This window comes from Papio anubis, chromosome 2 (assembly GCF_008728515.1).
Source record: "Papio anubis isolate 15944 chromosome 2, Panubis1.0, whole genome shotgun sequence".
NCBI classification, from domain to species: domain Eukaryota; kingdom Metazoa; phylum Chordata; class Mammalia; order Primates; family Cercopithecidae; genus Papio; species Papio anubis.
In genome coordinates, this window is record NC_044977.1 from 49954665 (window position 1) to 50229006 (window position 274342).

Genomic DNA, 274342 nt, shown 5'->3' on the forward strand with positions numbered 1-274342 from the left:
AAAACTGCTGACTTCAGAATTGGCCTCTTTGCCTAGTTTACTCTTACTTGTCCTTCAGCACTCAGCATGAATGTCACTTCTCGGGGAAGCTTTCCAAAACTCTTTAGCCCTGTATCAGGCAGAGCTCTCATTTGCAAGTGGTGAAAAAACAAATTTAAAGTCACTTAAGTCAAAAAGGGTGACTGTTAGTTCAGGTAATGTAAAAGCCCAGCTAGTATCTGGCTTCAGGTATAGCTAGATCTAGGGTCTCAAATGACATTGCCAGAAGCTGCCTAATGACAAGTCTCTCACCTTTCTTCTGTGAGGTTCCAGGCTTAAGCAAGCTCTCCCCTGGGTCTCCTATGTAAACTCCAGATATTTGAGCTTCCAGCTTAGAAATCCCAGCTGAGAGAGAACAACCCTCTTCCAGCTGTCCCTACAAAAGTCCCAGAGTTGAATCTCATTGGACCAACTTAGGTCACATGCATATCTTTGACCAATCATTGGAGTGGTTAGGGAATGGCGTGTTCCCATCAGGCAGGGTCATGTGCCCACCCTAAACTCCTCCCCACCTGAGTTACATGGGCTAATGGAAGGAAAAAGTATGTCCCTGAAGGGAAATTAAGAAGATGAGGTCATGAGGCTGAGTGGGCAATACAACAGCAGTTTACAACAGACCTCCTATTACAGGGTTTCATAGCACCCTGTAATTTGCATGCGTAATATTTACTGGCTTTTAAAAACTATATAGTAATTTGAGTGGTTCCTTGATTAGTGTCTGTCTCCATTGAGATTGAAACCCTAAGAGCAGAGATTATGTGTGCTCACGGATAACAGTATCTACGATGCCTGACACAAAGTAGGTGTTCATGAAATATTTATTGAATGAGTGGACTCACTCCAACTGCTTTAACAACAGCTCTGTTTACTCACATTTACTAGGGACGATCTGGAATGCTGGCAATCGGCCTCCCCATTTTAAATCAGATTTGGACACTGACATAGCCAGAACCTCTGTCCCAGCTGTGCCCTGGGACAGTCTGTGCCAAGGAAATGCTGTTCTGCCAAACTGGGGACATCTGCCACATAGCTGATGGCAACTAGAAACTTGTCAGCTAGTACAGCCCCTGGGGTGGGTTGGCAGTAGACAGGGTTGGGGAGAGGGGGAGATTTTGGATTCTGCTGCACTGTAGTGCCTGGCTTCTGAAAGCAGACTATCTCGAGCCTTACAGCCTCCCTGTATGGTAGTGTAATTTCTTTCGTTTATTTTAGGGAAGGAAGTGAGGTTTGGAGCAGCACACGGGTCTCCAAGCTCATAGCTGGCAGAGCCATTACTTGAATATAAGTCTTCCAGACCAACTCAGGTTCAAATCCAGGCTCTGCCACCAGCCTGCTGTGTGACCTTCAGCAAGTGTCTACCTCTGGGAGCCTCAGTCTCTTCATCTGTTAAATGGGCCTGGTTATTCTACCTGAAGAGAGTGCTTGGGATGGTGTGGGCTCTGTGCAGCATGCAGAAGCCCTGATCATGCAGTAGGCACTTGCCTTCCTCCCTTTTGTAAAGGTTGCTCCAGCTAAAGCCTCCCTGGCAGTAATTGAAACAAAGAAGTAAGCTAATGGGGAATGCCGCCAGGGGGTTTCTTTGCATTCAACTAGAAAATGAATGATCACACCTGACCATAGGACACAGTTGTCACTCAGGACACAGTCCAGAAAGCAGCCTCCCTGAGGGTGGCACCAGGCCCTTCCCATCCCACAGTCTTCAAAGTAGTCAGGGAGCTGATGGTGTTTGGTCACCAGATGACCACTGAAGTCCAGGAGATGAGAGCCACACTGTCACTGCAATGTGGGGCTAAAGACTCATGCCCATAGGAGCTAATGCTCCTTACAACAACAGCTCCATGTGCAAGGCCCCCAGGTGCCTGCAAGGGACATAACCATTTACAAGAGTCACTGCACATGGGAAAGCCAAGCATTATGACGTCTCCATCAGACACTTGTCATTCTTTCGTGGTCCTCCCAGTCCAGGTCTAATTCACCAATCAAGGGTCATTTTAATATAATCAGTGTTGCCTGGCAACGCAGCTGACATTCAACCTTTATACGGTTTCTAGGATTGACAGAGCTGGTAAGTTAATCCAAGGTCAAATTTGTTCTTAAGAGGAGAAAGGATTTCTTAACCCTTTATCTACAAATATTTGCTGACGGCCTCCCTCCCCCACATGTGTGAGTGCACGTGCATGTGCGTGCATGTACACACACACACACGGACACACATATACACCTGCCCTTTCCTTGAATCCTTTGCTTTCTCCCCCATCTCGTAGTGGCATTCATTGTTTCAGGGAAAGAATGAAAGGCAGAAACATTGGGGGAAGGGGGGCAGAAATCTTCGATTTTCAAAAGCCAAGATGTTTTAGTTTCAAATGCCAGAACTTTGGATTCCAAGACCAAGATTTTCCTGCGCCTGGTCTTTTGGTTTTTGGACTCCAATCCCTGAGCCAGAGCATAGGTTGACGTTCTAATTAATAGATTTAGAAAGAACAGATGAAGAACTAGGTGACCTGAACCTCAGAATATTGAACAGTTTCCCACCTGAGGAAGGGAGGAGGAGGGGCCATAATGAGCAATGTCGGTGGGGTCCCGGCAAGGGACCTGGGTCTACGGCGCCCTGGCTGTCCTTGTCAGCCCCCAGTGAGGACCATTGCTCAGGGGCAGCAGGAGGATGCCAGCTGTGCCCTGGGTTGTTCTCAGCTGCATTGGACTCCCCTTGTGTGTTCACTCCTATTCGTCTACTCCAGCTGAGCCTGGAGCCTGGCAAGGTGCTGAGGGAAGCACGGGATCCCACACTTGGGTGCTTCTGAGCACAGCCCACCTGAGGTCCTCCCTTCTCAGTGGGGAACCCTATCCCCCCCACTTCTGGGCCCCTACACTTCAAGAAGATGCAGGCAGATGAGGCTTGGTGGTGGTATGTGTGAGGGAGGGAGACAGGAGGTCCCTGAGGGAGAACTGCTGATTTTATTTTTATTTATTTATTTATTTGAGATGGAGTTTCACTCTTGTTGCCCAGGCTGGAGTGCAATGGCACAGTCTTGGCTTACTGCAACCTCTGCCTCCTGGGTTCAACCGATTCTCCTGCCTCAGCCTCTCAAGTAACTGGGATTACAGGTGTGCACCACCACGCCCAGCTAATTTTTGTATTTTTAGTAGAGATGGGATTTCACCATATTGACCAGGCTGGTCTCAAATTCCTGATCTCAGTGATCCACCCGCCTCTGCCTTCCAAAGTGCTGGGATTTTAGGTGTGAGCCACCACACCAGATCTACTGATTTGATTTCAAATTGGAATTCAAAGAACATCAGCTTTGGAGTCAGCACTGTCAGGGTCTGAAACCCCATTTCCCTGTGGGATCCAGGGCAAGGTCTTTAGTTCATTCAACACATGATCTTTGAGTGGTTATCTCTCTGAGTATAGGTTCTGGGGTCAAACTGCCTGGGATTCCCAGTTCTGTTTCTTCCTGGGGTAAGTTATTTCATCCCCTTGTGCCTCAGTTTCCTCATCTATAAAATGGGAACAAAATCAATACCCACTTCTTAGGGTCATTCTGAAGTTTAAAGGCATTAGTAGTATCTAAAGAACTCACAAAGTGCCATGCACCTAGCAAATACTCCATAAATGTTATGTACTACTTCTACGTGTCAGACTTTTTTCTATGCAACAGAGGTACAAGAGTGAACCAAACAAAATAATCAGTGGCATGGAGCTTGTGTTCAAAGGAGGAGGGCAGATAATATCTGACCAAATCTAGTATCTTTATTTGGAAGAAAGAAACAGGATAAGGCTCAGGCAGTTCCTTTACTCTCTGAGCACTGGCCCCTCTGGGGTTGATGAGGGAGCCCATGCATCTGTGTTGAGCACAGGCCTGGCATTTAGTTGGTGCTCACTAACGGTGTGTCCTTCTCCTCCCTGCCTACTCTCCTGCACAGCTGCCCACGTGACCAGCCAGGATCTACCTCCTCCCCGGCTGGAGAGCCTTGGCCATCAGGAGTGACAGGAGAATCAATAGAATCACAGATACACAAGAAATTCCCAGAAGCAGGTTCCCGCCAACCAGATGTTCCCACGCCTTTCTCAGGCAGATTAGTGTCCTAGCAACTGGAAAAGGGGAAAACGAAGTCTGTTTTTCTCTGGGAATAGAATGGACAAAAGACATTTGTGTAAGTTCAACCTTCTGGTAAAGCCCCAGGCAGGAAACACATTTGGTGATGAGAGCATTCAGTTCAAGACCCCCTTTCATCACTGTGATGTTGACCAGGTCAATTTCCTGCTTCAAGAGCCCTCAATGGCTCCCTGCTATCCTTCAGATAAAAGAGGACTCTTGATTTTCTCCACCAAACCTGTTCCCTTGCTATCCTCCTGACCCTTCATCATCTGATGTAGGGTGCCCCGATCACTCAGAAACCTGGGAGTTCTCCTTGACTCCTCCTGTGCTCTTGCTGCTCTCACGTGCAGACCATCCATGTGTGTCTGTTTCCTTCTGCATCAGTTATCTGGCATGACAAGGCTGCTGTGTAACAAGCAACTAAAACCCTTAGTGTATGCAACAATATGCATGTGTTCATGTGTCTGGGGTCAGCTAGGCAGCTCTGCTCATCTCTGTGGGGCTCACACATGTGTCTTCGGTTTGTATGGCTGTGGGCTGATCTAGGTTGGCCTTGGCCTGGGGCAACTCTACATGTCTCTTCTTCTTCACCACACTAGGCCCATGGCCAGGAGGCACAAGAGCCAGGCTGCCCCCAAGAGCACAGGCCCATCTCAGTCTCTGCTGATGTCACACCTGCTGGCATTTTATGGATCAAGCAAATCATGAGGCCAAGCCCGGCATGGAGTGGGGATGCTGCAGAGTTAAATGGCAAGGAGGAGGCTGCAGGGGGTAGAGAATGAGGATCATTGGGTGTAATCTCCCCCACCTGCTCTGCATTCCGAAGCTACTGCCTCACTCCATGCCACCCCCAGCTCAACTCTAGGTCTCACCCAACCTCTGACTTCCACCCCACTTTCATCCCCTGCTTACAGGCCATTCCCCACCCAGAATCCAAGGCAACTTCTAGAAATGTAAATCTGACTATGGCAGATTAAAATCCTGCTTAAAATCCTTCCATGGCTTTCTGTTGCCCTTGGAATGAAATTCCAACTTCTAACTGGAACCTAGAAGGCCCTTGGGATCAGGCCCTGCCATTTTTCCCAACTTCACTTCTCACCACTGTCTAATTCCTGCTCAATCTTCCAGTCACAGGGTCCTCACTTAGTAATGAGCTAAGATGACTTCTCTCTTAGGGCCCCTGTCCTTGAACATTCACTGGGACTAGACACTCTCTTCTTATCTCTCTCATGATCACCTCTCCACTCCACTTAAATCTGCTGAAATGCCACCTCCTCAGTGAAGCCTTCCTGAAGTCAATTCTACTTTGTCTCTGCCACATCCCCTTTTTGTTTTCTCCTCACCACCTGTTTGTTCATGTGGTCTGGGATCAGCTATCCCAGATAGTTTTAAGCTTTTCCCCCATTTTCTTCCCTGCTTCCCACTAGAATGTAAGCCCCGTGGGGGTAAGACTTTGTACATCTAGTTCACCCTTTTGCCCTGTCCTGTCACATAGAAGCTGGTCATTGTGGAAGAAGAACTAAAGTACATGTTTCTCATTCCAGCACTCAAGGTGCTTAATATCTTGTTTCTGCAAAGACACCAGGAGGAGTAGGGGAGAGTGGAAAAAACAACGTGGGTCTGGCCTGTCCAGGGAGATGGGGACCCACATACGGGATGGCAGCTCGGGAGTCCCTAGAGACACAGTCCCCAGCTCCACCTTCTAGAGTGACTAGGAAGCACAGTCATTTCTGAGCCCCAGTCAAGCCCTAGGGACATCCATTCCACACATTTTTTCATGAGCGCCTTACTGTATGCTGGGAACCAGGCTAGGCCTTTGGGGACCTGAGGAGCTTTAGGGAGGACATTCTTCTTCATCCAGCAAACATTTAGCAACTCTTCTGCACCAGCCCAGTGACAGGTGTTGGGAACATCGTGGGAGCATTTTCCTGCCAGTCCTGTCTCAAGTTGGCCCACCTACCTGCCTCTTCCTGCCCGTTGCTGGCCCCCCACACCTTGGAAGCAGGGACTTCATCTAAGACATCCTGGCACCTGCAGCCTGGCACACAGCATGGAGCTAGATAATAGGGCACTGTTAAAGACTGAAGTGGACTCAGGATCGTTTGTTAATGATCAGATGACTGACAGTCTGCTCATTAGCATACAGTGTGACCAGGCTGCCCCGGGGAGAAAAGCATCTCACGTGTGAGGAAAGTGCTTGGCACATAGTAGGTGCCAAATCAATTTTTAATGTCCCCATCTTGGAAGCCCCTCCCCCTACCTTTCACAACCCTGGTCATGCCCTCTCCTCTATAGAACCTGCCGTTTCTGTCTGTTGTAATTAGTGAATACCGTTGGTGCCCCACCCAGATCCCCATGCCAGATCCTGCACCCATCTCCCCACTGCTGGGAGTGTTGGCTGTGAACATCTCACAGCAGCACCTTTCTCCTGCAAGTGGCCCTTGGCTGACAGGAGCCTCCCAGGAGGATGTCTGGGAAGTTGTGCTTTTCCCGTGGGACGGTGGAAAACCTCTTGTTCCAGAGCTCCTATGGGGTCTGGCGAGGCTGGACTTTTCCTGAAACTGCGTCCATGCTTCGTTTCTCCTCCTTTACCGGTTTCTCCCAAGAGCTCTCCCTCAATAAACACTTGAGTACGAGTCTGTCTAAGGCTTTGCCTCCAGGGAACCTAATCTAAGACATGCATTTTAAATATATGTCTTTTATGTGATGTAAGGCACTTCCAGGCTTTGACCCTGAAACCCTCCCAAACCCCATCCTGTCTCCTGTTTCCCCTTCCATGAGCTTCTTGTGTGTGATCATGTTGAAACAGTGGGTCACAAGACTAGGGGCGCTGGAGACCTGAATCCCTGCATGGGGAGGGGGTGACTTTGGACTTTATATGAGTGAGAAATAAACATCTATTGTATTTGAGTTATTATACATGTGGGAATCTGTTTGACCCAGTGGCTAACATTACTATGACTCATACACTTGGGGTTAAGTCATTTGTGACCCTCAAGTCCTGACTGATGATGTGGAAAGGATGCAAACTTTGTACTTAAAGTTTGGGTTCCACCTCTGCCATACACACTATGTGACCTTGTGAAAGTCATCCCACCTGAGACTCAATTTCCCCACCTCTAAAGCAAAAAAGTGTAAGTCCTTCCTCTGAGGGTCATTGAAAGCATTAAATGAGGTAATACTTAACCATGGTGCTGAGCCTGGCAAAAAACAGGGGTTTGATAAATGCTAGTTCCTTTTCCCTAAAGGTTTGTGATGCTGCTGTCTCCTGAGTTTTGAGTCACACTTCCACATGGTGTGGTTTAGGCCTGGGCCTCAGCCTCTTCTTGACCATGCTGGGTGGAAGGGTCTATGGCTGTGGGAAGTGAAAATAAAATCCTAAACTCCCAACCAACTGAATGGGCCCCCTCTTGGTTAAGGGGACTCCAAAAAAATTGAGTTCCTGACTGCAATGTGATGGGAGGTCAGACCCACCTCATTCTACTCCCTCCCTTGCTAACTGCTGTGAGGCTTTCTTCCCTAAGGGCTGTACAGAAACTAGCCCTTTCAAAAGACTTGTCACACCACTGATTGCAGCCAGTTGCCTAAAGCTGCCCTTCACTTTTGCAGTTTCGACACATAATTGGCCAGCATCCTTTCCTGATAAGAGACCACCGACCACACAGTGGTTCTGGCCAGAATATGGAAGCTGGTCAGGGAGGGTTTTTGTGTCCTCTTCTTCACCTTTTGACATCAGAAGGCTGAAAACCCCACCCTGGGATCGTGCTAATACCACCCTTTTTTGTACCTACAACCCATGAAGGGTCTCTACTGTGCATGTGTGTGTTTCTTCTTTGTAACTATTCATGGCTCCTCCTATGGCTTATTGAGTATGCATATTCAGCCACCCTATTCAGCATAAATTCCTGTCTTATTCTTCCGATCTCAAAGTGTCTGTTTCCGGCTTCTGGCCAGAAGCTATGCTTCCCAGCCTGTCAGAATGGCCACCTGCAGGCTGCAACCCTTTATGAGAAATAATGCTCTCCTTTCCAAATTTTTGAAGCTTTTCATTCTTCAGTTGATAGCTGCCACAGGTTTTCAGCCAGTTTTTTCACTTGAACATGGTCACATCACACAATGTCACCCACATGTGCCTCCTCTTCAGCTGTCTCCATGGTCACTGCTCCAGTACAGGCCTCCTTGTCATCACGGGGATCATCACACTACCCCCTGCACTGATCTTCCTGCCACTAGCCTTGCTCCCTCCCATCCATCTTCCCAAAGGCCACAGGGTGAGGTCTCTGAAGCCCAGATCAGTCTATATTATGCTAATATTAAACAATTTTCTTTTTGCTTACAAATTCCAGTTTACTCATCTGTAAAATGGGAGGGTTGAATAGATGAACTCCACTGCTCCTATTTTCATGATTTAGAGACGTGGTCCCTACTCCTTTGGCTGGCAGATAAGGTATACTCCTTATCAGGCTCACTAGGTCTTCATTACTCTATCTCCCGTGATCTGTGTGTGCAAATATCCTGCTCTTTCCAAACTGTTCTCCCTCTGGTTCCCCAGAGACCCTTCCTGCCCCTGCCCTCTGGCCCGTGTTTCATATGTCCTCCTACCAGGCCAACTCTACCTCCTGTGAAAATCTTGCCCATCCCTAAAGCCTCAGCTTAAATACCACCTTCAACATGAAACCTTACTTGAATTTCAACAGGATGCTACCAGATTTTTCTCTCTCCTTTAAGTCTTTACTAAATCGTGCAGTGGAAGGGGCTGTGCCTTAATTATTGGTGTATCTCTCATGGAACACAGTCCCTTGCGCTTAATAAGTGCTCTAAAAAATGTTTATCTAATTGATTCTATTGTATATTCACCATCTTACTGTTTGTTTTGTATCTGCCCTACCTGTTTTGTTTCCTCTTTTTTCGTTCCTTATCTTGGATTAATCAAGAAGTACTTTTTATTAGAGCTGGCTTTTCATATCCGTGGGTTCTGCATTGTGGATTCAACCAACTGTGGATCAAAAGTATTTTTAAAAATTGCCTCTATACCAAACATGTACAGACTTTTTTCTTGTCATTATTCCCTAAACAATACAGTACTATAACTATTTGCATAGCAGTCACATTCTGTTAGGTATCATATGTAATCTGAAAGTGATTTATCATATACGGGAGGATGCACAGAGGTTATATGCAGATGCTATGGCTATTTCATATCAGGGACTTGAACATCTGCAGATTTTGGTTATCTTTGGGGAGATATTGGCACTAATTCCACTGCCCCCCACCAGATTCCTGGGTGGCTGTATTTCATTTCCCCACATGTTTGTTAGTTATACATTATTTGACAATTTACTTAGTGGTTAACCCTCAATATTATAACATGCATCTTTGACTCGTTAAAGTCCAATGCAAATTTGTACTTTTGTCACATTAGAGACAATGCTGAGATCTCAGACTATTTTAACTCCATTTACACTTCTCCCATTGTTCTCATGCATTTTAATTCTACATGTATTTTAAACCACAGAATACATTATTATAGCTGTTTTTTTACAGTCAAGTTTATTTCAGTTTAATCCAAATTTACCCTTCATTCCTTTCTGCATGTTCATATTTCCATCTGGGACTATTTTACCTTCCACTTGGAGAACTCCCTATAGTATTTCTTTCAGTGTGAGTCAGTTGGTAAAAATTCTCTTAGTTGTCTGTGTCTTTATTTTGTCTTCATTTATACAGAATATTTTCTCTGAGTACAGAATTTGAGACTGGTAGTTGTTTCCTTTCCGTATTTGAGGCTGTTCTACTGTCTTTTACTTCTAGCATTCCTATTAAGAAGTTAGCTGTCAGTGTTATTATTGACCCTTCAAAGATGATGTGTTATTTTTCCTCTGATTGCTCTACTTTTTTGCCTTTGAATTTTAGCACCTTTACTTGTATATGCTTAGGTGTGGTTTGTCATGTATTTATCCTGCTTAGGGCTTGTAGTGCTCATTGGAACTGTGATTTGATGTCTTTTTTATCAATTTTGGAAAATTATTGATTATTATCAGAAATATTGATTGTGCATTTTATTTGTTCTCCCCATTGGGCCTCCAGTTATGTGTACGTTAGACCTTTTCACTATGTACCATATATCTCTTTCCTTTATTTTCCATTACTTTTGCCTTTTTTTTTTTTGAGACAGGATCTTGCTCTGTTACCCAGGATGGAGTACAGTAGCATGATCATAGCTCACTGCAGCCTTGAATTCCTGGGCTCAAGCCATCCTCTTGCCTCAGGCTCCCAAAGTGGTAAGATTACCAGGTGTGAGCCACTGAGCCCAGCTTTCTTTTTGCTCTTCATTCTGGAGATATTTTTCTGCATACTGACCCATCTTTCAATCCACTAATCGTCTTTAGGTGTGTCCAGTTGTCTGTAAACCCATCTAGTGAGTTATTGGTTTCAATTATTGTATCTTTCAGTTCTTTAACATCCAACTGATTATTTCTTAAAGATCCTAGCTCTCTGAAGAAATCCTCTATTTTGTCTCATTTTCTTGAACATACCATTCACAGTTATTTAAAGTCCATGCCTGATCATACTAATATCTGGGTCACCTTTGAGCCTATTTCTACTGGCTATTTTTTTCTCATTTTGTTTCGTTTGTTGGTGTGTCTGGATAAAAAGGTTTTTTAAAAATTTAATGCCAGATATTGTGCATGAAAAATTGAAGAGGATCTTCATGATGTGACCTTCCCCCAGAGAAGGTTGCTCTTTCCTGTGACAGTAGATAAAGTAAGAACATATCACCTAAATCTATCACGGACTGAGCTGATTCAAGTCTGGGTTGCAACTTTTGTAAGTCTTGTTCTACCTCTGGTTCACCCATCCAGTTATAACCATCCAGTGGTCTCAACTGAAAGCCTGGGCTATTTACTAGGGCCTCTCCTTCCTGCTGGGCTCTGAACTCCAATTTTTTCTTGTAAGTGCTGTGAGACTGAAGAATACCCCACTCTGCTTTTCCATTACTTTCTCCTTAACTTCCCAGTCTCCTCTTCTACAAAGCTTAAGAAATGGCAAATGCCTAGAAGGAAAAACTGGTACTGAGGGTCGGGCTTACTTCTGTGTCTCCCTTCTCTCCAGGATCCTTGTCCTGATGGCTTGGTGATCCCAAACTTCAAATTTGATCTCTTCAGCCCCATGAAACTACCTACAGCTTGTTTGGCTTCTCAATCTTTCACCCTGTGCCAAGAATTGGTAAATGCCCCAAGAGAAATTCATCTCAATGAACTTCTCTCTATCTGGGATCTTGATCCCTCAAGTCCTGAATGCCTTTGCAGGCCCCTGATACACACACACACACACACACACACACACACACACACACAATGGTGTGTATATATGTACACTACATCTGGCTATGATAAAGTAGTTGGTAGCAGGCTAGTGGGTACCAACTACTTTATCACAGCCAGGAGCACATCCCTTTGGCTGTATCTAAAATGAGGAGCTCTCAAAGCTGATATGAACCACAAATCCTAAAACTACACTATGGACTGATGGGGATATTACCAAAGTTGAATAAATAATACTGTATTTTATTTTATTTATGTATTTATTATTACGAGACAGAGTCTCGCTCTGTCACCCAGGCTGGAGTGCAATGGCACGATCTCAGCTCACTGCAACCTGTGTCTCCCAGATTCAAGTGATTCTTCTGCCTCAGCCTCCTGAGTAGCTGAGATTACAGGTGTGTGCCACCACTCCCAGCTAATTTTTGTATTTTAATAGAGATGGGGTTTCACCATGTTGGCCAGGGTGGTCTCGAACTCCTGACCTCAAGTGATCCAGCCACCTTGGCCTCCAAATAATACTTTATAATAATGATTATAGATACCATTTTAAGAACTTATGAAGTGCCAGCCAACCTGTGTAGAGTCTCGAATCCTCCCAACAGTCATCTAAGGTAGGTATTATTATTTTACCCACTTTACAGATAAGCCAGTTGAGACTTTGAGAGGTAAGGTCAGTTGTACAAGGAACTGAATATTTGTGCTCTTAATCACAATATACTCCCACCATTGTGGGTTCTAATTTTGTCTTCTTGGGCTCCATAGAACAAGTATGCCACTTTTCCTCCTGGGTTACACGGTCAAGATGTTTTAGACAACAATTAACAAAAAAAACTGTCTGAAACTGGTTTAAACAATAATGTTAAACAGTAAAGGAAGTCTGAGATGGGTAGTTTTGATTCAGTTGTTCTGTGATACCCTTGAGAACCCAATTCTTTCCTTTTCTCTACCTTGCAGTCTCCAGAAATGTCTACTTTACTCTCACAGTCTCTTACTCACTTTGACAAAGTGAATGCCACAGTTCCAGGCATAACATGTCAACTCATGGTCAGGCAGGATAAGGACACCTTTCCCTGAAGTCCCCAAATTGACGTCCCCTCAAGTTTTGTTGGACAAACTTGAGCCATAAGCCCACTCTAACCAATCATGAACATTATGGGGTTCCCATAACTGATATGGATCAATCTAATTTGATCCTTGGAGACTCAGAAAAGATCACCTATTCCTGCATCACTCAGATATGGGGTAAGCACCTGAATAAGCCACACCCTGCCAGTAAGGAAAAAGGAGGAATAGAGAAAGCACTACTGAGATGTGAAGGAAATAAACAAAAAACAAGCTTGGAGAAATGCAAATTTAAACTACAATGAGATACTACTACACACATATTCAAGTAGCTTTTTTTTTCTTCTTCTTCTTCTTTTTGAGATAGAGTCTCACTCTGTCACCAGGCTGGAATGCAGTGGCACAATCTCAGCTCACTGCAACCTCCGCCTTTCGAGTTCAAGCAATTCTACTGCCTCAGCCTCCCGAGTAGCTGGGACTGCAGGTACCCGCCACCATGCCCAGATAATTTTTGTATTTTTAGTAGAGACGGGGTTTCACCATGTTGGCCAGGATGGTCTCGATCTCCTGACCTCAGGTAATCCACCCACCTCGGTCTCCCAAAGTGTTGGGATTACAGGCATGAGCCACCGCACCTGGCCTCAAGTAGCTTTTTCAAAAAAGAAAAAACCCTAAAAATACCAAGTATTGATGAGGATGTGGAACAACTAGAACTCTAGTACAGTTTTTTTGTTTGTTTGTTTGTCATAGAGATGGGGTCTCGCTATGTTGCCCAGGCTGGTCTCAAACTCCTGGGCTCAAGTGATCCTCCTGCCTCAGCCTCCCAAAGTGCTGAGATTCCAGGTGCCAACCACTGGAACTTTCATACATTGCTCCTGGGAATGCAAAGTGGTACAGCTACTTTGGAAGATAGTTTGGCAGTTTCTTATAAAGCTAAACTTCATCTATCATATGATCTATCAATTCCACTCTGAGTTATCTCTACAAGAGAAATGAAATCTTATGGTCATGAGGCAGGAGGCAGGACTTTACTCCAGACCAGACTGAAGATTGGCTAAAACAGGGAAAAGGTGAAAAAGCACCTCTCCATGAGACATACCCAGTGCCATGTCAGTTTACCATTAACATGGCTATACCCAGAAGTTACTGCCCCTTTCTGTGACAGCAACCCAGAAGTTACCGCCCCTTTTCTAGAAAATTCTGAATAATCTGCTTATTAATTTGCATGTAATTAAAAGTGGGTAGAATTGCCCCTGAGCTGCTACTCTCATGGAGCTGTAAAAATGCTGCCTCAATAAAGCTGTTTTCTTCTACCACCAGCTTGCTCTTGAATTATTTCCTGAATGAAGCCAAGAAGTTTCCCAGACTAAGCCCCAATATGAGGCTCATCTGCCCTGCCACAGCCACACAAAAAAACTGTACATAAATGTTTATAGTAGCTGAGATGGAGAGTTTTCTGGGTTTTAATTCAATTGTTCAGTAATATCTTTGGGGATGCAGTTCTTTCTTTCTCTCTGCTTCCTAATCACTAAAAACTGGAAACAACCAAAACTGTCATTCAGTTGGTGAATGGACAAACAAACTGTGGTACATCCATATAATGGAATACAACTTAGCAATTAGAAGGTATATTAGTCTGCTTTCTGTTGCTTATAACCAAATACCTGAAACTAGGTAATGTATAAAGAAAAGAAATTTATTTCTTCCAGTTCTGGAGGCTGTGAAGTCCAAGGTTGAGCGTCTGCATGTGGTGAGGGCCTTCTTGCTGGTAAGGACTCTTTGCAGAGTCCCAAGGTGGTGCAGGGCATCACATGGGAAGGGGGCCGAGCATGCTGGCTCAGGTCTGTCTTCCTCTTCCTGTAAAGCTCCCAGTCACAACCCTATGATAACCCACTAAGCCATTAACTCATTAATCCATGGATGGATTAATCTACTCATGAGGACAGAGCCCTTATGACCCAATCACCTCTTAAGGACCCCATCTCTCAACACTCTCACATTGGGGATTAATTTCAGCATGAGTTTTGGAAGGGACAAATATTCAAACCATAGCAGAAGGAATAAACTACTTTCATCTATAATAACGTGGATGAATTACAAATGCATTATGCTAAGTAAAATAAGCCCCACTCAAAAGGCTCCATACTGTATGATTCCATTCTGGGAAAGACATGACTATGGAACCAGTAAACAGATTAGTAGTTGCCAGGAGCTGGGGGTGAGAGGAGACGTTGACTACAAAGGGGCTTGGGGAAATTTTAGGAGCAGTCAAACAGTTCTATATCTAGATGGTGTGGTGACTACACCAATGTATACATTTGTCAGAACTCACAGAACTGTGCACTAAAGAGGGTAAATTTTACTTTATGTAAATCATACTTTAATTAAAAAAATTACTAAGCTGAAAACTTAGATTTTAAAACACCAAACTCTTTCTAGATAAAGTCTATAAAAATCCATGTGAGACAATAGAGGTAAAACAAAGGAAGAAACAAAACAAGCTTTGTTATGTGATGTAAGTCATAAAAATAATTTTTAAAAGTGGACATTTAGGCAACACTTACTGTGTGTCAGGCTTTGTGCCAAGCAGTTTGCTCACATTGGCTCATTTCATCTTCATGGCAGCCCCAGAGCTAGGGAGGTAGGTTCCCATCTTACACATGAGACCACCAAGGCATAAGGAAGTCAGGAAACTCGCTCAAAGCCAGACAACTAGGAAGTATCAGAGTCAAGCCTGGCAGCCACTCTCTCTGGTTCCTGCAGACGGATCACCTGAGGTCAGGAGTTCGAGACCAGTCTGGCCAATACAGTGAAACCCCGTCTCTACTAAAACTACAAAAAATTAGCCAGGCGTGGTGTTGCATGCCTGTAATCCCAGCTACTTGGGAGGCTGAGGCAGGCGAATCACTTGAACCCAGGAGGTGGAGGTTGCAGTAAGCTGAGATCACACCACTGCACTACAGCCTGGGCGACAAGAGTGAAACTGTCTAAGAAAAAAAAAAAAAAGAGAGAGAGAGATACACATCTTCTTTCTTAACCACAGAGCCTCCAACAAGTCACTTCCCATGTTCAGCCTCAGTTTTGCCATCTGTGAGATGGAGCTATTAACATTATTTCTTCTTTTATGGTTTTCGAAGAAAAGACCATGATTGCCTTTAAAAGAAACAAACGAACCTCACAAATGTGAGAGAGTAAACAGAGATGGTTTTAGGCATTTCTGGTCTCCTCTCAAGTATGAAATCTGTTTATTTAAACACATTTCTCTGGAGATGTTTAGCCCACCCCCATGGGCACTGAGATGGATTAAGGTCAGGAAAGCAAGGCAGTTTTCTGATGCCCCATCTAGAGGGGCAAAAAACAGCTCTACAACTGTCCCAAGATAGAGAAAAGGAGATACGCCAGGACTCCTCGGCGTAAAGTATTCTGTGGGTTAAAGGAAATCGTGGCTGGGTGAGGCCCTGCAGCCTGAGGAGGGGTGAGATCTCTGAGAGCAGGTCCACTGCATGGACTTCCAACAAGAGGGCCAGGCAGGGATCAGGCTTTTGTTTTGCTGAGTAAAATGTGCAGGTTTGCTGTCAGAGCTAAACTGCAGAGGCTGACAACAGAGAAGCTAATTCTGGCCCCCGCATCCTCCTCCTCACCCTCCCCAATCTGTGCTGAGCCTCTTCCCTGAATAACTGTGGCTGAACTGGTATTTAGAGAATAGTAATTTCCATCCGACTCAAAAGCTGGGCTGCATGGGGCTCCTCCTGAGCCCTTGTTCTGGCCCAGACACTAGAGGCTGCTGTTTCCAAAAGGGAGTCAGGCTATGCTTTCCCCATGATTGCCTGGTAGTGATGTGAGAGAAGAGGCAGCTTCCAGCTTCAGGAGCTGGAGGGGAGGTGAAGGGCAGCCTCTATTTCCTTTCACTTCTCAGCCCTGACTGGACCACACAGCATCAGACTCGAGGGAAGCAGGACAGGAGAGGGCACCTGGGTCCCCTTTCTTTCTCTACCCCACCTCACTCAGTGGCCTTGGACGAACCATGTTGTAGCCCCTGTCTCGTCTGCATTTGGCAACAGCTGCAGAATAATCTTCCAGGTTCCTTCCAGCTCTAGGTGCCTGGGATGCCTTTCATTGAACATCCCAGACCCCTTACCTTCTTGTATCTTAGCCACACTGCAAGATTGGGGGTTACAAGCCCCACTTTAAAGATGGATAAACTGAGGCTTGGAGAGGTGCAATGACTTGCCTGAGGTCATATAGCAAATAAACTGTTCCCTTAGGATGTGAGCTCTGTGACAGCAAGGATTTTCATCCAAATCAATGATGTACTCAACACAAAGTACAGTGCCTCCCATGTAGCAGATGTTCAACAAATATCCAGCGAGTGAATGAATGGAACAGTGGAGCTGGGAGCTGGGATTTGGATCCACGACTGGGTGACTCTGAAGCTTTTGCTCTTTCTAATGCTTAGCATGGTCTCCAGGTAGACCAGCTGAAAATATGTGGATTATCTTTTTTGGAAGAGGAAGGACATATAAAAATATAGAATATGGGTTGCCTGATAGCAATCATCAGGGAAGGAGCAAAGTGAAAGCTCAGGGTAATGGGGAAGCCAGTCTTGGACTTACAGCTTGAATAGAGAAGTGAGGTGTGAGGCCTTGTACAGGAGCTTAAACCAGAACATGAAGGCTTTTCTGGAGCTTTGCTGGGTCCTGCAGTAATTGCAGAGTGATTGTCAGTGCATAATTGCATGCAAATATCCCCTGGAGAGCCCACTGGCACCGGGGCAATTACCCTTGCACAGGGACCTCAGAACTTTTGTGATCTCTCACTCCTATTGATAAAATTATTTGGGAACATATGCCCCCAAAATGTGTATGTACTTGTAAACTGAACATATGTACCATTGTCAATCCATATATTAAATACCAGTAAAGCTTCCTTTCTTTATAATTTTAGATAATAAAAAGAAAGATAACTAGTAATAGTTCCTTCCTGCACCCCAGTGGTTTGTCTCAGCTTTTCCTCACTCACCAGACCAAGTTGTGCCCGGACCCCTCCAAAGGCTGGCAAGTTCCTGGGAAGTGCACCAGCCCTGTCCCTCCACTCCCCAGGGAGCCTGGCTGGGGGGGGGGGCCAGGCTGGGGCTGAGCTCCTGCCACCTCTTGGTGAATAACCTTGGATGAGCTTGGTTCCTGCCTGTGACAGGTCTTATAGTCCTCACCCAGCCTCCTGCACAAGGTCATGCTGAGACTCATTCAGAGGCTGTGGGGTGCAGTAGGGAACATGCCCTGGGCACCACCAAGACAACAGCAGCCAAGGAGGCCTTCAGATCAGCTGGCACTGCTTCCCCTGCAGCTGTGGTTCCTCAGGTGCCTCTCCCATTTCCACGATATTAATACAACTAATAATAGTGGCAAACACTTACATAGCACTTCCCGTGAGTCAGGCACCAAGAGCTTTACATGTATTGACTCATTTAATCTGCACAATAACCTTATCAGGGAGGTATTTTTAGTATCACCATCCCCATTTCACAGATAAGAAAACTGAAGAATAGTTCAAGAACTCACCAGAGGCCACACAGTTTGGAGGAGATTTGAGATCAGATAGTCAGTTTCCTGTGATTTCTCCTCCTATTTCTTTCTTTCTTTTTTTTTTTTTCTTTTTTAAGTTCCAGGGTATATGTGCAGGATGTGCACGTTTGTTACATAGGTACATGTGTGCTATGGTGGTTTGCTGCACCTATTAACCCATCACCTAGGTGTTAAACCCAGCATGGATTAGCTCTTTTTCCTGATGCTCTCCCTCCAGCTTCTCCCCTATTTCTATTCTTCTGATTACATCTTCCTGTTATGGCTCTATCACCACTACCTTTTCCCTCTGTCCCCTGCTCTTGCTGCCATTCTAGTTACTCTTCTTATTATATGATTCCCTCAAACACTGGGCTTCTGTTTGCACCTTCTCCCTTTACTCTCCCTACCTGATGGCTTCGTCTCTTCCTTTATTCCTCCCCTTCCTACTGCAGGTCTTCCTATTCATGTCACCATTCTTTTTCTTATCACTATTCTGAACAGTACCTTTCCTAGGATCGCTCCTCTTCCTACTACTACTTCTTTTATCCCTCCTCCTGGTAACTAATTTCCTCTCTGACTCCTCCTCAGCCCTGTTGCATTTTCTGTTACTACTTCCTCTATTCATAGGACATCCTCTGTTACTCTTCCTCCTCTTCATTCCTCTAATGCTCTCTCCTTTCATGGGTTTCTAGAATAGCTGCAAATTCTTTGTCACTCCTCCCATGGGAGGTGGGGTCTGCACCCCCTCCCCTGGAATCTAGGCGGCTTATGACTGCTTTGATGGATACGGGATGGCGGGAAGCACTGGGACACGATTTCTGAGGCTAGGTCATCCAAGGGGAGGCAGCTTTCACCTTGTAGAGCTGGAACACTCGCCCTTAGAGCTCAACCCCATTTAAGAAGTTTAACTGCCCCAAGGCCACCATGCTATGAGAAAGCCCAGGCCACATGGAGACACTGCGGTAGGCACTGGGGCAACTGTTCCAGCTGAGTCCAGTCTTTGAGTCATTCCAGCTCAGATGCCAGGCACCAGTGAGTGAAGACCCTCCAGATGATTGCAGCCCCCAGCTACTGGGTCAGCCCCAACTCTACCCCACTCTACCCTTTGAGTCTTCCTAGCTGAGGCCCTAGACCATGTGGAGCTGAGACATATTCTTTCTGCCTTCTGTGCCCAAATTCTTACCCCTAGAACTCACGACCATAATAAAGTGATTGTTCTATGGCACTTATGTTTAGAGGGGCCTGTTATATAGCGTTAACAGGACCCCCTGCCTCTTCTCACGGGGAGTTCCTGGGCCAGCACCCTACCCTCCTAACTGGTCTACTTTGCTGGGGCCTCCTTTCCTGGCACTGGCATCTTCGCTTCTCCCATTAGCAGTTCCAACTCCGTCATCCTCAGAGCAGCGGGCATCCTCGCTGTGGAGGCCATCAATCTAAGTGCAGACAGGAGTGATTCACAATGCTGCTGCCTAGGGAGGCTCACTTCCTTGTCAGAGAGAGCTCACAGCCATTAAGACAAGCTCTGGAGTCAGCACTCCTCAGACTCAGGCCTGCCTGCTGATCTGCCCCTCCCTTACCCAACCTCTTGGCCTTGCACCCTATTTACTAAGGTGGTTAATAATTCAGGATGAATACAGGGCTGCAATGTGACCCACCGAGGGTCTTAGGAACATAAGTAAGAGACAAGCGTATCGATGGACTTTGTGAGTAGCGCTGTCTGGGGATGCTGTGGAGCTAGGCAGATCTGGGTTCAAATGCCCATTCTGCTACTCCTGGTGGTGTGACCTTGGGCAAGACATTTAAACTGTCTGAGGCCAAGTGTCTTCATTTGTGAAATGGGGATAATTATATCAACCTTGCAGGATTATTGGGGACCTAAGATCATTCCCTTCCTCACAAAAGTGGAACTTCTGCTACCCAAAGTTCGGATGGCTTCACTGATAGTATGAAGATGCCTGGGATTCCACCACTGAACTCTCTTTTGGAACAGAAGCAGCTGGGCCAGCTCTGCTCGGCCCTGTTAGAGCATTATGATGATCCCTAGTTTGCAGGTGGGGGTCTGAGGTTCAAAGAGACAAGGTGATTTGCCCAGAGACAGACAATTTAAACCTGGCAAACCCAGGGTTCAAGCAGAGGCTGCTTGCTTTCCTTCCAACTCTCACAGAGGTTACCATGGGCTCTGCACTGACCACCGGGGTCATATTTCACTGTGCTGTTGACCAGCAAGACCCTCTTCCTCTCTGAGCCAGAGCAGGGAGAGAGAGCATCCTGGCATATAGGCTGATTTGACTGGGTGGGAGGAGGCAGCCTTTACTAAGGTATAAACACTTTAAATATTGTAAGAATTTGTCTATTTTAAAATTTCAACTTTTTTTGTGTGTAGATGATACATTTCTAGGGTTCAAAATTTCAAGAGGCACAAAGGGGGATTCAATGAAAAGTGGGCCTCTCTTACCTGCCCCTGGCCTCGTGAGTCCTCTTTTAGAGGGGGCCAATGTTTCCATTAGAGATAGTTCCCCACAGATCTAAGCAAATATGAATGAAGCTTTCCCTCCTTTCTGCACCTTACAAATACTGTCCTTCACTTTGCCTTTCTCACTTAACAATGCACCTCAGAAATGGCTCCCCACAGGGACACAAAGAAGGCCCTCCTCCTTTTCAGGGCTGTGTAGTACTCCATTGGCTGGATTTGTGTGTGTGTGTGTGTGTGTGTGAGTGTGTGCGCACATACATCTTTTCTCTATTCATTCCCTTGGAGAAAGCAAATCTGACTTCTGAAGACAGGTGTTTCTGCTCCATCCCTAGGTGGTTCATCCCCAGATGCCTCTGAGATCAGATGAGCTCAGTTGCCTCAGCCTGGTGGAGGGAACCATTATTATCTCCACCACTTCAGCCTTTGCTGTGTGTCCAAACACAAGAGCTGTCCTCTCTGGGCCTCTTAGGCCTCATCAACAAGATGCAACCCTGAGGCCTCCTTCCCAGGACAGACCTGAGAGCTCCTCTGGAGGTCTTAGACCACTTTTGCCTTTTACAAGCCTGAGACCAAGGGGCACTTACTCAATTCATTCATTTTTTTCGGTAACTTATTTACATTTTCCTTCACCCATTTACTCACTTATTAATTTGCTCATTGATAAAGTCACTGACTCATTCATTCATTCACTCACCCATTCACTTATTGACACATTTATTCAGGCCTTGATCCACTCACTCGTACATTCCTTCCTTCATTCATTCGCTCATTCACTAACTTATGCACTCATCCATACACCTGTGTATTCACTCACTCATGCACTGATTCATTCATTCACTCACTTATTCACACATTCATTCATTCACTAATTCGTGGTGATTAGAGTCATTTGGGTGTGAGTTGGAGAGCCCTGGGGTGGGGGAGACTGAGGACGGTGTGTGAGGCGGCCCGCTGGATGTCAGCGAGGGTGCGAGACGGCTGGGGCGCCTTCGGGCTCCCCTCCAGCCATCCTCGCCGCGCCCGCCCCCGCCGCCACCCCGCCCCCAGCGCCCGGGAAAGCGCGCGCTCGAAGAGCGTCGCTGCTCAGCCGCGGGCTCGGGAGCCGGAGCAGAGCGCCTGGCGGCCGCCCTGGCACCCCCACCCTCGGCGGCCGCCCATGCCCGCGGCGCCCTGGGCCGGCGGCCCTCCCCAGCGCTGCGCTGCGCCGCCCTGCCCGGCGGGGGCGGGGCCGGGGCCGGGCTGGCGAGGCCGGGCCGGGCCGCAGGAGCGGCCACTGAGAGGATGAGACTGGCAGGAGGAACCTCGCGCTCTGCCTGCAGCGGCTGCCGGACGAAGGTAGGACGCGGCCGCTACCCAGCTGTGAGCCTGGGCGCAGCCTGGGAGTGCAGAGGAGCGGACTAGAGCAGGCTGGCCCAGGGCGTACGCGGAGGGCCTCGGGGAAGAGTCCCCGCAGTGAGGAGAAGACAGGCACCGGCACCCGAGGCAGGGAGCAGGGCGCCCAAAGCCGGGAGCCTGGAGGATCACCGCAGGACGTGCGCTGCGGAGCGGAGCTTGGTCCGGGAAAGCCAGCAGTGGGGCCCACGGGGCGCGCGAGTGTGGGACGCGGGGCAGGACGCCCACCGGGGGCTGGAGCGAAGGGTCTGAGCCCTCGAGGGGGCACCCACCGGCCCGGCCGGCGGGTCGGGTTCCTGGAGCGAGCCCTGGCTGGGGAAGGCGGCCACGTGCCTCACCTGCTCCCTTCAGCCAGCCCGCCGGGTGTCGGGATGTGCCCGCGCTCACGGTGGGGGTCCTTTGGCCCCCGAGGCTGCGGTCCCTCGCGCCCAACTTTCCTTCACACGCCCGGGGCCACCCCCAAGCCGACCCTGGAGTCCACAGTTACTCAAAGTTGCGAGGAGGCAGGGGAGGGGGCTGACTCGCCGCACTGTCCCCCTGCCCGGGCCTGCCCCTGCCGCAGCGCTGCGGCTCAACTGCTGCGCGGGGCCGCCCGGGCTGCTCCCCGCATACCTGTTGTCTGACCGCGAGGGGACGGGAGGAGGAAGGAGGACCCGCGCCCGGGTCCTGCCACTGCTGAGGAAAAGTTTGGATTTGGTGCTAATGAAGAATTCCCAGAACTGGGAGTCGGGGGCAGGGTGAGGTCACAGTGGTGGCTGCCCACTCCTTGCTCACTTTGGGGGGCATCATGGCTGACTTAGAGGCCCCTCAGACTGTATACATCGCCCTACCTTTGACCTTCACAATCACCCCCTTAGGAGGGCGCTATTTTTCTTTCACTTTACAGGTAAGGTCACTGAGCCTCAAAGAGGTAAAGCCCCTTGCCCAAGGTCACACAGCCAGCAGGTGGTAGAGCTGCCCGGAACCCAAATCTATGTGACCCGCAAGCTTTTGGTAGTTTCCAGCGTCCCCCTTCTTCCAGTCTGCCCCCCCGGTTGGGCCTCTCTCAGTCTAGTGGGAAAGTTCCCATTTCCAGCCCGGGCCTAGAGCTCCTGTGTGGGACTTGGGGGAGGGTGGAGGAAGACGGAGAGAGCTGGTGCCTGCCCCTCCTGTCCTGTCCCAGGGCCAAGTAGGATCTGTCATCTCGGTCCCACTGAGGTCCTGGGTTGTGAGGGGCTGCAGGCAGAGCCCGTGGAGGGTCTTGCTTAGACAGCCATTAAGCCTAAGCCAGTGCCTCAGGCCCTGGTGGGCCTATAGGTGTGCCCAGCGAGGGAACAGACCCTTCACTCCTCGTCTGACCTGAGTTGGTGCGGATGGAGCAGCAACTCAGGGTAGAGAGGGTGCCTAGGTTTCCTTCCCTGAGATTGAAGAAGGAGGCAGGGGAGAGGGGATGCCAATAAGGAGGGGGGCGGTGTCTTGGAGGGGGGTGGTGTCTTGGGGGAGTGCCCCTACTCAATGGAACCGCCCCCAAGGAGCAGAGCTAATTAAGAAAGAAATCTGGCAGAGCTAGGTGCCCACCACCAACTTCCGTCTGAGCATGCCCTGTGATCTTGGACAAGCCTCTCTCAGGCTCACTTTCTGCCTCTTTAAAGGGGTGAGGGGCAACCTGTCCTGTTGGGGACCTAGGAAGGATGAAATGAGGCGCCCTGGCAAAGCACGCAGTCCAGAACAGGCTTGGAAGTGGGGGCTGTAATGTCCTGAGAGGGAGGATGTAGCTCTCTTGCTCCTGACTCCCCTCACCTTGTGTGTGTGTGCGTGTGTGTGTGTGTGTGTGAGAGAGAGATAGGTGAGGCAGGTGGATGGTGTGTGCAGAGTACATAGAGACATGTGGGTGGCGTGTTTGAGACGCATGTGGGTGTGTACAGGGCACGTGTGTGACATGTATGAGGCATGAGAGTCTTGTGACACCAACAATGGCTTTGCCCAGCACTGAACACATCTCTTGAGAGAAGGCCAATGCCTTCCTCAATGCCAGGAGGTACCCCACATTTGAGTTTTCCTTGGAAAATCTGAGTTGGGATTGATCCTTGAGCTTCGCACTAAATCAGAGGGTGGCTGGTGTATCCTCCCGCGCCCACAGGAAATTACTATTTTAAAAAGGCAAAGTCTCTGGCTTTCCCTGGGTCACAAGAAAATTAGTCCCCGTGGGCTGGGTCTTAAATGAGAGGTTTGGAGATGTGAGTCCTGCTTGACAAGAGGTTGTGGGGAGAGGTCAGCCAGGCCCAGGAGTGACAGGGATAGATGCAGGGACAGAGATGCCATGCCCCTGGCATCTCTCAGAGAGGAGCCCCAGCCAGCGGGAGGGATGTTTTGAACAAGACCAGCTCATCTGCCTACCAGGTTGTATAATTTAAGGCCTCAACAAAGAGGAATGGGCTTGAAAACCAGACTCATGTCCTTCTTAAGTCCCTCTGATTACTATGTGACCTTGGGGAAACTATTTTATTTTTCTGAGCTTCAGTTCTTTCATCTGTGAAGTTGGAGGGGCAGACTTGCAGGGTGGTCAGAAAGAGTTAATGCTCATATCTCCTAGCACAGGACCCAACACAAAATAGGTGCTTAAGAAATGCCAATTCTCTTCTCCCTTTCTTGATTATTATATCTGATTTAACTTCAGATTTGGAGAAATGATCCGATGTATTGTTGGGCACATTAGTCAGAGGAGAACTCAGGGTCAGGGTGGATTTCTGGGTTACGAGTGGCCAGCTTGAGATGTTCCAGTGCTAGGGTTTGGGGGGATCCAGTAGGTTTGTGTCTACCACGTGGCTACTTGAATTCATGGCCTACTCTTGCCCAGTGAGATTGGACAAGAGTGTGGTTACACACACCACAGACTTACATAGCACACGTGTCAGAATCACTCACACAGGGTTTAGAATCTTAAACAGCAGTCATCTTCCTCGAAGAGAGACATATGTAGCTGCTGGGATTGGGATACTTTGTGATTCTTGCTTTACGACGTTTTTGAGTTGTGTGTGTATGTGTGTCTGTGTGTGTGTGACTGCGTGTGTGTGAGACTCCATACTTCCCAAGCACTGGGCACCTTGAACTTTTGTTATTTGAGGGATTGGGGGTAACTTGAGGCTAAGGACTGGCTTTTATTTTTCTGATTGTGCAGAGACCAGCTGGAGCTGACAGACACACACGCGTGCACACACACACACACACGAGAGAGAGAGAGAGAGAGAGAGAGAGAGAGAGAGAGAGACTTGTGCTTCAATGAACCTCCCCCTTGACATTTTCTTTCTTTTATTGCAGCAAATGCTTCCAGAGGACCCCTTTCCAACTTCCCCTCCCCAGGCTCTGGCTGGTCTCTGCACACAATCAGAAAAATAAAAGCCAGTCCTTAGCTTCAAGTTGCCCCCAATCCCTCAGATAACAAAAGTTCAAGGTGCTCAGTGCTTGGGGAGTGTGGAGTTGAGGGCGGCAGCAAATTCCTGTCGGGGAGACTGCTCAGAGGAGGAAGGCGCTGCGACCCAGTTGAGAAGGTCAGATTTCCACCGGCAGATTCTTCCTGTGGTGTGGCCTGATTAATTTCCCTCCTTATGCTGGTCCTTTCTGTCTCTAATAGACCCTTGAAATGTTAGCCAGAAGTGTTATAGAAGTCATCAGATCCAAGCCTCTTATTAGAGAGATGGGGGAAACATAGATGCAGCAAGAAGGAAACAACTTTTTATTCATGCAACAAATATTTACTGGGCCTTGTTCTGGGTATTGGGGGATAAAGCGGTGAACAAGACAAAGACCCTGTGGAACAGAGTAAACTAGAGTTTACATTCTAGAGGGGGAGACAAAGAACAAGTGAGCAAATAAATGTGAGTGGGAGAGTTTCAGAGAGTCATCAATGATATGAAGACAACACAGGAATACAGGGTGATGTAGAAGAGAGTCCTGGGGGAGGGGGCTTCTATAGACAGAATGGTCTAGGATGGTCAGGGAGGCATCCCTGGAAGGTGACTTTGAGCTGGCACTAAAGAGTGAGAAGGCTCAGCCACACAAAGAGCAGAAGGAAAAGCAATGCAGGCGGAGGGAACAGCAAATATAAAGAAAAGCCCTGGTTTTCAGGGGGTTGTGTGGGGAGGACAGTTTGACCTGTTGGAGGAATAGAAAAAAGAATTGAGGAAGGGAGAGAATGATAAGGTTGGAGGAACCAGATCATGAACAATCAGATCAGTGTAGGGCCTTGACTGCCATGTAAAGGAGTGTGGCTCTTATTGTGATGGGAGCCCTTGAAGGAGGGGCTCCAAGGGAGCTCTTGGGAGACCAAGAGCTTGGGCTAGCTCCGAAAACGACCAAGGTTTCGGGTGATAGAGATGGTAGTAGGCAGTGGCATCCCAGGCAGAGAAATGGCATGAGTAAGGAAGGGGGTGGAGGTGAGAAAGCTGTGGGAGATAAGGCTGTCAACGTTAACCAAAGGGTTTGAAGTCTTTGTCGGGGGAGGGGGGGTGATCTGTCCAGGGTGCTGATAGACACGTCCAGTGTTTCTGCTGTTATGGACTGCTAAGGGAGAATGGCTGTGTGTGTATGTGTGTCCCCCTGTGGTACCCAGCTAGCTGATGTGTCCCTATGCTGGTTACCTAGGAGACAACAGGAAGACGATAGGGCGGCTTTTGATTGGCTCCTCACTCCTGCTGCTCGTTTCCCTGTCATAACCGCAGGCAGAGGTTACAAATGGTCCATGCGGTCATGCCAAATGCTGGAAGAGGGGCCATGAATGTTCATTGCCCCAGGTCCTGTGTGTGTTTGTGTGTGCGTGTTTGTGTTTGTGTGTGGTTGCCAGTGCGTGGGTGCATGCACACTTCCTGAACAAAGCGGCATCTGGAGCTAATGAACTTCCTGCTGTGAAACATCTGCTCATTGCCTTAAATCAGGTAGTGGGGGCCCAGATAAATTTACAAAGAACTAGTTAGACTTTGGAAGGAATCTTTTGTTTGGGTTTAATAACTGCAGTGTCAACACCGGAGCTGATTTTAAATGTCTCCTTGTACCTCCAAAAAATGCAAATAAAGCTTTGAATGGCGGAAGTCATTTCTCATGCCATGGACCACGATGTCAGCATTGCCCCCCCAACCCCCACCCCAGCCGAGAACAGTGATATAGATTGTAGACTTGTTTTTCTTACCTTCTCCTTTAAAATCATCTGTTTGTTTTGCTTTGTGGGTAAAAGGACAAGGAATCTACACTGTAATTTGGCTTAGAAAGGTGGTGGGGAAACACAAAACCCATCAAAGTGATTTCTTTGCAGTTGGCTTTCGAAGGCAGCAGCCTGGGTAGACTTGGAAAATAATTAAAAAAAAAAAAAAAAAAAAAAAAACGAACACAAAAAAACAGCCTCAGGGTTGCAGAAGATTTAGCATTCTCGGTCTCTCCTCCCCCTGCCCTGCCTCCACTTTTCAGGGGTTGGCAGATGACACAGTTGGTGAGGAAGGAAACAAGGATTCCCCTTCGCATTCTTGGCTTCTCTGTCTTTGGCTCAGGTTTTAGCATGCCACGCATGAGCCTTCTCTGCCTCTCCCCTGCCATCCTAATGGGGATTTTTTTCCCCATTGGAAAAAATTATTGTATGTCTTCCACCCAGCTCCCTATTTCTCATGTCTCTTCTACCACTTATCAGAGATGTTTTATCTGAAACACATACTGGAAGGTGATTTTCACCTGCCTACACATTGCTTATTATGCTCCATTACTTACAGTAAGGTCTCACACTTAAATGCCTTCACCCAAAAGGTGAGTGAAGGGGACCCCAGTGCCTTTGCACTTGCTGTTCCTTTTGCTGGATTGATCTTCCACTGGTTCACTAACTCACTTCATTTAGATCTATGCAACTGGCTGGGCACAGTGGCTGCTCCTATAATCCTAGCACTTGGGAGGCCAAGGCAGGTAGAGTTGCTTGAGTTCAGGAGTTTGAGACCAGCCTGGGGAGCATGGCAAGACCTCATTTCTACAAAAAAAAATTTAAAACTCAGTTGAGTATGTTGTCATGTGCCTGTAGTCCCAGCTGCTCAGGAGGCTGAGGTAAGAGGATTCTTGGGCCTGGGAGGTTGAGGCTGCAGTGAGTCATGATTGTGTCACTGCACTCCAGCCTTGGGGACAGAGTGAGATCCTGTCTCAAAAAAAAAAAAAAAAAAAAAAAAAAATCTATACAACTGTCCCCTCCTCAGAGAAGCCTTCCCTAACCATCCCACATAATATAGCAGTCCTTTGGTCCTGTGAGTTTCCTATTCCTGCCAGCCCTTTGCACTGCTAGGTTTTATGTTAAGTGCTCATGTATCACCTTTCTCTCCCTCTAGTAAGTGCTGTGAGGACTGTGCTTGTGTCTATTTTGCTCTCCACTGTATTCCCAGTGATTAGTATATTGCATGGTGCACAGTAGCTGCTCAACAGGTCTTTGTGAAGTGAGGGAGTGAGATGGGCCTGGGGACAGTGTTGGACCAGAGAATGTGGGCCTTATGGGTTCTTGGTTCAATCACCAGAGTTTCTGATTTTTGTAGAGAAGCTAAAAATCTAGAGTTTAACATACTGTCTCTCCCAATTTTAAAATGTTAACTACCAATCCAAACAAAAAAACCCCAAGGGTCAAACGTACTCCCTTTTGAGCTGGATTTAGCCCAGGAGTCCCTACTTTGATGCCTCTGATACTCAAAGCCCTGTGATTGGCTGCAGTAACCTTTCTTCCCTTCTTACCCTGTCAGATGGCTTGCTCCTTCCTACTCAGAGCCTTTCTCAGGCAGCTGCCCCTGCCTGGAGTGCCTCTCCTATCCTCTTCTTCACCCTATAAGTGGTGCTTCCCTCCAGTTCTGACCCCAAAGCTAGGCCTGTGGGTGCAGCTTCCTGTTGTCCCCACCAACATGGGAGAATTAGCCCCTCTGACTTTGTTGGAACAAAAGCATGTGCTTGTATCTCCCTTACTGGATGTAGAGCCTCATGGGGGCAGGGACTCCGTGCCATTCCTCTGTGAGTCTGAAGTACCAGCTCAGAAGCCAGCATGCAGTAGGTGCTCACTAGGTGAGTGGTGAATGAAATAAAGAAGAGAAGGGGGAGGAAGCAAACTTTGAGAGCCAGGCCCTGGGCTGCCCCTGTTCACATCTGGCCCTCCCCATGGCCCCATGACAAGGATGCTGAGGCTCAGGGAAAATGGCTTGGCCGGAGCTGCTGGTCTGCAAGGGGCAACCTGCGGAGCCAGGCAGCCCCTCCCTGCTTGTGTGTGTCCCCACCCCGCTTGCTCTGTGGCTATAGCACACTTATGGCCACACCATGGCTGGGTGGGTGTCTCAGACAGTGCCTGAGCCGGGGGCAGTCTGTGGTCCTTCCCAACACTGTGAGTGATTCCCGTGGTGACTGCCTGACATTTCGGGGCCTCGGTAATTTTTTTTTTTTTTTTTTTTGAGACGGAGTCTTGCTCTGTCGCCCAGGCTGGAGTGCAGTGGCATGATCTGGGCTCACTGCAAGCTCCGCCTCCCAGGTTCACGCCATTCTCCTGCCTCAGTCTCGTGAGTAGCTGGGACTACAGGTGCCCGCCACCACGCCTGGCTAATTTTTTGTATTTTTAGTAGAGACAGGGTTTTACCGTGTTAGCCAGGATGGTCTCGATCTCCTGACCTCGTGATCTGCCCGCCTCGGCCTCCCAAAGTGCTGGGATTACAGGTGTGAGCCACTGCGCCTGGCCGCATCTAATTTTTAAAAGAGGAAGAGAAAGTGGTTTGAAAGTGCAGATGGCTCGTACCTGTGGAAGTCCCTGAAATGGGTGTGGGGGAGAGGCTGAAGAGTGTGCTGGAGCAGGGGCTGCACTGATGAGAGTGCCTGATATAAAAAATAATGACAATAATAACAGCCAGGCGCTGGGGCACACACCTGTAATCCCAGCGCTTTGGGAGGCTGAGGCAGTAGGACCACCTGAGGACAGGAGTTCTAGACCAGCCTGGGCAACATAAACATCATCTCTACAAAAAACACAAAAATTAGCTGGGTGTAGTGGCGCACACCTGTAGTCCCAGCTACTCAGGAGGCTGAGGTGGGAGGATCACTTGAGTCCAGGAGTTCTAGACCAGCCTGGGCAACATAGTGAGACACCATCTCTACAAAAAAATACAAAAATTAGTCGGGTGCAGTGGCGCACACCTGTAGTCCCAGCTACTGGGGAGGCTGAGGTGGGAACATTGCTTGAGCCCAGGAGTTCCAGGCTGCAGTGAACCATGATTCTGCCACTGTGCTTTGGCCTGGGTGACAGAGGGAGACTCTGTTTAATAATAATAGTAACAGCTAACCATTATTAATCGTTTACTCCATGCAGGCTAAGCGCTTTATATATTAACTATTTTAATTTTCGCAACAACCCTATGAGGTAGGTACTATACTTAATCTCACTTTTCAGATGGGGAAAATGAGGCAGAAAGGTTGAGTGACTTGCCTGAGGGCACACAGCAGCTAAGGGGCAGAGCTGGGATTTGAACCCAGGCTAGAGGCTGTGCTTTTAACCACTGGGAAGTGAATGAGGGCTAAGGTTTCCATGTGGCTCCTGCAGGGTCCTTTGGATGTGCTGGTCCTGGTCCTAGAGTGGCCCTGCCCTGGCCCCAAGTGGAACTCCTCTCCCTCCCCAGGATTCACCCACGTGTTGAGTGTTGATCCCAGGAGACTGAGTCTCAGTCTGGGACTCTCCAGACAAGCCTGCTCCCAGCCTTTGCCCTGGGTGTGGCAGCAGGTCACTGCTTCCCTACACACCTGACCCGAGTCTACTCTTCCCCCTGGGGCATCTGATCCACATCCCCAGAGCCCAGGGCAGGGCTGAAAGAGGGCCAGGGCTCCTTAACTCCCAGCACAGACTGGGTCCATGTTTAGCAAGACTGAAAGAGACACTTGTTTGCTGTACTTGCTACCCTGAGAGAGGGGTAGGGACATACCAGAGTCAGAGGCAGAGAGACAGAGCACCTGTCCTGGGAGGGCTCAGAGCAGTACTTGAGGGCTGGGGAGACCAGGTCTCTTCAGGGCCATTCCAGGCACAGAGATAGGCAGGTCTAGGCCCCCAAAAGGCAGGGCTGCGTCTCGCCAGCAGAGGAGTCACAGGGAGGCAGCAACTGCAGCAAAAGGCTTTCTGCTGGTCACAGGTGGCTATGGAGGGGCTGGGGTCTTTGAGAGGGGTGAGTCCCCCACCATCAGGGTCATGCAAATAGAGCCTGGATGAGCTTTCATTGGGGATGTGGTTTGAAAGGTTGGGCTAGCGCGTAGCTCTCAACTATGTGGGCCTGGATTGGGGTATCTTTGTGTTGTCACAATCACAGCAGGGCTGCTGGCCTTTAGTAGGAGGGTACCAGAGATGTTACGTCTCTGGCATATCCAGGACAGTCCTGCCCAAAGAACTCTCCACCCCAAATGCCGGCAGCATCCCTCTCGAGGAACCTCGATGCCTTTAGCCTCCAGAGCACGGGGGATGTTGCCAACCTGCAGCGCACCCAAGCTGTGAGAAGGGAGGCTGGCCTGCGCCTTGGGAACCATGGGGTGACATCATTGCTGGTTTCTCACACAAAACCCATGTTCAGGGTCATCTTGGGAGAACTGTAGGAGCCCTGGACCCACATGATGACTGTGTCATTGGTTTGTGTGATGCCTCCTGTCCACTGGCCAGGACTGAACGAGGCTTGGTGACGCACACAGCAAATGGTGGTAAGTTGTTCTCGTCTGATTCTTGAGTTGCCAGAAGTGGGAGCCATGAGGATCAGTCATGTTTGTGGCCCAGTGGGGAGGCCCCTAGGCCTGTGTCTGAGAAGCCAGACGAGACACTGAGTCAGAGGAAGGTCGGAGTGGCTTTTGGAGCAAGTATTTATCTCAGGAATTTTTTTTCTCCATAATATAAATAATATTCTCTCAAGATGTAAGCCAAAAGCAGAGACAAATACTGTGCTCCCCAGGTTGGACTGAGGGGCAGATGGGTGTCAGGAGCTTGGCACCCGAGCTGTGCTGGGCTGAGACCCCAGCAGCTGGGGAAATCCAGGGAGGCTGGGCTGGGTTGGGGATGACATTAGTCCCCAGCAGTGTCCACATGTATGTGGCGACACCAGGCTGGTCCTGGCCTATGGGTGTACCAGGCAGGGGTGCGACCAGTGGAGCAGGTAATACTCAAGTTAGATGGCGGCAGCATTGTGGCTCCATGTCCTTGTTCTGGGAGAAGGGCACGAGTCAGATGGTGGTAGCATTGTGGCTCCAAGTCCTCAGTCTGGGAAGAGGATGCTAGGCAGACAGCAGCAGCATTGTGGCTCCATGCTTTTGCTCTGGGAGGAGGATCCTGGCCAAGAACCAGGACCATGGGGTTTTGGGGCCAGAATTCCAAAGAACAGGGTCAAGCAAGACACTAGATGGCAGATGGGGAAATGGAGGCAGCAGCCTATTCTTGTGCTAGGCCACCACGAGGAGTCAGGGGAAGAGTGGCTTGTTGGGTGCCTGGAAACCCAGAGCTTCACGTCTGACGTCGAACATCCCCGCCGGTGCTGGGAATTGGGGCTCCGAATATCTGGCCAGCTGGATTTAGTGAAAAGAGCCCAAACCGTGAGGAGAGCTAAACATGGGTTCACATCCTGGTGGGCGACCTTGGGCAAGTTCTCGCCTCTCTGAGCCCAGTTTCTTCAGTGGAGTGTGTGGGGTCGATTGTTTGAAGGGGCTTCCCAGGGCCTGATGGCCTCCCACCCTCTCTCCTTCCCCCTCTCCTTTACCAGCTGGAGACCCAGAGCCTGTCCATGCAGGTCTGCTGGCAGGAGACTCAGCCTCGGGGCTCTTTAAACTTGGACGGCACCTTGTGGGGTGGGAGCTGTGGAGCCTGTGAGCCCTGGAAGGCCCCATGGATCATCAGCCTCTCAGGCACCTACTTCTGCATGGTCCTACCTGTCATCCTTCCTCTGAACCCTACCCCAACTCTGAGCTAAGCTCAGGGACCCAGCCTGGGAGCAGCTAGGACAGGCCTGAGTGTGGAGATGGCAGAGATGCCCCTCTCTGTGGAGCTGCTGGATGCATTCGCACGGCCATTTACATTTTACTGAGCAGCCTTATTCACATTATTTAAAGTCATCCATTCAATCAGCAGACTTCTTTTGGTATCTACTATGTGCCAGACATGAGAATACAGAGCTGAAGTAGAGAGACAAAGTCCCAGATCTCACAGAGCAGACAGATGTGGATACAGAGGCCCGAGGGGCTGCTGCTTCTTCCCTTCCTCTTGATGTGCCTCCTGGGCACCAGGTGCTCACATCTCCTCTCTCCTTTTCTTGACATCTGGTCTGCCTCAGTTTACCTACTGGGACTCATTCCTGTGTAGTCCTTGCCCTTGAATGGCTGTACCCCCAGAGGGTCCTCAGGGTGCATGGCACTGGGAGATAGAGGGCCCACAGCTTTCTCTGAAATCAAGAGGTTGGAAAAGAAGGCAAGAGGCACGGTTTGGCTAATACCCCAGGCTCCCTTCCAGAAAGTTAGCTAACTTTTCCATGTGCTGAGTCTATAGAACTCTGAGGAAATATTCATTCTTTATTGCATTTGTTCTTTCATTGCATAAACCATTATTAAGCCCCTATTGCATTCTAGATACTTCTTTTACATAATTTCATTTATCTTCCCAGAAACCTGACTTAGCATAGGTCTGATTATTTCCATCTCACAATTGAGAAACTGAAGCACAGAGAGGTTAAGTCACTTGCCCAAAGATGCGCTGCTGGGAAGTGGCAGAGCAGGAATTTCAGCCCAGGAATGTCTTTCTGCCAAGCCAAGGCTCTTTCTGTGTCCCCAGGCAGCTTCCTCCTGGAAGTATGATGCTCAAGATCATACAGGGAGTATTAGTACCACGGGAGTGATGGGGCACTCAGGGAAGGAGCGTGGAATTCTGTCTGGGGCTGGAGAATTGGAGTTGATATTTGACCTGGGTTTTCAAGAGCAAGTGAGAGTTGGCCAGAAGGAAAGCAGGGAAAGGCAGAGAGGTCAGCATGTGCAAAAGCACAGAGTGGAGAGAAGTGTACTGTGCCCACATCTGAGTGGTGTGACTGGCCTGTCAGCTGTGTGAGGTGCACATGTGGAGGGACAACTCTGCAGAGGTAGGTTGGAGCCAGATTGTTGAGGGCAGAAATAGCCACATCTGGCTCACAGGTGGGTCTTGTTTGACTCTAACAGTGGCTTAAAAAATAATCAGTTACCAGTAAGTTTTCAATGGGGGAGGATGTTCGCATGCAAAAATATAGATTTAGTGCTTTCTTTGGAAGATCAGGCAACCCTGGGTTTGCATTTTTGCTTCCCCGCCAGGGGCACATTGTCATACTCTCCACCCAGCCCCTTTATACACTTAATCACCTGCTCAGCTGGTAGAGGCCTTTGTGTTTGAGACTTTGAACTCACTCGCTAGATGAATTTGAGCTTCATCCTCATTAGGGAGTTGAAAGGTTTTCAAGCAAGAGTGACATCTTCAGAAAGCTCCTGCTGGCTATTAGAGGGAGAGAAGCAAGTGGAGGCCGGGTGACCCCTGAAATGACCATCCTTGCTATGTTAGGAACATTCGCTCAGCATTTCTGGGAGCCTTACTCATTCTCTCTCTACTCCTTGTAATAACCCCGCAAGGCCGGGCATCAGCCTTATCAGATGAGAGAAAAAGTCCAAATGCAGATATGATGAAGAAAAGGATTGAAACATTGGAAAATAAAAAGTAAAATGTTTTGTATAACAAAAGAAATCATTTAGAAGTTTTAAAGACAAGACACAGATGAGGAGGAGTGGTATTTACAACCTACATCCCAGATAAAGAATGATATTCTGAGTAAACAAAGATCTGCAAATCAGTAAGAAAAGTAAGCATCCAGGAGCCTGGGAACAGGCCTGAGCAGGCAGTGATTAGAAGAGGAAACACAGACGGCCAGAAAGGGCTGAAAGAAGGCCAGCCTCACCTTCTCGGGGATTATCCTGTTAGCATTAGGAAAACATTCATAAAAGCCACGTGCAATATCAATTTTAATGGGAAATTAAAAAATTCATGGTGTTTAGCTGGGTGTGGTGGCTCACCCCTGTAATCCCACCACTTTGGGAGGTGAGGCAGGAGGATCACATGAACCTAGGAGTTTGAGACCAGCCGGGGTAACACAGTGAGACCTCATCTCTACAAAAAATACAAAAAGTCGCCAGGTGTGGTGGTTCATGCCTGTAGTCCCAGCTACTCGGGAGGCTGAGGCAGGAGAATGGCGGAAACCCGGGAGGCGGAGCTTGCAGTGAGCCGAGATCCGGCCACTGCACGAAGAAAGAGAGACTCCGTCTCAAAAAAAAAAAACAAAAAAACCAAAAAAACAAAGTGTAGTCTGTAGTGTTGGTGGGATTGTGGGGGAAGTAGAGGCTGACATCTACAATAAGTGGGTAGAGCTATCATGGAGGGTAGTTTGACAGTTACCTGTCACTATGGCAAGTGCCGACACTCTTTGACCCAGCCATTCCTTCTCCAAGTATCTACTCTAGAGAAAAACCTATCACAGACACACTATATGAATAAGGACGTTTGTTGCAGTGTTAATAAAATTTTAAAAAGGAATAAACCGACTGTCTATAGGGGATTGGCCTGAGAACTCAGTCACATTGTGCAGGTAAAAAAACCTCAAAACACATCCATGAAGAACCTTTCTCCAACCCCTGTCTTCCACCTGCCTAGTCCCCCGGTCTCCCACGGTAGGCAACCACTGTCATCCATTTCTAGACTATCCTTCTAGAAATTTCTTCTATGCCTATAGAAGCAACTGTGAATACATTTCTTCCTTTTTACACAAAGAGTTGTGTACTATCATGCACTTCTACACTTTGCTGTTTTATCACAAGGTATATTGTACACAACGAAGAGTGATGGGTACATTCGTATTTTTTAAAGAGCAACATGAAGACATCCCCAGTGCATCCATCCTCCAGCTAAGGAAATAGGACGTGTCCCGCACCCAGTGCTGCGTGGCTGCCCAAGAAGGCTGTTCCAGTTTATGCTCCCACTTAGGATTTGTGTGAGTTTGCAAAAGGGATAAAGACTTGAGATGGCTTAGCTTGTTCAAGGAGCGGAGTGAGTAGGCGGCTTCTGTTTAGCCCCAGGCCTCTGCTCAGTGGGGTGGAGACCACAGCCTGGAGGAGAAGGATGGAGGCAGGTTTTGGGGGGCTGGGTGTGAGGGGCCCGTCATGAGGCCCCTGTCTTGGAGGTCCCTGGATGGATAGTCCTAGAAGCTGGGAGCTAACTAGAAGCTTGCTGGGGAATCTCCTGTGTGGGAGGTGGGGGGGGAGCCCTTCAAACAACCACTTTTCAACCAAATGAGCAAATGCTTCCCCTCTGTCATCCAGGGATGGTAATTTATTCTAGGGTGAAAAATGAATTCCCCCAGGAAGCTTTCCTGCTGGAGACCCTGGAGCCTTAAATTCACTGCTTGCCTTCTGTACTGACGGAACTGAGCCTCAAGATTTATATCCAGGGGTTTGTGGGCAGCTGGCTCTGGGCCGGTGGGAGTCCCGGAGGGCAGGCGGGTGGGTGCAGCTGTATTTTACAGTGAGGCTGGGCCCCAGGAGGGTGCACATCAGTGGTCTCCAGGGTCCCAGGAGAGGCCACCCAGGCTGAGCCACAGAGCTCACTAAACAACTCTTGACTGAGTGCCAACAGTTTTTTGGGAACAGAGCAGTGACTAAGACCTCGGTGAACTCTGCCCTCCAGGAACTCCCAGACACAGCTAGCGGTCTCCCAAGTGGGGTGCGTGAGCCATGCCCAGGAGAGTCTCCTGAGGAGGAGGTTGGGAACAAATATGGAGAACTTCCATTTACATTTATTTTCTCTCACAGTTTAATTTGTTTCTCTTTTTGCGTATGTTGTATAATGTGCATGATATACAAATATAGTAATATATGGATACTTTATGAGTCATATGGATATGTCACTGCAGAAGAATGCACATTTTTTACAGACGGAGTGCAAGACTGAAAAGGTTTGAGGAGGAGCCCTGCCTACCTGTTGGGAGTATAGTAGTTGGAAGGACCCTGAGCTGGGGTCTTGGAGGGCAAAGAGCACCTGGCATTTACTGAGCACCTACCATGTGCTGGGCACAGGCACAGCCCTTTCTGTAGAGGCCGCAATCCTACCAAACAATGGGAGGCAGGGATGGTTAGCCCCATTTTGCAGATGAAAAGATTGAGGCCCAGAAAAAAGAAGGTTTGTTTGTTTGTTTTGTTTTGGGTTTTTTTGGAGATGGCATCTCACTCTGTCACCCACGCTGGAATGCAGTGGCACAATCTCGGCTCACTGCAACCTCCGCCTCCCAGGTTCAAGCAATTCTCCTGCCTCAGCCTCCCTAGTAGCTGGGACTATAGGTGCCCGCCACCATGCCTGGCTAATTTTTGTATTTTTAGTAGAGACGGGGTTTCACTATGCCACTGTGTTGGCCAGGCTGGTCTCAAACTCCTGACCTCAGGTGATCCACCCACCTCAGCCTAAAAGAGAAGGGTTTTGCCTAACTTAGTGCCTGAGCTAGGATTGGACTCTCGACCTTCCTGTTGGCCAGTTTCATGGTTCCTCCTTTTTCTACATTTCTAATTTTATAAAACCACTAAGATGTTTGTTGGACATTTAAACTAGTTTTAGTAATTAAGCACAGCAACATCAATAAACAAAGACAATTGCCATGCAATGGACCCCCTTCTGCATACAGAACTGATATGGACACATTTCTCTGGCTTCTGGCAATCTTTAAGAAAATAAATCCTCTTAAATGAAATGACTTTTTCTCAGATTAAACATGTAATTGTTGTTAAATATAGACTATTTTGAAAATAAAGACCAAGAAGAAAATGAAAATCATCCTCCACCTGCCCCCTCCCCAGGGCCACTCTGGTATGTTTCCTTTCAGTCTTTTATCTATCATTTATTTTTTGTTGCTGTCATACCACACACATTATTTTATGTTTTCTTTTTTCTTCACCTGGCTTTACAGGATCAGTATTTCCCTGGATTATTAAAAGCCCTTGAGTTGCAGCATGTGTCATGGAGTGGTCATTCCAGGCATGGTTTATTTACTTGCTCCCCCATGGTTGGACATCAAGGTTGTCTCAGCACTGGGCTTTTTTTTTTTTTTTTTTTTTTTTTTTTTTGAGATGGAGTCTCCTCTGTCACCCAGGCTGGAGTGCAGTGGCACGATCTCGGCTCACTGCAAGCTCCGCCTCCAGGGTTCACGCCATTCTCCTGCCTCAGCCTCCCAAGTAGCTGGGACTACAGGCGCCTGCCACCTCGCCCGGCTAATTTTTTTGTATTTTTAGTAGAGACGGGGTTTCACCGTGTTAGCCAGGATGGTCTCGATCTCCTGAGTTTGTGATCTGCCCGCCTCGGCCTCCCAAAGTGCTGGGATTACAGGCGTGAGCCACCACGCCCAGCCAGCACTGGGCTTTTTAAATAAGGCTGCAGTAAGACTCACCTTTCCTGGGGCTGCCGTCAGCCTATCATGCAATTCATGTAGGCTTTCCCCCCGCAGATGTTATTTCTTACACTTGTCATTTTTAAGGGCCACATAATCTCCTGGAATATGGCTATCCCTCATGTTCTAGGCCATTTATCCCTCTCCACATTCCATGAGGCCTCCCGCTTCCTCTGGGAAGTGCCCCTAACCTCAGCACCTTTGATTCAGGGAACCAGTATTCACGGCGAGGGCAGGGCTGTTGTCACCATCCCCTGAATCCAGGCATTTGCTGCCTCTCCTGCCTGCCTCCTGGCCCTGGCACCCAACCCCACAGATAGAGTCCTTGTTTCTCCTTTCATTCATTCATTCTACAACTGTTTAACTCATACATGCCAGTCACTAAGTGCTGGGGTACAGTAGTAAATAAGACTGAGTCTTTGTTCTTGTGGAGCAGAGAAGATGGACCAGAAATGGGACAAATAAGAGTTCACTGGGGGAAGAAGTGCTGGTTGGAGGACAGGGCAAGGGGATGAATGATAGAAGTTGATGAATGATAGAAATTGATGGGGTAGTCAGGGAGGGCCTTCTAGAGGAGGTGACATTTGTGTGGGGCCCAGCCAAGGGAAGACCTGGAAGAAGAGTGGTTCAGGTGGAGGGGACCACAGGAGCAAAGGCCCTGGGGCAAGAGTGCGCCTGGTGTGTTTGAAGAACGGAGGCCAGTGTGGTTGCCATACCGTGAGAAAGCCGAAGAGTGAAATGGTGTAAGGGCAGAGGGCTCAGCAGGGGTGCCAGGCCAATGGAAGAAATATGGGTTTCTTCTGAGCATCATGGGAAACCTTTGTAGTGCTTTAAGCGAGGGGTGGGGGCGTATGGGGGTGGGGGGGTGGGGGGGCTTATGTGGGACCTGATTTCTCATTCCTGAGACCTTGCACCTGCTGTCCCCTCTGACTCTGTCGTCTTTAAGCTGAAGGGACCTCCATTTCCTCATCTGTAAAATGGAATAAAAATGGTACCTTTCTGCTGGAGAGGTGGTGAGAATTAAATGAGCCAGTGTGACGGTCAGTGCCTGGTATGCAGTGGGTGCTTGGTTGAGCTAGCTGTGTATATTCCTCCTGAAGGAAGCTGGGGGGCTGAGGTTTGCTCGCTGTGCAGAGTTCACTGGAGCTGCTCTCTGGTCTCCTTCAAGCCTAGCCTGCCTCCTCCTTGCAGCTCATGCCTGTTTCCTCTGACAGTCACCCTAGGACAAGGTGGCTCTGCACAGCTGCAGTCCCTTTCCCCTCCAGCTGCCTCGGTCCCAGAAGTGGGGGCCCAATTGGCCTGTGTCTGCTCTGAACTGTCCTTTATGTGTGAAATGGGCCAATTCTACCTCCCAGAGCTATGGGGAGGCTGTGTGGGCCCCATGGGGGCTCACTAACATCAGGTTCAAAGATATTAAATCAAACACCTTTAAAAATAATATTTTTTGTTGAAATCTCCATAATATGGCCGGGCGTGGTGGCTCATGCCTGTAATCCCAGCACTTTGGGAAGCCGAGGCAGGTGGATCACGAGGTCAGGAGTTTCAGACCAGCCTGGTCAGTATGGTGAAACCTGTCTCTACTAAAAATACAAAAATTAGCTGGGCATGGTGGCGGGCGCCTGTAGTCCCAGCTACTTGGGAGACAGGAGAATCGTTTGAACCTGGGAGGCGGAGGTTGCAATGAGCTGAGATCGTGCCACTGCACTCCAGCCTCGGCAACAGAGCGAGACTCTGTCTCAAACAACAACAACAACAACAACAACACAACTCCATAATATTTGTTTGGGGGTGTGTGAGTGCCTTGCCTCAGTCCTGGCCCCACAGGCATCCTGGAAAGAGGTGGCAGGTGGCCCCTTGGGGAAAATCGACAGCAATTGCATTTGATTCTGCACTTAATTTAATGAAAAGACCCTGTAGGGAGGCAGAGGCAGTGAGGCAGTGAGGCAGGAGTGGGCTGCCTCACTATGGGCTGCGGGCAGGAGTGATTCCAGAGGAGATGTATGGGTGCTTCATAAGAGATTCAGATCTAGGCTCAGTGCTCTGGGATCCTCCTCTGCAGTCTGAGAGGCAGGTGTTCTAGGGCTCCCAACAGTTCTAATTGCTGTGCGAGCCTGGGCAAGTCATGGCCCCTCTCTGGTCTCTGCAGCACCATTGGGCATTCTGGAGCCCCTCCTCTGCCCATAGTCCGTGGTCCCAGCCTGCTGCCCACCTCCCACTGGACACGTGTTTTACAAGGATTTCCACACAGCGAAATCCTCTTCCTCGTAGCCAGCACCTGTCCCCCGAAAGTTGTTTTTCCATGTTACAGAGGAGGAAACTGAGGCTCCAAGAGGTCCATTGATATGCACAGAGTCACGCAGCAAGCCTGGGGGCAGCAATGGGGTCATGTGGCCCCTTCGCAGAGTCAGGAGCCTCCACAGTGGGCTTGAAGGACACTCAGGATTTGGACGAATGGTGACTTGATTCTCCACACAGCCCCACGTGGATTCTGTTCTGTCGTGTTTTATTTTCCCTTTCAACACAGAAGGGCCAAGAGAGTTATGGGACCAGCCTGGACCCCACAGAAACTAGTGCCAGAGCAAGAATGCAGTCACCTCCTGGTCCAGCTTTTCTCTCTGGCTTGTCACAGAAGTCCCTGGGCCTCCATGACTTGAGCTGAGCTACTCCCCTCACCTGCTGTGTGACCCTGGGCAAGTGACCTGACCTCTCTGAACCAGAGTGTCTTTGTCTATAAAATGCGGATGGCAACCCACCTTTCAGGGTTGCTGGGAAGATGAGATATTGGCAAGTGGCCTAGGATAGCAACTGGCATCCATTTCCTCTTGGAAAAATTCTAATTCTAGGACTGCTGAAACTATGGAGGAAATCTGACTAGAAAGGAGACCCTCCTTTTCACAAGTTTTGGGCTTTGCTGGAGTGGCCCCTCCCAGGGTGGAGGAGGAGGGAAGGAACTTGGCGTACACTGGTGGTTGCAGATGGCAGGCAGCTAATTTATTTACCTCTTCCTAATAAATATGCATGACATATAAATAAAATATCTCACTTGTACCACTCCACCCAGATCCCGGCAGGCAGTGACAGTGAGCAGCGTAGCTTAGAAGCAGGTGTCTGTGAGCATGTGGAGTCTGGCAAGGGGGTTAATGAGCTGATTATTCTTCCTTTAACCTAATTTCTTGCCACACATCCAGCAGTGCTCAGAATTCCCAGTTAGGAGGCACTGGGCTTTCCCTCCTGGCCTCCCAGCCTCCCAGCCTCCCAGCCTCCCAGCCTCCTGGCCTCCCAGCTGAGCTCTGGTCAAGGAAGGCCCCAGTAACTTGTGCTCCGCTTGGACCTGGGCAAGACTGGACTGGACTGCCCTGGGAGGTGGTGGGCCCTGATCAAGGTTGCTGTCAAAAGTGTTCCTGTTCTGGCTGGGGGTTGGACTAGGAGGCTTTCAGGACACCTCTCGAGACATCTCTCATGATGGTTTCACCACTGAGGTGGGCCTAGGTTTGTAAACTTGCCCTGCATCTGGTTCATGCACTGGCCTCATCACAGGGCTCCCAGCCCCCCAAATCCCCCCCCGCCGCCCGCCACTGCAGTCAGTCTCTTCTGCTGCTCTTACCCAGCTCATCCACGAGCCAGGAAACCCAGTTATAAGACAGGGTAAGAATTCATGGAACTGCCACCCCCAGAGCCGAAAGAAAGCTGGAGAGGGGCAGGGGAGCAAGGGCAACCTATGGAGTCGGGAAGACCTGGGTTCCACTCCTGCTCAGTCACTTGCTCTGAGTCTCAGTGTCTTCCTCTGGGAAATGAATACATAGTCAGTGTCTATCTAACAGGGTTGTTGTTAAGACTTGTTCACTCATTCACTCAACAAATGTTTACTGTGCAGCTACTACGTGCCAGGCACTGCCTTAGGCCCTCAGGACACAGTGGTGAACACGACAGAGACTAGGACCTTGCCCTGATGGATCTTAAATTCTAATGGGCAAGTCAGCCAAGCACATGTCAACAAATAGATGTGCACGCTAATTAGGTCATGGAGTGAAAATAAATGAAACAGAATCAGGAGATAGAGAGGGAGGGAGACTCCTTCTCAGCTGAGATGCTTGGGGAAGACTTCCTGAATGATGAGAAGGAACCAGCCCTGCAAGGAACTGCATGCACAAATACAAAGGTCCTGAGGCGCAAACAAGCTTGGCATGTTCAGGGAAGACAAGGGTGGCTGCGGCACAGTGAGGTGAAGTGGCTCTAGACACGAAGCAGATATCTGTTGGCCCTCCCTTCCTTTCTTCTCCACACCTCTCTTGTCCCCTAGCCTGTCTCCCTGGCAGCTCTGCTGCTGGATTCCTTTTCCCATTACTTCTCCCCTCTCTCACAGTCTTTCCTCTGTTGCCCCACTCCTCCGCTTTGCTTCCAAGCTTGTAAACACCAGCATCCAAAACAGAGGCGAGGCCAAACTCTATCAGTTGAGCCACGACCACCTGTTCCTTGTCACGCCTTTCCAAGAAGGCAGTAGCAGGCAGGCAGTGTTAGGTTCTAAGTGGTAGAAACCCAACCCCAACTCGCCCAAGTGAGAAAGAGACCTTCAATGCTCATATCGGCTTCAGGAAGGGCTGTATCCAGGGGTTCAAGGGACAACATCAGAGCTTGGTCTTCCCATCCTTCACTTCTCTCTTTCTCTGGGCTGTTGGCTTTTCTACCTTCCAGTGGACAAAGAACATGCAGATGGCGCCAGCAAAAGTCCTGGGGCTGTCTCCCATTGGACAGTGTGAGGTCACATGCTTGCCTCTCAGCCAGTCACTGTGGCCTGGAGAAAGGACTGCTCCGATTGGATAAACCTGGCTTATGCCTATCTTGGAAGCAATGTCAGCCCTGTGAACCACATGGACGGGGGTGTGGGAGGGAGACCCCCCTCTACAGTCAGTCTTACCTGCTGCTCTTACCCAACTTATCCATAAGCCAGGAAATCACACGGACAAGGGATGGGGGAGGGGGTTTCCTCAGAGCAAAATCAGGGTGCTGTTACCAAAAGGAGGTCTGAATGCTGGATGGGCAGAAACAGCTGATGTCCACTGTGGGAGCCTCAGTTCGTTTGGATGAGGAGGGTGGGGCTCCAAGAGTGTATTAGTTAGAGTTCTCCAGAGAAAGGGAACCAATAGATCCATCCACTCATCTGAACATCTATCTATCCACCCATCCGCCCGTCCGTCCATCTATCATCTATCTATCCATCCATCTATCATGTCTCTCCAGAGAGAGAGGGGGGGAGAGAGAGAGAGAGAGAGAGAGGTTGATTTAAAGGAATTGGCTCATGCAGTTGTGGAGCTGGCAGTCAGTAATCTGCAGGGCAGCCCAGGCAGGCTCAGGCAGGGTCTCTATGTTGCAGCCTTGAAAACAATTCCTTCTTCTTTAGAGAATCTCAGTCTTTGCTCTTAATTTCACTACTGGTTGCATCAGGCCCACCCACATTGTGGAGGGTAAAATGCTTTACTCAAAAGTCTGTTGATTTAAATGTAATCACATCTAAAAAATACCTTCACAGCCACAACCAAACAACTGGGCACTAAAGCCTGGGCAAGTTGTGGGTTTTGGGGTTTCTTGTTTGTTTGTTTGTTTTTGAGAAAGGATCTCATTCTGTGGCCCAGGCTGGAGTACATGGAGTACAGCGGTGCAATCTCAGCTCACTGCAGCCTCAAACTCCCGGGCTCAAGTGATCCTCCTGCCTCAGTCTCTCGAGTTGGAATTACAGGCATAGGCCACCACACTCGGCTAATTTTTTTTTTAGTTTTTGTAGAGACAAGGTCTCACTATGTTACCCAGGACTGGTCTGGAACTCCTAAGTGATCCTCCCACCTCGGCTTCCTAAAGTGCTGGGATTACAGGTGTGCACCATCACGTCCAGCCCAGTCTGGCCAAGTTGACGCATAAATGAACCATTACGGGGAAGCAAAGGTGCTTATCCAACACCAGGAGGCAATTTAAAGATGTGTGGTCCCCTTCCCACCTGAGGCTGGGAGAAACCACTCAGGGAAGGCAGGAGAGGCCATGGGGTCTTAGCAGAGGGAGAGGGAGGAGAACCTTCTAGGGCCAACAGGACTTGGCACAATGTGGTCTCCATGGACCACTTGTAAATGAGTGTTGGCTTAACACCTGCTCTGGGTGCTGGGGTGTGGAGGTGACCAGACCCAGCCCCTGCCCCATAGGGACCAACATGAAGTCCTGTGTTGGACACAGTAGTTCTCTGAGTACCCTGGCATACGGTGACTTAGCCATCAGCCTCTATGCTGAAAGGAGAGGCTGCCAGACACTGTCACGAGAGCCACAGAGGGAACCTGTTACTGTGTGATGGACAGCCTCACCCCACCACCCCACCCCGTGTGGCACTGGGTACAGCCCAGAGACCAGTCCAGGAATGGCATGGAAGGATGTGGGGTTCTGTCTGCTTCTGCTGCTGCAGAGCTGTGAGCCCTGGGGAGGCTGCTCCTCTCTGCCCTGGTCTTACGGTCAATGCGATACTGGAGAAATCAACATTTGATAAGGGTTGATGGCACACCTTGTGTTCAGCCCAGAGCCAAGCTGAGGGGAATGCTTCAGAAACAGAGGCTGGGGGAGGAAGGCCACTTTGCCCCAGGCAGGTGGCAGAGCGGGTTGTGAAGGTGGGAGACTGAACGCCAGCCTGATTGGGCCTGACTCCAGGGCTGTGGCATTCTCACCTTGGTGGGAGACTGTCAGTAGAACCTGCGTTGTTGAGCTGTAGTTGTTGTTTTCAGTATCAACCATAGAAGTTACCACAATGCCTCCCACCTGTAAAGTGCTTTCCCGCCTGACAAAGTTCCTACATGCCCATCCTCCCATCCGATCACATACGAGCCCTGAAAAGTTTGCAAGAAGGTTGTCTCAGGGACATTTAAAAAAAATTAACTTTGTTGAAGTCTAATGTATATACAATAAAACACACTCATTTTTAGTGTACAGTTTAGTACGTTTTGGCAAATGTATACATTTGTGTAGCCACCAACCCAATCAAGGTACAATTAGAACATTCCCACCAGACCTAGGCCACCACTGATCTTGCTGTTGGTATGTATTTGATTTGTGTTTAAGAGTTTCATATAAACTGAATCACAGCGTGGATATCTTTTGTCTCCGGCCTCTTTGGCTCAGCCTGTTTTGAGACCCACCCATGTGGTTGCGCGTCAGTGCCTTGTTCTTCCAGGGAGCGGGTGTACCTCAGAGCGTTCATCTATCCACTTGTTCGTGGGCATTTGTGTGGGTTCTAGTTTGGGATGCTGTGGATACAGCTGCCCTAAACACGGATATGCAAGTGTCGTGTGAATATGTGTTTCCTTTCTCTTGGCTAAATACCTAGCAGTGGGATTGCTGGGTTGCATGCTAAGTGTGTATTTAGCTTTTTACAAGAAACTGTTAGGTTCACTTTATTGGAGAGGAAATCGAGGGCCAGAGAGAGAGAAAACAGCTGGCGTGGGTCACCACATGTGAAAATAATCCAGCTCAGACGACAGCTCTTCTACCTCGCTGTTGACTCACCTGACAAATAAGGGAGGAAAAACCCATTCCTTCATAAATTCTTTTTTTTTTTTCTTTTTTTTTTCCTGAGACGGAGTCTTGCTGTGTCGCCCAGGCTGGAATGCAGTGGCACGATCTCAGTTCACTGCAACCTCTGCCTCCCAGGCTCAAGTGATTCTCCTGTTTCAGCTTCCCGAGTAGCTGGAATTATAGGTGCCTGCCGCTACGCCTGGCTAATTTTTGTATTTTTAGTAGAGATGGTGTTTCACTATGTTAGCCAGGCTGGTCTCAAACTCCTGACCTCAAGCGATCCTCCTGCCTTGGCCTCCCAACATGCTAGGATTACAGGCGTGAGCCATGGTACCCAGCCCCTTCACAAATTCTTATTAGCACCCACGTATGCACCACTTCTCTTAGTCCTCATGACAACCCTATGAGATAAATCATGGTATTATCCCTATTTCCCAGATGAAGAACTGAGGCTCAGAGAGGTGACATGACTTGCCCACGGTCGCTAGCTGGAGGTGGTGTAGCTAAGGCTCAGACCCAGGTCTCTGTGCTCTTGGTCTTTGCAGTGCAGCAACTAAAGATGCAGGAAACACAAGACAAGCTCCCCTGGCCCTTGTCGATGACAGTGCTCATAGATCACCACAGTCCTTCCTGAAGGCTCAGCCTCAGAGGCTTTCTTAACGTGGAGCTCCACACCGTGGAGATGGCAGGAAGAGAAGGGCAATGAGAGTCTGCCTCTGCTCAATCTCAGAGTCTAGGTCTGTCCTGCAAAGGAGGACCCCTCACCAGCTTGAAGGCTGAACCAGGGAGACCTTAAGCTCACATCCTCTTCACCCCACAGGCCCTGGGCAAGGATGAGGCCACTGTTCTGTTGCAAGTGAAGCCAGAGCTGAGAGGGTTTGCATCATCCTTAGCCAGCCCATTGAGGTGGGGACCATGATGACATCAGGGCAGAGGGGCACTATTTAAGCATCCACTGTGTGCCAGTGCCCTGCTAGATACTTCACAAGTGGGACCCCCAGCCTCACATGGATCTAGGGTGCATGTGAGCCACTTGGCTTAGGCCAAGGGATGAGTTGGTTTTACCTGGGCCTGGGGTGTTGTCTGTTGGTCAGTATCTTCCCAGAGGTCATGTCTGCTGGGACACCATCTGGGTGACCTTTTATCTTATTTTGATAAAGCTGTCCTGAGCAATTGAATGAGCAACCTTGAGCTGAGTCCAGAAGGAAAGGACCTTCCAGGTTGAGGCAACTGCCTGGAGGTGGGAATGTCCAGCTTTTGATTGTAGAGGAAGCAGGGCAATGGGGCACACTAGGATGGACACTGTCATTTGACTCCACCGAGTGGCCAGGAGCCAAACCATCACTGCGTGTGCCTCTCTCTGCTTTATCTCTGTGTCTTCCTGTCTCTGCCTCTCTATCAGCCTCTGTCTTTTGCTGAATCTCTTTCTCTTGGTTGTCTGTCTTCTTTTCTTTTTCTGACTCACAAACATTTTTCGATTTCTCATCGGTTTCCTAAGAAAGAAACATGCACCATTTGTCTCTTATCCAATTCATCATGAACATCACTAGTAAAAATAATCAACACAAAATAAAACTGGCATCAACTAAAACTGTGCACAGTAAAAATAGTTATTGATCTAAAAATTGACAGACGAATCTAATCTCCATGCCAACATTAAATTCTGCCAAAATCTGACGGGAGAGAATTGGAGCCGAAGAAAATAATGGGCAAAAAAGGAACTCCACAGTGGTAGAAGTTGTCTACAACTGGTATAGGAGCTACGAGCAAAGAAATGGATTGGCGAATCAAATCCTCATTACAAACTTTAATTAGGAAAGACTTCATGAAACCTATCTCAACAAAGCAAGACTGAAAGTGGAAAAACTTGAAAGTGGCCTAACTGTGCTTTTTAGAGGATGAATCAATAGTTCAAGTGGTTGATGGGGTGCGTGCAGGACAGGGCTTCCTTACAGTCGTCAAAGTCGGTAAAATTCATACGTTGGTATTTGAGATGTCCTTGCTAACAGTGGGGTCAAAATGGAACCTACGGCCTGAAGAGAAGATGGTGCCCGCAAGATGCTTGGCAAATGTTGCACCAGTGAGGCCATGTTTGTTGACTGGCCGGTGTTGCCCGACGGTCAGGCTGTACATGGCAGGCGAGCACCTGTAAAATGCGTACCTGATATCCTTACTTCCTCTCTATGGTCGGTGGCTCCCCACTGCTGTAAGGATCAAGTTCAAAGTCTTCCCATGGCCCTCCGGCCCAGCGTGGCCCAGCACCAGGCCTCTCACCCTCGCCTCTCCCTGCCTTCCTTGCTCACTGGTCTTTCCATTCTTGGGGAAAAACAAGCCAAATGCGAGGCTGCGTAATGAAGTGGGTTCCAATCCAGCCTCAGTTGCTGATGAGCTGTGTAACCTTGTGCAGGTTACTTAACCTCTCTGCGGCCCAGTTCTCCAACTGTAGATGGGACTCACAGCACCCGCATCCCAGTGCCGTCCTGAGGATGGACGGAGTGAATGCAGGAAAGCTTTGAGAGCCACGCCTGCCCTGTGGAAGGCTCAGCCTGTGCTGTCAGCCCACCCCACACCCTGCCTAGTCTCTTCTATCTGCCTGGGGTCCCTGGTGTGGCCAGTTCCCACGGATCTCCAGACCTTGCCCCCAGCCTCCTGGAGCTGCTCCCTGCTACACGCTCTCACCACACCCCCGATCCACTCACTGCCTTTTATAACACAGCAGTCCTGAGCCCCACAGGGGTGGGTCCTCCCATTTCCAGCACTGGCCATGGCTGCCTGCACTTAGCAGGTGATTAACAAATCACCACCTTAGGTGGTGATGGGGTGGGGTCAAGACTCACCTGCCCAAGCCTGTCCTGGCTGATAAGGGGGCACAGCCTCCATGCAGCTGCCATCTTCTGTGACTTCTCACACAGAGCATGGGTCTGAAGCTCCCCTTTTCTCCTGCTCGCCTGCTGGCCTGCCCCTTAAGCTCTGGGGAGACAGGGCGGGCCTCAGCAGATGCCCCAGCAGATGCCAGCTGCCTCCCTGATGACGGCCCCTCAGTTGCTTCCTCCCCACCCTTTTGTTAAAGGGCCTGACCTTCAGGGTGGGTTCTCTAGGCTGCCAGCCTCAGCTGTGAGATTCCAGTGACTGGCGACGAACTCCCACCCTCGTGTCCGGAGTCCCTCTGTAAGCCCAGCATGCTCCTATTAAAACGAATATCCCACAGGACAATCCTTAGAGGACTGGCATCAACTGAGGGTGGCCTGTGGGCCAGCTGCTCTGCTGGGGGCGTGCTGGGTCCCCACCTCAGGTACCACACACCACTCAAAACCAGCAATGGGTAGAGAGGTGGGGCCCACCCATTTGAGGCTGGCTTCTAGATTCCTCACCCCACGTGTGCTCAGCAGACATCTTAGACCCCAGTGTGGCCCCAGAACCTTGTGAACTGGAATCACCTGGGGGTGGTGCAGGCATATTCAGAATGCTCATCCCAGGCCCCAGCCCAAACATAAGGAATCAGCATTGTAGGCAGTGGCACAGATGCATCTTTTTTCTCCTCTTTTACTTAAAATGATAAAATATACGTGTGAGTTTAACGTAGAGGTCAGCGTAGAGAGTAATGAAAAGTAAACACCCTCATAACCACTCTGGTTGAGAAACAGAACATTGCCATCCCCTTAGAAGATCCCCCTACCCTGCCACATGGGCTCATCTCAAATCGTATCCCCCTTCTGCTCCCCCAGAGGTACCCACCCCCCTGACCTTTTTTGAAATTACAGCGTATATTTTTCACTGTCCAGTCCTTTTCATTCAGCATGATGTTTTTGATATTTATCTGTTTTGTTGTATGTTGCACATTCTTTTTCATTGTTATGTAAACTTCTATTGTGGGAAGCGAGAGTCGGTGGCCAAGATGAGCTTCCGGGCAGCCGTAGCACTGATGAAAGGCTGCTCGATTAGGGACGGCACCTTGTGCCGGGCTCAGCATTGAAACTTCACTCCAACCAGCTTTCTGGCAGAGGACACGACTGATTTCCCTGATGAGCTGGACATATCCTTCTTTGCCCAGGAAGGTATCCTCCATGAAGAGCTGTCCACATACCTGGACGAAGTTTTCAAGTCCCCATCGGAGGCAGCACTCAAGGACTGGGAGAAGGCACCGGAGCAGGAGGACCTCACAAGCAGGGCCCTGGACTGCAGTGAGCTTGAGCACAGCCACCTGATGCTGCCTCTGGAGTGAGGCTAGCGGAAGCAGGAGGGTGCTACAGCCTCCCAGCCCAAGGTGTGGCTCCAACAGGAGGTGGTGAGCACCGCGGGGCCACGGCGGGGCCAGCGCATCGCTGTGCCAGTGTGCAAGTTCTTCGCCCGGGAGAAGCAGCTGTATGGGCTGAGCTCACCAACCACACCTACCACAAGCACATCGACAGTTTCATCAAGCGACAGATTGAGGACATGGACAACCACAGGCCCTTCTTCACCTACTGGCTCACCTTCATGCACTCACTTATCACCGTTCTAGCCGGGTGCATCTATGGCATCATGCCTGTGGGCTTCTCGCAACATGAAATGGTGGACTCAGTGCTGTGGAACCATGGGGTCTACGAGAACGTCAAGTGCGTGCAGCAGGAGAATTTCTGGATCGGGCCCAGCTCGGAGGCCCTCATCCACCTGGGCGCCAAGTTTTCGCCCTGCGTGTGCCAGGATCCACAGGTGCACAGCTTCATTCACTCAGGGTGCGGGCCTGAGTGTGAGAAGCACTCGGCCTGCTGCGTGCACAGTAACAGGTCGGGCTGCCTGCAGACCTCGGAGGAGGAGCGCTCGTCCACGCTGGCAGTGTGGGTGACGTGGCCCATCCATCCCAGCGCCCCAGAGCTTGCCAGCCACAAGAGACAGTTTGGCTCTGTCTGCCACCAGGATCCCAGGGTATGTGATGAGCCCTCCTGGGAAGACCCCCATGAATGGCCAGAAGACATCACCAAGTGGCCGATCTGCACCAAAAACAGCGCCAGGAACCACACCAACCTTCCTCACATGGACGGTGTCATCACAGGGCGGTCCTGCTGCATTGGCACCAAGGGCAAGTGTGAGATCACCTCTCGGGAGTACTGCGACTTCGTGATGGGCTATTTCCATGAGGAGGCCACGCTCTGCTCTCAGGTGCACTGCATGGATGATGTGTGTGGGCTCCTGCCTTTCCTCAACCCTGAGGTGCCTGACCAGTTCTACCGCCTGTGGCTGTCCCTCTTCCTGCACACCAGGATCCTGCACTGCCTGGTGTCCATCTGCTTCCAAATGACAGTCCTGCAGGATTTAGAGAAGCCGGCAGGGTGACACCACATAGCCGTCATCTAGCTGCTGAGTGGTGTCACTGGCAACCTGGTCAGTGCCATCTTCCTGCTGTACCGAGAATTGGTGATTCCAGCTGGCTCCCAGTTTGGCATCCTGGCCTGACTCTTCGTGGAGCTCTTCCAGAGCTGGCAGATCCTGGAGTGGCCCTGGCATGCCTTCTTCAAGCTGCTGGCTGTGGTGCTCTTCCTCTTCACCTTTGGGCTGCTGCCCTAGATCGACAACTTTGCCCACACCTTGGGGTTCATCAGTGGCCTCTTCCTCTCCTTCGCCTTCTAGCCCTACATCAGCTTTGGCAAGTTCAATCTGTACCAGAAATGCTGCCAGATCATCATCTTTCAGGTGGTCTTCCTGGGCCTCCTGGCTGGCCTGGTGGTCCTCTTCTACTTCTATCCTGTCCGCTGTGAGTGGTGTGTTCCTCACCTGCATCCCCTTCACTGACTAGTTCTTTGAGAAGTACGAACTGGACCCTCAGCTCCACCGAGCTGGCTGTGGGCTCCAGGAACCATGCGCTCCAGCAGGCCAGAGCCAGACATGACAACCCTGAGCCTCACAGGCTTACAGGAGTCACCTGCTCCATGTGGGGACTGGCCTGTTTCCTGAAGACAGACCTCTTGTGCCTTGTTCACGTCTTTTGAACCCCTCATACTGCCGGGCATTTATTATACTACTTCCTGTGATAATCTTCTAACTTGTCTCTTGACGACCACCTCATGTGGCCAATAAATGGACTGGGAGCGTTTTAGAAAAAAAAAAAGTTCTATTGCGTGAATATGCCACCATTGTTATTGATCTCTTCTACTGTGGTTGGACTTGCAGTTTGTTTCATTTTTTGACTTTTATGGAAAATGCTGCTGTGGATACTCTGGTGCCTAAATGCATACATTTCTGTTGAGTATATACCATCAGGTGGAATCACCAGCCCATAGAATATGCATATATTTAACAGCTTTATTGAGATATATTTTAGAATGTACATATCTTAAAATTTTAATGGATACTGTCAAACACCTTTCCACAGTAGCTGTACCACTTTACATCACCACCAGCAGTGTCTGAGAGTTCCAGTTGCTCCACATCCTCAGCAATGCTTGGTACTGTCAGACTCCTTACTTTGGTTTTGCCATAAGTTTATAGTTCTATCAAGCTTCCCAGGGGATTCTCAACTCTTGCTGTGTATCAACACCACCTGGTGAGCTTTAAAAATACAGACCCTGGGACCCTGCCCAGGTTGTTCTGAGTCAGAGTCCCCTGAATCAGAGCTGGGGCACAGACATGTGCAGATTGAACAAGCTGCACTCCCCCAAACTCCCCACCGCAAGCCTCTGTTCCACCAGCTCCCCTGCCAGGTGACAGTTCAGCTTCTTACTTACCCCTGGTTCTTGATGACCACTTTACTTAACCTCAGGCTGTTGTTCTTCAGGCCTGAAGCCCTTCTCTGGCAGGAGCATTGGTTTCTGTCCAGCTGCTGAGATCTTGTCTGTGCCCCGGTGTCTTGGGAGGTGTGGTGTGGGTAGGGATCTGAGGGGGGGTGGGAGGCGCTGGAGAGCAGCTTCACCCAGTGAAGACAGTGGCTCTGAGGGTCCCCTGGTTTCCACTGCAACCTTCATAGACTGTGCCTCAGTGACAGCCTGTAGGGAGGGAAGATCTGACGGACGCTACTTGAGAGTAATGGGTGACACCAGGATTGCCAACACAGATGCCTATGGGGCCAGGCAATGTGAGTGAGGAAGATGGGCCTGAAATAAAGCACACACATGCCCAGGCCCACACAGACACACACCTGCACGTACAGACACTCTCCTAGACACATTCTTTCTCACATACAGAAAAGCAGAGCATCCAAACCAGCCATTCTCAACAGGAGTGATATTTTTTCCCCAGGGGACATTTGGCAATCTCTGGAGACATTTTGGGTCATCACAAGTGGGGAGAGGGTGTGTGCCACTGGCATCCAGTGGCAGGGGACAGGGATGCTGTCAAACACCCTATAGCACACAGGACAGCTCCCCGCCACCACAAAGAATTTGTCTGGCCCAAAATGTCAATCCTGCCGGAGGTTGAGAAACCCTGACTAAAAAAAGTTACATCTCTTTCAGCTCACATGAAAGTTTTGTTCATTTCAAAAGCAGAACTTCTACCTTACAGCTTTATTTTAGGTTAAATTGCACCTCAGGTCGAGCGCCAGCTTCTCACCACTGGGTAGCTCCGGTAAAAGCAGTGCCTCTTGGCTATCTGGGGAAGGCCAGTGTTATCTTTTTATTTTCAATCCACTGGAGACATACATTTGAGAAAAATACACTAACAATGAGTTGTTGAAAAATGAAATTAAAACACAAACACATGAAAACTATAAGCCACTGATCAGGCACTTGGATATTGTGGCAATGTGTGAAATTGCTGTAATAGTTTCTAACCATTGCTTCTGAAATGTTTGTTTCCAAGAGTAACAATCACTGTCCAGCAACAAATAGTTCAAAGACAGGACGGGGCCTGCAGCTACACTTTGCATAGCTCTGCTTTTAATCTGACTGAGGCTCTGATGGCCTCAGCACCCCTGGTCCTGGTCCCAACTGGCCCAGACACCCTCCACTGTGCCTAGGGCCGCTCCCCTCTCGGCCCTCTGGCTCTGCCGTCCTGCTGCTTCAGTGTAAGGGTCATGTCCCCATCCCAGGTGGGCTGTCTCTGTAGGCACGATGCTATCTGGGGTCAGCCTGGGACACACCTGCTCCGAAGACCAAAGAGGAACAGCTCTGTGATGCTGGCAGGAAGGAGGTGACAAAGGGGATTTCATCACACACACGACTGAATGTTAGACACCCCTGTTCTCAAAAGTCCTTCCTCCACTGGCGCATGTCTCCCCCATCCTTCCTCTCACCTTCACCCCATTGCCACAAACCCCTCTTCCTTTGCTTGGTGTCTGGGGCCAGACAGCCTGGGTTCAAATCCCAGCTCTGCCACTAGCCAAGTGGGTGACCTTGAGCAAGCCATGTCACCTCTCTGAGCCTCAGTTTCCTCCACTGTAAAATTGGGATAATTATAGTTCTTGTGCAAAGGTTTTTGTGAGAGTTAAATGAGTTCATATACATAAAGTGTTTAGAACAGGGCCTGGCTTGACTTCTGCCTCTACCACAAACCAGCTGTGGGACCACAGCAGGTCACTTCCCCTTGGCAAGTGGTGGTCCTTGAAGTTAAAAATGCAGCCTCACAGGGTGCTTGTGAGGCTCTGGAGGAAAACGCATATAAAGGCTGCAGCACAGAGGCTGAGGCTGGAAGGAGCTGCACCTGTCACAGCAAGAGGGGTGTGGTGGAGGAAGCGGCGCTGGCGTGTGCGTGACTGGTGTTAAAATACTGCAGCACCCCCACACTCGCTGGGAAACAACTGGTTCCCGAAGGTCTCCTCACCCAATGTCTCCTGGTCTCTCCCCCAGGGCCCCAGATCTCCCACAATCCGGCAACCAGAACTTTAATGCGTGGCCCAGGAGGGCCCTGGCCATCCGGATTGGCCAAGCCCATTGCCCTGCCTATATCCCCTAGACCTCCCTGGGACTCCCCCAGGGCAGCGGACTAGGCACCACACCCTAGGGATCCAGTGGCTTAGAAAATGTACCCTCTCTTCTGACCTCAGTTTCCCCATCTGTAAAATGGGTGGGTTGTAGTTTTGACCAGAAGCTTTCTCTGACACAGCCTGATTCTAAGAATTCAGCCTTCTGCAACCATGTTAATCGTTTTCTTCCCCAGAAGTCGTAATTCCAGGCAAGCAGGCATAACTCAGTCTTGGCTGTCACTCCTGAATCAGGGACAGGAAGGAGGCCCTGAGTACATTGCAGAAGATGGAAAGTGGGTGGGAGGCAAAGCCCCACAAGGCGGGGCATCTGGGCAGAGTGGGGAAGGCTCTCACTGCAGCCCCTCCCTGTAATCCTGATAGCCCAGCTGCTGCCTGTCAGCTGGATTGATTACTCTGCTAGCTGCCTGGCCAGCATTTTCCCTGCATTACCCCCACAACAGCCCCAGTGAGCAGGTGAGGAAGCCGAGACATGGAGAGGGTAAGTGATGCTCTGGAGGCCACACAGCTGGTGAAGGGCAGAGCTGGGGTTGGAGCCTCGGTTGTCTGACTACACGGCCTGCCCATGGGGGTTGTTTGCTGAGTGCTCATGGTGTGCCGACCTCACGCTCCACATCCAGACCTAGAAAGCTGGAATACATCCCTAGCTACTTCCTCCCTCGTTCTCACCTGTCCCAAGCTATGCAGGGGCCCTATCCCATCTCTCTCTCCCTCCCACACAGGCATACTTCTGGACCCCTTCCCAGTTTTGCTTTGTAGCTGATCCTGGCACTAGCGATGGTGGTGGGGATGGTCCACTTCCAATCTCAGACCCCAGACCTTGTGCTATGTTAGTCAGGTATGAGTCCCAAGGAGACACTCATGACAGAATGAGAAAGCATGGGCCTTAGAACCAGATGGCCTGGGTTTTAATCCCAGCTCTGACACTCCCTTGCTGTGTGACACTGGGCAGGTGACTTAACCTCTCTGAGCCTCAGGTTCCTCCTCTGTGAAGTGGACACACTTCTCCTGGCCTCACAGGGATGTGTGTGTCTGTAATGAGTCACTACTTTTCTTTAAAACATGTCCGTGACTGGCTGCCTCTCACGGCCCTGGTCTGCGTCCCGGCATCTATTAGTTGTATGGTTGCAGCGGCCTCTTCACTGGTCTTCCCACACCACCCTCACTCCCTCCTCAGTCTGTCCCTCTCCTGCAGCCACAGGGATACTGCTAAAACCTAGGTCAGATCACTCCTTCCTCTCTTCAACACCCTCCCAAGGCTCCCACCTCCCTCTGCGGAAGACCAGAGTCCTCACTGCAGCCAACCTGGCCCTTGGTGGTCTGCCCCGGGACCCCCCTGACATCCTTTCTGCTACTTCCTCCATCACTCAGCTCCAGCTTTGGCCTCCTTGCTGGGCCTCAGACACACCAGGCACGGTCCTGCCCCAGGGCCTTTGCATGGGCTGTGTTCTTTGCCTGGCTCAGCAATCTGCATGGTTGGGCATGGCTGGGTCCCCCATTCCCTTCATTTGTGTGAAGACTTGATCACAGAGACCTCCCACTCCCTCATAACCATCTCACGCCACTTCATTTTTCTTCAAAGCGCTTATTTCAACCTGTGTTGTGTTACATATTGATCATGTCTTTGTCTGTCTCTCGGTGTAGAATGTAAGTGCGGGAGCCTTATTCACTGCTGGTGCCTGAGAGCTGCCAGCACACGAGCGAGTGAATGAATGATGGGCACAATTGAATGCTTTGGGCCTGGGAATAAATGCTACTGGATTATACTGCTGTCATCATCATGACTGTTTCTCTCAATGCTCCCACTGCCAGGGCCTTAAGAAAATCTTTGTTTGAGGACTAGAAGAGTCCCCAGTGTGTGTTGTGACTTTGTCATCACCCCTGGTTTTCCTTATCCCTGGAGTGGTGGCATCATCCTGAATCTTGTGCTGTCTCTCCTGACTCCTGGGATGCCATGACTCCTGGGATGCCATGTGACACTGCAGCCCAGAGTCATGCAGGGTCCCCATGGAGGGCATGAGGGATGGTGGGCCTCACTGAGCGGGATCCCATGCTGCAGAGGCAAGGGGCTTGCAATGACTTATAACCAAGATTCCTTTTAGAGGCCTGCTCTCTTCTTCCTTGGAGGTATTTTTTTCCAGTGCTCAGGAACAGATTAGAAGGGTGTTTGGAATCAAGGGTCCTGGGTTTGAGTCCTAGCCTTGCCCTCACTGCTGAGTGAGTTGCATAAGAATCTGCCCCAAACTGAAAGGGAAATTGAGGGGAATCCTTGAATGCTCCATCTGGCTTCAAGGGGCAGGACTGAGGGCAAAGAGCAAAAAGATGCCTCAAGGTTGGGCAGTTGACATTCATTCATTCATTCATTCATTCATTCATTCATTCATTCAAGTGAGTCCTTTGGGAGCCACAGAAGATTGTAGAGAGGGAGAGAAGTGATGTGATCATTTCACATATTATTGGAGGTGAGGTTGACCCTACCTTTGATTATTGGACCCCACCTCCAATAATCAGAAAGGACCTCAGAGAGGACTAACTTCTAATTTTACAGTGGGGAAACAGGCCCAGAGTCGGCAGAGAATCATCCCACGTCACACAGTGGCCATGTGACTGCATCTCTCACTGGAAGCCATGGAAAGGGGAGTTTTCCAGGGTTAAGGGCAAGATTGGAGCTCTCTGGAGCTAAGGGCAAGATTGGAGGGGTCAGGGGCTATGAAAAGGAGCTTTTGGGGGGTCACAGCTTGCTTGGCGAGCAACACGGATGACTTATACTGTCCCTTTGAACACTGAATGGTCTGAGGCCCAATGATGTTGATCGCCTTGCTCTGTCCCCTCCCTGACTCTGATAACCGGTGGTTTGGCTCCACTTGCCGCTGTGGCTTCTGTCTGTAGTTCTGGCATTCTCTGCTGCGGTTTAATGGCCTGTGGCCAGACCCCAGTGTGGTGGGTATGGATCCATGAGCATAATGCCCTGCAGTTCTTGAGCCACCATCTGGGGCTTCCTGAAACTAACATTCTGTGGCTCCAGGGTTTCAATTTTGTGTGCCCTTGTGGGCTGTCACCCAGTCCCCTGTGTTGTGTGGCCCTGCGTCCCCATCCCTGGGGGCTCTGTGGCCTTGTGGGCTGTCACCCAGTCCCCTGTGGTCATGTGGCTCTGTGATCTTGTCTAAGAGCCCTGTGGCTCTCGTAGTCTGTCATCTAGTTTCCTGCTAGACTCCGATTCCCACATTACAGTGGCTCGTTTGAATGGCCAGAGTCATGGAACTTTGTCCAGATCATTGACTCTCCTGACCTGGAGAAAAATCACACAGATGTTGGCCATCCTGCAGCAAGGCTGGGCTGTCTGAGAGCCTCAGGGCACCTCTGGGATGCGCCTCCCTTTCTTCATCTGGGGCTAGAAGCCTCCATGCCGTGACCCACAGGAAGCAGCACCCAGCGATGGCCCTTGCACTAGCAAGCTGTGAGTGAGCTGTGTCACCTTGGGCACCCTCCTTTCTCTGTGCTTGAGCCTGGCAGTTTTGGGGGTGAGACACATGGCAGGATGGGGGCTGTGCTGGTGATGAGGTGGCTGGGACAAGCTCCAGAGCCCCTCTGTGTGGGCTTCCAGTTTTCTATGGGCCAGGTGGGAGGTACAGACCTGCAGACTGCCCGCAGGAAGGGTGATGCTGGGACGGAGCTTGCTGCAAGGGTCTGTCACACCCACTTTCCCAAGGCAGTGCTGGGCTGCTGGCCACTTATGCTGAGGATGCCAAGGCCCAGAGTGGGTAAATTTTACACAGCCCCTTCTCATCCTGTGGCACAACCCTGCTCTCCTACCTCTCCGGGCCTTCAGGACTTGGGGTGTGGAATCTGGTGGGGAGGTAGGGAGAGAGGAGGCAGGGTCCTGCCCAGCCCTGCGGGTTGGTTCTTGTTGCCATGTGGATGCTGGAGGCCTTTTCCAGTGTGTGTGAGGGTCTGAGAAGCCCTGTCAGTGCGGGAGTCCGGCTCCACTCCAGCCACTGGCCCGAAAGGCACATCTGCTAAGTGGAAACAGCAGCCCCGACTGGGAGCCCAGCACTTGGGTTCAAGCCCTGACTCTACTTTCAATGGACTCTGTGACCTTGAGCTTGTTTTTTACCTTCTCAATTAACCCACCTGCCAGAGGGGACAAGAAACCCTCATGCAACACTGTCTCCCCAAGGGCAGACCCAGCCTTTGCCCCTTTCCCTTAATTCTTGCCTTGTTTCCCAGATGAGGGTCTCACTGGCTGGTGCCCAGGGATGAGCGGGAACCTGATCCCACCTCCCACTTCTGACCCGGAAGAGCCCTCCCAACCCCCAGAAATGCTGGGCAGACCTCCTGGCACAGAGACCCAGGGTCACTGGAGCTCGGGTGCGTGGCCATGGGCTGTGCTGTGCCCCTTGTGCTCGGTGTGCCGTGTTTTCTGTATTGAATCACAGCACCCACCCGCTCGCATGGAGCGAGAAAGAGGTGCATCTGTGCTTGGAATAGCAGGGTGGGTCCCAGGGTGGGCCTGGCCAGCGCCTGATTCAGACTCCCACTCTGCTCCAAGCTGTGTGACCTTGGCCCCCTGCCTGATCGCCCCATTCATGAAGTGAGCATAATCAGGCCCCATGTGATGGGGTGTTGGAGATTAATGTGCATTCGGGGCTGGAAACAGTGTCTGCCATTGCCACAGAGTGATCATTAACGTGATTCATCCTTATCCCCTTTCCCCATTTTTCAGATGAGGAAACTGAAGCTCTGCAAGAGAAATGCCTGGTACATAATTTTAAGACAGGTCCCATGCGCGGAGCCCTTGCAGGCCCCAGACTTGTGTCATTTTCATGAAACTGTCACACTGCCAGGTGCCTGGGTGATGCTATACTTACTGACTTTAGGAATGGCCAAGCAACATGGAATTTGAATCCAGCGCTGTCTGACTCTGAACCCCCTCAGCAGGCCGTCCTCTCCCTGAGACATGGCAGGTGTGGGGAGGCAGCCTGGGATCAGAGTGGAGGAGGCGGCTGGCACTGCCGTGCCCTGGCTTGAGGAGGAGCCCCGGTGGAGCTGCTGCCCCGTGGCACACGAGGACCGTAGTGGCAACATTTCCGACACCTCCACCCACGCGGCCCATGATTTAATCTGCGTACTTGTTAATGGTGCCTGCCCAGGCTTTTGCTCCTAATTATTGCTCTTTAAAGGCAGTGCCAGGAATATTAACAGGCATGCCACCTGTTTCTTGGCAGGTGGCCCTGTGGGTGCACCTGTCAGCCAGCCGCCATAGCCCATACTGAAAACGCTTGGTGGCATTTTCTTTCTTGGCTCAGGATTGTCTAGGAGCCATCAGATGGATGAGCTGCTTCCCCTGGCAGGGTTTTAGCCTCCCTTGGGGCTGCTTCCTCTACTTCCTGAGCCTCAGAGCGGGTCTGGTGAGGGTGGAGGGCAGGAGATGGGTAGGGGTGGAGAGGTTTGTTGGAAATCCTTCCTCTGCCACTTGGACACCATGTGAAGAGAAGCAGCTGCTTTCTTTCTCTGAATGGCAGTGTTCCCATCTTCATTATAGGGCAGCAAGGTGACGGTGACTCTCCATCCCAGTGTTCAGTGGAATCACTGGGGAAGCTTAAAAAGTGGCCGCTGCCTGGATGCCACCCCCCACATTTCTGATTCAGCACTAGTTCTTTTAAGCTCACCTGTAATTCTAGCAGCCAGGTGACATCACCTTATGATAAGTGAGGCTTAACGACTGCGGAGCCCTGAGTTCTGTGCTTGGTGCACAGTAGGTGCCCAGTAAAGGTGGCTTCCCTCTTGGTGACACATGCCCAATCCCGATCAGTTTGCAGGACGTTCTCACTTGCTTTGTCTCCATAGAGCATCCGATTGATTGTCTGAGTGCTTTGTCATCACCCTTTATATTATCGATGGGGAAACTGAGGCCTAGTATATTTGACCCCAGAGCTCATACTGCTAAGCCAGACAGAGGAGTGGCTGCTGCTCTGGAAATGCTGAGCTCTGGCAGAGGAAGGCATCTCAACTGCACAGTAAGCCTGAGTCCACTCCTCTCCTCCCTCCTCTGCCCCCACTTCGGTCCAGTGGCCATCACCAAGGCAGCTCAACTGCACAGTAAGCCTGAGTCCACTCCTCTCGTCCCTCCTCTGCCCCCACTTCGGTCCAGTGGCCATCACCACTCCCCTGCACAGTGCAGGGTTCCTCCCTGCTCTGCCTGCCTTTGCCCTTCCCCTCCACCCCTCCTCCCTGCCTTCTCCCTCCAGCAGCCAGAGGGATGGTGTTAAAGCCCCAGGCAAAGCTCCCACATCCTCAGAGGAAAAGCCAGATCCTCAGGAGACCCTGCATTGCCTGCCCTTCCTCGGACCCTCCAGGCCCCCGCTGCTCCTCCTCCCTCAGGAGCACACGCTCCCGCAAGCCCCTGCCCACCACAGCACCCTCCCTCTTTTAACCTTTTCTCTAAATGTCACCTTTTTAGTGAGGCCTTTTATGACTCCCTCTTTTAATTTTTATTTTATATTTTAAATTTTCATTTACTTCCAAATAGCACATATAACACAGGAATACCCCTGAGGCATTTTAAGGGCAAATCAGACCTTTTTGTTTGTTTGTTTCATTTGTATATCCACAGATAAAGACTTTTTCTCAACTCTAATTACAACAGTAGCAACCCAACAGAATTAACCATAATTTCTTCATATCACCTCGTACCCAGTCTTTGTGCCATTTTCCCTGGTTGTCTCCAAAATGTCTTTTCATGATCGGTTTATTCAAATCAGGATTCAAGTAAGGTCCCTTGTCGCATTTGGTTGATCAGTCTCTTATGTCTCTTTTAATCTGTAACAGTTCCTTTTCCCTCTTTTTTTTTTTTTTTTCCCCCCACTCTCATTATTTGTTGGAGAACCCAGGCCATTTTTCCTGTGGAATGTTCTCATGGTATCATTTAATTCATTCTTCTGCCCTATTGTACTTTCTCCCAACTGTTATTTGAGGCTAAAGCTGGATTTGATTCAGGTCCAATATTGCAGGAAAGAATCCATGTCAGGGAATGCTGTGGGATTCGTTACACATCCCATCGGGGGCCTGTAATGCCACGTAGTTCCACTCTGGGTGATGCTGAGACCTGTCCGGGGGTCCGAGGATCGTCTGCCTCATCCCTCTGTCACAGAGTCAATGCCGGATCCTTTATTTCACTAGGACTGCAAAAAGGTGGTTTTCCAATTCTGTTATTTCTTTAGCACTTATCTGCTGTGGTTCTTCTCTGAAGGATGCCTTTCCCTTATTAGGGCCTCCTAAAACACTGCGTATACAGGAAACACAGGAAAGGTGCTGCATTCTTTAACTTTAGGTATCTGTTCACAGAAAGATGATGTGATATCTTAACCACCCCCAAAGGAACCAGCCAGGTTTTTTGTTTTGTTTGTTTTGTTTTTCTTTTCAAAATCAATAGGAGCACATGGATCTCTACAGTTTTGTAGTCATGATTCTTTTCTGATGTTCAAGTTGTCCCAAATTTGGCCGGTGGGAGACCCCTCCAGCTGGTTTCTATGTTCTCCCAACTTTCCCCACTCAGACCTTGAACACTTCCTTACTTTCTGAGACTATAAGAAAGGCTCATCTTGTATTTTCCCTGACTCAGCCCTGGAATCATCCATTGCTTTCAGGAGTCCTGGGGTTCCTTTTGCTGGGCAAAGGAATTTAGAATCCAGAATCTGGGTTCTGGGGATAACAGCCCCTTTGTAATTGGCAACATCAATCTTTGTACTCCAGTACTCCTCACTTGCTCTGTTTATTTCTTGCAGCTTTCACCTCACAACATGTTGCATCCTTTACTTGTCTGTTACATCTATCATTTATCCTGTCTTCCTCACTAGAATATTAGCACCTTGAAGCCTTGGTGGCTGTACCTGCACGCTTGGCACACAGATGGTGCTGAATAAAGATCTGCTGAATGAGCAAATGGATGGAGAGATGGATGGATGACCTGCATCTGCCCGCATCCTCTCCCTCCCCCAGCCTGGATAAGCGGTGAAGAGGGTCTTCCCCCAGCCCCCTCTCTTCCACCCACAGAGCCAGCCTCAGTGGCCTTGGCCTTATTTAGATCAGTAGAGCTGGGCAGAAGAAATGTCACTGCTTGGCCCGTGGGGACGAAAAGGCCCAGAAGATTAAAGGCATCTCTGATGAGATGCTAATTTGTTTCAGGAAGCAGGTGGGGGTGGCAGCAACCCCAGGCCTCTAGGGTTTTGTGAAGCTGAGGCAGGAATGGAAAAAGCAGCGTTGGTGGAGGCTGGCCTGGATCCCTCTGTGATCTTTTCCCTTCTTTAACCTATCTCCTGGGCTCTGTGCAGCCTCAGTTTTGAGGAGAGCCAGATAGTCCTGTGTTTGAATCCTGGCTTGGCCACCTTAGTGGCTGTGTGACCTTAGGCAAAAGGGGGAACCTCTTTGGGCCTTGGGATCGATAAAGTGAGAATGCTATAGGGAGGATGAACTTAGGGGAGACCATGGAGTACAGCCCATGGAGGCCAGAGAACAGCAAAGACTTGCTCGAGGCCACACAGTAGTGCACACTGGCTGGGGCCTGAACGCAGACCTCTTGGCTCCCAGCTGGGCTGATCTGCCGTTGCTATTTCCTTGATGACTCAGCCTGAAGCATCCGTGGGTTCATCTCCTCTAAGGGGGCTTCTGTTCCCTCACAATTCCCTGGGGCTGCTGTCTGCAGAAGGAGCCTACAAAAATCTGGGGAGCACAGGGGAGCCTGGTAGGTGTGGCTCAGGTAATGAGCAAGCTTCAAATGGCTGGAACCTAGGACCCCAAGCCTCCCTCTGCTGTTGTCCTCATCTTCCCGTCAAACTGCTCAGCTGGGGCCCCTGCACCCAAAGGAATTCATATCCAGCTGTGGCCTCCTTTGACTAAAGTTGAGGGCCCAGGGGTCCTCTGCTGAGGGCAGAGTTTGGAGAGCATATTATTCCGTGTTCCATTTCTCATTCACTGAGCCCTTACTGTGCCCCTGCTGTGTGCTGGAATCTGGGACTCTGAGATGAGGAAGACACTGGATTAGTCAGAATTCTTTTGGGCCCAAGTTACCAAAAATCAAACCCAAACTGGCTTAAGCAAAGAAGGGAATGTATTGGCTTAAGTTCAAAAGGGATACCCAGCTTCAGGCATGGTGGGTTCCAGGTGCTGAGATGCCATCATCATCAGGATTGGATTTGTCTTTCTCTCCTTCTTTTTTGGTGCCACAGTGGCCGCCAGCAGCCTCAGACTGACATGGCTTCTCCACACCTCCAGGAGATTCCCTTTCCTAGTGGCTTCATCCAAAGTCCCAAAACAGCATCTCATTGGGTTGCCTTGGGTCATGTGTTCATCCCTGAGCTGCTTGCCTTGGCTGGTGGTTGGGATAGGCTACCTGGTCTGCTTTGGGTCAAGGCCCTCCTGGAGCTGAAGGACAAAACTCCTCCCCTGGGTGCAGGGAAGGAGCAGCTCCCCAAGGGAAATGGGGGTGACATTGCTGGAAGAAAAGGGGATAGCAGTCTGGAGAAGCTGGACTGCACATGGGGAGAGAAGCGTATTGACTGTATACTGTATACATACAGATGCTTTCTGTTTTTGTTTGGTTGTTGCTGAGTTTTTTTAGACAGGATCTCCCTCTGTCACTCAGGCTGGAATGCAGTGCTACGATCATAGCTCACTGCAGCCTCAAACTCCTGGGCTCAAGTGATCCTCCTGCCTCAGCCTCATGAGTGGCTGAGACTGTAGGCATTCACCACCATGCCAGGCTAATTAAAAAAATTTTTTTTATAGAGACAGAGTCTCGCTATGTTACCCAGGCTGGTCTTGAACTCCTGGCCTGAAGTGATTGTCCCACCTTGGCCTCCCAAAGGGCTGGAATTACCGGCCTGAGCCACCAAGCCAATCCTCAGATACCTAGCATAAATCATCAAATCATAACTGGCCTCAAGTTCTCCCCAGCCTCTACTGACACAGGGATGGGACTGGGAGTTATGTGGAATCATTATTTCTTTTCCTGCAGCACTGCGAGGTGCGGATTCTTGACCTCAGCGTTCAGGTGGGGAAACTGAGGCTCAGGGAGAAGCAGCGTCTGTCTCTGCCAGGAGGTTTTAGAGGACAGGGACCATGTCTTCCTCAGTTCTGCTTCTTGTGTTGCACCTACTGCAGCCAGGCAGCTTCTCAGTGGGACCTGGATCTTTTGGGATCGACGGAGCCACCTCCCAAATTAGCTCTGAACAGGTTGAGCCCTAGTGACTTCTTGTGGATCCTGCACCCTCAAGACAGAGGTGACACATGATGCCCTGAGCTTGGGACGAGATGGGGAAATACACCGACCACTCCCTCCCACAGTTGTCTTCTCTTGGGCCCAACATAATGCTGGGATGCCACCATCAGAAACTCCTGGATCACAACATCTCTCTTGGCTCCTTTTTTTTTTTTTTTTTAAAGATAAATTCTTTCTCAGCACACATCTTGGCTCACCTGCACTACTAATTTACCAGACCTACCAGGGTCTACCCGAATTCCACTTCAACCAAGGAATTGGCCTTTGGTCCACTTGACTCCCCGAGGTCTACCTGAATTCCAGCTTCACTTGGAAACTCTGCAACACCAAACTTAAGAATAATGCTCTGTGTTTTTAATGAGTGTGTGTAAGGAGCTTCATGTTCATTTGATCCCCTTTCACTCTCACAGCATACAGGAAGGCATATCCTATTATCATCTCCACTTTACAGGTGAGGAAACTGAGGCTCAGGCAGGTAAGTGACACAGTCTTGTTGCACAACTAGAAGGTGGTAGAGCTGGGATTTGAACCCAGGCAGGCTGGCTCCACAGCCCACACCGTTAAACACTCCTGAGATTGCACCTAACAAGTATTTTGTCCCCTCCAAGTCAGTGCCAGGCGTAATGGACAGATCCACCCTGCCCTCAGAGCTCCCCTTCTTCATTTGACCCAGGACAGCTGTAGGTAGCAGGCAGGGCGAGGTTATCATCTCCCTCTTGCAGCTGAAGAGCTAAGGGGCCCCAGGGAAGGGAAGTGGCCTAAGGCCACATAGTCAGGGAGTTTTCAGGCTGGGCTCTGTAGTCAGTTTTGCACATAAATGCGTACTCCTGCAGTGGGCCCTGAGGCCTGTGGGGTTCCTGGGGGGGCGGTGTGTAGGGGACAGAGACCCAGAGCTGGGCCTCGCTGGCAGACTCACCTCTCTATGCAGGTCTGGATGTGGTCCTGGGGGTGTCCTCACCTGTAAGGCATGGGACACTTACAGGGCACCCTTCAGGGTTAACTGGTGACAGGAAACCCCACCAGGTCAGAACTCTGCCTCTCCCACACCCTGGGAGCCTCGGCCTCCTTATTTATTTATTACTTATTTATTGCTGTGCTTTCCACACGTCAATTTCAGCTGGCACTGCAGACCACCTGGGCCATTTCTCTTCCTACCAAAGGCACTGATGGAGGTAAGAAGCAGCCTCATCCATGGCCAGAGCTCCCGACCCTGCTCTGCCACTTAACAGTGTGCACAACCCCAGGCAATGCAGCCTCCACTCCCTGAGCTAAGCCAGCGTGGGGGGCTCGGCCCACAGCCTGGCCCACAGTACTGGTTTTATAATGGGTGCTTCCTGGGCCTAGATGTGGCAGCAGCCTAGTCTGGTGGCTGGAACCCGAGACCTGTCTTGCCGCTTGCATGCTGTGTGACTCTGGTGGAGTACCATACCTCTCTGAGCTTCAATTTCCTTGCTTGTAAAATCGCTATGTTCCTAGGACCACCCTCATGCACTCTGAGGATTTGATGTGATAGTTCACGGAACGCATCAGATTCCTCCTGACTTTCCTGCCTTCACCTCGCTGGGCCTCCCATCCCCAGTCACACACAAGGGGTTGAGCTCCAGGCAGAATAACCACAGCGTTAATAACGGTTACATATTATGTATCTATCACCTACTGTGTGTCAGGCTCCGCTAAGTGCTCTATGCTTGTGATCTCGTGTAGCCCTGCCATACTGGAGGCAGGAACTGTTAGCCCCATCTGTCAGATGAGGAAACTAAGGCACACTGAGGGGATTTGAACTCAGATCTGCCCATCCCTAAAGGCATGTGTACTCTGCTCCCTTCCCTTCCTCTCTGTTTGCACAGCTAAACTACAGCTTTCTGCTCCTCTAGAGGCTTACGTCTCCCATCTGCAGAAGAGAGGCTTATGGTGGGGATGGGACAGGGGCCATGGCAGTGGGGTAGCCCTCATGCTGTCCTCAGGTCTCGAGAAGGAGCTGGGTGATGCCATTCAAGTGCCCACTTCCTGCTTCCTCGACTAGCCCTGAGAGGCCTCTACCACCTATACCTTTAGGATGAAGACAGAATCCCTCAGCAGAGTCTGTGTAAAGGAGCCCAGGACCTCCAGCCTAGCTGAGTTGCCCCAACAGAGCCTCCCTGAGCCTCACCTTCTGCCAGTAGTGCCTCCTGATGCTTTGGGCTGGAATCCATGTGCTGTGGGGGCTCTGAGCCTGGGGCCTGCTCTCTCTTTGTTTAAAATTATTTGTCTGCAAGTTTCAGGGAGGTAGCGCGGTAGAGCCGAAAGGAGGCTCCTGAATGGAATCTGAAGGGACGGGAGATTGCTGAGAAGGGAATCACTTCCTCACTGTGTAATTCATTTTTATTACTGGTTGGATCTGTGTATCCAGAACTGCCCTGTGTTCCATCCATCCTAATCCTGTGTGCTGGTGAATGCTGGGCCAAAGGATTCCAGAGATAGGATTGCTGTGAAGTGATGGGGATTGGCAGGAGTTCTGCATGTGGGGGAACCCTCCAGCTTTCTCAAGGGAGGCCCTCACTGCTGGTTCACACACGAAGTCTGATTTCTGTGGCAGCCATGATTCCCGAACGGGTGTCTTGCCCTTCCTATGAGTGTGGTCTGTAGCCTGATTCATCAGAGGGGCTTTCATGGTTTGGGGAAAGGATGGAGAAAGCATGAACACCTGCCTTGGTAGAGAGAGGGCAGGAACCTAGGGTTCTAGAGCCACCTCTGCAATGTATGTGCTCTGTGACCATGAGCAAGTCATTACCCATCTGCCTCAGTCTCCCCTAGGGCAACACTGCCCTGCCAAACTCAGGGGTCAGGATGTGGGATGAGAGAGGAGGCTAGCCATGTGTACGACAAGAAGAGATGCTGGATGAGTTTTCTGAGTACTCACACATAGTCCCCAAAACTCCACCCAACCAGCAGTTTGAGCAGCTTCTTCCGGTATCCCCATGTTATGTGTTATAGTTGTAGGTGTTAAGAGTTAAGAGGAGGGGCCTGGGTCTCCTCGTTCTACTCTGGTGGCCCCAATCACATGCCCAGTGCGGTGTTGTCTGCTGGGGACACAGGACAGTGGACTCTTGTCCTTGTCTCAGAACTCCTTATTCCTGGGGTCAGGTAGATAATCTCAACCTAGTATGAAATGTGTTGAGATCCAGCAGGTGGGGTGCCCTGAAGGGAGCAAACATTCCCAGGCAGAGAGGATGCGTGGAGCCCCACTAGAGTGGAAGGGCATTCTAGGGGGAGGGCCTTGCAGGTGCAAAGGCCTTCAGGTATCAAACAGCCAGCCCAGGGCAGAGGGGAGGAGGGGATTGGTAGATTTCAGCAAAAGGTGGGGTGGGCCAGGTGAGCACTTTGGCGGGAAGAGGACTTGAGGGTGGGGCCTGATGAAGGTTTGCTGCAGAGGCCAGAACATCCGGCACTGTACTCCCCAGGCCCGGCTGCTGTGGAGGAAGGGCCTTGCCGCCACCAATGCCACCGCTGGCTCCGGGGAGGATTATCTATTTTAGCAACTCCCGGAGGGCGGAGGAAGGGAGCGCCCAGCCTGTGCCAGTTAGCGCAGGCAGCTCTGGAGCGGGCACAGGAGCGCCGACTCCAGGCGTGGGAGGCTGGGGCAGGCTGCACAGGGCTCTGCCAGAGGGCAGGAGGGCACAATGCTGGCGGTGTCACTCAAGTGGCGGCTGGGTGTGGTGAGGCGGCGGCTAAAAGGTGCCGGTGAGTCTGGGTGGACGGCCAGGGGCCCAGAGGGACTTCCTGGGCTCCCCGCCTGTCCTCAATCACCCCTGCTCTCCCTCCCCCTCTCTCTCGCGGAGCCTTTTGGGTTTCTGTGCTGCGTCTCTCTCTCTCCCTCTGTATCTCTGCCCCAGACCACTCCAGTTCCCTTACCCGTCTCTCCACCGCTCTGCTTCCTTCTCTCTCTCCTCCATCGCTCTGTCTCGGTCTCTCTGCTGTCTCTGGGTCTCTTCCTCTCTCTCCCACTGTCTCTCTGCCTGGCCTCTGGGTCTCTCTGTGTCTCTCTCTCCTGCTGTCTGCCCTCCTTCACCCAGTTCTCTGCCCCCGCCTCTGCTCTGCCTTCTCTCTCCCACTCTGTCTGTCTCTGTCTTGCTCTTCTCTGTTCCTCTTCCACTGTCACTGTCTCTCCTTGGGTCTCTCTGGACTTTCCTGTGTGTCTCCTTCATCGCCCCCACCCCTTCCCAGGGCATGTCCCCAGCAGCCTTTTCTCTCCTTCCTGTTGAGGCCGTGAGGCTGTCCAGATGGACCGGGATTGCCTAGCAGGGGAGCTGTGTGTGGGGGAGCAGGGGTGGGAGGGAGCGAGGAGCTGAACGTGGAGAGTTGGGACAGGGGACCTAGGTGAAGGCGGCCTGCCTCTGGGCAAGACACTCTATGCTGAGCCCCAGCCTGTGCGGGGTCCCATGACTGGACACATGCTCGGCTCCTCAGAGTGCTAGGAGGGGGCTTAGGGTGGGACCAAGATTGGAGTGGAGGTGGGGAGGAGCTGGAGTTAAGCCCCCCAGGCTGTGTGACCCCAGGATTCACCTATGCTGCCATTTCTCCATCTACAGCACGGGGAGGAGGGAGGTGGTGGATTCACAATCTCTATGCTTCAGGCTTAGGACCAAGAATCATCTTACTGTCAACAGGAACAGCAGTGACAGACATTCACTCAGCGCCACTGTGTGCCAAGCAGTGCATTCACTCATTCATTCCTCACAGTAGCCCTGCAAGGCTGGTCCCATCCTCATTCTGATTGTGCAGAGGAGGAAAATGAGGCACAGAGAAGTTAAGTAACTTGCCTAAGGCCACACAGCTGACATACGGAGGCTCTCTCCAGCCAGTGAGCTTGTAACTGAGCATTTTCCAGACTCTGAGGTGCCTACACTGGGAGCATCTTTCTCAGGGAGGTGTCGGGGATGGGGGTGGGTGTCCGTGCGGCAGCAGAGGGCTCTAGGTCCTGCACTGGCCTCAGGGCAGCTGGTGGCCTGACATCCTGGAAGTCCCTGGAAGCCCGGTCCACAGAGGCAGAGCAGTTGGTGCCTGGAGAACATCAGGAGCAGGCCTCTCCTTGGGTCTGGTCAGAGACTCCTGTGCTGAGACCACCCCCGCAGGAGACACTCCCTCCCCCACTGAGGCTGCTGTCCTCTGTTCAGTTCCACAGACCCTAAGAGGCCAGTGGGATCCTCCCAGGCTGGAGGGACAGATGAAATCCTGGGTTGGCTTCAGATTTGAGCTTCCCCAAGATTTGGAGAGCAGCCTACTACATGCTGTGGATCAGGCTCTGCATCTTGGAGATGCAGGAAATGCTTACATTGGCCCAGACAGACCAGGGTTCAAATCTTGTCCTGGCTCTTACTCCCTGTGTGGCCTTGGACGGCTACTCAACCTCAGTTTCCTCCCCTGGTAAAGTGAGCCCAAGAAAAACTGCCCTTCTGAGATTGCAGTGCCAATTGAGGAAGTTTGGGACATACAGTAGACTCCTGGAATTTTTAATTCCATCTTCCCCGTAGTGACCCAACCACTTACTTCCTCTCCCCATGTACACACCACTGTCCCCAGGGCAGTCACATCTGGGGCCAGCATAGCTCTTGATAGAAAATAAGCAAAGGAAAGAGGAGGGCTCAGCCTGGTTGATTGAGGACACACTGTGTGCAGACTTGAGCCAGGCTCCTACCCGACCCCTCTCTACTCCTTCACGGAGGGCACTGAGGGAGGCACAAGGAACTTGCTTTGCCCATGAAGTGAGCCTGAACATTCACGAAAACGAAACCTCAAGGGAGAAGAATCCAAGAGATACGGGAGAACGCAAGGTGTTTCTTCTGTTTTCTTCTTCAAAATATTTTTTTTCAAAAAATGCCTGGCGACACGTTTGTCCATTTCCAGCCTATATGATTTTAATGAGCCGTCCTGTTGCTCATCTTCTCCGGGTAAGGACCCATTTTCTCACTCTGAATACTTGGGCAGAGGTCCCTGGGCCACATGGCCATGTGAGACCCCTCCTATGTCCTCCAAACTGAGACTCAAGGGTGTAGTTATTGCCTCTAGAAGGAAGCAATGATTTTGCTTGAGAGAGGTCAAAAGAGACTCCCAGAGCTGGGTATTTAAGGATGAGTAAGAGTTTGCCAGGTAGATAAGCAGGGGAGCAGCTCATGAAAATGCCTGGAGGTGGCCAGGCGCAGTGGCTCATGCCTGTAATCCTAGCACTTTGGGAGACCGAGGCGGGCAGATCCCTTGAGGTCAGGAGTTCGAGACAAGCCTGGCCAACATATGGTGAAATCCCATCTCTACTAAAAAAATTAACTGGACGTGGTAGCACGTGTCTGTAATCCCAGCTACTTGGGAAGCTGAGACAGGAGAATCACTTGGACCTGGGAGGCAGAGGTTGTAGTGAGCCAAGATGGTGCTACTGCACTCCAGCCTGGGCGACAGAGCAAGACTCCGTCTCTTAAAAAAAAAGAAAATGCCTGGAGGCTTGAAAGATCTGCCTCAAGACCCCATGAGAGCCTTGGTCAGCATGAAGGGTGTGGGGAGAGGAGAGAGGCAGGGTGGAGGAGGTGAAAGGCTGTGGAGCTTGAACCCTGTCCTGGGGGCAGTGGGAACCATGGATAGTCCTTGAGCAGCAGAGAGTGGAGGACTGCTTCGAGTGTTAGAATAGGATCTGGACCAGGTATGGTAGTAGCTCATGCCTATAATCCCAGAACTTTGGGAGACTGAGGTGGGCAGATCACTTGAGGCCAGGAGTTCAAGACCAGCCTGGCTAACATGGTGAAACCCCATCACTACTTAAAATACAAAAATTAGCCATGCGCGGTGGTGCATGCCTGTAATTCCAGCTACCTGGGAGGCTGAGGCAAGAGAATCGCTTGAACCTGGGAGGCAGTGATTGCAGTGAGCTGAGATTGTGCCAAAATAAATAAATAAATAAATAAATAGGGAGAGAAAAAGAAAAGAATAGGCGCTGGCTGTGCTCTGCAGACCATAGGTGGGGTTGGAGGAAGGAGGCTTGGGTGGGGCCCAGGCAGGAGGTGAGGAGCCAGGACTGTCGGGTGGGCAGAACTGATGGATGTAGAGGCAGGAGAATAGCCTGTGTCACTTATTCATTCAACAAATATTTATTGAGCACCTATTATGTCATAAGTATTGTTCTAGGCCCTTGGGGTGCAACAGGGAACAAGACAGACATAAAAGCCCCTGTCCTGGCCCTCCTGAGCTTTGTCTGCCTGTGCCCACTCGGCGGTGCTGGTCTGTGATGAATTATTCACTCCCTCCTTCCGCTCCTTAATGAGGCTCCCCTTGGCCTCCCACACGCCACCACATCCGGCTCCTGGCATGTCTCCTGGCAGCCACATCAGGGCCTCAAATCTGACTCCCAGCGTGGGGAAATGAGCCCTCTCTCTCCAGTGCCCCACTCCTGAGCCTCTGCCCTCCTCCATGCCTGCGGGTACCAGAATTTCAGATCAGCTATAGTGGCTCGAAGACCAGGTGATTTTTTTTTTTTTTTTGAATCAAGAAGACAGGGATAAACTCACGTCCTGGAATTGCAGAATCCCAGCAGGCTGGAGTGAACCTCTAGACCTGTTCTGCGTTTCCCAAACGTTTATGGAGCACTTGCTGTGTGCCAGGCACTTCCCATGTACTTTCTCACCCTTGCAACAGGCCTGTGCGTTATGAACTAAATCACCCCATTTGCAGCTGAGGAAACTGAGGCTTAAAGACGAAGTTAGTTTCCAAGGTCACACACCTAGGAAAGAAGTACTGGAGCATGAGCCTACCCAGGCCGCCTGACTTCCAAACATTTCACCCTGGGGGCGTTCCTTCACGGTCAGCTTATTCAGCCTCCCCTGCTGGGTGCAAGGGACCCCTTGGTTGTATTCCCAACATGTGGCCACTCCTCTGCTTTCCCCAGGCTCCCCCGAGTCCTCTGCCTTCTCTCTGCTTCTCCTGTCCCAGGACAGCCCTGCAGAAAAAGCGATGCCTCTCCCTGCCCCAGGCTGTGAGCCCCGCTCCCCACAGGACACAGTCTCTGCCCTCTCCGCCTGGCTGCCACCTCTGTCCGTACCTCATCCTCTCTGTGTCCCTCTTGCAGAGCAGAGCCCAGAGTGGAGCCCAGGGCCTGGGGAGGTCTGAGCCGGGCAGAGCAGACAGACGTGCCAAGCCCCTCCCGGAATGTCCCAACTGCACATTGGCCTTGCTTGCGCGTGTCTCCCTCTGGAACGCAAGCTGATCTCGTCAACTCAGGTCCCGGCATTGTCTCCGTCTGTCGGCTTGAATGTTCAGTCCAGCAGAACCATCTGCCTGTCTTAATTGTCTGGATCATTGTGAAGGCTCTCAACCCTGTCTCCCCAGCCACTGGGGAGATGGTCAGATGCAACAGAAAGCACCTCCATCAGCCAAGGGACTGAGGCTGACCGTGACTCCTCATGGGTCCTTGGCAGGTCCGTGTTCCTCCTGGCCTCAGTATCCCTTCTGGGCCCCTGCTCTCCTGGGTCTGGAAGCCTTGCAGCCTCCCCCTTCCCGCCCACTCACTCCCCTTGGGCCAACCTTGGCTCTCTGATTCTCACATTTTGCTATCTTGGTCGAGGTAGTGGTTACTCATAAGCAGATGTGGTGGGCAGGTGGGCGGGTGAAACGGGGCACATGGCCAGCAGTCGCTAACAGCCACATAATTGGGGCTGCTGGGGTCCCTGTAGGATGACCTTGGGTAAGATCCTTGCTCCGTGCTGTGTCTCAGTGCCCATGTGCAGAGTGGGTTTGTTGAGGAAGGTTTGTTTGGGGTTTGTAAGTAGCCGAGGGTCATTTGGAATTCAAGCTGGGGATGGAGGTGGAGGGGTTCTAGGCTGGCTGAGGCCAGAGCTGAAGCAGCCCCCAAAGACCGCAAGCCCTACTTCTCCTGCGGCCACGCATGTACTCCCATTTTATACATGGGGAGATGGAGGCTGGTTTTGCCCAAGGTCATCCAGCCCGTCAGAGATGGAGGTAGATCCAGGACTTGAACTCAGGACCCCTCTGAGGCCCCAGCGGTGCTGCTGCAGGGAGGGTGGCATACTAGAATGTTCCTCACACTTCATCACCATGCTGGTGTCTTCTTCTAGGGGTAGATGGGCAAGGAAGAGTGTGGGATGGCCAGTGAGTTGACACACAGTGGGACTGAGAGGTGCCGAGAGCTTGGAGCCCTAGATGAGGCCCCAGTCAGCGGGAGGGCTTCCTGAGGCAGCAGTCTTGGAGGGCTTGTAGGACTTGGCCTGGCAGACAGGGATTAGGAAGAGGGCATTCCTGGAGGATGGTGATAAAAAGGCTCGAAGGTGGGAATAGGCTCTGCTACTTGGTGCTGGGAATGGGAGGCAGGGAGGATGGAGAGGGCTGGTCGGTTTGGGGCACAGGGGCTCAGCTGCCAGGCAGCAGGCACTGGCCTGGAAATCCCAGGGTCAAGCCCTGTCCTCAAACACATGGTCTCTGCCAGGGCCCACCCCCAAACCCTGTGGGTCTCCCACCCCCACACCTCTGCCGATCTCTCTGGCATATTCTCAGCTGGGCAGCCTGGGGTCCTTGGATGGTCCTTCCCATGTTCTCACCCTGCCCGAGGGTCCACCGTGGGTTCACAGCTCCAGGATTCTCTTTCAATATTCAAGTCTACCATGAGGACACAGAATCTGGTGATCACCACGTCCACCAAGCCCTTTGAGAATGTGTGTGAACTGAACTGTGATTTAAGGCTTAGGAGCCGGAGAACTGAGCTGTCTCTGGGCTCCAGTTTCCTTGTCTGTAAAATGAAACGATTGATGAGCCCAGCCTCATGGGACTGAAGTAAACGCCCCTAGAGGCGAGAAGTAGTATGAAATCTGTAGGGTGCTGGGTAGGGGCCAGCCAGGATTGTCATTATTAGAGGCTTATGTTCCCATTTTCTCTGAGCCTCAGTTTCCCCACTTGGACATAAAGGATGTCTGTCCAGCATGGTCAGATGTTGTGGCATCTGGGAGGATGGTTTGTTCTTCCTGGTTGGGGGAGCCCCCAGGAGGTGGCCCTGGAATAACAGGGTGAATGGTCACCACCGTGTTCAGCCACACACTGGGTCCCCACTGAAGCCACATCCAGACTGAGCTGTGGCCTCTCCTGCCAGGGCTCAGAGGCCATGGTGTGGGACCAGGGGGAGCCATAGGGAGGCAGGCTGCAGCTGGGATAACAGAGTGACTCTCGCCCCTTACAACTGTTCAGGAATAGGGTGGGCTGCTCAGAGGTGGTGAGCTCCCATTTATGGGGGTGTACAAGCTGTACTAAACAGCAGAGAGGATTCCTGCATGTTAGAAGGGATGAATTGTTGGTTTCTTTCCAATATGGCAATTCAGAGATTATGTACATTCATCATATATTTCTCATTCATTCATTCTGCAAACACCTGTGTAGCACTTACTGTGTGCACAACCCTGCCCTGGGCATGGGGTTGAAATCAGTGAGCAAGACAGTTGTGGATCTCCCATTTAGTGGAAAAGAAAAGGTGGAGGAAGGGCTGAGAGGAAAGGCATTGGAGGAAAGGCTGAGGGAGGTAAGAGACACACCCCGCGTGGCCAGGGTGGGCCTCTGGGTGGAGGTATTAGACTGGACTCTAAGGATGAAAATGAGGAAGAACATTCCAGACAAAGGGAAGAGTCTGTACAAAGGGCTCGAGGAGGGAGCACCTGGTTCTTATGGTCTGGCCCTCTGCCCATCCTAGTTGGGCCGCCTTGACAAAGCCCCTTCCCCTCTCTTGACCTCGGTTTCGCACTGTAGCATGGGAATAGCAATGTCTATCCCACAGGACTCTTGAAAGATTCCATAAGACAGTGTACATAAAGTGCTGCGTATCTAGTAGGTGCTCAGCAAATGCTGGCCCTTTCCTTCTCTCTAGGACATTTGCGTATGGACGGAGGGTCATGCTTCATCCATGGGTGGGTGGTGGGACTCCGGGCACAGTGTTAGCCACAGGCTGACCCTGAGACCAAAGCCGGTCACAGGCACAGGATGACAGCTGTGCCCACCCCTCCCGAAGCCTCGTCCACTACCCTCATGCCTTGATTACCAGCCACAAGGGGGAGTCGCTGCAGCAACTCCAGGGTGCGGAGGCCCGTGCACTGCTCCTGACGGCTTGGCCTGTGTACAGCTGCACAAGCTCTCTGTGTCTTCACCGGAGGGGCCTCCGGAGAGCCTGCTCCTTCCTAAATGTCATCCACATGGCCGGTCACAGTGCCAGGAATGCCCTGATTCATTGCCCTCTCTTCTCCTCAGAACTGTGTCTGCAGAATCCGGCCCTGGGTGCCTAGCCAGCCACCTGCTCTTTGGGGACCCTTTTGGTGGTACCTTTCCTTCCCACTTCCCACCCTCTGCCCAGGCTGTGCCCTCTCCCTGGAAGTCCCTGCCTACCTTACCTTTGAGTGTTGAGTTTCTTTGTCCCTCAAGGCTTGGCTCAGACACCGCCTCCACCCAGCAGCTTTCCTGGACTCCTCCTCTGAGCATCCCTGACTCTGTGGCCACCTTTGTTCTGGGTCGGTTTGTAGCAGATCCTCTTTGGATGTAGTTCTTTCTACAAGAGATGCTGACATTTCAACATGTGTAATGTTCTTGGCCTATAGTAGGCCCTGTGTGAGCAGTGGCTGGACTTCGAACTTGGGTCTCTTGAGTCCCAGTGCGGGACTTTCTCTAGGACAGGGCAGGGAGGGGCCACTGCCATCCTGAGATTAGATGCTTAATGCCGCTTTTTCCTGGACCTGAGCCCCGATAGCTTTGTCCATTTATTTCCATGTTTTGCTTTCTGTTAGGAAGGCAGAGAGAGGGCAGGTGGACAGTCAGAGTAGCCCCTGAGGGGAGGAGGATGGGGAGGGTGGACAGACAGCAAGGCCCAACCCCTCATCCAGGAGCGTTTTGAGCACCCATTCAAGTCAGTTTTCTAAGACACTTCGCTGACCCTATCCCTCTCTCCCTCCGAACTCTTCCAGCAGCATCCTCAGGAGAGAGTTTCAACTTCTAACATGCCATCTGAGGCACCTATTTATTTTTAATTTTTTAACTCCAAGTTCCAAAGGTCGAGCTAAATTTCTCAGTTCAAAGCACACATTGTTCTGGGCCATCCCAGTGCCGGATCTGGCTCTGTATTATCTTATTTCCTCTCCTTCATGCCCTATCGCCACCCCAAATTACTTCCCTCTAAACTTGCACTTGAAATAGGTGAAATAGGTGTTTAAGTCTGTGCGTGCCCTTGCAGCATAGATAGTGCTTTATGTGTCTGCTTTCAATAGATAATGACACCACATTTCAATACATAACTGATACCACAGGGTAGATCTCATCTGTCTCTCTTCTTTCCTTCCTTTCCATCTTTCCTGCCTCCTTTCTCCCCTCCTTTCTTTCTTTAATGTGACACCAGGTTTTCTAAGATCCATTCATGTGGCTGCACTTCTAACTGCTGTGTCACACTCCACAGTGTGCAGTCACCACATTAACTGTCCCCTACCCTAGGATAGAGTCCCAGGTCACCTTTACCAACATTCTCAAGAGTTCACGCCCCTTAGGGACCTGGGTAGGGGTAGAATTACTCTGCAATAACTTCAGGAGTGAGGATTCTGGGACACAGGTGGCCAGACGTGGAATTTCTCCTAACACTGCCAGCTGCTGCCACTGTGGCTGCCTCAGTTTACCCCCCACCAGCAGTGCTGTGACTTTCCATCTCCGTCTCCCCACATCTTCACCAGCACTTGGTTTTGTCTGCATTTCTAGCATTTGCCATTTTGAGGAGAGTCAAGTGAGAGCTCGCTGTTTCTGTTTCCACTTCTCTGGTGACAGTTAGCTGGGACACCTCTGCATGAACTTGGGGCTGTTTGCCCTCCACGCTCTGTGCCTCGCCAGTTTATAGCTGGTGCCCATTTTTCTTTTTCTTCCTGTTTTGCCTGGCAGTTCCTCAGACGTGCCCTGTTGGCTGTCATTAGAGGAGCTTTGATGCTTAACTGAAGAGGAAATGAGGCTCAGAGCAGAAGGGACCTGGATTCCAGATCTCCTGCCTCTGAAGTGCCTGGCCCATTTCCTCCCCCAGACCCCTCACCCTGTGCCATCCTGACCCTTGCAGCCCACTCCCGGTTGTTGCCATTGCAAAACAGAAGTTAGGTCACACCACGACCCTGCCAAAAACCCTCCCCTCACACTCAACAGAATCCCAACTCCTCTCCCTGGCCCCTGCTGACCTTGTCTCTGTGCCTCAGCTGCACCTGCCCCTCAGCTGCTCCCGGCACCCAAGCTTGGTCGGCCTACCTGGAACTTCCTCCTCCCTTTGTGCCTTCTCATCCAGCTCCGGGCAGTTACTGCAGAGCAGTCCCCTCCCTCTAGCCAACCCACAGGTCCCTATGGGGTGTGAAGATGCTGGTGAAGGACACCTGGGACTCAACTTAAAAGTTGCCTACTCTGAGAGGCTCTCCCTGACCACCTGCCTTGTATTCTGTGTGCCAACATCGTGACTATGTCTGTCACAGCTCTCAGGACCATCTCAAATGCCTTCTGTCTGTCTGTTTTTCTTGCTGGATCTCTGGTCCTCCCTAGACCAGAAGCTCTAAGAAGGGAGGGTCTGCTTGCTCTGTTCACTGCTGAAACCTCTGGCCCAGCTGACCTCTGGAAAGTAGTAAGTGCTTAGTAAATATTCTCTGAGCGAATGAGTGACCAGAGAGACACGGCAGGGCCATGATCATGCTGGCCATCTCCCTGTGCCCACATGCTATAGTTTTCTAGGTGTTTCGCTCATTCACTGAGCTTCTCAGCAAAGACCTTGTTAGTACAGACAACTTCATCATCCACATTTTAGGGGAGAAACCTGAGGCTCAGGGAGGCCCACTGTACAGCTGTACTCCCATGTCCTCTCCTCCAGGAGGGAAGCTATTGTGGGTGTCAAGGGAAGCATGGAACCCAAGAGGGAGCCCCTGGGAGCTGTCCCATCCGTGGCCAGGCCCCTGGCCTGCTGGTGACTTGAGCCTGCCCAGTCAGGGGTTCCCAGCTCCTCTGAACATGTGTTTGTATCTGGCTGGCTGCCCTGGGCTTCGTGACTCTGTTCACATGCCTAGGCTGTGGAGAGCGGTTCGGTGTGTGCATTTCTCAGGGCCACTGGGTGGGGATGCCATCAGGCAGGCCTCGGTTCAAACCCTGGCTCCCCCTGATATTTTGCCTAAGGGCAAGTGACTTCACCTTTCTGGGCCCTGGCTTCCTCATCTCTGAAGTGGAGATGTTCCTGGGATGAAATGAGAAAATGTGTGCAAAATGCTGGTCACAAGGCCTGGTGCATGGAGTCTCTGTTCCAATTATGTTGACAGTGGCTCTTCTCAACATTCTGGAAACCCCCTCTCCTGGGTCTGTCCACACGGCTGCCATGCTTTGCTCTTGCGGCTGTCAGAGCCTCCTTGGCCTGTGGCCTTGCGTGTTTTCCTGTAGGCTGGCAGGCTCTGTAGGTCTGAGGCCCACAGCTTCAGGCAGCCCACTGGGTGGCACTACCCCTGAAGCTCCTTCCAGCCTTCTCTGAAGTCAGGTGAGGGGCCATGGGGGCTGGGGAGATGTGGGATACCTTAGACAGAGTGGGGACAAGACCAAACAGCACCCCCTAAGAGGGGGTCACCTAGTGCCCCTCTCCTGTGGCTGGTGGAATCCCAGACTGAGCCTCAGTTTCCCCATCTATAAAATGGGTACAATAATGCCTAACTGGCTGAAATGTTTAACAACAAGATGCAGGTTCTGAGAGGACCAGGCAGGGAGGGAGCAATAGTCCCGGCCTGGCCCCTGGGGTGGAGGGAGGAGGGTCAGAGGAAGAAGCAACTGACAGCCCAGAGCAATAAAGATTTATCTCTCTTGTCCTTGAATTGCCATCGCTGCCTCCCTCTCACCTAGACTTCATTTCCGGCTGTCACTCAGGGCCCCTGGTGGGCTCAGGACAAGGCTCGCCTGTGTTATGACAGACTCAGCCCTGGAGTCTGAGATGAAGGACAGAGGCCTGGGTCCAGGCCCTCGCTGTACTGGTGGGGCACCCCTGACAAGGCCCTCTCTGGGTCTCAGTTTTCCCACCTGTGCAGCATGAGCTTGGTTCTCAACCACAGTGGCCACTAGCCTCTGGGTGGGAGGGGCTAGGGATGCTAGGAACCCGCAGGGTGAGAGGCAGCCCCACACAGCAGAATGCCCCAACTCTAGTGCCAGTGGTGCCCCACTGAGAGACCATGTGAGGGCCCTGCAGGCCTGGGCCTCCATTGGGAAGAGCATATGGTGACCGTGAGTTTGCAAAACCCTTCCAAGCTCTCTGACCCTCACTCCTCACAGGGGCAAAGTGAATCTCAGACAGATGTGACTTGCCCAGGGTCACACAGCTTGTGGGTGGTGGAGCTGGGATTCGAACCTGGGCACGTCTGACCTGTGTGCTTAGCTCCCTTGAAATTCTGTTTCTGGCCTGTTTGGCGGTGTTAGTTTGAGACTCTTGGCAGGCAAGTGAGTAGATGAATGCTTCCTGTTTCATTAATACGTGGTCTTCCCAACCCTAGGGGGCGAGTGTTTTCATTATTCTCATTCTACAGCCAAGAAAGCTGAGGTCCAGAGAGGTTTGGACAAGTGCCCCGATCACACAGGAATCCATCTTCCAATTGTCTCACAAACCTGGGGACATGGACATATCAGGCCCCTCCTGACCAAAGAGGGGCTGCCTGCCAGCTCAGTGGCCCTGCCATCTCCCCTGGGCTGCTTAGTCCCCCTCACGTGTCACCCACAGCATTTGAAACATGAAGCAGTCAGATGCTGTCCTCAGGAGCCCCTGGTGGCCTGGGTGCTTGGCAGGCCTGGCTTCCAGCCACCTTGCATGCCCAGGCAATCTGTTCCCCTTTTCCTCTGCTTCCCTGAAGTTGGCAGCACTGGACAAGAAGGATTGTCTTTGGAGGGTGATCAAGCAGCAGTTTTGCCTCCTCTCATGTCCTAGAAGGAGCCCTTGCTGCTCATTCCTAGGCCGCCTCCCAGACGGAAATCCTTCTCTCACCTACTCTCAGCCTGCACTCCATGTATGAGATTCTTACAAAGCTGTCTCGCCCCGCTGCACTACAGCCATCCTTAGCTCTCCATTTCCTGCAGGATGAAAGACAAACTCCTTAATACAGCGCTTCTCAAACTTCATATGCATCACCTGAGGACCCTCTTAATATGCAGCTTTTGATTTGGCAGGTCTGGGTGGGGCCTGAGTATCTGCGTATCTGACAAGCTCCAGGTGATGCAGATGCTGCTGGTCCTCAGACCGCACTTGGAGGAGCAAGACCACCCCTGGCCTGGCCGTATCTCTGTTTCCTTCTTTCGGCCATGGACTCACACACATGCAATGGCTTTTTCCTTCATTGACAAACTCCTTCCCATCCTTCAAAGTCAGTTCAAGAAAACCCTTCTCAGTGGACTCTCAGACAGAGCTAATTCCTCTTCCTCTGCACTCCCAGATGCTTTTACAAATCCCTGAAATCCTAAAACCCATAGCAGTGCCATTAAGAATAGCAGTGCTGGGGCCAGGCCTCCTGAGTGTGAAACTTGGCTCCATCCTCACCAGCTGGGTGACCTTGGGCAAGTTGCTTAACCTCTCTGTGCCAAGTTATTTATTTAAATTCTGTCTTGTTCCAAAATGGACCAATAATTGCTTCTGAACATGCACTTGGATAAAATCACATGAAAACGTGCTCAGTAGGTCGTCGAGGACAGAGGGCAAAGGGGAGATGCTGTTTCCCATCTGCCTCCTTGTCTTGGTCCTACAGTGCATAGCATGGCAGGCACTCAGAGAAACGCCACACAGAAGCTCTCCCATAATCCACGGCACGACCTTTCCAGGAGCTTGGGGGTCCACAAAAGTAAACTCCAAAGGAGCAGTGAGAGAGCCAGAAACTTGACAAGGCTTCCAATTGCCAATCTTAATCACTCATTTAAATGCATCTGTATGGAGAGCAACCTTTTTTTTTAAGAGAAGGAGCAGAGAAATGTGGCAAGGCTTCCAATCACCAATCTTAATCACTCATTTAAATGCATCTGTATGGGGAGCAAATTTTTTTTTTTTTTTTTTTTTTTTTTTTTGAGAAGGAGCAGATACAGGAGTTTGAGACCAGCCTGGGCAACATGGCGAAAACCTCATCACTACAAAAAATGTAAAACTTAGCCAGGCATGATGGCACCTGCCTGTAGTCCCAGCTACTAGGGAGGCTGAAGTGGGAGGATCATCTGAGCCCAGCCAGTGTGTTGCAGTGAGTGGAGATTGTACCACTGCACTCCAGCCCAGATGACAGAGTAAGACGCTGTCTCGGAAAATAAAAAAAGAGAGAGAGAGAGACAGAGAGAGAGAAAGAAAGAGGGAGAAAGAGGGAGAAAGAAGGGGCAGATCTAACGCCAATGGCCTGGGTGCCACGTGCCTGTCCTCCCTGAATGAAGAGGCTATAGATGGAGGGAATGGAGGCGAGTGGGGTGAGGGTCTGTTAGAGCAGTTCACATGCACCCCTTCCTGCCTGGTTGAAGCTAAGACTGCTCCAAAGTGGCCTCTGTGCCCTGGTGAAGGTCAGGGTCTTCATGGCAAGCCTCTCTCTGACCACTGCCAGGGTACCGGTGACCACATTGAGTGTGTGTACCCCCTTCCCTGCATGATTTGAGTCATCCAGCAAATGTCCACTAAATTCAGGTCTTCCCTCTGCAACCTGACCCTCACTACCCCCACTGTGGCAGAGACCTTGGCATCACTGCTGGTCAAGGGAAACTTGCTTGGCACCTGGACCCTTCCCCTAGAAATAGATCTCAAGTTGCCCAAAGAGGAAGGCACCATGGGAAGTGGGCGACAGGGTAGGGTCTTGAGTTTGCAGATACAAAGGCATAAGTAGCCCCGCCCCAGATTTAGAACCTGGATTATTCTAAAGGTGCCACTGGTGTCGGACTGGCAGGAGCCATTGTGGAGTGGCCCAGGAATTGTGGTTAAATTCCATGCTGGGTCACTGTTCTGGAGGGAGCCCACAAGAAGCCTCGGGTCCCTAACTACTGGGCAGCCCTCTCCCACTAGCTGCAGGACACATGGAAGAAATATGAGGCTCGTGTGTTCCCATGTGGCCAGGAACTCCATGGGAGCCAGGCCTTGTCTGTCTGGTTCTCTCTTGCCAAATGCACTGTGCAGTTGTATGGGTTCTTGACACCCACCATTCAGTGTCCTGTGTCACCATCACCCCACCCTTCTTGGTGCCTGACCCTCAGTTGGTGCCAGCACACACTGGTGGGATGGAGAGCAGGGGAAATTGGGTGCAGCCTGCCACCCCTTCTCACAGACAGGTAGAGGAGGAGCCTCAGGTGTCCATTAGGATCAGCCTGGTCAGTCCTGAACCAACGTGGAGGAATCCCAGGAGTGTGCAAGGCTAAGGCCCAGCTGAGTCTGGGAGGGGGCAGAGCCTGCCAGGTGTGGCCGGAGCCTGTGACCAGCTGGCCCTGCCTATCAAGCCCAGAGGCGGGCAGATCCTCCACGCAGCTCACTTGGTCTTCACAAAAAGCTGGGTGGCCACTCCATGTGGCAGGCTACTGGGTCCATCTTACCCAAGAGAAAACTGAGACCTAGGAGAGGTAGTTGGAACATTGGTGGGAGGGCCCTGGAGGGTCTCTGAGCTCAAGGGTTTCTAAGCTGAGAACTGCAGAGATGCCCTGGCATTGTTCATGCAGTCAAAGAGTCTGTGCTTCATCTAGCTTATGTCTAGGGGTTCTGTGCAAATTCTCTTGGAATCTGCTACGTAGAAAAAAAGAAAAAAAAGTTTGGAAAGCACTGTTCCCTGTCTCCAGATGAAAAAACTGATGCCTGGGGGGGCAGTCGTTTGCCAAAATCCCAGGGCAAGTTAGGAGCAGGCTCTCTCTCTGCCTGAGAGTCCTGGAGGAAGCCCCAGGCATGCCACCTTCAAAGACGCCCTGTCCAGACCCAGGCTGCAGGGGTGGGGCATGTTGAACCCTGTCCTGGAGCCAGCCTTGACAACAGCCATGTCCCCTTTAAGCAGAGAGCCGCCCGCTGCAGTGGGTGGACTCGGTGCCCAGCCAGTGGGAGCTGTGAGCTTCCCTCCCACAGCCCCTCCCTGGGGAGGGAAGGGAGGGCCGAGCAGCGTGGCTCCCGAGGGAGTTGGTGGGCAGCAGGGGAGACAATAGCGAACATGCTGTGTGGGCTCAGCCGGGAGACCCCTGGAGAGGCGGGTATGTAATGGGGGGTCTGTGGGCAGAGTGATGGGGCTGAACACATAGGTCCCTCTGGAGCTGCTGCCCAGAGAGAGGGGACTGGATGGCTGAGACCCGGGACTGCCACTCCCTGGAAACCCAGGGCTTGGGGAGGGTGGGGCAGGACACTTGCTAGGGCTGTCTGTCTGACCCTGGCCACTGTCCTGCAGTAGGATAGCTCAGCCTCCCCCAGGGCTGTCCGGCACAGGCAGGCAGAACAGGCGGGTCTCGAGGTTCTGAGGGCAGCGCTCAGCCCTGTAGGAGGAAGGCTGGTCCCATCCGGGTGGGAGCAAAGCCTTTTGCCCAATCTCAGGATCTGCACAGCTGCCTGGTGGGAGTGAGTGTCTGACCCAGAGGGGTGAGAGCCCAAGGCCCACAGGCAAGGTGGTGGTGAGGAGTTCCTGTGCCAGCACAGGTGGACAGGAGGCTGGACCTCAGCAGAAGAAGAAACTCTGGCTTGGGGGTCTGGCTGGTGAGACCCTGGGACTCTGGGAATGTGTGGGATGGGGGATTACAGCTGCCACATTCCTGGGTGTGCTGAGGCTGGGACCCAGAGAGGGGCAGACACGATTTTTCATGAGTCTCTCCAGCCTTGGCCTAGGCTCACCTTATTCCCCCAAAGAGGGAGCTTGCGGCCCGGACCAGAACGTACTGCATTCACTGCCCTGGGGTTGCCTCACTGGTTTCTTCCCACGTTCTTACCATATCTTTGCACAACAGCTCCAAGGGCAGGGACTGTGGTCCCAGTGGACAGAGGAGGAAACCAAGGCTCAGGGAGGGCAGTGGCCGAGCTGGGATTGACACCCAGATGACTTTTACAGCAGAGCCCCCAACCCTGCTTCTGAGGGCCCAGTGGACTTGGATTCTCACCTCCCTTCACATGGCAAGGAGCAGAGCCAGGTCACCTCTGGACCTGGCCTTAGCAACCCAGAAAAAATAACACTAATAATCATAATAGCTGGCTGTTGTCGAGAGCTTCCTCTGGGCCAGGCTCTGTTCTAAGCTTTCTGTGCATTTTCTCATTTAATCCTCATAACCACACTGCCACTTGGGTACTGTTATTCTCCCCATTTTACAGTTGGGAAAACTGAGGCAGAGAGATGCTAAGTGACTTGTTCAAGGTTATATAGCCAGAAGTGACAAAGCTGGGATTTGACCCGATGGGCCCACCCCTCCTTGGCAACGGAGGCTCTGCCTTCTTGGCCTGGGCACATCTGATCTTCCAACCCAAGTCCCAGGTGAGTGGGGTCACCTTGGTCTGCTGTGGTCAGGGCCACAAAGGCAGCAGTGCCCTGGAGACCTTACCTGGGGCACTGCCAGGGAGGTGTCTTCCCCTCCTCATGGGCCTATGACCTCCACCTTGGCCCAGGCTCAGCATCAACTACCTGGGCCTTTGCCCAGTCTCCTCCCTGGCCTCCTGGCCTCCACCCCTTTGCTGCCATGGGAGGAAGCTTGCCAAAACTCAAATATGCTCAGCTCCTGAGCCTGGCATTCAAGGCCCTTCCTGATCTCTCTGACATTTTCTCTCTCTGATGACTTACTTGACCTTTACCCTCACCACTGTGGCCCCCATCCTAGGTCTCCTCCCCAGATCACAGAACCTCATGATCACACTTGCTTCAGTTTGCATCAGCACCAAGGCTCTTCTTTCAAAAAGTGTAAAGATGGAGCTTCAGGCACAGTGGGATCCAGATGCCAAATTAACATCATTAGGACTCTGGGTCTCTTCGTAGCTTGCTCTGCTTCACTTTAGTGAGCTTCATTTCCAGGCAGACTGTTTCCTTTCCTTGAGGGTTCCTGGCACCTTCAAACTTAAGGTCAACCAGCTCAGCCATCCCTAAGGAAAGAGAGCCTATTTCCAGTAGTTCCAGCAAATGCCCCAGAAACAGCTCTCATTGGTCCAACTTGTATCACACGCCCACCTCTGACGGATCACTGAGCCTCTGATTGGCCAGGCCTGGTCATGTGGCCTCCCCTGGAGCTGGTGAGGGCAGCCAACAGGTGGCCACTCCATACACCTCCACATTTGGCAGAGAAGACTGCAGCCCTGAGAAGTCAGCCCACTGGCAGTGTGCCTCAGTGAGCGTCAGGATTGGAGCTGGGCTCTGTGGACCAGGCAGCCCTGTGTCCTTTCTCTGCTCCTGATGGGCTCTGGGTGGGTCCCTTCTCAGGCCCCACACCCTGGGCATGTCCAGTCTCACTCCAGGGAGTCTTGTTTTCCTGTCACTAACCCCAGAGCTCTGGCAGGAAGGGATCGTGACCTAACTCAGTTGGCTAGGGCTGGGGCACACAGTAGGCCTGAACACAGATTTTGGCAGGAAGTCCCTCTCCATGTTCACGCTCCTGCCTCAAGGACGGGAGGCCCTGCTCTGACTCCGCAGCCACAAAGACATGTTTGTTCCGGGCCTGCTAGGTCTGAGCAGGCGCTTGCTGCCATGCTGGGGGCAGGGAAGTCTCAGTGGGTGTGGGTGTGCATGTGTGAAGGTCCCCCTGCTGTGCCCTGGGCTGCCCAGTCCTCTGAGGGGTCCTCACCAGGCCTACCCCTTGGCTCTGAGACTCCTCGGGCAGGCCTGGCCTCCTACTCCACAGCAGGGGTGGTGGCCATGGGGCAATCCTTCGCCTGAGTTTGCATCCTGGCTCTGTCTCTTCCTAGTCTCTGACCTTGAGAAACTCATTCCACCTCTTTGATTCTCATTCTCCTAATCTGTAAATGGGAATTGAATTTAAAAAATATTTGCTGAGCACGTACTACATGCCAGCCAATACTGTCTGTGCTGCATGCAGCAGTGAGTGGACAGACAGAAGCCCGGCCCCCTGGAGCTGACATCCAAGTAGAAACAGTCATAGTTAGATGCTGTTGATTGCCCAGAGGACCACGAAGCACGGGGGGAGCGGAGAGGAGGTGTGGAGGTACAGGGTGCATGTGTAACTTCAAACAGGAGGATGCGGAAGGCCTGCCTGAGGAGGCGATATTTCTACAAGTTCCTGAAGGAGCTGAGAGGGGAGTTTTGTGGATGTCTGGGGAAGAGTTTTGTGGGCAGAGGGAACAGCCGGTGCAAAGGCCCTAGGGGGGTGTGAGTCTGGTGGGCCTCGGGTGGAAAGGACAGATGTGCCCAGGCCAGGAAGGCTTCACCTCCATTTATAGTGCAGTTGCCAAGGTGGGGTGAGCCCATCGGGTCAAATCTCAGCTTTGTCACTTCTGGCTGTGTAACCAGGAACAAGTCACTTGGCATCTCCGTGCCTCAGTTTTTCCAGCTGTAAAATGGGGAGAATAACAGTGCCCAAGTGGCAGTGTGGTTATGAGGATTAAGTGAGAAAATGCACAGTGTGCTGGAGTGGAGCCGGCCAGGGCGAGCATCAGGAGGTGAAGTCCCCTGTGTGGAGGAGGATTGTGGGGGTGGCGGCCTCTCCAGGTGATGCCATGGGTCCTGCTAGCCCTGATGCACCCAGCCTGTGAGTGCCTGAACCCTAACTCAGGGGCTCTTGGGGTACTGGAGCTGTCGCCTTCCAGTGCCCTGATGCTTCTCATTTGAGGTCTGTTGCCCTCCTGTTTGGAGGGAAAGAGCAGAGCTGAGGGTTCAGGACATGGTCTGTTGTGAGGTCAGGGAGCCCTGGGTTCCAGGTGCCTCTGTAGCTCACCAACTCAGTGGCTTCTCTGGGCCTCAGGCTCCCTATCTGTAAACTGGGGACAATGGGTGAGCCTCCCTCCTGTGGTTCTTAGGACAATTAACTGACTTAGCATCCATAAAGTGCTTAGAGCAGGCCTGGCCCAGGGAAGGGCCCAACACTGGGTGCTACTTATTAAAGTTCTGGTTTTTTTCCTTGCAATCCTTGGCAACAAATGAATGAGGCTTCAAATTTTTAAATCTATTGATGCATTTCTTTTTGTCTCCCTTAAAAACGTGCTTCTGCCGAGCTTATCTGATCTTTCTATGCTGCTCTCGCCATGGAAGCTGGGCTTCCTGGGAGGCTTGTCAGCCGTGGGGATTGGAACTGTCATTCAGAGGTCAGCCTGTAACTGGCTTTGAGGCATCTCCATCGAGCCCTTGGCCTGTTCCAGCCCTCAGTGGCCAGGGAGGAATGCCCAAAGGAGCTGGGGCTCTGCCTGGAGCTGAACATCCCTAGGGCTGCAGGCATCACAGCACCTTCCAGGCCTGCATGGATGGGGGAGTAGGCAGGAAGGTGCCCAGAGGGTAGGGTCAGACCCCTTAGGAAGCCAGAAGGCCTGGGCTTCAATCCTGGCTCTGCCACTTAGAAGCTCTGTGCCCCTGAGCAGTTCCCTTGACCTCTCTGTGCCTCAGTAGGCCTGGGTTCAAACCCTGGCCCTGCCCTTTATCATGGGATATCACTTAACCGCTCTGTGCCTCAGTTTCCTCACCTGTAAAATGAGAATCATGATTATACCACCTCAAAGGTGGTGAGGATTAAATGACATCATGCTTAGGAAGCACAGAAACCGGCACTTAATCACTAGGAGCTGTCGTCATGATTGATCTAGGAAAACTTTTCAACAAGGTGAGGGAAGCAGGCAGGAAGGGAACTGCCATGTTTTATGGTTTCTGTGCACAGTTCCTCCCAGCAACCCATGGGTGGGCACCAGTACCCCCATTTTGCAGAGGAGAAGTCTGAGGCTCTGAGAGAAGTGACTTGTCCCAGATCCGTTAGCCAGTTGGCAGCCGATTTAGAATCAAAGTCCCAAGTTGGACTGACTCCAAAGCCCATGCCTCCCTTCCCACCATATCAACAATCCCTTCCACAGTGGGGCGAGGCTGGACCGTCACTTGGTGGAGTGCTTAGCGCCCATGTCCTCTTCGGCACCCAGGGTCCCTGTGCGCTGGCGTGGTCCTGGCTGACAGCCCACTGTCCCTGCAGACCATGCCCTGTTTGCCCCAAGTGGAGCCTCTGGGCCTTTGTTTTCTCAGTGGTCCCTTTTCAGGTGCTGTGTCCTCCCTCCAGGAGGCTCGCAGAACAGGGCAGCAGTCAAAGCCTGCTGACTTTATAGTCCTGCCCACTCCCCTGCGCTTCTTTCCAGCCACCCCACTTAGGCAGGACTCTGGCAAAGGCAGCCTGGCAAGGAGTTGACTTCCTTTTTCCTTTGTCAAAGCTCAATAGTCCCCTGCGGCCCCAGAGAGAGGGAGATAATGAAGGCAAATTAGCCATGATTTCAAGAGAAATAAAATTTTAAAAAGCCCACCCACCCACCCACCCTGGCTGCAGCGTGGGCCTGAGTACCAGGTGTACAGGTCTGAGCTCCAAGCACGTTTCTCCCTCTGTTCCTCCTCCCCTGACTTGCACACCCCACATTTGCTGGGACTGGCTGGCACCACTGCGGAAATGAATTTTCCTCCGAAGCGAGTTCCTACAGGACGATTGACTGAAGGCAAAAGCTCATAATTGCCCATTGCTGGAAGGAGGAGACTGGGAAAAAAAAAACATAGATAAAAATATCTCTGTTTTTTATGCACGTTTCCAGCTGAAAATTGGTGGGAAAGATGTTTTTGAAAAGCCTTCATCTCTAAGCATATAATTACCAGGTCCTGGAACAAAAAAGAGAGAGTGGGAGAGCAAGCATGTTCTCTGAGGAGGGGGTCTGAACCCCCAAGGGGTTTTCTATAAATAAAGTAATCCCCTCAACTTCTCAAGCTCTGGCCAGCTGGAGTCAGCCATGGGAGAGACACCCCCATTTTACAGAGGGGGAAATGGCGGCTCGAGTCACGCAACCAATTGCTAATTCTAACCCTATGTTGATTCTTGGTTTGGATGCTGCCTCAGTTCCCCACCATCTGAGGATGTTCGTGAAAGGGAAACCCTATGTCCCCTTTGAACAGGCATCAGCAATCACTGCAGCATTCCTTCCGGGCACCTTTCTGACTATGCCAGGGGATCTTGGCTGCTCAGAAGCCTCTTATCTGGCAACTCGCCTATCAAGAATGACTTCTTGACTTCCACAAGAGGCCACCAAGGGCACACCCTGAGATGCACATGCATTCCCTAGGGAAGTCTCTCGAGACCTCGCCTGCTGCCCACTGACTCTTTGCGCACAGTAGTATGATTTGTTTTGCAGCACACAGTCAAGTCTCTGACAGCTGGGAAAAGAGATGGCTCACAGCCTGAAGCCCAAACCAGCCAAAAATTGTAGCAGGAAGGGAGTTGCGGCCACTCAGTGTCGAGACCAGCAGACTCTTGCACCTCTGCTGTCCCTAAGGTGTCATTGTAATCCAGTTTGGCACCTGGTAGTGCACTGGAGCAAAATCTGAATATTGGGCTGAGGAAAGGGAAGAGAGGCAGTGTCAGAGACAAACTTGGAGGGCACCACAGAGACCCAGGGCATGGGTCCTCCCCTTCGCCAACCAACATTGGGCACCCTGTGCTTCAGCATCCAGCTTTTGGGGGTGCCATTGTTCCTCCGTCTGAACTTCCGACTTGTTTTTACAATTAGAGCTCACAGCTCCACATCCACTCTGGGATTCCACTGCTCTGAATTTGGTGAACTTGGATTTCGGCTTCCTTATCCTTTCCTTAAGAGATAATCCTTCTCTCTCCCCCACTTTCCTCTTAGGGTTCATAAACCTGGAGCTAGCAAGCTTATCTCTGGTCTTCCCAAGACAGCTAGAGAGAGAGAGGGATTTTCCAGAGACAGAATCTAATCTGCACAGGATAAGACATATTTTAATTCCGGAATTGCCCTCATGAAATACCAGAGACGTTCACTGTCACACAGTTGATAGAACCCAGTCTTTTTGATTTTATTAGCTCAGAAACATCTTGTTGAATCCAAATGAAGTGCGTATTAGGAAACCGTAATGGGAGGCATTATACTTAATGGGGTGTTGCCTGAATTCTTGGCGGCTGATGTGAACTATAGGTGGAAGGGGGATGAGCGGAGCTGCTGAGGACCCAACCCCAGGGGACCTGGAAATGATTCCTGGCTTAACTGCTATTTGATTTGTTATTTATCAGCTGCTGGCAAGCAAAGAGAGCCCAGCCCTGGTCTGGCGGAGCACAGTAGTTGGCGACTGGGACCTTTCTCAGCGGTTACAGCTGCAGGTGGGAACGCTCTCAGGCTTCCGTAGGCCCAAGTTGAGGAGCAACACTGACTCAGGCTGAGCCCCGCCCTCAACTCAGCAGGATCCGGGCCCGGAACCAGGCTGAGCCCCGCCCTCAACTCAGCAGGATCCGGCTAGGAACCAGGTTGAGCCCCACGTCTGACTCAGGCTGAGCCCCACATCTGACTCAGGCTGAGCCTCGCCCTTAACTCAGGCTGAGCCCAGCCCTTAAATCCGGCTGAGCCCCGCCCTTAACTCAGGCTGAGCCCCGCCCTCAACTCAGCCTGAGCCCCGCCCTTAACTCAGGCTGAGCCTGCCCCAGACCCAGGTTGAGCCCCTACTCTAAAGCAGGTTGAGCCCCGCCCCTGACCCAGGTTGAGTCCCCTCCTGACTATAGAGCAATGGTTCTCAATTGGGGGCGATATGGTTCCCCTAGAGAACATTTGGCAGTGTTTGGAGTCATTTTTGTTGGTCACAGATGCTCCTGGCATCTGGTGGTTAGAGGCCAGGGATGCTGCTCAGCTTCCTGCAATGCAGAAGAGAAGCCCCCACCGCAAGGAGTCATCTGGCAAAAAAACACCCATAGTGCTAAGGCTGAGAAACCTCCCGTAGACTGAGCCCTGTTCCCGGTTCTGGCTGAGCCCCCACCCTGGCCCAGGCTGAGTCCTGACCTTGACTCAGGCCACTCATACCCTGACTGACCCAGCCAACCCTGGCTGAACCCTAATCAGAGGCTCCCTTCATGAAAAAGACCTGGCTGGAGCAGAGTAGGGGAAGTGGCTCTGCCACCTGCGGAGACTGAACCTTCTCCCTTCCTTTCTCCCGCTGCCACTGAGAATGGGAGGGCGTGTGGGCCGCTGGGTCAGGTCTCACTTTCCATGGGTGTGAGGTGGAGGAGGAGAGCGAAGTTCCCACAGCTGGCGAATGGCAGAGCTAGGATCTCTACTCAGGCCTGACTGACCCCCGAGCCTCTTCTGCTAATACTAGGCTAAGCTGGAGCCGCAGAGGTTGGGGTGGCAGGAGAGCCCTTCTTCAAGGGCAGGCACGGGCATGTGCGGGCTCAGGCGAGGCCTGAGGAAGGAGCAGAAGGTGCCTGGGAGGGCTGAGCCCTGAGACAGTGCAGGGAGCCCACCAGCTTGATGATGCGTCCCTTCTCTTTTTGGCACCTGCTCTTGCCCGTGTCAGCCCAGTACTGAGAAAGGAGACTTAGATGAGGAATATGAAAAAAATAACCCGGTCGATGGGGCCTCGAGCACAGGGTAGAATATGCAAACAGGCCTGGGGTCTGGTTCCAGCTCTTGGTAGACGCTGCTTTGGCCAAAGACCTCCCTTTTCTGAGCCCGTTTCCTCATCTGTCAAATGGGTGTGATTGCAGCACCTACCTCCTCCCAAGACCACGGTGAGAAGTGAATGAGGTGGAATGAGATAATGTGGTGGTGTGCACAGGGCGTGGCTGCTGCACGATCTGTAAGTTTCCTTCCCCTGTCTGTCAGCACATAGAGGAGAAACCAGAACACGTCCCATCAGGCCGAACCCCGCCCTTAACTCAGGCAGAGCCCCGCAAAATGAGGTATGTGCAAAAGGAGGGATGCCGCAGGGAGGCTGGGGCCCAGCAGGTGACCAGACAACCTTCCAGCTTCCAACTCCTTTGAAATGCTCAGGTGCAGTCACGGGAAAGTAAGGAAAACCTCGGGCATCAGAAATGAAGTGAATGAGACTATCAAGCAGATAAGGATGGTCTGTGTAATCAGCCCATCAACTTTGTAAGGAAGGTCTGGCCAGTCCAATAGGGCAAATAAGAAAAATGAAAGGCATAAAGTTTAGAAAGTAAGAAATCAAACTGTCATTTTCACAGATGATATGATTATGTATATAGAAAATCCAAAATAATGTATGGCTAAACTTAGAATTAATACGTGAATTTAAAAGTTCAGAATATGTGCTTACTTAGGCAGCACAGATACTAAAATTGGAATGATACAGAGAAGATTAGCATGGCCTCTATACAAGAATGACACATAGATTTGTGAAGTGTTCCATATTTTTACAAAAAAAATAGAATGAATAAGACCTAGTATTTGATAGCACACTAGGGTGATGATAGTCAATAATAATGTAATTGTACATTTAAAAATAACTAAAAGGGTTTAATTGGATTGTTTGTAACACAAAGGATAAATGCTTGAGGTGGTGGATACCCCATTTACTTTGACGTGATTATTAGGCAGTGCATACCTGTATCAAAATATCTCATCTACCCCATAAATATATACGCCTACTACATACCCGCGAGAATTAAAAATACATTTTTTAAGCTCAGAATATAAAATGAACTGTATATTTATACACCAGAAACAAATAATTAGAAAATGAAATTTGAAAAACAATCTACTTTCCTTACCTTTAACACACTTTAGATGCCTAGGAATACATTTAATGAAAGTGGTGTAAGACTTTTTCTCATACAAGTATACACAGTGTTCTTAGGATAAATTAAAGACAAAATGAATGGAGGAATATACTGTGATCATTGACTGGAAGATTCAGTATTGTCTCCCAAAGAAAAAGACATCAATTCTCCACAAATGGGCCTATAAATTCAATGCATTTCCACTTAAAAAATGAGGAGAAATGGAAAACAAGCAGGATGAGTGCAGGTGATGCTGGGGCTTCTCTACTGGGGTGGCAGCAGGAATGGGGGGAATGTTTGTGCGTCTGGTCTGGTAGCCGAAGGCTTGGGTTTTAATGGCTCAGAGCTACAGGAAAAGATACCTTGTACTTTCCCAAGTTGGTACTGAGACCCCAGCATAAAGCCAGGACCTTTGAAGAGATCTACCCTCAGTGAAAGGGGGACTTAGAAAATATTCACCCATCTATCAGGGAGCTAAAACAAAAGCTTATCTGTCTCAACTCAGCCTCCAGTGGACTCCTTTGAGGATTTGTGATCTAAGATGTGCCCCTTGTTTCTGGTGAACGTTAGAATTTTTAATACCACCATGGTTCTGGAATCTTTGAGCCAAGATCGGTATTTAGAATACCATGGGGGTATTGTAAATTCTAACGAGTGTTGTAAATACCCATAATCATTGGTATCAGGGTAATGATACCTTGGCAAGCCCCCAGGGGAAGGAATGGAAAATTCTCTCTGGACTCTGGAGCCCTACAACCAGGCTGAATAGAATTCCCACAGTTGAAGCCCCACTAAAGATGAGCTCACAATCCAACAATTACCAACCACACGAGGAAACAGTCTACTGTAAGGGAGAGTCATCAGACACCCAGGCAAAAGAAATACCTCCCAAGAGTTTGAAATAATGGAAAAATAGAATAATAGATGAATGTTCAAAAGATTTAAAATTATTAGAAACATAAGGAGCAACAGAAAAAGAACAAAATATAAAAACAGAACAAATATATAAGCAAAATAATCAAAACTTTCAAGAGCCATAAATGTACTGTTGGAATTAAAATTTGGAATGGGTATTAGACTAATAATTATGGTATTACTTTGTAAGGTGGGATATAGTAATTTTGTTATATAAGAAATAGGTTCCTATTTAGAAATGCATATTGAAATACTTAAAGGTGAAATTGCATTATGCCCAGGATTTGTTTTAAAATATTTCAGCATAGATAAAAATAAATGGACTAAATATGGCAAAGTGTTAATGATTGTTAAAACTACCCATTACGTAAATCCAATTCATTATACAAGTGTTTTTCAAACTTTAGTGTGACACAGTCACCTAGAAGGCTTTTCGAAGCACACATTATTACATCTGACAAAGGATTTGTATCCAGAATATATGAAAACTCAGTAACAAGGAAACAAACAACCCAACTTAAAAATGGGCAAAAGCTTTGGCACTTCCTCAAAGAAGATATAGATGAATGGCAAGTTAAAAAAAAGTGCCCAACCTCATTAGTCGTTAGACAAATGCAAATTAAAATCACAGTAAGATACCTCTGCACATGTATTAGCATGACTAATTTTTTTTTTTTTTAATTGGGAGACAGGGTTTTGCTGTGTTGCCCAGGCTGGTCTTGAATTCCTGGGCTCAAGCGATCCTCCTACCCTGGCCTCCCAAAGTTTTGGGGTTATAGGTATGAGCCAAAGTGCCCAGCCTAAATTTTTTTGTTTAAACCCTAACTGATACTACCAAGTGCTGATGAGGATGCAGAGCGATTGAAACTCTTTTACATTGTTGATGGGGTGCAAAATGGCACAGCCACTTTGAAACAGTTTGGCAGTTTCTTATACATTTAACCATATTCTTGCCATACCACCTAGCGATGCCATTCCTGGATGAAACAGAAGCTTATGTTCAAACAAAAACCTGTATGCAAATGTTTATTAAGGCTTTATTCAAAATCACCAAAAACTGGAAACAATACCAATGTCTTTCAACAGATCAATAGCTAAACAACTGGTACATCCATTCAATGCTACCCAAGTTGTCCGTAAAAAGACACAAACTTGGCCGGGCGCGGTGGCTCAAGCCTGTAATCCCAGCACTTTGGGAGGCCGAGACAGGCGGATCACAAGGTCAGGAGATCGAGACCATCCTGGCTAACACAGTGAAACCCCGTCTCTACTAAAAAAAAATACAAAAAACTAGCCGGGCGAGGTGGCGGGCGCCTGTAGTCCCTGCTACTTGGGAGGCTGAGGCAGGAGAATGGCGTAAACCCAGGAGGCGGAGCTTGCAGTGAGCTGAGATCCGGCCACTGCACTCCAGCCTGGGCGACGGAGCGAGACTCCGTCTCAACAAAACAAAACAAAACAAAACAAGACGCAAACTTCTGATACACACGACACTATGGCTGAATCTCAAATGATTATGCTAAATTTAAGAAACTGGACTCAAAAGCGTACATACTGAGTGATTCCACTTACATGACATTCTGGAGAAGACAAAATGATAGAGACTGAAAACAGATAAGTGCTTGTGGGGAACAAAGGATGGCTCAGGGACTGACTACAGTGGAACATCAAGGGAGAATTTCGGGGGCCTATAGAAATGCTCTAAAACTTGGTTGAGGTGGTGGTCAGGAGACATTTTCCAAAGTGCATCAACATGCTCACCACAAAGAGTAAATTTTACTATATTTAAATTTTTATTTATTTTTATTTTTTATTTTTTGAGATGAAGTCTCACTCTGTCACCCAAACTGGAGTGATGTGGCGCGGTCTCAGCTCACTGCAACCTCCGCCTCCCGGGTTCAAGCGATTCTCCTGCCTCAGCCTCCCAAGTAGCTGGGATTACAGGCGTCCACCACCATGCCCCGCTAATTTTTGTAATTTCAGTAGAGATGGGGTTTTGCCATGTTGGCCAGGTTGGTCTCGAACTCCTGACCTCAGGTGATCCGCCCACCTCGACCTCCCAAAGTGCTGGGATTATGGATATGAGCCACCGTCCCCTAGTCTAAATGTTAAAAAGTGGAGACAAATATAAGTTAGACTAATATACTAATATACACACACTTACAGATTCCTGGAGCCCACCCCCAGAGTGTTTGCTTTTTCAGGTCCTAGTTGGGACCAAGAATTTTCCTTTCTTACTTCCCTTTCCTTCCTCCTTCCCTCCCTCTTCCCTCCCCTCCCTCCCCTCCCCTCCCCTTGCTTTCCTTCTTCCTTTCCTTTCCTTCTTCGTTTCCTTTCCTTCTTCCTTTCTTCCTTTCTGCCTTTCCTTTCCTTTTCTTTCCTTCTTCCTTTTCTTTCCTTTCCTTTCCAAGTAATTAGAAAATGAAATTTGAAAAACAATCCAATTTCTGTAGCTTTAACACACTTTAAATGCCTAGGAAAGGCAATGCCTTGAAAAGGAAATGCCTTGCCTTGCCTTGCCTTGCCTTCCCTTCCCTTCCCTTCCCTTCCCTTCCCTTCCCTTCCCTTCCTTCTTTCTCTCCCTCTCTCTCTCTCTTCTGTCTCTGTCTTTCTCTCTTTTTGAGACAGAGTGAGGGTCTCACTCTGTCACTGGAATGCAGTGGCACAATCACAGCTCACTGTAGTCTCGACCTCCCAAACTCAAGTAATAGCCCCACCTCAGCCTCCCGAGTAGCTGGGTCTGCAGGCACGTACCACCATGCCCGGCCAATTTTTGCATTTTTTGTAGAGATGGGGTTTTACTATGTTGCCAAGGCTGGTCTTGAACCCCAGGGTTCAAGTGATCCACCTGCCTCAGCCTCCCAAAGTGTTGAGATTACAGGCATGAGCCACTGTGGCCAGCGAAGAATTTACATTTCTGACAAGTTCCCCGGTGCCGTGGGCCTGGGGACCACATTTTGAGAATCTCTGCATCATACTGTCCTACCTTCTATATGTTTGAAATGTATGAAAGATTTTCTACTAACTTAAAAGAAGCAAAAAAGGCAGATTTCATTGCAGATTAGACGTATCTTGGAGAGATAAAGAAGACATGGAAAGTATGAGAGAAGGGTGGATGTGGGTCATGGAGAATAAAATGGGAAGTCCTGAAGTACATCTATTAAGCTTTTAAAAAGAGAGAGAGCTGATGGAAACAATATTTGAGGAAACACGAGGGAGCACTTTCTCGAATTAGAGTGAAGGAGGACAGACTTATCTCAGGCTGCCTAGAACACTTGAGAATGTGATTCGTAAACTGTAAAGTGCGGTCCTCATGAGGAAGCATTAATCTGGTCCACCCAAGATTGAGTTTCCTCTCTGTCAGAGCTGTCTCAGATGAGCTGCGGTGCCTGCATGTGAGAGAGCTCCCCGTCCCAGCAGGTATGTAAGCACAGCCCTGGGTAGTAGAGTCAGCAGAACTGGGTTCTAATGCAGATTGCACAACTCTCCAGCTGTGTGACGATGGGCATGAGTTGGCCTTCTCTGAGCCTCAGCTTCCTTATCTGTACAGTGGAATAATCTGATCCATGGTAACACCATTCACAGGGTTGTTGAGACAGTGAACCACAGAATGGCTGTGAAGCTCCCAGTGTATAGTGTAGTGCCCAGAGAATGTTATTCAGCCCCAAGAGCAGGGGCCAGGCTTTCTTTGGGAGGAGCAGCCGTGATGATTCTCCAGCAGAGAATCAGGTGGAGCTGGTGGCAGGAGGGAACCCATCTTACAGGCCACGTCCATGGAGTAGAAAATAACCAAAGCAGAGGAGGTCTGCAGGCATGGAAATGAAAGTGGAACTCGGCCTTTCCCTCTTTCTCCCCTGCAGACGATGGGCCCTACTCCAAAGGAGGCAAGGACGCAGGAGGGGCCGACGTTTCCCTGGCATGCCGCAGACAGAGCATTCCAGGTAATGAGGCTTCCCTCATTCCCTCTTTTTCTGCCCTGAAGGCACAGAGAGCCCTAGGTGGGGGTCAGACGGCAACAGCTTTGCCACTAACTTGCTCTGTGACCTTAGACCAGCCAGTTAACCTGTCTGATTCTCCTCTGTAAAAAGGAGATGATCATCACCCAGGTCTATGTAGCAGAGTGCCCTACTAACCAGGTGCTTGCCTCACTTGTCTTGGAGCTGGGGGCCTGGGGTGGCCCCAGCTGCCCACTCAAGCCCCCATCCCCATCTGTCGTCAGAGGAGTTCCGAGGGATTACTGTGGTGGAGTTGATCAAGAAGGAAGGCAGCACGCTGGGCCTGACTATCTCAGGTGGCACCGACAAGGATGGAAAGCCCAGGGTCTCCAACCTGAGACCTGGGGGACTTGCGGCCAGGTGAGAAGTGGGCTTGGCATGGCAGCAGGAGGTGGGTGCAGAGGCAGTGATGGGACCCCAGGGTCAGTGGAAAATGTACTGAAGGCCTTACGCAAAGCAATCAAGCAGCTGTTTCCAGGAGCACCCATCAGCTTGGTGTCTGCAGAGGGAAGGCCTCCAATGGAGGCTGTAATTCTAGACCCTGGCTTCTCTTTTCTTTTACACCAGGGGCTTGGCCATAGCACCCCACAGTCACCAGGCCATATCTGCCCTCCAGGCCCTTGCATATGCAGTCCTCTATGTCCAAAAGCCTGTTCCCCACAGCATCCTTCTGGCACACTCCTCTTTACCCCTCCACACTCAGCACAGAGGTCACTGCCTCCAGGAAGCCCTCCCTGACCCCAGGCCAAGGCAGCTGTGCTGCTCTGTTCCTGAAGCCCCACATACACATTTCTGCACACATTGTCCTGATTTCCCCTGTCATTTGCCCCTGTGGCTCCCTTGGACCAGGAGGCCTGGGAGTTAGCCTCTCAGTCACTGCATCCCTGGGCCTCGCACAAGACAGGTGCAGATAAATGTCCAATTGAACAGAAGGAAGGTTGGTGGCGAAAAGCCAGGAGGAGCGTTAGGGAATAGCAAAGGATGTAATGATCTGGCCACTCTGCAGGCTCATCTGAGACACCCCTGCACAAGGAAAAGCAGGCAGACCAGTGTAGAGGGAAAACCTGGGATCTGGGCATCAGGCTCTGCACTCTTTTACTTGCTGTGTGACCTTGGACAAGTGTCTGACCTCTTTGAGCCTCAGCTTTCCCGTTTGTGAAATGACGATCCAGTGATCATAAAGATTCCAGAGGAGGGTGGGTGTGAATGCCAGGACTGCATGGGCCAGCACCTATTACCATGCGTGCCCTGGCCTTCCTGCTCCAGGAGTGATCTGCTGAACGTTGGTGACTATATTCGGTCTGTGAATGGGATCCACCTGACCAGGCTCCGCCACGATGAGATCATCACCCTGCTCAAGAATGTGGGCGAGCGCGTGGTGCTGGAGGTGGAGTATGAGCTGCCCCCGCCCGGTGGGTGCCCTTGGACGGGGAACTTTCTCCACTGCCTTGGTCGCGGGTGGACACGGCTACCTCCCCACCAGGGCCTGGGTGGTGGGGATCGTACCAGATGGAGTGGGTGGAACCTGGAGACTGGCCACAAGCATCCATACCTCACCTAGGGGCTGAGCCTACGACCGCAGTATGCTGTCACTAGGAGGCGGTGGGACTCTATAGCCAATGTCATTTTACATATTTAGTTTCCAGATGCTTTTCCTTTAGCGGGGAAGGTTTTGGAAGCATTAGCTGAATAAGTTGTTCCCTGGCCTACCACACCCACACTCCACTGCCCTGCACTAAGTAGCAGCGGTGTAGGGTTTCACCTAGCTTGAGATTTTCAAAGTTGGTCTAAAGTCATGAATTTTGAGTAACTGTCTGGAATTCAACCCTGGCCTGAGCCTACCAGCCATGGACTCAAGCCTGAGTTCTGCCGTCATCTCTGTGAGCATGGGCAGGCCCCTTTCCTCTCTGTCAGTGGTGGGCTAAGTGGGATTACGGGAGAGGGTCCCCCTAAGCCTCACTTATTCGACCTGTAAAATGGGCAAGGGTTTATCCTCCCTGTAATCTCTGTGACTGATCACCCAGTCCTCCTGGAATGAGCTTTGGGCACATCTGCTGGCCTGAAGATGCAACTGAGGGACTCAAAGGAGTCCTCCATTTCTCCCCAGCTCCTGAGAATAACCCAAGGATCATTTCAAAGACAGTGGACGTCTCCCTCTACAAGGAGGGCAATAGCTTTGGCTTTGTCCTTAGAGGTCAGTGAAAGAATTGCCCTTGGGATTGGGGCAGCAAGAAAGAGGCTAATACTAATTCCATGTGCGCACTGTTTTGCTTTGAATGTAATTTATGCATATCTCAGTTCTGACTTTAAGGAACACAGGACCGTTAAGGTAAGTATTCAATGGGAAAATTTGCCAAGCAATGAAGTATGCTTGGCTGGGGAGAGTGAGAGGAGACAGTTGTACTGGAAAATGATGGTGAAAGCTGCTACAGAGATTGAGAACAAAGTTTGGAGCTTCCTAGAGATCAGGGAAAAGGGGAAATAAGGTGAGGTCACAGAAGGGAGGCAAGCCATTTAACAGAGAGAGGACTTTGGTCATGTTACCCACCCCGTGCACCATCTCTTGGGAGGGGGTATTTATTGTTGGTGTCTCATAAGAGGGTCCATGAATAGCAAGGACAAGGTCCTCAAACAGGTTTTACTGAAGGAGCCTGCTCAGGGGCTGTGTGGGGGCCTCTGGATGGGAAGGGGTGGGTGAATGATTCCTGCTTCTTGTCAAATTCTGTCCAGGAGGTGCCCATGAAGATGGGCACAAGTCCCGCCCGCTTGTCCTGACCTACGTGCGGCCCGGTGGCCCTGCTGACAGGTGAGCTGAGGCAGAAGAAATCCACACACTGCATTGACCTGCCCCAACTCCCCTGCAAAGAGCGTGGAGCGGAGTCACCATGCCTGTTCCCCAGATGAAGAGACTGAGGCCCTGAGGGAGCACTCCCTGCCTAGTGTGATTCAGGGAGTTGCTGGTGGAGCCGGGATGTAACCCCAAATGAAGGAAACCTCAACCCCTTTCTTCTCCAACATCCTGCTGTCTCGGGGGCTGGGGTGTTTGGAGAGGGGCAGCCTTGGTGTCGTTCTTCCCTTTCCTGCTCCTTAGTTTTCCCGTCTATGGAATGGTCCCTAAGAGTTGCTATGAGAGATTTGGAGGCACGCTGATTGGTCACTGCTGTAGCTGTCTGTGACTCAGTCTCCTGGGTCCTGGCTGATCGACCCAGCTCGGCCCCGCCTGCGCCCAGCCCGGAAGGACCAGGAGGAGAGAATATGGGGAAAGAACATGTCCAGTTCCCAGTCCCTGATCCCCTGGCCTCCCCAGTGGGAGATTCCTGGCCATTTTAAGAGAAGCCTGGAACGGCCTTGTCAGAAATCTAAATCTGTCCTTGGGACAGGGCCCTGTGATGAGCTATTCATAGAACCCCCTAGAATAGCTTTGGCCACCTGTTGGGAGAGGCGTTCCAGGCTGGGGATGTGACCCAAACTGAGGTGAACGCTGCTAGGGCCCCTCCCCTGGCCCCTGCTGAGTTATTTCCCAGGCGCGGGTTGTCATCAGGCCAGAATCACTGCTGAGAAACCAGGATGAGGGTGGAGCAATGGGAAGGGACCAGGATGGCTCAGACTAGCCCCCAATGCTGTGTGGCATGGGCACAGCTCACACCCTCTCTGGGCCCTGGTGCTCTCATTTGCCCCTGAGGCAAGAGTTGGGGGCAGCACTTGAAGGGCACCCCCAGCTCAGACATTTCAGGGTTCTGCACTGAGTCTGTGAATTACTACACACCCAGAGGAGTGGCAGGCGGCAGAGGCGTCCCATCCTGTCTTCATCCCCCCTTGCTTTATGCAGCTCCCCACCCCTGGGGTGGCTCATTCCTTCACTCACTCATGCGCCCCTTCACCCGTCCCCTCCTCTCCTTCCTCCTCCACCCACTCTCTGCTTCCTTCATCCTCCACGCCCCCCTTCCCAGCGCCCTCCCAGACAGGCTGTGCCCAGTGCTGCTGCCGGGCCAGGCTGGTGACCGGCCCTTCCCTGCAGGGAGGGCTCCCTGAAGGTGGGCGACAGGCTGCTCAGCGTCGATGGAATCCCGCTGCACGGGGCCAGCCATGCCACCGCCCTGGCCACCCTGCGGCAGTGCAGCCATGAGGCACTCTTTCAGGTGGAGTATGATGTGGCCACCCCTGGTGAGTTGGGGGCCTGAGTGTATGGGTTGAGGCAGAAGGAGGCCTGGGATGGGGGGAGGCAGCAGTGGCCATGGATCTTTACCACTGCAAAGGCTGCATGACCTTGGGACAGTCACAGCCTCTCTGGGCAATAAATAGTATGTGCTAGGCATCGGTTGATGCGCTGGGGATGCAGTCTAGAACAACGGAATTGAGGTCTCTGTTCTCACGGAGCTGGCATTCTGGTGGGGAGAGGACAGTATCCAGAACAGAGAAGATATGGTGTATGTCAGTTGGCAATAAGTGCTGCGGAAAAAAGAGAAGAGGCAGGGGAGAGAGATGGGACAGGCTGGGGGATGGTCTCTAAGTGGGGGAGTGAGGGAATGGGTGAGGCAGGGAATGTCCAGGAACAGCATTCCGGGAGGGCGGAACAGTAAGTGCAAAGGCCCTGAGGCAGGAGCATGGCCAGAATGGTTGGTCACAGTGAGGAGGCTGCCGTGGTTGGCACAGGTGAGTGAAAGGAGGTGAGGGCAGAGCGGGGTGAGGTGGAAGCTGGGAGGCCATAGGAAGCGGCAGCAGCTGTCCAAGCGAGAGCTAACGGACTGAACCAGGCTGGTGGCTAAGGAGGGAGAAGACGTGGGATTCAGGAATATGATGATGGTCCAGCTGGCCTGATCTGCTGAGATTTGGACATGGGAGGTGGGGGCAAGGGCAGGAGCTAAGGGTGCGGCCAAAGTTTCAATTTCCAGCCACTGGGTGTGTTAATGGAGGTGCCATTTTCTGAGATGGGGATGGATTGTAGTGAACATTACAGTTTAGTGCTGGTATACCGCAGGCTCTTAATAAACTCAGGCAAATTCATATCACCCAACAAAGCCCTGGGATCACAGCCCCTCAGACCTGAGCTCCTACCCCTCCTCCACTGCTATCTTGTCTGTCAAATTAATATAACACTTGGTAGAAGATAAAAGAACAAAGAAAAAAAGAATTAAAAAATTATGTTAATCAAATGGGTTTAACAGTTTCTTCCAGGCACAAGGGTTAAATCAAGATAGTAGAGTGAGGCTGGGGAGGAAAGTGCTTGATATTTGCGTTTCAGACTTTTTTTCTCCGTCATGCCAGACACGGTGGCTAATGCTTCAGGACCCTTGATAGTGGAAATAGTCAAGACACCAGGGTCTGCCCTGGGGATCTCGCTCACCACCACCTCCCTCCGGAACAAGTCGGTCATCACCATTGACCGCATCAAGCCAGCCAGCGTGGTGGACAGGTAAGGCACACCTTGGGTGCTGCCACCATGGAGGTGTGTACAGGGGAGCGGCGGCCCAGAACTTTGTCTGGCCTGGATCAGCCTCCACCTTTGCTCCCCTGCCCGACCAGGAGCGGAGCCCTGCACCCTGGAGACCACATCCTGTCCATCGATGGCACCAGCACGGAACACTGCTCGCTGCTCGAGGCCACCAAGCTCCTGGCCAGCGTGTCGGAGAAGGTGCGGCTGGAGATCCTGCCTGTGCCCCAGAGTCAGCGGCCACTGAGGCCCTCAGAGGCAGGTGGGTCCCCTCAGCAGATCTCAGGGCCCAAACCTGGGCAGTCATGAGGCCTGAGAGGCCCGGGACCAGAGCCCTGGGCAGGCTGGGAGGAGCGGGCTAAAATGTACTAGGACAAATCTTCATTTGCACAGGGAAGCTCAAAACTATCAAGAGCAGCCACTGAGGGTAGGAAGGTGGGGCAGAGAAACAACTTAAAGGTTTGAATTGAGCCTGCTGGCATAGATGCTCCCAAAGCTGGTTTCATCACAGGTTGCATTAATAGGAGTATAAGGGCTAGAATGAGGGAGGGAACAGTCCTGTGATCTCTGCTACTCAGAGCTTAGATCCTGGGCTCTTCTCAAGGACCCTCAGCAGGTCCAGAGGAGGCAGCTGGGAAGGTAGAGAGGGCCTGGAGTTTCTCCTGTGAACTGTCAGGGTCTCCCAGCTATGAGCAGGGAGCTGGGTGCTGGGCATTTCCAAGAGCAGAGGAAGTGGCTGGTCTGAGGGTCCAGAGGGCACAGCTGCGGCCAGGGGCAGGGTGGAGGGTGGCCACAGAGGGGCAGCTTTCAGCTCAGAGCAGGAAAGCACCTCCAGCAGACCAAACCTTGGGCCTTGAGTGCAAGTCCCATCTTTGCTCCCAGCAGCTGGACAACTGCCTTTCCCTCTCTGGGTCCCAGTTACCTCAGCCATAAAAAGGAGGGAGGACCGCTAATGCACAGACATGGGGGAGGCTGAAGGAGATAAAGGACAGGGCACCGCCCAGGCCTATAAATCCTAGCCCTAAGGGCAGAGCTGGAGGGTGAGGAAGGAGTCTGTCCACCCCACCCTTTGCAAACCCCATCTTCTGGAAGAGAACGGAATCCCCCACATCTGATTGGGAGGACAGTCCTTGGGGAGAGTCCACCTCCATGGTCTCTGCCAGCTTCTGAAGAAGCCGCACTGAACCACAGTCCAGGGGCTGATCAGGGCGACATTAGGGCTTGGAACAGTGTCATTCATTCTCGTACCGTTTATTGAGCATCTGCTGTGTGCCAGGTTTGGTGCTGCGGCCTGCATGCCTCGTTCCTTCCTCGTGACACATCTGTCCTCCCACTTTACAGGGAAAGCTGAGGTAGCATTGCAAAGCTACGCATCTGCTTACAACCCCTTGACTCTCACTAACTGAGCTTCTACTAAATGCCAGGCACTGCTCCAAGCACGTTATATTATTAACTCATTCTAATCCTCCCCATTACCCTAGGAGGTGGCCACTCTCTTTGTCCCATTTTACAGGTATAACACTGAAGCACAGACAGGCCAAGTGACTCCTCCAGGTCCCACAGTTGGTCAGTGACAGAGCTGGGATTTGACCTAGGCAACTGACTCCAGAGTGGGCCAAGCCCTGGGGAGGGGTCTGTGGAGATGTGGCTCAAGGAGACAGAATCAATTGGCTGAGACTGTTGAGTCCTCACCTGTCCATCAGTGCAAGAGGAGAGCTGGCCTGGGGCAGTCTGGGAAGAGGTGTTGTATGGTGGTCAGTTTGGAGGATCAGGTGGAGGAAGCAGGGTCTCCTAGGGGGTCGGGGCGGGGATGTTCCCTGGGAACTTGGAGCAGAAGTGCAAAGAATTCACTGTGGATAAGGCTGGGAAGGGTTGCAGCCTGGGAACGGGGAGCAGCCTCAGCCCGTGGTGCACTTCAGCCTTGGCCAACCCAGCAGGGAGCCCTGGAGCAAAGGCTGTCCTGGAGAGTCCAGCGTGGGGCAGAAATAGCCAGGCCCTAGTGCCCCTGACGCTCAGCCACTGGCCGAGGCTGTCTGGGCTGCAGAGCCACTGCATATCCCCAGAGTGCTGCAGCTGGACACTGTCTGCCAGCTGCACTCGTCACCAGTTCTTTCTTGGAGAAACTTCATGGGCAGCACTCATAGCTGTAAACCTCTCTGGCTCCAGGGCAGATGCCTGTGTTCAAATCTCTGCTCCACAACCTCCCAGCAGTGGGCCTCGGCCTGGCCTCCTTTCCCTCTCCTGTCCCTGCCTCTCAGGCTGCCACGTGGCAGCAGCTGCACTCTGAACACAGTGCCCAGCACATCATAGGCGTCTGGGACACATGAGCAGATTACTAAGTGCCTTGCCTGGCTCAGGGGAAGCGCGAGGATCTTCTGGTTCCTGCTTTCCTGGCTTCATAGTGCCCTCAGCCACTAACACCTGCACCTCTCTTTCCTCTTTCTCCGCTGGCTACAGTGAAAGTGCAGAGGAGTGAGCAGCTGCACCGCTGGGACCCCTGCGTGCCCTCCTGCCACAGCCCCCGGCCCGGCCACTGCAGGATGCCCACCTGGGCCACACCTGCTGGCCAGGACCAAAGTCGATGTAATGTGCCTGCCCTGCTGTAGCTCGGCCAGTCTTGTAGCCTTTCCTAGGGAGGGGTGATGCCTGTTGTCTAAGGGAAGGAAACTCAGACTCAGAGATTAGGGAGCTAGGTGTGTTGATGCACGCCTGTTGTCCCAGCCACTCAAGAGGCTGAGGCCGGAGGATCGCTTCAGCCTGGGAGGTTGAGGCTGCAGTGAGTCAAGATCACACCACTGCACTTCAGCCTGGGTGACAGAGTAAGACCTCAACTAAAAAAAAAAAAAGAAGAGATTAGGTGACCTGCCCCATTGTCATCTAGCATTCCAGTGGCGAGATTGGCCCTTGTCCCTAGTAGCTGAGTTTCACAGGGTCTATGGAAACCCTACAGTCTTTGAGGCCCAGAGAGGAAAGAGACTTGCCTGAGGTCACACCATGAGTAACTGATGTGAAGGGGGAAGGCATCCCCATCTCTCCCTGTGGTTGGGTGGCTTCCCAGCACCCACTGTGTGGCGGGGTGGAGAGCCTCGGCTGGGGTTCACGGGGCTGTGCTCTCATCTCCCCAGCCTTGTCTTCAACTCCCTTTTCCTCGCCGACCTTGAACCACGCCTTTTCCTGCAACAATCCCAGCACCCTTCCCCGTGGATCCCAGCCCATGAGTCCTCGAACTACAATGGGGCGGAGAAGGCAGCGAAGAAGGGAACACAAGAGCTCGTGTAAGCCGTGGTCTCTTCCCTCCTCCTTGGGCTGCCTGTATGTCTGAGAGTGAGGCTTGCCAAAGGGTGTATGTCGGGGCGAGGGGAGGTATTTTGGGCAGAGCTCCAGGTGTATGTGTGGGAATGTCAAATAACATGACTGGAACACCAGGCTGTCATGGATGGCTGGGCAGGTTGTGCACTGCACAAGAGGACCACTGAGGGGTGCCAGTTACTTTGTACACTCTTATTCTTGTATTTTTATTATGAAAAATTCCTAGGACTTGGTGATAAAGTCCTTGAGGAAAGGAAGTCTTTTCAGATTTGCGTGAAGATTTCACATTTTTTGCCATTCAGTCCTGATTCATTCATGGATAAAGTCTCAGTGCTGCATTACTATATCCTTACCACCTTGCTGCCATTTGTTAATTTTCCCTAAGAGAAAGACATGGCCTGAGACTAGCTGTCCAGAATGTAATAATTTCCAGTCTTACTTCTCTGCTTATTTATTATTCAAAATTTCCCTTTTGAAATGAAGATATTTACATATTAAGAAAAGTAAATCAATAGAAGACAAATAGTAGTGAATGATAAGGCAGGAGCCATGTGGAAGTGGCAAAACACAATAATGCTTAAAATTTCAAAACCCTTCTTGGGAAGAATCTTTCCTTTGTTGATGCACAGAGGGTTCTCAGCCTCTTGCCATATGAGCTGTAGAGGCCTCCAGGAAGGACAGAAGATCAAACTTGGCCCTTTGAGATAGAACCAGATGAAAGAAGAGATGAGTACAGGTCACCTGGTGTCTGAAAAAAGCTAAATATGGTTCTATACTTCCTGGCAGCCAAGGGGAAATGGGAAAGAGATTTCAGAATCAGATCAGAGATAAAATATACCTCTACTAACCATCTTTCCTGGCCACGAAAGTGAGGAATATGTAGGTGAAAAGATGCAGAAGTGCTGCTCGTAGGCAGGGGATGTGGAGACTGGAGGCTCTTGTGACTCTTCTACCTGTCTCCTTCCTAGGATGTGTAACTAAGAAAGTACTATCATTATTACTATTGATAATAATTTATTAAGTAATTCAACCAAAAAATTTGACCTCTTACGTACCATTTTTATCACTGGGGATATAGTAGTGAAAAGGAAAAAATAGGCCAGGCATGGTGGCTCACGCCTGTAATCCCCACACTTTGGGAGGCCGAGGTGGGCAGATCACTTGAGGCCAGGAGTTCGAGACAAGCCTGACCAACATGGCAAAACTCCATCTCTACCAAAAATACAACAAATTAGCCAGGTATGGTGGTGCACGCCTGTAATCCCAGCTACTCTGGAAGTGGGAAAATCACTTGAACCTGGGAGGTGGAGGTTGCAGTGAGCCAAGATGATGCTGCTGGTGAGCCACCCTGGGCAACAGAGTGAGACCTTGTTTTAAAATAAATAAATAAATACATATAAAAACACAGTATACCTAAAAACATAACATATTACACATTTTGTAATTTATAACATACAGTATAATTTAATAATATATGACAATAATATAATTAGTAATAAAATAAAATACTAAATAAATTTTGTTTAATAATAAATTACTTCCAAGATTCATATTAATGATGCAAATATATTTCACATATGGAAGGTAAAACAATATTTATTAAATAACGTTATGCATCAAATAGTTAAAGATAGAGTTGCCATGTCACCCAGCAATTCCACTCCTAGGTATATGCCCAAAAGAAATGAAACACGTGTCATCTCCATCTAAAAATTTATACATGAATGTTCATAGTAGCATTATTCCCTGTAGCCAAATGCTGGAAGGAATGCAGTATCCACCAATGGATGAATGGATAAACAAAATGTGGTATATCCATACAATGGAATATTATTCAGCCACAAAAAGGAATGCAATTCTGATACCTGCAAAGCATGGATGAACTTGAAAACATTATGCCAAGTGAAAGCAACCAGTCACAAAGGCCACGTGGTGCATGATTCTGTTTATATAAAGTGCCCAGAACAGGCAAATCCAGAGATAAAAGTAGATTCGTGGTTGCCTAGGGCTAGGGGACATAGGAAGATCTTCGGGGATGGCTGAAGGGAACAGGGTTTCTTTTGGAGTTGATGAAATGCTCTCAAATGCGTTGTGATGATGTTTGCATAACCGTGAATACACTAAAAACCATTGAATTGTACACATTAAATAGGTGACTACTGTGGTATGTAAATTATATCTCAATAAAGCTCTTACCAAAAAGCAGAGTGACATAATATAATAGATACTACAGTAGATCACAGCACAATAATATAATAAAATGACACTACTCCTAGAACCTGTTTTACAGCATGACAGTCAGTCCCAGCCACTATCTTCCCTAGTCCTTGCCGCACCCCACGAGGTGGGAATCACGATCCCATTGTTCAGATGAGGAAGCCAAGGCTCAGAGTGGGCTGTGATCTAGCCTGGTCCCAGATTGAGTCAGGGCTCCCACTTCCTTGCGCTCTGGCTCCAGTGCCTCGGGCCCTGGGATGGGCAGGCCCTGGCAGGAAGACCTCGGTGGGGCGACTCACCTGAATGCTGGGCCCACCTGTCCTACAGTGTCGCTGGCCTCCAGCACAGTGGGGCCGGGCGGGCAGATTGTGCACACGGAGACCACGGAGGTCGTGCTCTGCGGAGACCCCCTCAGCGGCTTTGGCCTCCAGCTCCAGGGCGGCATCTTCGCCACGGAGACCCTGTCCTCCCCACCCCTCGTGTGCTTCATCGAGCCTGACAGCCCGGCTGAGAGGTGAGCCTCCTGCCCCCTCCCTACTGAGCCTGCCACTCTCCAACTGAGAGAAACTGAGTCACAGCACCAAGTCCTAGCTTCACAAGCACATCACTTAACCGTTGCATCAGCCCCAGCACCAGCCCTATTTTACAGATGAGAAAACTGAGGTTCAGAGAAGCTAACTCACTTGCCCAGGATTACGCAGCTTACCCATGGAATCTCAAGGCTTGAACCCCTGTCTGCCTGAAGGCAGAGTCCCCTATATATACGTCTTGTAAGGCTCATGGCATCATTCCCATTGGACAAACAGAGAAACTGAGGTCCAGCAAGGTCCAGCCCTTAGCCAGATTCCTGAGGATACACAGGTGGGCCAGGGCAGAGCTGAGAGTCACCCCAGGCCAGGAGGTGGGGCCCAGGTTCAGTCCTGCCCTGCATGACATTCTCTCCCAGTGTACCTGTCACGGAGCCTCTTCTCTCTGCTGGGCCCCCTGGGTTCAGGTGTGGGCTGCTGCAGATAGGGGACCGTGTCCTGTCCATCAATGGCATCGCCACCGAGGATGGGACTATGGAGGAAGCCAACCAGCTCCTTCGGGATGCCGCACTGGCCCACAAGGTCGTGCTAGAGGTGGAGTTCGATGTGGCGGGTGAGTGAGTGGCTCGAGCTTCCTCCTCATATTTCAGGGCCCTGCACCCCTCCTCTCTTTATCCTGCCTTGCGGGTGCAAACGCTCCACCCTATCCCCCTCTGTGCTCAGTGCCCTTCTCCCAGGGGCTTTGCAGCTTATGGTGGGAAGGGAGGCCTTGGCGTGGGAGGGAGAAGTTTCCACACAAGGCAACTTTTGCAGAGGGGCAGGACCGAGTGGGGATGGGGATGGAGAGCTGAAAATACTCCAAGTTCCTTCTCAGCATGGGTTAGGCAAAGAACCTCGAACAACAGTTTGGGTCAGAATTCTGCTTCTGTGATCTCGACACTGTGTGGCTTTGGACAGAAGAGTCCCTCCACTCTGTCTGCCCATCTGTAAATAGTGGATAGAATCTTTTCACTATAGGGGTGGTACTCAGGTTAGGTGAGACATACGCCCAAGAGAAATGAAAACGTGAAAATACCCAGCCACGGCCTGGCACATAGTAGGTGCTCAGGAAATATATGCTAGATTCACAACGGGTTGTTAGGCTGTGGGGAGCTCCCTTCCCGCCCACCACACCAGCTGACAGGCATGAGGCCTGGTTCCAGCCCCGACTCTGGTGGGTCTGACTAGAGCGAGTCAGTTGTTTTGAGCAAATCTGTCAGCTCACTGTGCCTCAGTTTCCTCCTCTGTTGGGAGGAAGCAGGAGGATGGGATTAGGACTGTGACTTTTGGGGTCCCTCCTAGCACAGCCAGAATGGGCATGGGGCTGGGGTTCGTGAGGCTCCTCCTCTGGTCCTCACGCCGGTCTATGTCCATCCACCCCAGAGTCCGTCATCCCAAGCAGTGGCACGTTCCATGTGAAGCTGCCCAAGAAGCACGGCGTGGAGCTGGGTATCGTCATCAGCTGTGAGTCTGCCCCGCCGCCTGCCCGGGAGCCAGCTCACCTGCTGGGGAGAAAGAGCTCTCCAAGCTTGGACCAGCATTTCCATGGCGTGACACCCTGCAGGGCCCAAGGAAAAGGCTTGGGGGTGTGGGGAGGCTGGCTTCCGTGGGACCCAGCTGCGTGTTCTCAGCAAGACCCCAGCTTCCCAAAGCCTCAGCTTCCCGTTCTGCACCATGGGAGTCCCCTGGCCTCGTGGGTCTCTCGGGGGGCTTGTGGGGGGCCCATGGTGAGAGAACTTTGGAAGGTGACAAATATGCAGGCTGGGTTTGGTTTTCTGCCTACTTCTGTGTTCCCAGAGCCCAGCAAAGGCCTGGAACACAGTAGGTGCTTAATTCATGTTTGTCAAAGGAATGAAAATGAGGAGTGCAGAAGAAAAACGTAGAATGGGTGAGCATGGGAAAGCCCTTCCGTGGCTCCCAACTTATTCTGAGTAAAAGCTGAAGGCCTCGGGCCCCAGTGAGGCCCTCTGTGCTCTGGACCCCATGACCTCTGACCTCATCTCCTGACTCTCCCCAACTCAAGCCCTCCAGCCGCAGCCGGCCTGGCTGCTCCCTGCCATAACTGCCCCTTCCTGCCTCTCGGCCTTTGCATCTGAGACTGTTCCTCTGGCCTCTTCCCTACCTCCTTCAGGTCTTTGCTCAAATGTCACTTGACAAGGCCTTCCCCGACCACCTGACTGAACATTTACTGCCCTCGACACAGGCCCGTTTCTCAGGTTTCTCCGCAGCTCACTTCATCAACGTTTAAATGTTGTTGATTGTGACCACCACTGGAGTGCCAGCTCCAGGAGGGCAGGGAGAGACTGCTGTCTGTTTTGTTCACTTCTGTGTCCCCTCCCCAAGCACACAATAGAGCCTGGGTGCTGACCCTGAGCCCGGTGCTGGGAACAGGCACCAAGCGGACAGCCCCTCTCCACAAAGAGCTCGCAGTTTGCTGGGGGATGGGCGGAGCAGGAGGAAAGAAGAGCTGGCATTGGAAGGGCCATGCTAGATCTTGTGCCTGCGTTATCTGATTTACTCTCACCACATCCCCATGAGGTCTGCAGTGCCACCCCCATTTTACAGGGGGAAACTGAGGCACAGGGAAGTGAGCTGATTTGCTCACAGTCACCCAGCCAGGAAGCAGTGGGATCAGAATGTGAGTAGGACCAGTGACTCCGAGTCCACACTCAGACCCCTGGGCCTCGCCACCCCACCCCAGGCTGAGGCCACCAAGGTCAGATTCACGGTCTCTTTTCCTCCAGCGGCTAGCAGGAAGCGAGGGGAGCCCCTGATCATCTCCGACATCAAGAAAGGCAGTGTGGCACACAGGTAGGGGCCCTGGGGCACAGGAGGGGAAGTAGCCAACAGCGGTGAGTATAGCACCTGCATGCACCAAGCTCCTTCCATCCCCTCTCCCCGCTACTCATGCAGGACGGGCACCCTGGAGCCAGGCGACAAGCTGCTGGCCATCGACAACATCCGCCTGGACAACTGTCCCATGGAGGACGCCGTGCAAATCCTGCGGCAGTGCGAGGACCTGGTGAAGCTGAAGATCCGGAAGGACGAGGACAACTCTGGTATGGCCCTCACACTGCCCTCCTACTTCCAGAGGCCCACCCTTTGACCAGTGGGCTCTCAGCTTGCAATTCAGGGCTCCCTCTGGTCGTGGAAGGGAGGGTGGTGGGTGCTGCTGAAGGCTGGCTGGAATTTTGAACTAATGAAGGAGGGGGCAACACCACAGACTTCTCACTGTCCCCGGCGTCTGGGGCCCTCCAGAGCCTCTGTGAGATGGACAGGAGTTTGAGACACTCCTGTAGCCTCCATGTCTAGCATCAAGCCTGGCAGAGGAGACCTACTGGGTGCAGCTGGTGGACAGATGAGTAGGTAGGGCAAGGGAAGAGCAAGGCTGCCCTTTTGAGTGGCAGGCTATGAGTGGATAAGCAAGGACTACAGACTCAGGCCCCACTGAAGCCAGATAGTGATACAAATGAGTGAGAAAAGCTGTATGAATTGGAGAGGCAAAAGGGACTGGTGAGGACTGTGCCAACTGGAAAGCGAATCCCTGATTCAAAGGGGCAGTCTTCAAGTCACCAACTCTGACTCTGTGAAAGAAGGTTACTGTAGGAGGTAGATTTCTTTTCTTTTTGTAAAGAAAAGTTGGGCCAGGTGCAATGACTCATACCTGTACACCCCTCGCTTTGGGAGGCCAAGGTGGGTGGATCACTTAAGCCCAGGAGTTTGAGACCAGCCTGGGCAACATGGCAAAACCCCATCTCTACAAAAAATACAAAAATTAGCTGGGTGATGCATGCCTGTACTCCCAGATACTTGGGAGGCTGAGGTGGGAGGATCACTGGAACCCTGGAAGCAGAGGTACAGCAGTAAACTGAGATCATGCCACTGCACTCCAGCCTGGGCAGCAGAGCGCACTGTCTCAAAAAAAAAAAAAAGAAGAGGGAGTTTGGTCTCAGTGGGAGGCCGAGCGGAGGTCAGATCGTAGATTATATCTTGGTTTTCTTACTAAAACAATAAAATCTAGTTGGTGAGTGGGTTGCTTAGAAGGAGGTATAGAACAGTAGAGTTGTAGTGAATTCGAGATCTGGCCATTCGTACTCCAGCCTGGGCGGCAGAGCGAGACTCCATCTCAAAAAAAAAAAAGATGATCGGGGTTCCTTCGCCCCTGCTGGCTGCTGGAGGAAAAGAGACCATTGTTTCTTGGCATCAATGTTGTCATTATTGTAGGTGACGTGTGATGTTTCTTTTTTTTTTGAGACGGAGTTAGCCTGTTGCCTAGGCTGGGAGTGCAGTGCACGATCTCAGCTCTCACTGCAAGCTCCACCTCCCGGGTTCACGCATTCTCCTGCCTCAGCCTCCCGAGTAGCTGGGACTACAGGTGCCCGCCACCTCGTCCGGCTAATTTTTTGTATTTTTTTAGTAGAGACGGGGTTTCACCGTGTTAGCCAGCATGGTTTCGATCTCCTGACCTCGTGATCCGCCCATCTCGGCCTCCCAAAGTGCTGGGATTACAGGCTTGAGCCACCGCGCCCGGCCGATGTTTCTTTTCCTTACTGGTATTTGGGCAGAAGATGGCCTCAGGGTCCCCAGGTTGTGCTACATGAGATCAGAGCATGAGTGACTGGGTGAATGGATGAATAACTAAGTATGAGTGAGTGAGGCCAAGGCTTTAGGGAGCTGGGGGTACCCCCAGCTCCTGGTCCTGCCCCTCGGGGGCCTCCTCCTCATGGGTCCCTGTGCTTACAGACGAGCTGGAGACCACGGGTGCTGTCAGCTACACAGTGGAGCTGAAGCGCTATGGGGGCCCCCTGGGCATCACCATTTCGGGCACGGAGGAACCTTTTGACCCCATTGTCATCTCAGGCCTCACCAAGCGTGGCCTGGCTGAGAGGTGAGCTGGGGCTCTGTGGGGACACATGGTGGGCTCAGGGAACACAGGAAGCAAGAGCTGGGGCTGTGGCAAAGCCAAGCAAGATTCTGACCTCTGTTCCAACATTGACACTGTGGGTGACATCGGGCCAGTCACTTGCCCTCTCTGAGACTCATGTCTGCATTTGTAAAATGAGTGTCAGCCCCTGCCTGCCAGGGCAGAGGCCCACACCCCAGCAGACCTCCTGGCCCCAGGTAAGCACTGGGCCAAGGTGTGTACATCTTCCTGCTCCCTCCCTACCTGTGTCTGGAAGGTCAGCCCTGCAAGGCTAGTTGGAGCGCCTGCTGTGTGTGGAATAGGATGGGGCAGTGCCCCAGTACCCTGGTCCCAGCACTGCCTAGGGCTTTCCTGAGGCATTGGGGGACTGTCTCTGCTGCCCCTAGACTCTGAAACTGTGGCAGCTGAGGGAGCTGTAAGAATGGAGCCCTGTCCCAGGGTGAGGTGGAGGTCAGAGATGGAACCCGACCCCCAGTGTGGGTGAGATCGAGCCTTCTCCCCCTAGCTGGGCAAGGATGAATCCAGCAGGCAAGGAAGCGATGAGCTCCCAGCACAGCGACGAGCGGGCTGTAAAAGGAGAGCCTGGTGGGGGCTGCAGGGGCAGGAGGCATCCCAAAGGAGGGCACCGCGCAGGAGGGGCAGTGGCTCGCTGGGTGGGGAGAGGATGGGAAGGATTCTGGGGCTTGGACCCTGCTCCTGGAGCACCCCCTGCTGGACACCTGGCAGACTGTAGAGGTCGGTGTGGGACCTTCTGACCCCAATGTCTTCATCAATTCCAGCATGTGCTGGCACCTACTGTGTGCCTGGCCCCTCTGTCCTGGATGCTGGGGCTGTACAGACAACCCTCCTGCCTTCGCCGGGTTGATGTAGCTCAGTGCTGTCCAACTGCAATATAATTTGAACCACAAATTTAATCAGACACTTTCTAGTAGCCACATTTGCAAAGCAAAAAGAAATGAAATTCATCTTAAATATATGTTTAGTTCAACATGTAATCAACATAAAAACCATTAAGAACATGTTTTATATTCTTTTTAATATTACATCTTCCATGTCTGGTGTGAATCTTCTGCTTTCAGCACATCTCAATTAGGGCAGTCATATTTGAGGGGCTCAGCAGCCACCTGTGGCTGGTGGCTCCCATACTGGACACCACAGCTCTGGTCCCCTCCCTGAACCCACCATTCCCTGCCTCACTCACTGCCCTCGTCCCCGGGGAAGTGCAGGGCAATGCCCAAGCATGACTCTCCAGGAACTCCCGTCTGGGGTGACATCTATAGCCCCAGGGGTTCAAGATCCCCAACCTAGTCCTCTGCCTCCTTTTCCTCTACCTGGCTCAGGTCACTCTGAGCGCCTGCTACAGCTTCTTCCCTGCTCAGCGCTGGCTGCTCCTCAGAATCACCTTCCTGCCCCACCCCCACAGGTACTATTTAATTGGTCAGATGTGGGGCCCAGGCATCTACATTTTCAAAAAGCTCCTCAGGTCATTGTAATGGGTGTCCAGGTAGAAAACCACTGGGCCACAGCAGTGCTGCTGCCTGGCCTCGCCAGCACTTCATGCCCTACTGTGAGGTCTGCTGGGTGCTGGTGATTATGCCCATTCTCCAGGTGGGAAAACTGAGGCCCAGGAAGGGGCAATGGCTACCAAGGGTGTCTGCTGGAGGGAAGTAGGAATCCATTCCATTCATTCACTCCTCAGCTATGATTTGATAATAAAATTAGTATTACCACCCCCATTTTACAGATGAAGAAACTGAAGCTTGGGGGTTTAAGAAACTGGCCCAAGATCACATAGCAAGTATTTGGCAGCTAGTATGTGGGATTCAAACCATTCTCAAAACCTGTGCTGGACACTGGTTACAGAACCTAATTTTACAGTCAGGTGGGAATCCCCTCCCAGGTTCTAGATTTTATATCTCTATTAATGTGATCCAAGATCATACTTGTGGCTTTTGTTTTGTTTTTGGCAGCTGGGTTTAACTGGGGTCAGCCAGACTTCTGCCTTGTGACTCTCCTGGGTTCCCTGAGGGCAGACCACCACTCTGAGGCCCTGAGTCTCTAACTCCCTTTCTCCGCCCTGCATCCACTCCTCAGGACTGGTGCCATCCACGTGGGGGACCGCATTCTGGCCATCAACAGCGTTAGCCTCAAGGGCCGGCCGCTGAGCGAAGCCATCCACCTCCTGCAGGTGGCTGGAGAGACCGTCACACTGAAGATCAAGAAGCAACTAGACCGTGAGATTCGCTTCATGCCCTGGGAGCCACCCAGCAGGTTTAGGAAGGGCAATCCCTCTGTGCCAGGCTTTGCCTGCACACCCTCACAGAGTCCTCACTGCAGCCCTGTGGAGGCGGGCCTGCGACGGCAAAGGAGATAAGACTCAGAGAGGGGAGTGATGAGCCCAAGGCCACACAGCTGGCGTGGGGCAGAATCTGGGTCCGAGCCCTGTTCTTCATTACTTCCTGCCTCTTAAGGTGCTCACGTGTGTATGCTTCATGGCCATAACTCATGCATTCCTCAGTTGCCCCTGAATATGTCCCCATGCCGTGGTAGAAAGGCCACCATAGGCAGTGGAAGGGGCCTGAGCTAATCCAGGCTCCACTGGTGCTCACTGCGTGATCTCCGGCGTGCTGCTCAGCTTCCCCGAGTCTCAGTTTTCCCATCTGTGAAACAGGTTTGCTTATTAGTGTGCCACAGCCATATGTCAGCTCAGAAGGGCTTGCTGCCTGTGAGTTTCCAGACCAGGCTGAAATGCAGATACTGAGGCTCACTGTGAGTGTCTCTGAAGTCAGAAGTGACACCTCCCTCTCCTCCCAGGCCCCCTCCTACCCCGCAAGTCGGGCAGCCTCAGTGAGACCAGCGATGCTGATGAGGACCCAGCAGAGGCCCTGAAAGGAGGACTGCCAACAGCCCGCTTCTCACCGGCTGTGCCCAGTGTGGACAGTGCTGTGGAGTCTTGGGACAGCTCGGCCACAGAGGGTGGCTTTGGGGGCCCAGGTAACACCTTGGGGCTCTTGGACAAGTGACACGCTCTCTCTAGGCCACCCCAGCTGCTGGGCCTGTGCAGGATTATTCGTTTGCCTGTTCCTCCCTCCTGTTCTCCTCTCCTGGCATCCTTTAGGGGCCCTTCCTGAAGGAAGACCTGATTTGGCTCCATAAGCTGCTCTCAGGGCCCCTTGCTCCTGGGAGCATGGGCTGCAGCCATATCTCTTGATTTAGAACCATGGGTCCCATGCTGGCTGCTTAGCTTTCCCCATTGTGAAGTTATGGACAAAGTTGGTCTTTCTTCTACTGTTTCCTTCCTTCCTAGCCCAGTGTCTGGCACACAGTGGGTGCTCAACAATGTTCATTCCATCCAGTTGAAAATATGGAGGCCAAAAGCCCCCTCCCACCCCAGCCTACAAGACCCAACGTGGGGCAGACACCTCTGGGGCTCCCTCCCCAGCCAATGCATGTTGAGACCCGGAGATGGCCTCAGGGAGGCATCTGAGTCTGGTGGGTGACCAGCTGGCCTCAATGACCCAGAGCCACTGGAACTCCCCATGGTCCAACTCAGAGGACTGAGGGGGTGAGGGGGGTGATGCCTCTACGGGCTGTAGGTAGCTGCCAGCCCATTCTTGCCTGTGGACACCTGCCCTCCCTGGGCCTCAGCTTCCCCATCTCCAGCTCTCTGTCAGCATCTCTCAGCTCACTCCCTGGGACTGGACCTTCAGAGCTCCCAAGGGCAGGAAGTGGAGGGGGAGCCACATGTTCAGCCTCCTTCCCTGGCAGGGTGATGGCCAAGCCCAGGCCGATGGAGTTGAGACAGAGTCGCAGAGCCCTGGGCATTAACTTCTGGATGACCAGGAGCTCCAGGGAGATTCTGGGAGGCAGAGGCCCTCAGAGGGCTGCGTAGACGCAGGCCCAGAGAGGAGCAAAGACCTCCCCAGGGTCACTCAGCACAGCTGGAAATGGGGCAGGCAGGAGGGCAAGTAAGGCCGCAGAGAACACAGAGGCTCTCTCTCCACCACCAGGGTCCTATACACCACAGGCAGCAGCCCGGGGCGTGACCCCCCAGGAGTGGAGGCCTGGCCGGCTGAGGAGCAGCCCCCCCACCACCGAGCCCCGGAGGACGAGCTATACCCCAACCCCAGCTGATGAGAGCTTTCCAGAGGAGGAGGAGGAGGAGGAGGATTGGGAGCCGCCAACGAGGTCTGTGGTGGGAGCACCGTGAAGGAGGAGGGAGTCATAGTGTCTTGGCTGGGGTGGGTGAGGGTGCCCATGCCAAAGTGGTGGGGGAATGGAGAGTCTTGGCGGGCTCCTGAGGAGGGGTGCCTCCTGGGAGAGAAGCACTGAGCAGAGCCACCTCAGCCAGGCTGAGACAGAGGGAAGGGTGGATTGGTGGAGGGCATGGCAGGGACGAAGGTAAGGAGGTGGAGAGCAGCCTGGTTGGCCCTTCCCAACTTTGGGCATCTCCTGTTCTCAGAAGAGCAGCAGCAGACTCAGAACTTGAACTCAGGCCTGCCTGACTTACCCCAGATGGCCTGATGGCCTCCTGCAAGGGCCCTCAGCCCACCGGCACCAGACCTGGGCTGTGCTGAGTGGCTCTGAGTGGCTCAGCCACTGGAGAAGGCTCCTGCAGAGAGCAGGCTGTGGAGAAATGCTGTTCCTCATCCGGTCCAGGCCACCTTCCCATCGTGGTGCTTTTGATCAGGCGGTTCCTTCTGCCTCAATGCCTTTTCCTGGTCTCTCCTGGAAAATCCCTACTCATCCCTCAAAACTCAGCTCAAATTCCCCTGCCTCTGGGAAGCTTCCCTGTCTTTCTCAGGCAGAAGGGATTCCTCCCTCCCTCCTGGTACCCACAGCTGCTCTTACAAGTCTCCTGGTAGCCAAACCACCTTGTGTCTATCTGGCTAATTACTTGGCTGTCATCTCTACTGCATGGCACCCCAGCTCCATGTGTGGCCCCTAGTAGGTGCTCAGACATATTTTGCAAATGAATCTCCAGCTGTGTAAGAACAGGGGCCACACTTTATTCTCCTCCATATCCCTGTGCCCAGCAGAGGACTTAGCTCAGGAAATGCTTGTGAAATTGACTTGAATGGAGCAAGTGTCCTTCAGCCTGTCTTTTCATCTGTAACATGGAAAGGGAAGGAGGCAACACATCCTCATTCCTAAGCTCCCTAAGAGAGCAAAGCTCGCGCGCCTTTGTAAAAGAGTAAGTGCTGGCCGGGCACAGTGGCTCACGCCTGTAATCCCAGAACTTTGGGAGGCCAAGGCAGGCGGATCACGAGGTCGGGAGATCGAGCCCATCCTGGCTAACATGGTGGAACCCGCCTCTACTAAAAATACAAAAAGTTGGCCAGGCGTGGTGGCGGGCGCCTGCGGTCCCAGCTACTTGGGAGGCTGAGGCAGGAGAATGGTGAGAACCTGGGAGGTGGAGCTTGCAGTGAGCCGAGATCGCGCCACTGCGTTCCAGCCTCAGCAACAGAGCGAAACTCTGTCTCCAAAAAAAAGAAAAGAAAAAGAAAAAGTGCAAGTGCTTTGTAAATCGCAGCATGCCTTGTAACCATTGAGGTCTTTGTAATTGGCAAGTGGCTTTGTGAAGTGTGAAAAATGTGAATTGTGAACTTTCTGAGACTCTGTTGGAACTGATAACAGACTCGTACAACCTGCGATGGGCGTTATGGGTGGTCTCGACCCTTCCCCAGCACAGATATATCATCCCCTCCATCCATCTGTGTCCTTGCTGGCTCCAGCTCTGTCCCTGTCACTGTCCCACGGTGCCGTGTGTCTGGGTGGGGCCAGGGGCCGTCCTCTGGGGCTACACCATGGATCTCCTCTCTGTTTGTTCGTCTGTTTGTCCTCTGTCTCTCTTCCTAGGCATCCTGTGTCACCGCTCTCCACCCCGTCTCATCTGCCCTTGTTCTAACTGGCCACCGACAGTCCTGGTCACCCCTAACTGCGTCTTTCCCCTATTCTGTGTCACCAACCACTGCCCTGGGGCCCCAGAACTGCCACCGAGGACGCTCGCCTGCCTGCCCGCCCACCCACCCTATGGCCCCTCGAGCCCAACGCTGGGCCCTGGGGCCCCGAAGACTCCTCAGGCCCCAGCCCGCCCACCCACCTGCCAGGAGTTGACGCTCTCTGGTTCCTACGTTACAGCCCAGCCCCTGGCCCTGCCCGAGAGGAGGGCTTCTGGCGTGTGTTTGGAGAAGCTCTCGAAGACCTGGAGTCATGTGGTCAGTCAGAGCTGCTGAGGGAACTGGAGGTATGGCCGCCTGCCCTGCAGGCCTTCAAGGGGCACCCGGGGCTGTTTACTCTGGTGTGTGTGCAATGAGAGGCAGGCATGTTGATGGTATCATGCTCATGTGTAACGTGTATGTATGCACTCACCTGGGCACCCTCTGGGAAAAGGTGTCTTCACATATTTACAGACTGTGCATGGACTCATGTGCAAGTGTGATTGAGAGCACCGTGGTACTACACATTATCTGTGTGGACATGAAATATGTGTGACATCATCATGTGTACATTGGGAGCGTATGTGTATGCATGCATGTGAACATGCTCATGCATGCACACTTGCAGAGTGTATTTCAGAACACATGTGTCTGAGTGTGCACATGTAGTTGCACAGGGGCAGTTTTAGTATCTGTGTATGTGCGTGTGATACATGAATGTGGTTGTGGGCACGCCCTGTGGAAGTGTGTGAGTGTTGACATCAGTGACGACAGAAGATAAGGGGCTGTGGGAAACCAGAGGTGAATGTGGCTTTGTGTAAGGTCAGTATTGTTCAGTGCATAGAACAAGCTGTCCAGGAGGATCCAGAGAGGATCTTGCTGAGTCACATCCCAAGCTTCCACTCTGAGAGCAATTTTATTTTATTTAAATCTCTATTTTATCTGCGTTTTTGCCCCTTTTTATTCCTAATATTGTTAATTGGGGTCGTTTTTTTTTTCTCTCCATTAGTCTTGCCAATTACCAGGTTTCTCAAAGAACAAGTTTTTGGCTTTATTATTTTCTATTTTATTCATTTGTTTGTTTAGCTTTGATATTCTCTTCCTTCTACTTTATTTATGTTTAAGTCATGATCCTTTTCATGGTTTCTTAGTGCCTTAATTTTCAGTCTTTCTTGTTTTGAATAATGCATTTTTTGAAGTTATGAATTTACCTGTAAGCATTGCTTTGGCTGCATCCCACATTTTGCTAATGCACTTTCCACCTTAAATTAAATTCTGTTTTGTCTCATAATAATATTGTTTCATTAAATTTATTTTGGTGATTATTTGCCTGTCTTTTTTTTCAATTTGCTTATTTTTTTTTCTCTCTCTCTCTCTCTCTTTTTTTTTTTTTTTAAGACAGAGTCTCACTCTGTCACCCAGGCTGGAGTACAGTGGTGTAATCTTGGCTCACCGCAGTCTCCACCTCCTGGGTTCAAGTGATTCTCATGCCTCAGCCTCCCGAGTAACTGGGATTAAAGGTATGTGCCACCATGCCCAGCTAATTTTTTCTATTTTTAATAAAGATGGGTTTTCACTGTGTTGGCCAGATTGGTCTCGAACTTCTGGCCTCAAGTGATCCACCTGCCTCAGCTTCCCAAAGTGCTGGGATTACAGGGGTGAGCCACTGTGCCTGGCCAATTTGCTTGTTTTCAAATTTACTGTATCATTGTTTTAAATGTGTCTCTGTTGTATACTATACATAGCGGGTTCTCTTTTTATTAAAGATGAATTTAGTCTATTTATATTTGTTGTGACTACTAATATAATTAAACCTTTCAATCAGAGGTACACCTGAAAAAATATATAATTAAACTTAATTCTAGTATATAATTTATACTTCCTATTTATCCTGTTTTCTTTATACTTCTTCTGATCGTCCATCTTTCCTTTTTTCTATTGATACATTTTTCATTACTGCTCGCTCTCTCCACAATCTCCAATTTGGAGATTTTAAATTTTATTTGTATTCTTGTGTGATTATCTTTAATTCATTTGTTCTACTTTCAACATTCAGTTTTTACATTGAAACTTTTTATTATTACCTAAGTGATACGTGTGAGTGGTGCAAAATTGGATAAACAAAGTAGAATCAAAATAAGTAATGAAAAAATAAGTAAAAATAAAACATAAGGACACAACATTCCCACCACCCACAGATCACCACTATTACTGTGTTAATGAGTTTACATGTTTTTTTTTTTTTTTTTTTTTGAGACGGAGTCTCGCTGTGTGGCCCAGGCTGGAGTGCAGTGGTGCCATCTTGGCTCACTGCAAGCTCCACCTCCCGGGTTCACGCCATTCTCCCGCCTCAGCCTCCGAGTAGCTGGGACTACAGGCGCCTGCCACCACGCCTGGCTAGTTTTTTGTATTTTTAGTAGAGACGGGGTTTCACCATGTTAGCCAGGATGGTCTCGATCTCCTGACCTCGTGATCCACCCGCCTCGGCCTCCCAAAGTGCTGGGATTACAGGCTTGAGCCACCGCGCCTGGCCATGTATTTTTAAGATAATGAAATAATGACATATGTACTGTTTTGTAGACTGCTTTTTTAGCTAGCTACTTCATTTTTCCATTTCAATATATTTTAATCTTTCCTGATACCAAGACCAGATTCGGATTTCGTCAGTTGGACCCAAATTGCCCTTTACCCCTGGTTTGTCCAAACCAATGTCTAATGCATGCTTGGAGCTTGGTTATTATGTCTCTTAAGTCTCTCTTAATTTTAGTCCAGTGCCTTTTAAATGATACTAATGTAAGCTTTCTGTTTATCAAGATAAAATTAGCATATAAAATTTGCAATTTTAACCAGTTTAAAGTGTACAGTTTAGTGACTTGTTATATTCACGATGTTGTGTAATCATCAGCACTATCTAATTCCAGAACACTTATAACACCCCAAAATGAAAACTTCTACCTTCCAATCCCTCCCTCTTCCCATCCCCTGGCAATCGCTATCTACTCTGTCTCTATGGATTAGCCTATTCTGGATATTTCATAAAAGTGGTGTGTGTATTTGACTCTTTGTGTCTGGCTTTTTTCACTTAGCTTGATGTTGTGGGATATGTCAGTAATTCATCCCTTTTTATGGCTAAATAATTATTAGGATAGACCACTGAAGGGAAGGCCATGGCCTTACCTTACATTTTCAATATATTTCCTTAATTTGGTTTTTCTAACAAGTCTAAGCAATACCTTTGTCCTCCTCTTGAATAAGACAGGCACTATAGAATTCTTTCACTTCTCTCCAAGCTACTTCCTCTCATGTCCCAACTCGTTTATAAATTGCTCAAAATTCATGAACATGGGGTTTTGTCAGAATATTTGACCAATTTCTGTTATCACCTTTGCTCCTTGCATACCCCTTTTTTTCTGAGCTCATCCTTTAAGATAGTCTTTCACTGAGGGCCTTTAGGTGGTAAACTGCTTTAGGCTCTGTGTTCTGAAAAGTCTTTATTTCTTTTTTATTTTTTCCAATCAATTTAGAAGTTTATAAATGTCTTTATTTCACCCCTGCTCTTAAATGATAGTTTAGTTGACTATGAAATTAAACATTTACTCAGGGCTTTGAAGATATTATCCTGTTGTCTTCTGGTAATGATTGTTGCTGCTGTTGGGTTCACTGTTGTTCCTTTGAAAGTCCTGTGTCTTTTCTTTCTAGGAGATTTGAGGATTTCTTTCTCTGTGATGGCTGGCTCTCTTGCTCTGATGTGTCTCAGTAAGAGTTTATTTGTCTTACTATAGACTCAGTATGTTTTTTCAGTCCGAGGACTCATGTTTGCCTTCTATGCTGGAAAATTCCTAGTCATGGTATTTATAATATTGCTTCCTTCTTATTGTCTCCTTCTGTTAAGTATGTTGGACACTTGTCCTCCATGCATTCTACCCTCCATGTCTCTTAACTTTTCTTTCATATTTTCTCTGCACTGTGTACTAGCTGCTTTCCTTAATCTGACTTCCAATTCACTAATTCTCTCCTTGGCTGTATTTATTCTACTGTGTAACCCGTTTCTTAGATACTGTGTTTCAACTTCTACATCTTTTATTCCTACAATTTTTTTAAATCTTCATAGTCTTTTTTTTAAATGGCTTTTGCTTTTTTTCTTATTTTTCTACACATCTTAAACCAAGCTTATCTAACCTGTGGCCCATGGGCTGCATCTAGCCCAGGATAGCTTTGAATTTTACACAAATTCATAAACTTTCTTAAAACATTATGAGATTTTTGTTTGCGATTTTTTTTTTCCTCATCAGCTATTGTTAATGTTAGTGTATTTTATGTGTGGCCCAAGACAATTATCCCACGTGGCCCAGGGAAACCAGTAGTTTGGACACCCCTGTAAACAGACTTACTTCAAGTTTCTTTTTTCTTTTTTTTTGAGATGGAGTTTCACTCTGTCACTCAGGCTGGAGTGCGGTCAGTGGCATGATCTCGGATCAGCTCACTACAACCTCCACCTCCTGGGTTCAAGCAATTCTCCTGCCTCAGTCACCTGAGTAGCTGGGGACTACAGGAGTGTGCCATCATGCTTGGCTAATTTTTTTTTTTTTTTTTAGTAGAGACAGGGTTTCGCCATGTTGCCCAGGTTGGTCTTGAACTCCTGATCTCAGGTGATCGGCCCGCCTTGGCCTCCCAAAGTTCTGGGATTACAGGTGTGAGCCGTTGTGCCAGTTCTCAAGTTTCTTTTTATTTCACTATTATTTTTAGTTCCCTGGGTGTGGATTCACCTACTTGTTTTGTCTGTGGGCAGGTGGGCTTTTCCATCTCGTCACTGCACGGCTTCCAGCTGCTGTCCCTTCCCAGGCACCTGCCTTGCTGTGTGTGCTCCGTGTTGTTGACGCTTCGGTGAGATCACTTCTCACTTTGTCTTGGCTGTGGCCTTTGAACTTCACCAATTCTAGACTGGTTTTGACAGTAATTCCTCTGCTCAGTGTTTCTGCACTATTGTGGAAGGCAGATTCTGGCCCCACCCTCATGCAGAGGTCACACTAAGGGTTCTAGTTTGTCACAAGTGATCCTCCCCCTCCTGCCTGTTCAAGTCTTGGTGGTTCCCTTCTTGTGCCCCTGTGGGCAGACATTTTCCAGTCGCTATCCAGCAATGAGACAGCACTCACTTTCTGGAATGGTATCGTTTCCTGCTTTGAGACAGCATCTCTTTTCCCTGAACAGTATCCCAGCTCCAAACGTGTATGCTTCGTCGTTACCTTCCATGGGCCACTAACTTCCATAAGCCAGACGGTTTCACTCCTGCTAATGCCTGTCTCTGAATTTTTCTTTCTTGCTTTGAAAGTGTTTATTTAACAAATTGAAATCTCTATGTGTTTGAAGGGAGGTGTGAACTTCCTGTATCAGCTCAGTCTGCATTTTAACTGGAAGTCCTTGAATTCTACAATTTTAGGGGTCCAACACCCTGCGATGCCTGGACTCCCTGATTCTGTGTTTTAATAACTCTATTATCCCGAAATGAGGAGTCTCATATATTTCCTTTTGGATGCTGGCTCCCAGGCAGGTGAAGATAGTTTCTAAGATGTGAAAAAGGTGCTTTCCTGCCTCCTCATTCAATATCCACCCTTGTTTTCCTATCTTCCTCCCCACTCCAACCCAACAGTTTGGCCCTAAAACAGTTTTTATTTTTTAGCAATAGGATCTTGCTCTGTTGCCCAGGCTGGAGTGCAGTGGCATGGTCTCAGCTCACTGCAACCTTCACCTCCCAGGTTCAGCAGATCCTCCTACCTCAGCCTCCCTAGTAGCTGGGACCACAGACATGCACCACCATGCCTGGCTAATAATTGTAGATTTTGTAGAGAGGTTGTCTGGCTATGTTTGCCCAGGTTGGTCTCGAACTCCTAGGCTCAAACAATCCTCCTGCCTCCGCCTCCCAAAGTGCTGGGATTACAAGCATGAGTCACCACGACCAACGTAAAACATTTTAATCATAATTTACCTTCCCTTAGGGGATCCCTAAAAGACCAACCCCCTGTACCCCAAATGGTCAGATAGAACTGTGCACTAATAGTAGGAACTCAGATACTGTGATGGGCAGAAGGAGAGACGTTTCTAGGCTGAGGAGACAATTGTTTGCCTGTAAGACTGTATGACGTCACAGTAAGAAGTCCATCCTCCCCTCCCAGCAGCTCCAGCACCCCCACCTCCATCTCTGGATTTCCCAGCCTGAGTGTGAAGCTGTTTCCCTCGGGGCTTCACACTCAGGCTTCCGGCTGGCAACTTAGAGCTTGGCATTTCCGATTGCTCAGCCCTCCCTCCCTGAGCCCGTTCTAACTCCACGCCTTCTCTCCTTCTCCAGTGGCACCATCCTTGTCCAGACCACCATTGTCTTTTCTTTGGACAACTACATGGCCCCTAACAGGTCTCCCTCCCAGCCTCCACTCCCACACCTGCAGCCCAGTCTTCATGTGGCAGTTGGAAGATGCTTCTAGATCCACACATTGTTTATGTCACCTTCTCTGCCTGGCTTCAGTCCTTCAGGGGCTGCCTGCTGCTCCTGGAATGAAGTTCACATTTCTTACTGTGGTCTAGAGGGTGCTGCAGGACTGGGCCCTCAGTCACCAGCCGCCAGGTTTGCTTCCAGATCCCCCCACTGCAGGGCTTTGCACATACTGTTTCCTTTGCCAGGGACTCTTCCCTGGGCCTCTTCTTCCTTGTCCTTTCAATTTCAGCTCTGGATGCTTCCCCACCCCTCACAGGACCAGGGCCACCTGTCCCAGGTTCTCACTTCCCGAATGCCTCACCTCTGTAACACTTATTGCAGTGCATGATTTTATCTTATTTATGTTGGCAATTAGCAATGTAGCAGAGTGGTTAAGAGTTCTGACTTTGGGGCTGGGTATGGTGGCTCATGCCTGTAATCCCAGCACTTTGGGAAGTTGAGGCGGACGGATAACCTGAGGTCGGGAGTTCGAGACCAGCCTGATCAACATGGAGAAACCCCGTCTCTACTAAAAAAAGAAAATGCAAAATTAGCTGGGCATGGTGGCACATGCCTGCAATTCCAGCTATTCAGGAGGATGAGGCAGGAGAATCGCTTGAACCTGTGAGGCGGAGGTTGAGGTGAGCCAAGATCGTGCCATTGCACTTCAGCCTGGGCAATAAGAGCGAAACTTTGTCTCAAAAAAAAAAAAAAGAGTCTTGACTTTGGAACTAGACTCTGGTTTCAAATCTTTTTTATATGGCTAAGGAAATAAGCAGTTTCCTCATCTGTAAAGTGGAAAAAAAATGGTATTTACTTGCATCATTGTACTGTGGAGAATAAAAGGAGTTATAGGTGTAAAGTGCTGAGAACTGACCTAGCAGTGGGTAGGCATGAATGACTAAGTGCCAGTGATTATTATCCTCATTGTTAGTGTGATTGGTTCATGACTTCCCACTCCACCACTGTTGGACCCAGCCCCAGTGAACAGGGACCACTTCTGTCCTGTTCACCATTGTCCCCTTTGTGACTGGTACATAGTAGGTGTCAGTGGACGCTGACTGCCTGATGAGACAAACCAACAAGCATCTGAAAGAAGGGCCATGTTCCTGCAGGCATCCATCATGACAGGCACTGTGCAGAGGGCGGCCCTCGAGGGCAGGCCTGGCCACCGGCCTTGGCAGAGGGGACGGGAGGTACGAGCCTCTCCTGCAGAGATGGAGGAGCTGCTACTGCCTACACCCTTGGAGATGCACAAGGTAGGCACTGGGGGTGAGCACAGGAGACCTGGACCTGTGTCCTGACACCATGAGCACCGTCATGGGACTCCAGAAAGGCCCTGCCCCTCTTGGGGCTTTATTCTCCTCCACCACAAAACCAGGTTGAGTTTTCCAAAATGCTCATCATTTGGGTGACACACAAACTCATACACATGCACACCTGTGATTCACGCTGGCTATTATTATTTTTCTTTAAGTAGATGTGCTTTTTTCCCTCCACTTAAGTTATTTTATCTATGTATTTATTTTTTTGAGACAGGGTCTGGCTCTGTTGCCCAGGCTGGAGTGCAGTTGCTCGATCAAGGCTCACTGCAGCCTTGACCTCCTGGGTTCAAGTGATCCTCCCACCTCAGCCCCCCAAGAAGCTGGGACCACAGGCATGCACCACTACACCTGGCTAATTTTTGTATTTTTTTAGAGACGGGGTTTCAACATGTTGCCCAGGCTGGTCTCAAACTCCTGAGTTCAAATAACTTGCCCACCTCAGCCTCTCAAAGTGCTGAGATTACATGTGTGAGCCACTGTGCCTGGCCTTAAGTTGTTTTGTATCTCATACACACATATTTACATATAACATAAAAACCCTTCTACATGTGTGTGTGACTTCTATGTATCTCACACAATGAGAAGCCAGTGTCTTGTGCCATCTATAGGTCATTATGTAAAAATAAGATGGCTTGGTGGCTCATGCCTGTAATCCCAGCACTTTGGGATGCCAAGGCGGGTGGATCACAAGGTCAGGAGATCAAAACCATCCTGGCTAACATGGTGAAACCCCGTCTCTACTAAAAATACAAAAATTACCTGGGCATGGTGGCGCGCGTCTGTAGTCCCAGCTATTCGGGAGGCTGAGGCAGGAGAATCGCTTGAACCCTGTAGAAAGAGGTTGTAGTGAACCGAGATCGCGCCATTGCACTCCAGCCTGGGTGACAGAATGAGACTCCAGCTCAAAAAAAAAAAAAAAAAGGTGAGGAGGACAATCCCTAGCCAATGGCCCTCAGAAGCTCTGAGCTCTTTGGTAAATGGGAATGAGTGAGGGTCAGGGAAGGTAACAGTGCCCTGGGCAGGCCTCCTCCCTGATGGAGCCAGAGGACTGAGAAAGGGCTGAAAGGAAGTCACTCCTAAGGGCTCCCTTGTACTTGAGTGTTGTGGCTTGGAGCATCTGCTGTGGGAGAGAGGAGGAGGGGTTGGGGGTGGGTGAAGGCCAAGGGGCAGGAGGCTGGGGCACTGCAGCCTGGGGGGTATGGTTGACCAGAGGCGCTGAATGCCAGACCAAGGGATCTGGGCTACTGTGAGAGGCTGGGGCCAAAGGTCAGAGTCCCAGGAACCTCCTCCTCCTGCTTCCAGGTGACCCTGCACAAGGACCCCATGCGGAATGACTTTGGTTTCAGCGTCTCAGATGGCCTCCTGGAAAAAGGTGTCTATGTCCACACTGTGCGCCCTGATGGGCCAGCCCACCGCGGGGGCCTCCGGCCCTTTGACAGGGTCCTGCAGGTAACGCTGGGGCAGGGGCTGCATAGTGGGGGTGGCATTGTTTCCTAGCCTGAGGGTGGGGAAAGAGCCTGCATCTATCACCTGTGAAGAGGGTAGGACAATGCAAGTCGTCTGAGTCAGGTTAGCCTAAGTTGCGATGCGGGCCCCAGCACCCTGAGCCTCAGAGGCTGAGCACACACAGACCTTTTTTCTTACACCCCATGCCCACTGCGGGCCAGTGGGGGCCTTCCTCTCCCAGGGCTGATGGAGCATCTGCCCATCTTGGAACTGACTCTCTGAGACACGTGGCCTCTTCAGACTCCACAGCAGAGGAAACAGACTGGAAAGTCACACGTAGATATTTTTCTGCCTTCACCCAGAAGCAACACTCATCACCTTGCTTCACGGCCGATGGACCAAACCCTCATGTGACCTTCCTAACCGCGAGGGAGCCTGGGAAGCGTGGGGCATCCTGTGCTGGGCACCCCGTGCCACCCCTTCTCATGCCCTGGCTGTTTTTGCTCCCTCAGTGTGTTTTTTACCATATTTATATGAAATTTACTAATTCATGTTTTCTCTAAATTGATGGCACTTTTTCAATTTACATTGACTTTGAAAGGAAACTTTTTATCTCCATTAGGAGTGCAAATCTAGCACCCCCTGCTTGGAAATAGAAAGTGGGTGTAAAATGCAACTAAAATAGAAAGAAGACAATGTCATGTCACACAGTTCTAGGCAGGAGGCTCTCTGAGTGTGTGGTCTGCTCTTTCATGTGAGAAAGGGAGAAAAACAGGAGTTAGAGGGGTGTGAAGGGTATACCCGCCCCTTCCTAGGACTTTCTCTTTGATGAAACCTAACAGAAGGACTGAGAGAGAGAGGAAGAATGTTCCTGTGTGTGTGGTGCTGGAGATGTCAGGGCTTGTGTCAAGGCTGGGACAGGGCCCACCTTTAGGACATCACATGCCTCTCGCTCCCTTCAGCCCCGCAAGGCTGACACCTGAGCTCTGTTCCCTTGGTTGTGCCCCATGCAGGTCAACCACGTCCGTACACGGGACTTCGACTGCTGCCTGGCGGTGCCGCTTCTAGCTGAGGCGGGCGATGTCCTGGAGCTGGTCATCAGCCGCAACCCGCTGGCACACAGCAGCCGGGCCCCCCGAGCGCCAGGCCCCAGCAGTCCCCGGATGCTCTGAAGTCAGCATGTGGGCCGAACTCCTAAGGGACCACCCAGGCAGATCCTGGATCCCAGACATGTAGCTGGGCTGGAGAAGCGGCCACCCACTCATTCATCTGTTGGTCTGGCAGACCCTGAGCCTGGGGTGACGCTTGGCCTCTGTTCCCCGGGTCTGTGGTGACTGGGGTGCCAAGCAGGGAGGCCTGCCCAAGTTGGAGAGACCCCAAGCTGGGGTCTCTCACCAAGTTGGGTCTCCAAGATGCCCAGAGGAGCCTCCCTTAAGAAGGGTTGGCACAGGCTGCTCAGCCGAGAGGAGAGAGGCCTGGGGGCTGTCCCAGGTCCCTGTGGGGCCTCCTTGGAGAGGTCGAAGACATAGGGAGCACTTCCTCCCAGCAGAGCCATGGAGCTGGAATAAGCTGCAAGGAGGAGTGAGTTCTCGGTCACAGGAGGTGAGCAGGCAGGAGCTGGATACCCCAGCGCAGGCATGCATTGGGGCATGAGGCATTCCCATGATGCGTGAACACGCGCTCGGGGGGTTGGCTTCCTGATGGGGAGCCACTTCCTCTAGAGACTCGGCCACCACAAGGATACTGCTTCAGATGGGAGCCCAGCTCCTTCGCTTCTCCAGAATGGGGGTTTGAGGCTTGCTAGTCCTGAGATTCTCAGATTCCCAGAATCTGGTCCCCACTTATGAGACGCTTAAGTTGGGGCGTCTGGGATCCCAGGAAGTGTTGGCCCTTTGATTCCGAAAGTGGGTGATTCTTTCATTTCAGCATCTCAGTCTGAAGCTTCTGGCACTTGAGACTGGTTCTGGGCCCATTGGGCAGGCTCTGTGGGCCTTGGGCTCTCAGCCCTCCTGCTTCTGTAGGCCGTGTGGCCACTGACCCATCTGCACGCCCACTCAGCCCAAGCCCCTCCTTGTGGGAGGAGTCATTTTTGGGACAAAAGACCCTGGAGCTTCCATTTGCCCGCCATCCAATGAAGACTGAAAAGTGATGGACACAGGACCTGTGAGGCATAGCACTCGTCTTTACAGCCAGATCAGTGGAGGAAGAGGAGAAAGAGGGAGGGAGATGGGAGAGAGATGGGCCAGAGGAAAAGATGGGACACTCTTGCCCAGTGGAGGGTGTCCAAAGTGCTTATTCAAAGAAGTCTATTCCCACTTGAAATCTGGAAGCACCAGCATCCCTTAAAATCATTGTCCTCAGTGTCCACAAATCAGAGACCCTCTTCATTTTGAGAAGGGTGTGGGCCTCCCTGGCTGGTCTAGCGAGTGGTGCCTGGGGTGGAGTGGGCAGGCGGGTGTAGCCAGGGCTGGAGATGTGCTTTGCCTGGCCCAGCTCTCACAGGGGTCTCTGGAAAATGGGGCACCCACTCCCACCTCCACCTGTCTCCAACCTGGGATCCTGGAGGCCGGAAAAGTGCTCTTCCATTTGAGAGAACAAATGGGGAGTCAAGAGGTCTATTCTTTTCACCCTGGGTCTGTTACCTGTTTGCTGTGTGACCCTGTCTGGGTTGGACCCCCAGCCCCTCTGGATGATCACAGGTGGACAGTCTGAGCAGACACAGGCTTCCTGGTCAGGGACAGAACCAGGTCTACCGACCCACCAAGGCACCCTTGGGGAACTGCCCACGCTGTCTCCCGGGGGCCTGCCTCCCTTACCCCTCCCCTCCACTTCCCCAGGCCCTGCCCCTCGGTGCCCTCCCTGAGGGCCCTGCATGCTTGTGCCTGGGGTGCTCAGCACCTCTGCTATCTTGGATACCTGTGTACTTAGCCCAGGGGGAAAGGGCACTGCCTACCTGTCACAGGGCACCAAGCGAAAGCCAAGAGCCCTCACTTTGCGGGGGAGGGACAGCACAGCAGAGGTGTGGCTTCTGGACACAAGCAGCCATAGCTGTGTGACCTTGGACAGGTGGCTCAGCGTCTCTGGACCTCTGCTAAGCAGCAGGGCTGGACAGGACACACTCTCAGGGGCCTCTTGGCTTGGGAAAACTGCATTGACTCCAGGACTCCAGGCGAGGGAAGATGCACCCGACTCTAACCAGTACCCCCTCTGCCTCCTCGGGCTGAGGCCTCTGCCATTCTCCCAAACGTATGCAATCAGGCCCGCGCTGGGCCTCCCAGCCACGCCGGCCTCCTCATATGCAATATTTCTTCTGGCTTCTCGTGGGGATGGGTCATCCCCGACTTGACATTTCCTGACACCTTTCCCCAGTGAGCGCCCTGCCTGCCTATGCATTTTGGGAACAGCCCCTGTGACATGTCCCCTTCCACCACCCCCTCCCCCAAAGCTGTATTTTTCTCTGGCTGAGATTAGAACATATTCCTTGTAAAATATTTTTCTACATCGGGTTTTCTTAGGGCTCTTGGGAAGCACAAACGCCAAGGGGCTATATTGCAAAGGCCGCTTATGGTCTGTTTGGGGCCCTCATCTAAGTCTTTGTCCCACCAGGGGTTGCAGTGGCTTGGGGTAAGTGCTATGGGGATGATTTTTTTTTTAAATAAAATTATTTAAATCCACCTAGAGTAGAAGTTTGCTTTTTTAACAAAATCATGGGTTGGCAAGTCAGCTTCCATATGGGTCTGGTAACATCTCACCTGATTTTGATGATTCATTAATTCAAAAAGTTTGCCATTTGCTTCCATCATCCAGCCCCTGGGCAACATGAATCAGACAGATTTAGGTCATGTCTGCACATTCTGGTGGCAGGAAGACAATCAACAAGTAAGCAAATAAATAATTATTTCAAAAGGCATCAAATGCAACAAGGCAAACAAAAAGGAGTAATGGGATAGAGACACCAGGGTGAGGGGCTTTAGCTCACAATGTTAGGAGGGGTTTCTCTCAAGAGGCGACATTTGCAATGAGACCTGAAGACAGGAGCCAGCCTCCGTGGAGACCTGGAGGAAGAGTATCTCAGGAAGTGGATACAGCCAATGCAAAGGCCCTGAAATAGGAACGAGTTTGATGGTTTCAAGGAAGAGAAAGAAGGCCTGGGAGGGGAATGAAGCTGGAGACTAGGTTGGAGGTAGCAGGGATCGGGGGGAATGGATTTGATTCTCTGTGCAGCGGAAAGCCAGAGGCAAACAGTGGTGCCTGCGTATGGAGTCTCTTTAGCCCAGGTTGGGAAGGTATTGGCAGGAGGGCAACCTGGGTCTGGCTGCTCTGCTGCAGTGTCCAGAGAGTGTCTAGGGCAGGTGAGCTGTGGGGTCTGGGACTCAGAGGCCAGGGCCAGGCCCCACTGGGGAGGCCACAGTTCTGTGAGCAGAGGAAGAGCTTTTTTCCGGGAAGCGAGTATCCTGTCTTGGGAGCGGTGTAGGCAGGGGAAAGGCCAAGGCAGGCAGCAGGCACTGCTCTAAGCCCTTTGCAAGAACTTGCTGGATCCTCCCAATAGCCTTCGGAGGTGGACTCTATTCTTGTCCCATCATTACAGATGAGGAAACAGGCACAAAGAGGTTGAGTAACTTGCCCAAGGCCACACAGGTAGTAAGGGATGGAACCAGGGCTTGAACACAAGCCACATGGCCAGGACACATAGAGAGAGGGAGGGAGGTAGGCAGATGCTGTCAGAAAGAGCCAGAAAATGGGGGTAGGGTGGTCTTTTATTCTAACATTGTCTGTAAATGAGTTACTGAGAATTTTATCTGGTTAGTTGGGCAAAGGACTCAACTGACTCCCAAGTTTGTCCATCCCAAAGGGTGGGGGGGCTGTTGGCAGGAAGGCTGCCCCGAACATGGACCTGTTCTGACCCAAGAGAGCCTTAACTGGGTATTAATGAGTGCCTGCACCTGGTAGTGGGGAAGTGGGAGAAGGGCAATCAGATTTGCTTCTCCTCTATGCTTCCCCCACCCCGCCACCCACCACCTGCTTTCTGCACTTCCGACACGGCAGCCCAAGGCTAAAAAGGAGGGACTGAAAGCCGCAGCAGGTGAGCGCCTAAGGCTAACAGCATCACCTCCAATCATCCTGGTGGCCTTGATGGGGACAATGGTTTAGTCCAGATGGGGAAACTGAGGGTCAGGTGACTGCTGCCAGATCTCCCAGTTGTACAGGGCTGGGCATGTAGCAGGTAGAATCAGTAGAACCAGTAGAGCCAAGAGCTTGTGGGCCCGGGTGCGAATTCAGGTTCTTTCATGGACTTGCTGTGTACCCCGAGCGAGAAAGCTGCTTCCTTTGTGAGCTTCCGTGTCGGAACCTCTAACCTGGGATAATACCTACCTTTGAGGAGCGTCCTGGGATTGGACGGGAAGCCCTTTATAAAATGTAAAGCATTTTATAACACAGAACACAACCCACACATGTTGGATGTTAAAAAGGAAATGTTTATTTTCGTGTTATAAGGTGATTACAAACTCCTCTAAAAAAAGCAAAGATGAATTTAAAATATCGATATACATATTTATCTAAAAAGCAAAAGAGAAAAAAACCCCTGCAAATACAGGGAATCATATCATAAAACATTTATACACAAAAGCTTGTATACTGCAAGACTGAACTACACACCAAGGATCTTGTTCAAATACAAATGTTCCTCCTCAGAAGAGTCTCTTGTTGGTTGATTTTTTTTTTATATAAAAGTTTAAAATACCTTAAAAATATTTTGAAGTTTTAAAAAAATGTCCTGATGAGCCAGACATATTTCTGGAAGGAGGCAAGACCCACGTTCTCAGTTTTCTCTTGTGCTAAATACAGAGTCACAGTTGCTAGGGATTGGGAGATTAATTGGGTAAAAAAAAAAAAAAATGAAGCCAACATTTCAATTTGAAGTCAAATATATAACAGGATGCTCCATCCCTCGGAGAACATGCCAGAACATGTCTGTAGTGACACCCACAAGAGAACAATGAAAAAATGCTTCCTATTACAAGGATATATATTCTGAGGGTCAGGGAGAGAAGGAAAGGGGGAGGGCTTCCCCCTGCTTTCTGGACTGCCCACCTCTACAAGTTTTGCTCTCTGGGTTTGTTTTGTTTAGTCTTGTGGTTTTGTACTTCGATTTTTGCACACAGTGGTATTTACTGCATCTACACAGACAGCCTGGCCTGGGACCACATGGGTCTGAGGGATGGATGGGACCTCAGGCCACCTTGAAGGATTTTCTCTCGGGTCCTTTCCTGGCTTCTGTCTGAGTCTTGGGTGGGGTGGGGTGGGGGGAGCAGTTAGGTGCCTGTGCCTTTAGACTGGCTACCCATAGCATTTCCCCAGGGAGAGGGGCTGTGCTGGGAGATGCTGGCTGGGTGGGGGACCATTGTGTGGTGGGACCCGGGCGATACAAGAGTGCCCTGAACTGGGCTGGGGGGCCGTGCTGTGCTCTCCCCTTGTGTTTCCCCGTCTTTGGGGGTGTGCTGGGGATCTGGGGGGCAGTGAAGCAGCTGCACATGGCCCAGGGGTTATGCTGTCCTGGAAGGAGAGCATCCAAGGCCACTTCCTGCTGCCTGGAAACTCCTTGCAGAGCCTTGGGTCAGTCTGGAGCCAGGGCGACTTCATCTAAATCCTGCCTAAGGATCTGGCACACCTCTGGCTTCTCTGCACCTCAGTTCCCTCTTGCACAAACAGGGATCTCAATTCCTAGCTCACCAAGGGCTGCTGGGAGGAAGCAGGGCCCCGTGCAGGGCTGGGGTGTGCAGGCGAGGCTGGAGTCACCCAGCTCACCGAGCCACAGTATGGGTCCAGTTCTGCGAGGATGTGGGAGTGTGGGTGCTGCTGCTCCCCTCATCCCTGAACATGGAGGGGAGGGCATTTCCTTTTCCATAAAGGCTTATCTTTGGTTGTCAGGAAGACTTTGAGGATGTTGCTGGATGTAGCCCTGGTCATACATTCACCATTCCCTGCACCTACCTCGGAGAACCTGCAGTTAGAGCTGTTTCAAGAAAATCCATTCCTGGCTCACAGTGCCTCCCTGGGCCTCAGCTACCTCATTTACATCAAGGGCATTGGGTTAGGGGACCCTGGAGGCCCTTCTCTCCCTGACCATCAGGAAATCTCCACTGTGGCCCTAGCATGGCCCATCTCAACGCAGCATCTCCCACTTCATCTTAAAAAGTTGCTTTAAACAACCCCCTCGTTTCCTTTCCAGATCTGGCTGGCTGGGCTATGTGCGAGCACCAGCATTTCTGATCCATCCCAAGCAGAAAGCAGGTGAAGGACTTTGCCCATTCTCTATAGACAGGTGGACCAGAGTCATGAGCTCTCACAGAAAGTTTCGTTCAGACGGAGACATGAAGGTTAGGCATTATTACACAGGTACTCACAGAGCTACGCTCTGCACACAGAGCCAGGGCTGGGCGAGAGGGCTCTGATTGGAGACAGGTGCCTTGGGGAGGGTCGAGGAACGGCTTGGGGAAGGTGGCCGGCCTTCCTTCCAGGCGGGGCCTGGGGACTTGGTCTGCATGTGTCTTTGGTCTAGAATTTGGTCTTATAAGAAGAGGCCTTCCTCAGGCCATGTCCAGAATGTTACAATTTGCCTACCAACCCAAAATACTGTGGCCTTTCACCCAGGGAGCCCCTGCTGGGGAGATGGAGACTGAAATGACCACAAATGCCCAGGTAGCCACTGCGTGCCAAGCCCCCTCTTCCTCACGTGCCACCTGCCCTCAATCATTGACAGTGGTTAGTTTACTAAAGTTATATAAGACAAAGGAAAACAGGTCACAATGCTACTCCATAAAATCAGGGAAAAAACAGTAAAATCAAATCAGACACAACGGCAACCATAAATACATAGAAAACTAGGAACAAGTTAAAATCGTTGAGAGTTTGGAATAGGACTGGGTGTTGTTTGACAGAGTAGATAGCTTTGGAAACAGTGAAATGTGTATGCCTGCCAAAGATGGGGTTCAGAATTGCCCCTTGGGAGGGGGGCACCAAAGGCTTACCCCTCCTCCCAAATTTAAGAAGGGGTTTCCAGGGTTCCAAGAGCCCCTGCTGTGAAAACTCTCCGGTCTGCACCCCTCGAGGCAGTCAGTCACTGCCTATGTGCGTAGTCGTGTTTCGGTTTCATTTAGACTGAGCTTGGAAGTGACTGTTCAAATGGCACAGTTTAGGTCCAAATAGGGGCCGGGTGGGGTGTGTCTGCCCACGGGATTTGAAAGGTATAGTACCTTCTCTCCTGGTTCAGAGACAACCTCTGCTCCACATAAGGCCCTTGGTCAAGCCAGTTCTGGGGACCAGGACCCTGACAATCTCAACCTTCTAGAAAACTCTCCTAGGCCTTCTCTTTTGGGTCCCCAGGTGGTAAATGTCTGACACCAGCTATTGCAGGGGTTTTGAAGTCAAGAGCTTTGTTATATCCTAGGTCAGCACCACGGGCTGCCCTTGTTCTGAACTGGGAGCACTTCCCCCAATGGAGGATCCAGACTCAAAAGCTGCTCTTGCTGTGCCTTGTTAGGTGCCAGGGCAGCCCGGGGTAGCATCTTTAATGAGGGCTTGGCAGGAGTCTCCCAGGCTGAGCGTGGGGAGTGGGGAGATGAGGAAAGAAAGCACCCCTCCCCGACACCGGGCCCATCTGCATGCCTGGGGCCTATATCCTTTGATCCACTCACCTCCCCACTACTCCCCTAGTCTCTCAACAGGTATGTCATACTTCATTCCTGCAGGCAACTTGAAGAGAGGCTGAGATGTTGCACGGGGAATGACCAGAACCTGTTATGACCCCGTTCAAACGCAACAGACTCATCTGAGCCCTGAGACCCCAGCTCCTGCCGGGAGAGCCTCTAGTCCTTCTCTGCCTGGAATGCCCCAGGAAGGACTGTGGCCTGTGCCTTCACCACCTCTTGTGAGGCTGAGTGGTGAGCCTCATTCCTGCCAGCCTTCTTGGATCTCTAGCAGCTCCCTCTCTGGCCAATGGTTGTTGATGGTCTACTGACTATCCACTCACCATCTCAAAATTAAAAGTGGGATTTTGCTTCTGGTATAAGTTTCTACTGCTCTCAGAATCAGACTTCTGCTATAGGGCCTCCTCATTTAGCTTCGGCCGGTCTCCTTTATGTGAAGGGTTGGTTCATTCCTTTGGCATCTCTTTTCTTTGCTAAGCTACGTTTAATGAGGTATCTCCTCACAGTCCTCCTTTCTCCTTACCTCTGGGTCTGCCAGCTAGTGGGTCCTCTCTCCTGCTATTTCTTCCATCTGAACCAGGATTTGGAAGGTATACCACCTTAAGATGGGTGTAGAGTCCCAGGAAAATTCCATCCTGCGTTTACTGGACAGAATTTTCTGCCAGCTACACAGCACCGAAGAATTGCTTTTGAAAATGAGATCTATTGCTGGCAAGAAGATCAATTCAAGTGGTAAAAGTATATGACAATCTTTAAGTGTATATATACTTATATGTAAAAAAAAATACAAAGAAAAATTTACCAAATTCCCATAAAATACATCTAATTCAGTATGAAAGCTCTGCCTCTCCACGGACATTTTCCCGTGGGTTTTCTTTTTGTACAAAATATCCCCCAAATCAAAACAAAACACACACACACGATACACACACACACACGCACACACACATACCCACAATTACATTTTCTGTGACAATTACAAAAAAAAAAAAAAATCCTAGTGCAAATATAAAGCTCTGTAAACCTGGCCCTATGAGAATCTAATGTTAGTAAACAGCAGGAAAGCGGCCGGCCCCGTCGACCCGAGAGAGCTCACATCATGGTCTCCACAATGATGTGGGTCGGTTTCACCAGAGCGCCGTTCATGACGGCGCGAGAGTTGTAGGGTGTGGCTCCCTCGCGCTCCACAGCCCAGCGGTTGGGTTCCCTTGGGGTCAGCAGGTACTTGACTCTCTGGAGAAGGATGACAGGAGTGAGGGGGGAAAGGTCAGGTGGCCTGGTCTCCCCTTCACCGGGGCCATCTGCCTCCTCCTGAATTGGCTGATGTGCTGTTTGTCTTGGGCAAACTCACACCCTCTCTGATCTCCTGTTTTTGTCCTTTTTGGAAATAATGGAATTGAACTAAGGCACTCCTAAGGTCCTGCTAGGCCCGAACTCAAGGCAGAACTCCTGTTGGTAGTTTCCTTCCTTGGCCAAACCCCTGCTTACATTCCTATAGGGACGGGGGACTCAACCTTCACATGCTTTTCTCTTCTATGGGACTAAAATATGCCTCCCTGTGATTCTCTCCTGGTTCCTCTGCCTTGCAAAGCAGCAGTTGAGTTCCTGTCATTTGTATGCCCTGAGTTGGACAACTGTCTTAAGCCTCCATGGCTCCCACCTTTCCCAAGGAGAAACTCCAAACTCCTCAGCCTCCCATAAGCTACACTTCCTGCCTTCTTGCAGAGACAGGTCTTCCCTAGTTCCGTGAAGGCATCCAGTCCTCCCAGCAGGGTTTATGTCTTAAGGGCTTGGAGAACCTCGCTTGCATTTGAGCTGCCCTTCGAAGAGACAGGAGCTGAATGGGAATTCTGTATCACTCCTGAGCAGCATGAGTTTTGTCCTTACAGTTGGTTGAGTGTCCCTCTCCAAGGATACTCAGAAAATCCATGTCAGAACTAGGACTCAACCAGACTCCCACCCCCGAGTCCACCTCTTGCCAAGTGTCCACTCAGAGACTTGAATAGGCCGGCAGTTGAAACAAACGAAACAAACAAACAAACAAACAAACAAATCAACAAGCCCTCTTTCTAGGCATTTACATTCAACTTAGGTATGTTACAAACTTTTAAAAGCTGCTTATTAAAAGCTACAGTATTTCATTTAAAAACCCAGTTTTCAGTAATCCCAGCACTTTGGGAAACAGGAGGATTGCTCAAGGTCAGGATTTAAAAGCAGCCTGGGCAACACAGTGAGACCCTAACTCTTAAAAAAAAAAAATTAGCCAGGCATGGTGGTACGTGCCTGTAGTCCAAGTTAGTCCGGAGGCTGAGGAAAGAGGATCGCTTGAGCCCAGGAGTTTGAGGCTGTGATTATGCCACTGCACTCCAGCCTGGGCAAAGGAGCAAGACCCTGTCTCTATTATTATTATTTTTTTTTAAATCCAGTTTTCCATCTTTTCTTGAAAAGCTGCAAGATCTGGCACCTCCAGGCCCAGGTCCCCTCCATACAGCACCTTCTCTAGTTTGCTCCTAGCCCTACCCCCCTGGCTTCCCTCACCTGAGCCACCTGCCAGCTCTCCCCTCATCACTTTGCCTCTCCACATCCATACAATTGGCTGTGCATGGGAGGGTGGAGGAGAGTCAAATCCCCAGGCAGCCACCTGGGGCTCTGCCTACACAGGAGGCTCAGCCAGAGCTGGAACCATCCTGGGACAGAGATCTGGGTTTGCCAGAAACTGGCTCAGAGAGAAGCTCATGGCTGGCAAGATGCCTCGACTTGTGCAGGTGGGAGCCCCTGAGGGGCACATAAAGAAAGATAGACAGATGGTGGCTCAACTGCCTTCAGAGGGGCCTTTGGTGAACTCAGATTGGCACAGGAGGACGGTACCAGTGTGGGGTGAAGCCTGCCCTCACCCACTCCCCTACCTCTTTCCCCCATGCCAACTCCACTCCACCCAAACTTCTAAATGTGGGCTGGACCAATATTTTAAAATGAGGCTTTGAAGGACACTAAGTTAGTGACCTGTTGGATGTCCCCCTGAACCAATGGTATGTAATTGCTGTGGGCACTCACCAATCAGAAGAGAGACCCCAAGACCAATCAGAACCTTTAGAGACCCCTTGCTGTGCCCTAATGAACCCTTTGGCTTCTGAATAGTAAGGACATTCTGGAAATTCTGGTTGGGTTGGTGGAGTATTGAGGGGTCACCTGGAGGGCTCAGGACAGTCACTGTTCCCTGTCTGTCCCCAGGCCCAGTATTTCAGTCTGTTAACAGCTCATAGAGCCATTCAGTGTTCTGGCTAAAGACTGGTTGGGGTCCTGCCCTCTGTCCTCTGAAAAAATAGAATGGGTGAAAAGCTCCAGGAAAACCCCAGGGGCCTCCTCAGTTTCAAGGATTTCTTCCTGCCCTGCCAGCTTCCTCAGTCTCCCCTCCCTCCCCTGCCACCAGCACCACCTCCAGGCCATTCCCCTGCCCAGGAGGAAACAGGACCCAGCCCAGCAGGGAGCCAGGGCCCCAGGACATCCTGGCTCCAGATTTTTAAAAGAGAATAACAATAAAAACAGCCCAGAACAAAACAGTGCACTCTTGGAGCCAGCCCAAGCTCAAAAGGTTAAGGGAGATTCTGAGAAAAGAATTTCTTGGAAAGAGTCGGGCCTTTGCCAGGGCCTGGGATCTCCAGGGCTGTTGGAGGAATTTCTGAGAGGACATGGAAGGTAGGTGGGGCCAGGGGAGGCCCCGGCAGGCACAAAGGCAAAGGTCTGGCTGCCGCCACAGATCCGGGGACGACCCCAGCATGGGCTGGGATGATCCTAAATTTGGCTCCTCAATAAAAGAAGGCATCTGGGTGGGGCTCAGGCTTCCTCCCCAGGTTCCTGTCTTTGTCCCACCGCTTCAGGAACATGGCCCCACTGGTCCCAGGATAAAGCCCTAGCTCTTGGCATCCAAAGCTACAGTCACCTCTCCAGCCTCACTGCCCACCCCCACCCTGCCAACACCAGGAATACCTTCCCTCTCACATTCTCCACCTGGCAAGTTCCTCCTCGCCCCACAGCCCGGCTTCCAATGTCTCCATAAAGCCTTCTCCCATGTGAACTGTACTTGCTTCCCGTCTTCCCACAATGCACTCTCCTGCCCACAAGCTGAACCACTGGATGGGTGAGGGAACTATGGCTCAGAGAGGGCAGGTGACTCGCCTGAGATCACGCAGCAAACCAGCAACAATCACCTTCGACCTCGCGCCTCCCACCTCTCCCGGCCCTGGGCCCAAGCACTCACCACAAGGAACGGCCCCTCGGTCTGGCAGAGGCGGATGATGATGACCAAGGGAACGCAGAGCATGGAGGAAAGGGCCAGGCTCCAGCCCAGCCCAATGGCCCAGTTGGGGTACACGTATGTTTTGTTGTAGGTCAGGGGTACGTACTTGACGAGCGAGAAGATGAAACATCCCTGCAGAGAGATGGGAGCAGTCAGGAGAGGGGTCCTGGGCATTGGGGGGTCGGGGGCTTCTGGGACCAGGACTGGTCTCAACCCGAGGGAAGGGGCTCTCTCCTTGGGAAAGGACTGGCTTAGGTCTCCCACCCCTCTCTGCTGCCACAAGGATCCCCCCCAGTGAAAACAGAGTCATTTGCCTGCTCAAAACCCTTCTGTGGCTCCCAGTGCCAGCAGATGCAGCCCAGACTCCTCAGTGCGGCCGGGAGTGTCAGCAGAAGCTGTGGCCCTCCCTCCCTCCCTCCCTCCCTCAGCTGCCTCAGCTGTCCCTCCATGTCCACACGCCAGTCACCCTGAAGAATTCCTTCTAGCTCCTCTGCCACTGATCTCTGGGTCTAGGCACAGGCTGTTTCCTCTGCCTGGCCCTCTTTCCCCCTCTTCTTCTTCTCATCCTAACTTGGCTCCACTGGGCCTGCCTTACTTGCCCAGGCACCACCCAGATCTCTCCTTTCAGAAGCGAGTGGCTGTAACCATCTCTTGGGCACACGTGTTCTGCCAGACTGCGAGTCTGAGAGTAGGCATGTGTGTGTCTTGTCCTATTTCTTTAACACCCAGCGCAGCCCCAGGTACATATAGCAGGTGCACCGTAAGTGCTAGCAGCATAGATGAAAGCCTTTTTTCCCCGACTGCCACCCTCCACCTCTATCTCTGAGCCACAGGCAGCAGGGGCCTGGGCAACTGGGCCTTGTCCTGTTCGGTGTCCACAGCCCAGCCCCAGGTCCATACTAATGGCCAGTGGCCATCAGCATGCATGAATGGTGGGGTGGGGTCAGCCCTGTGCCTCCAAAGGGAGCAAAGCTCACCTTTCCCTGTGAGAAGAGCACCTAAGGCTGGCTGGGGGCTCCCGGGGCTTCTGCTTCTAGTCAGAATGAGAGCATCTCTGAGGAGGGCCCAGGGTGGCCTCGGATTGGTCCACAATGTGAAAATGGCCAAACTTTTCAACACCTACTAACTGGGATTTGACAGGAAGATACATCTTTCTAAAGCAGAGTCAGTGATGGGCCAAGGGAGAGCACTAGCCTGCAGGCATCTTTTACTGGGCACCTACTGCTCGACTGGCCCTGCTTGTTGTTCCCGTCCCTATGTGTAGGGCTGTGGCTCAGATGAGTGAGTCCCAAGAGATGCTGCCCTGGGCCCTCCTAAGCAGGAGGAGCTTGCAGCCAGTGCCTGCCTGTTTCCCGTTCCTCTCCAGGAGGCGGACCTCATCTCACCACCTGGGAATGCGGCCTATCTCTGACATAGCCAGCTCCTCGGGGAGGGAGATAAGGAAACCGAGGGTCAGAATGATGAGAAGAGCTGCCCACAAGCAAACATTAAACCAGGATGAGAACACAGGTGGGTCAACTAAACTCATCTCCAATGATCAACTTGCCAGTTGTGGTTACTGGCTCTTACCATTACTTATTTTTGTGGGGAAAAGTCCGCACTTCAGAGGAAAACGCTTCATGCATATTAAATAACAGTAACAGTCTAAGGTCGTCAGCTGCCACCAGGGTCCTCCTTCACGGTCTCCTGGTTTTATAAGTGGGGAAACTGAGGCCCACAGAGGGAAGTGACTTGCTTGAGGTCATACCATGAGTTAACAGCAACACTGACTAAGTCTGGCCTGACAGCAGGTCACGGAGGGGAGGGCCTATTTGTCCTCAGCACCTGGCCCCTAAATCCAAGGAACATTGGGCCATTTGTGCTCCCCATAGTGGAGTTGTGAATGGCAGGATGGATGTTGTCTCCCTGGCAATAAGCTCCAATGGTCACGACTGATTGCAAACCCTGATGGCTTTGCCATGGAGGAATTCCCATTCACTGGCACCCTGGAGTGGGACCATGAAGCAGACTGCATGGGCAGGTGCCGAGGCCAACTCCAACATGGCAGGCGAGAGCATCCTCGTGGGAAGAACAACATGGCACACCGATGCCCTTAGGCCTGGGTGAGTCCAAAGCTTTCCTAACCTTGGGAGAACCCAGGACTTCCCCTCTCTAAGCTACTACCCCCACCTCTCCATGGAAACACCCCGTTTCCAATGTCTCTGACCTCTCTACTAGATATCCCAAAGGCCCCTCTACTTCCCCAGTGACCCAAACTGAGCTCATGAGCTCTGGAAGGTTTGGGGAAAGAATGTGCTTTCAATTCTGGATCCCCTCAATTTCTCAACATGCTCCAGATACACTGTCCTCTTTTGGGATGTCTCGGCCCTGCACAGGCTGGCTCCTCTGCCAGAAATGTCCTTCCTGTTTTCTCCTCCTGACAAATTCCTACTTATCCTTCAAAACTCAAGCTAACCCCCTGGAGCAGCCTTCCTCCCCTCTCGCAGGCAGCGCTGAAGCTGGGTTTATTACAAGCCCATGCTGAACAGATGCTGCATGAAAGATGGTTTAGCAGGTGAAAACGTCAAGCCCTGGAGAGAAGAGGCCACCAGCTAGAGCCACAGAAATGGAACTCACAACACAGAGAACTGGAGTGATCACAGCCCAGCTGTACTTCATCCAGGGCCCGGGCCGATAGCCAATCATGTCCTCAATACCGTCATAAAGGTTATCACCTCCTGCAAGAGACAGAGGGGGACATTTGCTGACACAGCGTTCAAGGCCAGCAGCGGCTCAGGGGCCATGAGGGGGGGTCTCTGGGACCTGATCCAGGCCTCTGCATCTCCACATCATGGATATCCAAATGTGGCAGAAACAGACATTTACACAAAATTCAAATGTAACTCTGCATCTTGTATTCTTCTGGCAATCTGAGGCACACCCCAAACCCTAGGTGTGCAATCTTAGGCACAGCCCAAACGCACACCCAAGGCCTCAAGGAGGTAAAAAGGGAACATTCCAGGTCCTGCACAACCAAGTTCTGAATTTGTGAAAACATCCAGTCACACCTCGCACCTTTAGCACCAGGAGGATCTTCAGTGTGGCTACAGTGAGATTATTTGTGTAGTCTGGGTAGGGAGGACCTACTGTTCAACTCAAATTGAATTCCCTTAGTATTCTCTGCTTCTAAAATTTCTAAGTAGAGAAGCCCAAAGGAGAACCTTGAGAAAGGACACGAAAAAATCTGTACTCACCATATATCCAGGCAATAACAAAACATTCAAAGAATGCAACCCACAAAAGGCATACACCGCTAGCTGCATAGTAGTCAAAGAGCTGAAACACATACATGCCACCCTGTGAAGAAAAAACCACAAAAGGTCGATTTCCTACCTGGTCTCTCATTTCTTTCATATACAAAGAGCTCTGGCATATCAATAAGTCAAGAAAACCCAAGAGAAAAATGGGCAAAGACTCTGATGACCAGATAAATATACAAAAAGATGCTCAACTTCATGTTTGACAAATGTAATTAAAAACACACATACAGATAAATGAAAGCAAAATGATGGGTCCACGGGAGCCTGCTTCCCAAGGAGGTGCTTCACACCAAGTGCAGCTGACAGAGAAGACTCCAGGGTCACCCAGCTGCTCAGTGAGCGGCCCTGTAATCTGACTTCCGGGGTGGGGGTTCTTACAAACACCTCCAGAAAAACACTTTTACTTCTGGTAAGGAAAAATGGTGAAGCGAAGCCCTGAATTGGGTTTTCGGAGAATTGTTAAGTGGGACCCATTCCTGGGGAACAGGGGAGGTGGTAGGGGGCATGCAGGAGAGAGCATGCCCTGGCTGGATGCTGGGCTTCCATTCTTAGTACAATCTTTATCTCATCTGGCTTGTCTCTTGCTAGGCACGTCTTAGATGCTCCTGTTCCCTTCTGCTCTTTGCTTCCCTTGTGTGCATCTGAAATCCCCCCTCCTCCTGGCCCCTACCCACCCTCTGAATAGTGTATGCACCCCCACCCACACACCCCAGGCCTTGGCCCTATGACAGGTGACCTGCAAGGCCGTGCACCTCTACATGGCGCTGCGGTATTTCCTGGGAGGCCCGCATTTACCCTTGAGAATGTCTCCACCCCACCCCCAGGCCCGAGAAGAGCACAGAGTCAGGGGTGAACAGAGTTGTGAAATGGATTTCAGCTGAAGATCCTCTTCCCAGGCTTATCAGGACAGAGGGCAGCGGGTGGTCACAGTGTTGCCACAGCAACAGGCAAAATAATTGGGTAGTTTGGGTCAGCTGTGGGCTCCTGAGCCCCCCTCATGCTGCCCCCAGTATTGGCCCAAGCAAGACCCGTGAATTGGGTGGGGCTGGGAGATGAAGCCCCTGCCTGGCCCTCTCACCCAGCTGCTGCCTCCACTATGGCCTTGAGGAGGGCATTGGAGCACCAAGCCCGAAACACAGGTGAGAGAGCCACCTACCTCCGTCACCATCGTCAGCCCCAGCAGGTAGCTGATGCTACACACGAAGGCGATGAAGATTTCCCGACGATAACCCTTCCTTAGGAAGGATGGGTAAAGATCAACCAAGGATGTGATCTGTCCTTCGACTTCAACAAACTGAGGAGGGGAAGAGAGAGAGCTGGTGAGCGGCCGACGCTCAGGCCACCCTTGCCTACTGCTCAGAGGGAAGGGCCCAGGCACACACAGTGCAGGAGCAGATGAGACCATCCTTGTGTCCAGAATTGGCCTGTGAGATCAAGTTCAAGTGTGGGAGCCTGACTTCCCTGGCTGTGCCGGGGGAGTCCCACCTGCCACTCCTCGGAGCCAGACAATGTAACATGCGGTGGTCCACACCCAGTTGGCCAAATACTCCACACCTCTGCGTCTTCGCTTAGGCTGTTCCTGCCGCCAGAATGCCTTTCCCCATCCTCTGAAGCTCAGCTTGAGAACAACTGCGCCTCTGAAGCCAAGCTGACCCTCTGTCCTGGCACATTCAGGGGCATGAATGTGTTGCCATGACAACCTTCCTCATTGATCTCCATCCTCTTGGAAGATAAGGGTGGTATCACACTCACTTTTGGGCCTCAAATGCTAAGCCTGGCCAGACATATTGGCTGCTCAGCAAATGTGATGAATGGGTGGACCTTAGCACCAACTTGCTTGGCAGCTCAGGGGAAGTCTGAGCCTCAGTTTCCCCATCAGTGGAATGGCAGGCAGTTCAGGTCAGATTCACACAGTGGTTTTCAATCCTTTGGGGATCACAGACCCATGAGAGGACTTTTGCATGTGTGCACACACGCTGTGTAACCACCTGCTGCCTGGGACTCCAGGAACCCATCCCTGGGCTCCCAAAGGAAAAGAAGCTGGTTGGAAAAGGCCCCTCCGTAGGTAACATTCCAGGGGGATTCTCAGTCTTTCTAAACCTTTCCATCTATATGCCTAACCATTTATCTTGGGGGTTGCTCCATAGCATTACACAGAAAGCTGCCTCATTTTTAAATGGATAAAACTCCACCCTTGGGTAGGCATCGCCATTGATCTCATGCCTAGCTGATGGTCTCCAGACTCAACTCTTCCCCTCCTCCTGTGCACAGGCATTGTGCACGCAGCACAGTCTCAGAAGAGAAGCCTTGGGGTTAAGGAGCACACAGCAGCACTTTAAATTTGGATGGCTACACCCAAACTTCTCTGCCAACGAACACACCCTCCAAGGTCTATCTGATTCCTTCAAAAGTCGAAGAGCTAATCCATCCTGGACCCAGATGTTCTTTCATCTGAACGAGGCTTTTGGGAAGGACGTTTCCCCAGCATTCCTACCAGACAAATCTAACCCCTTCCTCCTTTGGGACGCATTGCAGGAAAATCCAGGGAAGGAACACAAATGAGGAGAAATCCCTTCCATGTGCTGACAGGGGCTGGAGAGATCAGACTGCCACCAGGAATAAGGGAAAAGATAAGCAGGAGGCTCTCGAGAGGGGCCGAGAGAAGGGGCTGCTTTTTTGACCTCTGACTCATGTGTCTGCCGCGGGGGTTTTGAACCTGAATTGCCACTGAATTATAGCAAACCTGCAGCTCAAACGCTAAGCTTCAAAAGGAGTTAAAAATAAAGGTTCTTTCCTTTGAGATGGGGAAATCAGAGACAGGAAGGTCCAGTGTTGCTGTGAATCAGGGCCAAGACCAGCAAAAACCCCCATTTCTCAGTTCCTTCGTGCTTCTGGAGAACACTGCTATCCTCCACCAGCCTCTTGGGCCCTCCCTCACTTAAGAGCTGTGTGATTGGCTTCTCTGAGCCTCACTTTCCTCTCTGTGAAATGGGAGGATCTTGCCCACTTAGCAGGGATGTTGAGAAAGATTTGAAATTATTAGAGTAAAACCGTTCACCCATGTCAGCAGGCTGGGTGAGCTCTTTGGGTGCAGGAGGAGTGGGTTCCAACTCTCATCTCCTCTCACAATTTGTTGAAAAACTGTGTCCAGGCTGGGTACGGTGGCTCATGCCTATAATCTCAGCACTTTGGGAGGCCGAGTCAGGCAGATCACCTGAGGTCAGGAGTTCGAGACCAGCCTGGCCAACATGACAAAACCCTGTTTCTACTAAAAATACAAAAATTAGCCAGGTGTGGTGGCGCACACCTGTAATCCCAGCTACTTGGGAGACTGAGGCAGGAGAATCACTTGAACCCAGGAGGCAGAGGTTGCAGTGAGCCAAGATTACGCCACTGCACTCCAACCTGGGTGACAGAGCAAGGCTCCATCTCAAAGCAAACAAACAAAAAACCATGTCCCTCTTGGGTAGTCTGGATGGCAACAGGCATCTGCCTCCACACGGCTGACTCCTCTACCCTGTCTCACCAAGAAATGCACAGCAGTACGATGGCTCTTAGGCCAGACAGACTCTCCCGCCAATGGTAGGAACCCTGATGAGCCAGGGTCACACTCCCTGCTCCCCTGCCCAGGACACAGTGACATCAGCGGGAGGCCTCTGCCTGTTGGCTGTAGATCTCCATACTTCCAACAGGAGGAAGTTATTTTGGGGAAATTCAAGGGGAAGGCCAATTGGGACAAACTAGCAGGTAAGAGACAGTTTCTGGGGACAGGGAGACCCAGCACCAAGCCCTTAACTAGCTGTGTGGAGCCTTGGCTAAGTTCTTGGTCTCTCTAAGCCTCAGTTTCCTCAGCTATAAGAAGGGTAAAAATAGTACCCAAGCATCGCAACACTGCAGCTTAAAGAGTTCATGTATAAAAAGCCAGGTGCAGGGCTGGCAGGAGGGCAAACTGGGGAGCCAGTGTTGAATGGGGACAGAGGTTCCATTTGGGAAGAGGAAAAAGTTCTGGAGATGGATGGTGGTGATGGCTGCACAATGTTTGAAGGTACGAATGCCACTGAGCTGTGCACTTAAACCTGGTTTAGATGGTAAATGTGTGTATCACCCCAAACACACATGCACATAGAAGCCTGCCACGAGGCCTGGCACCCAGTGAACACCTCTCATGGCAGCACTGTGATCCTGTCACGGTGAGGCACACTGCTGGCATCTGCAAAAGCTTCCCCATTTCCCCAAGTTCACAAAGCAAATAGATGCAAAGGAGGAAGCCCAACCTGTGCCATCAAATTCCCATTCTGGTTCCCTGGGACATGGGGCCTGGGAGACCAGTGACTCAGGTTCAGTTTCCACTCTTGTCCCTGGCAGGTCATCTAACTGCTCTGAGCCTTGAGTTCCTTGCTCTGCAAAGTAGGAGGAGTGGCTGTGAGAACCCACCAGATTCTCTCCGTGTGCCACTGGCACGGGGCCTCTCTGAGAGATGTGTGTCCTCCACCAGGTCCCACCTCCTGGGGAGAAAATCTAATGAGTGACCATCTCCACCTGCTCAGGGAGCCATTTCCAAAGCCCAAGTGGCCTATTTTGGGCCCATGAAGATGTCATGCCTTGTCATTTATTAACCTCTGTTTTTGTTTTTTTTTCTTTCACTTAGAGCTTTGGAAGAAGTTATAAAAGCCATTTGCTTGGGGCCTCTGAAGGCCAAACTCATTAACTAGGAATGATTAATGGAGTCCTCCTGCTTGTTTATTCAGCTCAAGTCCATCAACAACTGCAGAAGTATTTTGTTTTCCGTCTCCCTGATGTTTTCATTCTGTCTTCTCTGCTAATCCTGCCCCCTTCTCTGCCAAATCCCCCGCTCTGTTCTTGACCTTGCTGGCTGGCCGCCTCCTCTCTCTGGACTCACCCTCCTCTGCTTGACCTTCAGAGACTTTTCCCCTACCAGGTTCTGAGGACCCACTTGGGACACTGACTTTGAAGACTGCGGCCCGCGGGGAGGGCGACAAAGGGCTCTCCCGCCCTGGTTGCAGGCTCCAACCTCTCAGGGGTTCTCAGTTGCTCAAAGGCTTCCCAAGAGGCATTCAGACCTCCAGACCCAGACTACACAGTCTACATCCTACCTGCTTCTCAGTGGCCCACCTGCGTGGTGCTGCCTGAGGGACTCATGCTGGCCTGGGAACACAACCAGCCTGTCCCACATGCCATCAGTCCCTACTCCCGGAGTCATGTCTGTGCTCTGAACTGTTGTTTCAACAAGACCCTGTCAAAACTACACCTATTTCCAGGGAAAGGGGCCAAGGAGCTCAAGTGAATTGTCCTCCGAGCACTGCTGACTACTCTGCACCAGGCACTGGTCACTCTACAGCCAGATGCAGCCACTCAGCGGCTCTCACTGGCATTCCCTGGCCATGAGTCACCCTCTAGTGGAGGCCCTGAAGGGGTGGGATGTGGGGTTTAGAAGTGCAGGAAAGAACCTCAGTGGAGACAAGAGTCCTGCCTTGGGAGGGCAGAAGCCAGGACAGTCAGAGGTCAGGGCAGGTCTGAGCGAGGCTCCCGGCCTGTGCTGTGTATGAAGCATGGGAGGGAGCCAATGCCTGGCCTCTCGCACGCTCCAGGGAACACAGAATCCTGAGTGTGGGGTAGGCTTCTCCTGGGCACTTGCAACTGATTACGGTGGCCCCGACAACGACCAACTCACACAGAAATGTGGGTCCCTTCTCCGAACCGCCCGTCTGCTGCGCCCTCCCGTGCCCCGCCGACGCTCCACTGGAGCGCATCATGACTTATTGAGTCGTAACCTCCAATTCATCATTTGTGGCTTGACGGTAACCACAAACCCTGGTTGTCCCTGTCATAACCCACCCACTCCGAGAACCTCTGGATGCCCCTCTGCCAGCAGACAATGTGCCATGCCACGTTTTGTGTGCACTCCATTAGGCTAAATAATTATCTTGTTCAAATGCACTTTCTGGGGACCCAGAGCCTTTTCTATTCCTGGTGTCCTGGTGGAACCCTCACAGCTCAAGCACTGGAAGTCTGACTGGAGTGGGGACGGGGGTTGACCACCTCCCAGGTGGAATAAGGAGGCTTTCCCAGAGTTAGGCTCCCTACAGGGGCAGTCGCCCCAGGGCCATCCTGGGACTTATACGCACCTGGCTATCCAGTCCAAGCAAGAGAAGCATAATAAAAAAAAGAATGGACCAAAACGTGGGCAGCGGCATCATTGTCACAGCTTTTGGGTAGGCAATGAAGGCCAGGCCAGGACCTAGAAAGGAAAGAAAATGGGGAGGGGCACAGGGGACGAGACATCAGCCACCAAGCCACTGGGAACCCTGGGCTCACACAAAGACACTCAGACCCAAATACAGCAGGGAGCCAGGTCTGAACTCTGGCCTGGGGAAAGAGACCAGGCCTGTCTCACTTTTGGGTGGGACACGCTGGGGCTCAGGAGGGGCCCGGTTTTAGCATCTGTCTCCTACGCAGCACACGGGGCCTCCTCACAAACCAGCATCCATTGGGGCGTGGTTATTTGGGGTAGGACGAAGACTGAGCCCGGGACTCAGTCTGCAGCGACAAAGGAAAGGGAGGATCCTCCCACCCCAAAGCAAAGCCATCGAGTGGACAGCCTTCGCTGGAAGGAGGCGGGGGAGCGTGCTGGTGACCTGACCGCCCGCAGTCTCCTTTGCAAAGGGAAGGTTTCTATCTTTGAGTTAATGGCTAAAATACCATAGGAGTGGAAAGAAAACAAAACCATGCCCAATAGGGGGCATGTCTCTTCAGGGGTGCATTTGCAGGGCTCTCCCTGGCAAGGTCAGAGCCAAGCCCACAAGGTCAAGGTTGGGCCAACCAGGGCCCAAAGCTGAGGGAACGTGGGTGCAGGGGCAAGGTCCCAGGCCTGCAAGCCCTGAGGCCTGCATCCAAGTCATCCTCCTCCAATTTCGTTTTGGAATCACCCCATACCCTCTCAGTTTCCCCACCTGAAAAGTGAGGGCCAGGTGGCCATAAATGACTCACAAGGAGCCTTCCTGTGTTTAGATTCTCAGAGGTAGATACCATGTCACTAGAAAAGAGCTCTGGGTTTCCAAAGAGGGGACTTGGCTAGAACCTGAGGAGAGCTGGGGAGATGGGAGCTGTCAGCTCAGGGGATGTCTCTGATGGGAGACATTCCGGAGACAGACAGAAATGTCTCCTCCTGTCTCCAGCCTGCCTGAAAGCGGATGCCAGCGGAAAGAATTTAGTTGTTAACTGAGACCTGTGGGTCTGAGAAGCGAGGGCAGCAAAAGAAAGTAAAATCTACATTAAAAAAAAAAAAAAAAAAGTCAAGAAGCAGGAAACAAAAAGGCCAGAGCAGGAGCTGTTCAGCAGGGATTAGAAACCAGATGAATGGCTCAAGAATGAAAAACAAAAAGCAAAACCCAACTTTACAATAAATTGGAACCAGAAACCACAGTATATGGTGTTAACACCCCCAGTGTGGCAGGGAAGGGTGCGTCCTTCTACACTCCAGAGAAAACCTGACCAAAATATATCCTCGGGCAGCAACAGAGTGGTTGGTCACTGAGATGCTGGACACCCCCACCAGGAGTGGGGGTTTACCAAGCCCAAAATTGCTCAGAACATGCCCAAAGGAACCAGGGCCAGGTTCAGAAAAATATGGCCCCCAGGACCTGGTGAGATGACTTTTGAATCAAAGTTGAAGTTGGAGTCAAAAGCCGCAGCGTTTCCACCAAGGCTGGGGCTCTGCTGGTCCCCACAGAATGTCAGCGCTGGCCCTGACTGGTCCACACCGAATGAGGAATCGAGTCCAGCCAGCTGCGAGACAGATGCAAAATGGGTCCCCACCACCCCCAACCCACCAAGGACATTGTGAAGATTCTCAATTCGCTCGTTTCTGTATTTTAGTTTTGCCTTTCTCAAGCCAGCCTCTGGGAGAGGGCCTGAGCATCCTTCTCTAAAAGTGCATGGTGAACTCAAGAGAGAGAAGTCCAGGAGACATAATCTAGCCACTCCGAGAACCTCTGGATACCTCTCCGCTAACAGACAATGTGCCATGCCACGTCTTGTTTGCACTCCGTCAGGCTAAATAATTATCTTGTTCAAATGCACTTCGCTCAATATGGTGCTTGTTAAAAGCTTATTAGAGAAATAATCACCCTTGATGTGCCGGCTGTTCAGACATCACCGTGGGGAATAAATGACAAGGTGTTTGAAGTGGATGGGAAAAAAACAACTGAGATTGACAATATATGTGTCTATGAAAATACTTCGTTGTCCGTGGAGGAAGATATATTGTATGTATCTATCTGTATCTCCCATTGCCAAATTCACTCCATACTCCTGGAGATTCCCACTCAATTGCAATTGGTTTGCAAGCCCTCAGCTGAAAGCAAGCCATCTGCGGAGGAGGCATAAATCATCCCTGGCTCCCCTCACCACTCTAACTGCTAAACTCCCAAAGGGGCGTGGGGACTTCGGGAGTTACATTCAGCATCCTCAGTCTCTGGCCTGCTTTTGGGGGCTCTTTGGGCTGGGTAGAGGGAACAGTACATCTGAGGGTCCACTTTGGAAGCAGGGACAGTGGAGAGGTGTGTGGGGGTGACATGTGGATTTGTGAAGGTGGTCCTGCAGTGTTGGCAGGGGTCTAAGGATGGGACTGGGCCGTGTGCGTCTCTGCCAAGCAACGAAGACAGTGAGGAGGGGCCGGGGGCTCTCGGAGGTCACAGAGGCCCAGACAAATTCTCACACTGGAAGGGCCAGAGGTTGTTGCATGTGTCCAGGGTGGGCTGAGTGCCAGGAGGGGGACACCCTTGTGTCAGAAGGCCTGTCCAGCATGTGACAAGTGGAGAAATAGTGGACAGGATGTTCAGAAAGCCCTGTTGTAGCCCCACCTATCCCAAGCAAAGCCCTTGCTCTCAGGCTGCTGGTCTCCTCATCTGAGAAGGGAACTTCTGGACGCACGATGCTGAGGCACCTTCTGACCCTCCAATGCTAGGGCTCTAGGACTCAGGGACTGGGACATTGCCTCATGTTCCAAATACAGATGGCACAGGAGGTCAAGGGCAGTGGAATGGCAGGGCCTCCGGCTGTGTCTGGCCCTAGTCTATGGTGGTCCCTGAAGTTAATAACCCTCACGCTCTCCCATCGGCTTGGAAGGAGCCTCAGCCCAGGACCCTTGCCACCTCCAGGTAGCCCCAGGGTGGTTGTAAGAAATTAGGACATGGATGGGGTGGCACTGGGGGCTCACCATGTAAAATAACAAAACCAACTGATGATCACCCACAAAGTGAACTGTGCAGGGCCGGGGAGGGGTGGAGAGGCCAGAAAGGTGGACTTTGAGGATCCTGGGAGCCTGAGGGAATCCCACAACCCAAGCCACTGCAATTAAAGCTACAGGCCCAGGACCTCAAGCAGCCGTGGCCAAGTCCCAGAATGGAGGCACCTGAGAGACTGCAGATTCTAGCAACTGAGGGCCCCATGATTCTCAGGTTCCAGAAGCACCTTGCTGGAACTCTGGGATCCCAGATTCCTAAGGTCCCCGTCTGTGCAGGGCCCGTGATTCTAAGACACTGGCATCCTCCATGCCTATGACTGCAGGTAGCCCGAGGAACAGCGCCTGGTCAACAGGGCCCACACCCCAAGGGGTGACATTGTACTTACAACCCACCCCCAGTTAGATCTGCCACCGTCCCAGTAGGTCGTCCCCTCATCTACCCCCTCCCTCCACACACTGCACCCAGTGCCTACGGTGGTGCCTGACACAGAGTGGGGACTCGTTCACGAGAAATCGGTGGAATGGATGAATGCGTCTGCTTAGAGGGAGCGCGCTGGGAGCAAAGTGCAAAATACAGAAACCAAGGCTGAGAAGGTGGTGATGAAATGCCGATTGGTGGCTGACTTGGGCCTGAGTTAGGAAAGTGGTTTCTGTTGTGGAAACCAGGAGTTTGCTGGGGAAGGACGGGAGGCGGGGAAGACCACGCTAAGGTAGCTAAAAATTCCCCAACTTAACCACCCCCCACGCTTTTGCCACCCCTCAGGCCAAATTGCAATAAAAATGTTTAAAATTTGGCTTTTGTACTCTTTGATATTTGGGGGACATCTTGGTGGGGGGGGGGTCCATTTTAGAAACCAGGCTCGTCCCCCCTCAAAGCCCCCTGGGGTCTGGCTTCATGCCTGCAGTACTCGGCTTACACACTAGGTGGCAGTGCCCACCACCACTGCCACCGATACCACCGTACCTGACTCAGCCACATCAGCAATGTCCACCCCTTGCTCTTGTGCCATGAAGCCCAGGATGGAAAAAATTGCGAAGCCAGACACAAAACTGGTACCACTGTTCAGGCATCCCAGCAGCATACAGTCCCTAAGTTACACATATGTCAGGGAGCAAGTTAATTCACAACACAAGGAAGCCACGCTCCCTACTTCTCTTTTTCTTTAAACATCATCATCATCATTTCTAAAGTCCACCAGGCCCGCCGGCGCAACACTTGCCTGTACGAGTTGTACTTGTACTTATTGTAGCTCCCCAGTGAGGTCATAGCCCCCAGGCAGATGGCGTAAGAGAAGAATATCTGAGTCCCAGCATCAATCCACACCTATGAGGGGGAGGGAGGTGGCAAGGAGAGAGAGGAGGGCTGTTAGAGCTGGCTTCCTGGAGGAGGCAGCGAGGGTTATGTCCACCCAGCGATGGGCTGGGGACGGGACCTTGCACATGCAAATGGAACACTTATGCTCGAATCCAAGGTGACTTTCACGGCAATACTGAGCTGCAAGGAGCCCCAGAAATCAAACACCCCACCTCCCAGCGACCTAGCATCAGGGTTAAGAGGCTTCAGAAGCAGATGGATCTGGATTCCAACCCTGGAATGACAGTGGACAAGTATCACTCCTGCGGTCTCAGTTTTCACATCTATAAAATGGGCTCCATTGCCCTACCCCATAGAGCTGTTTCCCAGGTTCAAAGAGTGGCGATTCAGCCCAGTGCCAGTTACACAGCAAGCCCATAAGTCAAGGTTGCTGCCACCACCATTATTGTTACTGTTTGCGGACCCTCAAGTTAGAATGCGGAAGGAGGTCCCAAGGGACTACGCAGCCAAAACTGCTCTCCAGAATCTTCACCAGGCAGCTCCAGAGGGTCTGACAGCCACCTTCCCAGCTGTCCTCTGAGGCTGGCCAACCCTTCTCCCACCTGTGTCCTGTCCAGGGGGAAGGGCAGTGGGGAAGGAGAGTACAGGCCCTTGGGAAGTAACCGGAAGGCCCTGGGGATTCAGGTCCTCAAACAAACCCAGAAAATCTCCCAGGGATTCTGCTACCTCCCTGAGGTCACAAGGCTGAGTGCCAGAAGGTGGGCTTTCGGTATCTGCCCCTCGACCCTCCAAGGCCATCGCCCGCAGCGCTCCAGGTCCCGGCTCTCCCATCCCCAGGATGCAGCAGCCCTTGTGGCTGCAGTGGGCAGAAGCTGGGCCGAGGGGAGACTTGCTTATCAGAAGATTTCTCCCCCTTACCTGGTGCAGGGTCTAAAGCAGCCTCTCTAAGTGGCCAGCCTCAGACGTCCTTGACACGAAAACAGACGCACACAGCTAGAAAGGTCCGTCAGCACCGGGGACAGGCACACCCACCACAGGCCCAGTGGAAAAGTACCGGGGGGCGGTGGCCCAGTTAGACCTGTGCACCGAAGAACCACGGAAGATGTGCTGCCAGCGGCCTCTGCCCCTGCCCTGTCCTGTGCTGGCCCAGCCCTGGGTGGGAGGGAGGACAGTGTGTCCCAGCCCCGCAGTACCTGTGGGTCCTCGAGGCGGGTGATGTCGGGATACAGATAGAACTTGATGCCTGCGCCCGCACCCGGCAGCGTCAGCCCTCGGACCAGCAGCACCAGGAGCATGGCAAATGGAAAAGTGGCTGTGAAGTACACGACCTGCGAGGGAGAGAGGGATTCAGGGGGTCATGGGCATCACTTGCTGCTGCTAAGTCTGAGTGTCCTCTCAGAGAGGCAGAGGGGAGCACTGGTCAGGATCAGGGGTTCTGGAGCCAAGTTTGCTGTCTCACTTGCTGTGCGGTCTTTGGCACATTGCTTAACCACTCTGGGACTCAGCTGCCTCATCTGTAATCTGGGTATATACAGGTACCTACCTCACAGATTTCTTTTTTTTTTTTTTTAATTTGAGACGGAGCCTCGCTCTGTCACCCAGGCTGCAGTGCAATGGCACGATCTTGGCTCACTGCAACCTCCGCCTCCCGGGTTCAAGTGATTCTCCTGGCTCAGCCTCTCGAGTAGTTGGGATTACAGGTGCCTGCCACCATGCCCAGCTAATTATTGTATTTTTAGTAGAGACAGGATTTTACTAGGTTGGCCAGGCTGGTCTCAAACTCCTGGCCTCAAATGATCCACCTGCCTCAGCCTCCCAAAGTGCTGGGATTATAGGCGTGAGCCACGGCACTGGCCCACCTCACAGATTTACTGAGATTAAATGAAAAACATCCTATAAACAGTTTGTCCCAGGCACCATCTAAGCACAAAATACAGTGGTGGATAAGACAGAAAACAAATCCCTGCCTTTGTGGAACTGACATTCCAGGGTGTAGAGGTGGAAAATGCAAAATCAGAGAGTAAGCTATCAAGTGCACGTGTAGAAGGCTCAGCCCAGTGGTTGCCAACCATGGCATGTGCCGATGACATGCAGGTCATATTAGTTAACTAACCACAATGTTGGTATGATTCCTATGGTTAGGGATCAGATAAGCATGGATTCAAATCCCAGCTCTGTCCCCTCATTTGCTGTGTGATCTTAGGCACATTGCTTAACCTCTCTGGACCTGTTTCCTCATGAGTAGAATTCAGATAAGAGTAATAGAAGCCCCTCACCAAGGGGTGAGGTGAGGATTCAATGGGATGATGCTTGTAACACTGCCACTCAGTAGGTGCTCCAGAAAGGGGGCCTGTTGTTGACACTGATTTTGCTGGAAGGATGGGACCTTCAGGGAAGAAAATGAGGCCTCTCAAAGGCCCTTAACTGGGAACAGGAAAGGCTCCCTACTTCACCGGGCCTCTGGGAGACCCATGGCCTTCCCTGGGTCACACTGTATGTTCCAGACAGGCCAAGATCAGGTGTGAGGTAGGGACTAGAAATGATGTGGCCGTCTCCTCCCAAAGACCTTCTGTCTTCCTGTCCTGCAAGCACTGTTTGTGACATCAGTTCTCATGGATGGATTTTCCCATTTTATTCAACACAAGGAGTTTCCAGACAGGGTTTATGCCTGGGAGGAGCTCAAAGGTGCCTGGCTGAATGGACAGTGAGATCCTAGTGTTTCAGGCAGGGCACTAGCTGAGTAGAAACATCCCAGGCACAAGCCCACTTCATCCTCACCACGCCCCCCAGGACGGTGGTTTACAGTGGAGAAACTGAGGCTGGGTGGGCTTTAAGGACTTGCCCAGGGCATCAACGGAGTCCAGGATTTGAACCCAGAGCCTGTGGAGGGCTAACCTCTGAGCAGAAAGGCATGAAGTATTTTACTTCGACATGCAGAAAGCTCATGGTGGCCACCTCGAAACACTGAGACTGGCTGGCAGAGCCCTGGGCCACATCTGGGGATCAGGGGACCTGGGAGGAACCACTGCACGGTCAATGCGCCCATTTTACAGGAGAGGAAACTGAGATGACGAGAAAAGGAGGAATGTGCCCATGGAGTTGGGGGTGCAGTGCCAGGGCACTGCTGGAGCCCAGGTATGTAACAAACACTGACAGATAGTGACAGAGCCCAAAACCTCACCTAGATGGCACCAGGACCCTCGACAGAGCACATTCTCCTGGCCATGATCCCTTTGAGTAGAAACAATGAGAAAGGGAATTCGGAAAAGGGCAAAAAGGAAGCTTTCAGGGCCTGCTTAGCTCAGCTGCCCTCAGCCCAATAACCCTCAGGCAGTGTTTATTGAGCACTTACTGTATACCTAGCACTGTTCCAAATGCTGTGACGTCTATTCTCACTGGCTCCTGCCCTAACCCTCTGAGGTAAGTTTTATTACTATCTCCATTTTGCAACAAGAAAACTGAGGCCCAGAGAGAGTCCATCACTTGCCCAGGGTCACATGGCCTTAAGCAGCAGAATGGGGACCTGCCCCACAGCCCACATATAGGAGACTGGCAAAAAGCCTCCCACAACTGGCAGTTTACTGACTCTCCCCAAGAGCAGAGGGCAGCCAGGAGGGAGGCCCGCAGGTCTAAATCCAAGCTTAGAGGCTGGCTTGCCATGAGCCCTCCAGGAAGCCGCTGTCCCCTCTAGACTCTGTTTCCCCACCTGGAAGTAAAGGGTTGGGACCGCAGGGGCTCTGAGGTTGCCTCCTACTCTGCCACTCTAGGTCAAGGGGTAGAGAGGCTGTGGGTCAGCTGCGGAGCCGCCTCTACCAGGGGTTGTACGCTGCCTCTGCCACCCCTTGCTAGTGACCTGGGTGGGCCTCAGCTTCCCCATCTGTCCACTGAGGATACGGGAACGCTGACCTTGCTTGCTGGCCCCTGGCCTGCCGTGAGCATTCAAGAAGCCTCCTCGGCCAGCACTGTCAGGACGGCCCTCCAACACTGAGAGGGTGGGCCCCACTCCCGCCTCTGCCCCCAGGCGTCCTTTGTTCCTCCAGGCCTCGGTTTCTCCAGCCATCTGGAGAACCGTCATCTCTTCTCCTTGAGGCCAGGAGCCCACATGATTTCCCAAGGATGGGAAGGCAGACGTGGAGGGCCGGGGCACATCAGGAAGCCACAGAAGGGGGGAAGAAGTGAAAAAAGAAAACCAGCCTGCCTCTCCCTTCCTGAGGACAGGCGGCCAGGCGGCCAGGCGCCCCAACCAGTTCCCACCTCTGGGGCCCTTTGTGGGCCACACCCGGGCTGGTGAACAATAGCTGCTGACAGCAGCCCCGCAGGGGTCTCCAGAGGGCGGCCACTTCAAAGCCAGGCAGGCCTCCCCTGGGCCAAAGCCTCTGTGGCCAGAGGGCTTTGTGTCAGGGACGGGTGTGGAGGTGGCTTTCCTTGTTTTCACGTAGTTAGTTTATTTAACAAGCACTTATGCAGTGCAGAGTTTGTGCCGGGCACTCAGCTAAGAGCTCCATGAGTTTCAACTCATTTAATCCTCAGACAACTGAGAAGAGCCAGGCACCAGCCTCACCTGCATTTTCTAGATGAGGAGACTGCCCAGAGAGGTGGGGGCACCTGCCTGGAATCAGAGTTAGTGGTGGCGGATGCGGGATGGATCCAGGCCAGCTGGTGTCAGGTCCCCACACCTTTGGGATGTGTGTCATTGTTCCTCCCCAAATCCTGGTCACACCACCTCAGCCATGTGAAGGGAAAATAAAATCTCAGGACCCCAAACTCACTATGCAGAAGGAAAAGGTTAAGCTTGGGAACTGAGTCACACACACACACACACACACAACTGGCCTGCCTTCTGTTCTTCAGCAGAGAGCTGTGAGATACAGGCCACATATCTCCCCAGGCAGCCTCCCTCACCCTGACAATGTAAACTCACAGCTCATCTTCACAGGTACGGGACAAAGCGACAAGAAATCAGCCATCCGCCCACACGTCCAGGCATGTGTCTCCTTCCTCCACCGTGTGTGCACCCTACCCTATGGAAAATGTGTGTGTTCTCCACCCTATGGAAAATGTATGTGTTCTCCACCCTATGAAAAATGCAGATTTGCTGAGAGACACCGTGCATAACTACCTGAATTACCTATTCCTCTGTCCCCTCCTGCTGTTTCCCCTTACATTTTTTTTTTTTTTGAGACATGGTCTCTGTCGCCCACGCTAGAGTGCAATGGCGCAATCAAAGCTCACTGCAGTCTCCACTTCCTGGGCCCAAGAGATCCTCCTACCTCAGCCTCCTGAGTAGCTGGGACTACAAGTACACGCCACCATGCCCAGCTAATTTTTGTACATTTTAGTAGAGACAGGGTTTCGCCATGTTGACCAGGTTGGTCTTGAACTCCTGAACTTAAGCAATCTGCCCTCCTCGGCCCCCCAAGTGCTGGGATTACAGGTGTGAGCTACTTCTCTGGGCCTCCCCTTTATATACTGAGGTTCTCAAAACCCTCTTTGGAAAAAGTGCAGGCCATAGACCTGACTGTGGCTTGTGTCTCTTTTTCCTGGGCACATCTTCAAACTTGGCAAAATAAACCTCTAAGCTGATTGAGCCCCCTGACTCAGACGGGTTTTGGTTTACAGCAGCAGGTTTGAAAGCCACTCTTGCTTTGCAGAATCTGCTGCTCCGAGGACAAGCCGGTGAGAGCCATGCTTTCAACTTTTCCGTGGCTTCCCCGGGATCCCCAAGGGAGAAGCTGGTGCCAGCCGCTGCCAGGGGCCTCTGGTGGTGGCCCAGCAGGCCTTGCCATGGGACATGGTATTTTTCCACTCTTGCTGGTGAACCTTCGTGGCTCCTCTGAGCCCTAGACCCAAAAGCCCTGTGGCTCAGTTGTCTGGGAAAACTTGCAAGGACAACTTTTCTCCATCCCCTCTGGGCAGTAGAAAAGAGGGTGGCTGAGCAGCAGGGGGAGCTGGGCATCTTTGGGAGGTAAGGGTCTGGGCAGCAGCAGCAGGGGGAGCTGGGCATCCTTTGGGAGGTAAGGGTCTGGGCAGCGGGGCTCGCCATTGATCCCAGAGATCCTAGGCAGGCCCCAAGGGTCCTCAGCGCCCGGGATGTTGGTGAGGGGCTTCACTAACTCATTTCACATAAGGGGAAGGTGAGGCTGAGAAAGTGAAAGGGCCTTGTCCAAAGTCATGCAGTTTGGGGGATCCAGAGCTAAAAGGATGTGGCTCTGACTACCCGCGCTTTGCTTTTAACCAGGCAAAAAGAGCTGTTCCAGAGGCCAACAGTGAAGAGCCCCAGCCTCAGTGAACATCCGTGCTCACTCCAGGGCCTCCTCCCCGTGCATCTGCAGGGCTTGCACTTCCTATGTGCGTGTCTGGATCTCTGCCCCCTTCCCAGACCCCACTCTGTGACAGCAGGGACATGCCTGGCACATGGCCTACTTACTGCATCCTCAGGCTGGCACGGGGGTGGGCACAGGAGGTGGAAGAGTGTGGGGCACCCAGGTCGGGAGTGGGGCTGCCTGGGTCCAAATCCCAGCAGAGCCACTGACAAGCTGTGTGATGCTGGGCAAGGTAATAAGCCTCCCTGAACCTGAGTTTCCCCATCTGTAAAATGGGACTAATAACCACACATACTCCAAAACATGAGGAGGATTCAATGAGCCACCCAGCAGCACTGAGAACGCTACCCCGCACTCACGGGCTACTGCGCTTTCACCGCCATTATCACTATTTGTTGAATGGACTAATGGCAGCCTAGTTTTGAACCCCTGGAATAGTGAAAATTACAAAAAAGGAAACTGCAACCTAGAGAGGCAAAGTGATTTGAACTCAGATTTGAGCCTTTCAGGCCGGGGCTCTCCCTCCATTACCCTCCAACTCCTCCTTGCTGGACTAGACACGAGAGCAGGGCCTTGGCAGGATGAGGTCCGTCTGCTGCCCGTGGGCCCAGCCCCCACGTCAGCCACAAACCTGGTCTGTGGCCAGGGCTGGAAGCCATGGCCAGCGAGCAGTCAGCCTCTCAGCCATGGGGCTTGAGGAAGTCCACAGAGCCTGACTGTGTTTGTCTTGGCTTCTCTGGCCTGGCCTAGGCTCTGCTATTGTTCTGGGAATCACGCCCACCCCTGGGAGGCCTAGAGCCACCCCATGAAGGAGGTTGTTGCTAAGGATGACATGGGAGGACCCCGGGAAGGTCAAGTCTTTGCTCGGCCACAGCTGCAGCCTGGTACCCTCTCTTCTGGCTTTGACACTACTCTCCTGTGTTCTGCATTATGGCTCAAAAGTTGCTCACTGTCCCTGGCGGACATCAGCCTCCTCCATCAGACTGGGTGCTCCCCAAGGGTCTGGGTCAAACACACCTCAGGTCCTTTGCACAGGCTGTCCCTTCTACCTGGAGATTTTCCCCTCCATATACTCACCTGGCTCAGCCCTTCACAAGGATGTGAAGCATCCTTGCCTAGAGTCACCTTCTTGGTAGGCCTTGCCTGGCCACCCTATTTAAAATTGCTCCCAACACTCCCCACTCTCCTCTGTTTGACCTTTTCCCATAGCTCGCATCCCCATTTGACTCCTATACATTTTTCGCATTCGTCTTGTTACGACCTGACTCTTCCTGCCAGGCCATCAGCCCCTGGAGCCCAGGAATCTTTGTTTTGTGAACCACTGCATGTCCCCCCGTGCTGTTTCTACAAAGCACCTGGCACATGGTAGAGGCTCAAAAAATACTAGTGCATAAATAAGTGATGATGTCTCCAGCACTGCTGAGGACCAGTGCTCACAGAAACTTCCTCACTTCTGTGTGGGGAAAGTGAGGCAGAGTGGAGAAGGGCATGGTGGCGTGCGCCTGTGGTCCCAGCTACTCAAGAGACTGAGGTGGGAGGATGGTTTGAGGATGGCTTGAGCCCAGAAAGTGAGCTGAGATCAAGCCACTGCATTTCAGCCTGGGCAACAGAGCCAGACCCCGCCTCAAATTTAAAAAAAAAAAAAAAAGAAGGAAATTAGCATTTACAGAACCATCTGTGCCAAGCATTGTGCCAGGTGTTTAACACACCTCATTTTAACCCTTACTATCACCTATTTTATAGAGGAGGAAACTGAGGCTCAGAGAGGAGGAAGTGACCTTGGATAAGTCACTTGACCTCCCTAAGCCTGAGTTTTCTCATTGTTTAAAGAAAGGAATAAAATGGTGTGTTTGTAAGACGGAGAACCCGGGTAGCACAGTGAGGGTGCTCTCCAAGGAGGTGCAGGAAATACCCATGTCCCCTGCTCCTGCCTGTTCCGGGCAGGACTGTGCTCACTGGTGTGCAGGGGCAGGTGTCCAAGGCCTGGACTGCTTCCATTCCACCCCGGGCTTCAGGATGGCAGGGTGGTTCTGCCCCAAGAAACAAGCAGAGGGCACTGTGTGTATTGGAGGAGGGTGCACGGGATCACCATCATTCTACCTCTTGCAACCCTGGAGTCCCAGGTCTTGCAAGGGTAAGTGACTGGAGTAATTACTTGGATCTCTACAAATCTGTGATTTCGCCTCTTTGGGGGCTCTTTATCCAGGGAGAGCACATTCCTCAACCCTCAATTCTACTCTGTGGCTGGGGCAGCTAAGGTCACTGCCCACAGCTCCACCTGGAATGCTACCTTAAGACACTCCTTTGACTTTTGGGGTTTTTTTGATCTGAAAGAGATGTTCCCTTTTTTGGGATGTGAGTCACTGGGGAAAGCGTTGAGAGGGCACCATCTAAAGGCAGATGAGCAAATGCCTTTGTTCTTGATAGCTTAGGGCCCTGGATTCAGGCTCACACCTGTGATCGCAACAGACCCCTGCACCAGCCTTTGGCATCAGCACAGCCATGACAACAGCGAGTGTCTAGGTTATTAGGGAACAGTTCGGCTCTAGTTAGTAACAGGTAACGTTTCAGTTATTGGTTAACATTTTCACTATTGCTAATATATCAGTTATACCTAAACCTTTAAAATTACAAGCTATTGCTAATCTATCAGTTATACCTAAAACCTTAAAATTACAAGCTAATATTTTACATTTGTTAATCACTAACATCTTAGTCACTATGTGACCTATTAATCAGCAGCAAACACTCCAGTTATGAATAATACTTTGGTTAACAGCTAACATCTTGGCCATGAGTGGATGATTTAATAATCAGCTAACACTTTCCTGAACAACTAACATTGGAGGTGCCGGCTGAAATGTTAGTTATAAGATAACTCCGTTAATCTGATTTAGCAGCTAAAATCTAAGCCAGTGCCTCTCAATCCATAAAGTGCATTTGGATTATCTGGGGGTAATGTGACAACACAGTCTGAGTTTGTAGGTTTGGGGCAGGCCCACGAAGCTCCCCGCAATGCTAATGGGAATGCTTGTGGCCCCCTCTGCAAAGCGAGGGTCCATGCTGTGGCTAATGGCTCTTACCACGGTTGCTGGCTAACCTCCTGTTACCAGCTAACCTATTTATTAGAAGTCCAACACTAGTTATCTGCTACCATCTGCACTGACTGCCAATACCTTGAGATGAGAAAGCTGTGGTGGGTGGGGCTAGCTTGTGTAGGCTCCAGAGAGCCTGACTCTTCAATATTCAGGAATTCTGTGAGCTGGTCTTTAAACCGTCAGCAGCTTGAAAGCAGATATGGTGGGAGCACTGACACCATGAAACGGACAAACACTACACACCTGGGTTTTACCTTTTTCCAGAGGGCTGGCTTATCAGCACACCACCACCGGCCACCTCCCTCCTGGGGCGTGGCTAATTGCAGGCAGGAAGTGGGGGAGAGGGCCAGCCTGGCACAGCTCTCCAGGAGTCAGGGGAGGGACAGAAGTCCAACTTACCTTCCCAGTGGACCTGACGCCCTTCCAGATGCAGAAGAAACACACTAGCCAGACCAGAAGAAGGCAGAGAGCGAGGTCCCATTTCAGAGAGCCTGGGTGGTCGATTCCAGGGGACAAGCTCAGCACGTTGCGCCTTGAAGCAAACACAGAGCCAGAAGTCAGTAAGGGGCCTGGCCCCGGAGTAGAGAGAGCCAAGGCCCAAACATTAACAGGCTGAGGGGCAAATCCCACCTGAGGCACTGCATTTACATAAGTCACCTCACCTTTCCAAACCCAGGAATCCCCATTTGTCTTGAGACAGAGTTGTTGCAAAGAAAAAAGGATGGATTCAGACTCCAGATTCAGGCAAAACCAGGTTCAACTCAGTCTGACCTCAGGCAAGTTAAGGAACCCCTGAGCCTCAGTTTCCTCATCTGTGAAACGGGCACCAATTTTCTGCTGGGACTTCAACAGAACCTTCTTCAGTGCGCCAAATACTAAGTTCAGTTCTCAGCTCTACTGTTCGTTCCATCACTGACAGAGGAAGTTAGCCAACTTTCCCAGACCTCCGGCTCCTCATCTATAAAATGTTGCCCTCCCCCAACATTGTCCCTTATTATTTTATTCATCCCTGTGTAACCTGGATCTCTCACTAAAATGTAAGTCACACAAGATCCTAAATTCAGGGTCTGGGATGCAGCTAGCACTTGATAAACCTTTGCAGATGTAACTATGGTGTTCAGATGCCCAGGGAAGCTTCAGGCACACAGCCGGCACCTAAGCAGCGCTGGTTTCCTCCCCTGCCCTGCCAGGGTTTTGAGAGTCTCAGAGAGAGGCAGGTAAACAGTTTTAAGGATAACTGGCATGGGACAGCCACCAACCCTGCCCAGGATGACACGGCAGAGCATGGGTCTTTGGAGTCCAGACCTAAGCTTCCCGCCAATCCAAGCTGATTCCTGCTGTCCTGCTAAACAGGCACAGAAGCACCTATTCACAGACAGCACCTGAAAGCAGGCCAGGGCGGTGCAGGGTACTGACAGCCCAGGCCATGAAACTTGATGCCAAAAGTGGCATCCATGGTCCCAGAGCTCTGGCTGCTGCAACAGTGATCGAGGACAGCCACGCTGAGCACAGGGACATCGGCCCTGCCCACTGGGCCTCCCAGGTTACCCGTCCAGCACAGGCTGCTGGCCACAGGAGACAGGGTCTCCATGCTCCAGGGTGTTTGCGAACCCCTGGAAGACGCTGAGTTTCCTTCTAATGGGAGTCAGCTCCCTGCCTGAAGGTCACACTCCCATGCAGGAGGGGCAGGGAGTGAAGTGTGACTCTTTGCCTCAGTTTCCCCTTTTGTAAAATGGGACTAACAGCTCCCGCCCAGGATGCTCTTGGGAAAGCATTCTGGAACATCCCAAGGTTTTAGCCAGTCCGTGGGATTACCCCCACAGTCAGGGCTCTGGTTCTCAGAACGCACACTGGGTTCGACCCTTTATCATTTTTTTTTCTTTTTTCTAGAGAAGTTTCAACATAAGGACTTTGAATAAATCCAATATTCCCTTCTCAACTGGCATTCAAGCAAGGCCTTTCTTTAGTTCACTGCTGTGTTCCCAGCACCTAGAACAGCACCTGGCCCATTGGAGGAGCTCAATAAAGACGTGTTGAGTGAATAAGTGAATGAACGGACTCAACTGGGAGGACAGCAAGTTCACATGTCACTGTAGGATCAATCCGTGAAATACTCCCACTAACAGCCATAAGAAGGGACAGCTTTTCTTTGCCTTTTTCTTGCTGGTCACAGTGACATCAGTGGGCTCCCCCGGCACCTGATAATGTCATCCTGATAATGCTGATAGACTAAATAAAAGCCACCAGCAACCAACTGCTTTCCAAGGCCTTTTCAGTTTATCTCATCTGATCCAAGGAGTAGAGGCCATTCACCCCATTTTACAGATGGGGAAAATCAAGGCTTGGAGGGTCCACTTGCCCATGGTCACAGAGCCAGCAGGTGACACAGAGCTGCCACCCCAAGCCCACTCCTGTCTGACTCCAAAACCAGTGCTCTCTCTACTCCACTACACTGTTGATGTGATTTTAAGAGAAAACAGAGCCTAAATTTTAAAAACAATCTCTTCAGTCCTCTGCTATATGCTGGGATCACCTGGCACCTTGGGGCAGGGGGCATCTCTATAGGGCAGGCTGGCAGCCAACTGCATCCCAGCTGGGGCCCTGCCAAGCATGTGGATCTGGCGCCTGCCATGGCTTTAAAACAAAAAGCCTTTCCTCATTCTGCAGGGCTCAGCACCTTCAATGGAAGCCAGGGCAGGCTGGGCAGTGGCCCAAGACTTCCTTGTGAATGGGCAGCACCAGGAGAGGAGGAAGAGCACCTTTCCACCGTCTCCCAGGCCCTCCAGGTGCACTCGCCTTGGTCTCAAAGGAAGCCTCCCTGAGGTTCTGGAAGACTCACTGCAGAGCCCCCGTCTGGCTTCCGCTGTCCTGTCCCACGCTGGGGAAATGTCTGTCTTGCCCACCAGACCCTGAACATCCCAAGGACAAGGGCTTTATATGCTGATGAGATGTCCAGCCACAAGATAGCCTTTCGTTTGATTCTTTAGGACGAGCTGGCTGAGAAGCTTAACATCCTGGAGCCCTGACTGTGACCATACCCAGCCTGTGGCCAGCTGACCCAACAGCATCTGCCTTCCTCCCACCACCATGCTGGGCAAACCAGTGGTGCCCGATACCGATGGGAGGCTGCCACACTGGCTTGTTCGGGGCAGCTGACCAGCTATGCAGTCTACAACAGAGAAAATGAGTCCTCCGCCTGCTTCTCCATTGCTGGTGGTAGTCCCTTTGTAGGATCTCATGGTGGCATCCAGGGATGTGTGCTTTGACCAGGCAATTCCATTCCCAGGATTATCTCCTATAGTTACACCTGCATGGGTGGCCAGAGACACAGTACCCACCCCAAGCAGTGCTGTCTGTAGAGTGAAAAGTTGGAAACGACTCAAATGTCCATTAAGAGGAGCTTGTAAACTGTGAAGTAGGCACACACTGGAACACAATGCTCGGTGTAAAACAACGGGAAAGTTCTGTGTCCTACTAAGGAGCTAGGTCCTGGAGACAAAATGCAGGAAGAGAAGCAAGGTGAAGAACAGCGCATGAGACATGCTCCCTGCTGTGTAAAGAGGGAGGGAGACAGAGACACATTTGTACTTGAATACACACATACTATTTTTGGCAGGACACACAAGAAGCTGGTGGCAGTTGCTGCCTGTGTGGGGGAGGGGGATGCACTTTGCAATGTATTTTTGCACTACTTCAATGTTTTTAATGTGCACATATCACCTTTATAAAAGTTATTTTAAATTCTTGAAAAGCTTTATAACGGGCCATGTGAACGTCCCAGGACTGAAACCAATGTATCTCATCAATCAGGATTTGTCACAACACAGCCTGACACAGGCTCAGGGCCAGAGCAACTGACATTCTTTCCAAAGATATCTCGGGCAGCCATGCCGGCTGAATCTCGGGCGGGCCCCTCCACAGTCCCTTCCATGTCTGACTTCCAGAGTCTTCCCAGCCAGAAAGCAGTCGATCAGGATCCAGCCAATCCCTACCCAGTGGTGAGGGCGTGCTCAATAAACTGTGGGGTGCCATGCCGGGGGAACGCCATGGTGCACTGCCACTCACCTGTGCCTCCTAAGCACCCCAGGAGGAAGCTGCACAGGCTCCCCACAGTGTTAACACAGCTCTCCCAGCACACTGTCTCTGCCCTTGTCCAGGCCCCTGACACCCCCAGGATGATTTCCAGCAGCCTCTTCATCCTCCCTCCACTCCTGCCCCCACAAGTCAGAGGGAATCTATTAATACCTATGGCAGGCCACATCCCTCCTCTGCTCCACATCCTCCCGAGGCTCCCACTCCGTAGCCAACACAGCTCGCCTGACCTTGCCATTCAGACTCAGACACTTTTAAGAATGAGTGGGTGCCAATTAGTAATCACACAGGTCAACGGGTGTAAAGGGGAAGTGTTCTGGGCAGGCTGGGGGTGCGGGCACTCAAGCCCTACCCTCATCCCCCAGACTGCACCATCACTTCCTCCTCCTTCAGCCACCCTAGCTGCTGTCTGGGACATTCCCTGAACAGGTCGAACGTGATCCTGCCTTAAGGCCTTGGACCTAACTGCTTCCCTCGGTCACTTGTTCCAAAGCTCCCTCGTCCCTTTCCTTTAGGTCTCTGTTCAAAGGCAACATCCCCAGGGCACCTGTTCCTGGCCACCCTCTGTAAAAAATATCCCTGGTCACTCTTCTTCCCCTGCCCCAGGGCCTGTTTCTGATCACTTATTGCTTTTATACTATAATTTTATATGTGCTATCTATTTCATGTCTGTCTGTCCCATTAAAATGTCAGTCCCAAGAAGGCAGGGTCTATGTCTGTCTTGATCACTGAACAGTGCTTGGCATGTAATAGGTGCTCAGCAGACATTAGTTGAATAAATTAATTATACCCATTTGGTTGATGGGGAAACTGAGGCTCAGACAGGTTCAGGAATGCACCTGAAATCACTCAGATAGAAATCAACCCTGGATCTAGTTCCTTTTTTCTGATGCCACCCTGGGGACCAGTCACCTCATGTGCTGGGCCTGGTGCTGGTCTTGGCAAGGGCCCCAGCATCCCCAGCTTCCTCATACTCTCATGCAGAGGGAGGAGACTCCGAGGTAAGCTGCATTCTTGTCCAAGAATAGTAATGATTCACTCCAGGGTGGGATCCAAAAAAGAATTGCCTGGACGTCTGTTTTGAGTCGGCCGCCCTGCTGCCGTCCAGCCGGCACTCAGAGATGTAAATACGTCCTCCTAGCGGGCCAAATCGTTTCCTTTTGACTGCAGGCCAGCCATTTATTGGCCATGGTTCTCCCCTGGAGACTGGCAGAGGCAACAATTATAAAAGGGCCCGTCCGCCCAGAGCATGGGGCCGTGTAGCCTTTCTCCACCGCCTCCTCCTTCCGACAGCTGCAGGGGAAGATTGGCTGAGCAGGCCTTGTTTGCAAATATGACTCATTTCTTTGATTCTAATAAAGTCTAATGATACGTGCCGAGCTCCCAGGGGGCTCTGGAGGAGCCTAGGAGGAAGGCACGGCTCCAGCCTGATGGAGGGCATCTGGCCAGGTCTGGCCCTGCCCGTCCTCCAGGGCAACCTTGGGACAGAGGTGACCCCAGACAGCAAGGAGCAGCAGGGGGACAAAAGCTCTGCTTCCCCATCCCAGAGCAACTCGGCGCTCAATTATAAAGCCAGCGTGAAATGACTGTCTCTGGGGCCCCGGTGGCTTCTCATGAGGATCTGGGAAAGTGCAGCTCACTGGCTCCTGCTGAGAATGATGACTTAGCACTGCACACAGGGTGGGCATAGGGGTCCAAGCTGAGAGAAGACCCCACAAGTAACCTGGGAGTGGGGAGACACACACGTGGCACAATGTGACCTGTGACTGTGGACCTGGGCTCCCAGGCCTGGCCTGGGCTCTGGGCTGGTGGCTGGTGGGGACACAGAAAAAAGGTTAGCTGGAGGCAGGATGCAGTGCTGAATGCCAGGGCTGGAAGCTTTGCTTCTTCTAGCTGTGCGTGTGACCTCGGGCAGGGCACTGCCCATCTTGCATCGTCAGTGTCCCATGGCCCCCCGCAAAGCGCATCCCTGGTCTTAGCTCCATAACACTCAAGCCAGGCTGTGAGTCACTGGGACCACGCTACTTCTGTTTACAGAGAAGAGAAGAGGGCGTGGAGAGGTGAGGTCACTGCCTTAAGGTCGTGCAGCTGGGATGTGTGGGAGCCAGAGTTGGGCTGTGTCTCCCCTGACAAGGAAAGGAGAATGTCACCCATTGCTGCTCTGCTTTCTCCTCTGTGAAAACAGAGGGAGGAGGGGCTGGGAGGGAGGGTCACTAGGGACCTTCCCTGCCCAGAAGCCAGGAGATGGCTCCGCTCCCCCGGTGCTTCGTACCCCTGACTTCCAGAGACTCCTGAGCACCTGCCAGCAGCACCTGCTGAAGGAAAGGACGGGCCAGGGACCTATGCATCTGACGCATGTTAAGAGAAGTGAAAGGAAGCAATGGCTGGGGCTGGGCTTTAGCTTGAGGGCCACCAAGACCAACCTTCGAGGGTGTCCTCACTGCTCTGCCGCCCAACTGGCTCCCAGACAGCAACGCGCAAAAAACTCCAACAAGATTCACTCGAGAGAAACCTCAGAGCCAGACGCTGCAGGGTTGGTGGCTATCTTCAGGGGGATTCAGATAAGTTTCACCCCAAAGGGAACCCAGACCTGCTGAAGGCTGAGGCCTCTGAGGCCCCATATACATCCAGCCTCTCTTTCCCACCAGTGTGTTCCCTAAGGAATCACAAAAATCACATTCAGTTCAGTCACACCACCTCCCTTCTCATATACCTTCCACAGTTTCTCCTCCAAGAGAACGAAGTTCAAATGTACCCGCCTAACATCCAAGGCTTTGACCCTTCTCCCTGGCCCTACCTGTCCCTCACCCATGCATCCTATGCTCTAGCCGAACCATCCCAAATACTCATGTGCTTTCAGCACGCTGACTCTGCATGGGCTGTTCCTCCTACCTAAACTGTCTTGTCACTCTCCTTTTCTGCCTAGTGAGCTTCTACTCATCCTTCAAAACCCAGCTCACATGCTCCTCCATCTGCAGACGGGGAAGTGAGCCAGAGAGAGGTAGTGATTTGCTGCTCCACACAGGTGAATGCAGACATGGAACTAACGAGGAGATTCAGCACCCAGTGGGCACTTGCTGTGTTGAAATAGTCTCAGTCCTTTCTGTCAGGGTGAGATCATAGCATGGGAAAAGCCACGAGAGGGTTCTGAGCTGCAAACTAACAGGTTGGATTCAGAATTGGTTATGGAGGTGCAAGGATAAGGCACAGAGAGATCCAAGAGGCCAGTGCTGGTGTCCAGGAGAGTGATGGGGGTCCCATGGGGTGACTGTGCATTGGGACAGTGCTCGGATTCTAGGTATACGCTGAAGGGGGAGCCAAGAGGATGTGTGAATTGGATGTGGGATTTGAGGGAGGAAGAAGAGTTTTGGACGATGCCTAGATATTTCCCCTACTTAGAAAGCCTCTGCAGAGTCTGAATGAAATGACAGGGGCAAGTTCCTAGTACTATGCTCACGGGAGTCACCTATTCCCCACTGGTTCTCCTGCCTTTTCACCATTGCATGCCAAGAAAAGAGAAGGCTCTTGAAGGCAGGAGGCTGGGTATTTCCTGCCCATGGCACCTGGCTCAGGGCTGGAACTGAGCTGTCCCCAGTGTAGCTCTCTGGCCTCGGCCTGTGCTGTGAAGGCAGGTCACAGGAGGCAGCGTTGGTCTTGCCTAAGCCTGCTTTCCAGGCTCTTGCTCCATGGCCCTCAATCTTCCCCAGGGTTCTAGAAAGAGGGCAAGTTATTTGCGAATGTTCAGGTGGTCTCACAAAGCTCTGCTGGAATCTGGGGCTGGGGGTGCAGGGGTAGGAGAGGTGTGAGAGCCGGAGCGGGAGATGAGTACCAAGCTGGCAGCCAGGGCTCTTTGGACACAGCAAATCCATCTGGATCATGCAGAAGCTTGGGAAGGTGGCTGCAGAACCAGATACTCTCCAAAGATTAATACTGTCTCAGTGTCTTCCAGGCCAGAAAATGGAGCTGGGGTGCTCAGAATGGAGATTCTGTAAGGCAAGGGTCCCAGAATACTCCCGAGGGCCCCGTCCCTCTGGAAGGTGTGAGTGAGAACTGGCCACCCTGAGGACCTCATATTGCTCCCACGTGTTCCTTCTCTAAGGCCCCTGGGTCCCAGACAACAGTAAGACAAGCAGAGTCCAGAAGAGGATGGCCCCTTTACAATAGGGGGTGATTATTTAAGTTCATAACACTTAAAGAAACTGCCCTGAGGGTAGTTTTATGCACTATGAGGGCACTCGATAAATAATAAGGGATTCTGGCCAGGCACGGTGGCTCATGCCTGTAATCCCAGCACTTTGGGAGGCTGAGGCAGGCGGATCATGAGGTCAAGAGATTGAGACCATCCTGGCCAACATGGTGAAACCCCATCTCTACTAAGAATACAAAATTTAGCCCGACATGGTGGCGCATTCCCGTAATCCCAGCTACTTGGGAGGCTGAGGCAGGAGAATCACTTGAACCAGGGAGTCGAAGTTTGCAGTGAGCCGAGGTCACGCCACTGCACTCCAGCCTGGCAACAGAGCGAGACTCTGTCTCGAAAACAAAATAATAGTAATAATAATAATAATGGATTCTCAGGGCTGGTCACCCAGGATCTCATGCAGTCAGGGTCATCCTACAACCTTGGGAAGGCAGCACTGCCATCTCCCCAGGCGCAGGTGAGGATACCATGGCCCAGAGAGTGGGACACACCTGCCTAAGCTAGAAGTGGCAGAGGGAGGGTTCGAACACAGGCAGGCCAGTCAATGTCTGAGGCAAGGAGGTCCCAGCAAACGCCCTAGTAACTGGCTGAGCGCCAGTGTCCAGGAGTAGGGCAGGCCCGGTTTTCAGGCTACGCCAAGAACAGCAGAGAAAGGACAAGGCTGTGCCTTGGACCCCATTCAAGTGAGAAAAAGGAAGTGCCAGCCTTTCTTTGTCTGTGAACTCAGTTCCCCAGGGGGCGGGGAACTGAGGGGCAATGATTGTGCTTCCAATGTCCCTTTTGTTTGTAAGTGGAAAATATACAAACAAGAGGAACCCACAGTGACAGCGGGCCTAAGGACCTGCCCTGAGCATACACTGAAGGCCTGGAGTAGCAACAGTGACATAGACCGCCCAAGTAAGGGTTCCACACCAGTGAGGGCAACCGACCCCTTCTTTGCCAAGGATGTCCCAGCCCCAACCCCAAAGCATGGCTGGGGCCAGTCGGCAGGCCGCTCCCTCTTCTCTGGCCCATTCCTGGGCCAGCTCCTAAGAGATGAGTAGACACCTTGAAAATGGCAAAACTACATACAAAAGACAGGGACTGTCATCTCGTGATGATTCAGAACCACCATCTTCCTTAACAGCACCCCTGCCCTGACTCACAACCTTCACGCAAGGCCTCATCTCACTTAGTTCCAGGGTCAAGGGGCTACACTTGAGTGCTAAGCTCCAAGGCTGGCTTATGAAGAAGAGGGAAATGAGGCACTAGCCTATTTTTGATCAGCCTCTAAGCACTATGTTAGAAGACTTTCTCCACACATCAGCTCACTCAAGAGTTCCCCAAAATCAGGACTCCACATCCTGCCTTTCTAATGTTTGTCCTCTGTATCCTCCCTGTAGTTACTGACTACCGTTCTTCACTCCTCTCATGAAGAGACAGAATTTATTTCCTCCACCTCTTGAATCTGGGTTTGTCTTGTGGCTTTCTTTGGCCAAGGTGACGTGAACAAAAATGATACAGACAGAGGCTTGAAAAGCACTTAGGTTTTGGGGATTGACCGTTTCTTGTTCCTAGAGTGCTTGCTTAGTGGCTGGTGACAAGCCCAGACTAGCCTGCTGGGTGATGAAACCACACAGACCAGTTGCCCCTCCCACCCCAGCCACCAGCCAGCCAAACCCCAGAAAAGCTACCCGGAGGACCTACAGTTGCCTGCAGACACATGAAGGAGCCCAAGACTGGAAGAACTGCCCAGCCAAGCTCAGCCCAAACTGACAACAAGCAGAACAATCAAGAGCTAAATAAATGGTTGTTGTTTAAAGCCGCCAAGTTTGAGGATGGTTGTTACGTAGCAAAAGCTAACTGATGCATCTTTTTCACTCTACCTACTTACTCACTTTTTACTTAACTACTTCAGCTTCATATATGCATTTTTCTCTGTGCAATAACAGGGAATATATTTTTTCTAAAATACATTAAAAAAACTGTGTCATTTTTAGACAATATAAGTATGCATACCCGCCTCACAGGGATCCCATCAGGGTAGTTATGATTCATTCTTTTTATCTGACAGGTAAAGAAACTGAGGCTCAGAAAGGAGGAGTGACTTGCCTCAGGTCAAACAGCCAGTAAGTGGCAGAACTGGGATTCCAGGTCTGTCTATGGCCAAAAGCATAAATTTCTCTCCAGATCTGCACCCTCCTTCCAATCCCCTAAAGACAGTGGCTCCTGCATTCCAGGGGAGGAGATAAGGAAGTGGGCCATCCTCTCTGCCCCACCCATGTCCTCCTCCTTGCTTCAATGAGGTGGCCTTACTCCCAGAACTCGATGACAGGGGAGGTGAAGTTGGTGGAGCTGATGGTGATCCAGACACTCTTGTTCTTGCGCATGGTGTCCTCCATGCAGTGAGGTGTGTTCCAGCTGTGGTTGCAGTGTGCCCATGGCAGCTCCTTCTGGAAGGACTGGAACAGGTAGTATGTGGCCCAGGCCAGGATGACAATGTAGTAGACATTCAGGAGGGACACAATTACAATGGAGGCATAGCCGATACCTGCAGGTTGGACAAATGAGATGAGTAAACATCACAAGGGAGGCCAGACCCACCATGGCCACATACTCAACTGGAAGGCCATGGTATCCCCAGGCCCCAGGCCACAAGAGGCCCTTCAACAGTGACCACCAAATATTTATAGGGTGAATGGATGGCTGGGGGAATGGAAAGGTGAAACAACAGATGGTTAGATAAATGGGATGGATGGCAGGGGGTGGGGGGATAAAACAATGAATGGATGGCTAGATGGATAGACAAACAGATGGATGCATGAAAAGATAGATAATAAAGAGGATGGTTGATTGGATGGTTGGATGTTTGGATGGATGGATGGATGGATGGATGGACGGATGGCTGGCTGAATGGATGAGACAAATCGATGGATGAATGAACAGAAGAATAGTTGAATGATTGAATGAATGGCCAGATGAATGGATAAATAGCTACATTGATGAGTGTTGGACTGATGGATAGATACTCATTTGTTGCATAGATAATCAGTTTGTTAGATGGATATATGGATAGTGGTTGGTTAGAAGGTTGAGTAGATGAATGGAAGGATGAATAGATGGGTAGATGAATGGAAAATGGATGGATAGTCTAATTACTGAGTAATGGAAGAAAGGCTTAAGGATAAATGGATTTATGTGGATGACCGAATAAAGAGACTCACATATGTTCTCATCTCTGCCAATTAAATCATAACAGGGATTATTCTGCGTGCATACTAAGTACTAAACATGGGACTAATGAAGCCACCATTCACTTGATGCTGACTGTGTACAAAGCACTTCTACGTGGCTATGTCATTTTGTCTTCATAGCAACCCTGTGAAGTAAGCATACAACTATATTTCTATTTCACAGATGAGAAAATTGAAGTACAAAGTGACCTTCTCAAAGCCACAAAACCATCAAGGGGAGTTAATGGGACCTGAACCCAGACAGAAAGCCTCCTGAACCTCAATGCTTATCTGCTGCACTCTACCGCCAAGCAGCTACAGGCTTCTCTTTTTTTCTTGTTTAGATTCGGGGGTACAGGTGCAGGTTTGTGACAGGAGTATATTGCATGGAACTGAGGTTTGCACATCCATCGATTCCCATCACCCAAATAGTGAACATAGTATGCAATAGGTAGTTTCTCAGCCCTTGTTCCCCACCCCTTTTGGAGTCCCCAGTGTATACTGCTCTCTTCTTTATGTCCCTGTATACCCAAGGTTGAGTTTCCACTTATAAGCAAGAATACATGGTATTTGATTTTCTGTTTCTGCATCAGTTCACTTAGGATAACAACCTTCACCTGTATCCATGTTGCTGCAAAGGCCATATTGCTATTCTTTATGGCTGCATAGTCTTCCATGGTATATATGCACCACATTTTCTTTATCCAGTCCACCACTGATGGGCACCTAGGCTGATTCCACGTCTTTGCTACTGTGAACAGAGCAGCTGCAGGCTTCTCTATGCAACAACCTAGGGAAGTGTGCATGCTGGGTGTGACTGAGTAGCTACTGCATGCTAGGCACTTGCCACATCTCCTTTCCCCATACTCCCAGGCAGCAGCATGTGCATCACACTGGTACTGTACTGGCTGCTATCTTCTGTCAGGCACAGAGCTAAGTGATGTGCATGAGGATTCAATGGACCTGGCAGACAATAAGTGCTCAATAAAAATGTGTGGAACTGATGAGCACCAGGCCCCAAGTGGCCTCTGTCCCATACTCACCAGAGAACAAGGGGCAGATCTTTTCCCAGCAGGTGATGCCCCCTTCAGAGGTATACTGGCCTATGATGATCTCCAAGAAAAACACAGGTAAGCCGCTCCCAAACAGGAAAATAAAATACGGTATGAGAAACGCACCTACAGAGAGCAGAATGGGCAAGGGTGAGACTGTGGCCATGGCAGTGCTGACGCAGAAGGCACCCAAGCCCTCCCAGCGAATGGAACCAGAGAGAATGCATGAGGGGCATGAGGCTCAAGGCCAAACTCTTGGGAAATGCTCCAGGCCCTGCCCACCTGGCCAGCTGGTTTCACCTTTCCAGTGTGCCCTCCCTCTCACCATCAAATCTATCAGGGACTTCAAGCCTCGGAGCCTTCATGTCAGCTATGCCTACTGCCTGCCTGTCTCCTCCACATCTGTCCCTCTGAACAAGGACTGCTTGGCCTCTAAGACCCACTCAAATGTCGCCTCTTTGTTGGGGCCTTCACCTACCCTCCCCAGGCCTGCCCAGGGCAGGAGGCAGAGAAGCTAGGAAGGGTGCGGTGGTAAGGGGCAGAGGGTAGGCATCTCCGGTGGGGGTGGGACCAAGGGGAAGAATCAGGGGGGGCAAAGCATCGGGGCAGGGGATCCTACCTGGTGTCCACTAATGGCTTCAGCGGGTCCATAAACCCTTTGAAACTGTGGGCAACTTGGGTCTAGTGTATGTGCTTTGTTCTGGGGAGCGTCTAGGACACTCATCAGAGTCCCAAAGGGGCCTGAGACCTACAAAAGGTTAAGAAACCAGGCTCTAAGGGAGAATTCCCCAAAAGGCGGTTCTACTAATGTGGGCAGCACAAGGCATGCCCATCTCCACTGACACACAAGCCTTTGACAGCAAGCAGTCACCAGCGGTGAGCAGTTCCTCGCTATCCAGTTCTCTTCAAGCCCGTCATGGCACCAGCAAGAAAGCATCAGTAGGTGCTGCCTGACCTCAACACAACCCCATCACAGCAGACCTCTCAGAGGGTTCCTGCTCAGAGCCTTCAGCAGGCAAAAACACAACAACAAAAGCAAACCAAAATCCAAAAACCCAAACCAACCAACTCATCAACCCAACCAAGCGCAGTCATCACATTTAAAAAATATCTTCACTGTACTTTTTATTCCTGGATACCTTTGGAGCATGACAAATGGTACCAGTTTTCCATTTACAGCAGGAAACGGAGTTTGCTTTCTGGAGTACATTTGGTAAAGTTAGAAAAGCAAACATGAATGTTAAAGGAAAGATAAAGAAACAGTCAGAGGCAAGTAGACATGGGGGACAGATAAGGAGGTGTGTGAATGTCTGGGGCTTGGGAGACATGAGCCTGGCCTTGTCCTGCCTCTTTGGAGATGGCAAACTGGAGGATCAGAGAGGGTGAGGGACCTGCTCAAGGTAACACAGAAAGGCCCTGTAGAACAGCACCCTGATTCTCAGTCGGGCTTATCCCCTGTCTTTAAGGATGGGGTTGGCAGGGGCATGGCAGGCTGACCTCATGGAGGTCAAGTTGGGGGGAGGGAAAGCAGGGCACAGAAAGGCCACCCACACTCCGGTCCCAGCCTCCAGCTCCAAGGCCGCTTTGTTCTGGAGGGGCTTCCCTGTGGCCCGGCCCAAGCTCACCTCCACCATTCTTGTAGCAGAGGTACGGGAAGCGCCAGACGTTGCCCAAGCCCACGAAGCCGCCAGCCACAGAGAGCACAAAGTCGATCTTGCTGGACCACTTCTCCCTCTGCGGAGGTTTTCCCTCAGCCTCGTCCTCAGGCCGTGTGCCTGGGCTCTTCCCCGGTGAGGGCTTCAGGATGTCCTTGTGGAAATCTTTCAGACACTGCAGCTTCTCCTTGGTGGCCATCTCCTTGCTTTCTATGGGGGACAAAAGAGAAGCATCCTGCAGCTGATGAGGGACCGCCTGTGTGTCTCAGACACAATCTCTGCTTCCTCATCCACCAGCTGGCTCCCACCTGCCCAGGCCTGTAACAAGGGGCCTGGCATCCCTGTCTGTCCAATGCTCTGACAGCAACATTGGGAGTCATTCAGACCCCTTCATGGACCAGGGACCTCAAGATTCAGGCTATGGACACTTGCAAACCACAAAATCGGCAGGTTCCATTCCCCGGGCACCCGCGAAGAGAAGCACCAGGGGCCCCCATGTTTGTCATCTGAGTGTCATACTTCAGCCTGCACCCCGGCCCTAGCATCGTCTTTCACAAAACACAACACACCCAGGCAGTTCTAGGCATCTGCCAAATAACAGCCTGCAAGCAGTTTCTAGAAATTAACAGATACTATTTTCTAAATTTGGATTTGTATTAAAAAAATGGAGGCTCCTATTTCACAAATGTCTTAACACAGTGTCCAGCCCACAGAGATGACCATTTATAACTGTAAGCTAAAAAAACGGATAGATGGAAATGAACGAGGAATGGGGTTTCAGGCTGGAATGGAAACAATATTTGAGAATGGGTTGCCATCCAAGTATTGAGAATGGATGTTTATGGAATAGATTTGCAATTTATTAACCAGTCACATCTCTAGCAGAAAAAAATAAGGGATTTGCACTGGTGAGGATTATGCAAGAGTGCTTGTTAATCCCCATTTGTCCACCCTTCTCCAACCGTCCTCTGGCTTGCTCTGATTCCAGGGGCTGACCCTGTAGATCCTACAAGCCAGGTTCCCTTGCCCTCCGGCTCCCTGTTGGGTTTGGCTAATGGGAGGCCCCAGAGAAAGCCAAATCTCTAAACCCCCCGAGCTGTTCATGGTTACCCTCAGCCCACTTGTGCTTGGCCCCCAGTCTAGAGGGAGGTCTGCCACCAGCCAGGCCAGAGCTTCTTCTTTCTATACTTCCTCAGGTCCCCAAGTGCTCACTCACCCTGGCAGCTCAGCCCTGAGGGCCACAGTCACATCCAGGGTGGCCGTCTGTGCAGAAGGTGGACACCCCTGGCTCTCTGAGAACTGACAAGGGTTAGTTACCAAGAGCATCCTGAGTCCTAGTCCACAGCATGAGGAAACAGCTCAAGGCTGGGTCCCCTGCCTTCAAGAGCTGACCCACAAAATAACAACGTAACAGAGGGACATAGGAAACGGACGAGCTGTGAAAACCAGAGCTACTGGGCCTACGCGCCCCTCTCTGAGCCTCAGTTTCCCCATCTGCAGAATAAAAAGGATGGCAGCAGAAGTGGCTGACTCAGAGCCAAGCATTCCAGGATACAACTTGTTTGTCTTCATGATCAAACTGGTGGCCAACCTGAAATAATCAGATTTCAGAGAAAAGTCAAGAATTCTAAGTTCTCTTGAAAAATTGGAAGGTTGGACCACAGCGAGCTCATACTTCTCATGGTGATCGCTGACTGGAGCAGATGTGACCACCTTGTCACACGGCCACATCCTGGCCAGCTCACCACCTGGCTCAGGACACGCTCGCCTGGCTAGCTCAAGTGGGCATCCGAGTTTGTCTTCTCACCAGAGACCCGAACACTACCTGAAAGTATCCTGTTCAATTTCTTGCTTCCCTGTCGTCTATCTCCTCAACTAGAATGGAGGCTCCTGGGGAAAAGGACTGCACCTGCCTTGCTCACAACTGTGTCCCAGAGCCAGACGCCATGCCTGGCACACAGTAGGGTGTCAGGCAAGAGCTGCTGGGTAGGTGGATCCCAGAGTGGCATCCACAGGCAGCTGGTGACGACTGCAAACCCTGTCTTTGCCAATCCTGTGACCAGGCGAGTCACTTGGCCTCAGAGCCTTGCAGGCAGGGTGAGGCAGTAGCTGCCTAAGGACTTGGGGTGTGGAGAGGGGATGTGCTGGCTTGGCCCCAGATGCTGGGCCCACGGGGGCTGTGCTCGAGGAACAGAGGCACAAAAGCACAACAAAACCCCCGTTTCCCCCACACCTCCTTCCTCTCCCTGGCTTGGGGTGGGGGACCCCAATTGTTTCACTATCTGGCAGCCAACAGACCAAGAAAGGCTTCCTGAAGCCTCCGGGCAGCTCATGGAGCCCTTCCTCTGTCTGCCAGAGCATCCGCGCTGCCTTTCTCTGCCCTGCTCCCTTGGGGCCGGGCGCGGGATTCGACAGGCCAATGGCTACTGTAAAAATAGTCCTACCGGCCAGCATTGTTCCAGCATTGACTTGCACAGCCCCCCGATGGTTATCAGGGCAGCCCATTGTGGGCTGGCTCGGTGGGCGCATAATTGGAGGATGTGAGACTCAACTCCCTCCAAGTGAAGGTGTTTCTCAGGAAATGACCCTGGAGCCTCCTCACCCAGAAGCTCATGACTTCATTGGCAGCTGGGACGGGCCAAGTCCATGCCCGCGAGGAGCTGGGGTCTGCTTCACTGTGGCTACCCTGAGAGTCTTGGCTCTGCCCTCTGGGCACACAGACCCACTTGCCACACTAACACTCAGAGAACCCTCTAGAAACATGGAACAGGAGCAACTGGGGTTTCCCAAGTCCCTTTGCTCTAGGCTCTGGTTTCCTACAAAATGAAGCCTCCACCCCCTTCCACACTCAGGACCCCATTGTCCCGCCACCTGGGGCTGAGCCCGGATGGGGATGGGCGTTTTGAACAGGGCAGGCAGAGTGGGGGACCTGTCATGTGCCTGGCATGGTGGGGGTCTCCCTACTCCTCATTTCTAAGGTGCACCCACCTCTCCACCCGTAGGGGCTGCAGTCACAGGTCCACCTGCCTTGAAGAACACACAGCCAGCAGCCCTGCCCCTGAAGAAGCCCATTCCAGCAAGACCCGCCTGTACATTCCTGGCATCCACCCACATCTCTCTGTCGCCATGGCAACCACGAGCTACAGGCCCCTCAGCCCTTGCATTGGCATCTGTGGCAGCCTTCTCACAGGTCTCCCTGCTGCTATTCTGCCCGCCCCAATCTATTCTCAATGCAGCAGGTAAAGGCAGATTAAGAAGCAGAATCAGGTCCTCATGCCCCCCAACCCTTTGATCACCCCTGGAAGAAAACACAGGCTCCTCACCATGGCCCGCCAGGTCCCAGCACGCACCCCTGCCGACGCTCTGCCCCATCTTTCCTCTCCCCTTCTCTTTGGGACATGGGCCACACAGAACTGCTTTAGTCCCTCCTACTGCCCAGGCTCAGTCCCCTCTGAACCTTCCCACTGGCTGTTGGAGCCACAGGAAGTGTTGGAGCTGGCAGGAATGCCCCTCAACCCCACCAGTCTTCAGTGTCCTCATCTGTAAAATGGGGTAACTGCTCTCTCCCTGTGGGAGTGTTTTGAGGGTTAAATGAGGGGGGTACACAGAAGGTACTTAAAACAGGATATGGCACACACTCCACACACAGCAGCTACTATTATGACTTGTGACTATCTCCTCTTATTACCCCTATCACTACTATCCAGTCCACCCCGGCCTTGGGGCATATAAAGCCTTCATCCTCCCCAGGGTGAGATCAGCAAGGCCCAAAGATGACAAGAGACACCCTGAGGTCACTCAGCTGGGAGTAACAGTGACCATGATGTATCCAAGCCCTTAGGAGCTTAGCCTCCACTGTCCCTCTGTGGCTCAGTCTGACCTCAGATGACACCCTCCAGGGAGTCCCCGGAGTATCTCTATGCACCTCTGCAAACTTGCAATTAGGACAGTCACCCCAGCATCCACACACACACAACTGGCCACCCCACTGCGCGGTGAGTGCTCAGGAGCGAGTCCTCCTCCACAGGCATCCCTGCACCCGCCGACAAGGGCTGTTTTCCTTGGCACCGGGCCCAGGGTTATTTTGCAGCAGCCGAGATACATAATTCCCCATTTTAAGAGCTTCCTCTTTGGTTATTACAGCTACAAGTGATTAGAATTGACTGATACAGTAGCTCTGGGATGAAGCCTCCCCCTGTGCCCAGCTAAATAGTCTCCTTGTCTCTGTGTTCCAGAGGTGACAGCCAGAGCCAGCAGTGCCTGAAACCAACTGCAGATCACCTGGTCAGATTTGGCACACACGCGGTCAGATGCAGCCCTGTGCCAGCGATGCCATGGCTTGATGAAATTTCCCTTTGCTCTCTCCCTGTTTAATATTAAGATTTGTGAGGACTTATTCTGGGCTAAGCTGTTTATAAACACAGTTTCCTATTCTCCAACACTCTTATTGTAGAAGAGACTTTGGTAGTTTATAGATAAAGGAAGCTGAGGCTCACGCAGGGAAGTGAGCAGCCTGGCTGAGGCTACACACACGAGTAGAAAGGAGAGAGAGGCTCAAGGCCAGAGTTCCCACCTGGCCACCTGGGCCTCCGGCACTGAGCAAAGCAAAGCTTAGAAAGAGGAGGTTTCTGCACTGCTTGCAAATGGGGATCCCTACATCTTGCTCTGCCTCCCTCCCAGGGCCCTGAACACCAGCCAGCTGGGCTCTGAGTTGAGTTGCAGATGCTGCCTCCCCCAGCATCTACCACCTCAGTCCAAGGCTCTGGGGGAAGCCAAGCCCTTGCCTCTTTTTTCCTAGGCAACCTTCCCAGAAGCTCGAGAGTTCTCTGCACCTGCCCTGCCATCCTGCAGACCCTGAACTTCTCAATTTAACAACCAGTGTCCTACATGTCTCTTTCTGGTGGAGAACAATGATTTAAACAATGGCATAACTCAGGAGCTTCTGCCATGCTTTTAGCAAGAGGCCAGGTCCTTGTCTCTTTCCTATTTAGCCTGCTTCTCCACCCCAAATTGCCAAGCACACAGCTGGCCTTTAAGAATCTCTGGTTCAGGTTTCTCACAAACCTCTGGGGCTTAAGCAAGCTGATCTGCGGGTTGGGCAAGCAGCTCCTGGAGTCCCAGAGCAGGGGCAGGAGGAGACCTGGATGACAGCCACTCTACAGGTGGGAAAATCTGAGGCCTAAACAACTCCCTGTGCATTAGGCTTGCTGTGGAATCAAGTGCGTGGCTGGACCCCTTGCCCTGCCCTTTCCACAGCAGGTGTCTCTCTCCTTTCCTCACTTTTCTGCCCATTCCAGAGCCAGATTCTGGGCTGAGGCCATGACTAAGCTGTGTGACCCAGAGCAAGTAACAACCTCTCTGTGCCTCAGCTTCCTCACCGGTAAAAAATGAGGGTAAAAACAAGACCAGGGACTAAGTAGGATAACACCTAATGTTATTCAGCACAGAGTCTAGCACATACAAATTGATCAATAAATAGTAGCTTAAAAAAAAAAAAAACCAGCCAGTCACATTGCAATTCTATTATACTTTGTGGCAAGCATTATACCCTGTGTTTGTTTTAAAAAAAGAAAAAGTGGGCCAGGCGTGGTGGCTCACGCCTGTAATTCCAGCACTTTGGGAGGTCGAGGTGGGCAGATCACTTGAGGTAAGAAGTTCAAGACCAGCCCAGCCAACATGGTAAAACCCATCTCTACTAAAAATACAAAACAAAACAAATTAGCCAGGTGTGGTGATGCATGCCTGTAATCCCAGCTACTCGAGAGGCTGAGGCAGAAGAAGTGCTGGAATCCAGGAGGCTGACACTGCAGTGAGCCGAGATCGCATGACTGCACTTTTTAAGGCTGGTGACGGAGCAAGACTCCATCTCAAAAAAATAAATAAAATAAAATAAAATAAAATAATATAATAAATAAATAAATAAATAAGAAAAAGTGGATGGTTGGAGGTATTGGGGAATTGCTGGTCAAAACACACAACATTTCAGTTATGCATGAGGAGTAAGTTCAATAGATCTATTATGTATGTCAAGGTGTCATGGTGATTAAAATTAATAGCATATTGTATAATTGAAAACTGTTGAGAGTAGATTTTAAGTGTTCTCACTACACACAAAAAATGTTTAGTAAGTGAGGTGATACATAAGTTAATTGGCTTGATCTAGTCATTCTACACCATAAGTATATACAATTTTTACTTATCAATTTTCAAACTTCCAGCCTGGGCAATATGGCAAAACCCCATCTTTACAAAAACTACAAAAAATTAGCTGGGTGTGGTGGCACACGCCTGTAGTCCCAGCTACATGGGAGGCTGAGGTGGGAGGATCACTTGAGCCTCGGAAGTCAAGGCTGCAGTGAGCCATGATTGCTCCACTGCACTCCAGCCTGGGTGACAGAGCGAGACCCTGTCTCAAAGAAAAAAAAAAAGAAAAAAAAGTTACTTTTAAGAAAAAGATAGCTGTGTTTATTAAGCACTGACCATATATACAAGCAGAATATGCATCTTTTTAAAAAGAGCACTGACTACAAGCACATTTTCGTTTTCTTAGCTAATCCCCTCAGTGGGTGCTGCTACCATCCTTCCTGTGCTGATGAGGCACAGAGATGTGAAGTCATTTGTCCACAGTCACACGGTGAGGAAAAGGCCACTTCAGCTCCAAATGCCCCGTCTTGGCCTCTGAAGTCCATGTTCTCAACCACTGCAGCTGCTATGGGTCACCTGCTTTACAAAATGAAATGGGGTCTGGTGTCTTTAAAGAGCCAGCTGCAAGCCGGCTGACAAATTGGGGAACTAGGCAAGGGCAAACAGGGAAGTGAAGGGCCACATGATGGAGACGGGGCTCAGGAGGCTGGACAGGGCCTGGGGAGCAGTCAGTGCCAAAGGCCACAGGGCTGGGCCAGGCCAGCTGATGAAACAGCACAGACTCAGGCAGGACAGATGGCGTGCTGGACTGGAGCCCTCCTCTAGCAAACAAGGAGCTCTGATGGGGCTCCCTGGACCACTGTCTCCATAGATTCTGGGCTAGGTAAAGGCTCAGTGAGCAGGATGGCCAGGAACTATCAGTGATGCCTGCCAAGGGCACCCTCCTTGGCCCTAGTGTTTAACAATTAAGCACCAAAAAAAAAAAAAAAAAAAAGGGAGTTGTTATTAGGAGTGCTATTCCTGGGTGGGCGTGGTGGCTCACACCTTTAATCCCAACACTCTGGAAGGCTGAAGTGAAAGGATGGCTTGAGGCCAGGAGTTCCAGATAAGCCTGGGCAACACAGTCGGAGCCTGTCTGTACAAAAAGTTAAAAAAAATTAGCCAGGTGTGGTCGTGTGCACCTGCAGTCCCAGCTACTCAGGAGGCTGCGGTAGGAGGATCACTTGCACCCGGGAGTTGGAGGCTGCAGTGAGTTGTGATCGTGCCACTGCACTCCAGGCTGGGTGATAGAGCAAGACCCTGTTTCTAAAGACATGAAAAAAATAATAATAAAGTAGAAGTGCTTTCCACCACTCTAAGTGGAGTAGCTGTTTTAAGTGGAAATTAATCAAAGGCTTTTTTTTTTTTTTCTCTTTTATATATATTTTAAAAGTATACCTTTAAGAGACTGAATCATTGAATTGTATCATGTGGTCTGTATCTATTGGTTATCTGCTCCCAAGGAAAGGTTAACTCAAGCGTGGCGAGCTCCAAAGCCTCCAGAAGCCTGGCAGGCAAAGGACAGGAGTCCACTGGGCTGGGGAGGCTGCAGGGAAGAGTGGGAACCAGGGGACAGGAGGAGTCTGGACTCACAGGCAGCTCTCCTCAGCTCCCACTACTGCAGGTGCCTTTGGGACTGGTGCCCACTAGGGCTGGATCTTCCAACTTCTCGAGAGATGTTGAAATCTGGGTTGTATGCACACACACATTTTTCAGTTTCTAAACCACCACCTGGGTCAAACACAAATGCAGAGGGGGCCAGACTCAGCCTGTGGCCAGTTTGTCCTCTTTGGTCACACGATTGCCCCCAGGTCACCTAAGGTGGCCGTGGCAAAGGGAAGAAAGGGCTCGTGTGGAGATGCTGACCAGGCTGGCCTACAGCCCCGATGGCTTGTCCCGGTGAGGTCATCCAGGAAGCCAGGCATTGTTTTGCCCGGAACAAAGTCGAAACAATGAGCAAAAATATTCTGGTTGTAGTGAAAGTGAATTCTGTTGAGGAAATTGTTTCGGCATGCCATCTCTGGGACAGGGGCTTGTTATCTACCTGGGGTTCAGCATCCTCGGGTGAGGGCCTCCCCTCTCCTGATTTAACTGCAACCTCCACCCCAACAAAGTACAGGTCTACCCTCAGAGACCCCCGACCTCCGCTAGAAGCCTCCTGCCTGGATCACACTCTGCCCTCAACCTGCAGAGAAGCCTCTACCTCACCCCCAGCCTCATCAGCCTTGCCTTTCACAGATCAGGAGGCTGAGGCTCAGAGAAGGGGGAAGCCTTGTCCCAGGTCCCACAGCTACAGGATAGTGGGCCAGGATTTGCACCCACATCCCAACTCCATGACCTTGGTGCCACCCTGGGGCAAGGCGACCTCTTGACGGGGACCAGCCAGACCAGGTAGTTCTTCTTAGTCTGTGGTTTGCTGGGGGAGAGTGGATGACAGTGAGCAGGTTTTGCAAAGAACAAGCCTCTGGAACAACGCCGGGGGTGGTGAGGCACGGTATGAGTTCAGTCGACAGCCAGCTTGTCACCTTCCCCTCATAAAAACATTGGCAGGTGAACACAAGGTCTGGGGACCGGGTCCAAACTGTTTTATCATCTCCTTGGAAGTGGCAGGACCTGGCCCGAAGCCTCAGAGAACCACAGTCTGGCAGCAGAGGAGAGGCAGCAATGAGAGAGCCACCGTGCCAGCTGCAGGGGGAGGGCTGGAGGCATGGCAGGCTCCCAGTGGCAGGATGGCCTGGGAAGGGCCGAGATGAGGCAAGGTGGCTGGCGCTGCCCCAGATGAAGGTGTTTGGGGCACACACCATACTCCAAACAGAGGTGCCCCACAGCACAGCCCAAGCAGCGAAGTTGGGGAAAGGGCAGTGGGTGAGGTCAGAAAGCTGGGTCATGCAGGCGAAGTCACTTCCCCTCTGCAGCTCAGAGGTCCAGGGTTAGAATAAGGGTTCGAGTGGCTTTGGCAAGCAGTGGTTGTCAATTCACCCTACTATGTGCCAGGCACTGCCCTAGGAACCGGAGGCAGTGGTTGAGCCTCACCAAGCTGGCCTGAAGAAGGGGAGATAGACACTAAACACATAAATGAACAAATATTTACGACAGTGCCCACCACACAGAAGTAAACAAAGCAGTCCCCTCTGTGGAGGTGACATTTCATAACAGCAGCAGCTCGCTGAGGACTCACTGTAGGCAGGTCCTGTGCCAAGCCATTTCCAGGCACCAACTCACTCACTTACTCCTCAGCAGCTGGGATGATGGAAAGAGGCCCAGGGAAGTGAAGCCACTTACCCAAGGTCATACAGCTGGGATTCAAACCCAGAAGCTCAGCTCTAGGGAACAAGCTTTTAACCACACTGAAGCTGAGACCTGCATGGCAAAGAACTGGGGGAACGGTATTCTAAGAGCAGGGAACAGCAGGTGTAAAGAGGGCCATGGTGCACCTAGTGAAGAAACAGACAGCCAGCAGGCAGAGAGGAAGAGGGGACGGGGCCCCCACGGCCAGAGTTAGAACTTGGATTTATCCCAAGTTTTGTGCTGCCCCAGTAAGGGCTCAGTGCTTTTGGCTAAAAGCCCTGGCTTGTCCCTGACCACCTGGCCAACCCTTCCCTTCTACTCTGAAAGGGAACTTAAGGGCCATGTTGGATTTTTCCCTGCAGGCACTTGTGACTTTTTTTTTTTTTTTGAGACAGAGTCTAGCTCTGTTGCCCAGGCTGGAGTGCAGGGTGCGATCTCGGCTCACTGCAACCTCCACCACCTGGGTTCAAGGGATTCTCGTTCCTCAGCCTCCTGAATAGTTAGGATTACAGATGTGTGCCACCACACCTGGCTAATTATTTAGTATTTTTAGTAGAGACGGGGTTTCACCATGTTGGCCAGGACAGTCTCAAACTCCTGACCTCAAGTGATCCGCCCGCCTCGGCCTCCCAAAGTGCTGAGATTACAGATGTGAGCTACCGTGCCCAGCTAACACTTTCTGGTGGGGCCTGTGGGGTCCTTCACCCCACATCTCGGCCGCCTGGGTTCCTCACCATGAGCTGAGAACCTGTGGGGTGGGTGGCCGGAATGTCTTCCCCTTGGCCAAGGACCTAACACCTGAGGCTGGTGGCACAAACACAACATCCTCGTGCGGGAAGCCCAAACCCTGCCGGCTCCATGGGCGAAGCCATGCTTTGAAAGGAACAGGGTCACCCTTTGCTGTGCTGTGCTCTTGGGAAGTCATCTGCCCACTCTACTCTGAGCAGGCACTCGCTTACCTGGGGCAGTTCTCCCTGGGGGAGGTGGCGAAAGCTCTGGCTGATGGAGCACCTGTTACATGCCTGGCCCAGGGCCACCACAGGGAGACTGGGTCATCTTCACCTTCACAGTACTAACGACTACAGAAGGAGTGGGGGCTCGTTTTGTTAAACAAGCAAAAATTATTCTACAAGTTCAGAGGAAGGAGGAGGTTCTGTGTCTGGTCAGGCGTAGGCTTCAAAGACGTCTCTGGTCAAAGAGCCCCTGAGAGCTGGGCCTGACAGCCTAGACGCACAGAGGAAGGTCAAGTCCCTGAGATGCTGTCTGAGGGGACCCTGGACACCACTCAGTAGACTTCCAGGGCACTCGGTACCCACAGCTGGGCTGGAGGAGGAAGAGGAGCTCAGGGAGGGCCACCAAATGCCTACCTTGGGTACCTGGAGGCCTGCTTCCATGGCCAGAGGCAGGGCCGAGAGCGGCCCCATCTGTAGATTCTGTGTACATGGGGGCTTCTGCAAAGCCTGGCTCCTGACCTGGCGAGTCGTGCACTGTTGGACTTGCTCTTGAGGCTGGAGTTTTGGGGTTGTTTTCCTGTTGCTATGTGTTTAGGCCAATAACAGCACAGCTGCCACACTGCCTGCAGCCCCGCTCCAGGGTGCAGGGGCTGGGTGAAGGGTCGGAGGGAGCCAAGCCCCTTTTCCATCTCCTTCCCCCATGGCCCAGGGCTGGCTGGAGTCAGGCTGCTGCAGGGGCCCCTGGAGCCTGCGGAAGGAGTGGGTGAGTCAGCAAGCAGCCACCTCCTGGCACTGACTCACCAGAGACAGCACAGGGCTGTCACTCTTGCTGTCAGTTTCGCTAGCAGCCCAGCCCTCAGCCTGGTTTCGCCGGAAATGGGGGCGGGGTAGGGTAGACCATGAGCCTGAAACAGGCTCTGCAGAGCCCAGGATTATTTCTGGAGGCCACAAAAAAGAAACTCAAGAAAAGAGAAAGGTTGGTTGCCATTTCCTTGACCTTCTCCTTTTAAGCTGTAAGAACCCTAAAGCCCTGCTCCTTGTTGGCTATGAAAAGCAGACAGAGGGCAGCCCCTCCCTTGCTCTATAGAAGCTGGAAGGATACAGGCCCCAATGACAGAGTCAGCTAAGGGTGCGCGTGCAGGAGCCGGACCACCCCCAACTCTGTCACCAGGGCTCTGCCGGATGCCACAGTGCCATGGAAACCAGCCAGGGCGCTCTGCTGTACAGCCTTGGGCAAGTCACCTTCTCTCTTCAGTCTCAGTGTTACCCTCTCTAAAATGGGCACAATATCCCATCTACAGTATGTGAAACTCCTACCTCATTAAATGTTTGCAAACAACCTCCCCCTCCTTGTTCCTCTTTTAAACATGTTTTTCTCCCCGATGAGGGTGGACTTTCTTCTTCCTTCCTACCTCCGCCCCACCTCACTCGGACTCAGAAATTCAGCTCGACCAGAGTGTGGTGCTAGAGGAACCAAGCAGCCTGAGATTTAGCAAGACAGGGTGGGGAACTAGCACTGTCGGTCACTGGTGCCCGCTGTGTTCTGGAGCACAGGGGCGTGCTCTACTTATCTGGAAGCCGATTCCTAGGCCCCCTCCACCATTCAGAACCAGCCCAAGACCCCCAGGGGTTGCTGAAGTACACGTTGTGCCTTCTCAAGCCCCAACACCTTGGCTTGTGCTGTGCCCTCAGCCCGGTACACTCTTCCCCTGCCTAATGAGCAGACACCCTTCACAGCCTTGATGGGACAGCCTCCAGGACAGCTCTGTCCCTGCGTTCCCAGCCCGTACTGTCACTGTCTGTTACTCCCCAGTCACCCGGGGCCTGCTTCCTGACATCCGGTATTAATACAAGGCCCAGCACGATGAGGATTTTTCTGACGGAATGTTTAGGGCTCAGGGCTCCGGGGACACTCCGTGTAGGGACAAACAGCCTTCCACGTCAGGCATTCTGAGGGCTCCTCTACGAGGGTGACAGAGCAAACTGCAATGACAGATGCTGGGGGCTGTGGACAGTGGGGAAGGGTGGACCAGAATGTGCTCCCAACATCTGAGCACAGTTTCCCATCAAATGGTCAAAACTCTACAGATGAACCCCAAATCTTTAGGAAATCACTTTTCATTAAAATGATATGTGCATTCCTGAGCATCTTCCCATAATGACTTTCAAGTTAATTTTTCCTGCCCCTAAAGGTTTGCCAAGTGCCAGGGGACCCTGGGATCCCACACAAAATTAAAGACTCACAGTGGGGCTTCAGAGGTCTTGGCACGTCCACATCCAAGCCCAATTTACAGATGAGGAAACCGAGGCCCAGGCCACACAGCAGATCAATGACAAGACAAAGCTACAGTCTCTAGCCTCCTCCACAGACAGCCCCATCAGAGCTGGAGGGAACTCATTTCACAGAGGGGAAACTGAGGCCTGAAAGATGTGGTGGAGGGCGGGACATTCCCGACAACCCCAACCTGGTGGGACACAGTGGATGCCAGAGGCTGAATGTAAGCTCTTATTCCAAACCTGGGTGGATGAGGCTCATATCTATTTCTATCAGATTGGCAACTGTTGATGCAGCGGTGGCAGCAACTTCCAGCACTACAAGATGGTGCCTAACAGCGGTTACTGCTCAGCCAGAAGAAAAGCTCAGCACTAAAATCCACACTCGGGTGGGGCTAGGCTGCAGGGAGGACTGACACTTCTCAACTGTGGTCTTCCTACGTGCAGAGGCCATCTCCCAGGGCAACCCCCAGTGGTGGCCATCTCCCTCAACCTTCCATTGCAATTTAGCTTAAGCTCGGGGGTTCAGGGAACATGGTGTACCTTCTGATGGCCTGTCACTTGTGGTGTGGCCCAAGAGGCCACACCAACCACTGGAAGCTCCTTGAAGGCATGCCCTGACCTCTGCTCCCACCTGCTTAGCTGGGTTTGTTTCTAGCAAACCCCAAATGCCTGCCATGTCAGCCCCCAGCTCAAGAACTCTCAGTGACTCCCAGCTGCCTAGATAATAATCTAAACTTCTCCTCTTGGAATCCCAGGCTCACTAGAGTGGTCCGCCTTGCCCCCAATCTCTGCCACCTTATTTCTCCTTTTGCCCAGCATGAGTCTCTCTGGCACTGCCCCTTTCAAGTCTGCTTGGTTTGTGGGTACTCTCACATTTAGGTACATCCCACCCACCTTGAAGACCCTGGCCCAAGTGTCACCTCCCCGCAAAAGCCCTTCCTCCCCACCCAAGACTCTTCCGTTTAGCATCCTCCAGCAAAAATCACCCCCACCATTCACCAGACACTGGACTCTCATTCAGAACTTGCAACTTTGGATAAACTTCAAAGTTCTCCTTGGGAAACCTCAGTTTCTTGACCTGTAAACGGGCCTCATAATCTGTAAAGTCATTCATTGCTGAAGCCTCTGGGATCTTAGGAGGGACTAGTGGATGACCAGAATCCTCACATGGGGAACATCAGAGCTGCCTGAGACACTGGCTAAAAATGCAGATCCCTGGGCCCATGCAGACCTACTGACTGAATTTTCAAGGTGGGGGCCCACGAATCTGTCCTGTTTAACCAGCTTCCCAAGTGAATCTTAAAATCAGGTGAGGTTGGGAACGGTGGTGCTAATGAACTGGGAGGCACTTGGGCAAAACATCAAACAAAATCAGCTCAGGAAAGAGATTAAGGCTGGCTGATGACAGTGCGTGCATGTGGTGCGTGTGTGCACAGACGTCTCATCTGCCAGACCGTGAGCATCTAGGGGCTGGGCCAGGCTGAGTTTCACTTCTGCCAGCCTCACTAACTCCAGGATCATCCCAAGAGCCATTTGTCCTGGACTTGAGAGTTTGCCAGAGGGTCTCTTATTCCCTATTGCTGCTGCTCCTCACCAGGCCCTGGCAGATGAAGACCTTGGCCCTCATTATACAAATAAGGAAAACGAGGCTCAGAGGAGAATGACCTGGCCAAGGTTACTCTGTAGCGAGTGGCAGAGCCCAGATGTGGACCCAGGACAGAGCCAACATGCCTTTATCCACTTGCTAAAGAGAAAGGGAGTTTGAGAAATCAAGGCAAGGGCTGGCAGGGGGGACCAAGGGCTTCTGGAGCTGGGCAGCTAAGTGGGGCCTGCATATTTGATACTGAGGGGAGAAGCCTTGGAGACCAACCCCAACTAGTGGGGCTGCGGGGTACAGAGGGAAAAAGAAGCCTGGCCTTGTCTCTGCAGCAGGCCAGGGGCACAGTTCAGCTGAGCAGGCCCCAGGCAGTGTCTCCAAGGACAGGAATGAGCTGCAAGGCACATTGCCTGGGACTTAGGGGCTCCCCTCGCTGTCACCCAGCAGTGGCGGGTCACTTTCTCCAGTGGAGGCAGCAGGTGGGACTTCCCCAACAGCAGAAACACCTGTCCCTTAAACACCACCTCCCCAGGCACAGGGACCAATGGCAGGAAAGGCCACCGGAGGCTCTGCTGACACTGCTTGAGCAAGGTGAGGCTTGCCCCGCTCTGGACTGTGGTTGAGACCTGCTCTCAGGAGACTCATCAGCCTGGAGGCACAGGGTCCCAACTGTCCCTCCCACACACCTGCACACACAGGCCCCTCTCGGTGAAGGCACCCTCCCCAGGAGAGAAAGTTGCACACCATAAATAAACCTGTCTGTGCTTCATGGGGGCAATAACAGTTCCTAAGTTGTGAGGCTGTTGAGAGATTAAAGAACCAAACATGTATGGACTGCTTAGAACAGTGCCTGGCATACAGCAGGCACTTAGAAAGTTCAAGCTATCAGGATGATGACAAAATTGACCAGCATTCTTCCTAAAACCATGGGCAGCCTGAACTCTGAGCCGAGGCCCTGCTGAGCATCTTCTGGGGGCCATGCCCGCCGAGTGCTTTACAGATCATCTCACAGAGCCAAGACCAGGGCCCAAACACCAGCCAACCAGTTCTGAGATTCGGGGTGTCACCATAACACCCCGGTTCTGAGATTCAGGGTGTCACCCTGACACCTGGGCCTCCTCCTAGCTGCCCCCTCCCTTCTATTCCAACTATCTCTCCCTGGGCCTCTCAGGGGCCAGCCTCCTCTTCTGCAATGGGTTTGACTGGGGGATCCTGGGGTCCCCATCCATACTCTTGCTGACTGAGCAATGTGAGTTCCCTGGGTTGGTGGCTCCCTGGGGATCTGAGCACAGATGGGAAAACCTGCCATCACCTCCCTCCCCTATCCCTTAGGATACAGTTAGGGGAGCATCTCAGGGAAGAAAGCAGAGTGGAGGAGCGGGGAGGCCAGATCAAGGCCTGCAGTTCCCCATGCAAAGTACTGAGTACCCTTCTGGCCCTTGGGATGGTGGCACCTGCTAAGTTGGGGAAATGGAAGTTACAGGGGCTGGGAACTGGACTCGAGAGTAGAAAAGGACTTTGCTGTGGACCTGCAGAGCGGCCCCAACAACCCACAGGAGGGAAGGAACAGCAGGGCAGCTCCTTGGAGCAGGGTGGCCACGCAGCTTCTTGTCACCCACTGGCCACCGCGGACACCTCGGGCAGTTGGAGAGAAAACCTTCAGGAGAGGAACATCACCTTGCGTGGCCCCCAGGATGGCTGCAACTGCAGAAATCAGATACTGGGACCCCTCGACATGGCAGCTTTGAAACCCCACAGCTCCTGGCTGAAGGTCCTTGGGCACTGAGGACCCCTCATTTAGGCACCATTGAATGACAGGTCAGCCCAACAACTTAACGCCCAGAGTTCACATACAGTAAGCAGACAGAGGCCTGGGAAGGAAGGCGGGGCTAGCCAGGAAGCTCTGAAGCCAGGGTGATGGGGCTCAAACCCCAGCTCTGCAACCCTGGGCAGCATATGCTCTGTGCCTCAGTTTCCTCAGCTGTAAAACATGGCTGATAATGGCATCGACTTCACAGGGTGGATGGCAACCACACCAGGTTAATTGCTCAGGACAGGGCCAGGTGCCCAGAGATGTGTACATTAAAACTCCACGTGTGAAGGGGAACAGCTACTCATGCTGGGGCTAATCCGGAAGAGCTGCCTGCCTGTAGCAGGACTCAGGACAGCTGCAATTATTGTGGTTGGCTTTTAGGTCTCCCCAAAGGGCTTCTACTCTGTGGCTGTCCAAGGCCAGGTTGTGGGCTATGCCACTCTGGAATGAAGCCTTCCCCAGCCCACAGTGTGAGGTATCCCTGCCTTCTAACATTACTGCCTTATACTTTTTGGGATATTATTACTTTTTGGTATGTGGTTTCTCCTTTTACATCATGGTGAGAGCAGTTGGTCACTCAAAAAAAAATCCCCATACGGTGGTAAAATTAAAAGTGTGCCAGTCCGAGGGCAGGTTACTCCATCTCTCAATCCAAATTTTGTTTCTGAATTTGGAGTAGGTTGTGAAATTCAACACTATCATCTGGCCTAATGTCGCCATTGCACAGGTGGGGAAACGGAGGCCCAAGTGGAGAAGGGCTGCTTGAGCCTCGATGAGTGCCTTGGTCTCCCATGTCCTAGGTCTGGTCTGGATGTTCAGTTCCCTCCCCTGCTGCCTGGATGTCCTAGGACCAGCAGGGCTCCCTGCTGGTTTGGGGAGCTCTCTCCCAGGCCTAGGAAACACAGAGCCCCAAATCCCATGGAGGTCCTTGGCCCCATGGGAGGGTTCCGCCAACCCCTGTCCACCTGGCAACCCACCTCAGTACCCACCTCAGGTACTGAGAGGCTGCCTGCAGCAAGGATTTGGGCTGAGGCGAGAAAACAGAGGCTCCCAGTGTGGTCTGCGGGGGGGGCGACCTGGGCAAGTATCCTCAGTGAGAGGAGCCATGCCCTCCTTCAAGCTGCAGGCCTCTGGGGAAGACCTTTATCCTACTGGGGGCTCTGGCAGGGCCACCCAGGTTGCCAGGAATTAAATGTGACCAAAGGGCTCCCATATTGGCTCCCTGCACCCTCTTACTGTGAGCACAGTCCACTGAACCCCATTTCTCAGGTGACTGCAGTTGCCGGTGACCTCACAGGGCATGAGTCACAGAAGGGAACCCAACGTGGTTCTGGAAAGGGGCAGAGGCTCTGTGAGCAGATGTGCACTTGGGTGGACAAGCAAGCACGACTCACTCACTGGAGGCAGGGGAGACTGAGGCACAGAAGCAGCCAGAGAGAGTGCGGAAGACACCCAGCACCCAGGCTATCTGTGCCTCAGAATATCTGAGCATGAGGTCACAATGCCCCTTCCAGCACAGCGCACGGTGCTGGGCGGCTGTGTTTTCCAGGAAGGTACATCACATAAGAACACTCCGCAGCAGAACGAAAGCCAGAGAGGGGTTCCTTTATCACAGAACTCCCCATCGCCACGCCGTTTCTGGGAGGCCCTGCCATTCCCAGGCCCTGGAAGACACATTCCTGCTCATCCTCAGGTGCACCTTCCCCTGAGAAGCCAGTCCAGAAGTTTCTTCTTCCTCACCAAGACCGCAGGAAGCTCTAGGGCAGGGCCAGCCCTCCTCCCAGGTAGGGATGAGGAGGGTCCCGGCTTATTGTCATAGCAACCCTTGGTTCTCCTAATTCCACCTGTTCTGGTATAGCTGAAATAATAACTGCAGCTGACATTGTCTATCTGGCACTGTGATGGGCACTTTACATAATTCTAGCTAATAGAAATGTTTTAATCAGGCTAAATATTTTTTTCTTTCCTTAAATCATTTTTCACTGATTACAGCTGCTTACTTTTCTCCTAATTAGTCCGAAAGTAGCAAGACTTTGTAGCATCTTAGAGTCTAATGGGGCTTAAAAGCACACTGGAAATGCTTTAAATGTATGCAAAACCCTCCAGCCTCGTGGCCAGTCCCAGCTCCCTGGGCTGCGTGCTTGCCTGTGTGGTTTGGGAATCAGCAGGTGGACACATTATTTTACCCAATCCTTAACCAGCCACCCTTTGAGATGGGTTGGGGGGACTTACCCCAAATGGAGATGAGGAACTACAGCTCAGAATCAATAAGCGACTTGACCGAGGTTGCACAGCCAGGAAGTGGTGGACTGGAGTCTGGATCCGTAACCACTGGGCTCTGGGGCACCGCCTGGTTGTGACCTTAGATACCAGGAAGTCTCTCCCCCTCAACCTGACACAGGGGGAAACTGAAACCAGCAGGAGGCAAGGGAATTATGTTTTCAAATTAACTCAAGGATTAGAATCCAGGTCTCTTGAATCAGCCCAGATCAAAAGTAGCTTCACGGACCAGGTGGCAGCTGGCCTCAATCACAAGGGCAGCGGCTAACAGCCCTGGCTGCGTAAGGCCCAGTGCTCAATGCTTGCAAGGATCTTCCCATTTAATTACACTCATAATTGGTGAAAGTCCTGCATACCTGCCGTGATTACTAACTACTGACCCTGCAGGCTAGGGAAGAAATGTTTAGCCATTTAAATTCAGACTGGCCGGAGAAATTAAGAGGCTGATATCCAGGGGTGTGACTAATCTCAACGAAATTGATGAGGGGAAGGACCATGGGTAGTCTCCCAACCCACATCATTTTTGGAAACGCAATTGTTGCCTTCCACCCTCCCTGCCCCGAGTCCCCCACCCACCCCTCACCTCCTTAGAGCTTCCTTTCACTGCTGCAAAGTGTCTCACCCACTGCAGCCTAGGGTGTAATCAGCTTATTCTCTCGTCCATAGCCTGGGCCATCTGAAAACGGCTCCCTTTACTCCTTGGGGGCAAGGATACCTGAGATTTAGGCCACAACTATATATAGCCAAGAAATCTGTCCTTTTTAATTGACTCATCTATTTATTTGGTCAAGCAGTTCCTGCTGACCCCCAGATGGCCGAGTTCTACATAATTCCTCTTGATAATGTGGGTGGAAAGGAGGGGCCCTCCCTGCCTCTGCTGCTTGGGCTCTGTATTCCCAGTGCAGGCAGCTCCTGTGGGACTCTGACAAATAAGCTTTGCCTACTTTTCATCCTTCGCCTATGCTGCATCACCTAGAAGGTTTTAGTTGGAACCTAACACTGTGACCCTTGCCAGCTGCAAGTGGTGACCTCAGGAATGTCACTTCCCCCTGGGGGCCTCAGTTGCATCATCTGTAAAATGGGTCATCGCGAATTACACAAGGAAGGTACAAGGAAGTGCCTCGAATACACGATTGGATTTGCTCTCCGGAGAAACAGGATACTCCGTGCCCAAGAAAGAGTAGCCATCTTTCATTTCATGCCCTCGTTCAACCAACACTTGACCTCGACTCCGCCCCTTCTTAGCATCCAGCTAAGTGCAGACAGAGGCAGAAACAAACACCCCGGGGCTGCAGATCTGCCACACTGGGAAAATATCAGCTGCATCTCCAGCCGGTGTTGTGTGTCAAAGAGGCAGCTTCGACGGAGCTTCCTTCGACAGCGCTGCGTCCCTGTCCTCTCCCTCCCAATGCACTTCATGGGCTCCCAAAACCACGTGAGTCAGCAAACTGGGTTAGACACCTCGTTAGACTGGGTTTCCTCTGGGGACTTGTGGCTGTGCCTGCGACTCTCCTGCAGCCGTGTTTGGGTGAAGGCAGGGTTTGTCTCTTCTGAAGCCAGTTTTCAAAACAACAAGCACTACCTTTAAGGGGCACCTGAAACCATGAAATAAGGATTCCTGTTTCTGGCTGGTTCCCCAAAGTGAATCAAGACCAACCACTCTGAACAGATCCGAGGTCACGAACCACCCCCACCCATACCCCCAACCCAGGCAGCTTGTCTCCCCTCCCCACTGCCCAGAGCAGGACACCTGAGCCATGCTGCACTCCTTAGGGCTTCTAGAAAGTCACTCCAGGCTTCCACTCTATAGCAGGCCTTTCCACAACTGGGAATGCCCTCACTGTCTGGTGCCCAACTGGCATATTTTTGATATTCAAGACCTCTGGGAGCTTTTTTTTTTTTTTTTTTCTTCTTTTTGTAACTTTGCATGCCCAAAGCACCTTTGAGAGACCCTCCTCACCCCTGACAGGGTCCTGATTTGTAGCATCTTCCCACACAAGTTCCAAGGCTGCACAGAGGGCAGCTCATTTCTAGGTCCCTAGCCCCAGCTGGAGCCTGAGCCACAGCAAAAGTCCATAACTTTTGGATGACTGATCAGACTTTCAATTCTCAATGTTTACATGCTTAGAGATTTTCCCCAAACTTCCCCTGACGTCAAACACTCTTGCTGGGGCCTTTCCCCTACTCAGCAGAGCTGGCAGGGCTTTGAAAAGGTGCCTTTCTCAAATGGACTAGAAAGGCCAAAGGGAAACAAAAGGTCTCGACTCCATGACCTTAAACTGGGACAACCTTTCTCCCCAGAATCATCTGGCAGGTCCAGAAACCAGCCATGAGGCTTCCAGACTCGGCCGCACAGGGATCGCTTGGCCCACAGAAGGCCACACTCCCTGATTTGTCTCTTTTGGGTGAGAGACTTCACTGAATGTCTGGATTGTTAAATGTGAATAAACCACCCCTGAATTATGACCAATATTACTTAATAAGACAGAGCTGGTATTTTCAAAATACCAAATTGCTTTCTCCTATATGCACTTCCTAACCCAGTAGATATCATAGGGCCCATTTTACAGATGGGGCAACTGAGGCCCAGGCAGAAGATGGACTTGCCCAAAGAAGTAGCACCAAAGACTATTCTCTTGACAGCACCACAACAGGACAGGTGGATCTGAGAGGAGCAGAGGCCTGAGGTCACAAGGTGCTGTGTGACCATGAGCAGGTCACTGCATTCCTCTGAGCCTCAGCCTCAGGAGGCTTGTTATGAGAAGAGTGGATGAAAAGGTGGAGGCAGACAGGCTCATGAGCCCACAGTCACAAACAGCTTCTCTCTACCCACGTGAGATAAGGCCCAGCCTCCTGGCTCTTTACCAACTGCACTGTGCCTGGTGTATAGTGGTTGCTCAATATTTACTAAGTGAATGAACGTTGTCTCACAACACTCATGTGTGAGTGTCTCACACTCATCCCAGGTGTGAGATCACACCGAGGCATGAGAAGGCCTGGTACAGGAGGGCTCCCTCCCCCGGGCACTGTCTGTCCTTCCGGAGGCACTTTGTCCCCTTCTTCCCATCCAGAAGACACATCTTGCTTGCTGGCTGTAGAGTCCTTTTGAAGTCCTCTGGGCTCCTCTACAGTTTTTCCAAAGCAAATGCCCATTACTAAGGGTGTCACGTGGATGACACACATGCCACCTCCTCCCACCTTGCCCCCTTGACAGACATTGCTAATCAATCCCGGTTTCCTTCTCATTGATGTGGACCCAGTCTTGGATTCTTCATCAGAATCTGGTCTCTCTGGGCCCCCAGTAACTTAAGGGACAAGAGACAGACCCTTGTCCGGGACAGGCAGGATGCCCAGAAAAGACTTGAGGGGCTGTGAGACTAGCAGAAGCTCTCAGGAAAACTCAACCTGGAAAACATAAATGAGAACCTAGTCCCTTCCTTGTGACAGAGGTAGCAAAGGAGGTAGGAGGCGTGTAACACAATGGCCAAGGTGGGACCCCACAAGGCAACAGGAGTGAGGATGGGGATTTGGAAGCGGGAGCTAAGCTGGGGCTAGGAATTGAGAGGCTGAAGAGCAGGGATGCAACTCTACCTCTGGCTGGGAGGAGGGTGGGGGTGAGAAGCAATGACAGGAAGCCAAGGTGGCCTGCGTGCAGGCCCCCAGAGGGTGAGCCACTAAGCAGCCAAGCTGGGGTGGGGCCTGGACACCAGCCCTATGCCGCACATGCTCTGTGCCTGACTTAGAGTACACTCAGCTCAGAGGAGAGATCTGCACCAGGGCACTGGCTCCTAAATCGAAGGGGTGGAGACTCTTACCCAAGCTCGGCACTGCCACCCCAAAAACCTACCCTGGGAATAAATGATTTATTCTATTCACTCATTTTCACGTGGCAAATCAGAGGTCACACAGAGGGTTAGTGACTTGTCCCAGCTCTGCCACTCTGCCAGCAAGTGGGTGGAGACATGAGTAGATAAAGGCACCCTGGGGGTCCCTGTGGGCAGCTGGGTCTGAATACTGGCCCCAGGACACCTTCCTTCATGGGTGCCTGAGGAGCCAGCCTCCCAAAACCCCCGGGGCTGTCTGCAGCCCCAGGGATCCTGGACATGTCTGCTTTTTAAGTCCAGGAAGTTTCTCGACTTAATTGTCCACTGACTTAGAACACATGGACAGATGGAAATGCCTTCCAGGAACTCCCCTCAGACTTCACTGAGGTGGGCAGCCACGGTCTCAAAAGTCCCTGTCTATTTCTGAAAAAGCCCCCTCCCTTAAGAAATCCCCCCGGACCCCTGCTGGGTCCGAAAGCCCAGACGAGAAGATGCACCCAAGGTGTCCTCCCTCCACCTGAGGCCCGAGCTTTCCCGAGAGGCTGAGGCCAGAGAGGAGGCACCTGCCTGCCCTGGTCCCATCTCCCAGCAGCACCTGTGTGCAAAACCAAAGCCAAAGACGCGGGCTAAACGCGGGCTCCTGTCCTGACACGTGGCTGACTTCCAGTTTCTCACTGCCTTCCTGAGCACCAGTGTTCTCACCTGTAAATGGGGGCAGTAGTAACTACCCTACAAGATGATGTAGGTATCAAAGCCGGAAAAACTGTGCAAACTGCAGAGGGCTGCAGATGCGATTACCATGCATATATTCAGACTTCTCTGAGATAGAGGTACCAAAAATAATCACAATAATACTAGCAATAACAATAACTATCATTTATTGAAGAACTGCTATGTGCCATTCTGAGCTAACGTTCACAGTTAGAACTGCTAACTTTCACAGTTTTTCTTCCCTGACCCTCACAACCAGAGAAGGGAGCTTCTACATCAGGCCGATTTTACAGAGGATACTGAAGCCCATGGAGAGGTGAAACGATGTGCCCAGAGTCACAGAGCAGGGTAGAAACTGGATGACATTCACACTCAGGCTCATGGGACCCCTGACCTCAGGTTCTAACAGCACATCTTCTCTAGAGGATGGGGTATGTTTCTCAACCTCGAGTCTGGCCCAGTACTCAGAGCTATTTTTTGCTTTACTGGGTTTTTCTTATCTTCCCCAAATGAGAAAGGCTGGCAGACTGGGAGCTGCTTCTCTGGGATGAATTGTTTTAAATTCCGTTTCCTAAAGTCTTGAGGGCAGGAGCTCCCCAGGGAGGTGCCACCCCTCCATCTCGATGCCCCAGGGCTGTCACTGATATCAGGCCAGAGTGTAAATGAGGGCAACCTCTTGGGGGTCAATGATTCATCAGCACGTGCCCAGCATCTCAAACACGTGCACCCCATTTGACCAGCAAGCCCAGTTCTTGCTTAGACCAACGTGTAAAGACGCCCACTGAAAAGACGTTTACTGGCTTCAGCTTTGCCAGACAAAAAAGTTCTGGAAATTGGCTGCACAACACTTTAAATCTACTTACCACAACTGAATTATACACTTTCAAGGGGTTAAGATGGTCAGTTTTGCGTTATGTGTCTTTTACAATAGAGGCCGGGCGCGGTGGCTCATGCCTGTAATCCCAGAACTTTGGAAGGCCAAGTCAGGAGGATCACTTGAGCCCAGAAGTTTGAAACCAGCCTCTACAAAAATAGTGAGACCCAGTCTCTACAAAAAATAATTAGCCAGGCATGGTGGCATGCATGTAATCCCAGGTAGGTATTCAGGAGGCTGAGGTGGGAGGAAGGCTTGAGCTTGGAAGGTCAAGGCTGTAGTAAGCTATGATCACACCACTGCTCTCCAGCCTGGGTGACAGAGCAACACTCTATCAAAAAAAAAAAAAAAAAAATGCAGAGTGGTTTACAAGAGAAACTGTAACCAGCCAATTTCCCATCACTATGGGATTAATTAAATAAACGCTGGTTTATCCAAACAAATCATGACTTACAACAAGGTCAGCAAACTGGCCACTGGGCCAAATCCAGCAGCTTGTTTTCTCTTATCTCATCCTCCAGAGTAGCTGGAACTACAGGCACGCACCACCATGCACAGCTAATTTTTGTATTTTTGGCAGAGATGGGGTTTTGCCATGTTGGCCAGGCTGGTCTCGAACTTCTGACCTCAAGTGATCCGCCCACCTCAGCCTCCCAAAGTGCTGGGATTACAGGCGTGAGCCACTGCACCAGTTCAAAAATGTATCACTTTTATAACCAGAGTAAACAATAAATATCATTTTATTATGTCTTGGGCCTTCTAGGAAGCGAATGTTGAGGTTGACACTTTTGTTGAACAGGCCTGAGGTGGCCTTTTCTGACAACACCGGAAGTCATGGGCCTGTTATACCAACACTCCTACATGCACCAGTTTACAATGGGTTTGGGGCGTGGTGGCAGACACCCCATGGGAGATCTCACCACGAGCCCAGAGAGGATCTCCCTATTAAGAATCTTCTCTCAGGCCGGGCGCGGTGGCTCAAGCCTGTAATCCCAGCACTTTGGGAGGCCGAGACGGGCGGATCACGAGGTCAGGAGATCGAGACCATCCTGGCTAACACGGTGAAACCCCGTCTCTACTAAAAAATACAAAAAACTAGCCAGGCGAGGTGGCGGGCGCCTGTAGTCCCAGCTACTCGGGAGGCTGAGGCAGGAGAATGGCGTGAACCCGGGAGACGGAGCTTGCAGTGAGCTGAGATCCGGCCACTGCGCTCCAGCCTGGGCGACAGAGCGAGACTCCGTCTCCAGCAAAAAAAAAAAAAAAAAAAAAAATCTTCTCTCTTCCTTAAGTTGGCCCAGGCACCGGGAGGGTGAATCTGATTTCTGGACTCGGCCCCATAGCTGAGGGAGTGGGGAATTGCTCTAGGGGGCTCACCTTGGGGGATAAAACGAGAAATTGCATGTGGGGTGCTTGGCACTGATGTGCTAGGCCTTTTGTGCACTTAACCTCACTGTGCTTACAAAGAGATGAGGTTACCCCCACCTCAAAATCCCAGGATCACTGTCTTTCTAACCCTCCTGGGTGCCATTTCAGGGGTGGGTTAGCTGAGGCTCAGGGTAGTTCAGTGACTCCTCCAGGTCACGAAGCCGGCAGGGGCTGGAACCGGGATTTGAACTAGGGACTGCCTGACTCCCCAGCTCCATGGACTCCACTACACGGGTTGCCCCCTGTCAGCAAAACTTTTTTGGGCTTGTCCATTAATAGTTCAGGCTCTGCTGAACAACCAACACACATTCACATGTCCATATCATGCCCCTTCTCAGATGAGAACCTGAAGGCCAGAGCCCTCAAGTGACGTGGCCGGTGAAGAGGGCGCACACCCAGCAGTGCTCAGATTTCAGAGGTGACAAGGTCTGCTCTTCCACCCTGTTCCTCTAGACACCCCTGTCATGTCAGGGGGCCGAGGAGCCCTTTCAGAAAGCGTAAGCCAAGAGGGCTGCTTGGAGGAGGCATCAGGTAAGTCTGAGGGCAAACCTGCCTCTCAGGCGTTTCTATAAAATGAGCTCCCAAGTGCAAATACATCAGCAAGCCTCAAAAAGAGGAACACTGGCAACCTCTGTTTATTGCCTATAACAGCCCATCCCAGGCAGGGCCCCTTGCACAAGACTCTTTATCTGGAAGCAGAACTCACATTCCAGCCTCCCGGCAGCAGGAGCCTCATTTCCCAGCTGCCTTTGACTACTCATTAACCAGGAGGAAGGCCTGGGGGAAGGGGAAGGGGCTGGACCCAGAGGCCGTTGCCAGCCTGGGGAAGTGGGCTAGAGTCAGCTCAATAAGGTTCAAATCCTTCCTAGCTGTGTGGCCTTAGGAACAATCAATTCATCCCTCCAAGCCTCAGTTTTCTGATCTGTACAATAGAGATGACATCAGTGCCCGCTTCACAGGGCTTCTGAGGAGGCCGTGAATGAGTCTGTGATGTGTTTAGCAGTGCCTGATGTGCAGTAAGCGCTCAATAAATTTGCCATATTTTTTCAAAAAGAGTAAGAGCACACCCACTTCTTTGGGTTGACAGAGGATACGTGAGTTAATACAGTAAACCTCTTGGCAGCATATGAGCCTGCTGAGTCCCGGAAGTGGCAGCAATTATTATTATTGACGTCTATAATTATTATGATGACGAGTGTGGAGGCTGACATGGAGTAGGTCACCTCCATGCCTGCCCAGCGGCTGGCTGGGTACACACCCCCGTCCGATGTCACAGCACAAAGAATATGTCTCCATGGGGTGGGACCGCTTGTGACCAAGCATCCTATGCCAGCGGGGCTTGATGAAAAGGAAGGACTTGGTCCAGCCGCTAGCAGCAGCAGGCTGAGGAGCTCTGGGCCACAAACAAACGCTTGTCTAGTCCCGGCTTCACAGGGGACCCCACTCCAACCAATCTAAACCCTGGACCAGTGGGAGCTTAACCTTCCCCCTTAGAAATTTCTGCCCAGGAAGCCAGGGTTTTCTAATTCCAAAGCAGAGTCTACAGTGGGTCTTGACATCAATGTAAGGGGTCAAGGCCATCTTTTTCACTAAACGAGACAGAGCAGATCAGAGCACAGCAGATGGTGAGTACGAGGATTATCTCAGAAACTTCAGTTTCAGGGCTTGAGTTTCACATGCGTGTTTGTGTACATGCGCACACAGGCCACATCCCATTGTAAAATGTATTTAATGAATGCCGAGGATTAAATAAGACTTTGAAAGCCCCTAGAGTAGGCAATGTCTTAAATCAGTGAAGAAGACATCCCTTAAACCCTTTTTAAAAACATAATGACGATCCTGAACTAAAAGAAAAATAAAGCTGCTGTAAACACTGCAATGTCATTAAGATCCACAGATAACAGAATCACATCAATGTTAAATCAGTGTCCTGGGGTAGATAACTGTGCTAGGGTTATATAAGAGAATGGCCTTGCTCTTTTTTTTTTTTGATACGGAGTCTTGCTCTTTCACCCAGAGCTGGAGTGCAGTGGCACGATCACGGCTCACTGCAAGCTCCGCTTCCCGGGTTCACGCCATTCTCCTGCCTCAGCCTCCTGAGTAGATGGCACTACAGGCACCCGCCACCACATCCGGCTAATTTTTTGTTTTTAGTAGAGACGGGGTTTCACCGTGTTAGCCAGGATGGTCTCGATCTCCTGACCTTGTGATCCACCCACCTCGGCCTCCCAAAGTGCTGGGATTACAGGCATGAGCCACCACGCCCGGCCTGGCCTAGCTCTTATGAAAGACCTGAAGGATTGAGGTGAAGGGGCATCATGCCTGCAATTTACTCCCCAATGATTCAGCAAAAATGGAAGAATGTTCACATGACTATTTTTATTTCACGTATTAGTGAGAAAGAGATGAAGCGAATGTGGCAAATGTTACCCATGGGAAAATCTCAATGAAGGGCATAATGCGAGGCCACTGTAATACTCTTGCAACTTTAGCAAAGGTTTTCCATTTTAGTTATTTGTTTACTTATAATTTTATTTATATTATTTTTAATTTTTGCTGAGATGGGGCTCATTATGTTGCCCAGGCTGGTCTCAAGCTCCTGGCCTCAAGCGATCCTCCTGCCTTGGCCTCCCAAAGTGCAGGGATTACAGGCGTGAGCCACTGTGCCCTGGGCAACATCGTGAAACCCTGTTACTACAAAAAAATACAAAAATAGGCTGGGCATGGTGGTACGTGCCTGTAGTGCCAGCTACTAGGGAGGCTGAGGTGGGAGGATCACCTGAACCTGGGGAGATCGAGGCTGCAGTGAGCCCTGATGATGCCACTGCACCCCAGCCTAGGCGACAGAGTGTGACCCTGTCTCAAAACAACAACAAACCTTTAACAGAGACACAGCCAAGCTCAGACCCCCCAATCTTCAGAATCAACTCAGTGAAGGCCTCCTCCCCATGGCAGACTTGCCCCAGGCTACTCTGCAGCAGAGCCAGGACAGGGCCCAGGCTGGGTCTCCGAAACCAGTGCTTGGCCCATTTGCAGGGCCTCCCTGTGCCCTCTCTAGCACAGACTGGCTGGGGACCAAGCAGGCACAGAGTGGCCAACCCAGGCCAGGGGATCTGCCACCTGGAGGTGAGGTGTGGACAATGTCTGTGGGCCTCAGGGGTCCTATCTTGTCCTCCTAGAGCCTGGGAGAGACACGGAGCTCCTGAGCCCCCCCACCTTGGGTCACTGCACAATGTGTGAGACACCCATCCCACCTGGAGGTCCAAGGTCACTTACCTTTGGGAGCTCCTCAGAAGGGCTGTGGTTCTGGTTCTGGATCTATTGCAAAGAGAGGAAGCAAAGACGGAAAAAAGAGATCTCGTCAGTGGCAGACTGTGCACAGGGCTCCCGATTTTTCACCCACTTGTAACCACCAGACGTGTGTGCTGGGGAGGGGCTGACCAACCCCCATGAAAGGCCAGGACACTGAGGCTCACACACGCAGACTCACACATGCCAACACAAGCTCACATGCAGACACACACTCAGACACACGTGTAATCATATGCAGACTCCCAGCCCCAACACTTGCCTGTGTCAGCCACACACACGTTCACAGTCACACACAGACCCACATGAGACACACACTCACACAGGCACTCCCACTCACTCACACATGCCCCTCTTCTGGATGCAGGGTACCCGAAACTCAGTCAGCAGCAAGAACCAGCATGTTGTCCTTGGTCAGAGGGGGACAAGGTTTCAGCTGCAAATGGGTAAGCTGTTCCACAGCCCTAGCCACAGAAAGCCCACACTCCTGAGCGCCCCGCCAGCTCAGTCACGTGGCCTGACTATTCCCAAGGGGCGCAGGGACACACCAGGGCCAGAGTGAGGGGCCTCGGAGAAGATCCTTAGGGGATGTGGTATTCACCAACCAGTTCGGGGGCGAGAATTACTGTGCCCAGGAAATCTGCTGAGCTTTGCTGAGCCAAGCAGTCCCAGACATGACTAACCCGGAAGACTTTTTTTTTTTTTTGGTTCTGTTGTTTTTTCAGTAGAAGCTCAGTTTGGGAAATAGGCAATTGGGGGCAGATCACCTCCTCCTACCGGCAAAGCTCCTTGCCCTGAGGCTGGAAGGCTCTCTAGGATTCCTGGAATCTAAGTGTACAAAGTCAGGAAATGATTTCTTCTCAACTGAGATATTTTCAATGAATTGTTGAACTGGGATTAGCAGAGATGGGCAGGGGGTGTCTCTGGGGGAGAGGGTGTGGGAGGGTGGGTCTGGGAGGGCAGACAGAGGAATCCAGGACCCCTTTCCTTGCTGTAGCTGCAGCCCTGCCCTGGCAGCCTCCTTCCCAGACCCAGAGGCACACTTGCCAGTGTCAGTAAATGCCAGTCCCAGCAGCCTACAGAGCTCCCTCTCCCCCAAATTAGATGACCTCATTGCTTCATTAGGGCCCCTGCATTCAACAGGCTCACACTGGCACCCACTGGGTCTGAGGCACTATGGGGTAGGAACAGTCGGTCAACAACTTATGGTGCACTTCATGTGCCAGACACTACACTGGGCACATGAAGCTCAGCAGTAGATGACAGAGCCAAGGTCCCTGAGCTCATGAAGCCTGGAACCACGGGCTAGAGGCTGGGCACATGACAGCCCACCAAGGCTTCATTCTGGGCTCTGTGAAGGCTGGGGTGGATTAGTGATGTCTGCCGTGGGTTTGGGTGGTGGAAGTAGCGACGTAAACCTTGCTATCCTAGACCATACACAAGGAAGTGGGATAAAGTGAAAGATGAAGGCAGCCTGTTTAAAGCACAAGGTGAAGAGAATCAGAGGAAGGAGAGTATAATTCTGCCTGGGGCAAAACCTTACCAATTACAAGAGGCCAGCCCATCTCAGAGAGGAGGATAAGAATGGCACTAAAGGCCAGGTGTGCTCATGCCTGCAATCCCAGCACTCTTGGAGGCTGAGGCAGAAGCATCATAAGCCCAAGAGTTCAAGACCAGCCTGGACAACACAGGGAGACCTGTCTCTACAAAAAAAAAATTTAAAAATTAGCTGGGTATGGTGGCACATGCCTGTAGTCCCACCTACTTGGGAGGCTGAGGTGGGAGGACTGCTTGAGCCCAGAAGTTTGAGGCTGCAGCGAGCAGTGATCATACCACTGCAGTCCAGATGGGGTGACAGAGTGAGACCCTGTCTCCTGAAAAAAAAAAAACAAAAGACTAGCACTAAAGTCCATCTATCTAGCCTGCTGGCACCCATGCCCCTTCTGGGGACAGCCTAAACCTGTTCCAGCAGGAGACCCGCACAGGCCTACATTGGAGCAGGGGGCAGCACTACACTGGTGAGCAGCTAGGGCATCCATGGAGAATGAAGCAGGCATAGAGAGACACAGAGCCAGGAAACGGAGAGAAAGAAACTGAGTCCCGATGACATCTTTCAGCACCTGGATTCAGCCCCAGGCTGAAGTATGGCCCCGGGCTTTTAAGTTAAGAGTCAGTAAATGCTCTTTTTTATTTTTAATGTCAGTTTGGGCTGGGTGTGATGACTCATGCCTGGGAGACAGAGAAAGATTCGTCTCAAAATAAATAAATTAAATAAAACTAAAGTCTGTTTGAACTGATTTCTGCCATTTGTAATATAAAAATCCAGACCTATACCCTGCCTTGAACTTGCTATGTAATTTTATGCATGTCTCTGACATACTCCTCCCATCATAAAAAAGAGGAAGGATGCGGATGACAGAACACCTGAGGTTCCCGCAGCCCTGGAACTCTAGTTATCACAGGCAAGGGTTAGGCCTGACCCTTCCCCCCAGCCCCACCCCTGGCCCCAGGCACACAGCCAGAGAGGTCATCAGCCCTTCTCAAAGTTAAACACAAAGCAGAATTGCCTGGAGGGCTCTTGAAAACCCAGATTGCAGAGCCCCACACCCAAGGTCTAAATGAGCAGGTCTGGGGTGGGGCCTGAGGTTCTGCATTCTGCAGGCTCCCACGTGATGCCCATACTGCTGGGCCAGGGACAGCATTTTGAGGACTCAGACTCACTACGTGTTCTACTTTCCCAGTTTGCTGAGGACAGGTGCTCAGTGCAAAAATAAAGCCCCAGCCAGCAGGAGACCACGACCTCTCCGTCCTCAAAGCAGACCGCGATTACGGAGAATGCCCGCATGGCTGCAGGGATGAGCCAGCCTTTAAACAACAGAAGCAGCAGGTCCCAGCTCCTGTGGTCCCACTGCTGCCCCTTCCAGCCAGCCGTGTTCCCTGGAATGTATCTAAATAATAGGGGAGGCTGTCAGAGGCTAAGGAGCCTCCTTGGGCTCTAGCAGGCTCCAGGCTGGTCTTCCAGGCGCCCAGAGCATCCCCGACGGCTCCCCTACTCCCAGGCAGCATGCCAGCCCTAAATCCCGCTGTGGGCCTTGTCCGGACACAGTGACCCAGGCCGCCCTGCTGTCAGCAGCCTGGCTAGCCCTGGCTCTCCCCTGATTTACATCCGACTTGGCTGCCTTGAAAAGCCTCCTGTGGCTTTTGGAGCGAGGACACTGTTCAGTAGTAAAAGGCTTCCCCAACAGCATCCTTTCCAAGGTGGCGCTGGCCCAGCGTGAATGCCGGCAGGCTCCCAGCTGTGTGACCTTGGGCAAATTATCTGCCCTCAGCAGGGCCTCGGGTCTTCATGTGCAAAATGGGAATAATGGTGTCTTTGGTGAGGATTAAGGAGAGGATGTTCACGAAGCACAGGGTCTGGCTTTTAATGCACAGGAGGCACACAACAGCCCTGTTTATCTCCTTGATTCAGAGTGGTCCCCAGACCAGCACCATCCACAGTGCCTGAGAGTTGGTTAGAAATTCAGGGCCCCAGGCCCCACTTAGGCCTGCTGTCTCACTGTTGTCACCCAGGCTGGAGTGCGGTGGCACGATCTCAGCTCAGTGAAACATCTGTCTACCAGGCTCATCCTCCCGAGTAGCTGGGACTACAGGTGTGTGCCACCATACTCGGCAAATTTTTGCCTTTTTTGTAGAGATGGGGTTTTGCCATGTTGCCCAGGCTGGTCTCGAACTCCTGAACTCAAGCAATCCACCTGCCTCAGTCTCCCAAAATACTGGGATTACAGGCGTAAGCCACCACACCTGGACGAGCTTTTGCTTTTCTTTTTTTAAAAGTCTGTTCTAATCGATATTCTTCTACCAGTGGTAGAAGAAGAATCCACATTATTGTTCCCTGAGGCAACGTTCCTCACTAAAAGCCTGTTGCTACAGCTCTGCTCAGAGTAACTCTGGAACTCCTGTCCCCAAATCGGGACACCTCCTTTCAGAGGCAGGGCTGGGACATCTTGAAAAGCCGCCAAGAGGATGACTGCATCCTTAAAGGAGTCCCTTAAAGGAGCACCCCATGTGGTGACATGCGCTTCCACAATGGATAGAATGGTTTTTCCTCTCTTTATTCAGAAGGTATTTCCCTTAAACACAAAACCTATCTGGGCCACCCCTTACAGGACCAGAGAGGAGAAAGGACTCACTTAGGTCACATAGCAAGCCAGAGGACAGGGGCATTCTAAGTCTGGTGTTGCAGTGCCTGGTGTAGGGCCTTTGATTTTAAAAGGGCATTAGCCACGCATGTGTAATTTTTTGTTTGACATCCATAGCCCTGCCAGACAGACAGCTCCATAAGGGTACAGTTTGGTCTGTCTTGTTCACCAGCCACATCCCCAGGGCCTAGGACAGGACCTGGAACAACTAAATATTTGTTGGATGGATGGATTGATGGATAGTGATGGTTGAATATAATTTCCAAGCCTGGAGCCACCCAGATGTTCAAACCATATGTTCCCATTTCAGAGTAGAAGGAATCAGGCTCTCTTGATTTGTATGTTGAGCAACCACTGTGTGCCACACCCCTAGACTGGATGCTGGAGCATCCATCCCTCCCCTTGATGTGTCCCCAGTCAGGTGCATAGGTATAAGGTAAGACCATAAAGGTCTGAGCTCAGGTCAGAGGAAAGGACCACAGGGCTCAGAGCAGGGCAAGCTGAAGTCCACTTTAACTCACGTCATCTTTTTTGAGTGCTTACTATGTGCCAGGTACTATTAAGAGGCTCAAGGAATGCCTCCTAGAGCAGGCAGCTCCAAGCTCGCCCCTTAAGAGTGGGAATAAGGAGTGATGGGAGGAAGGGCCTTGTGAGCTGAGAGGCCAGCATGGGCAGGGCTGAGAGAGCTGGACGCTTGGTCTAGCTAGGAGCAGAAACCAGCCAGACTACAAACAAGAAAAGAAGTTGTGGTAGGTGAGCGTGAACACTGGCCAAGAGCCAGATCGTGAAGGGCCTCCAATGCCAGGCTAAGGAGGTTGGACTTGATTTCACAAAGCACTAGGGAGCCACCACTGAAGGCTTTTGAGCAACACAGTGACATGCAGAGAGCTGGTCCCCGGATGGTACAGAGAGGTATCCAGGAGGCACAGAGGTATCCAGGAGGCAGAGAGGCTAGTGAGGAGACTGTTGTCTTGGGCTGGTGTGATGTCCACCTGCAGAGGAGACACCAGGTGTCATCTCTGAAGGAATGAATGTCCTTGAAATCATGACCTGAGTCTTCCCTCTTGGTGCTGACTAGCCTTGGGGCAAGACAGCAGGTCCCTTAAGACCTCCCCCTTCCGGCACCCTTCACCCAGTAAGCATGACTCTGCTGAAATCGCTGGCCAACCACACTCCTCCACCTCCAACCAAGGAACTGGCAGCCTTGGGTTAAGGACTTTCCACTGGAACATGGCAGTGAGTCACTTGGCATTTATGTGCAAAGAAAACTCCTGGAAAGGAAGGGCCTCTCAGGGCCTCCCAGCATGAGGAGAGACCATGCAGAGGAGTGGTCCTGAGCCTCTGGGTTGGGAAGGACCCAACATGAGCAGAACCCCGAGGGCTCAGCCCTCTGCCTTCTAGCCCAGGCCTGCTCAGATACCTACTGAGGGAGGAAGCCTTTCATTGCCAGCCCAACCCTTCTCCTGGCGACCACCAGCCATCTCCCTACCTTCCACGTTCTATTCCATGCAGTGGCCAGAGCTGCTCACCATGCTCCTTCCTGAGCTTTCTAGGAACTCCATCCTGGGTTTTGGGGGTGTCTCCTGAGCAGCCAAACCATAAGGAGTCTTTGCAATTGATACAGCTTTGCCCTCCCACCCGCTTTCCCATGACGTGTGACAAATCCAGGATCTGAGAGTCATGAACGAGTATCATCGAAGGTTTGAGGCAGTGGCATTAACCCTTTCCTTAAATCCCTCCCTGTCAAGGGGGGTTTCACATAAGCAATGTATGATGGATGCAGCTGGGAGGGGGGAGCACAGGGAGCCACATCTGTGAACAATGGTTCTTTTTTTTTTTTTTTTTTTGAGACGGAGTCTCACTCTATCACCCAGGATGGAGGGCAGTAGTGAGATCTTGGCTCACTGCAACCTCTGCCTCCCAAGTTCAAGTGATTCTCCTGCCTCAGCCTCCCAAGCAGCTGGGATTATAGGCGCCCCACCACTGCACCTGACTAATTTTTGTATTTTTAGTAGAGATGGGGTTTCACCATGTTGGCCAGGTTGGTCTTGAACTCCTGACCTCGTGATCCGCCTGCCTCAGCCTCCCAAAATGCTGGGATTACAGGTGTGAGCCAGTGTGCCTGGCCAACAATGGCTCTTTTGATGGCTTTATCTTCCTGGGTTGATAAGTGCCTCCCTGGGACCTCAGTGTCCTCATCCATAAAGTGGGTGGGCAGAGAAGGTTAACTGGATGATCACACAACCCCAAAGTCCCCACACTCCACACCCTGGGGCTGCTCTCCCTTAGACCTGAGGCGGCATTCCCAGACTGGATCCTTGGCCTGCCTTGGCATAAACTATCTTAGATTGTTCATTAACTTTCTCCTGATACAGATCTCCCCTCCCTCCTTGAGCACAGGGGCTGTTTATTCCTCCCTGCCCTCTTGGCCCTGGCCCTGTGCCTAGCACACAGTAGGCACTCATGAAAGTTTGCTGTGCAGCCAGCGGGACGAGGATGGGCTGAGGCATCAGGTGGACTCTGGGTCCAGCGCTCCTTCCACCCTTTCCTAGCTGAGCGTGGGCTGGGGCCATCCACTTTTCTGATGAACTCATCTCTGAGACAGGAAGGGGGATAAAGCACCATGGATGCTCAATAAATATGGGTTCTTTCCCTTCTCAGAATGCTGAATCGGCTCAGCTGGCACCTCAGCACCCTCTGGGGCAAGTCCTGCATGGGGGTATTTCATTTACTGAGCTGGCAGCACTGGAGGTGATCAGACAGGACACCCGAAATCAGTGGCTCCCAAATGCAGGCTGGCTGTTTGGAATGGCCTGGCAGATCCGTGTGTTCTGACATGCAGTCCACATGGCCTGCTATTGGAATACACCAAGTGGCAGAACCAAGAACAGTACCATGCCATTTTTGTTAAAAACAAAACAAAACTGGCCGGGTGCGGTAGCTCACGCCTGTAATCCCAGCACTTTGGGAAGCCGAGGCGGGCAGATCACGGTGTCAGGAGATCGAGACCATCCTGGCTAACACGGTGAAACCCCGTCTCTATTAAAAATACAAAAACAATTAGCCGGGCGTGGTGGCGGATGCCTGTAAGTCCCAGCTACTTGGGAGGCCAAGGCAGGAGAATGGCGCGAACCCGGGAGGCGGAGCTTGCAGTGAGCCGAGATCGCACCACCACACTCCAGCCTTGGTGACAGAGCAAGACTCCGTCTTAGAAAAAAAAAAAAAACAAAACTACAGCTAGCTTCTAAACAGATCCCAAATAATGCCTGGATCAAATAGGAAATCAAAACTCAACTGAAAACTGATCCAGTAAGTAACAAAAAGGAGTCTATGTCCACATGGACACCTGGATATAGTTTAAGCTGTATGCAGAGGGAAATGTATAACCTTATATTAAGAAAGAGATATGATATACTGTCCAGCATTTTGGAAGGCTGAGGCAGGCGGATCACTTGAGGTCGGGAGTTAGAGACCAGCCTGGCCAACATGGTGAAACCCTGCCTCTACTAAAAATACAAAAATTAGCCAGGCATAGTGGCACGTGCCAGTAGTCCCAGCTACTCAGGAGGCTGAGGCAGAAGAATCGCTTGAACCTGGGAGGTGGAGGTTGCAGTCAGCCGAGGTCAAGCCACTGCACTCCAGCCTGGGTGACAGAGCAAGACTCCATCTCAAAAAAAAAAAAAGAAAGAGATATGATAGACAGGCAGGTGGACAGACTGAAGATCAGATTGTACTTTTTTTTAATGATCTGAAAAGATCACTTTTTAGTTTATGCAGTTTTGTATTGCTTGAGGTATATTACTTTTATAATTAAAAGTGAATGATTTACCAGTTTTTCAAAAAGTTAACACATATCTACTACCTTATAACCCAGCAGCTCTAGTCCTAGAGAAAGGAAAATACATGTCCATAAAAAGACTCGTACAGAAATATGCATATAGAAGCTTTATTAGTAATAGCCGCTCCCCAACTGGAAACAGTGTCCATCAACAGCATGGATGAACGCATTGTGGAACATCCATACAATGGGAGATGACTCAGCAATAAAAAAACAAAAATCAACTCCTGATATACTCAACAGCACAGATGGATCCCAGCAACGTCAAGCAGAAAAAAACGGACACAAGAGTACACACTAAATAAGTCCATTTATATAAGGATTTAGACTGGCAAAACTAATTTATGGTGACAGAAATCAGAAAGTGGGCCTGGTATGGTGGTGCATGCTTGTGATCCCAGCATGGGATTCTGGGAGGCCCGCAAGGGTGGATCGTTTAAGCCTAGAAGTTTGACACCAGCCTGGCAACACAGCAAAACCCTCTCTCTACAAGAAACATAAAAGAAACTAGCCAGGTGTGGTGGCGTGCGCCTGTAGTCCCAACTACTCGGGAAGTGAGGTGGGAGGATCATCTGAGCCTGGGGAGGTCGAGGCTGCAGTAGAGATCATGCCACTGCACTCTAGCTTGGGAAACAGAATAAGACTCTGTCTCAAAAAGAAAAAGAAAAAGAAAAAGGAGAAAGTGGCTGTCTTGTGAGGTGAGGAGCACAAGACAACTTTCTGAGGTGCTGGAAATGTTCTATATCTTGATTTGGGTGGTGGTTACACAGGTGTATACATTTGTCAAAACTCATCAAACCGTAACAGAATCTTTGCATATTACTGCATGTAAATCATAACTCAATTTAAAAATATTTTTAAAAAATCATCTGAGGTGGGAGGATCACTTGAGCCCAGGAGTTCAAGACCAGCCCAGGCAACATGGTGAAACCTCATCTGTACAAAAAATACAAAAATTAGCCTGGAGTGGTGGGGCATGCCTGTAGTCCTAGCTACTTGGGAGGCTGAGGTGGGAGGATCACGTGAGCCCAGGAGATCGAGGCTGCAGTGAACCTGATGGCACCACTGTACTCCAGCCTGGGCAACAAAGTGAGACCCTGTCAAAAAAACAAACAAACAAACACACACACACAAAAGAAAAACTTTAAAAATACAGATTCCCAGGCTCCACCCTCCTGGAAGTTCTGATTCAGTATGTCCAGGCTGGGCCTGGGAGTCTGGCTGAATATGTGTGTTTGTTTTTAAGTATCCCAGGCAATTCTGATACCTGACCACAGTTAGGGCAGCCCACCTGCCTCCCCTATCATTCCCTGCCCACTCTTTTGTTTTAGGTGGTTTATTATTTGTGTGTTGGTTTTTCCAAGAGAAAGTTGGTTGGCCATACCACGCTGGAGCTTTAGAAACAGAACAGCAATTCCTCACTCTCTCTGCTTTCCCTCTCGTAACCCCTAACTCCCACCCTTGGCATCAGCCTCTGCCCAGGTTTCCAAATGAAGGCTCTGACCAGGTAAGACAAGAAAGGAAACTCTGCAGACCCGTTCAGGACTGGCATAACTCACCTAGAGACACTAGGGCTGTGTGCTCCGGGAGGTCAAAGTTAATGGCCTGTGTACCAGTTAAATAGCATGTCCAGGCCTTCACCCCCATGTTTACAGAAGGAGTTCAGGGTAAGACTCATTGGTACAGAAAATGCTTAGTGGCTCAGTGACTCTCGGTCTCCTGGACCCCAGCTCCGTTCCTTACTCACCATCAGGGGTCTCCTGGGCTCCAGGCTTGACTGGCTTCTCCCCGACTATCCCTAAACCCAGTCTGATTCCTGCTGCCCTCGGGAGAAAGCCCAAGCCCACTTACACAACATTCAAGGCCCTCCAGCTGGGCACGGTGGCTCACACCTATAATCAACACTTTGGGAGGCTGAGGCGAGAAGATTGCCTGAGCCCAGGAGTTTGAGACCAGCCTGGGCAACATAGTAAGACCCTGTCTCTATTTTTATATGTGAAAAAATCAAACACCCCCCTACCATCTGGCTCCTATTCCTCTCTCCAGCTAGGACCCGGGGAACCTGTTCTACAAACATGCTTGGCTATTTCACGCCACTGTGCCCTTGTAGCTGCTCTGCCCCCTGTTGAGAATGCCAGCCCATCCTGTTTCTCCACCCACAGATAATGGCAACTCCGATGCTGTGTCCTCTAGGAAGCAAAAGTGCCTCCTGCCTACTACCCCACCCTCACTGGCACACTCAGCAGCTCCTTGGGTCTTCTTCACTGTACCCCATGGATGGTAATGGCCATTGCAGCTACCACATGCTTCTACCTCTGGGACAGAAGCTCCTAGAAAGCCAACACTCTACCCTGAACCCAGTGCTGGCCCAGAGCTGACCTTAACCAAGGTCTATTAACCAACTAAACGAAGCACATTAAAAAAGTGCTCTCGTTCTCACTGGAAGGCTTCCTTAGGCATTTCCCGATCCACAGCTCCTGCCCAGAACCCATAAATTCAAACGAACACTCTGGCCAAGTTGGCAAGCACAGGAAAGTGAGATGCAGCCCCAAAGAATCTGACTCTTGCTCATGACCTCCTGCAGAAGTGGGGGATCAGCATGTACCTGCCAGGGTGGCCCTGGGATTCCAGGCCAACCCCAATTCCAGGCAGATCCTCTCTGGCTGCAGCTGAGCTGCATTCTGGGGAGCCCTTATAATTTACTTCTCAGCTCTTTTCTATATACGGGAATGTGTTCAATGACTCACAAGTGTCTTATCATTCAGGACCTTTGGAAAGACTTTCAGAGAAGTACAGCTCCCAAATCCTTTGACAAACTGACAGGCGGACAAGTTCAGGTTAGAAAGCACAGTCCCCAGAGCCTGGATTGCCTTGTGGAGGGCTGACCCCTGCAGCAGGATGGGTAGCAGGGCTCGGGGGAAGGCACAAAGAAGGAAGAATGAGTACTAGGGACAGAGGCAAGGTGCAAATGGGTCCCATAGGCTCACTCTCCTGCCCTGAGGACTGGGGCACCTTTGTTCCTCATTTTCCCCAGGCCCCGGTTCAATTTCAACTCCCCAGGATATCAGCGACCAAAGCCCCATGGGGCCAAAACTCACAGCTGAGCTAGGGAAAGCATTTTGAAACTTAATTTTGTCCAATCAAGGCAAAGTCCCTTAGGTGCCTCTCAGTTTGTCCATCTGTAAAATGGGTACTGCTCACCAGGCCTCCAGACTCTGAAAAGCAGATGTGGCCCAATCACCACAGGTTGAGGTGACGGGAATGAGGTAGGAGAGGATGATTGCAGCTGAGCCATGGGTTAGTACAAGGGTATCCCCGAAGGACAAAGCCTCCAGAATGCACCTTGGCCCTTGCCATACACCACAGTGACCCGGGACCTCGTGACACCCTCTAATCAGCAGCTCTACAGCCGAGCCCGGCTTTACAGCTTACCACAAGCTTATTCAACCTCATCTCCCTCAATCCCCTCAAGGACGTAGTGAGGCCAGCACTGGCGTCCTTGCTGCCCAGGCAGCCAAGCCGAGGCTCAAAGAAACGAAGGGAATCAACCAAGGTCACCCGCCCATTAAAACAAAGCACAGGACTTCAATCAATTCCCTGGGGACAAACTCCTACCTCTGGTCCCTGGTTTACTCTATAACCAGTCTGCCCCACCCATTTTACAGGTAAGGAAACTGAGGCTGAAAAAGGGTTGCCCAAGGTCAACTGGGGGCTGAGCCAGGCCTAATACCTCCCACCATTCCACCAGTCCCACCCTGTTGGGGGTTCTTAGCCGTGCTAGGCCCCCTTCAGATCCTCTCCAACACCATCTTGATGAAATTCCTCCCCCACCCCACCTCCTCATGCCCACCCCACACTCCCTGGGTGACTCCCTGGTCGAGATGGAGGCAGGTGGTTGCTAAGCACTCACTCGCTCTCTCTCTCATAAAAATAAACTCCTTCTGGTTAGGAGACTCTGGACAAGATCCCCTCCCTTCTAGCCAACAAAAAATTAAAAAGAAATTTTAAAAAGATCTCCTCAGTGACATTTACTTGAACGTCAGCTGTGCCAAAGCGGGGGCCAATTTATTGAAGTCCAAATGGAGCCATGCGCCAGTAAACCTCAGCCCGAAGACCCTCCATTCAAGTGTCTGGGCAATTACTGAGCTGATTTATTTCCCCAGGCAGGGAACAGGGGCCCAGGCTGCCTCCCAAGCTTTTGGGGCTGGTCCTGGGGATGCCGGGATCTGGCAGAGGCCCGACAGTGACCAAAATAGCCAGGCCGGTGGCCCTGTCCGGCACACACCTCCCTGCCTGGGAGAGCTGCCCACAGGTCTCCTCTCCAGTCCAGGCTGAAGTCCAGGCTGAAGCTTTGGGGCTGTAGGAGGAGGTCCCTGGAATTCTCTCTGTGCGGCTTCCCTAGTGGGAGGGGGACGAGAATCTCCTACTTAAAAGAGGAACCCACAGAAGGAAGAGAAATAGTCTGGAGGAGGAAGTGTCCTGCTGGCCCTGCCGGCTGTCCACTACCCCTTGGCTGCCCCTCCGGGCCTTGGTCCCACCACTTGGACTGCTGGACGCCGTCGCTGCCACCTGCACACCACCTATGGAGTGCATGCACCTATGGAGCCATGCTGCTCTATCACCTCTCCCCACTCAGCGCCGGCCCGGGAAAACCAGCTCTGGCCATTTGACCCTCTAGGCACCGGGGACGCCCTCTTGGGTACAGCCGAGGACACATAAGTGCCTACAACCAGGGACCTGGAGACACAACCACACTCAGGGACACGCACGTGCACCCGGCCAGGGCCTGGAAGACGCAGCCCCCCCCCCCCCAACACATTCATGCAGACACAAACGGGGACACACAAGAGCACACATCCAAAGACAGCACACTCAGGTATCTCACACACACACACACACACAGGCACACACACACAGCCCAGCACACAGAGAATAGCAGACATGCCCCGGAAGACACATGTGCACGCTGCGGGGGACACGGTGAAATAGCCACCCTCAGAAACATAGACACGGGGATACGGAGGCACATGTAGGCATTCTGACCGAGAAAGACACACAGACATACCACACACAAACACACACACACACACACACACCCACACACACACCCCTGCTGCCCGCACCAGGAGCCGGAGCCCTTTCGCCTGGGAAACAATAACAGCCCCGCCAGCGGGACTGAGCAGGCGACCCTCGGTCCCTTCCGCGGTGGTGAAAGGGGCGCCGGATGGGCGCACGCGGAGGGGAGGAGGCCGGGACTGCGGCGACGCGGGGATGGGGAGGGGCTGCAGACGGCGGGCAGCGCCGGCTGCGCGCCCGGCTCCCCGTCCCTCGGGTACCTGGGGTGGCTGCGGCGCCGTCCGCGCTCTGCTCGGCTGCGCCGGGTTGCGCCGGCCAGGGGCTGCCTGCCCGCTCGCTCTCTGACCCGAGGGGTGAACGCTCCGCACTCCCTCTCGGCGCAGCTCGGCCTCTGGGCTTGCGGTCCTCGGGACTCGGCGTTGGCGGCGGCGCGAAGGAAGCGGTAATTTATAAGCGGCTTCTTCCTGACCTCGCGTGTCTGTTGTCTGAGCAGGCAGCTCTCAGCATCACCCATCCTGCTGGGTGGAAAAATACCAGCTCGGCCGGGCCGGGGGCGGGGCCGGGGCGGGGCCTGGGCGTCTAGCCCCGCCCCAAGTGCGGACACACGCGCTCACTCACACACATGCACACACACACGCATACACGCACGCGCGCATGGGCTCGGACACACAAAGAACCCGGGCTCGCCGAGCGCGCGCGCACACCCTCATGCTGCGCGGCGAACGTTCGTTGCCAGGTGCGGCAGTCGCCCTGGGCGCCTCCTGCCTGCGAAAGAAGAGCAGGACAGACCCGACCCGACCCGACCCACCTAGTCCCCTCCTTCACAGCAGCCTCCAAACTCCACCGCTCGCCTCTCCTCCAGGCTCCTAGGATGAGGCCCAGGGCTCCTGGAGCAGCCAGGTGCAGACCAGACCAGGCTTGCACTCCACTGCGTTCCCCTGGGCGATCGTCCACGTTCTGGGAGACTCGGTATACCCCTCCCAATAGTCGGCACGGTCACCGAGCTCTCGCCAGGGGCGGGAGGGTGGCCTGAGCTTGTGGTGTGAAGCCAGGTACAGAGCTCCAGAATCCTGGCCTTGCCATGGCTGTGTGACCCTGGGCAAGTGACTCACAATTTCTGTGCCTCAGTGTCCTCATCTATAAAATGGACAGGAAAAATAGTAGCGCTTGTCTTCTCTGGCTGTTACGAAGATCCAAGGTTAACAGCATAGAGACCTAGGAACACACCCGGCATCTAGGAAGTGCCAAGCCAGTGTCAGCTAATGTGACTATTTTTAAATGGAGATGGGGAGTGTGCCATTATTCTTGTCCTTATTTGAATGAACGGGCCCTCAGGGACCATTTTTCACAGCCCTGCCCTGGCAGCATGAGAGGGAAACGCTGTGAGAACCCCCAACCCCAGCTTTCCCCTGTTCCCCCTCTCTCCCTCTGCACCTGGGAGGCAGGGAGGAGAGAGCCGATCCTTCCACCCTTTACACTGAGAATAAAAGAAGAAATACCGGCCAGGCGCGGTGGCTCACGCCTCTAATCCCAGCACTTTGGGAGGCCGAGGGGGCAGATCACCTGAGGTCAGGAGTTCGAGACCAGCCTGGCCAACATGGCGAAACCCCGTCTCTACTAAAAGTACAAAAATTAGCCGGGTGTGGTGCCGGGCCCCTATAATCCCAGCTACTCAGGAGGCTGAGGCAGGAGAATCGCTTGAACCCGGGAGGCGGAGGTTGCAGTGAGCTGAGATCACACCACTGGACTCCAACCTGGGTAACAAGAGTGAGTCTCAAAAAAAAAAAGAAGAAGAAGAAGAAGAAATACCACACAGGTCTGACCAAGAACCATCCCACTCGGGCCAAGATCCCTGCCTGGAAGGGCTCTGCAGCTGCTCTCTCTGTACAGCCCCAGGATGCTAAGGAGCATCCTGAAGTGACACTGTCTCTCCCTGGAGGCCCCTGCCGTCGGACTCCAACCTGACCTTCCGGTGGGTGCTCCTCATACTGGCTCCAGCCAAGCCAGACGAGGACCACGGGGCATATGCCCTTCCTTGTCTTCCTCTGGCGCCCTCCTCACCCTTCTCTGCTGGTCCTAGGTGGCCCCTTCCTCCAGGAAGCACCTGGGGACCAGCAGTGCCTCTAGGGTCCCAGTGGCCCACGTGACATCTGCTTCTGGCCACCTGAGCACTCTCCTTTGAGTTCAGGATCACCGTACCCTTTTATAGGTGAGAAAACAAAAGCTGAGGAAGAGAAGTGACTGGGTCTCCCATATCCCTCTGCTTCAGATGTGAGGTTCCCTCATGAGCTGCAGGAACAGACATCAAGCAAAAACTCCTCAGACGCCCTGTGCATGTGTGGCCGCACAGGGCACAAAGGCTGAAGCAAAGGAAGCAGAGGGAACTCTGGGGTTGAGGTTTGAACCAAAAGGAGGCTTTGACTAAGCCACGAGCAGTGAAGCCAGCAGGAGAGGAAGCAAGTTCTAGCAGAGGTGCCTGCCGTGCAAAGGCCTGAGAGCAAGGTTGTTGGTGGCAGGGCTGAGCTTGAGGGTCTGAGAGAGTGAGCAAGGGCAGTGGCTGTGGGAGGAGGGAAAAGTTGTGTTCAGAGCTGCAGTTTGGAAAGGCCCATGGGATCCTTTGACCTCCAGGTAGGCCAGCAGAGCCTCATGCAGGTAGTGCCAGCACAGGACACATGAGTGAACCATCTATCCAGTTACCAGCTCCATGAGGGATGGGATCTGTTCCTTTTGCCTCCATCGACTCCTGGAGTCTATCATAGGCCTGGCACGCAGTACGTGGTCAATAAGTGTTTGCTGCATTTATTTTAACATACTTTTCTTTTTTTTTTCTTTTGAGACAGAGTTTCGCTGTTGTTGCTCAGGCTGGAGTCCAATGGCGCAATCTCAGCTCACTGTAACCTCTGCTTCCTGGGTTCAAGCGATTCTCCTGCCTCAGCCTTCCAAGTAGCTGGCATTACAGTCATGCCCCACCACGCCTGGCTAATTTTGCATTTTTAGTAGAGACGGGGTTTCTCCATGTTGGTCAGGCTGGTCTCAAACTCCTAACCTCAGGCGTTCCGCCCGCCTCGGTCTCCCAAAGTGCTGAGATTACAGGCCACCATGCCTGACTTTAACTTACTTTTCTTTGGCACCGAATTATGTACCCTGCATAGTTAAATGCATTTTAATAAGTTAACCCTTTTCATCCTGGCAACACCCCTATGAGATTGGTACAATTATTTCTTCCGTTTTATAGAAGGTAAAACTGAGTCACAGAGAAGTTAAGTAACTTCCCCAAGGTCACTCAGCTAGCAGATGGTAGAGCTGGAATTCAAACCGAGGCCACCTGGCTCCAGAGGTTACAATCTTGAATGAGGGGATTCTGGGTGGGCAATTGCCAGACAAAAAACCTAGCCCCAAAGAGAGAAAGGAGGAGGAGGAGGCAAGAAGATCCCCAACCTCAGCCCCAGGGAGAGGTGACAGATGAGGTGGAAAAGAGATGGTCAGACCAGAGCGGGGACCAGGAGGAGCCAGTGCCAAAGCTAGAGGCATGCACAGGGTGGAGAGAGTTCAGTGTGGGAGGCCACAGACCCTAGCTCCACCTCAGCTCTGTGGCTTCCCAGCTGCGTGGCTTGGGCCTGCAGGCCTGCTCTCTGAGCCTCAGTTTCCTCATTGTAATATGAGATAAAATACACCTTGCCTCATTGAGCCATTCTGAGGAGATTAGAGGTCTCAAACTGAGGGCCTTAAACCGAATCCAGTTCCCAGATGCGCTTCTTTGGCCATCACTGAGCTTTAAAGTGTTTGGAGTTAATTTTTATGAATAAAAATGTGGAAGATTTCACATTCTAAAAATCTAGCCAGTCTGGGCAACAAAGTAAAATTTCATCTCTAACAAAAATTTTTAAGACATTAGCCGGGTATGGTGGTGCGTGACTGTGGTCCCAGCTACTCAGGAGGCTGAGGCAGGAGGATCACTTGAGTCTAGGAGGTCAAGGCTGCAGTAAGCTATGATTACACTACTGCACTCCAGCCTAGGCGAGAGAGCAAGACCCTGTCTCCAAACAACACCAATAACAACAACAACAAAATCTGAATGCCTGGTTTATCTTGAAATATGGCAGAATGAGGCCCCCCAGGCCCATTACCCACCTGTCTACAATGTCCTGGAGCTGAGGGGCATTAGCCACCCTCTCACATGGGGACATGGGCTCCCCAGGGGGCCACAGCTCCCTCCTAGCTAGTTTGCTCCTTTCTGTCACCTACCGGCCCTTGCAGGGAGCTGAATTTGAGATCCATGATGCACTTTGTGCACCCTGCCCCCTGGAAAACAACTGAGTACCAAGGGAAATGAAAAGCTTTGGCAACAAGGAGGGAGCTTCAGGGAAAGCCAGGCAGAGGTTCCCCTCAGAACCGTAGACTAGGCTGAAATTCCACTGGGACTAATTCTTCTTATTTCAAGAATGAAAATTGATTGCTGGACAGAGCTCCTGGAGGGCCAATTTTCAGGCTGTAGTCTACAGCTGTCCACTTAGAGGCAGTGAATGAGATTTTTCAAAGCCTACTTTATGATTACTTACTTTAGCAGCTCTCAATAGTAAAATAAAATTGATCCAGGACTTTGATCAAAACTTCTCGTCCCTTGCTAGGGAAGAGTTTGTCTCATCTATCAGGCCACCAACAAGAGTTGTTGCAATGCTGTGGGAGCTGCAGCCCATCCTGGGCCACAGGGCCAGCTCAGGGATCCTGCTGGAGATTGAGAATTGTCTGGTCCGCGTCTTACACGTCTCAGAACATCATCCCTGGGAGCAGCCCTGAAGAGACCAAGGGTCAGTGGCAGGGCTGCTGAGTGGCTGCCTCCCTGACCTGGCCAGCATCTTCTGGGCACACTGCAGTGTGTCCATTTCCCTGGGTGTGTAGGTGGCTGCAGAGCCTTGTCAGAGCATCTGGGCCTTCAGGGATCTGCTTCCTGCCCACCACCCTCCTCTTGCCCGCATGCAAATCTCAGTTCCATCCCTCATGGGCTGTGTGACCTAGAGTGAATAATGTGACCTCTCTGTGCCTCGGTTTCTTGATTTGTACAGCCTGTTAATCATAACCCCTCTGCTGCAGATTATTGTGTGGAGTGAGTGGACGTGATTGATGTGAAGCATCTAGCCAGGTCCCTGGCATACAGTCTAGCACTCTGGAAAGCAGGACTCCCACCTACCCCTACCACCTGTATGCTCCAGGCTTTCTTGCCTCCAGGACTTCACCCTTGCTGCTCCCTCCTGCCAAGCACTTTGCCCATTGCCCTCTTGCATCCTGGGTCTCTGCCAAACTTGGAGCCTCAGAAAGAGAACACCCAGGAGACAGGGATGCCAGGCAGTCCCAGCATGGGGCCTGGAGCGCAGTGGACCCCAGGAAACCCTTGCAGGATGTGGTCTGTGGGTGGCAAGTGCCTGGGCTCACTTCCTCTTCTCCCTTGGTGGGCACAGCAAAATTGCCCCAGAGGTGGACAGACAAGGAAGTTGTCAGTGTTGGAGACAGCCCTGCAGGGAACTAGGGACCCACAGCACATTTAGTCATTCACTAGCACTGCAGACAGATGCTCTCCAGCTTCACAGCCACCCCAGGCCGGGCCATGTTCTCTCCCTTCTGGCTGACTGCAGGGGACATCTTCCTCCCTGGCTTCCTCTCCTCCCCGACAGCCCATCTCCACTCCTGGGACTCTCTATGGCGTATAGCCACTGCAGCAAACAATTTGGTAGTTTCTTTTCTTTTACTTTTATCTTTTTTTTTTCCTGAGACAAAGTCTCTAAAAAATGCTGTTGCCCAAGCTGGCCTTGAACTCCTGGGCTCCAGTGATCCTCCCACCTCAGCCTCCTAAGTAACCGGGGTTATAGGCACACCACCACACCCAGCTACTCTGGCAGTTTCCGATAAGGTTATACATTTCTTATAAGATTAAACACAACACTGTGAGCCAGCAATTGCACACCCAGGTAATTGACCAGAGAGAAATGAAAATGTTTGTTCACCCAAAGACTTGTGAATGGCAGTGGTATTCATACAGTCCAAAATGGAAACAGCCCTGGTTGTATCTGTCAATAGAAGAATGGAAAAACAGATGGAAGGACTGTAACTCACAGGTGAAAAGGAACAGGCTATGAGAGGCTCCAAACCGAGGGGGCAGAGGGGTGTGTCTCCAAAACACAGTGAGCCCAGTGAGAGAAGCCAGAGCCACAGACCAGATGCCCTGCAGTGGGTCCCTGTACATGGACTTCAAAGTCAGGCAGAGTGAATGAGGGTCATGGGAATAGGAGCAGTGGTTGCCTCCAGAGGTGAGGAGGGGTGGGGCGTGAGGTGGAGGAGGGGTGGGGCATGAGGTGAGGTGGGGTGGGGTGGGGTGTGAGGTGACGGTGGCGCGGGCGCCGCAGGGTCCGGGACGGCGCTGAAGTGAGATGGAGTGGGATGGGGTGTGAGGTGAGGTGGGGTGAGGTGAGGTGAGGTGGGATGGGATGGGGTGGGGTATGAGGTGAGGTGGGGTGGGGTGCGGTGGCATAGGGTGAGGGGGTGGCATGGGGTGGGGGTGGGGTGCAGTGGGGTGAGGGAGTTGGGGTGATGTGGGGTGGTGTGGGGTGGGTGGTGTATGAGAGAACCTGAGGGATAGGAAGGGGCTCCACCCTTACCTGGGGCAGGCCACACCAGTACGTGCTGTCACATTTCACTATAGGAAGTGTAGACCTCAGTAAAAATCCCAAGGAAAACCCCCAGACTTCCAGACCCACTCAGGCTTCCTTCCTACTTTGAACCACCCCGTGGCCCCCACCACACTGCCACTAAGCCACACTCCTGGCAGCCACTGAGATAACTCATGCCCGAACCTCCGCCACTCTCCTCTGCCTCCCTCACCCCCAGCCTCTCTGGCCTCCTGGCTTTCCCTCCAACTCCAGGCTCCCCTCTTTCTGCCTCAGGGCCTTTGCCCCTGTCTTGTTCCCTGCCCCAGGCACTTCCCCTCAGCCCTTCCAGGGCTGGGTCCTCCTCCCTAGGCCTCAGCTCCAGTGTCTCATCCCCAGAAACCTTCCCAGACCACCATTTCTCAGATAGCCCCGGCTGCCTCCTCCCTCCCCTGCACCAGCCCTAAGCCATCACCTCATTTTATTCTCATTCTAACTTGGATAACAGGTGAGTGGACCTTGATCATTTACATATTGACTTGTTTCTGTCTGTTTTCACACTAGACTGCCCACTTCATGTGTCCCCAGGGCCTACAGCAGTGCCCAGCCCCATGGCAGATGTCCAACAAATTCTGCTGAATGAATGGAGCTGGAGCTGCCTACAATTTCTCCCCACGCTCCCACCCCCGTTCCACAGACTGCAAAGCTAACCATTTGTGTAGCTATGGAGAAAGGGGCCGGTCTTTAAGACTATGCATTCGGCTCTACCCACAAGAGCCCCCTTCCCTCCCCATCTCCTCTGCAGAGACCTAATTCCAAGCCCTGAGTGGATCCTTAGTGGCTCTGTAACCCAGAGGGACCTCCATCTTCCTCTGCCTCGGTCTCCCCATCAATGGCATGAGGTTAGCCAAGGTGACCTTCCAGTCCCGCCTCAACTGAAAAGTGCATATACTCATGGCGGGATGTTGTTAACATACGAATTTGACTCAGTAGGTCTGAGGTGGGGTTGGAGATTCTGAATTTCTTTCTTTCTTATTTATTTATTTATTATTTCTTCTTCTTCTTCTCTTCTTCTTCTTCTCCTTCTCCTTCTTCTTCTCCTTCTCCTTCTCCTTCTCCTCCTTCTTCTTCTTCTGATGGAGTTTCGCTCTTGTCGCCCAGGCTGGAGTACAATGGTGTGATCTCTGCTCACTGCAACCTCTGTCTCCTGGGTTCAAGTAATTCTCCTGCCTCAGCCTCCCAAGTAGCTGGGATTACAGGCATGTGCCACCACACCTGGCTAATTTTGTATTTTTAGTAGAGAAGGGATTTCTCCATGTTGGTCAGGCTGGTCTCAAACTACCGACCTCAGATGATCTGCCTGCCTCGGCCTCCCAAAGTGCTGGGATTACAGGGGTGAGCCACCTGTCCGGCCTTCTATTTTATTTATTTATTTATTTATTTATTTATTTATTTATTTATTTTTGAGACAGGATCTCACTCTGTCACCCAGGCTGGAGTGCAGTGGCATGATCACTGCTCACTGCAGCCTCCACCTTCTAGGGTCAAGCCATTCTCTCACCTCAGCATCCCAAGTAGCTGGGACTATAGCCATAAGCCACCATGCCCAGCTAATTTTTGTATTTTTTATAGAGACTAGGGTTTAGCCATGTTGCCCAGGCTGGTTTCAAACTCCTGAGCTCAAGCAGTCCACCTGCCTCGGCCTCCCAAAGTGCTGGGATTACAGGTGTGAGCCATCACGCTCCACATTTTTATTTTATTTATTTATTTATTTATTTTTTTGAGACAGTCTCACCTTGTTGCTCAGGCTGGAGTGCAATGGTGCGATCTCGGCTCACTGCAACCTCCGCCTCCCGGGTTCAAATGATTCTCCTGCCTCAGCCTCCCGAGTGGCTGGAATTATAGGCACCTGCCACTACACATAACTAATTTTTGTATATTTAGTAGAGATGGGGTTTCACCATGTTGGCCAGGCTGGTCTCAATCTCCTGACCTCGTGATCTGCCCGCCTCAGCCTCCCAAAGTGCTCGGATTACAGGTATGAGTCGCTGCGCCCGGCCAAGCCAAAAGCCTCCAGCACCCGTTATTCCCAGGCAGTCTCCCACCAAAGTACTAACCAGACCCAAACCTGCTTAGCTTCTGAGATCAGATGAGATCGGGCGCGTTCAGGGTGGTATGGCCATAGACTGCTTTTTAAAATAGATATGAGGTGTCTCTATGTTGCCCAGGTTGATCTCAAACTTCTGGGCTCAAGCAATCCTCCAGCCTTAGCCTCCCCAAATGCTGGTATTACAGGTGTGAGCTACTGTGCCAAGATTCTGAATCTCTAACAAGCTCCTGGGAGACATCCCAGGCTGTGGGTCCACAAGCCACAAAAGGAGTCCTGACAATGCAGGGGAGAGGCTCACAAAGTCTGGCCCCCAGACTAGCAGCTTCACCTGGGAACTTGTTAGAAAAACAAAGCCCCAGCCCAGCCCAGACCTCATGAATCAGAAACTCTGTGGTGGGGCACGGTCCTGTCTAACAAGCACTTCAGGGGCTTCCGAGACAGCTGGCGTTTCAGAACAACTGCTACAGTTGTTGAGGTACCAGTTCTCAACCTTGGTGGCCCAAGGAGAAACTGAAAAAGTTCTGATGCCTGGGGTCCCACGCTCAGAAATTCTCATTTAAATGGGCATGAGATGGTGGCAGCGGCTGCTGCTTCTTTTTCTTCTCCTTCTCCTTCTTCTTCTTCTTTGTCCTTCGTTCTTTAAGATAAAGCTCTCCAGGCAACGTGAATGTCTCATCAGTGCTGGATCCTTAAGCTAGAGGGTGCTGGGCCTCCGAGCATTCCGGTGGCCCAGACATCCCCAGGCAGGCCTGATTCCTCTGCATTCTTGCCCGGGCCTCCCAGTGACTGCCTTCTTATATTTGGTTATTTTTCCCTCCCTCCCCAAACACAACAATTCAAAATATTCTCAGCTCCCAGACCATAAACAAAGCGGGAGAGGCAAGCTCCCTGACTGTTTTGTTCCCACTTATGGCCTGATCCAAGGCTGGCCTGATTGGGCCCTTGGGACTGGTCATCTGAGCTGGAGTGGGGTGGGCCTCGTTCTCAGGCTGCCCCAGCTCCACTCCTGGATTCCCAGGATCCCTCAGCTCTAGATGACCCCAGGTATCCCCCAAAGCCACTTCCCCAGGGAAACAGAGGTCAGCAAGTGACTTGTCCCACGACACAGAGGAATGGCCAGAAGGTCCCTCTGATCTGTGGTTTCTAGCCTTGGGGGCAGATGTGTTGGCTCTGGGACTCGGAGAGATGTGAGTTCGATTCCAGGCTCTGCCCCTTACCAACTGTGACCTTAGGCACAGGATTAGCCCCAATTTGAGCCTCATTTTGTCTGTCTGTAAAATGAGGATGGCACTAGAGCCCTGTCAAGGGTGAATGTGAAGGTCAGAGCCTACACAAGATGAGTGCTCATAACTATCACTGTCATTCTGATGACTTCTGCCAGGATGGCAAAACCAGCAAGAAGGAGCAAGAGGAGAGGGGCAGGGGGCACAGGAGGTTGTCCATCTGAGTCTCAGGTGCCTGACCTGGGCCCAGGGGCTCATTCTGGAGTATGGGAAGGGAAGAGACAGGTCCAGGTTACCAAGGGGGATCCTAGACAGGCCCTGGGGGAGGAGAGAAGCTAATACCCTTGTTGTGCAAGTGGCACCAAGGGTGGAGGTGACACTTGTCACATGGGAACTTGAACCTGGTCTCTAGAGGCATTATCATCCCTCGTGCTTTGATGCTATTTGTAGCCTTTAAGCCTGTTATTCTATACTTGTGTATTGAAAGGCTCGGGCCCAGCACTTTCCTTATTTGACAAATGTGTTGTCCCCTGTGGGTCAGTGGTCGAGAAAACCACTGGGATGACACAGGACACCCCTGGCACTGGCAGAGTTCTACCCTGAGATGACAAATGCTGCAAATACTCTCTCAGTATTGAGAAGTTATATGTCAGGCTAATACGCTGTTAGGCACAAACTACCCTGCCCTCCCGCCTTGGTGTGCTTATTTTCGTGGTGAGCTGGAGGCCACCTTAGAATGTAAAGTTCCCAGGCTCCTTGGAGCTGGATCCAGCAAGTGGTGGCTGGGGAGTGCCAGCCTCCATCTGAGGCCCTGGCCTGTGGCCTGCCCCTCACCCCTCTTCTCCTGCCATTCCAAGCTCTGTCCTCCCACTTGAGCAGCTCTGGTCCATGCAGAGGGACAACCCACCTTCCATTCAGGCTCAACCCCCAAGCACAGCCCCCTTGTCCAGCCTTAAGCCTGGGTACACACCAGTGTGCCTCTCCACCCTCAGCTGAATGAATGGGGGAGAGGCCCACAGGCAGGGACTCTGGGGCCTGGTGTACCCAGGGTTCAATTTAGAAGTTGGAGGGTACTGGCTCATGGTGGTCACATCCCTTGGACCCTGTGGAATGTGTATATGACCTTGTGGGAAGGTGTGCAGCCTCAGGAGGGCTCCTCTGGGAGCCCGTAGACATGGGTTCCTCTGTCTGGGACCTAAGGGTAGTCCTAGTGTCTTCCGCACAGCACCAATGCAGAGCCGAATGTAGGAAAGGGCTGCTCATGGAAAGACACACAATTTGTGTTATTATTATTATTTTATTTGTTTATTTACTTTGAGACAGAGTTTTGCTCTTGTTGCCCAGGCTGGAGTGCAATGGTGTGATCTCGGCTCGCTGCAACCTCTGCCTCCCGGGTTCAAGTGATTTTCCTGCCTCAGCCTCCCAAGTAGCTGGGGTCATAGGCATGCACCACCGTGCCCAGCTAATTTTGTATTTTTAGTAGAGATGGGGTTTCACCATATTGGCCAGGCTGGTCTCGAACTCCTGACCTCAAGTGATCCACCCGCCTCGGCCTCCCAAAGTGCTGGGATTACAGGCATGAGCCACCTCGTCCAGCCTCGTGTTATTATTGATGGTTGCATGGAAAGCCTCCAAAGCTGGCCCTACATATGGCAGAGAAAAATAGGAACTCACAATCCAGCAGGGTGAAGGCATCGGTATTTACTGAATTCCTACTGTGTGCCAGGCACTGAGCCAAGTGCTCACAGACGCTCTCTCATGGACCTCTCCTAATAGCCTGGGAGGAGGGATCCATTTCATGGATGAGGAAATCAAGGCTCAGAGAGGTGAGCCACTGACGGAGGGCCACACAGTGGAGCTGGGATTTGAATCCAAGTGTATCAGACCCTAAGCTATGAGCCCTGCTCCTTCCCATGGGCCAGAGGAGCAATGAAAGCTAAGAGGAGATGACAGAGCAGCAGAGATAGGGCAGGAAGGAGATCGCCACACAGCCAGGATGAGGGTAAAAGGGATGTCTGGTTTTGGACATGAGCCCTACGACCTCTGTCATTTAGTGTGTGACCTTACTGACAAGATGCAGTACTGCTGCCTGCAGGGACCCCGATTTTCCTTACGGATGGTCTAGGGAAGTGAGAAGGAAAAAAAATCTTCATTTGGGTTATAATAACCTTTTGTGTGAGCCAAATTTTGCCTAAGTCCAGCTGCCTTGGAGCACAGTAATAATTCTGTAATCCACCGGCTGTCACTGCTCATGCTTATGACACACAGGCTGAATCTGTTTGTTCAGCCTTCAGGGTTTAATGCCCTGCTGTGTCTATGTGCTCAGTTGATAGCCACCATGCATGACTTGGGACTTCTGAATGGGACCAAGAAGTATCTGACGTGTGATTTCCTGGAAAGCACATAGGAGTTCGGTCCAGATCCAGACTTGGCAGCTAACTTGCTGTGTGACTGTGGACAAATGACTGAACCTTTCTGGGCATCAATTCCCTCAAACATAGAGGGAAGGTGGGCAGGGATGGATTACCCACCCTTGAAGCCTCAACCATGAGAAGCATCCCAGAATGAGATGTATTCAGGTAATAAGGGAGTTTTTCTCTTTTCTTTTTGTTATTTAAAAAATTGATATGTAATAGTAGTACGTATCACAGTCCATGTGATATTTTGATACCTGTATATGATGTGCTGTGATTAAATCGGGGTAATTGGGATCGCCATCACCTCAAACATTTATCTTTTTCTGACCAGGCATGGTTACTCACACCTGTAATCCCAGCTCTTTGGGAGGCCGAGGCGGGCAGATCACTTGACATCAGGAGTTTGAGACCAGCCTGGCCAACACAGTCTCTACTAAAAATACAAAAATTAGCCAGGCATGGTGGTGTGAGCCTGTAGTCCCAGCTTCTCTGGAAGCTGAGGCATGAGAATGGCTTGAACCCAGGAGGTGGAGGTTGCAGTGAGCTGAGACTGTGCCACTGCACTCCAGCCTGAGTGACAGAGCAAGACTACATCTCAAAAAATAAAAAATAAAAAATAAAAAATTTTTTTTAAAAAATCTCTTTTCTTTGTGTTGGGAACATTACAATTCTTTTCTTCTAGCTACTTTGAAATATACAATAAATTATTGTGAACTATAGCTTCCTTATTATATATTTTCTCTTTTCAATTCTCATTTATCCAGTTGCTCAATCACGAAGAAGCTGCCAGGTGCAGTGGCTTACGCCTGTAATTCCAAAACTCTGGGAGGCTGAGGCGGGGGCGAATCACCTGAAGTCAGGAGTTCAAGACCAGCCTGGCCAACATGGTGAAATGCCATCTCTACTAAAAATACAAAAATTAGCTGGGTGTGGTAGTGGGCACTTTTAATCCTAGCTACTCAGTAGGCTGAGACAGGAGCAGAGGTTACAGTGAGCTGAGATCGTACCATTGCACTCCAGGCTGGGCAACAAAGAGCGAAACTCTGTCTAAAAAAACAAAAACAAAACAAAAAAGAAGCAGCAGCAGCAGCCGCCTCAGTGAGGTGCTCCAGCATCGTCACCACCTTGGTCACTTGCTCATCTCCTTTTTGAACAAAAGCAGCCCCAGATCAGAGCCGTTGAGCACCTGCAGCCAGCAAGGTTGGCTGGTTTTCATTGTCTGCATTTTTAAGGCATCTTCTATTTATAGAAAGGATTGTGATCTTGCATTTGTAGCAGCAATGAAAGCTTTACTTTTTGGCAAAATGTGTGCAAGTTGTTTAGAAGTGAGTCTGTTTGAAGAAAAACAAATTAAATGAATAATGATTTAGGAGGTGGGTTCGTTTCCTAGGGCTGCTGTGATCAAGTGCCACAAACCTGGTGGCTTAAAACAACAGAAATATGTTCTCACACAGTCCAGAGGCTGGAGTCCTAAGTCAAAGTGGTAGATCCTCTGAGGCTCCTGGTGGAAGCCTTCTTTGCCTCTTCCTAGCATCTGGTGGCCTCTCTCAGTCCTTGGTGCCCCTTGGCTTGCAGCTGCGTCACTCCACTCCTGGCCTCTGTCATCACGTAGCCATCTTCCTCTGTGTCCCTGTGTCCACATTTTCCTCTTCTTATAAGGACTCTAGTATATTGCATTAGGACCCTCCCTAATGACCTCATCTTAACTTGATTACATCTGCAAGGACACTATCTCCAAATAAGGTCACATGCGCAGGTAGCAGGAGTTAGGACTTCAACATCTCTTTTGGAGGAGACACAATGTGGCCCATAACAGATGGGTTGCAGCAAACGGAAAATTTATGCAGGAAGACCTGACAGCTAAAAGTCTGGGGAGTGCCGCCCAGGCCAATCTCTTGGGAGAGGGACTCCAGCCCTGTGCAGGGTGGCTGGGGGCACCTTGGACAATCCCGATGCCTCTCCCTGAGTCATGGTTCCCTGGGGTTTTCAAACTGGGTTCCGTAGAGTCCCAAGGAGATCTGGGGAGATCCAGATCTCCAGACAGCCAACATCACCTCCACTTTGCTCCAACCACTATAGGGGCAGTGGCAAAATAGTTTGTTTGACTAAAAGGCACCCAAATAATTTTAAAGATAAAAACACTTTAAAATCATCAGGTTAGGCTAGACATGGTGGCTCACGCCTGTAATCCTAGTACTTTGGGAGACTGAGGCAGGTGGATCACCCGAGGTCAGGAGTTCAAGACCAGCTTGGCAAACATGGTGAAACACCGCCTCCACTAAAAATATAAAACTTAGCTGGGTGAAGTGGCGTGTGCCTGTGATCCCAGCTAATCGGGAGGCTGAGGCACGAGAAACACTTAAAGTCGGGAGGCAGAGGTTGCAGTGAGCCAAGATCTAGCCACTCCACTCCAGCCTGGGTGACAAAGCGAGACTCTGTCTCCAAAAAAAAAAAAAAAAAAAAAAAAAAAGTAGGTTAGAGGATCTGTGTCTCCTCCCAGCCCCAAACATTCTGATTTTAATGTATCCTCCTGCTCTGGCTAGGAAGAAAGGACCAGGGCTGCTGCTTACTTTTCTCTGGGAAGAAAGTGTCTATTTGCCTATTTACACAGATTTCCCCCTCAGGAAGGTTCCCCGTCTCAGCTGCAGACAGAGCAGGAGAACTCAGCTTGGGCAGTGTCACCTTTTGCTCCCAGGCTCTCGCCACTCTGGGGACCTTTCAGTTCCTCTGACTCGCAGCTGCCTCCCTTCTGACCACAGGGAGCTTGCTCACCCTGTTCCCTCTGCTGGGAACATTCTGACGTCCTTTACTTGGCAGGTTTCTGTGCATCCTTTGGTCCTGTCCTTGGGGAAGTCTTCCTTGGTACTCCCTATGTGAGTGAGACCCCACCCCATCCTGTTTCATAATCTATAGAACCGTGGTTCATCCTGGGGTCCACATCAGACTTATCTTAGGAGCTTCTTAAAGAGATGCCCAGTCTCGCCCCCCGAGACAGATTCATGTGGTGTGGTATGAGGCCCAAGAGTCTGCCTTTAAGAAACTCCCCAGCTCACTCTCATATGCAGCCAAGGTTGAGAATCACTAAGAATTATAATGATCCAGGCCAAGTGCAGTGGCTCACGCCTGTAAACCCAGCTCTTTGAGAGGTCAAGACGAACAGATCACCTGAGGTCAGGAGTTCGAGACCAGCCTGACTAACATGGTGAAACCCTGTCTCTACTAAAAATACAAAAATTAGCCAGGGGTAGTGGCAGGCACCTGTAATCTGTAATCCCAGCTACTCAGGAGGCTGAGGTACCAGAATTGCTTGAACTCAGGAGGTGGAGGTTGCAGTGAGCTGAGATCGAGCTATTGCATTCCAGCCTGGGCAACAGAGCGAGACTTCATCTCAAAAAAAACAAAACAAAACAAAAATAGTAATAATGATCCAAAGAACAGTCTATCCACAATTTCCATATTCAAAAAGTTTTGAAAAATAAAACAAAACAAAAACCCAAATTTGGTGGCAAAACTTGAAATTTTGTGAAACTATTTAGAAACAATTTAGCTCATATACTGTGGTTCTTTTTCTTTCTTTCCTTCCTTCCTTCCTTCCTTCCTTCCTTTGTTCCTTTCTTTCTTCTTCTTCTTTTTTTTTTTTTTTAGAGATGGGGTCTCGCTATGTTGCCCTGGCTGGTTTTGAACTCCTGGACTCAAGCGATCCTCCTGCCTTGGCCTCCCAAAGGGTTGGAATTACAGGCTTGAGCTACCATGTCCAGCCCACCTACTGTGAGTAGTCATAGATTTCGCTGTAGAAATATCAATGTGATTGATTATGGGAGGTAACTCCACACCCCACCGGGGTGACGTGTAGCACTTATGGAACATGCTCCGAGTCGTCTTTCTGATAGCCAGACACATTTGGACTCAGGAACTTGGAAAGGGAGCTGTGGACTCTGGACTATAGTTGATGATGGCTGACATTTCTAGACCGTATCCACGTGCTGGGCTGGAGAGAAGTACTTTATGGGCTGTCTTCTTAAATCCTCATTACGTGGGAAGAAGGCATAATTTCCAAACTCATTTCACAGAGGAGGAAATCAAACCTCAGAGAGAGAAGTAACCAGCCCAAGGTCTGACACCTGGAAAGTAGGAAGGACGGCATTCCACCCAGGCAGGCCCCAAAGCCCCTTCATTTCACAGCCTTTGTCCTTAAGTAGAAACGTCATTTGAGGGATGGTGACTGTGGCATCTGTGTGCGCTGCTAGTCGGGGTGAAGACCAGGTCTGCGCCTGGTGTGTGCTGGGGGCTCAGAGTTCCCTTGGACCAGGCTGGCAAAGCCGGCGTGCTTGTCCCCTTTCCTCGGAGACCTGCCTTTGGCCGGGTGCCATGTGCCTTGGCCATCCTTCAAGCCCGAGGGACAGATTTAGTGCCTTTAATCCTTCTCTTCAGTCAAGCCCCTGCTTGTCACCGGCCTGCCTGAGACCCTTGAAGTAGCCCTTCTAGTGAGGCCTGTCTCTCCAGGCTCAAAAGCCTGAGCTCTATCCATAGAAAGGAGCCGAGCAAAGGCAGCTCAGTCTGGGTCTGTGGAGGGGGTGATGGACTGGGAATCCACCCAGCCGTTTTGTTCTTACTAGCTGGGTGACCAAGTGGCAGATTGGGGAGTGGACGTAATACTTGATGCTCTTGGTGTCAAAAGCAGAACCTTTCCCCTGCCATGGGGACCAGAGATCATGTCGAGGGAGGCCCACCGTTGACGACAGACTCATAAGGAGCCCCCTCAGGCTGGCAGCAGACCCAGCCAACTGAACCAAGCCCAGACAGCCAACCTGCAGAACTGACAGCCAAATAAATCTTTATTGTTGAAGCCCCTTAGTTTCTGGATAGCTTGTTACACAGATTAAGCTAACGAACACCTTCCACACCAATCCTCTCTGGGCTGGTGAGGAGTAAATAAGATTACGCTTTGGACAGTGCCTGGCACAGAGGATGCCCAATAAATGCTGATATTCTCCTGTTTCTGTGTCAAAATACTTGTTATTGATCCAAAGAAAAGGAAGGAAGCCTCTCCTCATGGTGATTTTTACCGCTATTACATTTCACCTGGGACTGGTTCCCTTCTCCTTGCCTTGGTTAAGGGAGAGGCTCCTGTTGGTGATTTGGGGTTAGATGTGCTTCAGGAAAGCCTTCCTTGACCAGGGTGTTAGACCTTGGGGAATTCACAAGAACACCCAGGAAAACATGTGTTAAAAGAGACAAGAATTCCAACTTTGAAGGAGTCAGCCTCAGAAGAGGAGCTCATAAAAAAGCCCGAAGAGGAATGGCAGGAGGCTGAAGGAAACCAGAAGACGGGGTGTCATGGAAGCCAAAAGAAGAGTGTGGGAATCAGTGCAAGAGGATTAACAGGTGACATGGATGTGCCTACCTGGAGATCAGCCCTCGCTGGCCCTATCTAGATGGGATTCCATGGAGTGGAGGGGCTGGAAGTGGCTCAAGGAGGAAGTCACATGTGCATGTGAAGGTCTGATGCGCACGCATATTATGTTCTCAAATAATCTCTTACGTGTGTATTTCTTCAGCTTCCATCCAGGAGTGCCTTCTGTGCTAGGGACTAGAAGTAAACAGGACAGTCTGCACATTTCTCTAAGAGATGTGAGGCGCATCAGGAAACACGAAGACGAAGGACGAATGAATAAATGACAGATGATAAGTGAAGTCTCACTGGGGACCCCACCAAGGGACTCCAGCACAGAGAGTAGGGCAGCCCCAGTGGCACGTCCGAGCTGTGTGATCTTGGGCAAACAACCTCACTGCGTGGGCCTCTGTGTCGTCACCTGGACTGCGGAGCTGGGACAGCGTCCAGCACTTTGGGCTCTTTGGTAAGGAGGAGCAGTGAGACCCCACAGAGGGACAATACTGTGGGTGTGAGCCGCTCCCCTTGGCCAGCAAAGCCTCCAGGGAGCTCTGCACTTCACCTTTTTTTTTTTATTTTTATAAAACATGTCTGGGTGGGAAGGGTGGCTCACACCCTGTAATCTCAGCACTTTGGAAGGCCGAGGCGGGCGGATCATGAGGTCAGGAGTTCGAGACCAGCCTGACCAACATGGTGAAATCCCGTCTCCCCTAAAATACAAAAATTAGCCGGGCTTGTTGGCAGGCGCGTGTAATCTCAGCTACTCAGGAGGCTGAGGCAGGAGAATCGCTTGAACCCGGGAGGCAGAGGTTGCAGTGAGCCGAGATTGCGCCACTGCACTCCAGCCTGTGCGACAGAACAAGACTTCGTCTCCAACAAACAAACAAACAAACAAACAAACAAACAAACAAAAAACATGTCTGACCGGGTGGATGCCTGAGTTTTTGTTTCTTTTTAGAAGGAAAAAGGAAGTGAGGAAAGTCTTATATGGGTGAGGGGGGAGGCGGGAGGAAGGAGGCGGGGGGTAATGGTAGCAGCAATGTTATCTTTGTTTGCCATCAGTTCATTTAATCCTCACAATAGCCTAATGAGACAAGTGCTATTATTAGCCCCACTTTGCCAACAAGGAAATAATCTACCTGGGAGTGGGTCAGAGGCAGGACTGGAATCCTGGCTGCCTGACTCCAGAGGAGGCACAGAGTTGGTGCCTCTCTGTGCAGACGGCGCCAAGGATTAGGAGCTCACAGCCCTGGGTTGGGGCCTAGAACTGCTGCAGACTTACTGTGGGGCCCCTTCTTCAGGCCCCAGTTATTCCTTCTGTGCAACAAAGAGTTGAGCCCTACCTTCTCGAATTGTCTAGGGGCCACCCACCTAATTATTTTGTATTTTTAGTAGAGCCAAGATTTCATCATGTTGGCCAGGCTGGTCTCGAACTCCTAACCTCAGGTGATCCTCCCACCTCGGCCTCCCACAAGGCTGGGATTACAGGCATGAGCCACCATGCCTGGCTGCTTCCTATTCCTTCTTAGGGCTTCAAGGCACCAGGTGGTCAGTCCCAACTCAGTCTCTCCCCCAAGGCCCCTTCCACCCTTGGAGACTGTCTTAATAGGAGTCCAAGACCCTAGTCCTGACTTGGGTCCCACCTCCCTGCCAGCAAAACTGGCCTGTCCTGTGTTCCAGGCTCAGGGCCACTGCTGGGCCAGGGCTCCCTGCCGTGGTCATTTCTAGTTAGGGGTCAGGAAGGGCGTGGTCATGAGAGTGTGGCTCCTGGGAGTCCCATTAGGCCATATCCCGGGTGCTTGGGCTTCCTCTGTGAAATGACATCCTGGCCAGGACTCCAGCTCACAGGGCTCAGCACTTGTTTCTTGGGCTCTCCCCTTCCTCCAGCCCTTTTGGAGATGATCACTGCAAAGGTTGATGGGTGGGCTCTCAGGCCTGGGGCTAGTGGCTAGGAACAGCTTGATGCTTTGAGCAGGCACCAGCCAACCTCCCAGTGGCTCCCTGGAATCTTGTGGGAAAAGCACCTGTGTGAGCATAGAATGTGCCATGGAAGATTCCAGCTGTGGCTGGGAGAGCTGAGGGCCTGTACAACTCAGTCATTGCCTTGGGTCAGGGGTGGAGCTGACTTCTGAACCGGGCCAGGCTGACCCCTGTCTCAGGAAAGCTAAGGCTTAGTGGGCATGGGGGCCTTGCCCAAGACCACACACAGGTGAGAGGAGGGGAGGGGAGGAGGGGTTCATCAGCGTGGTCCTTTCCAGGTGCAGCAGCAGCGCTGACATTGCCACCCCAGAGCTTGGAACCAGGGAGAAGGCTGTTCCCTCTTCCCACAGTGCTGTTCCCACAGGCCCCATGGGCAATCTCCGCCTCATGCTGGCAGCTCCCAGGGCTGTCTCCCACCCTCCCCGCCCAGTCCTCCCCCACCCCCTCTCTACCTCCCAGGGTCTTTCCTGAAGATCTCCATGGCTGTTTCTTCAGGCTCTGTGGGGACTTTCTGCATCCCCTCCCCAGGGCAACGTTCACACCAGAGCTGTGCTTGCCGGTGTTGATGCGTGTCACCCTCAGGACAACTCCATAAGTGCAGGCTCTATCCTCCCTCTGTAAAATGCAGTCACCATGCCCCCTGCCACGGGGCCATTGGACCTCCCATGGTCCACCTGGGTCCGTGCGTGGAAAGAGCCTGAAGCAGACCTCATGCCCGGCCAGGGCCCAACATGTGTGGGCACTGCCACTGTGACTGCTAAGGTCTCAGTTGCACAGACAGGGAACGGGCTCCAGGGGCAGAGGACATAGCTCATCAGAACAGAGCAGGCAGGGCGCAGCAGGGGTGTTCTGACTCCCAAGTCCACCAGGACCATGCTGTTAACCTTTCCACGATTTGGCTTTCACCTACCTGCTGCATTCAGTGGATGTTGGCCCAGTGGCGTGGGAATCCAAAACTGACATATTGCACGCTTGATTTAGGGTAGACAGAACTTTCCATCTGTGCTATGAAGTGCTGAAGTGGATTGCCAAAAGGGACTTCCTTCCTGGGTGGCTTTCTCCCAAAAAAAATGGCCCGACAAGCCTCAGCCTCCAGAGCTGTCTCTGAGTCTCCCCTCTGTGTCCACAGCCCTGCACCAGCCTCCTCCGTGGTCTCCTGGTCTCCATGTCACTCCTCTGGTACTCTTAGCTTCTCTAAGATGCTTCTGCCCTTACCCCTAGAATCTTCAGCAGCTCCTCATTGCCTGGGGAACAGAGAACAGTCTCTCTTCCAGCACTCCGGTGGCCTTCAGATCTGGCCCCGCCCTCCTTTCCAGCTCTCCTCCTCCTTCTTCTTGCCCACATGTGCCTAGTGCTCTGCCCTCCTTGTCCTGCTCCCTCTGTGCCCCACCTGACACTTTCTCCAACCTTCATCCAAATCCCCTCCATGCTGCAAGCGCCGAGCACCACCCCTCTCGGTGAAGCCTTGCTGTATCTCCCCGCCCAGCAGAACTTCTCACACACCATGTTCTGCCCATCCTGCCCTCGCAGCCTTTCCAATTACAGAGGTTTGAGACTTGGACAAGCCAGGAGTGGGAAGTCATTCCACCCCTCTGATTTTCTATTGCCCCGTCTGGAGAATGGGATTGAGGTCACCAGCTGTTCCCCAGACCTGCTGGAAGGCCCAGATACCAAAGAGCCTCACCATCTCCAAGTTCCAGAAATGCACTATGGCCACCCTGGCCTTGTCTTCCCAGTGGCCACCCCGTTTCCTCCTGGCCAAGATAACTCTTATTTAGGGGGAGGGGGCAATAGGTACCACCACAGGGGACCTATCTGTACCAGTACCAGCCATCCCATTTTCTGTGGCCAACAACAAGCTTGTGGTGGGCGTGTGACTAGGTTCTGGCCAATGAGACGTAAGAGAAAGTCTACGTGGGGCCTTTTGGGAAAGATTTCCCATCTGGAGAAAAGAGAGATTCCTCTTTGTGCAGGGAGAGGCATCCATTTCCCCACTTCTCCCAGCTCCAGGGTTGACTGGTGAGAAAGTTATGTGCATGTGTGTCTGCATGAATGACTGTGTGTATATGTGTGTGCCTGTGTGTGTATACGTGTCTGTGTGTGTGGGGGGGTGCGGGGGCAGGGAGAGCAAGGGGGAGATTGAAGGGGCTGAGATCAAAGGAGGCAGGGGCTGGATGGCATAGCCTCTCAGGCCATAGCCGGGACCTTAGATTTTATTCATTGTACCCTCAACCCCTTTTTATAAAAATGTCCTAAAATATAGAAAAAATTTAAAGACTATAGAATAAGCACTCATATATACCCAATCTAGATTCCACCACTGTTCATATTTTGGTGCATTGCCCCTTTTTTGCCTAGCCCTTAAAGGTAACTTGCAGACTTCGTGCCTCCTACTTCTACATATTATTCATGTGTCTTTTAAAGGCAAGGCAAGGTTGTTCCTCTATCTAAGCACAATACAGTTATTACCAGAGAAAATCAAATTCAAATACCTCTGTAATACTCAACCCATATTGAAATCACAAAATGTTTCAGTTAGCTGGTGGACTGACTGACTGACTTCCTTCCTTCCTTCCTTCCTTCCTTCCTTCCTTCCTTCCTTCCTTCCTCCCCTCCTCCTTCCCTCCCTTCTTTCCTTCCTTTCTCCCTCCCTTCGTTCTTTCCTTCCCTTCCTTCCTTCCCTCCCTCCCTCCCCCCTTCCTTCCTTCCTTCCTTCCTTCCTTCCTTCCTTCCTTCCTTCCTTCCTTCCTTCCTTCCTTCTTCACTCCCTTCATTTCTTTCCTAGGATCTAGTGAAAATTTACATGTTGCACTTGATTGCTATGTCACTTTAAATTCTTTTTAAACTCAGACAGTCTCCCACTCATTATCCTTGACATTGACTTTTTATTATTTTATTTTATTTTAAGACAGGGTCTCACTCTGTCGCCCAGGCTGGAGTGCAGTGCTGCGATCACAGCTCACTGCAGCATCACACTTCTAGACTCAAGCGATCCTCCTGCCTTAGCCTCTTAGGAAGCTGGGGCTACAGGTGTGCACCATCATGCTTGGGTAATTTTTTTTGTTTGTTTGTTTTGTTTTGAGACAGAGTCTCACTCTGTTGCCCAGGATGGAGTGCAGTGGCACAATGTCAGCTCACTGCAACCTCCACCTCTGGGGTTCAAGAGATTCTCCTGTCTCAGTCTCCTAAGTAGCTAGCATTACAGGCGCTTGCCACCATGCCTGGCTAATTTTTGTATTTTTAGTAGAGACGGGGTTTCACCATGTTGGCCAGGCTGCATGGGGCCTTTGGGAAACACAGCAAGACCCTTGTCTCAAAAAAATAAAAAAGATCTGGGCTCAAGCGATCCTCTTGCCTCAGCCGCCAATGAACCACTGCACCTAGCCCTAACATAGACTTAAAAAGCTTATGTATTTGATAATTTTTTTTAAATATTGAGATATGCCAGACATATAGGGAACAAATCTTAAACGTGCAGCTTGGGAATTTGTACATGTGTAATCACCCAGATCAAGATACAGAACATTTCCAGCTTCCCAGAAGGTCCTTCTGGCTCCTGCCAGGCAATCCCTACCCCCGCCCGAGGCACCCACAGATCCTCATTTCTATCAGCACAGATTGGTTTAGGCTGTCCTAGAACTTCATGGAAATGGAACATGCAGTGTGTACGCTGTGTCCAAGGCCTCTTTTGCTCAGCACAAAATGAGCACTTCTCCACGTTATGGAGTGTGTCCTGCAGCTTTTTGAGCTGAACCGTAGGCACTCTGTAGATGAAGCGTGGTTTACCCATTCTCCCATTGAGGGCCATTTGGGGTGTGTTTGGCAACTGTGACTCTAATGAAGAGTCCAGGACAGTTGTGGTATCTGATGGTTTCCTTACAGTGACATTTAATGGGTTCCGCCTCCCTGACTTTATATAAAGAGAAATGCCTTGAATAAGTTGAGCCCAAGTGGGGCTGTGTCTTCCTTATATCTCCTGCCACCAAGGGGCCCAAAATGTCAGGTGGTCCCAGTGATTTCAGATCGGTTGGGTGGTGACCCCCAGATCTCTCCACTCTAAAGGTAAGCTTTCATTTTTATGTCAGGGTCAGTGGAGAGTTTCAAGCAGCCGAGACATGATCTGATTTATCATTTGTAGAGACCCTGCTGAGCTCCATTTGCAGAATGGATTGTAAGGCTCGGGGCAAGGACAGGCGCAGGAAGACCTGTGAGGAGCCTACTGCACCAGCCCCAGCAGGCGATGATGGTGCCACAGTGAAGTGGCTGGATTCTGAGTAGTGTGGTGCTACCCCTAGCACCCGCATACAGAAGGTGCTCAATCAATGTTAGTTGGCCTGAGCTGAGCTTCCAGAGGATGGAGATCATGGCCAGTTCGGCTTTGTGTGCCTAGCCTGGGGCCTGGCAGAGAAGATGTGCTGGTCCTACTTGGGTGTGCTTGCACTCGGGGAAACCTTGGCTTATCAGGTTTGACGCCAAGATGCAGAAACAGAACAACTGGTTACCAGGCAGGGCCTTGCAGCAGCTTCTGATTAGGTACATGCTCAACCCCTCCTTCCTGAACGCTATGAATCACCAGGGAGGCCCTGTGTCTCTCCTCTGCCTTCAGGGAGCACTATGCACGTCACCCCAGAGTGACAAACAATGTCTGCCTCTTGGGAACACAAAGTTCCCAGCTTGGCGCTGGAACAGAGCACTCTTTCCCCTGCCTAGGGCTCAGGCTCACACTTCCCCACCTTTGTCTGGGAGGTGAGGATCAGGCCTCTGCAGCCCTGTGTGTGATGTTTACTTGGCCGGCCATCCTCTAGCAACCTGGGGCAGCCTCTGCCTGAAATCCTGCTGGCCCCAAGGGACATGGTTGGCGCTCAGGTTGTTCTTATCAGTTACCTATCACTGTGTAACAAATTGCCCCAAACAGAGAGACTCAAAACCATAACTCTTTGTTATATTCTGTGGCCGGGAATTTGGGAGTGGCTTGGCTGGGTGTTTCTGCTTGGGGGTATGAGGAGGTCTCTCATGGGTCACTGTCAAGTGTCAGCGGGAGCTGCTGCCATTGGGAGGCTTGCTTGGGGCTGGAGGCTCTGCTCTCCGGGCAGCTCACTCACAAAACTGGGAGTGGGTGCTGGCTCTTCATGGGAGGACTCAGTTCCTCTGCACAGGGTGCCGGACCTGTGGCTTCCCCTAAAGGAAGTGGTTCCAGAGAGTGGGGCAGAAGCTGCAATGCCTATATGACTTAACCTCGCAAGTCACATACCATCATTTCTGCAATATCCTATGGGTCACACAGGTCAGTCCCCTTCAGTGTGGGAGGGGCCCACAGAGGGTGTGGCTGTCAGGAGGTGAGAATACCCAGGACCCAGCTTGCAGGCGCACGGGCATCAGATGGCGAAGAACAGGAAAGAGCCAGCCCTCTAGCCTCCTTGCCCATTCTGCAGGCATCCTGTGTGCCAGGCACCATGCTAGGCCTTGGGCATCCAGTGGTGGAGCGAGCAGGCCTGGCCTCGTGGAGTTTCCAGTTAAGCCCAGCACTCTCTCCATGCAGAGGATTCATTCAGTGAACAGAGCCCTGTGCACCGCGCAAGGATGAACGCAGCCACCAAAGCCCGAAGAAGCCCCTTTAGCCAGAGTACTGCGCACAGCCGAGTCTCAAATTCACAGCCAGAGGTGCAGGAAAGCTGGGCTGAAGGGCAGCAGGACCTCAGAGAACAGAGAAAGCTGGATCAGAGGGAGTCAAACACACATTCCTTCCCTGAGGGAATCAAGGAAGGCCCAGGAGGAGGTGGCATTTGAGCTGGTTTTGACGTCCAGGAGAATTCAGGCAAGTAGGGGACAGTGTCACATGGAGGATTAGGGCCTCTGACCTCATGGGGTTAAAGTTATGATGCTGAGTCTAGAGATGACCTTGAGATAAATACCAATAGTAAAGATAGCTTCATCCAGCCAAGCAATTTCCACACATCATCTTACTGCTGCGGGCCCATCATACACCCATTTAGCAGATGAGGAAACAAGGCTCACAGCTCAAAGCACTGGTCAAGGTCACAGAGCCAGGCCAAGCTAGGGCCAGGCCTATTCTCAGGCCTTGTGAGTGGGGACCCGGAGCCCAGATGCAGGTGTGGCAGCTCTCAGCCCAGCTCCCAGAAAGTGCCAGGCTTCTGGTGCTGAATGGGCCTCTCCTCTCCCCAGGCAGCAGACACCCCAGACCAGGGTTTCACAACAGCGGGAGGAGGTGGGTGGACTCATGTGTGGGTCAGCTTCCGTGTTCAAGGTCAGCCATGTGACTGATTAGTGGGGCCTGTGAGTTGCACGGGAAGGGATTTGCAGGGATTGCTATGGAGTGAAGTGTATTTAGGCCTGACCTCTTTCCACGGGGGGAGCTACAGAGGCCTGGCCTACTAGTGGGCTAATGAGCTCTGGGACCCCAAGTCTCAGGCTCGCCACACAGACCCCCACCCTCAGTCTGCCTCAAAAGTTAGTGATGACCTCAGTTGTTTCCACTGCTGGAGGAGTGTCTCAGCGCACCAGGCATTGCACGGAGGGCTTTATGTGCATGTATGGCTGCCTTGAATCCTCTCAACACTCCGTGCAGGGGTTGTTTCCCCACTTCACAGATGAGGAAACTGAGGCTTGGCAAGGTTAAGCAGTTGCCTGAAGGCACGTGCAACCCCGAAGCAAGCCCTGTCAAAATACACCTCCAAAACAGTACTTATCCCCCTTATCTCTCGCCTGGACAGCTAGAGAAATGAGGACTACTGATGCTGAGCAGGTCAAATTTTAACAAATCTGTATCGTGGATCAGTTGAACGTAGACCTACCAGGCCAGGAGTGGTGGCTCATGCCTGTAATCCTAGCACTTTGGGAAGCCGAGGTGGGTGGATCACCTGAGGTCAAGGGTTCGAGACTGGCCTGGCCAACATGGTGAAACCCCATCTCTACTAAAAATACAAAAATTAGCCAGGTATGGTGGCAGGTGCCTGTAATCCGAGCTACTTGGGAGGCTGAGGCATGGGAATCTCTTGAACCCGGGAGACGGAGGTTGCAGGGAGCTGAGATTGTGCCACTGCACTCCAGCCTGGGTGACAGAGTGAGACTCTGTCTCAAAAGAAAAACAAAAGCATACACCAACCTACGCCTCCATGTCTTCACCAAAGCTAACCACTGTCTTAAACGTGATGCTTCTTGTTCAAAGTATGTTTTTATTCTTTTACTATTAATACATATACATGTATTGACAAATAATAGATACCAAATGTGTGTTTTTTAAATCTTCATGTAAAGTGGATCACACTGAATGCCTTCTTCTGGAACTTGCCTTTCTCCTTCCATTGTGTTTCTGAGGCTCATGATGCCAGGACGTGTAGCTGCCGTTCATGCATTTTCACTGCTGTATAGTACTTCATGCAAGGTTGCAACCCCTTTTATTGTTCCTGTGTTTGACTTCCTCTGATCCAGTGGCATGATTTGGGGTCCTGTGTTACAGGTGGGAAAACTGGGGCTCAGAGAAGTTAAGAAGGCTGTGTGGGGTCAGCCAGCTTCTCAAGGGCATAAAAAACTCTGTTGAGCTCCACAGGATGTGGTTCCCAGGCTCCTTCATATTCAATGATGTGATCAAAAATGGGAACAGATATTCAGTTGGCCTAGGCCTGGGGCCACCTCAGTCCTCAGAGGGTGGCCAGGAAGGGGGGCTTGACCTGGCATCCACTGGGCAGGTGGCCCAGTGGTCAGAAACCAGTCCCAGCCCCAAATCCATCCATGGCCTCATTTCACCCTAGAGGTAGCTTGGGGACGCAGCATGCAGGCCACAGGGTGGATACTGGCTCCGTAAGACACCTTCTGTCAGGATGCCGAATAGGAGAGTCCTGAGCTGGATGCTACTCCAAGACTCTAAGCCTCAGTTTCCTGACTCGTACCACGGGGATCAGCACCATACCTGCCCAGAGGAAGGCTGGAACACTGTTCAGGGCATTGAGGTGCCTCTGTCCCAGCTTTGTCTGTTTTTATTCATTTGCTCATTCAACAAGCATGCACTGGACATCTGTTAGGGGCAAGTGCTACCCAGGGCTCTGGGGGGCTGAGAGTGACTGATGATTAGGAGCTAGAATGGGGCAGCAGATGAGCTCTCATCACAGAGAGGGTGCTGGCTGTGTGACCCTAGGCCCCTCTGCTCCCTCCATACCTCTGTTTCCTCCCTTGTGGGATGTGCTTTGGGAGGTGCCTAGACCCTCACCTGGCTATAGGAAGTAGGGCTGTGTCTTTCCTCCTGGGTCTCCAGGCAGAGAGAAGGCTACAAAGCCACTGGTGAGCATCTTGGAGCCTGAAGCCGCCGGCTGCCAGCCCTGTCCCCAGGGTGGGCGGGCCCTGGTAGGTGGCCGTGGACATAGTTGGGCAGTCAGCTCATGCCCCAGACATGCAGGCATGTCACTGCAAGGACAGCCGGAGGAAAACCCCTCCTCCTGCTGTCTCTGCCACCCTCCTCTCTCCTCCTCCCTCCCACTCCCCGGGGAGAGGCAGCTGCTTCTCCCAGAATTTCCACAGCCTTCCCCGGCTGCCCACCCTGCAAAGACCATCAATCCTTGGCGGCTACACAGGCCCTGCCCGTCCTGGCAGGGGCAGCTGCTGCCAGGGGAGCCTGCCCACCCTCACGTCGCTCAGGCACCAGCTTGACACAAACACGGACTGGACAGGAAGAGCCAATTCAGGTCACCCTCAGAAACAGCTCAGGGCTCAGGCAGCCCAGGCCCTGCTGGGAAGCCTCATCGGGGTGTCGCTGAGTGTCAAGGCCCCCACTCCACCCCTGTGGTTTATCTGTTTCAGAAAGACCCTGTACAATCAGGGACAAAAGTGAGGTGATTTGGGCTGAACAGAGGCCCTACCCCAGCTGGAGAGATGGCAGGTCTATTCAAGAGCCTGGGAATTGGGTCAGACAGCTTGGGTGTTGACATCGGTGCTGCCACCACTTGGGCTGTGTGACTTGGGCAGGTTGCCTGCTCTGTCTGAGCCCATGGCTTTCTCTTCTGTCCAGAGTGGACCGCTTGCATAGGGGTGTGGGATTCCATGGGACATGGAGGGGGCAGCACCCTGCAGAGGGGCTGGCAGTGAGGTCAGGAAACAGTTTAGGGGCAGGGTGGGGGGTACGTCACATGACTCCAGGGTGAACGCTGACAGCAAGGGAAGGGGGACTGGTAAGTGCCAGAGTGTGGAGGTGTGGGGGCAGGTGGCAAAGGGAGAGAGCCAGAGAGACAGGGGGAGAGAGAGAGAGAGAGAGAGAGAGAGAAAAGGCAGGAGAGCCTAGAGAGACAACCAGTGAGGCAGCGAGGGAGGGGGACCTTCTGCCTGTGGGTGGGGCACATAGAACCTTCCTGAAAGAAAGGCTCTTGAGCTGAGCCTGGAGGACTCCATAGAAGGGTTGGGTTTTGGGCTGGGGAGAGGGCACATTGAGAAGTTGATTGTGACTGAGGACAGGAGGGAGACACATCCCCTAAGCTGGTGCTTGTTGACGCCAGCAGGCAGGTCACTTCTGGAGGGCCCTGAGGACAGTCCCACTGTCCTGCCCCAGCCATGGCCCTCCATGGGATGGAAAATCATGGATGCAGAGAGACAGATGGAGGAACTGAGGCACATGTGTAGTATCTACCTCCCTTACAACCTCCTCCGGAACGGCCCAGGTGTTCTCTTCTGCCCTAAAACTTCCTTGGAATTTATTCTTCACCAGACAGAGCCCTTGGCCCTCACCCGCCAGCCTTGGGTGGGCTGCCATGCAGAGGCCCCAGCAGTCTCAGAGCGAGGTAGGAGGAGGAGGGGCTGCAGAGCCTGGATCCTGTGGGCAGCACACCTTTGGCTGAATCTGTGGGGTGGGGGAATTTCTTACCCTCTCTCACCTGCTGAGTGATCTCAGGCAAGTCTTAAGGCACGTCTGACTTTGACTGCCCATTGGTGGAACAAGGTGGTCTCTGAGGCCTTTCCAGCTTTCCAGCTGGACGTTCTTACCTTTGACAGCCCCAAATGCCTATGGCAAAGAACCATGGATACATGTCCCGTATCTCAGAGACAATGAGAGACAGTGACAGAGAGGAACCCAGACAGAGAGTGGATACCCCACAGAGACAGCAGGCAGAGACAGGGGATGGAGTAGAAAAGGGAAGGAGAGAGAGGGAGAGTGAGGGAGGGAGAGAGACAGAGAGAGAGAGAGAGAAGCCTAGGAGTCAGATACAATCAGGGACAAAAGTGGAGAGAACAGAATCAAGTGCATACAGGTAGACATGGGGGTGGGGATGCATAGATTGGAATGTGGGGGCAGGGAGCACCAGGAAGCCCAGCAACCCCGTCCCCAGAGAGCAGGCACAGGGCCCCAACCTGGGGCAACTGGAGGCAGCCTCAGCCTACCGAGCGCTCCTCCCTGCCCACCATGTCTGGCTTGGACCCAGTAGGACCCCTGGGGTGAGGAAATGGGAATGGAGGGACAGTGTCAGCTAGCAACCACCCTGTTTCCCCAGGTCTGAGAAGTAGGATTGGGAAAATGTTTCCAGAGCACCTCTTGTGTGTTGGGCTCTGCTGGGTCCCAGCTGTGCAAATTTGGACAAGTCATTTTTCCCTCTGGATCTAAGTTCCACCATCTAAAATGGGGATATTGAGAGATCCTATCACACAACGACTGACTGCAAGGGTCCAGGGGTGGGGCTGCCTGGAGTGAATCCCAGCCCTGTCATGTATTAGGGTGTCGCCTTGGGCTGCTCTCTTCACCATCCCGTGCCTCAGTTTCCCCATATATAAAGTGGGGGTAATCCCAGTCTTTCTCCTATGGCGTTGCTTTGAGGACTAGATGAATGAGTACACATGACATCATTGCTTCTGAATGCTGGTTGTGCCCCAGGTCACAGAACAGTTGGGAAGAGAGAATGAATCCTGCTGGTAATATGCCTGGCTGCATGTCTAGAGCACTGGAACCATCCAATAAATTACATCATCCTTAATCTCCATCAGGAACCTGTTTTGCAGATTGGGAAACTGAGGCTCAGAGAGGCAAGGCTACTTAGCCTAGACCAGGTAGCAAGTGAGTAGAGGGCAGTGATATAAACGCAGGCCTGGCTGATCCCTGGTCTCCAGCTCTGTCCAGGAGGGCGGCATACCTGAGGCTTTGAAGTACAAATAAGATTTTAGCAGGTGGTGGGGTGGGGCTGGCCCAAGAGGCCTCTGGGCTGCTGGCCAAACCGGAAGAACATGAGGCACTTATGGGGAATCACTTGTCACGGGGCCTGGCCGGGACACCAGCTGAGGCAGCAGGAGAGTGGCTGAGGGCAGTAGGAGCCATCAGAGGCTTCGAGCAGGGGAGGAGCTGCTCAGACAGGGGGTCTGGGAGCTGTGCACTGGCCACTGTGGAGGCGGAATGAATGGGGGTGCCATGGAGAGGTGCTGGGTAGCCCCCAGGGGTGTCAGATCGGACAGTGCAAATAAGGTAAATTTCTTCTATATGTAGTAAGGCTAAATACAGTGCCAGAAGCCACCTTGTGGAGGCAGCGTTTCCTCCCCATTTCCTTCTCACCCAGTGGGCACAGCCACGGGAGGCTGGCCATGTGCCGGGTACGTGGCTTATAAAATCACCACCATAACCTCACGAGGAGCAGAGGTTACTGTTCCCATTTTATAGATGCAGAAAGGGAGGCACACAGGGTTAAGTGGCCTTCCCAAGGCCACATGGTTGGTACTCCAGGTCTGAGTGGCCTCTGCTTTCTCCCTCCTCATCCCAACCCATGCTCCAGGTGGCAAGAAATGGCCCCTGGGTTCCACACTGTGGGATGTTTAGAGGCCGGGAAAGATGAACTAACAGCAGATAATGGAAGGGCTTTCCCGGGAGGGTCCCAACCAAGGAAGAGGCTGAGAGGTGGGAATGGGCAGGCTGGTGAAGGCACAGCGGCATCCCTTGGGGCCCTCAGTAAAGGTCGCAGTCAGCAGGTGAACAATACCTGCAGCACTGGAACGATGAGCTTGCGTGATGATAGCAGCCCCATTTCTCACCATGGCTTGTGAGGTAAGAACAGCGCTATGCCCACTCATGAATGACAGGCAGGTATCATTGCCCATTTCACAGATGAGGAAACTGAGGCACAGGCTAGGGGCTGAGGTAGACCCGGGGCCTAGGGCTTTGGGAGTTGGTGTGGGGAGGTGCTGGTGGGAGGAGTGCTCAGGGCCTGAGAATTGCTCCAAGTAACAGGACAAAAGCTGAGAAACCTAATCATGCGTTTACCAGCCTGGGGATTACGGCAGTGCTGCTGGGGGCTTGCCAGGGAGGTGGGCAGGTAGCAGCAGGCCTCCTGGGGCAGGGCAGGCAGAGGGGGTGGACTGGGCCAGCATTTCCCAGGCTGTGGTGTCTGCAGGTCACCAGGCTCGCTTGTGTCAGCTCATTTTGTAAAACATCTTCACAGAAGTCGGGAACCCTGACCGTGCCCTGAACCCAGCTGTAGGAACTTTGCACACATCAACCTTCACAACAGCCCTCAGACCAGACAGGGGTCCTGCTGCCATCCTTACACTGTACAGGTGGGGAAACTGAGGCAAGGAGACCCACCTGAGGGCACACAGCAATGAAGAGGCAGAGCTGAGATCTGAACCTGGCTCACATGGTCTCAGAGTCCTTGTGCTTAGCTCTTCTGCTATCTGATGCTATTGCCTAGGTCAGCTGATTTATTTGCTTATTTATTTTAGCCACAGGGTCTTGCTCTGTCATCCAGGCTGGAGTGTTGTGGTGGGATCATAGTTCACTGTAACCTTGACCTCCTGGGCTCAATGATCCCCATGCTTTGGCCTCTTAAAGCACTGGGATTCCAGGTATGAGCCACTGCACCCAGCCTGTTCATTTACCTTTTTAGAGACAGGGTCTCGCTCTATCGCCCCAGCTGAAGTGCAGTGGCACAATCTTAGCTCATTGCAGTCTCAACTTCCTGGGCTCAAGCCATCTTCCTGCCTCAGCCTCCCGAGTAGCTGGGACTGTAGGCACAAGACACCATGCCCAGCTTAGGTCAGCATATTTAAAAAAGGAAACACCACGTCATATCTGCGAAGAGGCTGCTATAAACAGAAGGTACCATGAAAACAAATATAATGAAGACAGGACACAGTTCTCACATTTTCAGTAGATGCTGTTACCTGGGAGAGTTCAGAACCAGAGACCTGCTTGCTGTTTGCTAAAAGGTCAGAATAGCAAGTCGCGGAGGGCAGCCGAGGTGAACTCCCAGGCCAGGTGGCAGGCCAGGACAGCATCTGCAGGGGACGAATTCTCTCCCAGGTGAGTCCGTTGTCTTTAGGACTGTGCCAGGCTCTGAGTCTCCTGACTCACTTAATCCTCACCACAGCGCCATGAGTCCCCATCCAACAGGTGGCAGGGTTGGTCACCTGCCAGAGGTCCCAGCCCGGTGGGGCTGAGCTGGGGCTGACCAGCCTGCCTGGATTTCTTCTCAAGCTCCCATGGGCACTTCAGGACCTGTCCATTCCACAGACATCTGCTGGGCAGCATCCCCTTGTTCACTCCAGATGCCAGGCCAGTGTGGTTCCTGTTCTGGGTACCTGGAAGGAAGACAAAACAGACCCCCTCCCATGAGGAGGCCCACTCAGCTAACTCAGCCTGGGTGTAGGAAGGCTTCCTGGAGGAGGTGGAGCCCAGATGAGTCTGGAAGGAGGAGGAAGAGTTGGCCTGGCATTAAGGAGGCCTGAGCCCGAGCTTCATAGAGCACTGGGAGTGAGCAGGGCCACCCCCAGGAAGTCAGTCTGGCGGGGAGGAGGGGGTAGGAAGGCCGTGCACAGGAAAAACCGAATAGCCAGTAAGACCCAATTACCTTCCTTGGAAAGTGAGCCCCCCTCCAAGAAAGTGGGAGGCCCTGGGGGTCTCAAGCCCACTCCAAATCTTTTTTAATTTTTAAAATTAATTCAAATTAATTTAATTAATTTGCTCTACCTGCTCATAGCTGGTACCAAAAAACAGATGCAGAGCTGAGGGGGCCTTTATGCATGTCCCGAATGTAAACAACGGGGACATGGAGGTCCAGAGAGGGCAATGGACTTGCTCAAGGTCACACAGCAAAGCAGTGGCTGGCAGGGGCTTACACTCAGCTCCTCCTTCCTCTCTCCTCTAGTCTTCTTTGCCTCCTCATCCTTCAGCTATCACCCCAGGGAGCTTGGCCCTCACTGTGCTCCCCACAGATTTCCTGGGCGCTTGCTCAAGTCCGTGTCAGTCTTGAGAACTTTGGGATGAATGCTCATAAGGATAATAATGGTTCACCTTCCTCAGTACTTACTGTGCTAAAAGTTTCATGTGAGTTACCCCTGCCCCCATTACTTGCAGAGCCTTATGAGGTGGATGCTATTACCAGCCCCCTTTTACCGGGAAATAGGGCCAGAGGGGTAATGTAACCAGCTTGAGATGGCACAGCAAGTAAGTAGCAGAGCTGCACCCGAACTCAGGCTGGCTGGCCTCTGGAGCCTGCCCGTGGAGCCTTCTAAGTCCCAGACATTTAGTGACCTTCACAGTCCATACAGACAGACACATCAACAGCCCACTCTAACTGCGTGGAGGATGCTCCCGTGGAGAGAGTGTGCCCAGGTAAGAGGCCAACCCCACCTCCTGGCTGCTGGAGTCATCTCCAGGTATGGACAGCTTCGTGTTCCCAGTCGTACCTTTTCCTTAGCAAGTCTTCACGCTGAGCTGATGGGTGTGCCAGAGGAGAGAAGGCACTGGTGAAGACCTTGGCCAGCAGGCGGGCTGGCAGCCCCCAGGTGGGGTGAGGCCCTCCCCAGCCAGTGTTGGCTCCTGGCACAGGCACACATGCCCCTTTGAGCCACCCTGCCCCAGGAAGGCACCGGGGCTAGAAGGTGCGGTTCTCAGCCTCCAGGCATGCTCTGCCCACACCTGCCTCTACCAGCCTGTTGGAATGTGGAGCCCTGGCATGGCCAGGAGGCCCAGGTGTGGTGGGTGAGGCCTGAGCAGAGTGAGGAGGGGGTCTCCCGTGGGGAGCTGGGGCTGGCACTGGAATAAGTGACCACTGCGTTTGAATCCTAGCTCTAAACGTCTTAGCTAGGGAGTTCTGTGTGGACCGCTAGAGCCCTGGTCTCATCTGTTAAATAAGGATGCTACTGCCAATCCCACAGTTTGTCTCTCCTTGAAATGAGAGAATTGGAAAAGCAACTAGCTCGTGCCAGGAACATGGTAGATGCCCACAAATGATGGTGCGTATTCCTGTGTGAACCCATTCTGCCTCCTGGCCTCATTGGACATCCAATCCTGATTAGTGGGAGTGATGCCATGTAGGTCTGGGTTGAGGAGGATTCCAAGAACCAATCTGGTCTCAATGGGAAGAAGGCCTGTGTTAATTATGTCTGTCACACAGTGCAAGAGAACAGAGAAGTATGCGTGCCACAGAGTCACTATTGTCCCCTGCCCCCTCCTCTCCCCTCTCCTCCCCTTTCCCTTCCCCTCCCCTCCCCTCTCTTTCTCCGGTTTCTGGTGGCTCTACTTTCAAAATATGTTCCGAAGCCAGTCACTCTTTACCATGGCCACGGCTACCACCTGGTCCAGCCAGCATCATCTCTCTTGCCTCCTCCCTTGCTCCTTCCTCCCTTACCCATTCAGCCTCTCCTCACAGGGCCCAGAGGGATTCTGTTAAACCCACGTCTACCCTCATCCCTGCCTTGGCGAGCACCCCCAAGGCTGCCTTTCATTTGGGATGGAAGCCCAGGTCCCCACAGTGGACTGCGTGGTCTGACTTCCGACATTCCCACGCCTGCCCTTCCGTCTCCGCCCAGCTGGCTCACTCCACCACACCGGCCCCGCCGCTCCCCTCAGGTGTGGAGTGCATGGCCCAGGGCCTTTGCTCTTGCTTCCCCTGCGGGGAATGCTCTTCCCCCAAATGCCCACGGGGCTCACTCCCTCATTTCTTTGACCTCTGCACAGATGTCCTCTGTCAGTGCAGCCCCTCTGCTATTTAAAATGGCAGCCTTGGCCGGACGCAGTGGCTCATGCCTGTAATCCCAGCACTTTGGGAGGCCGAGGCAGGTGGATCACAAGGTCAGGAGATCGAGACCATCCTGGCTAACATAGTGAAACCCCGTCTCCACTAAAAATACAAAAAATTAGCTGGGCGTGGTGGCGGGCACCTGTAGTCCCAGCTACTTGGGTGGCTGAGGGAGGAGAATGGTGTGAACCTGGGAGGTGGAGCTTGCAGTGAGCTGAGATTGCACCACTGCACTCCAGCCTGGGCGACAGAGCGAGACTCCATCTCAATAAATAAATAAATAAATAAATAAATAAAAATAAAATGGCAGCCTCACCCTCTGCACTATCCCTACACCTGCCTCATCCCTGTCCCTGCCCCATTCTTACCCACCCGCATTCCTATCCTCCCCCATCTCTACGCCCGTCTCTTTATTCTTCTCTGTAGCTCTCACCACTTCCTAACACTCTGTGCGTTTTCTTTCTTTATTCTCTTACTATTTAATCCCCCTCAAGCTCTGCATGGGTGCTGAGGCCCTATGCTCCAGCCATCTGACTGGCTGGTCTTTCCCCAGAAGCCGCCTGCTCCCTGGGCCCTGGGCCCTTGCACATGCAGTTCCTCTATGAGGAAATCACCCTGTCCTTTCCATTTGGCTAATTCTTCAGTATCTTTCAGGTCTCTGCTTTGATGCCACCTCCCCAGCTCCTGTGTTTCTGGAAGAGCCAACATGGGGGGCCTTTGAGGGCAGGGGCTGTGCACACCGAGTGCGTTATTGTGTCCATGGTGCTTCCTAGGCCCTGATATGCAGCAGATGCTCAATACATGCTCAGTGAAGGGTTTGCTGGCGCCCAGAAGCAAAAGAGCATGTGCCTTCTGCTGCTGAATCCCTTTCTTCTGTCATCTTGGAAGGGGAGTGCTGTTATTACTAACGATGCATAGTAAGTGTACAGTCACTTATAGTTCCTTTCTGAGGCACTTTCTTTGTTTTTTTGTTTTTTTTTTTTGAGACGGAGTCTCACTCTGTCGCCCAGGCTGCAGTGTAGTGGCGCAATCTTGGCTCACTGCAAGCTCCGCCTCCCGGGTTCACGCCATTCTCCTGCCTCAGCCTCCTGAGTAGCTGGGACTACAGGCGCCCGCCACCACGCCCGGCTAATTTTTGTATTTTTAGTAGAGACGGGGTTTCACCGTGTTAGCCAGGATGGTCTCGATCTCCTGACCTCATGATCCGCCCGCCTCGGCCTCCTAAAGTGCTGGGATTGCAGGCGTGAGCCACCGCACCTGGCTCTGAGGCACTTTCATGCTGTTATTTCCCAGCTACTTAGTGAGACAAGCAACTCACAGGCTGCTACTAGGAGTGGCTCAGAGAGGTCAGGGGTGCGTGTTCTAGGTCACACAGCTTCACTTTTCCTGGCCAAGGAGACAGAGCAAGTTTCTCCTCCTGGAGGCCCCAGGGAGATCCACATAGTGCCACTGAAGGCCTAAGGGTAAGGGCAGAGTTCAACACCCACAACTGTGGCAGCTGGATAGTGTGTCAGTGGCTACACCACGGGGGCTGAAGGATTCCTCACAATCTGGAAATCTGAATGATTTGGCTCCAGCTGGCAGGAGGGAAAAGGAGGCAGAGCCTAGGGTAAAAAACAAGAAGAGAGGAAATCAGGGTTGGGTTCTGCCCACGCCAGCACCCTCACCCCTGCCCTATGATTCTGTTCCACAACCTCTGCATGGAATGTGCACACACCAGATCCCACTGGAACATCTCCCCAGAATATTCCAGGCCTTTCCTGTGGTTGAGGGGATGGGTGCCAGGCATATCCTTTTCTCCGGATAATTTTTGAGGGACATGACCCTTAGTGGGCCAGGCATGCTTGGAAAAGTCCCTGGCCTTCCTTCCCCAAAGCTCTTAGGAGTTATTTGTGGCCCGTTTCACTTTTTCAGCACCACCGAGGAATTTTTAAGATCACCAACACTTGGAGCTTTAAAATTCAAAACATGTTAAATGGGAAATGCTCCCATTACCGGCAGAAATCTTCCCCAGCGCTTCATGAACTTGCAGACAGGACTGACACAGCTAAGCTTTCCTGACTGATTTGGGGCCATGCTGTCTACCAAAGCTCTAGCTGTTAAGACAGTGAGGATCAGGGACATTTGCCCTTGTCCTGAATGTCCCCGGCCATAGTGCTTATATAGTTCTTACATGTACCTTCCCCCTCGGTGATATTTTATATTTTCCAAAGATGGCCACAACAGCTCCCATCCCATTCTTCTTGTGATGTGACAATCACACCCCTCTCTGAGAGGTGAGGCCACATATTCTCTCTCCTTGACTTTGGGTGGGCCTGTGACAATGGCAGGACAATGCTGAGTGGCTACGTAATAAAGGCAATATCCCTTCCATCCAATTATCTTGGGATGCTCAGGCTTGGAATCCAGTCACCATGTTGTGAGGAAGCCCACATCCCCTGTGGAAACCTACACAGAAACGACTCAAGGTCCCAGGCACTTGAGCTGATGAACAAGAGTTGGTCAGCAGGGGAAATTGGGGAAAGGGTATCTGGAAGAAAGAAGGAATAGCTTGTGTAGAGGTTCAGAGGCAAGAGAGAGCTTGGCACATTTGGGCAGCTGCAAGAGGTGCAGGGTGGGCAGAACATATAACCGAGGCCAGGGGTGATGGAGAGGCTGGCTGTGGCCAGATCACAAAAGGCTTCCAGAGACTGATATGAGGGGAATGGGAAGCCATGGAGGGTGGTAGCCAGATGACTATAGTGCTTTAAAACAACCTCTATGGCTCCAGCTGGGCAGAGAATCCACTGGAGGGGCTGAACCTGGAGGCAGGGTGAGGGGTGGGGTGGGGAGTGAGGGAACGAGCACTAGCGGGGGTCTAGATGAGCGCAGCGGCAGTGTGGGTGGAGCGTGAGAGCTTTAGAGGTGGGTGTGAGAGCTGCTGGCACCCGATGGGTCTCTTGGCCAGGGCTCAGGCTCATTATATTTAATTATTAAAGCCAGTGTGTACTTTGGCCTGGGTGGAGAGAGGGAGTTCATAGGTATTTGTGTCGTAGCACGGCCACGTGGGATCAATCACTGGCAACTGAACAATGATTTGGGGTCAGAGCTGCGGGCCACAGGGGACGCAGATCCCAGAGGCTGCAGGACCTTGGGTGACTCACAGTTCCTCTCTTATTGCAATTAAGCTTCCATGACCGAATGCCTCCCGCATGCCTCGAAGATCGTCATGCCGTTATCTCATTTAATTTTGGTGGCCTGCTTGTGAGTATGAGCTAGGGGTCTATTTTACAGATGAGGAAACTGAGACTCAGAGAAGTTGGTAACCAGCCCAAGGCCACTCAGCTGGGAGGTAGCAGAACTAGAATTAGAATGGAGCATCTTTCAGAGGATGTGGAATCCACCAGCCTCAGAGAATGGGGACTGGTGTTTGGATTTGAGAGGAACTTTTGGAGGAAGGAAAACATTGTCCCTACAGGCAAGATGAAGGCTCAGAGACATTTCATTGGAATGTCAAAATAAATGGGCCTGAGTCAAAGTCTGGATAAACCAAATTCCAAAGATTCTGTTTGAAGCAATGATCCCACTGCTAATAAGAGAAGAGAAACTGGGAAAGCCCCAGCCTCTGCTGAGCCCTAAGAGGAAGCGGGGGCCCAGGACAGATGGGGAGGATGTGGTGAATGTCCAGCCCAGATGATGGTCGGGGAGTCAGAAGGGGCTCCTGGAGAAATTCTGTCTCAAGACCTGCTGTCTCCTTGCTGACCGTTGGAGCTTTCCAGAAATTCTGAGTCTGCATTTGGCTGAGGTCTGGGTCTCTAATGATTAAATTGGCACTGGGGTGCAGGATCCCAGGGTAGCTGCTTACCAAGGTGCAGATGGTCACTCCATCCTTGAGTGGGGCAAGGTTTAGAGGTTCACGATTGCATCTCTCTCATTGCACATGTTTTCCTTGGACATGGCTCCCTGTCCCCTGTGACTTGCACTGCTAAGTGACATGATGCTGCCTCTGGGCCCCCAAACCTACCATCTGCTTCCTCAGAGTTCAGAGGACCAAGTCTCGGGTCCCCAGGGCTGCTGTGATCTCTGCTAAACACCACCTGCTTCTCCAGCCGTGCCTCCATGACCCCGCTTATCACCTTCACCCCTCACTGCAAGGAGGCCGGGGTCAAAGGAGCCTGAGGCTGAGTGCTTCAAAGCTGTGTGACTCTGGGCAGGTGCTTTCATGTCTCTGTGCCTAGGCATCCTCACCTCCAGCAAAGGAGGGTCACGGTGCAAGGCAGCGAAGTGTGTTAGAGCAGTGGCTGCTGACCTTGGATTTGGCTGGGGTTGGGGTTTGTACTAATTAACTGACACCAAGGTAGGGATAGGGGCTTTTTCAATTCACAACACACAGATGGTCCCTCCATCCTTAGGGAAGGACAAGGTTTAGAGCTGTGTGGATTATCTCTTTCTGATTGGACATGTCTTCCCTAGATATGGTGTCTCTGTCTCCTGGAGCCGACCTGCCCATCTGGCTGCTGGGTGCAATCTCCTGGCGAGCAGCCCAGGATCAGCCCCTCTGGGACTCCATCTAGCCATCAGGACTGCTCGAAGCTCCCCTGTTGATTCCAATGTGTAGCCAGAGCTGAGACCTGGTGCTTCAGATCACTGCCTTTGGCATCAGACTCACGTAGGTTCAAATCCTGACTCTGCTTCCACACTGTGTGACGTTGGGCTTGGTTGGCAACCTCTCTGAGCCTCAGCGTCCCCCTCCCTAAACTGGGAATGATACTTTCTCATCGCTGGGCTAAAGGGACTAAGTCACATAATTTGGGTGAATCACCTATACCTAGAGCCCAGAAAACACAGTAACTAAAATAATCATGCTCACAGCAATATTGACCTTGCCAAGTGGAAGAGAACACGTGATTTGAGACTTAAAATAAGCTCATCAGGCTGGGCGCGGTTTCTCACGCCTATGGGAGGCCATGGCGGGCAGATCACAAGGTCAGGAGATCGAGACCATCTTGGCTAACACGGTGAAACCCCATCTCTACTAAAAATACAAAAGCAAAATTAGCCAGGTGTGGTGGCGGGCGCCTGTAGTCCCAGCTACTCGGGAGGCTGAGGCGGGAGAATGGCGTGAACCCGGGAGGCGGAGCTTGCGGTGAGCCGAGATCGCACCACTGCACTCCAGCCTGGGCGACAGAGCGAGATTCTGTCTCAAAATAAATAAATAAAATAAAATAAAATAAAAAATAAATAAATAAAATAAGCTTATTAAAAAGGTACTTCTAGAGCAAGCTCAGAGGTTGCAGCTGTGGAGTTGAAATCCTGTCTCAGCAGGACTTGCTTGATATATTCCCCCTCCATGGAAGGCTCTGAAATGAGTGCCATTCATATTGACGTGGGTGGTTAATTCCACATCTGTGTAGGATTTCTGCTTGGAAATCCTACAGCGGGGCCTGCAGTGTTTGACCCACTGATGTTTTTGCAGAGAGGGGCCTTGGCTACGGCAGCTAATCAGAGCCCTCCTGCTTCTGCACAGAGCCCCTACAGTGCTCTCCCTGGGCTGCAGGAGGGAAGGTGAGAGGAGATGGAGTCGGAGTCACCCTGCTCAAGTGCACACCATGTGTTAGGCATTTTATGTTCACGAGTGTGTGTCCGGTACTTCCTACTTGCCATATCCTGTTGTAAGCATTTTACATGCATTTCCTCATTTCACTCTCAAAATAACCCCATGAGACTGGCACTACTATTCTCCATTTTACAGATGGGGAAACTGAGGCCCACAGCAGTCACGTAACTTGCCCAAAGCCACACAGCTGGTCAATGGCAGAGGCTGGATTTGAACCCAGGCCAGCTGGCTTCAGGGACTATGCTCTCAAGTGCTCTGCTGGGCTATGTCTGTTACTGAATTTGCTTTTCAGGCTGCATGCTCAGGACAGTTGCCAACAGTCTACAGAAAAGGAAACTGAGGTTCAGGGAGCTGAAGCCCCAGGGCCACCCAGCTGGCCAGAGACAGAGACAGGAGTTGGCCGGGGCCGCGTGACTTCAAAACCTGTCTTTGATCATCTGTGCTGGGTGTGAGCATCGAGTCGTTCATGCATTCGCTCCCTGTAATCAACAGTTATAGAGTATCTACTCTATACCTGGCCCTGTTCTGGGTCCTGAGAAGGCAGAGACAATACAAGCCCTCTGCCCTCAAAGCCTTCCCAGGTGATGGGGCACTCAAATAACTAACTACCCCAGGATCCAGAGAGACCGATTCTGTCTGCCGTTGTCTGGAGGGCAACCATGAGGAGGTGGTTTTCAGTTGGCTATCAAGGGATTAGTAGGAGTTCACCGGGAATCACCAAGGAGTGGAGAGGAGGAATGGACTGTATGGGGAAGTGGGGTTTACTGCAGTTCTGGCAGGAGCCAGGGCCTTGAGCAGGGCCGGGGGTGGAGACATGCCGCCTCTGACCAGGGCCCTGGGTGGGGAACGTGACTCACTTCAGAAATCCTGACCACAGGTGGTCAAGGCCGTGAACTCCACCAACGTGGATACAGTAGAGAGAAATGGCAGTGGAATCAGAGTCCATGATGCCAGCTCCACTGCTCCCCAGGCAGCTGGGCAAGTCGCTTCTCATCCTTTTAAGCCTCAGTTTCCTCTTCTGTAAATGAGGACCCTAATATCCACATCTATCAGTCTCACGGCTAGTCAATAATCTGGCTCTGCTTTTTCCTCTCATCCTGTCCCACCCTCTGCACTCCGCTTTGGCTGCACCTGCTTCAGCCTACTCCCTGGCCTTCTGGTGCCCACGCATTTGCCTGCCACTCAATTGGCCACTGATGTCCACTGGAGGGAAATTCCTGGAACACGTTCCTAACCCTGGCACTCCCCTGTTCAATTTCCATGGCTCCCTATTGCTCCAAGACCACAGATTCTTAGAGCTCTGGGCCTTCTGCAAGCTGGTAATACCTGTCCTCTCTCACCCTCACCCTTGCTGGGCAGAAGACTCATGCTCCAGCCACAGAGCGCACATGCCTTCTCCAGGGCGGCCACGCCATTGTCACACCTCTGGGCCACAACACATGCTATCTCCCTGCCTGGGATGCTCATTTCCTGGGGTCTGGTGAAACCTCCACAAGCCAGGTTAGCATCCGTGGAGCTGAGATCTAGGAGGTTCAGAAGGATGGGGAGAGAAGAGGTGTTGGGGTGCTGCCAACACTTTGCCACAAACAAGGTTCTCATCCAAGCTGGCAGCCAGACCCCAGAGCCTGGGGGGTGGGCACCAGGCCTCCAGGAGGAGGCAAGGGGACCAGGCAGGCCCCAGAGCATGGTTTCTCAAGCTGCCAGGACTCTGGAATGTGCAGTCGCATCCCGTCTCGTCTGCGGTCGGGGAAATATTTGGCTGAAAACAAACACTCTCATTCCTGATTAGGGCAACGTCAAGGACCCTCTGACCCAAGCAAGAGGTCTCACCCTGAGGGTGAGCCTGGTCACACTCCTCCAGGAGGCCCACCTGGACTATGCTGTGTGACACCTGGTTACTCACTCCCCCTCTCTGTGCTCCTGTGTCTGTGCTCAGGGGAGAGACAGGATCCCACAGAGTAGTCCCGCACATGTGAGGGCTTTTTCTTCAGGTTCTGTTTGGGTGCCGTTTTCAAGGGGCTGGAAACGTCTAAGGAGGAACCTCTGGAAGAACAAATCCCCCAGGCAGGGCTTGACACTTCCTGGAGCTGAGCTTGGTGGAAGGTGGCTAGGAATGGCTTTTCCCAGGAGAGGTGAGGCTCCTGGAAACTCAGATGTGCAGATTTGGTTGGGACCAAGACATGTAGATCTCCTGTCTCCCTGTCTGTCCCCTTCATACTATGCCTCCGAGGCTGGGGTGCTCACTTCCTGTCCGAGTAACCCATTGTTCTGTTGGATGTCAATTCGTCTTCACCCCACCTGGAGCTGGCTTCCCCTTAATTCCCCCGTTTCCTGCCACCACAGGCCTTAGGGCCCTGACCCTCTGCTTCCTCGCCTAGAGACAGCCCTGCGGAGGCCTGAGTATGCAGTGTGCCCCTGCTGCCGCCCTGTTCTTGAAGGTTCTGTGGTTTTCCACTCCGGCCAGGAGCATCTTCAGGCTGGCACCTCAGGCTGAGCCAAACTGGAAAGCCAGGAAAGTCGGCAGGGGGCATGTAAGGCAGGAAAGAAGTGTGTTTGAAGGAGCAGTTAAACCCAACAGACATGGTTCTAATCCCAGTCATACTACTTTTGGGCTGTGTTGCTTTGGGCAAGAGACTCAAATTTCCTAAGCTTCAGTTTACTTATCTGTAAGATGGGAACAATGAAAGCACCTAGTTCGTGAGGCTCAAATAAGAGGATCTGTGGGAGACTTTTCTGTGGCTCCCCCAACATATGATGCTCCTCATGACCCTGCCTCAACTTCCTTACCCCAGTTCTGCCCTTGAACCAGCACTCAGCCCTACGGGATGACCCCTTCCTCCCATCACGCTGTATCCTTTCCGGCCACTGTGCCTTTCTATCTGCTGTGTCTTCTGCCTGGCCAGCTCTTCCCTCTTCTTAGCCTGGCCCCCTCCAATGCATCATTTGAGAAGGGCACCATTCCCTTCCTTTCCTTTCTCGGGCAGAATGCATCTCCCTGCTCCCGGTCACCCACAGTCTCCATGCTGGAGTGGTTTCGAGGAGGGAAAACTGGAATATGGAGCTTGATGCTAGCCCTATGCCTTTTGATTGCAGGACTCAGAGTGAGATCCTGGTTGCAGGACTCTGAATGAGACCCTTTTGCTCCCTAAGCCTCAGTTTGGCTCATCTGAGAAATGGGGACAAGAACCAAATTCCTGCCCAGTGCTCTCACACATTCTGTGACCCACAGAGGTGATCCTGGCACACAAGTGCAGCTTTTCCATATGTGCATTTCCTGGACAAGCAAAGCAAAGTGGGTCTAACCCTCAGGGCCCAAGCAGTGAGGTTATGTAAGTTCCGAAACTTATTTTTCCCCGTAATTATGACAGACTCTTGGAGCCCTCGGTGAACGGGCCCTGGCCCCAGCCCTTGCTTCTGCGCTTGTTGGGACATAGACCAGAATTAATGTAATTATCAGCTCGGGCCTCCTTCCAGGTAGGCCCTGCCAGGGCGCCTCCCTCTGGATTTCATTAAGTCTCCTGTCAACATTGTCCGCTCAGCGCTCTTGGTTTCCGAGTCAGCTTGCGGAGCCGCAGGAGGAACGGGCGCCAGCCCCAGCCCGGCGTGATGGATTTTGTTTACTCTCTTCTTCCCACAGATTCCTCCCTTAATAACCCTGGAGCCAGGAGGCAGGGAGGCGGGAGGCAGGGTCTCACGGAGGCGCTGAGGCAGCTCTCCTGCAGGGCTGCAAGGGCCATGTGGGCAGCACCAGGAGGGCACTCTCTAGAAAGAAGCTACATTTTAAGGAAAATTTAGTTGATTCCAGGGGATCAACTTTAGGGAGGGAGCTAAGTGGCTCTGGAAGCTCTGTATAGGCTGAGGCTTGATCCTGGTCACAGACTGCACCCTAGTCCTGGCCACAGACTTAGGCCTGATCATGGTCCTAGAGCCCTGACCCTAACCATAGACTAATCCACCATCCTAGCTCATGGGATGAATGCAAACCTGGTTCCTGTCTGAGCTCAAACATCAACCCAGGCTTGGCTAGGCGCGGTGGCTCACTCCTGTTATCCCAGTACTTTGGGAGGCTGAGGTGGACAGATCACCTGAAGTCAGGAGTTTGAGACCAGCCTGTCCAACATGGTGAAACACCGTCTCTACTAAACATACAAAAAATTAACCAGGCGTGGTGGCGTGCACCTGCAGTCCCAGCTACTCGGGAGGCTGAGGTGGGAGGATTGGTTTGCTTGAACCCAGGAGGCAGAGGTTGCAGTGAGCCAAGACTGTACCATTGTACTCTAGCCTGGGTGACAGAGCAAGACTCCATCTCAAAATAGATAAATAAATAAATAAATAAATAATACATAAATAAATAAATTAACCCAGGCTGAATCCTAATCCAAGTTATAGACTGAGTCCTGAGCCCTAACTGAATCCCTGTTCCTGACTCCAGGCAGCCCTGACTGTGGTCATAGACTAAGTTCTAACTCTGGAGTCCCAGGCTGAGTCCCGGTCCTGGATGCTGCCAGACCACACACCAAGTCCTCAGATTGTATTTTCACAAGGCCTCCCCTTTCAAAGTATAAACCTGTCTCCTGAAGAGGAACCAAGTTAGCCTGTTAGCGCTCGTTCCTTGGCCGAGAGAAATGCTCTCGAAGGAATGGATCATGGAACAGCTTAGCATTGAGAGGTAGGAGTCAGAGAGAAGCAGAGACAGTTACTTCTAGACATGAGAAACTGAGCTGGACAAGTAGCCCACCAGAGGAACAGAAAAGTGACGAAGAAGAAATATGGTATTGGGGGAAAGGGCAGCTGACTGCTCTGCTAAGGACAGTAGCTGGGAGCTTTTTAATATGCCCTATTGAGAGTCATTCATTCATTCAGCAAACACTGAGCACCAAGCACTGAGCACCACCAATGAGCCTAGTGTTTGTCCATTCCTCTGTGCATTCAGTAAGAATGTATTATATGCTACAGAACCCACATTCTGTTTAGTGTGGGGTGGAGGACTTCTCAGTCGGTGTCTCTAGAGTTAAAAATTACCCTCCTCCCTCTCCCTTACACCACCACACCTACACCTGGGATCCTATGGCACTGAGAAATGAGCCTTAGAGTCAGGCAGATGGGGCAAGTCACCTTCCCTCTCGAACCCTCAGTTTCCCCTTTTACTAGATGGGCAATTATGCAGTGTGAAGGAGATAACAGTTAAGAACACACTTAATGCAATACGAGGCATACAGTTGCAACTTAATAAGCGTTGCCCCTTTCTGGACTGCTGGGGTTGTTGGGAGGATGCAGTCACTAATGCTATACATGGCAACAGTGATTGCCCAGTGGAAGGCCAATGACAGCTGTCTGGAAGGCTGGGCCTCAGTTTCCCTATCTGTAAATTGTGGAGTTAGACTCGATGGTCCTTCTGTTCCAGCCACCCCTGAATGCCCTATAGCTGGATTTCAGAGGAAAAGGTGATGGCAACACTCAGATCCCGGAGCCCCTGAACTTGGCTGTGGGCTGAGCTGCCCCGGATGTTAATCTGTGACACAGCAGAGTCCAGGGCAGTTATAAACTTAGCCCAGTGCATTCTCCCCGCAGCACTCACAGCCAGGGTTGGACCAGAGTTGACCAGCCCAGAAGTCATCAAGGCCACACTGGCCTTGACCCCGGTTCAGCAGATAAGAGTATAGCCTCAGAAGGTCACCACCCCTCCCCCTGCTCCAGGCCACAGTTTTCCCATGCCTCAAGTAGGCAGTAGAAAGAGCACAGTCTTTGAGGCAATGATAGGTTTCATTGTGAATCTTCAGCCACCCCACACATGCCGGATGACCTCAGCTAACTTACTTAGTCTCTCTCAGCCTTAGTCTTCCCACCTGGAAAATGGGATGATAAGATCTCAATTTTAGGACGATGATTGAGAAGTGGAGGGGATGGTGACAACAGGCTCAGGCAGTGCCAAGTATACAGCAGGTGCACTATAGCTGCAGGTGGGTGTGATCACTGCTGGGCTTGAGCAGGGGCGTACACACTGTTTCACGGCAGTGTCCAGGGTGGCTGGAGTCAGGAGAAGGACCAGACAGGATTTGGGGCCCCACTTTCTTTCAAGGACAGAAACCTTTTGATACTTTTTTAATCCAATAGGTTACTTTGTAAAAATTCATTTGAAGAAAAAGGAGTGAGGCTAAAAAATATTGCCATGAAAAATGTTTAAGACTACTGGTTAGATGAATTTCCAGGGCTGGCCGGGCACAGTGGCTAACACCTGCAATCCCAGCACTTCGTGAGACCCAGGCAGGTGGATTGCTGGAGCCCAGAAGTTTGAGACCAGCCTGGGCAACATAGTGAGGCCTCATCTCTACAAAAAATAAATAAAAAAAATTAGCTGGGCATGGTGATATGTATCTGTGGTCCCAGCTACTGGGGAGGCTCAAGTGGGAGGATCGATTGAGCCCAGAAGGTTGAGGTGACTGTGAGCCACGGTCATACCACTGCACTCAAGCCTGGGCAATAGAGTGAGACACTGTCTCAAGTAAATAAATAAATAAATAACCAAATAGGATGAATTGCCAGGGCTGAAACACTTACTGATTAAGGGCCTACTGCATGCGGGGCTCTGGGAAGGCTCTTGGGAGCCAATAAAAGGCTTTCTTCAAAATTTTTACTTTATTCATAGCCCTCGTGGGTATCCAGCAGTCGTGCAGACTGGGGGTCCTTTCAGTCCGTGGCAGTGAATTTCCCCCACGGTGCCTACTGATGATGGAAGAATACCAATCACCATGTGCCTCAGAATGTGCTGGTGCCCTGCCCCCTGCAGAGCATCTGATCCGCAAACAAGAGGGTAATCAGACTGGCAGGCACCTATTCCACAGATGGGGAAACTGAGGCAGGGAGCACCAATGTGACCTGCCAGAGGTCCTGGCTGGGAGTCTTGTTTGTTCTACAAGTCTAGTTTTTCACTTTTTTTGGAGTGGGGGGACGGAGTTTCTGTCCCCCAGGCTGGAATGCAGTGGCACGATCTAGGCTCACTGCCACCTTTGCTTCCCTGGTTCAAGCAATTCTCCTGCCTCAGCTGCCTGAGTAGCTGGGATTACAGGCATGCACCACCACACCCAGCTAATTTTTGTATTTTCAGTAGAGACAGGGCTTTTCTATGTTGGCCAGGCTGGACTCGAACTCCTGACCTCAAGTGATCTGCCCACCTCGGCCTCCCAAAGTGCTGGGATTGCAGGCATGAGCCACCAAGCCCGGCCTCAGGCATTCAGTTCTGTGATCAACTTGCCTTGGTTAAACCAAAGGAGCAAGACATTTGTGGCAGGCATTTGATTCAGAAATGGGGTGAGCAGATGTGAGAGGGGAAGAAGGAGATACCAAGGTGGGTTGGGGGATCTGTGAGGCAGGGGAATTCATGTTTACGGGGCACTTGGCACCATGGTCTCAGTGGCTGTTATTGTGCCCATGGATAAGGAAATTGAGGCAAAGTGGCTGGCTAGCTGTGGAGCCAAGACTGGTTTTGGGTGTCTGTGGCTCCCTGTCCAGTGCTCTTTGCAAGGCCAGCCAGTCCCTGTGGGCCGGAAGCCATTTTCTCCAGCCCTTCTCAGGTGGCCCTCAGAGACCCTGTCCAGCCTCAGAGCCTTCTCTTCCCAGAAGGCCCCTCTCCAGGGCAGAATTTCAAAACCAAAGCATAATCCTCGCCTGGGACCCCAGCAAACAGCACAGGGGCTCAAGCCCCTCCTGCACCGTAGTAGTGGGTCTGGTTCTCGGAAATGCTGGGGCTACAACCAGACAGACCTAGGTTCAAGTCCCGGCTTCACCATCTACTCCCTGTCATGAACTTGACCACATTATGCATCCTGGGCCTTGGTTTCAGTCTGTGAAATGCAGGCAAAAAAATATGCTGGGGAGAAGAGGAGGAACTAGGAACAGGAAAACTAGTAAAAATGAAAGTGGGCTGTGTGTCAGTCCATCTTTCTGATCATCCCACACAGACTCCAGGCATGAGAAAGACCACTAGAAGATCAGGAAGTGGAGGATTAACCCAGGCGGAGGCCCTGCTGAGAAACCCAGGGCTCTACCCTGCAGGACCTCAGGGCCAAATCCTGTGTTGGGGCCATGGGATGGATTAGGCAGGCCTCTGCCTTTAAGGAGATCCCAGGCCAAAAGGGGAGGAGTGTTAACCTTATCCAGTCTAAGGGAGTAAGTGGACATTCCATCCAGTCTCAGGAGGGAGGCAGATACTCCGTTCATTCTAAGTGGGGGATTCAGATGCTGTCTAACCTGGGCGGGGGACTGCAGGAGGGAAGAGCAATTGAGTCTAAGGAGGAAGTGAACGGTCCATCCATTCTGGGGGTGTGGGAGCAGTGGACACACCCTGTCCAGCTGTACGACAGGCAGCTTTGATTTTGTATTTGGTGTTTCTGCAGTGGTTCAGAGTACCTGGTAGATACGCGAGGCTGCTTGCATTCTCCATCATTCAACAACTGTTTATAAAGCAGCTCCTCTGTAATCCTAGCACTTTGTGAGGCCGAGATGGGTGGATCATCTGAGGTCACGCATTCAAGACCAGCCTGACCAACATGGTGAAACCCCGTCTCTACTTAAAAATACACACACACACACACACACACACACATTAGCCAGGCATGATGATGGGTGCCTGTGATCCCAGCTACTCAGGAGGCTGAGATGGGAGAATCAGGGAACCTGGAGACGGTGGTTGCAGTGAGCCAAGATGATGCCACTGCACTCCAGCCTGGGCGGCTGAACAAGACTCCATCTTAAAATAAAATAAAATAAAATAAAATAAAATAAAATAAAATAAAGCAGCTCGTGTGTGCTGGCTTCATGCCAGGTACTGGATGGAGGGTGGTGGCGTTTGAAGCTAGTTGAGTGCTTTGGAAGCAGGCAGTGAGGTGGGAGCTAAGGATCCTCTTTGGGGTTCAGAATGCAGAGGGGAGTATGATCTGATAACTCCTCTTGGGGCTGCCAATGTCAGGAACCCAGAACTCCAGAAGTTTTCCTTTAAGCCTTGTCTTCCCACAGTGCTTCCCAGGACAGGACACTGCGGGTACAGCTATCTGCTCTGTCACATCTGCACAGCATTGGTATCTCGTTCTCTTCAGATACTGGACACTTGAAAGTTTGTCTCAATGATCTATTGATGCACTCAAACCACACTGAATTAGCTTTGTCATCTGGTCCAGGTTCGGCTGGGCAATTCTGCTGGTTTCATTTAGGCTCACCCAGGCAGCTGAAGACACCTTGGTGCAGCATGGTCTAAGTTGGCCTTGCTTGGCCTGGGTTAGCAGCTGTTGGCTGAGCCCTATGTCTCCAGCAGGCTAGCCTGGGCTCATCCATTGGATGCAGCCTTCCCAGAGCAAGCCACAGTGTGCAACTGCTTCCCAAGCCTCTGCTTACATCTCGTTTGCTGATGTCCCATTGGCTAAAGCCGGTCATTTGACCAAGCCTGTGGACAGTGTAGGAGAGGATTACACAAGAGGGGTGGGGCTCCTGGGCACTCATGGCTGTACCAACCTACAACCAACTCTCCTGGGCGCCAGGCTGTTTCCTTCCTCTGCACCTTTGCCCAGGCTGTCCCATTCGCTTGTTATGCCCTGATGGGTGATCTCCTACTTGGGCAAGTCACAAACTTCTCTGTGCCTCAGCCTCCTCCTCTGTAAAATGGGGATCACGTGAGTTTAAGTTATTCTGAGGATTAAACGAGTTAACACACAAACATTTAAAACAGTGCCTAGCACAGAGTAGGTCCTCCAGAGATGCCAGCCATCACCATCACAATGGTGATTCTTGGTATGACGACCCCTGCCCTCTTCAAAGCCCCGTTTAAGGAATCTCCTCCTCCCTGAAGCTGTCTCTGGTTCTCTTCAGCCAAGCATCCACCCCCAAGCCTGGTCCTATAATTATCTTTTCCTCATCCACCCACTCCATCTACAGTGGGGTCCAGAGGGAAGGGAATCCCAGGGCCCAGCCCAGGGAGTGTGAAGTATCTTATTTCCTCTGCAATTAGGGAGGCAAGACAGTCCTCGGTGACCCCATTTGGCATAGGTGAAAACTGAGGCTGTAGGAGATGTGCTGACTTGCCTGGGGTTGCGCAGCTGATAGGTGGGTGAGCTGGGAGTGGAGCCAGGTTGGGCTGTAGCAGCTGTGTTTGCCTTGCCTCACTGTCCAGCTCTCACCTGGGCCGGGTGTCGGGGTCTCAAAAGGAAGGCAGATATGGGCTCTGCCCCATGGAGCTCACAGTCTGGTGGAGGAGAAAGGCTCAAGCAGAGAGTAGGAGGTATGAGTAGCTCTGTGGGCTGTGGGGGCCAGATGGGTCCTCGATCCTGCGGGGTCAGAGCTGGCTGCCCAGAAGACATGAAATGGAATAAGCAGAGTGACATGCTCTGGGCCACAATCAGGGTGTGTGGCCGCCCTGACCACATCACTGCAGCTGCCTGCACAGCCACATCCCTATGGGTTGTGGGACTGTGACCCTCCCCACTACCTCCCATTACT

At 51.6% G+C, this 274342-nt stretch overlaps 3 protein-coding genes, 1 non-coding gene and 1 pseudogene across 10 annotated transcripts; 3 read left to right on the forward strand and 2 right to left on the reverse strand.

Annotated features, from left to right (window-relative positions):
• Positions 1–30177: 30177 nt before the first annotated feature.
• Positions 30178–136259, forward strand: GRIP2 (glutamate receptor interacting protein 2). 5 transcript variants are annotated; one of them, XR_002515733.2, is made up of 27 exons: positions 30178–31645; positions 59577–59611; positions 64866–68849; positions 98585–98665; positions 98944–99079; positions 99986–100131; positions 100827–100913; positions 101450–101525; positions 102738–102883; positions 103985–104132; positions 104243–104412; positions 106608–106733; positions 107276–107425; positions 110004–110190; positions 110671–110816; positions 111626–111706; positions 112987–113053; positions 113156–113301; positions 114986–115130; positions 117261–117400; positions 117981–118160; positions 119177–119354; positions 121308–121413; positions 128687–128830; positions 130199–130345; positions 131356–131944; positions 132269–134016. XR_002515733.2 is itself a non-coding variant. In XM_021922667.2 (26 exons), the coding sequence occupies exons 3-26, from the start codon at positions 68789–68791 to the stop codon at positions 131512–131514; spliced, it is 3153 nt and encodes a 1050-aa protein (XP_021778359.1). In that variant the 5' UTR covers positions 30178–31645; positions 59577–59611; positions 64866–68788; the 3' UTR covers positions 131515–134016. The 5 variants fall into 5 exon arrangements, 3 of the variants coding, with proteins under 3 accessions (XP_021778359.1, XP_021778361.1, XP_021778360.1); XM_021922667.2 differs by having other exon boundaries at positions 131356–134016; XR_002515734.2 differs by lacking the exons at positions 131356–131944; positions 132269–134016 and having other exon boundaries at positions 121026–121413; positions 130199–130337.
• On the forward strand, positions 46207–52799 carry RHBDF1 (rhomboid 5 homolog 1). The gene is given in 3 exon segments (XM_031663108.1): positions 46207–50330; positions 50333–51701; positions 51703–52799. Coding segments are annotated over 3 exon segments (2034 nt in total). The 5' UTR covers positions 46207–49789; the 3' UTR covers positions 51827–52799.
• Positions 93342–93448, forward strand: LOC116273894. The gene has a single exon (XR_004182398.1). It is a non-coding gene; the product is annotated as a U6 spliceosomal RNA (small nuclear RNA).
• On the reverse strand, positions 135799–223037 carry SLC6A6 (solute carrier family 6 member 6). 3 transcript variants are annotated; one of them, XM_021922670.2, is made up of 16 exons: positions 222767–223037; positions 209361–209402; positions 191698–192031; positions 180830–181069; positions 179196–179330; positions 177236–177470; positions 167047–167179; positions 158420–158554; positions 157132–157235; positions 156876–157000; positions 152793–152905; positions 147803–147940; positions 146581–146683; positions 145964–146064; positions 143309–143479; positions 135799–140283 (listed from the first exon to the last, which is right to left on the reverse strand). In XM_021922670.2, exons 3-16 carry the CDS (start codon positions 191771–191773, stop codon positions 140143–140145), a joined length of 1950 nt encoding a protein of 649 aa, XP_021778362.1. In that variant the 5' UTR covers positions 191774–192031; positions 209361–209402; positions 222767–223037; the 3' UTR covers positions 135799–140142. The 3 variants fall into 3 exon arrangements, with proteins under 3 accessions (XP_021778362.1, XP_021778364.1, XP_031518969.1); XM_021922672.2 differs by lacking the exon at positions 191698–192031; XM_031663109.1 differs by lacking the exons at positions 191698–192031; positions 209361–209402; positions 222767–223037 and adding an exon at positions 199203–199362.
• An 8175-nt stretch (positions 223038–231212) lies between these two features.
• On the reverse strand, positions 231213–231331 carry LOC116273976 (annotated as a pseudogene).
• Positions 231332–274342: the final 43011 nt, after the last annotated feature.

Excerpts from the sequence above, each read along its gene's own strand:
- SLC6A6 (XM_021922670.2), bottom strand. The coding sequence starts at position 191,773 with ATGTACACAGAATCTACAGATGGGGCCGCTCTCGGCCCTGCCTCTGGC. Across the intron at positions 167,180-177,235 it reads CCTGTCATCGAGTTCTGGGA|GCGCAACGTGCTGAGCTTGT; the intron begins GTAAGGCCACCT and ends GTTTGCTTCAAG. Across the intron at positions 158,555-167,046 it reads GCGTCAGGTCCACTGGGAAG|GTCGTGTACTTCACAGCCAC; the intron begins GTAAGTTGGACT and ends TCTCCCTCGCAG.
- GRIP2 (XM_021922667.2), top strand. The coding sequence starts at position 68,789 with ATGCTGGCGGTGTCACTCAAGTGGCGGCTGGGTGTGGTGAGGCGGCGG. Across the intron at positions 100,132-100,826 it reads GTATGAGCTGCCCCCGCCCG|CTCCTGAGAATAACCCAAGG; the intron begins GTGGGTGCCCTT and ends ATTTCTCCCCAG. Across the intron at positions 110,191-110,670 it reads CCTGACAGCCCGGCTGAGAG|GTGTGGGCTGCTGCAGATAG; the intron begins GTGAGCCTCCTG and ends CCCTGGGTTCAG.